This window comes from Hippichthys cyanospilos, chromosome 21, assembly GCF_059441005.1.
Source record: "Hippichthys cyanospilos isolate Australia breed blue-spotted pipefish chromosome 21, RoL_Hcya_1.0, whole genome shotgun sequence".
NCBI classification, from domain to species: Eukaryota; Metazoa; Chordata; class Actinopteri; order Syngnathiformes; family Syngnathidae; genus Hippichthys; species Hippichthys cyanospilos.
In genome coordinates this window covers 5,480,931-5,688,552 of record NC_142389.1, presented here as the reverse complement: position 1 = coordinate 5,688,552, position 207,622 = coordinate 5,480,931, and the positions used below count along the sequence as shown (strand labels likewise).

General features: G+C 41.2%; 22 protein-coding genes and 2 long non-coding RNA genes across 39 annotated transcripts; 14 read left to right on the top strand and 10 right to left on the bottom strand.

Moving 5' to 3' along the window:
• Positions 1 to 3,677: 3,677 nt before the first annotated feature.
• Positions 3,678 to 16,786, top strand: LOC148406309 (uncharacterized). Its single transcript, XR_015864034.1, has 3 exons — positions 3,678 to 3,768; positions 4,189 to 4,307; positions 16,132 to 16,786. It is a non-coding gene; the product is annotated as an uncharacterized LOC148406309 (long non-coding RNA).
• LOC148406310 (uncharacterized) lies at positions 4,118 to 10,214 on the bottom strand. Its single transcript, XR_015864033.1, has 4 exons — positions 9,971 to 10,214; positions 8,186 to 8,262; positions 4,913 to 5,025; positions 4,118 to 4,274 (listed from the first exon to the last, which is right to left on the bottom strand). It is a non-coding gene; the product is annotated as an uncharacterized LOC148406310 (long non-coding RNA).
• A 1,338-nt stretch (positions 16,787 to 18,124) lies between the features above and the next one.
• On the top strand, positions 18,125 to 61,943 carry LOC148406308 (AT-rich interactive domain-containing protein 1A-like). Of its 2 annotated transcripts, none has more exons than XM_088404610.1 (20): positions 18,125 to 19,463; positions 35,012 to 35,242; positions 37,073 to 37,687; positions 38,713 to 38,829; positions 49,705 to 49,945; positions 50,351 to 50,440; positions 50,532 to 50,702; positions 51,449 to 51,752; positions 52,235 to 52,377; positions 52,553 to 52,650; positions 52,735 to 52,944; positions 53,025 to 53,229; positions 55,119 to 55,251; positions 55,334 to 55,509; positions 55,580 to 55,709; positions 55,792 to 55,911; positions 56,783 to 56,879; positions 56,963 to 57,782; positions 58,628 to 58,758; positions 59,018 to 61,943. In XM_088404610.1, exons 1-20 carry the CDS (start codon positions 18,555 to 18,557, stop codon positions 60,773 to 60,775), a joined length of 6,699 nt encoding a protein of 2,232 aa, XP_088260736.1. In that variant the 5' UTR covers positions 18,125 to 18,554; the 3' UTR covers positions 60,776 to 61,943. The 2 variants fall into 2 exon arrangements, with proteins under 2 accessions (XP_088260736.1, XP_088260735.1); XM_088404609.1 differs by having other exon boundaries at positions 38,710 to 38,829.
• An 872-nt stretch (positions 61,944 to 62,815) lies between these two features.
• Positions 62,816 to 64,359, bottom strand: LOC148406307 (uncharacterized). Its single transcript, XM_088405223.1, has 3 exons — positions 64,116 to 64,359; positions 63,970 to 64,031; positions 62,816 to 63,596 (listed from the first exon to the last, which is right to left on the bottom strand). Exons 1-3 carry the CDS (start codon positions 64,136 to 64,138, stop codon positions 62,881 to 62,883), a joined length of 801 nt encoding a protein of 266 aa, XP_088261349.1. The 5' UTR covers positions 64,139 to 64,359; the 3' UTR covers positions 62,816 to 62,880.
• A 2,791-nt stretch (positions 64,360 to 67,150) lies between these two features.
• On the bottom strand, positions 67,151 to 70,187 carry tpbg1b (trophoblast glycoprotein 1b). The gene is made up of 2 exons (XM_088405016.1): positions 69,611 to 70,187; positions 67,151 to 68,854 (listed from the first exon to the last, which is right to left on the bottom strand). Exons 1-2 carry the CDS (start codon positions 69,937 to 69,939, stop codon positions 67,999 to 68,001), a joined length of 1,185 nt encoding a protein of 394 aa, XP_088261142.1. The 5' UTR covers positions 69,940 to 70,187; the 3' UTR covers positions 67,151 to 67,998.
• A 1,500-nt stretch (positions 70,188 to 71,687) lies between these two features.
• Positions 71,688 to 76,270, bottom strand: LOC148406305 (transmembrane protein 222-like). The gene is made up of 6 exons (XM_088405728.1): positions 76,104 to 76,270; positions 75,620 to 75,704; positions 75,371 to 75,402; positions 75,209 to 75,305; positions 74,913 to 75,043; positions 71,688 to 74,233 (listed from the first exon to the last, which is right to left on the bottom strand). The coding sequence occupies exons 1-6, from the start codon at positions 76,223 to 76,225 to the stop codon at positions 74,146 to 74,148; spliced, it is 555 nt and encodes a 184-aa protein (XP_088261854.1). The 5' UTR covers positions 76,226 to 76,270; the 3' UTR covers positions 71,688 to 74,145.
• Positions 76,271 to 78,926: 2,656 nt separating this feature from the next.
• paqr7a (progestin and adipoQ receptor family member VII, a) lies at positions 78,927 to 84,056 on the top strand. Its single transcript, XM_088405340.1, has 2 exons — positions 78,927 to 78,991; positions 79,398 to 84,056. Exon 2 carries the CDS (start codon positions 79,410 to 79,412, stop codon positions 80,472 to 80,474), a length of 1,065 nt encoding a protein of 354 aa, XP_088261466.1. The 5' UTR covers positions 78,927 to 78,991; positions 79,398 to 79,409; the 3' UTR covers positions 80,475 to 84,056.
• Positions 84,057 to 84,545: 489 nt separating this feature from the next.
• sh3bgrl3 (SH3 domain binding glutamate-rich protein like 3) lies at positions 84,546 to 87,392 on the top strand. The gene is made up of 3 exons (XM_088404230.1): positions 84,546 to 84,702; positions 85,260 to 85,427; positions 86,051 to 87,392. The coding sequence occupies exons 1-3, from the start codon at positions 84,658 to 84,660 to the stop codon at positions 86,114 to 86,116; spliced, it is 279 nt and encodes a 92-aa protein (XP_088260356.1). The 5' UTR covers positions 84,546 to 84,657; the 3' UTR covers positions 86,117 to 87,392.
• A 326-nt stretch (positions 87,393 to 87,718) lies between these two features.
• On the top strand, positions 87,719 to 92,190 carry LOC148406302 (putative histone deacetylase 1-B). Its single transcript, XM_088404226.1, has 12 exons — positions 87,719 to 87,943; positions 88,361 to 88,473; positions 89,223 to 89,340; positions 89,412 to 89,486; positions 89,564 to 89,702; positions 89,837 to 89,978; positions 90,058 to 90,150; positions 90,219 to 90,327; positions 90,903 to 91,283; positions 91,404 to 91,559; positions 91,621 to 91,666; positions 91,746 to 92,190. Exons 1-12 carry the CDS (start codon positions 87,895 to 87,897, stop codon positions 91,771 to 91,773), a joined length of 1,449 nt encoding a protein of 482 aa, XP_088260352.1. The 5' UTR covers positions 87,719 to 87,894; the 3' UTR covers positions 91,774 to 92,190.
• Positions 92,191 to 92,230: 40 nt separating this feature from the next.
• Positions 92,231 to 95,042, bottom strand: eif3i (eukaryotic translation initiation factor 3, subunit I). The gene is made up of 11 exons (XM_088404228.1): positions 94,909 to 95,042; positions 94,566 to 94,658; positions 94,282 to 94,369; positions 94,138 to 94,203; positions 93,903 to 94,052; positions 93,570 to 93,697; positions 93,361 to 93,471; positions 92,956 to 93,045; positions 92,808 to 92,881; positions 92,602 to 92,694; positions 92,231 to 92,522 (listed from the first exon to the last, which is right to left on the bottom strand). Exons 1-11 carry the CDS (start codon positions 94,909 to 94,911, stop codon positions 92,441 to 92,443), a joined length of 978 nt encoding a protein of 325 aa, XP_088260354.1. The 5' UTR covers positions 94,912 to 95,042; the 3' UTR covers positions 92,231 to 92,440.
• Positions 95,043 to 95,876: 834 nt separating this feature from the next.
• ptpn2b (protein tyrosine phosphatase non-receptor type 2b) lies at positions 95,877 to 101,392 on the top strand. The gene is made up of 10 exons (XM_088404227.1): positions 95,877 to 96,116; positions 96,707 to 96,797; positions 96,867 to 96,967; positions 97,800 to 97,898; positions 98,098 to 98,235; positions 98,322 to 98,531; positions 98,663 to 98,824; positions 98,890 to 99,029; positions 100,089 to 100,163; positions 100,894 to 101,392. The coding sequence occupies exons 1-10, from the start codon at positions 96,060 to 96,062 to the stop codon at positions 100,913 to 100,915; spliced, it is 1,095 nt and encodes a 364-aa protein (XP_088260353.1). The 5' UTR covers positions 95,877 to 96,059; the 3' UTR covers positions 100,916 to 101,392.
• A 199-nt stretch (positions 101,393 to 101,591) lies between these two features.
• On the bottom strand, positions 101,592 to 103,974 carry psmg2 (proteasome (prosome, macropain) assembly chaperone 2). Its single transcript, XM_088404229.1, has 7 exons — positions 103,555 to 103,974; positions 103,205 to 103,376; positions 103,079 to 103,137; positions 102,878 to 102,996; positions 102,162 to 102,344; positions 101,969 to 102,089; positions 101,592 to 101,723 (listed from the first exon to the last, which is right to left on the bottom strand). Exons 1-7 carry the CDS (start codon positions 103,609 to 103,611, stop codon positions 101,646 to 101,648), a joined length of 789 nt encoding a protein of 262 aa, XP_088260355.1. The 5' UTR covers positions 103,612 to 103,974; the 3' UTR covers positions 101,592 to 101,645.
• A 487-nt stretch (positions 103,975 to 104,461) lies between these two features.
• LOC148406298 (uncharacterized) lies at positions 104,462 to 109,143 on the bottom strand. 8 transcript variants are annotated; one of them, XM_088404985.1, is made up of 9 exons: positions 109,066 to 109,142; positions 108,755 to 108,933; positions 108,601 to 108,655; positions 107,834 to 107,897; positions 106,159 to 106,543; positions 105,879 to 106,050; positions 105,025 to 105,203; positions 104,861 to 104,957; positions 104,462 to 104,778 (listed from the first exon to the last, which is right to left on the bottom strand). In XM_088404985.1, the coding sequence occupies exons 5-9, from the start codon at positions 106,538 to 106,540 to the stop codon at positions 104,625 to 104,627; spliced, it is 984 nt and encodes a 327-aa protein (XP_088261111.1). In that variant the 5' UTR covers positions 106,541 to 106,543; positions 107,834 to 107,897; positions 108,601 to 108,655; positions 108,755 to 108,933; positions 109,066 to 109,142; the 3' UTR covers positions 104,462 to 104,624. The 8 variants fall into 8 exon arrangements, with proteins under 8 accessions (XP_088261111.1, XP_088261114.1, XP_088261112.1 ...); XM_088404988.1 differs by lacking the exon at positions 107,834 to 107,897 and having other exon boundaries at positions 109,066 to 109,143; XM_088404986.1 differs by lacking the exons at positions 108,755 to 108,933; positions 109,066 to 109,142 and having other exon boundaries at positions 108,601 to 108,717.
• A 3,131-nt stretch (positions 109,144 to 112,274) lies between these two features.
• LOC148406297 (neurocalcin-delta B) lies at positions 112,275 to 120,255 on the top strand. The gene is made up of 4 exons (XM_088405009.1): positions 112,275 to 112,481; positions 117,552 to 117,984; positions 118,099 to 118,204; positions 118,635 to 120,255. Exons 2-4 carry the CDS (start codon positions 117,607 to 117,609, stop codon positions 118,727 to 118,729), a joined length of 579 nt encoding a protein of 192 aa, XP_088261135.1. The 5' UTR covers positions 112,275 to 112,481; positions 117,552 to 117,606; the 3' UTR covers positions 118,730 to 120,255.
• A 1,241-nt stretch (positions 120,256 to 121,496) lies between these two features.
• On the bottom strand, positions 121,497 to 133,293 carry grhl2b (grainyhead-like transcription factor 2b). 2 transcript variants are annotated; one of them, XM_088405216.1, is made up of 16 exons: positions 133,133 to 133,293; positions 131,279 to 131,468; positions 130,625 to 130,692; positions 130,214 to 130,550; positions 129,828 to 129,886; positions 129,596 to 129,746; positions 128,631 to 128,742; positions 126,121 to 126,215; positions 124,310 to 124,468; positions 124,045 to 124,102; positions 123,818 to 123,957; positions 123,287 to 123,324; positions 123,064 to 123,155; positions 122,272 to 122,357; positions 122,126 to 122,190; positions 121,497 to 122,038 (listed from the first exon to the last, which is right to left on the bottom strand). In XM_088405216.1, exons 1-16 carry the CDS (start codon positions 133,150 to 133,152, stop codon positions 121,924 to 121,926), a joined length of 1,785 nt encoding a protein of 594 aa, XP_088261342.1. In that variant the 5' UTR covers positions 133,153 to 133,293; the 3' UTR covers positions 121,497 to 121,923. The 2 variants fall into 2 exon arrangements, with proteins under 2 accessions (XP_088261342.1, XP_088261343.1); XM_088405217.1 differs by having other exon boundaries at positions 130,298 to 130,550.
• Positions 131,788 to 140,526, top strand: znf706 (zinc finger protein 706). Of its 3 annotated transcripts, XM_088405218.1 has the most exons (6): positions 131,800 to 131,862; positions 133,203 to 133,250; positions 133,527 to 133,669; positions 137,192 to 137,346; positions 138,724 to 138,869; positions 139,787 to 140,526. In XM_088405218.1, exons 5-6 carry the CDS (start codon positions 138,735 to 138,737, stop codon positions 139,880 to 139,882), a joined length of 231 nt encoding a protein of 76 aa, XP_088261344.1. In that variant the 5' UTR covers positions 131,800 to 131,862; positions 133,203 to 133,250; positions 133,527 to 133,669; positions 137,192 to 137,346; positions 138,724 to 138,734; the 3' UTR covers positions 139,883 to 140,526. The 3 variants fall into 3 exon arrangements, with proteins under 3 accessions (XP_088261346.1, XP_088261344.1, XP_088261345.1); XM_088405220.1 differs by lacking the exon at positions 137,192 to 137,346 and having other exon boundaries at positions 131,788 to 131,862; XM_088405219.1 differs by lacking the exons at positions 131,800 to 131,862; positions 133,203 to 133,250; positions 133,527 to 133,669 and having other exon boundaries at positions 137,088 to 137,346.
• A 2,366-nt stretch (positions 140,527 to 142,892) lies between these two features.
• On the top strand, positions 142,893 to 150,793 carry LOC148406294 (14-3-3 protein zeta-like). Of its 2 annotated transcripts, none has more exons than XM_088405211.1 (6): positions 142,893 to 143,055; positions 145,515 to 145,825; positions 146,831 to 146,954; positions 148,250 to 148,413; positions 148,503 to 148,598; positions 149,447 to 150,793. In XM_088405211.1, the coding sequence occupies exons 2-6, from the start codon at positions 145,529 to 145,531 to the stop codon at positions 149,525 to 149,527; spliced, it is 762 nt and encodes a 253-aa protein (XP_088261337.1). In that variant the 5' UTR covers positions 142,893 to 143,055; positions 145,515 to 145,528; the 3' UTR covers positions 149,528 to 150,793. The 2 variants fall into 2 exon arrangements, with proteins under 2 accessions (XP_088261337.1, XP_088261338.1); XM_088405212.1 differs by lacking the exon at positions 142,893 to 143,055 and adding an exon at positions 143,511 to 143,680.
• Positions 150,794 to 150,943: 150 nt separating this feature from the next.
• LOC148406293 (polyadenylate-binding protein 1A-like) lies at positions 150,944 to 160,938 on the top strand. Of its 3 annotated transcripts, XM_088405210.1 has the most exons (15): positions 150,944 to 151,967; positions 152,173 to 152,294; positions 154,151 to 154,344; positions 154,688 to 154,803; positions 155,048 to 155,187; positions 155,267 to 155,361; positions 155,454 to 155,591; positions 156,345 to 156,440; positions 156,501 to 156,858; positions 156,919 to 157,029; positions 157,097 to 157,212; positions 157,514 to 157,592; positions 157,707 to 157,837; positions 158,718 to 158,797; positions 158,928 to 160,938. In XM_088405210.1, exons 2-14 carry the CDS (start codon positions 152,228 to 152,230, stop codon positions 158,781 to 158,783), a joined length of 1,707 nt encoding a protein of 568 aa, XP_088261336.1. In that variant the 5' UTR covers positions 150,944 to 151,967; positions 152,173 to 152,227; the 3' UTR covers positions 158,784 to 158,797; positions 158,928 to 160,938. The 3 variants fall into 3 exon arrangements, with proteins under 3 accessions (XP_088261336.1, XP_088261334.1, XP_088261335.1); XM_088405209.1 differs by lacking the exons at positions 150,944 to 151,967; positions 152,173 to 152,294 and adding an exon at positions 152,672 to 153,045; XM_088405208.1 differs by lacking the exons at positions 150,944 to 151,967; positions 152,173 to 152,294 and adding an exon at positions 152,669 to 153,045 and having other exon boundaries at positions 156,501 to 157,029.
• On the bottom strand, positions 160,213 to 162,760 carry LOC148406292 (type-4 ice-structuring protein-like). Its single transcript, XM_088405213.1, has 4 exons — positions 162,661 to 162,760; positions 161,743 to 161,808; positions 161,534 to 161,657; positions 160,213 to 160,551 (listed from the first exon to the last, which is right to left on the bottom strand). The coding sequence occupies exons 2-4, from the start codon at positions 161,786 to 161,788 to the stop codon at positions 160,338 to 160,340; spliced, it is 384 nt and encodes a 127-aa protein (XP_088261339.1). The 5' UTR covers positions 161,789 to 161,808; positions 162,661 to 162,760; the 3' UTR covers positions 160,213 to 160,337.
• A 3,347-nt stretch (positions 162,761 to 166,107) lies between these two features.
• Positions 166,108 to 173,680, top strand: lix1l (limb and CNS expressed 1 like). The gene is made up of 6 exons (XM_088405667.1): positions 166,108 to 166,639; positions 169,480 to 169,643; positions 169,724 to 169,864; positions 170,933 to 171,028; positions 171,121 to 171,198; positions 171,526 to 173,680. The coding sequence occupies exons 1-6, from the start codon at positions 166,273 to 166,275 to the stop codon at positions 171,775 to 171,777; spliced, it is 1,098 nt and encodes a 365-aa protein (XP_088261793.1). The 5' UTR covers positions 166,108 to 166,272; the 3' UTR covers positions 171,778 to 173,680.
• Positions 173,681 to 174,199: 519 nt separating this feature from the next.
• Positions 174,200 to 176,496, top strand: sf3b4 (splicing factor 3b, subunit 4). The gene is made up of 5 exons (XM_088405039.1): positions 174,200 to 174,276; positions 174,836 to 174,964; positions 175,064 to 175,744; positions 175,933 to 176,091; positions 176,162 to 176,496. The coding sequence occupies exons 1-5, from the start codon at positions 174,243 to 174,245 to the stop codon at positions 176,332 to 176,334; spliced, it is 1,176 nt and encodes a 391-aa protein (XP_088261165.1). The 5' UTR covers positions 174,200 to 174,242; the 3' UTR covers positions 176,335 to 176,496.
• A 1,248-nt stretch (positions 176,497 to 177,744) lies between these two features.
• LOC148406289 (synaptic vesicle glycoprotein 2A-like) lies at positions 177,745 to 188,827 on the top strand. Its single transcript, XM_088405195.1, has 13 exons — positions 177,745 to 177,871; positions 180,342 to 180,986; positions 181,778 to 181,958; positions 182,029 to 182,180; positions 183,413 to 183,546; positions 183,618 to 183,707; positions 183,803 to 183,910; positions 184,617 to 184,705; positions 184,834 to 184,998; positions 185,070 to 185,203; positions 185,427 to 185,633; positions 185,753 to 185,912; positions 186,519 to 188,827. Exons 2-13 carry the CDS (start codon positions 180,383 to 180,385, stop codon positions 186,700 to 186,702), a joined length of 2,208 nt encoding a protein of 735 aa, XP_088261321.1. The 5' UTR covers positions 177,745 to 177,871; positions 180,342 to 180,382; the 3' UTR covers positions 186,703 to 188,827.
• A 1,579-nt stretch (positions 188,828 to 190,406) lies between these two features.
• Positions 190,407 to 192,759, top strand: nudc (nudC nuclear distribution protein). Of its 2 annotated transcripts, none has more exons than XM_088404880.1 (9): positions 190,407 to 190,595; positions 190,920 to 190,997; positions 191,062 to 191,274; positions 191,356 to 191,436; positions 191,559 to 191,669; positions 191,738 to 191,932; positions 192,001 to 192,084; positions 192,351 to 192,469; positions 192,533 to 192,759. In XM_088404880.1, the coding sequence occupies exons 1-9, from the start codon at positions 190,521 to 190,523 to the stop codon at positions 192,582 to 192,584; spliced, it is 1,008 nt and encodes a 335-aa protein (XP_088261006.1). In that variant the 5' UTR covers positions 190,407 to 190,520; the 3' UTR covers positions 192,585 to 192,759. The 2 variants fall into 2 exon arrangements, with proteins under 2 accessions (XP_088261006.1, XP_088261005.1); XM_088404879.1 differs by having other exon boundaries at positions 191,353 to 191,436.
• A 5,379-nt stretch (positions 192,760 to 198,138) lies between these two features.
• On the bottom strand, positions 198,139 to 201,445 carry tbxta (T-box transcription factor Ta). The gene is made up of 8 exons (XM_088405017.1): positions 201,222 to 201,445; positions 200,799 to 201,063; positions 200,582 to 200,716; positions 200,446 to 200,507; positions 198,918 to 198,979; positions 198,667 to 198,840; positions 198,477 to 198,603; positions 198,139 to 198,403 (listed from the first exon to the last, which is right to left on the bottom strand). The coding sequence occupies exons 1-8, from the start codon at positions 201,443 to 201,445 to the stop codon at positions 198,139 to 198,141; spliced, it is 1,314 nt and encodes a 437-aa protein (XP_088261143.1).
• Positions 201,446 to 207,622: the final 6,177 nt, after the last annotated feature.

The window sequence follows — 207,622 nt, the reverse complement described above, 5'->3', positions numbered from 1 at the left end:
TAAGGAATTGCATACAAAATGTATTATAATTTTTTTGTGCACATTTTATTTTCATTTATTTTGCCACATCTTCATTAGAAAAATATTTCATAAGTTAAAAAATTACAAACACAATATTACAAAATGTTTTAACATTTTTTATTGTATTTTTTAAACATGCACATTGATTATTTACATTATTTATTTTTATATAAAATTTTATATATAAATATAGATAATGAATAATAAAATAATGCATAAATATTTCATATTTAGATCATTTATTTATCTATATATGCATGTATTTTTTTGTAGGTTTAGCATTTTTACATTTATCCCCCCACACCCCCCCGTTTTTTTTTTTTTTGGTCATCCGAGCTGGCGGCCTTTTGTCTGCTTTTATTTATTTGTTAGTTTTTTTTTTTGTTTTTTTGAAAGCCTGACCTCAAATAAATGCAGCCTATTACTGGCGTACGAGATGGACAATTTTACGGTGCCAAATGAAAAGACCCCGGCAGAATGGCAGCTGTAATTGCACAGAGTCTGCCTTTAATGGGCCTGTCGGATGATTATGGGATGTCTCGGCCAATTCTAGCATGGCGGCAGCAAAAAAGGACCTGGGGGGGTGGGGGGATAAAACTGTCAATCATTCAAAGCAAAAGGGGAATCTAATTGTGTGGTGAGACAGACTTTTTTGACCATCGATAATGTATCCTAATTTCCTCCAATTGATTCATTTTAATTTGTCATTGTTTTCTCGTTAAACAAAATTAAAGCTACACTATGTTCTTTTTTTATTATGCTCAAGCAACAAGTACGCTGAAGTTATTTTCAATCCAAATAATCACTTCAAAGTGTTGCCATAGTAAAACTTTATGAACTGTATCCCACACACCAATGAGTTTTTTTTTTGTTTTTTTTTTTTAACTCCCTTTAGATCTTTTCTGACCCTAACAAAATTTCTCTCTCACACACACACACATTTTCTCCCCAAGGGTCTCGGGTGTAAATCAAGACAGAATTCCTCTATTTGTCCACAGGCTTGTTAGGCAGGAAAGGTCGACCATAAATCAGCAGTCACTTGCTGATATTTATGCCCGGCGGCAATGAGTTGAACAAGCGGTGAGCGCGGCCCTCCAGGCAATATCCGAAGTGGCCCGTCATGCCGGTCTGGAGGAAGATTGTGAAGAAGATGGACAAGGTGAAAAGAAAAACCTTCATTTCCGCGTTGGTAATCAAAGTTTAATCTGGCTCGGTTCACTGGACTCTTGAGCCTTTTGAGCGGTCTGCTTATTAACGGGCTCACCATCCATCCCTGCTTCTAATTCTTATTCCTGACGAATATATAGTGGATATAAAAAGTCTACACACCCCTGTTGGAGAAGCAGGTTTTTGTGGTATTAAAAAAAAAAATAGACCAGGATTATACAACCCCTGCAATTTCACAAATTAAAAAAAAAAAACACAGTTATAAGAAGGGGTGCACACATACGCACTTAAAAGCTTTATCATTTTTGAAAAGCGGTGGTAAAACCTCTGCATACAGTACGTCATATTTTCAGGGTTATTTCGCAACTCATGGTGCACCGCGGAAGACTCACCACAAGATGGTGGTGTTGAGCCATCTTATCCCTCTGCGTTGCATCTTTCAAGCCAATGAGCGGTTGTCTGAAAAGAACTTGCAAGAAGTTTTAAGAACCATTGTCTCCTCTGCCCTTTCATTACGGAGCTGATTTATCCCACAAGTGTGTCTTGCCGGGTGGAGAATGGGATTCAAAAAGGAGAAGACGACCACCAGCACCCCCATGTTAAGTCAAGACAAGCGCTGAGGCCGCACGGCAAACCTTTGACCCCTTGCAGTCAATCGCCATTGTAAACACAAATCATGTGGATTTTAAAAGGCCCAAGTGTCTACTTTCATCCAAAATAGCGGACTTCCCGTTTCTTTTCAGGCATGGATTCCTGGGATTTTTTTTTGTGTGTCTACTCATGAAACTTGGCTCTTAGTTTTCATACAGCTAAGCATAATTAGCATCAAGCATTCAAAGGCAACCAAGCGATTGCTAGCCCTGGAAAAGACCCAAAATTGTGTTAACACGGCCCCTTCAGAACAAAATGGCCGACTTCCTGTGTGTTTTCATGCATGAGTCGTTCAGACTTTTTTGTGGGTCTACTCGTGAGGAACACGGCTATTAATTATAATCGAACTAAGTCAAACTTAATAGCAATCTGTCGATTACGAGCCTTAGATCAGACCCCAATATACAGTAAGCCTAAAATGGCCCCTTTGAAACAAAATGGCTGACCCCCTGTGTCTTAGGTGGGTTCTTGACTTGTTTCGTGTGTTTAATCATGTCTGCCAATTTTGATTTTTGGTTTTTACTTGATGATTATCCAGGTGTACCTAATATTACGACCTGTCCGTTTAATATCCACCAGCGAATGTGTGACAGTAGCAAACAAGGGGATTAGCATGACCCGCTTTACAGCCCAATGCAAACAATAGCTTCTTCTCCTTTTTGTCACCCGACCACCTATCCCTTCACCACGCCTGCTTCTATTTTGTTTTTGTTTACAGTACTAACTGTACTACTATCCACGTGCAAGCGAGGTCCAAAATACAAGGATTAAAACCGTGTGTCAGTTAAAAGCTCTGCGCAGCAGATGGTTGCAAGGCTTTGTTTGCAAGCAAGTCAAAAGACCATAAACTGTCACTTGGGGTCAAGAAATCTGCGCTAAAATCACAATGTCTTGCTTTGAATGTGTTTTGAACAATTGAACGACAATATCATATCAGGCCATCTAAAACTCTCTGCTTGATGCAAAGGTATGAATTTAACACTTTTGTTATTATGTTATGTAAATTATAGTGAGGTAAAGCAAGAGCAATGCCTTTTCGTCATGTAAATCCTGATGGTTATCTATCAAAAATGTCAGATTTTTTTATTGGACTCTTAACTACTCTCAAAGAATCAAATTATAGTATATAATGTTTTCCTCCTTTCTATATGTGAAAGCTTTTATTTTATGATGTGATTACAGCCATTGCGACGAGTGCTCTATAATATGGAACAGAACTGAAGTGTGGGAGCTTGTAGGCCAGCTTGTTTCATAGCTGTCTCTCTCTCTCTCGTTTTTCGCACTTGATTCTCTAGCTCTCTCGACCATTCAGCCAAGGCGGGAGTTTACAGGAACAGCGAGCCTTGTCACATCGGCGGAGTGACACAGGAATGTATTGTATGCGTGTTGGAAAGACAGGACAGCTGGAGCCGAAGTAGTGCCCTAAATTGCTTTAAGGTAGCACAAAATGACCGTAGTATATTACGGCAGGTATTTAATAAAAACCAAGAGGTCAAATGTGTATTTGTTTCGCGATAAGAGCGCGGTGTTCTTTCAGGTTTAGAAAAAAACACAGGCGCATTCACTGGCCGCGCAAGGATATTGAAGGTTGCCAGCGAGTGCTTCGGCCTGCTGAAAGCACACACAGTAAATTGAAGGTTGGGGCCGGTTGGAAAACACGGACTGGAGTTGATTTTAATCTGCTTTTAAACGACGAAAACACACACACAAATGTCTCTATACGGCTCCACCTTGTATAAATAGTACCCAATTTGAGCAACATTTCTCACCTGGGAACGATAGTGATATCTTTCAAAGTTTTGGGAGCTTAAATAGCCACTTTGTGCATGTCTAAGGCTGGGAACGCTTAGTGTACTATGACCTCCAGACTGCAGTTGTATCATGGAGGAGTACAACTGGTTGTACTGGAGATCTGCAGGCAGCGTGAAGGTCAGTATGTAACCATTGGTCTCCTTACACCCAAATACATAGAATGTTGAAATGCATATCAATACATTTACACATTATTCAAACATTATCATGCCATTTTTGTCCTTGTGGCCTCAGTTTAACGCGATGCATATGAGTCACCTGACTGGAAGAAAATGATTGAACTCAACCCACTTCAAAACGAGCTGCAGTTTGACATAGAAAGCGCTTGTTAAAACAAGAGGGTTTAAGATGGTTAAAAACACTCCCAGTTGAAGTTTACTATAAAAAAAAACCTGACAATTCTATCATTTTATTTTGTGTTTCAGTCTTATGAACATTTGCTATCTGAATGTTAGCACCAGCACTTTCAGTATCGTTTTATCCTCTTTTTTTTTTAAGTCCTCAAGTGTTTTGATGAAATGTTCATCTTCTTCCCAGTGGGCCATGGATGATTTAATTCCTGAATTGGTCACAATTCTCCAGACTTGTGGTTCTCCATTTTCTCCAAAACTCACTACAGCATCCTGCAGGGAAGCAAAGAGGCGTTTATTTGGAAGGTGAGGCGTTTAATTACTTGGATTCTCTCTAAATACATTTGGCTTAAAAATCGTCCATTTATGGGACAAACACACAATAATGTCATCTTTACGGGTGGCGGTTCTGCTTGGTATAGTAAAAACCAAGCTAAGAGAATTTTGAAGGCCAAACGGACGTATTTACAGCGATCCTATCTCCCGACTGGAACGCTGAGCAACTATTTGGAAAAGAATACCAAAATCAACACGTCAGCCCGATAAAACAATTTCTCTACTCTGATAGTCTCATCATCTTGACACAAGTGTTGCCACACGGATTCGTGATTGGGGGTGGGTATGGGGGGTGTGGGGTCACCCCTCCCTTGAAAGCCCAGCTGTCAGTGATTACATAATAGCGGAGCCTTGTAGCGCACGCCAGACGGCTTTGTGCTCCTGTCACTGGATGTGATTGTGGGCCCAGATTAAGCGGCGGGTGAGAAGGCGCAGTTAAGGGCTTCCTACCTGCTCTCCAGCAGAGAGAGACAGAACAAACGGAATCAGAGGTCTGAGCGGAGCTTTCATTCGGCCCGGCAAGTCGGCGGATTGTTGCTTCTTTTGTCGACTGATCAACAACGTGGCCTACTTACGCTGGTGTTTGATGAAGTGGCCCCAAAAGACCTCCGAGAGAGACCGTAGTCAAGTGAGCATCCGGGATTAAAAGTACAACGTAAAGTGTCCTCTTTCGGATCATGTTAAAGATCTGTTGGAAAGAAATAACTTCATTATTCAGAAATATTTGTCCGCTGAAAAATATTAAATAAAAGCATCATCTTTTGGGATGACGGTGGAGAGCTGTTCACAAAATAAATGATTCATTTATTCAGAAATATTTGCCCCCAAAAAAATAATCAACGGGAAGTGTCGGACCTGTTCTCGAAAAGAATCATGCTAATTTTATTCAGGTTTGCCGGAAAACTGAAGCACAAAAAAGACACGTCTATTATGTGAGGCGATGGTCATTTAATCATCTTTTTTTTTTTTTTTTACACTATTTTAACTCTTGTGCTGTATTTACAAAACAAAAAAACATTATGATTGATAAGCCACATCGGAATATAAGCCGCAAATCATAACGTCAAATATTTACGGAGAAAAATGCTACATGGACTTTTTTTAAATGTATTTTTTTATTGACACTGAACATGGCTGCATGTTTATTATCAACATATTTGTAGAAAATGGATAGATGGATGTATATTTTCAACATAACAGAAAGAGAATATATAGAGTAGGGCTGCACTATTATGTCCAAAACAATAATCATGATTATTTTGGTCGATATTGTAATCACGATTATTCATCATGTTTGGTCAAACATGTCTATTTATTGCCCTTTTTTTTTTTAAACAAGCAGTATTTGAACAATGCTTGAAACTTACAAAATGTAATAATAAACTAAAATAAATAAATAAATAACTTACTTGCTGAGTGCAAATCAATGAAAGCAAACCAAGGAAACCAAGCACATTGTTTACATTTAAGTAAATTTTAATCAATAAGCTGTCAATGCCATTTTTGGTCATTTCAAACCGAATTTATGTGAATTTTTTGCCAATTTTTCAAAATGGGTCTCAATTGACAGCTAGCACAGTAAATATTAGGTATCAGGTGAGAAACTCAACGCCATTTTGCACTGGTTAATAATATATTAGGGTGAGAAAAGCAGAAGCTTTTGTCATGCAAACATGTGGGAAACATTGCCCCCTGATGGTAGGATGACCATTTGATTTAACGTGTAAATTAGACGGCTTTTTAAATGATATCGCTGAGGATCAGTTGAATTATTTGCGGCAGCCAATATTGCGATCGCGATTAAAATTCGATTAATTGTGCAGCCCTACTACAGAGTCAAACAGTTCAAACTCAAAATCCATACTCAGATATTTTCTTCTATCTCCCTTTGTTTCATTGGTTGATTATTTTAGTGAACATGTAAATACATTGCACATAATTCATATATACAATCTTCTGAATCCAGCTTTCATGCGTGTTGGGCCTGCAGTAGAAAACTGGATGAATGCCCATGAATGGTCGTCTGTCGCTTTAGCCCGTGATGAACAAGCTCCGGTTTTCATCCCAACCCGTGCGTGCTTTCACCTTGATTATGCCAAATCCACTTTCCATGCGTTCTCATCAAGAGTTTGGTCGCCCCTGATCCAGAGACCATAAAAGTCACTGTGTGGATGCTATAAGGGGGTGCGGGTATGCGTGGGAGTCGGCGTGAGGGGGGGGGGGGGCGTTTATTGAAGAGAGATCTGATTTCCCCAGGGCTTGTTCTGTTAATTCAGTGTATTATAGCACTGTTTACCCAAAAGGAGGGGTGAGAAGGGGGTTAGCTCAACAGTGGTCCTGGTGGTGGTCCCCCTCAAGAGACCGTTCCTTTGGGTTCCTCTTCCATCTTGTGATCCGTACCAGCTTTTCCTGCTCTCTTGCTCTCACTGCTTATAACAGAGAGCCAAGCCTTACATTAAATCTGTGTTTCTGCATAACCGGCCTTGTATGCCCCCCCCACCCCCCAGCCCATCCCTGTTCCTCGTCCTCTTCCCCAATCTGCCGGGCCCTCTCCTTCCTCGCTATCAGCCCGATTCTTCCAGCGCGACAACAAATAAATGCTGATAGCGGGGATATTTTGTGCTTTTCAAAAGGCCAGCTATGGAAGCCCCAATGTATCCATCTCCTAACCCCTAACGTAAACAGCTTCCTTTTTTACAATGTTTTCTTTTAAAGTAGTTGAGTAAAATGCTTTCTACGCCGCCCCTCCTCCTTTTTCGCCGTTTCCTCGAGTAGCCTTAATTTGTCACCGTCTCAGCGAGTATTGTGTTTTGTCTCACGAGGGATATGGAAATCTCTCGCGGAAGCGTGGAGGCAAATCCTCCTGAAAGCAATGTTGTAGTAAACAAAACAAAAAAACTTTCTGGGGCTTTGACGTTGAGCGGGAATATTTGGAATATTTTTTCCACATCAGTTCTGATGCTTTCAGTTTTAAGGAGACTTTTTTTTTTTGCTTTAACATGGGCACACACAACAATGTGGCGCAAACACGAGGTTAGAATCGACTAAAGACGCTGTCTTCAAAAAAACGCAGAGGCAACTCAGTCAGCGAGTCCTCCCTGAAGATATCTCCATTTGACTCAAAAAACTGGAGTACATCAGAGGGAAAATATAACACCCTCAACTCAAGACTGAGCAAAGCTCGAAAAAAAAATGATGAAGACACCTTGGAAGGGTCGCTAATGCCTGCCCATGTGTGTAAAACCTGACAAAATATAGGCATACAAAGTTGCGCAATAGAGTGTGAGTCGCTGGATGTTCTAGTTAATTTGCTCTTGATTTAAAAAGGAAACTGTATTTTTCCAGTCACCAAGGTCCAACATATTTCATGTTGGTTAGAACTCCAAATGTAAAGCCTAAATCTGATGGTGCATGACCATACTTGTTGAGGTCTTGCTACCACAATGAAAATTGTCCCTCCAGGGTGGTGGAGGGGAGCAGGTGGAGGGTCGGGGGCGGGTCTCTGCCCACCATCCAAATTGCCAGAACCAAACTTATTATCAGGACTCGGAGGAGAGGCCCGGAGATGGAGGACTGCCCTTAATTACCGGCCTGCAGGCTTTGCGGGGACAACGTGATGATAGGGGTGCAAAGGTGGAGCCGGGGGTCGGATTTCAAACCTTGAATGTTGTCACTTGAACAGCGAGCGCGGATGTAGACTACTTGCTTGCAATTTTTTTTTAGCCGTACCTCATTATGATGAATTTTTCATTTTGATATCCTCTTGAGACCCAGCCTATATTTTTGTGTCAACTGTAGTGGACATACGTTTTTTGTTTACATCTATTGACTCATTGGAGATACCTTACCAAGTCCTAGTGTGCATGGTAGAGGACATCTTGGCTTTTCCAATGATGGGTCACGTGCAATTAACTCAGTGGTATTCCTAAAACAAAATGGACACAACAATGGACACTAATGTCTCAGGAAGATAGCGCACAGTCATTTTCAGTGAAAACTCCAAACTCCACGTCCTAATTTAGTTGAAATGTCCCTGCAAGATTAACAGCCATCATGGAGCGTCAATTCGAAACCAGGCCGCGCCGATCCGACTTTCCAGTTTTCTCCATCTGTTGCCGGCGGAGCCAATCAAAACACAAACGCTCCCTCTGAATATGAAACTCAACTTTGGACCACGTCACATGCACCATTTTAGGATTTGGATCAAGCGCCGAGGAGGGTATATTTGAACCTGCCGGCCACGACTCCAGCCAAATAGGGCATTTTTTTTCAAAGGCTGGCGCGGGCCTTGACGGAGCGACGGTTGGCAGGGACGGCGTGCCCGTGCAGCAGCGCCAAAATCAGGCCTTTGGTTGGCGCTCCTCTGTGTAGTAGTCAAGGCGAAACTTCGCATTCCGGCTCAAATGCTTGATTAGGGAACAGGAATTTTGTCAGTATACTTGGAATTAGTTCGTATTTGAGGATGAGGTCTGTAAGATGCGTTAAAAAAAATTCTTCTTTTTAGGAAAATACAAGTTCCGTGTCTTGTTTTCCTTTCCGAAATGACATGAATCTTAATAGGGTAACTGCCTGATTTTTCCACCACAAAATTTATAGTTTAGGACTGATGTGTCCAAACTATGGCCCCCGGGCCATTTGCGGCCCGCCCTCCACATTTTTGCGGCCTGCGCCATCTGCTAAAAATTTTGACGTGGTCACCTTTTTTAAAAAAAGTAATAAAAGGTTGGATGATTGACTTGTATGGGAAAAAAACCTGAATTTACCGCATCAATTTGAACTAGTCCAGCCATTCAATCATAAGTCATTTAGATTTATTTTTTCTTTTTTTTAAGTCTTCGAATCAAACAGGATTTTAAATGTTAGGTAATTAAATGCTAAAATTTATGTATGTAAGCACTGAAGTAATCCATTACCGTAGGTCTTATTTTAGGTAAGACTTTAGCACTGAATTACCGAGTTTAACACCAGCATAATTGCCTAAGTCATTTTTCAATATTTTTGTAAAACAAAAAGCAGAATTTTTAGAGCGCACACTGGTATTTTTTATTGGATTTTTTTTCCTTTTGCTTCTTTGTTTACACATCTGGTTAAAGGAATAGTCTACTTTTAGCCATTTTTGGCATTAAAATGTACATTTTAGGTCAATAACTAATTTGATAGTTTATTTTTCAAGTACAAGACATTTTTGCACTTGCTGCCGATGGAAAATGACCGCCTTTGATTATTCATAAGCTTAGCTTTGATTGGTCATTTTAAATTGTCATTTTCAGTCAGAAGCAAATGGAAAGTTGTGCTTTTAAAGCTAATAAATATATGTTGGAAAATTGTTTAGTTATCAAATGAACTATAGACAAAGTTTTGTTTTGTTTTTTTTTCCATAGAAATCGTAAGTGGACCTTACCTTCAAATTTTTGGTATGATTAAAAAATATTGTATTGTGTGTTCTATAACTTTTGTTTCCCTAAAGTATTGAAAAATGACTTAGGCAATTATGCTATGCGGCTAACCATGTGCTACATTGTTTGTTTTTCTCCTTATATTCTTTTTTTTAAGTAAATTAGCCAGATTTTGAATAAATACATAAATAAAAGTGCTAAATGCAGCCTACAAACCTTACTTTGCCCTTTCCTTACCTCCAAGGACTCGCTAGTTCCCATGCTGTGGCGACGGCTTTCTGTGGCTGAAAGAGGCCATTCCTCGCAATATGACTTCTTTCATTCACGCTTTGCAAAAAAAATAATTCAAAAAAAAGTTGCAAGCGCCAGGCGTCCTCGCAGGGTGGACGGCGGCTCGTGTGGAGAGCTCTTAACCTCGCCTGGCATGCCTCTATTCACATGCACGCCGCTTTTTTTCTTTGCCTTTCTCCGCATCGCTCGGGAGAAAAGAAGAATGCGCGGGTGGTGACTTTACTCAAGTCTTTTTTTTTTTTTTTTTAAATAAAAAGACATGAGCCAATTCACACACAAAAAATAAAGGAAAAGCAGATGTAACCTGAGTAAGCGCTGTCGCTTTTGATTTGAAAGCTTGTCTTATTCAGTCGCAGCCGTCCTGAGGTGACAATTTTGCAAGGAGTTCAACTGACGAAACCGATTTCGGTAAGATCTCAGCGCTGATCTAAACTTACTGAAATCATTCTAATGGACACTTAAAGGTACAGTGTGTAAGATTTAGACCGTTTTTCATTCAAAAGGAATAAATTAATGTAAATTTCAAAGACTTGCAAATGAATTTGTTCTTAATGACCAACAGAATGTTTTAAATATAATTATAGGTCTAGTTAGCATTAAATGATATTGCAAGGGGGGGTGGCACGCCTCCGGAGGCGGCCATGTTTGTTATACCTACGGACAGTGCTAAATGCAGCACCTGCAGCACTTCCTGCTGTCCGTAATGAAAAAAATACACACTGTCCCTTTAAGCAACTTTTGGCATTTTGCTAGTTACGCCTGTAATAGTCTAAAGAGGCAAAGGCAAATTTGAAACGGAGCATAGTAACATGCAAACATGATTAAACTTGTCAATGGAAGTAAATGAGTTCACTTACTCTTTGGCAGCCCGGTAAAAACTGATCTCTGACGTCTATATCCGTCAATGGCAGTCAATGACATCATGTCTACCATTATTCCCAAAATATGAGATGCACTTTTTTTCCCCAAAATGAGGACAAAAGTATGAGTGCGTCCTACAAACGGTAACTTAAAAAATTAGATTTTTTTTTTTTTTTAAAGTTGATACCATTTGAGGAAAATTGATCCGGCAGCCACATGAGCCGAGTTTTTATGCACAGATATGCATTTTTATATATAAATACCGTAACGGGACGAGCTAGAGGTCTGACGTCATTTGGCTGTTAGCAGCCAGTGCCTGTTGCCGCTAACAGCTGCTGATGTTAGCTGAGGTCCTTACAGCATTATTTTCAACAAAAGAAGCTAGCAGACCGAACCAACGTCCAATTATTACTAAAACAAAGAGGATCGTGTAAAGGTTTTGATGTCTCCGGAAGTATTCAATGAAATGTACACCAGTAAGAGCACAGAAAGGTATTCCATTTGACTCATTTATTAATTATGTTTTTTTGGCATATACACACAATCATAAAATTGGTCTAACACGGACGATGCGCAATTTTGTGCATTTATGGCAAAACGAACTCAAGCTGCATTGCGAGGAAAAGGAAAAACAACCGCTTGGAACTCAGTCAATGTTACGCTGGCCCTGTTCACTGACTGCTCACAATGTGGGAAATCTGAAATATAGCAAACCTAACTCGCGACGAACATATAATATGAACACAAGAATTTTTTTTTACATTGCCGCCAAACTGTTGGTGCGTCCTATACACTGTAACATAGAAAATACTAGAATTGGACCCCAAAATTATATTAGGGGAATTACGGGATATTTGTTGCAGTTTTTGATGCCTTTTCATAATTTATTAATATTCCGGCTTTGCGCCGGTTTTTACTGTAGTCTTTTCATCTTTACACGCATCATCCACACAATGTAGAACTAACAAACATAAAATAAAACATTAGCAATGGCTATGACCCCCAAATTAAAAGTGCGTCCCATACACCGATGCGTGCTAACCCACTCAGACTGATTTTTTCTTCTGGTTTACTTTTATAACATTTTGTACGTTAGCTGCAACTTGAAACGTCATGAGACCACACCTACACACACAAACACACACACACACACACCGCGTCTGGGAAAGAGTGGAATGGCCATTGCACTTTGCTAAGTGGCACTTCCTTCCTCGACACACTCCAGACGACGTGTTGAACGGCTGCATGGCAACCATCTGGACAGGATCCAACTGTTGTCTTTGTGTGTGTGTGTGTGTGTGTGTGTGTGTGTGTGTGTGCGTGTGGCCAGGTCGAGCTCATGTTTGGGGCAAGTGTGACGGCAGCGCCTTAGTGCTCATCAATTGTGAAGTTGTGTACGTTACTGTCACGACGTGTGTGTGTTTGGTGTGATTGAATTCAACCGCACACTTGTTAGGAAATTCCATACCCCATTATTGGGTTGTCCTGGTGATCAAAAGGATTTTTTTTTACCCCTTCCTCAAAGTTTAAATTTGAAAGAAAACCAAACAATACGTTAAAGGTCTGCAGTGATGACTTGTCGACATATTTGAACTCTTTAAAAGTGTACAGAAAGACGATAAATAATTAAAGGGGATGTCACCCCCCTTGAAAAAAATTCTTCTAATATTACGTTTATAGAAAATATAATTAACCAGGCTGGCAAAATCCACACATTTTTTTTCTTGTCCATTTCAGAAGACGGCCATTTTGCCTCTTGCTGTGGACTGAAAATGACATCGGTTATTCAGGGCCCAGTAACGGCCAATCACGCCACACCTGGCAGTGTCACGTGACCAACCTTTAAAAACATGTGACATTTCATTTCAGTCATTTCAAACATGTCAGTTTCATTTAAGATGGAAAAAAGGGGTACATTTTGCTACTTAAATTCATATTCCACACATACAATATTAAAGTTTTCCGCTAAGCAAAATTTCCGGGTTGATTTGCCCTTTAAGGATGATTACTGAAGTTTTCATTTATTCTCAACATTCTATTCCATAAAACTAAATTTATTTCGCCATTTTCAGCAGTGAGACGTTATTTTGATTTAAAAGATAATTAGATAGCTAAATTCTTTTTCATGTGTTTGCTGTTGACTGAAAATGATATCATGTGCCCAAGGCTCATGTGACATTTGCAAGCTGAGCCGTGATTGGTTGTTACCTGAGCACATGTGATGTCATTCATACGCGACAAAAGTGTTGCTCAAGGTAATAATTTTACTTGAGAAAAGAAACTACAAGCAAAATCTTACTTCTGCCTAAAGAAATAAGATTATTATTTTAATTTCGTTGGGTTTCTCTTGGCTGATCTGCTTTGAGTACTGTTAGTGAATGTTAGATTTTTTTGGCCAATCAGATTTCAGCCTGTGTTGCCATGTCAATCTAATCTGCCCACGACCTTCAGAACTACTCGTAGTGCTTAACGATCTTGTGAAGGGGATTTTTTTGAACATTTTTTAACCGATTTCCTTTCACAGGCCGTCATCCAACGACATCAGCGATTTTCTGTTCTCTGATTGGGCCATCAGACCAAATCTTTACACTTTGGAGAAGAATTATTTTGTTAGATCCACGTTCATCATGAAGTGCTTTAGATAACGATTGCGGTTTTGTTACGTGGTCAAATCAAGGCCTGTGGATTGCCCACGGGCCGCAGGTTTCCCACCGCTGCGTTAAAAGATTACAAGAAAAACGGGGCGCTTGGATGAGGCCCAAGCCGGTGCCTTGGTGACGGCCGGGGGTGATGCATCACGCTCACCGAGGGTGGCTTGCTGGGGACTGAGTAAACACTCTTAAATCATCTGCTACCCCCACCATTGTCACCTCTGCCACTCCCACAACACACACACACACACAAACACACACACGGCCAACACTGGCATTGGGCTGAGTTACTACCAAAATGTAACATTTAAAATGTAGCGTTTGTTATTTATTTGAATGGAATTTGTTACGTTACCAGAATGAGTTGTCTAATTTGTAGGTCAGAACATCAAGCCTATTTTATACACTGATTTATTTTCATATTTTTCACTAAATCAGACATTTTGCTCAAGCTTTATCAAATAAAATTAAAAAAAATCACATTTAGCTTTTTATTACATTCTAATTTTTCAATGTCCTCCAGCTTTTGATGTTCTACTATTTTGATTTTAAGTAAAGCAGAACCATGACTTCAACCAATAACACTGATCTATTTTGTTCAATGACTGACGGCTATTTTCATCTGATGACTGACGGCCAAGATTTTTTGGTCCAATGATTGATGTCTATTTCAAGCAATGATTGATATCTGTTTCTTCTACTGATTGATGTGCGCGTCCGATGATTGATTTCTCTTCCATCCAATGGCACGTCAGGGTTTTATACAGGGAGGGCTTTATACAAATAAGGCATTATTGGAAGGTTAAAATACATTGAAGTTACAGGAATTGTTTTCAGTCATAGATTACAACATCACACCAAAGCAATACATGAGAGGAGGAATACATGTGAGAGGAGAAATACACGCAGACTCTCAGCGCTAGGCATTTTTTATCAAATTAAAGTTGTCATCCGCAAGTTGTGTTGCTGTATTTATATATCACAGGTGTCAAACTTGAGGTCGGGGAGACAGATCTGTCCCCCCACATCGTTTTTTAAAATGCTAATTTGACTTCAAGTTTCTGGCTAAAATACCAAACGTGCAAGTTGTCTTCAACTTCTAAAAATTAAAATTGATTTGAATTTAGTCATATCTCTGAGAGAAACTATAACTACAATGTGAGTTTAACACATTAGTTTTTGTGTGTGTGTGATAATTCCGTTTTTTCTTTATTGTAATGTATTGTCATTATGATTGTTGTTTTTCACTTGTGTTTTTTGCATTTTATGGTTTTTCATTTCCTGCACTCCATGTTTTTTAATTATTAATTTTTAAATGTCTTGTTATCAAAGAATTATTATTAATTTGTTTTGGAAAATGACATCACAGTTACTCAGGTAACGACCAATCACGACTCACCTTGTTTTATGTTTTGGTCATGTGACATTCGCAAGATGAGCCATGATTGGATAAAACGTGAGTCCTGAGCAACTGCCGTGTCATTTGCATGGACATGGAGACAAAAAGTTGCCATCTGAGATGGATGAAAACGGTGGATTTTGCTGCTTAATAGTTATACAATGCAATATTAATCAGAACGTCATGTTTTAGACCAGTACGGCTGCATAGAACATGTGATAGGAAAACTTGGAGGTTGACTTCCCCTTTAAGAGCCTCCATTCCAGGTCATATCAGTTTGAAGAATCATCATGTCTATTAATTGTGGATGGAGGGCAGGGGGGGGTCTCTTGCTTGCTATCAAGCTTGTCTGCACTTGGCAGAACGAGAACAGCGTGGAAATTGCAAAAAAAAAAAGTAAATGCAGGACAAGGACACAACATTGACGTCGAAAGAAAATTGCAGAGATGCACCAACATGAACAAGAGGCAAATGCGCCCCCATAATAATAAACAGCAAGTTTATGCTAAAACGCTCCCTCCCCCCTCCCTCCCTCCCTCCCGCATAGCCTTGTCTCTTCTGATAAAACACACACACACACGCACACACGCACACACTCCTCCCATAGCCTATATACAGCAGCTGAATTGACTCCCCCCTCCACCCAGCACACTCTCCTTTATTAAACCCCTTGCAAAATTTGCCTTTTGGTCCCTGAAAGACACACAAACATGGCCTGTGTGCAAACTCCAAATGTTTATTTCACTGGACGAGGGAGCCATGAGAGCAGAGAGCGCTGCATTGTAGAGAGAAAGGGCTGAAACAGGGCTTGCTGCCTTCCCATCCCCCACGTTCACATAGCAAAGTTCTGCTTGCTTTTGCAAGCGCCGCTGCTGCCTTCACGGGCGCCACCCGCGCCTCGAAAACGCCGCTTCTCCAGCGATAAAGGCGTCATCTCTTAATAACTGCGGCATATGTTCATTGAATCAGAATACTGTGTTTTGGGACACTCAATATAAAGTAATTGTTCAATAGAATAAGATATAATATGTCAACTCTGGATTTAAATACAACCGTGTGTAAGTGCTCACAAATGCCCTAATTTGTCAAGACCAGGTGTAATGACATTCAAATATTCTTGCTCTGTCTGTCTTCACGATTATTCTTCGTGGAATCTCCTCAAACTATAGTTTTTAACCAGTTTTTTTTTTAATCAGGCTTGTTTTTGATTAATTATCAAAGCCTCCGATGTCAGTGAAGGCAACGCTTCGGCTGCTGCTGCCATGAGAGCAGGAGGCAGGCAGGGAGCACGAAGAAGAAGGAGGAGGGGTGGAGAGAAAGAGTAGAAGAAGAAAACGAAGAAGAAGAAGCAGCATGGGGGCGTTTGTTCTCGTTAATTTTGTCCTGACTAAAAGCTTCAGAATTTCCGTGAAAATTCACTTTACTCCCGCCACACTGGCAGAGTGAACTTCAAAGGCCTTACACTTTTCTTACAAACTATCTTCACTTCCAGTTGTGTGTGTACTCATTCCACCCCCATCATGCTCACCCTTACACACACACATACAATTTCATGCTTCCCTTTGCTTCACTTCTCCGTTACTGCAAACATTAAATACATCTTCTTTTTTTGTAATGGTCATGTGGCTGGTTTGCACTAGAATAGAATAAGCAACGCAGAACCAATGGAAAGCGGTTGATCAGGAGGAAATAAAACTTAATGGGAGGGACTAATCTTAAAGTTCAATCTCAAAATGGTTGCATTGAATAAAAATTGCTGACTTCCTGTTCAATTTCGAGCTTGGGTTTCTGAGACATTTTGATGCATCCTGTCATGATAAACAAGTATGCTGAATTCCATATCAAAACGGGGCATCCAACTCCACAAAAACAAATTAAATTAACATATAAACCAATAAGTTAAAAAAAAACTGGCCACACAGACCACCATGATATCCAATCTTACAAACGTTTTCAGGAATTTTGAGGCACCTCAAAAGGCGGAAGAACAATAAACAATTTAACAAAACAACAACAAACACACACATTGTATGCATCACTTTGTGAATAGATCTGCAGACATTGAGTCTATAGCTCCGAGCGTTAACACGCAGAAAAGTGGCTATTAAATGAGCCTATTGTTTACATTTGAAGATGCATCACGCTATTTGGGCTCTCTTTGGGTCTAAAGTGGGGAAAATTGTGTCGTTTATTTTGCAGTCAATTGATTTGCATAGGTGACTAGAGCTTGAAGCGAACATACTGGGATTTTTACGGCCAGTGACATTTTTATGTGTGAGTTCGGTTCAAAGACATTAGAACAACAATAATGGCTCTTCTTGGGGTGTAAACAATGTGATCCCCGAATGCTGTTTTGCAGCACATTAGTGGGAAATGGTCCAATTTCAACAAATTGGTCCAAAAAGTATGATATATTGACTACAAATACTGCATCAGTTCATCTATCTATGCAAACTACAAGAAGAATAATTAAATGCTCTTTGCACTTGCTCCACCATCATCATTATTGGCATATAAAAGGTTGATAAAAATAAATCAAAAATATATTCTGCAGCATATTTGTATTTTTCAATCCATTTTTTAATAAATTGTTTAAACACAAAAATACAGACAGACATAAACACGGAATAAATAGAATAACATTTGTACAGTAATTTGCATAATTCAATTGTACTCTTGGATCTTAAGTATAGAATTGAAGGCTCATCGACAGTACTGAGTTTGATTACATGAAAATTACATGATTGTGTGGTTGTGGTAGCTAACATGCTAGCAGATTTTTACTAATGTTTGTTACCAAACAGAACCCGCGTGAGTTTATTGTTGCTAACTGCTGTGATTTTCCATTTTATATGACGTTTATGTAAAAAAAAAAAAAAGATAATTTTTCATCGTTTTTTTTTTCTTCAGTCAGTCTTGAATTTTGGATCTGGGTCAAAATTGAAATATGAAAAATCAGGCAAATTATAGTGTTTAGACAGCTCAGGTTTGAAAAAAATCACGCAAACAATTAGTCACTATTTCTTTTTTCGCCTGCCAGTTGAAAATGGGAGGACGGAATGATCCAGGGATTGGGAAAGAGCGGCGTAAATGTAAACAATGTTTGTTCTGATCCCGCAGTCCAGATCCAGTGTCATTTTCATGGCGTTGAAATCCGCTTCCGGGTTTTGCATCTTACCTCGCCCCTCACTAAGATGGCTGTGTCTCGCGGAGCCTCGTGCTGGTTCGCTCGATTTCTCGCTCGCGCTCTACTTGCGCGCTAGAATCCCCCTCTTTTTTTTTCTTTTTTTAATTCACTAACGCGCCGCAAACACATTCGCACTCCCCCAGTTTAGCCTTGTTCGTATTTTTCGCGTGTTTTCCTCCGCCAAAACTTTCTCCCCCCCGTCCTTGTTTTTTTTTCCCTCAAGTTGAAACGGAGTCGCGGTGGATTTACCGGATACCGGTCCGGACGGAGGGCAAAACCGGGGGAGGGGGGGGATGAACCGGGACGACGGGTACGTTGTGTTAAATGCGGTCGTATTCAATGACTATTCGGGATTTATTCGCGAGTGAATCGCCTTGCTGAGAGAAAAGGGGCGCCGTAGAAAGAGTGGGGAGGCGAGAGAGGGGGGATATCATGGCCGCTCAGGTCGCCAGCGTCGCCTCTCTCAACGCGAGCCCGCCGTCCGAACTGAAAAAGCCGGATCGGGACTCGCAGGAGGAGTCGGCGCCCGGGGAGAAGCAGCCGCAGCAGCATGAAAACAAGGAAGCGGGGCCCGACGGCGGCTCTCCCGGCCGCAAGGAACTGCAGGACGGCGGCGACATTGCCGGGGGAGGAGGGGATCCTGACATGAAGAACGGCAACGGGAATTTGCCCAGGGTAAATAATAATAGCGGTAATCAGAACGATTCCGGCGGGCCCGAAGGGAATAACCATCCCGGCGTGGGACACCACCACACGGGCCCTTTCCCACCACCTCCTTACGGCTACAACCAGCACTACAGCCGGGCCCCTTTTCATCAACATGGCGGACAACAAAGCCCTGGCATGGCAGCTGCGTCGGGGCCGGGCATGATGGACCCTTACCCCGCCAATTCCCACGAACATGGCTACCCCAACCACTACAACAACTACAGCCCCTTCCAGAGCAGGACTTCCTATCAGGGTCAGGGCTACGGGGCCATGAGTTCCCCGCGGAACAACCAGCCCCCGGCGGCTGGGGGGCAGCCAGGCAAGCCGCAGCAGCCGGCGGCGGCGGGAGGAGGAATGGCCGCTGCCTCCTATAACAACCAGCGGTATTCCATGGGAAGCCAGCAGCCCACGTCGACGCCGACTTTAAACCAGCTGCTCACGTCCCCCAGCTTGGCTAGGAGCTACCCCAACTACCCGCAAGGAGACTACAACAACCAGGAAGGAGGCACCAAAGCGGCGGCGGGGGAGATGGCGAGCGGCTACGGCGGGGTCCATCCGGCTTGGCAACAAAGGGCACACCACCCGCCTCCCATGAGCCCCGGGAACAGCGCGCAAGCCCCCAGTAGGAGCCAGGTAAGCCCCCCCACTCGCAAACCTACCATGCTAAGCTACCAACCATTGTCTATGGAGCAAGAGCTCTAAAATGGCTGCCTCTGTCTTTTCACACAACACCACCCCCTGCAATAGTGCTTCCGAGCGTGCACACGGTCGTGTTTTCCGCCTAAAAACAACTTTTTGGGGCGAGGGGATGAGGGGTGCAGCGGGGGACGACTTTGGCCAAGTGAGCCGAGGAGTTTGGCACGGGAAAGTGAGCGTTAAAAGAGCAAGGAAGATGATGATGCTTTTTCCTCCCTTATCTTCTTCGAACCTTCCATATATACATTCAACTCCCATTATTCGAGGCTTGTTTTTCGCTTTTAAAAACATCCCAAAGTGTCTTGTTTGCATTTTGAAACGCGGGTCGTCGTTCGGACGAGACGTAAATGACAGCCCCGGATTTGAAAAAAAAAAAAAACGAATTTGCATATTCATTAAGCAAGAAGCTACTTGCTATAAACTGCTAGTTGCTGCACGGTGAAGCGTGTGTGTTGTGAAAATGACCACTAATTAAGCGTTTACTCGGACGAAAACGCGTAATGATGCTCCTATTTTACGAGTTCTATTCGTTTTTTTCCCCCTCCGCCCTGCGTTTCCGCGCTTCCGTGTTGTCGCCCCGGCCGCCTCGCACTCGAGCTAAGAGCAGATTGCCTTTTGCTTTGGGATTTGAATTATGGAGGTAAAAATCGTGCTGTCAGAGCCACAAGACAGTTGGTCTTAGGTTGACATGCGAGCCGAGATCTGATTGGCTGGCCGTCCCTCCGCTCTCGGCCATTTATAATTGAATCTAATGGAAAAAAGGGCTGCAGCCGCACCACCGCCACCCCCCACGTTACCATGTCACATACTCCTCCACCAAACAAAATAGGGCTGCTTTTCCTCTTCTTTTTAATCATGGATTCCGAACAAGTTTGTTGCTTTAAAATAAACGTGTAATATTGTTACTTTGGAACGGGCCAAACACACCCACAAAATGTGCTTTTCGCCATTTTTTTTAGGGAGAAGCAGGTATAAACAGGAAAGCTGGTTGGTTATAAAGCTGTATACATTTGATGTTGATTATAATTACATGGTTCGATTAGATTTTTTAATTAGTGATTAAATTATCTGTAAACGATCAAGTCTATAATGTTGGTATTTTTGGTTTGGCACAAAATGTCAAACAAAATCTCAAAATGCTACTTGTAATTTGTTTCCATTTTGGTGACTTAATGTGACAGACATAAAATTTTGGCAATTTCGTTTCATTTTTTGTTTTGCATAAATGCATCTCCATTATTTTTTCACACTTTCCGATAGCAAACATTTGGGTTCTTCTGATGTAAATTTCCTCAACACAACCGAATGAAAGAGAACGATATTAGTTACTTGATGACAAATTTACCGAGCATTTTGTTAAATGTCTGCTATGTAACATTTGCCTGTGCTTTTCTGCGTGACAAAAGTTTATCAAAATAAAATAGTTATGATTTTTTTTATTGGTTGATTAGAACTCAACAATGTCTTAGTAAAAAATACAAAACAAACAAGCAAACCATCACGCATCGTAACATGGTATAAGGCAAAAACTATTGGTGTTAGGACAGGGTAATTTTAATTGGCAATTTACCTACTGCAATCCCGCAATTTTTTTTTATTTTTTAAGAGCTTTTTTTACACATGTTCAGAATTTCTTCAAAGACATTTAATTAAACAAGTTTCCAAGCAAGTACAGGGGTGGGAGGAGTGTTTGAAAACGTGATCTTAAAAAAAAAATGTCTCTATCGTGCCACTTTTTAACCGCTTTGAATGGGCCATCACCATAATATAATTTTAATTTAATTTGTAGTCGTGGTTTTGTGATTACACCTTTCTAAACTATTATTTATATATATTTTTTTTAATTAGAGGATAGAATGCGTAATAATTAAAAGACATTAGCTCAATTTATAGGGGGTATATCACTTTTATAATTGCCTGCCACCATCATTCTTCTACCAGTTCAAGTTAATGTTATTATTGCTGTCTTGAAACAAACCAGTTGCGAGTTAGCATGTCTTCAATCATGTAATTAATACTTTTGTCTTCGTAGGAAGGCAGCTAACCAGCTAAAATAACTTATGTCACGATAGTGAAACTGCCAGCCATCTTGATTGTTCTGCAAGTTCAAGGCTGCGGTATTACTAGAGTAATATTTTTGTGAAACGAAAGTTTGCAAGCCGCTATCAGTTAGCATGTCTATAAATGATGAAATCAATACTTTCATCTCTACTGAGGCAGCTTAACTAGCACGGGTAACATAACTAATATCACGATACAGTGAAACTGATATTTTACCTTACAGCAATTGATTTTATATCGTTTGCGATGGAGATATGCTCGGTGTGTTCCGTCCGCATCACAAGTTCTTGCCCTGGCGCGTCACGGTGACTGCACTTGTTTACAAACGGCAAAGGTGTCAGCCAAGTGTCACAATATATATTTCCCTCTCTCCCCTCCCACCCAAAGGTTTACAGTATCCTCATTTACTTTCCCGCCGCATTACCTTGCGAAGAGCGCTCACACTTGTGCTTCCCTTGAGTAATACCGGTCACGTTTGGCGTTTGTTTACTTTTGTGTGCAATGTCACTTGCACAGACAGGAGATGTAAGACAAGATAACACAGCTGCTGTACATGTTGCCTAAAGGGCAGTTTTTGCATCAAAAATGATTTGAGTTATGTTGACACCGCATTCATCCATCAACAAAATGGATAATCTTTTCAACTATTTTCTTCATCGAGTCTCAATTGCAATGAAATTAGAATAAATTCCATTTGTTTAATCATTTGGGAAGAAAGAGCTGTACTTTTTTGCTTTTAACTTCTTAAAAATGTTTTACAGCCCGCCTGCAAACAAACTGACGTCGCATATCGACAGCGCTTTCCATGCCAAGAAAAGATCTCGCTGACTGGTTGCAATATTTTGGAATTAAATGCTAAAGCAAATCGGGCCATATCATATTTAATGGCATTGCGTTTTTTTTCTTCTTCTTTTTTTTAATTTGCCAGCAGTCGTTTTTCTGTTGCTTGGTACACAAATCTGAGAGGAGAGGCAAACAAATCAATGACAGCAAGCGCGTCTCCAACAGTTTCCACTACACCAATATTAAATATGTATACTGTGCTGTTACACTTTTGAATAGAATTGTATATTTCCATAAAATTTGCAATAAAAATGACTAGCAAATGTGCACTCTTACATTCCTGTTAATATACTGTATGTCAAGCCAAACCATGGATTCACATTGATTTTGATTGTTTTTAATCATGCCACAATAGTCCTACAACGTAAATATATAATAACGTAACCAACCTGTTGACATTATCGCAAAAAATGTAGTTTAATAGAACGTTTTTTAGCAATTCTCAGCCTCTTTTGTCATGTTAGGCCGTTGCACACCGAGCATCTTTCCTGAACTCAGCAATGATTGATTGTCCCTTTTATTGACTGCACTCATATATTTTGGCAACAGTCAGTCATTCCACTTTGCTTTCTAACCACAGGTACAAGAAAAAATAAGATTACAGTTAAGAATTTTTGTAAGTTTCTAATTTACGTTTGTATTAGTTTGGCTGCAAGATATTAAATCGTCATCAAGCTTGTTTATTATTGGGTAAAATCACAATTTTAGTGGTCAAATGTTTGAGTTGGGCGCCTCAGTTAAAATTTAAAAAAAAAAAAAAAAACATAAACGATCCAGCAGAGGTTGAAGGTGCTAGTGTTGTTCTTTTGAAACCCTTAGTTGCTTGGCCGTGTTGTTTTCTCTCGCAGCACCAAAGTGCATTTGTGTCTGTTCTGCTGGCCCCAAGCTTTAACTCGAGCACAGCCGGTCATACAGATGAAGTCCAGCATTGAAATGGGCGTGGGTGGCAGAAAATGGTATGCTACCATCACCAATTTTGAACTCAGTAGGCAAACGGCTTCTGGAAAAGACTTTTAAAGGTTTCGCAAGGGCTAACCGGCTTTTTTTTTTCTTGGAAAGTTACCGTTGAGGCACTGTCAACAGATGCATAGGAGACAAAAACAAAAATCGTAATGTTAAACTTGCACATGTCGTCAATTGTGATTGCAGAAGTCTGCGACATTAATGAAGGTTGCAGCAATAAAATATTATGGAAAGTAGCACACTTTTTGAAGTATTCTTTTGCATCTGTTCTGACTCTTGCACATACAGTTCTCAAAATGAGGCAAAGCACAACTCCTTTTTGAAGTTGAAGTATGCAACTGGATCACTGATGCATAAAATAGTAATCAACCATTGTTTTGTTTTTTTATATAAACTTGAGATAGACCCCCTCCCCCCGTATTAATAGTAAAGGAGGTCGATAACCAATATTTGAAGCTGATGCTGTTGATTAATGTTTATTTAATTGCTTTTCGGGCTTGCATAATATTAGTTGTCTTTTTATTGAATTAATGAATTTTAGACCATATACATTTACTTGTAAAATTCTAACAAAAAGTTCAGGGAGATCCCAGATCATCATCATGTCGTGAAAAGTGAAATGAAAACACAAACATGTAAACGGCTTCCTTATATTTTTCTGCAATAAATCAATGATTCATTTAGTTTTTTTAAAATAATACAAATGTTCAAATTTGACTTTTTTTTTTTTACTACAAAAAAGTAGCAGTGGTTTCCCAGGGTCAGCAGAATATCCTACAAAGCTAAATGAAATTTCAATTAAATAGTTGCCCAAATTTATCATAGTTTCAAATTGACATAAAATCCATTAGATTTTTAAAATATTTCTTAATTTGACAAATATCGGTGCCAATAATCCATCTATCTCCTAAAATAACCACGAATATTCAACCAAACAACATCATTTTATCTAACAAAATCAGATAGCTTAATACTGACACATATTACAAATTGTCATAGAAAATGTAATGGCTATTAGCTTAGATGTTTTTGTATTTATATAGCTGTTCTGTGGGAAAAACAATTAATACTCCTGGAGCTTAGTTGTGGACCTTCTCTGCCTTTATTACTCTGCATCTCATCCCGTCGACCTGAGTGCTGCCCTGGTGTCAAACATCTTCTGAAAAATAAAACTACAAAAAGGGTCACTTACAAATCATAAATATAATGGAGGCCAACAAATAACCCCTATGTTTGTGATGCAGATGCTTGTTTATTTGGACATTTGATATCAATCAAACAGTAGCAGTAATCACATTCGCGTTATGGTCCACTCGCGACCTTCAATCTTCGATTATAATTGCCTTTGTTTGTACTTTTACCCACTTCATCAAATACATTCTCTCATCTATTCATTAAGAGCAATCTTCCCTTTAATAGTCCGATCAACTCTTGGTTCCTAAACGTTTTTTTTTTTAACATCGGCGTTCAAGTGCTGAGAAGCGACTGCTGACAAATGTGATAATTGAGGTCTAAAAATACACACTCTCTTAATTACTTGCGCTAAAGGTTGACAGCAGGGTAGTTTGAGAGGAGCTGTCGTGTCAGGTGCTTCTCCCATGGCCGTGAAAGACGTCTTCGCGCTATTTGACGCCCGACTTTGTATTAAACCCAAGCGCACAAACTGGAGTTGAAATCCTAATGCAAAGGCACCAAAGCAAGGCTTTTATTTATTGACTTGACTGCCGTTAATGGATGCGCACACCGCTCCGCCGCCGTCTAAAAGGGAGCACCCCCCCCCCCCCCACACACACACACACACACACACACACTCCCGCCTGCTGCAAATTGGAAAGTAGCTTACAAATCAAACGCTCATGTAATGAAGGTGGACGATATTTATCACCACCGTTGCATTCAAAGCGGCAACACGTAAAACTAGCGGCGTAGGGATTTGGTCCACAAATGCCCTTTGGACGTAATGATGAACATTTGTTTGATGGTGGTATTACTTTTGAATGCAAATTAGCCTGTTTTGAAGGGGTGGTTCAATCTCATACAAATGAGTCGAAGCTCACTCCATGACTTCATCACTGCTGAGCCAATGGGAAATAAGATTTCATTACCGCGTGAAAACTATGCGCACAGCTATGTGCTGGTTACTTGTTGAGCCCAGAGAAAACTAAACCAGCGGCACTCAACCTTTTTTCACTTATTTACCCCTCGTGAAATTAATTTTGTCCTCTAACTACCCACTAACCAACGCAAAGCATTTTCAATTGGGGAAAAAAAAAGACTTAAAACAGAATGCCGTCTGTGTCTGGTTGATCAAATTTTCGGGCATTTGTAGTGGTATCTCAAGGCGTATTTTATTCAGCAACTTGAGAAGACAGATCATGTAGCAATATATTTTATTTCTAACTCATCTGCCTTGAACATTTGTCACCGGCAGTGCACATACTTGTCAAACAATGGAAGTACTCCAACATTTTGCAAATGACACTATAACAGTTTTGCTAAAAGTCATGATTGAATATTTTTAAAATCGATTCTTCTATTGATTACGTCATTGATTTAAATCTTTGAATAATTTTATTTTGCAATAAAGTGCATTACAAATCCGTTTTTCACATTTAATCTACAAAGTAGCTTGAGGGTTTTTTTGCACTTTTGTTCCATATTTTTTTAGTTTGTTTAAAAAAAACAACACAAAATCGATTGAGTGGTCCAACTTTAAAGAGGAAAACTATCGAGAAAATTGTAAAGTAAACCTGCATTAGATAAGGTCATAAGTAAAAATCTAGGAAGTAGAGCTTGATTTAATTTTTTAAAATCGATAAAATTGCCTCTTTTTGACCGATCTGACTTAAGCGGAAAAAGAATTGCAGGAAAAATAGCTATGTACGAATCAATGCAGAAGTTATGGTTATGAAAATCTGGGATACTGAAACCGCAATAACCGAAGCACGATATAGCTAGGAAACTGATTGATGTTGTACTCCATTTTTTTTTTAAACTGATTCAGTCACTGGTTTGGTCATTGGTTGTCCAACAAACAACTTTCACGAAGAACAAACGAAATCAGATTACTTACTGTGACGTTTCAATTTGTGCATTTGGATCATTTGAAGATAAACAATGATTCTTAAACAATTACTCGATTATGAAAAGGGTTATTGATTATTTTGATTATTAGTTGACGATTATTCGGTTATTTCGGCTCTCTTAATTTTGCATTAATTTGCTCCAAGTACCAGTTAATTTGCTTGTAATTCGAAAAGAATGATATGCTTTTCCCGCCACACTGTTTCGTTAGAATTAGTGATATTTGCACAAACAGCGTTAACATCTCCCGTCCCCCCCTTAGTGCCATCAGGTACCCCCTACTTGAAAAACACTGAGGTAGACACTCGCTGTTTTTAATTTGGACCAAAACTGATTTTTATGTTTCGTCAAAACTGCTTCAATTACTCATAGTGTCCAAAAGAGGAAGACGCTCCGCTTAAGGAGGAAGTTCTCTCTTCGCTCTTTAGCCTTGTACTGCTGAGTAATGATTCTCCACAGGCCACATGGACAGCATGCTGCCTTCCGGCGCCTTGTTGCGTATATGTGTGTGTATGTGTGAGAGAGACGCGATGGTGTGTACGTACGCTGGGAGAAACGGTGTCAGCGATACCCAGGGGGAGGGGGTTGTTTTGTGAATGATCTTCGTCTGCCCCCTGACAGCTGTGTGTGTGTTTGTGTTACGCTGCACTTATTTGGCGGTGCTGTGTAAGCGAGCGTGTATGCCTGCAGCCGTTGCCGCCTCGGGAAGCTCTGACCCGCGCTTGCTCCTCGCGTCACCGGCCGTTCATCTTGCTTAGGTGACGCCGCCCGGTCGTCATGCCACTGTCACCCTCAAGACAGTGGAGCCTTCAAGGCACGATGGCAACTAGGTAGGAAACGAGACGACGTCATCGCCGTTGCTGTCGTCACACGTCATAACAGTAGTTGAAAATCGGCTGAATCGTTTAAGGCTGCAACTAGCCATTATTATAATAATTGTCTGTTATGTTTACTTTTCCATTTGCTTGGAATTTTAAATTTCCATTTGCTTGGACATTATTTCAAATTGGCCTTGCAAAGAATGCAAAACCTGAATTCAAATTCAGTTTCTGGTTTGGTGTGTGACATGTCAGAATAAAGAAAATGTGTAAAGGAAATGTCTGTTTTCTTTCGTTTTAAAACAAAGATAGTAAGTCTGCTTCTGATTACAGAAATTAGCGATTGGTCAACTTCAAGCGTTAAATGTCTATGCGGAGTAGTAAATTTGACCCATTGATTAGTGGGTTCAACTAACTACTAAAACGGATATAAACAGTCTCTTGTGAAGACAAATGCCAAAGCCAATCTCATTGCATTGGCGAGTACGTGGGGAGGGAGAAAGGATCCTTCACCCCCTTTGACATTTGCCTTCTTAAAGGCTCCAGATTAGCATAATAATATCCTTCTCAGAGCCTTGCACTAGAGGAGAAACTTCATAGAATTTTTGACGTATGGTGCAAAGGGTTCCGGATTTGAAGTGGTTACCCTTTAAAAATGGAACCTGCTGTTGATACCGGGGGGGGTAGGGAATCACAATATTGATCCATATATAAGGCACACCTGATTATAAGATGCACCATCAGCTTTTTAAAAAAATTGAGGCTTTTAAGTGCGCCTTATAGAGCGGAAAATACGGTACTCTTATTGGCGCTAGCGCGATACTTCAGGTCATTTAGGCACTTACAGAATTTGTCTCTCGAGTTCTTGGCCCTACTTGTGCTGGTAGCGCACTGCACGCCGTACATCTGGCTGGTGTGAAGCCGCTGCTCGGCGTGGAAGCTCGAACCAGCAGGCGCAGGGACGCCACCCCCCTGCACTCGCCCCGGGGCTTCCTTTGCTTCTCATCCCGAGACATTGTGCGGTCAATGGGAGCTCCCAAGGTTGATGTATTGGGATGTCAGAGTAATTACTTAATTGAAAACATGGCCCCTCTGCTTGTTTTTCGCGGTCTCTCGTTTACGCTAACTGTCATTTATGGCCCTGTCCTGAGCTCTTTGCGCGTCACTAACGGTTAACCTTCATCTTAAAAGTTATTTTTAACCTGAAGTACTCTGTGTCAATCTATTATTGACTTAGCGAAGGCTTTTTTTAGGTTTTTACTCCTTTTTCTGGTTGGTGTAGTCTAGTTCCCGAAATGAATACCCCTGGACCACCAGAGCATGTGAAATAATAATCATATTAATATAGTTATATATAATTTTATTCTTGGCACTGTTTGGTCAACGATATCTGATGATTTGAAGCCTTGTTTCACCTATCGAAGGTTCTTATCACGTAGAGCTGAGTGATATGGCCATAACTTAAATGTCAATTTTCTTTACACTAAAATGTCAATTTTCTTTACCCTATAAATCTTAATAGCTTAAAAAAAAAAAAAATTCTGTATGCTGTTGGCCTGAAAATGACATCACCTGTGCTCAAGGCTCGGGTAATGACAAAACATGACTCACCAGTTGGTCGTTTGAGCTTCGTAAGTTCCATGAACTATTGATCGATTGGTTGTTATCTGAGGCTTCAGCACACGTGTGATGTCATCTTCAGTCAACAGAAAGTGTGGAAAAAATGGCTTTAAACATTTCAATTGTATGTAAAAAATAATTTAACCATCAAATTAACTAATTGCTCAGCTCTAGTCCTGACATTAGAAGTATGGTTAGTAATTTTAGCTGGAATAAATTCCAGTCTTTTGCGAAAACGGCTCCAATCGTTATCTAATTTTTGATGGTAAAAGGGTAGTAAGTTCTGGTTGATGGAAACCATCAGTGATCATCTAGCTTTAGTCTCTAAAATGTTGTCATTTCTCTGTCGTGGGTATGGTAAAATCAAAAGATCTGATTTTAGGCCATGATATTGCTGCCAAATATTACCTTTAGTACCAATGTTTGTTTTGGGATTACACGGAATTACCGGTACACTGATTTCCAGGGAAGTGTATGTGCATATTTTACATTTTGGAGCACTTTTTTGTCTTTGGAATGATCTAAAAGGAGTTTGGGGATAATTTACAGATCTATCGCATTGATGTATCTAGAAGCGTCTCTGAATAGAAGTGTGGATCCATGTTTTGAAAAGGGATAGTTTTCCTGAGTTTTATTTGGAAGGTTCAGAACATAGAGAAAGTGTCTTGGGGAGAAGTTTCACTTCCTAAACGGAAGCGTGTGCTTCTCCCACCGTGACTGTGGATAACATCTTCAGTGTGATGTAATCCGCCAAGACTGCCGTGCGCACACATCCACGTGCTTTGCCCTTTGGAAACAACAATTGCAGCCATAAAATTGACTCCTGTGGTCTCGGGATAGGATATCCTGTCCCGTCTTTTGTGCGACATGTGATGCGCACCGCCCTGCGAGGGCCGGCCTTCCACAGCGTGTGTTTGGGCTGCCGCCTTGCGTGCTGAGGGGCTTTAACACGGAACAATGGTGTGTGCGGCGTGGCGGATTAAATTAGCAGCAGTTGTTTATCGTCTGCCCCGTAGCCGCTTTGGCCCATCTGCTCCAGAGCCCCCCCCCCCCTTCCCTCTATAGCCTTTTACAAATCCCTCCCCACATCACACAGACACTTTTGAATAGTTGCAATATCCACCAGCAGGCCTATCGTGACACAGTACATCAGCCCAACCTCTTCTGCCAAGAGGAATCGGGCTTTCCCTCTATGCAGATTAGCCATGTGCTAATTGTGGTTATTTATTTATTTGATTATGGGAGACAAAAAAAGGGAGGGGAGGAGTTACCTCTAGAATATGACTGTGCAACAAATAGACTATGCTTTCAACAGGTTTATTTGCCATCCAGTGTTCATGCAGGGTGCAATTACATCAGTTTTTTATTCAAATACGTGCTATCGCGGTGTTTGAGCTACAAATTTGTCTCATTGAGATGGCTCCGGATTGTTTAACATTTTTCTGGACATTTATCAAATGAAAACGAAATATCACGAGTGTTTATAATGAGAATAGCAATCACAGATCACAAGTTTTTTTATTTTGAATATAAGAAAGTAGCAATCAAAAAGATTTACAAATGATTCATGTTAGTAATCCTCTACAAATAACCATAAAATAGAAAAAAATGGTTTGTCTTCATTAACTGTGTAGTCCATCCTGCTGCAGCGCACCCGTAAATTGGCAAGAGTACATAAAAGCATGGCTGAAATGCTTAATCCTCAAAGATATATCGATGTAACAAGGGTCTTCACCTGTAAGTCATCATAATATTCAGGCTAGGTGGGAGCATATCGATAACACCTTTTACATTATCAGGTGCTGATGCGAATAACACCCCACCTCTGAGAATACAAGAGCAAAGCTGTTTTCTGTCATGGGAAAATGAAGCTTTGTGAAGTACTTGTAATTTTTTTTTTAAGCTGTAGTTGTTGATCCTAGTTTAAATATAAATGCTAATGCTGTGAAAATGTAGAGGTTTCCACGACCTCTTGGGAAGACAAAAAAATAGCACAAGTGCTTCATGAGGCTTCATTTGCAACTCACTCCTGTTTACACTCAAGAAAGGAAATACGATAGCAACGATAATCACTGTATACAACTGTGAGAGTGTTTAAGATGTCAGCTATCAGTACACTCTTTATCCATATTGAATCGTAACATTTTATTGTAAAAGTGAGCACTTTGATTCCTGTGCATTAAGTGTGCAAATGCACAGCGGCCCCTGTGATGTTGCGCGTATGTAATGTTATGTCAACAATGACTTAAGTAACATGAAATGGGGGGGGGGGGGTAAACAGATCAATAAAGGCTTGAACAGTAACATGGTCGCTGGTATCTGCCGTTCAGCGGCGCAGATGTCTTCAATTGATTGAACGTGGAGACCAGTGAGAAAAACATCGGTCCTCTTTCTTTACTATTAATGACGGGTTTGGAATTTAGATGCCCTAATGAACGCAATCAATCGAGCAATTTTGACAAGCTTGTGTAGATGACACTAAGAGGCGAGCGTAATTCCACCCAGACCAAATCCTAATTTGAACAAGCAGCGTATAGTTCACCTCTGTTTTCAATTGACACCTCTTTGCGTCGACAGGTGCACATAAATACTTTTAACCCTTTACTGGGCACAGCAGCCACTTTCGGGCGATAGTCTAAACAGGCAAAAACGGCCTTTATTAGGTACACAATCTTCTATTTTTAAGTCCTAAACAGACAGGAATTTTCAGGATTTTAAAGAAATTTAAGGGTACATTACAATTTAAGCCAAGTCTACTACGGACACTTTCGGCCATTTTGCTTGTTGAGACTATTGGCGGAAAGCGGCCGCTGTGCCCAGTAAAGGGTTAATAGAGGAACAGGACAAATTTGCATACCAACTGATGTGAATTAACTGAAGAAACACTTTATGTACTGAGGAACTGACTAAATTAAAGTTATTATGAGGATCCGCATTATAAAACGATTCAAGGTTATGAACAGAGCTCAATGAAGTAGTTACCGTGACAGCTTAAAACTTTTTCACAGCAATGGTTTCTGTATTTAATTTACAGCTGTGTATTGTAGAAGTGCAATGATTAATCTCTCAACAGCTAAACAATTACAGTTAACTATTTTTGAGAATTGATTAATCGTTTAGAATTTCTCACGCAAATATTTTCAATGGTAAATGTTCTTTACACTATTTCTATAGACCTCCATGAAAGCAGACTTGAGTTCAATCAATATTTTAAGAATCGAGTAACAGTCTAGTCCCATTTTCAATATTAAATTTGTCCAGCCTCTCAACAGTAACTATTCCTTCATTTTTGTAGTCGTTCATGAAACCAATTTTTTTTTGGTGTTTAATCATCATTTGCAATCGACCATCTGCATCATCTGCTTTTAGTTCAGAAAACAATAACTGCACTGATAGCTGTAAAAATTTCAAAAAGGTTAGCAGTGACTCTATTAATCGCTTTTTGTGTGATTACCGGTAATTAATTTTTGTTCAAATAAATCACTAAATAATATCAAATGCTCAACAATAAGGGATTGACTAGCAGTTAATAGAGATTTGTCGTACGCTTTCATGCAAAATATTATCCGATTATTTGATGGAATAATTGAGAGAATAATCGATTCTAAAAATATTCCTTAATGACATCCCCAGTAACTTTTCTTCTTCAGGAATGGAAGGCTGCTGCAAATCTAGTGAGATATGCAATTTAAGACCATTTTTTTGCAAGCGGATACTTTAAAGTAATGCAATTGGATGACTGTTTCCTACCTCTGAGCCGGCGGTCATAATTAGCGTAGAATGCAATTTGTAAGTGCTGAGGCATATTTTCCTAACACCTGCTGGAATGTGCGGTGGAATATTTTGGAATTGTATTCACACATGCATACTCAGGCAGGTTTGGAGTAGCTGTTCATAGAGTCACGAGAGAGAGTTGAGTGGTGGTTCAGTGTCGGCAATGACTCTCCATTTGGCTTGGGGAGCTGGAAACGCTGATTATAGTTGAGCTGTACTTTCCAGCTCTCTTTGTGCTGAGCTGTCAAAGCTTCTTAAATGGAAGTGGCCATCCCATTCCACTCCATCCCATCCACCAGCCATCTTCAGCCCGAGCCGTTGTCCGTCAGGCCCGCATTTCACATTCTGGTCGGGTGGGGGGGTGGGATATCTGTGCTTCCTTACAGACTGGGGTTAAAAGTGCATTAGAGGTCACCGGAGTGTGTCTACCGAGGCTTGTTACCTCTTCCCCCCACGGTGCAGTTGGTAATGACCCAAAGGAGAGTAGTAACCCACCCTCACCCCCACCCATCCCTCGCAACACATATCTATGCTCCTGAACCTGGAGGAACTGTTGGAGTGTGGCCTGAGGGAAGCTAGCCAGAAAACCTGAAGTGGAATTAGTTATTTTGGATAATGTTGCTTGACCACTCTGACAGCCTGTTGATATTTTTTTTAAATAATTATGATTATTTGCGGTCTATTTTTTCTTCCTCCCTTACACTACACGTATGCACCCTCTAAGTGCACGCATTCATGCCACCTCCTGCCATGGCGATTCCTCTCCAGACCTCACCCCCCAACTGTAGCACTGTCATTCATAGAATGCCAAAGCCTGCTGCTTTATTAAAGACCAGGAAGCGCAAGGCCTGGCCCAGGTTCAAACAGCAGTGCAGCTGGGACCTGTTACATTTTCGGCAGACTGCCCTTTCTGTCTGGCGGGCTATAAATAGCCCCGGCGGTTGTCTCCCTTAACCAAGGAAAAGAGGTTTTGGGAGGGGGAGAGGAAAAACACACACACACAGATTAATAACCGTGGGAAGCAATGAAAGCTTTGTGTCTGCTGCCCGGGGTCAGCGGGGCAGGAGGTGTTGCTTCTTCAAAGCCGCCATTGTGACCGGTACGTTTCTGCAACTGTCACGGCGCCGGGACCCTTGTAGTAAATTTCTGACCACAAATCAAGGAAATAGCCATTTCAGGAATGCCCGGCGGAATCCCGGATTTTAATTATTTACGTTGACGTCACGTGCCGGGATTCCCTCTACATCATCTGTTTTTATGACCTTGGACCCAGCTGTCGACAGCCGGCACAACTTCTACATTACACAACAGCCCCTCCCTCTGTCCTTCCCCGGAGAGGCTTTGGACCACGAGGATCTTCCAGGGTCCAGGCACCAGACTGACGCGTCTCCAGCTGAGCGGCGGGCCCACGTCCAGCCACCGCAGACACGCGCGCTTCCTCACGCATAACTCTGCGCGACTCCTCCCCGACGTTTTCGTCTGTAATAGAATCCAACCACTGGCACAATGAGCCTGGGCAGGAAAAAACTCCTGGCTGTTCCAGTAGGCCCCGTTCATTCATTCCGGGCCAATTTTTTTTCTTTTGCAAGTTGGAGAGTAAATCCACTTTTTGTCCTTCCTCCGCGCCTCGTTAAGATATCTCTAAATGCCTTTTCAGTTTCGTCTAAATGTCTTGACAAGTCCATCCATCCATTTTTCACAGGAGTCTTACGCGTAACGCGTCTTTCCTGTGCATTGCGTGTTTTATTTCTGGCTCATCTGCTGGAAAATAGTATTCAACAGTTTACATGTGAGTCAACACAATTTAGGATTAAGTTGCTTCATGGCCAAATGTATTTATTCATAATTTGAAAAGAACAACGTGTGACCATTTTTGAGTCATTTTGTTCCACATCATTGTCACAGGATTTTAGCCAAGGAATGGCACACTCCTGGTTGTGTGATAACTAAGTGGTCGTGTCGTGTGACATGACATCAACATGTGTGGGAAATTTCAGCTCCCCGTTGACTCCTTTTGACGCTTTCATTTGATGTGAAATGCATTTGATGTAAAGATTACAGGATTGGACAAAATACCGCACAAGGGTTATGTTAGACTTGCTAATATCTACAGAAACCCTGTTTAAATGTCACGGACCTCCATTTTAGCGCTGTAGCTATCGACAATCATTCACACTCACGCTCCAATCTGTTGATAATTTATTCCAAGACGCTAGCCTACCGAGATTTTGTTTTGACAAGTCACAGTGTTGAAACCTTTCAAATACAATCTCAATTTTCAAGCTCCTGTATTCACTGATAGTCCTAATGTGTGTCCTTTAGCCTGCAAACCCCATGGACCAGGTTGGGAAGATGCGCGGCCAACCATACGGAGGACCCAACCCCTATTCCCAGCAGCAGCCACAGCAGCAAGGACCTCCCTCAGGGCCCGGACCCCAGCAAACAAGCTCCTATCCAGGGCAGGGCTACGGACCTCCGGGTCCCCAAAGATATCAAATGGGAATGCAAGGTCGAACACCAGGCACAATGGGCGGCATGCAGTATGGACAGCAGGTCAGTACTTGATTAGGATGATCTTCCTTAGTTGGCTCTAAAAGACCATAATGACCATGACACAATGCGCTGTGGTGTATCTAGTCAAAAGTATAATCTTTTGATAGGAAATACTCATTTCTTGCAACACAAAGATGCCATGGAATTTTTCCCAGGCTCCCCAGGAGCCAGAAATTGGTTATTTGGCAATCAGAAAGGATTTCTACATGATGGGGCATTGTCGGGTTAGGCATCACTGGAAATAATAGTTGCTAGCTGCATCAGCTGAAAAATACACTGTGAGAAAGCATTTGGAAAAATGAGAAAACCCGGTTTGTACCAGGAGCCTTAATGGCTCCAACAGCTGCCCCTCAATATTTCATTTGGGTTATTTTTATGTTCAAAAGGAAAGCTGGGGAAATCCATGTATTTTTGTTGTTGTTGTTGTTTGTTTTTTTTTCCTCGGCACAGCGCCTGTGGCTTGCTTTTTTTTTTGTCATACAATCGAAAGCGAGTTTGTGCCGAACAAGACCCCTAATGAACTCTCCCAGCCAGGCAGTGAAAAGCATGAATCCTGCAGAGTCAAAATCTTTTTTTCCCCCTCTCTTCCACTTTGTGGTTTTTAAGCCTTTTGTGTGTAACAATTCTCATGCTCGCCTGCCTGGTGTCTAACTGTAAACTCCACGTGTGCCCTCCAGACATAAAAATAAATAAATAAAGCTTCCTATGCCCTTTTGTGTTCACGTATGTACAGTACATGATACCAAGTTTGTTTCGCATTCATTTGAAAACCTCTCGAAAGCAGCATATGCTTTTCTTTTTTTTTTATTATTTTTTGCTGTTTCTCACAAGGTCAGTTCTCTCTTTTGACAGTCCACTTCACATTGAAATGAAGCTGTACACAAGGAAAGCTTTGGATCAAAGTTCAAGGAGATGATGTTAAAATAATCCTTTTTTTCCTTCTCTGTGATTTAAAGTACCTTGCTGGAGGTTTGTTGGTGCTGTTGACTCAGCAGTGAGGAGTACTTTTTTTCACAATCAGGTTATGAACATTTCCTTTTACTCTGAGAACGACAAAGATCAGAATATAAAAAAAATAGATTCCTTTTCCAATTGAGACATTGGAACATATCTTTAAAAACAAATATGTCATAACATTTCAACTGCTGAACGGGTTGCAAAGACATTTTGCTGTGCAGTTTAATCTTTAGCCCCTTTTACACGACCTGCAAAAGCTGGCGTTTTACCACCTATTTTTTTCTGTCCGTATAAACACCATGGACGTGGAATGGGGCCGGACCAAGCCCACCTCACAAACATTTATCATTGAATGTTGTACCCGGAGTGGGGCACATTCTGTGTGTAAGGTGGGAGCTGAAACGCTCAATTTTAAACCAAATATTGTGTCAGGTCGATTACTAGCCTTATTTCAAGATAGCCACAAAATCAGCTAATATTTTAATTGCTGCAGTTATATGTTCACTAGAAACGACAAAATTAGGAAAGCTACTGCTATTAATTTCATGAAATTTTAAGAAAGGTGTTATTTATATTTATTCTGGTTGAGTAGGCCTACTGGTTTTGGTCAGAGAAAGAGTGAGTTCTGGGTCTAGCTGACATCAGTGACAAAACAAAACAAAAAAAAAATCAAATAATTTATTGCCCTCACAGAAATCAAAGTCTCATGTAAATTAACTGATTTTGTAGTTGAGATACCAAAACCAAGTGATAAGCGATTTTTCAACACAAAGCTTGAATAGTCAGCTTTGAAGGGGCTTGAAAGAGCCTTTTAACCTTGACTGTTTTGCCATAAAGACTGTACTACAATGACTCTCCTCGCTCCCTCTCTAGATGTCCGCCTATGGACAGCAAGGGCCTGGAAGCTATGGACAGCAGGGTCAGGGCTACTATGGTCAACACGGTGGTCCTCCTCACCCGGGGCAGCAGCAGACACCATACGCCGGCCAACCCCAGAGCAGCTCTGGAGCTCCCTTCCCCCAGCAGGGGCACCCTTCACAGCCACCCGGTCAACACGGGCAAGCCGGGCCCCCTTACTCCCAATCCCAAGGTCCCCACGCCCCTCCTGCCGGACAGGCGCCCTACGTATCTCCTCAACAACAGCCGAGCCAACAGCAACAGCAAGGTCCCGGTCCTCAGAACCAGCAAGGTTCCCAAGGCCAGCCTGGCTACCCTCAAGCGTCTGCGTCAGGCCAGCCGACACAGCAGCAAACTCCGCCGCAGCAGCAACAAGGCGCACCGCCACACCCACCACCACCGCCACCGCAACAACAACAACAACCACCACCACCACCACCACAGCAACAAGCGGGAAGTCAAGCTCCTCAATCCCAACAAGCTCCAAGTCATGGCCAGCAGAGTCAAGCGTCACCGTACTCTCAGACCCCACCGCTGCCGCAACAACAGCCGCAGCAGTCGCCATATCAGAGGTTCCCACCACCTCCCCAGGTAACATCACAGCTGTTTCAAAAACGCCGCTCCCATTCACATACCCATCTGCGAATATTAATCATTTTATTATTAAATTAGAACGAATAAATCTGGTGTTTATTAAACACCAGGACATTAATTCAAATTGACAGCACAGCAAATGCAAAATCACTGAACTAAGATTCAGTAGCTGTTTTTTTCTGATGTAAAATAGGCAAATATGTGAATTAAAATAAAAATCCCAAGTAAAAGCAAATGTTTGGAAATGTTTTTCGATTCCACACGAGGATAATTATGCTTGGACTACACAAACCCAACTATTGAGAGGCAAATTTTCCAAGGGTTTATTGACTACTTTGATCATCACTTACTTACATTTCTAATTTATTTAGTGTTTATTTAAGAAAATGTATTCCAGAACTATCGTAGATGTCTTAAAATCCACAATGTAGACTGTCTTTATATATACCACTTATGTGCATGCCTGTGTGTGTGTATATAATTTATTTTATACATATGGCAGCACGGTGGAAGACTGGCTAACACATCTGCTCGTTCATTTCCGGGATCCCGGGTTCGATTCCGGCTCCAGCTTTCCTGTGTAGAGTTTGCAGTGTGGGTTTTCTCTTGGCACTCCAGTTTTTCACAGTTTTGGTCCTTTTTAACTGCAAAAAAACGAGGAAACGCAACCGTCCCGCACACTTTCAACAAATTCAACCTTACAGTGACAATAATCTTTAAAAGATCATCTTTAAAGATAATAATCTTTCAAAGAAACGACGTGTGACACACGAACACAGGTATAAAACATCATTTACAGGCATATTCATACTCTAGTGATTTCCAACTAAATTCAGACTTGCCTGTAAAAACCCATGAAAAAATAGACGGCATAAAAAACTTCTGCACAGCAGGTTTGTGAATGAATTACAGATTAGATACGTATTAGTGAATTTATCATAATTTTAAGAAATGTTAAGAAATATTTTTGTGATTTGAGGTTGTTTTTTTTTTTTTTTTTGTTTTTTTTGTGCTTGAAGCAGGAACTGTCCCAAGATTCCTTTAGCTCCCAGTCCAGCGCACCTCCTTCCAACCAGCCCATGCCTTCCAACAAGAGCAGTCAAGAAGACAGCATGCAAGGCCGGCCGTCCAGTTTGCCGGTGAGTCCTTTGTGTGAAATATTGCTGCTCTGAAAATGATTTAGGGCATTTGCTTACCTTGAAAGTATTGCGTGGGTTTGACGAGGATGTCCGAGCCGCAAAATGAACGAGATAATGGCTACCGGCTAACAACAGAGCAAATCTTAAAATGAACCTGTTGAGTCTTACGTTACTTTTAGGCCTCATTTGATTGATAAGACTCCCGATTGGCGGCAGACATGTTACGTGTTGGCCCTGCGTCGCGCATGACGAAGGGCACCTTACTTGTTTTGTTTTTTTGGTCACGTCGGCTGTGTTTATAGGCCACTCTCTTCAGCTAACCTCGTTCTAGGGCCCGGGGAAAGGCGAGTGAGTAATGAGATCATTAATGAGAGACAATGAAAGTGAGAGAGCAAACGTCAGCGAGGCGACGGACGGACGGACGGACGGACGGAGGGGTAGTGGGTGCAGGAGGGGCGAGCGAGTAAATGACTTCAAATGGTGCGAGCGATCCGTCGGTGTGGGAGCTGCCGGGAGCGAGGGAGGAATGATAAGGAAGGCTGTCGACGCCAATAAGGGATGCCCTCAGGATGTGTTCCCCTCCTGTTTATTTTCGCTCTCCTTTATTTATTTATACGTCTCTGCGGGCTCTAACCATTGGCTGAACTGGCCACGCTCGGGCTATTTTTATTCCCCCCCCCCCCCCCCTACACTCCCCCTCCCTCCGGCAGTCTTATTGGGGATTCCCTATCTGTGCTCGTTGATTGGCCGCGAGACATTAATCTGCTTGCCTCGGCGTGTCGGAGCACATGACTCTGTGTACAGATTAGACCACGTTAAAAAGCCCGACACCCTGTGTCAAATTTGAAAAGTGTTAAGATCAGGTGTGCCTTCACTGTTTCGAACCAAACAAATGGGACCAAACAACAGAAAGTTGCTCGGATGCATATTGTATTTATCTTATTGTTCATGGTTTACTCTTTTTGTGATTGTGAATATCGTATAGTATTATAACGTTATCATCTTTGTACAATTTTGTCTCTTTGCTCATATGCTAACCAGTACACTTATTACGCTGTCAATTATAGAAGTTAAAAAAAAAAAAGGATCGATCGATTTTTGGCGCTGATATTTGGCAGTTTGAGGAATGCCCGCATTATGCATATTCGTGTAGCAGCACGTTTTCAAATAAACAAAGCCATATGGACAGAATTTATTTTACGCGTGAAGAGGAGAGAATTATCCGGTAGACAAGGCCTTAGATCTGGAGATTGTCTATTTTATTTTTGGATGATTTGATTATATGTTATTCCATTGTCCCTCAATGTACTAAACTCCTGGTTGAGCGTCAGTTTTATCGATCGGAGTCCTGGCGTAGCTCGACTTCCCACAGCTGACGTCACGTTTGTGCTCTCTGGACAGCCGACCATCAGGGAATGATTCAACAGGGCCAAGTCGTGCACTCAGTTTCCTCAAGTTGTTCCAAGGTGTAATTAATCAGCAACTGCCTCCACTCCATCGGCTACGTTCTTAAATGACGAATCAATTATGTACATCACTAATTTGTACTTTAATTACATCTGGATTAAAAAAAAAAAAAATCGAATCCCCTCGGTGTATCAGAGACTGTCATTTAGCTTTCTAGTGTTTCTTTAACAGCCATCCCCTTCACCTTAAATCGATGTGAGCCACGTACCTGACTCTTATGGGTTTAAATATATGCACACCTGTGCAAGGAGTGAGGCACATGCGCTCGTGTGTGTAGTGGAGTAATAAGGAGAACGGGCTGTAGCTGACAACCAACTCGCTGAGCAAGTTGAACTGGTTTCTGGATTGTTCTCTAGCTCCGGGACACACGCGCTTGACTGTTGAGCATTAACCGCCTGACTCCAGTCATAACCAACAGATTTTTGTCATGAAGTTAACTTGACTTGGGCCTGCACTCTGTTCTAAAGCAAAACGTCTTTGGAGTTCTCTTGTTGTGACACATGAGATCCAGTCAGATGGAATGACATATAGGATCAGTTTTTGTTGCTTCTCTTTGTAGGGACTTGGAAAGTCTCTGCAGCTACATCTTTGATTCCCCTAAGGAAGTGACACTTCCTGTCTGTTGACCTACAAGATCAGGACCCCCACCCACCCATCCACCTTTCCCCCTCTTTTACGGCTATTTTAATCTCCCTGTTGTCCTCTCGTAGGTCTTTTGTACCCCTTTTCTCCACTCTTGGGTTAATCCCGCCAAAGGCCGCCCCCTGACGGCACGACTCGTCTTTTTGGTGTGTCTGAATGCGCTCCAGACTTTGATAGGGAAGGTCACATGTTGGTCACACACTTTGAGTTTGTTTTACTTAGCCTCCCATCATCTACCCTCACTGCCCTCGTCGCTCGGTTTCTCTCCACTTCCCATCCAAATAAGAGGCTGTAGTCTAAAAGACAAATAGCACATTGTATTAGAGTGATAAAGTGCAAAAGTAAAACTTTTTTTCAGCGTTGTTGAAGAAAAACATTGCAACTTGTATCGCTTAGGATACGAACAGAAGAATTTTTGTCGTATACATTTTACACTTGATTTATGTTTTTACTATAGCTGTTTCTTATTTGTTAGAAATGGATACGAATAGAACATTTTTTGTTGTATATATATTACGCTTGATTTATGTATTTACTATAGCTGTTTCTTATTTGTTAGAAATCGTTAACATGATTGGTGGCTTCACATATAAGGCTACAACATTAATGAATCTATAACCCGTGTCAAACTCAAGGCCCGGGGGCCAGATCCGGTCCGCCACATTATTTTATGTGGCCTGTAAAGTGGCCCTTGGTAAAAATGTATCTGACACCGCTGATCTTTAACAATAATATTGACAGTTAATTTGTCATTTCAGTATTTAATCATTGCCATTGATTTCACAAAATTCATGAAAATGGAAAATCGTTTATTGGAATATGGGGGCCTTTTTTTGGGAGGGGATATTTTGTATATTTAAAGTATGAGTGTATTTTTATTTGGTATTCGTTTCTACTCGTGATGAGTACTTGTATTAGTGTCAGACAGAAAGATAAAAGTGTTATCGAACAAGCCTATATTCAATGTTATTGTGTACATTTGATTCACTCTATTTGAGAATAATTTATTGGACAATTTACTCAGTGCATTTGGCAGGTTTTATTTTCTTTGTTTTTAATGCCATCAACTTTCGCATTTTAAATTCTCCGTTTGTGCAGAATGGGAACCAAACAGTAACCGGAAAACAACCTTGTGTACTAAAACTTGACTTTTAACTTACAGTTGTAACCACGTTCTATATACTTAATAATGGTAACTTTTTCCTGAAACCAATATTCATCCAATTTATCATTTATCGACATACCGACGAAACTGATTTAATCCTGGCGGATAATAAAAAAAAATGTAACTATCGCTAACTGCTGGACTGAAATGCTTATTGCAATTTTTTTAAACCGGTAATTGTTTTGACATACATGTGGACTCTTACCGTATGAACCACTTTACCTTGGACAGTTTTTTTGCCTTTAAAAATGACTTCTCTGGACTTCTCTTTTTTTTAATCTTTCACTGTGCCTACCAAGCTTCCCCCACCCTTGAGCACAGATTTCACTCTCTTCCAGTGTATTACCAAAGCTCTGGGACCACCCACATTTAAAAAAAAAAAAAAAAACACAGTCCCTCTGACCAAATCATCTTTAATAAGGCAAGACTGCTGATCGTGGATACTCCAGCCTGGCCCTGATCTCAGGCCGCTCTCCCCTCCTACAAAGCCTCTCATTCCCTGCTCAGCCCAGCCCAGCTCGGCGCTCCTGCGGCAGCTAAGCTTGTTTTTGCGACATAGCTCTGGAGCAATCAGCCTGACAAGGCCGGCCCACTTTCCTCCCCTCCCTCTTTTGCTCCCGTTCTCCTAGCCAGCCCAACCCCCTCCCTGTCGTTTTTTTTTTTCCCTTCCAATATTGCACTTTGGTATTTTTGCTTCCTTTCTCTCCCTTCTTTTCAGCTTTGTGTTTATGCCTCTCTGGTCCAGCACTCTAAATTCTTGTTTTCTCCTTGGCTTGCCTGCGCTCTGCCTCCCCCCTTCTCCTCCACCTCCTCCTCCTTTCTCGTTGGCTCCCTCCTTCAGTAAATCAGCTTTCATAACGCTGTGCAGCATAGCCTTGTTTTGCGAGGCTGTGACGCTGGCTTATTCAGAGTGCGGGGACGGTTTCCTGTTGCTATTCTGGGGCCCTCGCTTCCTGTGTCGACTTGTATTATTCAGATTCTCGGGCTTCTCTTGCTCGTTCCCTCCCCTACCCGTCCTCTCTTTCACCACCCCCCTACACCACCACCTGTAATGTGTGATTTTTAATTAATGTACTCGAGAACATTCAATGTGCTGACAAAGTGTGTTGTTTTGTTTTTTTTTTTTTCCCCCTCGCTCGGGTGAACTGGTTTGTCGGCGACGAGTGAGTGAGCGAGTGTGCTCTGCCTGCTCTCTAGTGTGAGCCTGCTCACAGAACACCCCCCCCCCCCTCCTCCCCTACTGCCTCCCTTTTTTGCTGCTCACTCTCACACTCTCTCCCGCGCCCCTCCCCTCTGCCTCCATTTGTGCTAGGCTGAGCTAGTTTTGCAGCACAAAGACTGTGGCTGACTGCAGCACTGTCTGGCTGTCCCCTCGGTGTTCAGCCGGCTCTGCCCCCACCCCTTCCCGGAACTTGCATGGATGGATGAGAGGGTCCCCACAATGAAATTACCTCTCACTCCGCCAAATCAACCCTCGCTATGTAATCCCCCCATCCCCCTGCTAGATATTAGGTGATTTTTTGCAGCGCCCTCTAGACACCCGGAATGTGTGACAGCATCAAGGGGAGGGGCAACGCCTCTCTGTAAAGCGGGCAGACTGGCTGTAGCCCCCCCCCCCCCCCCCCCCCCCCCCAGTTCACATCTCCCTGAGGCCCCTCCATCCCTCAGCTCTCCGAAGGCCAGAAGCCCTCAACCAAGGCTGGGCAGCTGCTTTCCTCACTGGGGCATCTGTGCTCTGCTCTGGGACTCCCCGTTACCATTGTGATCACCACAAAAGGCCCCCCAACACACAAACACACACACACACACACACACACCATCTCCACATTATTCACAGCAATCAGAACCCCCTCCCAAACACACACACACACACACACACACACACACACACACACTCCCTCCCACCTCTTTCAATCGGGCGACATAGACTGCTGCAGTGTTTGTCCCACCTTTATTGTTTCCCCCCACAGAGATCTCCAATTAGGCTAATGTGAAACATTTAAAGTTAACTCCCTTACCTTTTGATCCCAGTTCTCACCAGGGAAAAAAAAAGAAAAAGAGCCCTTTTAAAAGCTCTCATCCAAACTTTTTGCTTATTCATGCTTTCGCGACAATAATATTCCGCCCACGTGGCTGCTGGTGATTAAGTAGTAGTGTAATTATGACCTCTGGGGAGAAGCTCTTTTGTGCACGTAACCTACATCTGTCTGTCTTTTTCATTCTTTTAGCCCACCTGGTCATTTTTTTCATCAGGCAAATCAAGGCAGCGATTCAACACCCCATATTGGCCCGACGTGTGGCGAGTGTCCCGTCTGCCCATGTTGGATGCAAAAGCCTGTAATGGCTGCTTCTTGCTGCATGAGACAGGGGCCTTGCCTTGCTTTGCTTCTCCTCCTTTCACCACCACTTCTTTCCCTCACAGTGGAATGGGAGTGCCCCCTTATGGTTGAGCTCAGCCCTGCAAAAGCCCGCGCCCGGGCTGAATCGGGCCTCCCTCGAAGGTTCGGGGAAGGCCCGGGTTACCATCCCGCCCTTGGATGTCCCGTTGTTTACACCCCGCAGATGGTTTGTCATCTATCTTGAGCGACAGACACGCCAGCGGGCTTTCATTGTGATCGTTTTGATATCGAGTCATTAGCTGCCCCAGAGACTGAAATCTAAAAGAAAAGTGCTGTCTGAAGTGCCAATTGCAGCATCAGTGTGCGACCAACAAACAGATGCGTGAAGAGTTTGAGGTTCATTGGTTTTGTTCACCCTGGTTGCAAAGACTCGGCCGAGTGTGTGATTAAATAAGTGGCGGCTTTTGAGGTGTCTCCCGTTCCAATCGCGGGCCTCCTCCAGGCTGCTTGGTCTTCTTCGTTGTCTCCTTTTGTAGTAGCTTGACTGTGCAGTGACCCTGGCAAGCACACAGGGAGGCCCGGGAGTGAGCGACTTGACAGAGATGGCAGCAGCCAGCCAGTCGGCAGGGGGAGGGGGAGGCGAGGGGCCGTGTCGGCACTAATGTGTCAAGCACGTGGATCGCCGTAACCATGGCAGCCGCGGAGATGCAAGCCATACTCTTCTTTCCCTCTTAAGCTCATGTTTTTTTTTTTTTTTTGTCCCAGGCCAAGGTAGTAAACCATTTGACTGACAGCTGAACTCTGACCAGGTCACACCAGGCTCCTCAGCGCCAGATCTAGTTCCACGACTGGTCTCTGTCACACATACCAGATATGTGTCATTATCTCAAGGCCGCTTACTCTCTTGCTTCCACTCGCAGACGCGCGCAAAAAAAAAGAAAAGAAAAAAGGAGAGCGGCAGGCTTGGCAGACTAATGGCTGTGGTCGGGCTTGACTGACTCAGTGAAGTAATCTGCAAATGGAATACATTAAGACAGGCGCAGGAGAGCGTGCATGACTCAGGAGATGTGTAGAACACGGGAATTGGCCTGCGTCCATACAACCATAATTGCATTTCTTCCTCCAAAAAAAAAAAGTCCTAAAAATATGTATTTTTCTCAGTTATAATATAAATCTAACTGAAAAATTACACCACCTCCTTGGTTTCAACTATCAGGAGCAAGCTGCAGTTTGTCGTGTTCTCACTGTGAAGTTCCATATTAGGCAGAGCTGGGGAAGCACAAAATGGCTGCCACAGAGGGAAGCTTGAAGCTCTGCAGGAAAGAGCTGCAGATTTTTCCTTTCTGCTGTACCCTTTCCATGCCATAAGAATCATATTTACTTGGCTTTTTGTGTTGTATGTATGTATGTATATATTAGTATTACATATTTTTTACATTTGTCTGGATATCATTATCACAGCATCGTAACTTACACAGCAAACCCCCCGTCAGTCTACTGTTCCACCACGCTCTGTTCTTCGCTACTCGTCGTCCTTTCCCTTCTAATTAACTGTTGAATATCACAGCCACAGCAGCATTACTATCACCGCCAATAAGCGCCCCCTCCAAACACTTTCCCATCCCCACCACCAATAGCGCACCGCTCCCTCCTCTGTTCCTCGCTGCCCGGGCCTGTGCAGTCAGCAGAACTGGCCACTGTGTGTGCATGCGTGCAATATTGAGCCGGGAAAAATCGATGCCTGTAGAGTGGGAGTGTGGAAAGGAGCATTTGTGTGTTCCACTGTGGGGTCGGTGTGTACTACGCCTGCACCGATTGGGACTCGGGGGCCAGAGCTGTCACTTATCAGGTGTTTGCTTGTATTTTTCAGAGGAAAAAAGACACGGTTTAATTTCAGCGGTGGTACAGTATCTACACTTGGCACTGGTCTGTAAAGAGACATGACCGGTTGTGTGATTTCAGTCTTGTTTTTAGAGATATGAGCAGATATAGACTTATAATGAAATAAATGTGGCTTTTCTGTTTAGTTTTTGATTAGTAGGACTTGTTTATCGTCAAAAAGGGGGATATCTCGTCCGGTCCGATATTAATCCCCGAAAACATCAAGAAAGCGCAGATGTTGCTTTTTTTCATGGAAATGTCAATTAATGGAACAGAAATGAGCAGTGGAGCTTGAAAAAGTGGGAAGTAGTTTTTTGTTCTTTTGTGTAACGGGCATGTTATGGAAAAGACATGACTGGTTAAGCGCATTTGCTAATCACTAGTCCTTTTGTGAAATTCTCAGACATGACTAGTACAACTTGTCTGAAACTAGTTGATCTTGTTTGTTGTTGTGCTGCCAAAAAGCACGTCAATAATTGTTTGTCCTTTGTCAAGCTCGTTCTTTGCTATTAAGAGAGAGACAACTTATATTAGTTTCTTTTTCTCAGTGGAACTCATCAATTAATGAACAAAGGATAATAGTAATAAAAAAGACACAACTACGCGATTATTTTTGTAGTTGCTTGAAAATGATTGTGATTATCCAACAGTTGAGATGAGTTTTGTTGTGTTTTTTTGTTTGTCTTTTCTTCTCCTTTTATTAAGTTTAGTCTGCCAACAGAGATAATTTCTTGTTGTCCTCCCAAAACATCAGCTGGCTTTCTTTTGTGGAAACGGCAGCAATTGAACCAGACATGGCAGTCTGAATTTAAAATAGACTGCTTTTATGACATAAAATGGGCATGCGATTTAAGTCATCTGTTGACCGCCAAAAACGTCAGCTGTTTTTGCCTTTGTGGCAGCTATCATGAAACGGACCTGTTGAATATCTTTGTGTCCGGATGTAGTCAAAGATCTGCTACTATCCCTTAGTGAAATTAGCATGTTAACAGAGCCAATAGGTTGTTGCTGTTTTTCACGGTGGTAATGGGAGCTTCTTTGTTTGCTTAAAACATTGAATCAGTGGGTTTCATGTGTGATGATGACAACTGGAACAAAGTAGACATGACAAATCAAGTCTTTTTGTTGACTTTTACCACAATTCCAATTCTCTCCCTTCTCGCTTGTTTGGCGTCTGACTGAAGTGTGTCAACCATTTGCAACGATCCCTCCCCACCAACAGGCCTGACTCCCCTTTGCCCCTTCACGGCAGCGACGCGAATTGACCCTCGACCCTTTTTGCCTCGGGGTCTTGGGCGGGCCGGGCGATGGAGATAGATGTCTGGGTGTTATTCGTAACAATGGAAGGGACTCTTTTGTGGATGGCGGGCTAGCAAGGTGGTCATTGTGCCGGCCGGCAGACACATGACCGGTCTTGTGATGTCTCAGTGGAACTTGGGTGGGTGTCGGGGAGGGAGAGGTGAGGTTAAATGTCAGCCGGCAATAATAGTAGCTACAACCTTGGTCGTTAAAGGCAGTTGCTCTGAAACTGGGGGTCGGAGAGCCATAGCCTCTGGGGTCTGTAAAAATATTTGCAATAAATCATGTTGTGGAGCATGATTTATTGCAAATATTGCAATGATTTTCTTCTTTTTGCTTTGGAACATTTAGAAGCATTTCACTGATTATGCCACTGAGTAAGCATTTAAAACGCCTGATTATTATTATTTAGTAAAACGTTGTCTGTGAAGAGCAGGCCCAACTTCCTCATTCTCTGCTTAAGCGTCGTTAAGTTTGAGTGTGCACAGATTCAAAGGTTTGAGGCCTGGCCTGGTGTAAATACGCTAACTTATTTACACATACTATAATAGAGCGTTATGCTGCACTGATTAGGCGTTGTGGTTAACGATTGTTTTGAGGCACTGATTTTGTTTCAGGTTATTTAATTGTCGTTGATTGATAGTTTCAATCTTTATGTTTTTATTGGTATGAGGGTCTTTTGAAGAATTTTCTTCCTTGTCCAGGCTTCCTGAATTCAAACTTTGAGAAGGCAGGTTTTAAGGAACATGTTGCGAAAGTCTGTGTGCTATTCCAATTTAGCGTGCAATAATCCACCTTAATAGCTCTGCCTGCTGTGCGTCATATGCTTCACCCGTGCAGGTCAACAAGGCCTTGGCTTGTGCAGGCAGTCTGGGAGGGGTGGGGGTGGGGGTGGGGGTGGGGTTGGACGGCTGTATTGTGAATCAGCACTCTCCTCCTGTCGCTCCCTCTGTGGTTCCTCCATCAGGTCACATCCCAAAAATAGCAGCGGGCACAGTTTCAAGTGCAAAAACCGCCGGCTTCAGGGGCCGCAGCCAGCCCTGCGAAGTGTGTGAGATTTCTATGGGAATTGTTGGACACCTTCCAGCCAATGTTTTTCCCTCCGCCCCTTCCCTCCCCCGCTTCCTCCGACGTGACTGGCAGATGAGTTTGCATTTCTGAGGAAGCACATGGGCTCCACGTGAGCAGCCAGTGTGTAAACATTCACCTTCACACAAGTGTGACTGTTGCTGGCCTTTGTGCTTTGGGCCGGGAAGACTCCATAACAATGCCACATCAGCACAAATGCTGTTTTAAACATTTTGTTGTCATCCCAATCAAGTAGCTTAGCCTTGAATAGCGTAAATATTGCACAAAGAATTGACTTTACACATGTCACAGATTGTCATCCTTAAAAATAAACGGCGTAAAGTTGATTTGAGGAGGAAATGCTTTGGAAGCGCATATTACCGTACACAAAAATGCCATGAAGACTTTCCAGCACTTCCACTAACACCCCAATCTAAACATAGCTCATTTTGATAGGGATGTGTGAAAACCTGTTGAAAATCGACCAATATGCATTTTTTTAGGGCTGATGTCAATTAATCGTATTCAAGAAATTTATAACTGGTATTCTAAGTCGATATTTGTCTTCGGTTAAAAAAAAATAACTACAACTTTTTAAAAATGTGTCTTTTAGCTTCATTGTTTGTTGAACAACTGCAGATTTTCCTAAAGTAGTTTTTTTTTTAACTAACATACATCTTTGTGAAATTGCAAAAGTAGCTGGGAGCTCCTAGAATTATTAGCATGTGACACATATATGTGTGTGTGAGTGGTTTCTACCAGTTCAAAATTTCAATATAACAAAAATCTTTACAATTTCACTTTGTTTTTATTTCAGACAAACATATGTTCCCAGGGTCAACAGAATCTCTTATCAAGTTAACTCGACATTTTAATGGGTAGCTATTCAAAATGCCAAGATTGAAAATGCCAAATATTAGCACCAGTAATCGTAACGGCCGATAAGCGGCCTATCCCTAAAACCGATACTAGGTATCACTATCAAGCCAATACTGAGCTCTGCGTTTCTTCCAGGATCTGTCCGGCTCTATTGACGACCTTCCCACCGGCACGGAGGGCGCCCTGAGCCCAGGCGTCAGCACCTCGGGGGTGTCCAGTAGCCAGGGGGAGCAGAGCAACCCCGCCCAGTCGCCTTTCTCACCTCACACCTCGCCCCACTTGCCAGGCATCCGCGGGCCCTCGCCGTCGCCCGTAGGCTCCCCCGCCAGTGTCACGCCCTCCCGCACCGGCCCTCTATCCCCCGCCGCTGTGCCAGGTAACAAAAACATCCCAACATATGAGGAGTACTTCAAGAAAACAACAAATGGAAGCAATTTTCATCTGCCTGACTAAGCAGCGTAAACAAAAACAAGCACTCTTGACTAATTCCAAATGCATTTTCACTTAGTTGACACAACGTCAGAGGCTGCATGAAAGCAGGATATATTTTGGAGTCCAAAGCGAATGCTGGCACACTCCACAACACGAGCGCTCTCATTTGTAATTCATGAAGCCACTTGCCAGATGGGAACATTAAGTCTCCCATCTACTATCACAATGATTGTAAAGCATCCAAACAGCAGCCACGGTATCAATGGCTGGGTTGCATTTGATGCCCTTTTATTTGGAAACTGCTGTTTATCATTATTTGAATGTTTATCTAATTTCCCCCCGCTGACAGGTAATCAGATGCCTCCCCGGCCGCCAAGTGTCCAGTCAGACAGCATCATGCACTCTTCCATGAACCAGTCGGCTCTGGGCCAAGACAGGGGTGAGCGCTGTTTTTGTTTTTTTTGTTTTTTAGGCACATACTAATCTATATTAACTTGTAATAACGCCCCTTTCCAATTCTTGCCTTGCAGTGTACATGCGTAACCCACAGATGCCTCCTTACGGGTCCCCAGGACAACCTGGCTCTGCCTTATCTCCTCGCCAGTCTTCAGGGGGTCAGATGCATAGCGGGATGGGTCCTTACCCCCAGAACAACTCCATGGGAAACTATGGCCCTCAGGGCGGCCAGTACGGCCCTCAAGGTGAGGCCGCGCTAAAGGAGTAACACTGAGATGTTCCTTGTTATCAGCTGGAATCCCCCTTAAGGACATGACTGACCGATTATGCAGATAAGCCAGATTTTTCCATTTAAGCCATTTTCCCCTCACTTTTCCATATGTAACAAATTATAACTTTGAAGTCGGGAAGGCGGCGTGTGTGGACTTTGAAGAAGTTACTGTATCCCCGTGAGCCATAGCTTGTCATAACAAGCGGCACAGAGGTAAATTTAGAACTGGAACACAGAGACCGATCCGACCTAGTCGGAAGACGCTCAACTGAGAGAGGTCCGTCAATTTAAAATTCCAACTTTAAAAACGGTAGGTGGTCATAAAGCAAAGTTGGGCCTTTTGTGTGGAGTAGCTTGAGAGGCTTCATTTAGATTCCTTAGATTTAAACAATTCCTTCCTTGCGGGTACGATTCATGGAAATGTAAAAGTGCTGGAAAAAATCGGATATCCCCGTGTCTGACAATCTTAAAATGAGCATAAACCCACCACCTTGATTTTTTTGTTTTTTTATTAAATGCTCAACAACTTGCCACGCCATCCACTAGCCAGATGCTGAGCTGCACTTTGTTTTTTTTACAAAGATGTCTGCTCCAGGGCATTACAGATTACAACATTTTCTGTACCAAAGTATAGTCACTTAAACATACATATCCATAGTCAAACACATCACGTCTGGTCACTTAGGACCTTCCTAAAGTGTTCTTTCTCTTTCACTCCAGGTTATCCCAGGCCGCCCGGCTACTCAGGTATGCCCAATGCTAACTACCCCGGCGGCCCCGGCATGGGCGGCTCTATGAACCCCATGGCCGGACAGGGCAGCGGGACGCCCTACGGAAACATGCCCCCCGGCGGCAGAGTAGGTCCCGGCCAGATGGGCGCCAGGCCTTACGGTCCCGGCATGGGCTCCAACTTGGGCAGCATGCCTCCTCAGGTGGTATCGGGCATGTGCCCGCCTCCGGGAATGAACAGAAAAGACGGCGGTCCTTCCATGCATCATGGGCCCAGCAACTCCATACACAACAGGTGGGTGCAAAGCAACAAGGCAAAATGTGACTCATTGCGTTTGCAGTGTAAATCATTTCAGCAGAATGAGCCTTTGCATTTGTGCGCTTTCTTTGCTGTGTGACCATGAAAAATGATCAGCTTTTCCCACGTGCTGTGTTTAGTTCGAGTACATGGCAGCAGACCAAGTACTTATCTGAGAGCGAGGGAGAGAGGTGGAGGGAGGTAGAGAGAGACAGAGAGAGGGAGAGAGCGAGCGAGCGGATCAGTGAAACACGTCCTTCCCAAGCGAGGATGCCAGATCAGCCTCCAGACATTCAGTCATCATGATTTTGGCAAATGCTAGTCACTCGATATGAAAAAAAAAATGGTGCTTTATGATTTTTTTTTTTTCCCTCACCCACAATGACAGAACAAAAGCAGAGTTGTCACAAAATAGAAACCCGACTCTCTTACAAAGGGTCATTCCAGGAGTTTTTAAGCTATAAGATTCTTTTCAACAGGCCGCCTGGGTACCCCATGTCACAAGGCATGATGGGTTCGGCTTCGCCATACGGCCCGGGCATGAACAGCATGCACGGGATGATGAACCAGGGAGGTCCGGGTTCCTATCCAATGGGTGCAAACATGGGCAACAACACCCCTGGTGAGTGCATAGCTCAACTATTCAGCCAAGACGCATTTTAGCGGTAGAAAATGGATAGCTGGATGGATCAGTATGAGTACTCCACTCTTAAATGGGAAAAGAAATGAACTAGCCGACTGTTTGCTTAGGTTTGATGGAAAGCGTTTTATTTATTTATTTTTTTTTGGCGTTTTAGGAATGGCTCCTGGATCTGAGTTTGGCATGGACAAAATGAACCAGGCCCAGAAGATGAACAACAAAGTGGACGGGACTCCAAAGACGGAATCCAAGAAGGTGGGCTTGCGTATCCTTGCAGCAAAACATTTCCGATTTTTTATGTATTTATTTTTTAAATCCATCATCTTTGATTTATCGCAGAAGTCGAGTTCTTCTACCATCACCAACGAGAAAATCACTCGCCTGTACGAGCTTGGCCCGGAGCCAGAGAGGAAGATGTGGGTTGACCGCTACCTGGCCTTCGCCGAGGAGAAAGCCATGGGCATGAACAACCTCCCTGCAGTGGGGCGCAAGCCTCTAGACCTGTTCCGACTCTACGTATCCGTCAAGGAGATCGGAGGCCTCACGCAGGTATGTCGGGTTTCCCTCGGCGGGTCCCGGTTTCCGCTGGGCATCCTCAAATGGGATCTTTCTCTCGGTCGCCCGCCCAGGTGAACAAGAACAAAAAGTGGCGGGAGCTCGCCACCAACCTCAACGTGGGCACATCCAGCAGCGCTGCCAGTTCCCTCAAGAAGCAGTACATCCAGTGTTTGTACGCCTTTGAGTGCAAGATCGAGCGCGGCGAGGAACCGCCTCCGGACTTTTTCAATACGGACACCAAAAAGAACCAGCCTAAGATCCAGCCACCCAGCCCTGGTATGTACTAAATCACAAAAATCTTAAAAACAGTCCACTGCGGCTAAAAGATATGGAAAGCAATGAAAGCCCAGCGATTAATGAGTATTATTCAGGTTTTTTGCCTGCAGCCCAGTATCACCATTGCAATAAAGCCGCCCTTGTACTGAAGCAGCAGAATCACATCTCTACATTGCGAATCAAAACAAGACCAATGTGTTCTAACATAACCTTGACACAGAGCAGAAAGTAGAGCAAGTGCGTCAGGATTCGGATTTATTTCTTTTTCTTCTCCTGCCTTGCCACCAAGTGTAGATTGGAAGTAGTACAATGCTGGCAAACTACAAGAGCCGCGTCAATTGACGATCATAGGCTATGTCCTGGACAAACACGACATATATATATATATGTGTATATATATATATATATATATATATATATATATATATATATATATATAATATATATATATATATATATATATATATATATATATATTGTATATGAAAGTGAAAATATTGTATATTCCTGGAATTTTTTTTGAAGGTAGGGACCCCTTCTGTCTCAGCTTCCTGCTCTTTATTGTGCTGAAGCTCTACTTTTATAGCTCAGTGCTGCCTTGCTTATGGCACAATGTATTGTTACTTTGATTTAAATTCAAACCTGCCTGTAGACTTTTTCTACATACTGTATGTATGCAAGTTTTTTCTACTTTCAAGCCAGAAACGGGCAAGAATTTTCAGGATTTTAGAGGAATTTAAGTGTACGTTAGAATTTAAGCAATGGCCGTTGCGGACGCTTTCGGCCATTTTGCCTGTTTAGAATATCGGCAGAAAGCGGCAGTTTGCCCAATAAAGGGTTAAAAGGCTGTGAGAGGAACAGCACGATTTTTATTTTCAAATTAAGAGTAAATTAATCACAACAAGAAGAAACTTATTGCTGAATTGTGTTGTGGGGATTCCTTAGCAAAATAAAGGCATATTATGTCTTGCAAATTTTTATATGGATGTGATGCAATTAGCGATGCAGATGAGCCAGAAAAAAAAGATTACTTTATCTTCTGGAGTTGCTGTATAAAACACACAGAGAAGATACCACTACCAGGTCGGTTTAATAAATCAGAAACATACGGCACAGTGTGGTATTGTGTTGTTGTTGTTTTTTTTCTTCATCCCAAAAATGATTTTTGCTGTTAAAAAAATGTTACACCGGGGGTAAATAATTGAAAAAAGGTGTCAAAACACTGATCTAAATTATAACGGGGGCTTTACTGTACATCAGGATGCTTGTCAGCTGGCACTGTTACGATTGGGGGGGGGGGGGGGGGGGGGGTATTCGCTGCCTGATTGGTGCCTGGCCTAGGGCTACAAAGGAAACACTCCCTGGAGATTAGTACTGAGCCAGAAATGATGAATGGAAAGACGTGGGGGTGGGGAGAGGGGGTGCCTGAGTGTGTAAAAGTCACACAATTTCTCTGACTCTGCCCCCCCAACTCCCCCCCCTCCCCCCTTCCGCCCTTGTAGAAGGGAAATCCCTGCCGGAGGGAGGAGGGGTAGTTGGTGCGAGAGGCGCGATGGTGACGCGAGACATTGTGAATAAGCGTAACCTGGCATTGACCCCGGCGTGCGTGTGCGTGCGTGCGTGTTTTGTGTGTGCGTGCGCGCCACAATTTAATGAATGGGAAGCCGTGAGTCATCAGACTTGAGTCCTGAGCAGGAGCGCGATACTGTGCCTCGCACACAAACACCATCCATCAGCGGGCATCATGCGCTCACACCGGCGTCGCCGTCTCGATAGCCCGGTCGGCCATTTGTCATTGTCAGAGGTTAAGCTGTTAAGAGATCTGCGGCGGATGCGACGGTGGCTTTATTTTTGGAATACGGTTTAAGTGGGCGTTTGTGTTTTTGCAGCTGGTTCTGGATCGCTCCAAGGCCCCCAGACTCCTCAGTCCACCAGTAGTTCCATGGCAGAGGGGGGAGAACTGAAGCCTCCCACTCCGGCCTCCACCCCCCACACACAAATGCCTCCCATGCCTGGTGCCAGGTTAGATTCGCACATGACTTTATTGCATGAAACAAGCTGAATATTTGAATTTCTAAAAGTATTTCATGTATGTATTTTTTAGGAGTAGCGTCAACTTGCAGGACCCCTTTGCCGAAGGCAGCGACCCGGCTTTTTCCAGACGGAACGCCATGACCCCCAACTCTCAGAGTTACCAGCCCGGAATGGGCGGCCCCGAGATGATGGGTCGAATGGGTCCCTACGAGTCCGCCAAGGACCCCTTTGGCGGCATGAGGAAAGGTGAGTGGATCCGCCGATAGAATTTGATCACACGCTGAAAGGATGCTAACGAGGCTTTTTTCCACATCAGCTGGGGAACAATTCATGCCACCCGGTCCAAACAGCGGGATGGGGGACCAGTACAACAGAGGCCCACCGGGACCCATGGGAAATCTGCCCATGGGTCAGAGGCAACAATATCCTTACGGATACGACCGCAGGTACAAAGTTGATCGCACAATGACTTGCGGGGTAATTCTGTGTCCTCTCGCGGGATTAAATACCTAAAATGTGAACACGCAGGCAAGAGTCGAGCATGGGCCCCGACGGCAGCATGGGACCCGGGGCCGCTCAGCCCAACATGATGCCTTCCGGAGCCGACGCCGGGATGTACTCGCCTAGCCGACCGCCGCCCCAGCAACGGTAATGAGTTTTATGTTGATTTACGCAATGCGTGGGCGACGGCGGTAAAACTACATCATATTGTTGCTGTTTTTTTTTTTTATTACAAATAACATATTTGAATATCATATTTTCCAACCCATTGGGAACACCACATTATTTGGCGCAATGTCAATGAACGGGCATTTTAAAATCCTTTCAAACATTTTTGAAACGCATAATAAGGTAAATAGTTGTTTCTAATTGCGCCAAATGTTCACTTGATAAAGGAAATCTGGGAATTGTGCAAATAAATGGGCATTTTTCTTGCGAGGAAAAGAAAAGTTGATCGTTCCACCTCCAATAAAAACGTTCTCAACAAGGCTAACGCTAAATGCTATTTCGTTTGACAATTTAACTGCTGTATACAAGTCAACACACTCAATATGATCTATTTTTGTTTGTTTGTTTCTGGCACCTCTTGGAAGCTTGCTGTGTCGTTTACCTCGCGCCCATCCCATATTATCAACATTGCAAATATGCCGCCAGCAAAGCTCAGCTCGCGTTGGGTCTTCTGACCGGGGAGTCTATTGCAGCATTAGGTTAGCCTAATGCTAGGTTTACCATAATTTCTTGACACAAAGCCAGGAAGCACTTCTAATTACGGAATCTAAAAACATATGCACTCACTGTATACACAGTGCACAGATGCACTGTGAATTTTTGAATTTTTTTTTTTTATGTTGTGTACTTGCACACATAGCTTTACGATATACTTTAAACATGGTATAGTCTAATTTAGATTTGAAACAGTATTTAAAACAACAAACTATTAGTAAACTACACAATTTCCCCCTGCCATGAGCAGTAACGGTGTCTTAATTTTGTGCCTTAATTTTGTGCGGGTCCCCAGACATGACTCCTATGCCAATCAGTTCTCTGGCCAAGGAGCTCCCCCTGGTGGTCCATATCCAAACCAACAACCAGGAATGTATGCACAGCAGCAACCGGTAAGGACGTTCAGATTGGTGAGAAATGTCAACATAAATCATGAGGTTTATGGATTATAAAAAAGATGTGCGATCCTCGACAGAACTACAAACGTCCCGTCGACGGCGGTTACGGCCCTCCCGCCAAGCGCCACGAGGGGGAGATGTACAACGTCCCTTACAGCGGTCAGCAGCCCCCAGGACCTCAATCGTCAGGGCCCCAGGGCCAGCAGGACATGTATAATCAGTACAACGCCTACCCGGGAGGGGAGCGGAGACCCGCCGGTCCGCAGAACCAGTTCCCCTTCCCTTTCGGCCGGGACCGCGGACCGTCGTCCGGCGGGCCCAACTCCCAGTCGCCGATGCCTCCCCAGATGATGGCGAGCCCCATGCCCTCGGGCCCCGACGGCCCCCAGGGCCCCATGTGGCAGGGCCGCAACGAAATGGGCTACCCCAACTACCACAACCGCCAGGGGCCCCCCGTGCCCGGCCAGGCCCCCGGATACCACGGCATGAACCGCTCCGAGGAGATGATGTCGTCGGATCAGCGCATGAACCACGAGGGTCCGTGGCCCGGGCACGTCAACCAGCGGCAACCGCCCTTCGGACCCGGCGGCTCCGGCCCGCCCATGACCAGACCCCTGCCCTCGACCTACCAGACGTCGCAGAACCATATTCCTCAGGTGTCCAGTCCGGCGCCCGTGCCGCGGCCCATGGAGAGCAGGACGTCACCCAGCAAGTCGCCCTACATGCACCCGGGCATCAAAGTGCAGAAAGCCGGACCCCCGGTGCCCGCCTCCCACATCGGACAGGCGCCCGTGCAGCAGCCCATGATGCGGCGAGACGTGGGCTTTCCCCCCGGCTCCGTGGAATGCTCCCAACCGCACCTCAAGCCGCGAAGACGGCTAACCATGAAGGACATCGGTACGCGACGTCCGCTCCCCTCCGCTTTTTGGATGAGCCGCCGCAAGGCTTCGTTTGCGAACCTAATTCGCCCCTTAAGGGGAGTATGTGTCATTTTTCGCACGCGCCCGTGGGAGCTTTAGGGGCGTTACGGTAAATGCAGCGAAGCGCTCTCCTCCTGCTGGCCGTAGCTAGAACAGACATGGCCACCTCCGGAGGCGTGCCACCCCTCCATTTATTATAATGTCATGACATCTAGACCTTCGATTATATTCAAAACATACTGTTGCACGTTACGAAAGCATTCTTTTGGAAGTTTTTAAAATTTACAATTATTTAATTTATTCATTTTGAATAAAAAACGGTCAATCTTACACGGTGTCACGTTAATTCAATACTAAATACTCAAACTCTAGAAGTAATTGCTCATGTCAGTCTTTCTTTTCTTAATGAGCTTTTAGAAGAAAAAAGTAGTTTGGGTAATTTATTAGTCTTTTTTTTCTTAAAGAATGTAAGATCTTTATTGTAGGAGAAAAATACATCAATGTAAAATATTTTTAATTTAAGATGAATAAAAGTATGTTGCAAAATATGTAAATGTAAAATAAAAGTACAATATTTCCTTTGTCATAAACAAGCATTAAGAATGTATTTTGAACTGGTTTGAAAGGCTATTAAATATTTAAAAATGTAAAAACAAAATGCATACTTTAGGGGAGAAAGTTAAAAATAAAACAAAATCAGAGGAAAACTTTGAAGTGATTTCGGTGGTTAAAAGAAGATGTATTTTTTGCACAATTAACATCAACTGCGTAAACACACCTTGAGTTATTTTGAGTCTCATTTTGATTGTGTTGTCTTGACAGGCACGCCTGAAGCGTGGCGCGTGATGATGTCACTAAAGTCAGGGTTACTAGCAGAGAGCACCTGGGCCTTGGACACCATCAACATCCTGCTTTATGACGACAATAGCATCACCACTTTTAACTTGTGCCAGGTACATGCCTTAAACCTCCGCTTCTCTTTTTCAGGAATTTTGCCTTTGTGAAATATTTTTTCCGGCGGGTACTCCTGAACCGGCGCAAAGGCATACAACAGTTTGCAAAGGAGTTCCTCATTGACATAATTCAGGAATAGGTTGCATCAACTTTCAATTAATTTGCTCTTAATTTGAAAAGAAAATGAACTTTCCTTGCGATTGATTTTGCTGATACCTGCTGGAACTCCCTTTTAATCTCACACACGTTCTCTCGCAGCTCCCTGGTTTCCTGGAGCTGGTGGTGGAGTACTTCCGAAGGTGCCTGATCGAGATCTTCGGCATCCTGAAGGAGTACGAGGTGGGCGACCCGGGCCAGCGCACTCTCCTTGACCCCAACGCCGCCGAAGACTCGGAAGAGGACATGCCGATGCCCGAAGGGGACGCCGCGGACACGGACGAGGAGGACGACGAAGACGACGAGGCGAATGACGCCGGGGTCCGGGTGAAGGTGGAGGCGGAGGAGGAGAGGTACCAGAAGGATGAGGACGAAGGCGAGGAGAAGCCCAGGGTCAAGGAACCCGCTACCTCAGGGTCTCCCCAGGACCCCAACGCGGAGAAGCCCAAGCAGGCCAGCAAGTTCGACAAGCTCCCCATCAAGGTGGTGCGCAAGAAGAACCCCTTCCGAGACAGCCGCGCGTCCAAGCTGGGTCAGCGACAGAGCTTCGATAGCGGCCTGCTCCACTGGAGCGTGGGCGGCGGCGACATCACCGAGCACATCCAGACGCACTTCGAGAGCCGCCCCGAGCGCCTCAAGGCCCGCAAGCGCCTGCCCAGAGCGGGACAGGAGAACCCGGGGTCCCAGCTCCTGGGGCCGGCGGCGGCGGGCGCCCCGGTGACGGCCACCATCGACGACGTGCTGTCGGCGCGGCCGGGCTCGGTAACGGAGGAGGCGGTGCGGGGCGGCGCCGAGGAGCAGAAGGAGAACGGCAAGTACCTGTTCAGCATCAACCCCGAGCTCGGGAGCCGGCGCAAGGTGAAGATCCTGGAGGACGAGCCGCACAGCAAGGACGAGACGCCGCTCAGCACGCTAGCCGACTGGCAGGACTCCCTGGCGCGGCGCTGCGTCTGCGTGTCCAACATCGTGCGCAGCCTCTCCTTCGTGCCGGGCAACGACCAGGAGATGTCCAAGCACCCGGGCCTGCTCCTGCTGCTGGGTCGCCTGGTCCTGCTGCACCACCGGCACCCCGAGCGCAAGCAGGCGCCCGTCACCTACGAGAAGGAGGACGAGGAGGACGAGGGCGTGAGCTGCGAGCGCGACGAGTGGTGGTGGGACTGCCTGGAGGCGCTGCGCGAGAACTGCCTGGTGACGCTGGCCAACATCTCGGGCCAGCTGGACCTCTCGCTCTACTCCGAGAGCATTTGCCTGCCGCTGCTGGACGGCCTCCTCCACTGGGCCGTGTGCCCGTCGGCCGAGGCCCTGGACCCCTTCCCGGCGCTGGGCCCGCACGGCTCGCTCTCGCCCCAGAGACTGGTTCTGGAGACCCTGAGCAAGCTGAGCATCCAGGACAACAACGTGGACCTGATCCTGGCCACGCCGCCCTTCAGCCGGCTGGAGAAGCTCTACGGCGCCCTCGTGCGGCTGGTGGGCGAGCGCAAGGCGGCCGTGTGCCGCGAGATGGCGGTCGTGCTGCTGGCCAACCTGGCGCACGGCGACAGCCTGGCGGCGCGCGCCATCGCCGTGCAGAAGGGCAGCGTGGGCAACCTGCTGGGCTTCCTGGAGGACAGCCTGGCCGCCACGCAGTACCAGCAGAGCCAGAGCACGCTGCTGCAGATGCAGGCCCACTTTGAGCCCACCAGCGTGGACATGATGCGCCGGGCCGCCCGCGCCCTCCACGCCCTGGCCCGGCTGGAGGAGAACCACTCGGAGTTCACGCTGTACGAGTCGCGGCTGCTGGACGTGTCCGTCTCGCCGCTCATGAACTCGGCCGTCTCGCAGGTCATCTGCGATGTACTCTTCCTGGTCGGCCAGTCATGACGGCCGTGGGCGGCGTCCTCCCGTTCCCCCCGCGCGCCCCGACTCTTCTTTTTTCTTTTCTTTTAATTTATGCAAAATCACCTCGGATTCCATTGTCTTTCTCCCTCCGCCGCGAAAAGGAAGGAATACCATGAAGTAAAAAGAGATCGCAAATGGATGGGGACACCCACCGCCGACGCCCCCCATCCCCCTCCCCTTGCGCTTAGCCCTCAAAGGACTTGTTTTTTAATGAAACTAGAAAAAAAAATCCTCCAAAAAAAAACAAACAAAAAAAAACTGTAACCAAAGTTGCTGTCTCGTTTACAGTCAGTTTTGGAGATGCTTGCTTTCTCCCCCGAGGACTCGGGATTGCTGTAGTGCTCGGCCCCCCCTCCCACCTCCACCCGCGCCCCCTACACACACAGGAACCACATTCAGGGGGCGGACACGTGTGTTCTCCTGTGCAGTAGATTGTAGGACTTTTTTTTTTTTTTTTTTTCCTGTACTGTACACCTTCAAAGAAAGTGTCGACATACTGTAATAATACTGTTTCACACTGAGATACGCCGACTCGGCAGCAAACTGTAGTTTTTAAGTCAAAAGCGACGATGACGGCCACGACCCGCCCCCGCCTCCTAAAGTACGGTGAACCTACAACACCTCGACCTCTTCTTCTCTTTTGTCCCTTGATTGTATGACTTGTACTAGGACTGGTCCTCGGCGCTAGATCCAAGCAGACCCGCCCGGCTGCGCTGTGTAAATACCATGTTGTACATGAATTATGACCCCGACCCCCCCCCCCCCCCCCCCCCCCCTTATCTTTTTGTTCTCGATTCTGTCGCTTCACAGTTTTTAAAAAGTACCACTTAACACACAAAGACACACAAGACTGTCTGGTGCGGCTGTAGAGAATATAACAAGAAAAAAAACATGTCTGAAAAACAACTAGACCTTGATGAAGAGAAGCTTTTTATTTTTTTCCAGTGATGCGGATTCTGCATATTTGTATTTCAGATGATGTAGCTAAAAACTTGATGTAAATTCCTCTACCCATGACACCCCCCCTTTTTTTTTCCTCCCCACAGCCCACCTGCCCTTTTTTTTTTTGCTCAATGAATATCATTTATTCAGTATCAAATCTTTATACTATATGTTCCACGTGTTAAGAATAAATGTACATTAAATCTTGCTAAGAGCTTTGCTGTGAATTTATTAAGATTCAAAGTGAGATTCTAAATGGACGCAATTATGAGGAAGTCCAGTTTTTTTTTTTTCTCAAGCAAAAATATTGAGCAATTGACGGCAGTTTATGAGATGGTAGCAAAGCACTACAAAAGTTCAGATGTCAGGGAGAATTAGAGAATTTACATTTTAAAATGAGTACAAATACAATATCCCATGTGAGTCCAGAAAGACGTTCAAGCTATTTAAAAGAAATATTCCAAATGACCATGTCGTATCTTTCTTTAATAACACTAATTTTTAGACCTAAAATTCTGTAAGTTCTTGGGGCGGAAATGATCCTGCCTGTCGTTACAACTTTTACCCACTAGATGATAGCAAAGCGAAACAATAGCAACGGCTGTGTACTTTTAAAAACGGGAAAATTCGCCACTCCTGTTAACAAAAAAGAAAAAGGTATTATAGCGGTAAGTACATCTGCTTTTTAATGCTGAATGACATCACATGACCAAACCCAAGAAACGGGTCAGTCACTAACACGTTACGTCATTTTTAATCGACTGCTAGTGGGAAATTCACGATACGTACATGAAAGGCCAACTAATACCATTCTAACGTGGAAAACACGCACCCTTAAGTTTAGGTAAAATCTTTTAAAAAGTGACAATTTTGTACGTTAGCAATGTGTATATCTAGGTAATTTTACAAATTCAAAATTTGTGCAACAGGAAGTGAAACCTGGATTTCATCGGAAATGTCAGTTTGAACAACCTTGATCTAAAAAGTGATTCTTTTAATTCCTACACTTTGCCCCAAATGACAAAACTGAGCCAAATACTGAAATGCTCTTAGTTTCCAGTGAAAAAAGCAGAACACAGATCAGGTGGACATCTTTATTTTCCAAAACACTAAAATGGTGCTGACTTCTGTTGGAAAGGATTGGGTCAATGATGTGGTTGTTCTTGTGGCCAGGCTCTGAGCTTCACCCTGGTCCACTTGGTCTCTTTTTGAGCGCGGCGGGGGCCAGGCTTGACCACGGAGCTCTTTGGGTCCGCCGGGTTCTTCAGGCGCCTGATGGGGAATCCGCCGAAGCGGCTGGGGATCATTAGGACATTTGTGGGAGCGTAGTGTTGCCCTTCGGACTCGCTGCTCAGCCGTTGTTGATTTTGGATCGCCGTGTGGCCCCGGTTGTGGTTTGTGAAGGTTTTTTCCGGCATTACTGGTTTCTGACCCATCAGGACTTTTGAGGCAGCGCCGGTGGCAGACGTCTGCATGTTGGCGGAGAACTTGCGCTTGCCGTAACCCGGCACAAACAAACTGGACGACATCCGAGGGGAGTGGTTGCCAGAGATAGTTTCCAATCCCGCAGCCGGGTTGGACTTGTGCGGCTTAAACCTGCTTATAGAACCAGAACTAGCAATATTTGTAGACAGGTAGTGCGTTTTGGGAAGCGCTTCCTTGACCGCGGGGCGGTGTGGGACCACCTTCAGCGACGAGTAGCCGCCTTGATGGTAGCCGTTGGCGAGGAAACCCGAACTACTGGCGCTTTGGGCCCAGGCTTGTCTGAATTGATTCTGGGGAGGCTCGCCGGTTCCGCTGTCTCGCATCGGACCGGCATTGTCGTGGTCTTGCATAAAGCCAACATATGTCTTGCCTTGAGCTGTGGAGATTAAGAAAAAACAGAAAAGTCATGTTTTTAAATTACTGGATGCACTTTTGCACTGCTTTAGCCTTTTTCACATTTCATTGCACATGGTACAAGGACAAACATTCTAGAACTAAAAGTACCTTCTACAGGAATCCAAATTTTTCATGAAGCTTCAAATGTCCCATTACTGATTTTATGGACTATTCATTTAATAGAAATTATGGCAACCTTTGACACGTTTTAGGATTTCAAGGAGAGCTCACTCTGTGTGTGTAACTGGTTAAAGTTGACGGGTGAAAAGCACCAAAGTCCTAAATAAAAGTTACAAACTGCTGACTTGCACGCAAACGAAGCTTTTAAAATGTAAACGCCAACGTGTGCTTACCTTCCTGCGAAGCCCACAAACAGCGAACATGCTCTGCTCGAAATAAGCAAATCAGAAAGACCCTGCACAGAATACAACTTCCACATTCAAACACACATATATATTTAAAAAAAAAGGGAAATGTTTGGAATTCAAAGGCCACTTACCCCCAAAAAATTCCACAGGCCATTTGTGCAGCCGGGGTCGACGCAACAGCAGCCGCAAAAATGAAGTCGCAATTACTCGCTCTGCACTAGCAGCGCTGCAAACGTCGCTTTTAAACCCGTCCAATCGAATCTCAATTAACTTGATGGCCATCAGGTGTGAGTGTGTGTGTTTGTGTGAGATGTGTGCGCTCCTAACCGTTTGGGGGCAGAAGTTTGCCCATACATTGCTCGTCAACCGTCAAAATGTCACACGAAGAAGCAAGACGACAATTCTTAAAAAGACGAGTTGAACGCAGTATTTTGAAGTCTCTTAGGATATTTAGAATGTTATGTTTGTAAACAAGTATAAAAACATGAAAAAAAACTTACCGTGGCTCTTGTATTTGTTTGCGAATCCCGGAAGTTGCCATCTACAGCATTTCTCATATTAACCACAAGATGGCGACAGCTTTGCACCTTGGAGACGATTCTGTCATGATTTTTTTCCCTCACTGGTTAAAACACCCGTTAAAACTAGAAAGTGCATAACTAAATTACGTTTAGTCTGGCTTGTATAAGTTAAGATCAAGTTAAAAAAGACGTATTTAACCGTTCGTATCCGTAAGAGTTTGTTGGTACGAGTCTAAATGTGACTGTGTTGTGTCTAATGGCTTCATTTTCTGACGCTATGACAAATGGTTGGTTGACCTTTTCCTTTGAAAACGTAGCCACAAAAAATGACCACGTATAATCAAGCATTTATTCGCGAAATAACGACCATCTACGGTTAGAAAAAAAACGCAAAAAACGCCCTTTTTTACAATTTTTTTTCGCAAAACTTAAATATGTATTTAAAAAATACTTTGTTTGGATGTTCGTTTTACAAAAAAAGTCCAATGGAGTGTTTTTTTTTCTTCCCCACAAAAACAATAAGCCTAATGCGAACTGAAGCCTGACAATTGACTGTCGTTTTATGTGGAAAAAAATCCTTACCATAGACTTTCGTTTTTTGCAAAGCAAAAAAAAGCCTTACTATAGACTGTCGTTTTTTTTGCAAAAAAATAGCCTTGGTTTTTTTTAAATTAAAAAAAAAAAGCCTCGTAATTTTTTGGAAAAATAAAGCCCATGGTGGGTTTTTTTCTGGAAAAATAAAACTACAAAATCCTGCCATACTATACATGGTCTTTTTACAGAAAAAAAATATAGTGTCGTGTTTTTGAGTGAAAAAAGCCCACCATATTTTTGTTAAGCTAAAACGGTGTCTAGTTAAGGTGCAAGTGTAAGGAGTATTGAATTGACTTGAATTGTGTTTCTTTTTGTAGCCATGGAAAAACAATTCCAACACACACAACTTTATGGATACGAACGGTTAAAGATCTTTTTGACGGCCATCTTGGTCCATACTTTCCAAGCTGTGCCGCTCAATTCTCCAGGCCGGCCTATCGACGTACCAAGCAGATGATGAAGTATCTTTCTTGTCTCTTCTTTCTTCAAAATGGGTCAAGGCCATTTACAATCAAGCAAAGCTTAGCGCCAGCTTAGCCTTTCGTTTTGTGCTTTGGATTCTAGACTAGGTTAGCGGTTCAAACAAGGGTTGGGGTTTCAAATTCGGGCCGCCAACTAGAGTTGGGGTTTCAAAGTTGGTTTTGCAAAGTAAGTTTCAAAATACGGTTTCAAACTGGGGCGATAGGGTTTTAAAGAGGTTTCAAACGGCGGTTAGTTTTTCAAAATAGGGTTTTAGACTCGTTAGGGTTTTAACATCGGGATTCAAAATGTGGGTTCAAACTGGGGTGTTTGGGTTTAAAAGTAAGGTTTCAAACTGGGGTGTTAGGGTTTAAAAGTAGGGTTCCAAACTGGGGTTAGGGTTTTATAGTATAATTTCAAACCTGAGTTGGGGTTTCAAAGTATGGTTTCAAACTGAGGTTAGGGTTTTAAAGTAGGGCTTCAAACTGGGGTTAGGGTTTTAAAGTAGTACAATTTCAAACCTGAGTTGGGGTTTCAAAGTATGGTTTCAAACTGAGGTTAGGGTTTTAAAGTAAGGCTTCAAACTGGGGTTAGGGTTTCAAAGTAGAATTTGAAACTGAGGCTTGGATTTCAAAGTAGCACGGTTTCAAATCAGAGTTGTGGTTTCAAAGTATGGTTTTAAACTGGGCTTTCAAAATATGGTTGCGGACTATGGTTAGAGTTTGAAAACAGGGTTTTCAACAACTAAAAATGGGGTTTGAATTTACGGTTAAAATTTTAAACTTGGGTTTAAATTTAGAGGTTTCAAATGAGTGCTTCCACTTAAAATTGGGCATCAAAGAAGACTTTCAAACTGGAGGTGGTCTTTCGAAGTCGGGTTAGGGTTTTTACGTTTCGCTGGGTAGCCCATGTGACCTGCATTGCTGTAAGATGCACGCTGCTCTAATTGGATCCATTCTTCTCCTGTTAACGATCTGCAGCTAACAAAGAAGGAGAAAATGGCGGAAGTGCCGCTTCCTTTCCCGTCGTGCCCCCCCCCCAAAAAATAAATAAATAAAAGCCCACGGCACCCTTCAATGACTTCCAGAGAAGTCTTGAGGGGGCATTTTGTTACATGACACCCACAGGGCCTGCCCCACCCTCTCGGGGCCGTGGCATGTTGCGTAACAACAAATTACCCCCCCTTCCATCCCCGGGGACCCCCCCCCCCTCCCCCGCCCCGGCGGCCACGATTAAGAATGATGACACTTAAACAAAAGCGGCTGCCGAGTGCTCAACTTTGTCATGGGGAGGGAATCCGATTACGCCAGCGGACCTCTTTCAGGGTGAAGGGGTGGGGGTGGGGGGGGGCGTTCGGAAAAAAAAAAACAACAACATAAAGCTTTTGTTCCCTTTGCCATACGAGCCGACCTTTGTTGGTTTTCTCCCCGTTGACTTCTAATTGTTACCTCCCCCAAGAAAGCTTTCGTTGCCAGTTGTTAGCTAACGCGAGTTACCCCTTGTGACAAGAAGACAATGAAAAAGCAGAAACTATTGTCAATTTGTGATTAAAAAACAAAACAGAGAAACGCTTTAAAAAAGCATTTTTTTGTTTTATTGATTTATTAGCAGTAAGTTAAAATCACTTGATCAAATGATGCTATTAGGCTAACACGCTTCCATCTGTAAGTGTAATATGCATGCCAGGCCAGTAGTTGGCGATGTTGCACTACATTTCTTAAGATGCATAACTTTCCTTTTCTTAAATACAATTGTATACTCCTAAAGTTACAATAAAAAATAAACAAAAATATGGTGTACTAGCATGTGGTATTGCACGTTAAGATAAAAAAAAAAAAAGCTAAGAAGCGAGGAGGAAGATGCTTCTTCTTTGGCTTGAAACTTTGACCCGAAATACTTCAAAAGGCGGCAATAAACTCATTTGTAGCCTCGACTCAAACACCCACGACAAGCCATTCCAGCCACATCGCATCAAACGACGCCCATAAAACACCGATTCCAGTTGTTCCCGCCGAACCGATGCGAGCGCCCCCTTGTCATCTGTATCTTATCACGGAAACAAAGAAGAGGGGAAAAAGTTCCTTAAACAGAAAAACATGGAGCTGGCCTTTGAAGGGCCGAGGCCTCCGCGACTGCTTCTCATCATTGTGACAATAAAAGTCAAGGCGCTGAAACAGAGCGACGCTTCGCCAAACAAAAAAAAAGAGGAAGGAAGAGAATAGGCCAGAGGGGTTGGCCGCAATCATATATATATATATATATATATATATATATGTGTGTGTGTGTGTGTGTACGTGTTTCTTAAGGGGTCCCCGTTTTCCTTTTGTCCGTAGGCATGAAGATGATTTGGTGACACAGTATGAATTTCCAAAAACGCGGTCCGCATATTTCTGCGGCGCGCGGTTCTGGACAGTTGCGCTCCGCCCCGCCGGTCGGGGTCCTACACATCAGCGCCCGAGGACATTTGCGACAAGCGGGGGTCCGAGTCGATCTCGAAGCGGTAGTGGTAGCCCTCCCACACCTCCCTGCAGGCGTCGCGCATGTCGTACACGCGCTTCTTGATGCCCTTGCGGTTCAGGTAGAGCACAAAGAGGAAGACCAGGCCTACCAGACCCAGCACCAGACCCAGGAACACGTAAGAAGTCTGCAGGGCCAGGTCGGCGCCGGCGCCCGTCCGGGGGCACCCCGGCCCGCCGGGGGCGCCCCCCACGGACAGCACGGAGGCGTTTCTCAGGGCGGCGGGGAAGGCGCACGTAAGGCGGTCCGGGTCGCGGACGCGCGCCCGGGACCGGTTGAGCCAGCGGGCGAAAGGCTCGATCCCGCACGTGCACGTGAAGGGGTTCTCCCCGAGGAGGATCCGGGCCTCGGGGAGCGAGTCCAGCTCGCGCAGGCCTTCCTCGGGGACGTTCTTCAGCGAGTTGAGCGTCAGATCCAGCTCGCCCAGCGCCTCCAAGCCGGCCAGGGTGGCGTTGCGCACGGCCACCAGCGAGTTATTGGCCAGCAGGAGGCGGCGGAGTCCGCCCAGGCGGGAGAAGATCCGCGGCGGCAGGTAGATGAGGCCGTTGCGGGACAGGTCCAGGACCCGCAGCGAGGACAGCGCGCTCCAGCGCAGCGCCGTGGCCAGGTCCAGGACGGCCGAGTGGTTGTAGAGGGCGCGGCTCAGGTTGAGCTGCAGCAGCGATCGGTTGGCCACGCTGAAGGCCTCCGGGTGGACCAGCGCCAGCCGGTTGGAGCTCAGGTCCAGCGAGCGCAGGCTGGCCAGGCCCCAGAAGGCGTGCGAGTCCACCTCGGAGATCCTGCCGGACGGACCCGCGCAATGGGAGACTTTGAAAGGTCAAGGCGGCGACATGTTTCCATATGTTCATTATATAAACACCGATTGCTTCATGTTCCAAATAATTTGCCTGTAATTTGAAAAGACAACTGTTCCTCCTCTCCCTGATGTCAATATACAGAGAATAGAAAAATCTTGCGTGCTTCATTTGACCACATATATAGATTTCTTTGTTCCAAATAATTTGTTCTTAATTTGAAAAGAAAACGTACTGTTCCTGTTACAGATGGAAAAATAAAAAATGTTTTATTTTGACATTAATAGTTTTTTGCTCCAAGTTCTAAATAATTTGAAAAAGAGTACTATTCCTGTCACCAATGTTTACCTCTAGAGATGGAAAATGGAACAAGTATTCCATGCATCATTTTCATTATACAAACACTGATTTCTTCATGATTTTTTTTTTACTGTACATTTTTACTGTTTGTCTGACAGAGGTCAAGAGATGGACGATTAAGAAATGCATCGTATACGTCATTTTGATTATGTAGACATTGATTGCCCCATGTTCCAAATAATGTGCTCTCAAGTTGAAAAAGTACTGTTCCTCTTACCAATGTCAAGAAATGGACAGTTGAAAAACGTAAACCATGATTCATTTTGATAATACAAACAATGATTGCCTCATGTTCCAAATAATTTGCTCTTAATTTGAAAAAAAACAATACTGCTCTCGGTCCCAGTGTCCATATTTAAAATAAAAGATCGCTAATGTTACCTGTTATTGCTGAGGGACAGGTTGGTGACATTCTGGAGGCCCTTGAAGGCGTCCGGCCCGATGCGCCCGATCCGGTTGCCGGTGATGAAAAGGTTCCGGGTGTATCCCGGGATCCCGAGCGGGACGCTCCGCAGGTCCTTGGCCACGCACTTCACCGTGTGCGCCGCCTCGGAGCACTCGCAGCCCGGCGGGCAGGACCAGGCGGACGAGGAGGAGGGAGAGGAGGACCCGGGGGCCGGCGGCGCGTAAACCGAGCCCGGCAGCAGCTGCAGCAGCGCCGGCAGCAGCGCGAAGCGGACCAGGAGGCGACTGGGGCCGGAGTCCGGCATGCTTGGCGGCAAACGGACGAGATGGAAAAAGAAAGCGGGGGAAGGATCACATCTCCGCCGGCCGCTGCCCCGATTGGCCGCGCGCCTCCGACGCCGAGCCCGCCGCCGCTTCCATGCCGACGCCAGCGGTCGCGGGTGGGGGTCGCCGGCCGAGTGAGCGTGAGCGAGCGCGGAGGGGGTCCTTTGCAAGAGAAAGGAAAAAGGGCGTTGCTTCTTTGCAAACAAATCAAGTTAAGAAAAGAAGGGGAAAAAAAAGAGCATCACTCACGCATCCGAGGGGGAGGAGCCTGAAGTTCGAGGGGCGGAGCCGGTGCCGGCCTCAGACACAACGCGGCTGTACGTTTAAAAGGGAAGCTCTCATCTTTCAAATAATTATTTTAAATACAATTTGTTCCCATTTGTATTGTGTTGTCCAATAAATCAAAACAAATAATAGTTAATATGTCCAATTAGGAAAAACATAATCTCTCCCCCCCCCCCCAAAACAGAATTTTTGTCTCAACCAATCAAACGTCAGAAAAGAGGATCAAATCTGGATTCTATTTAAAGCAACCAAATTGCAAAACCTCAATACACTTTTAAATTGCTTGCTAAAAAGTGTGATCAAGAATCTAGGGCTTCAGAAGCTAATTCGGCAGAGTGACCATTAAGATGGAGTCATTTTTTAAAAACCGATACATGAGAAATATGGATCAGATCTGGATTAAGAAGCCAAATACATAACCTTGATTAAATGCATTTTTAAAAATTCCTAAACATGAATCCTTGATCTTAGCCAGGCAAAATGTGTTAGATTGCTACCAAATATGCGGTCTTGATGACAACCAGATGTTTTTTCTTACAAATTGGAATCAGATCCGGATCGGATTGTATTGCTTCCCAATATGCGAGGATCATAGATCCAGATTAAAAGTTTTTTTTTTTTTTTTTTCCTGTATGTAATATGATTTTGCATATTGATCAAATCTGAATTGCACATTTGGAAGAGGGATTAAACAGAGATTAACATTTAGAATTGATGAAAAATATTTTTCTTTTATAGATTAAATCCCATCAATGTATTTAACTCATTCAATGCCGTGGATGTATTTTCACGTTTTTTTTTTTAAGTCTGGACATTAAATTCAAGTTTCTTAAGTATAAAATCCATACTTAAGTATCTGGTATAGAATGTCTGGACTCTTAAAAAAAAACGTGAAAATACGTCCCTGGCATTGAATGAGTTAATGGCTTCCAAAATGTAAACAGGATTATTTCAAGATTAAAAAAGGAGCATTCTTGGGTTAGGTATATGAAGTTTAGGGTAATGTTTTTTTTGTTTTTTTTCTGGAATAGGTGACCACTTTTCAAATTTTGCAGTTCCTCCGACTGCATCCTGTCCCGTCAGCCGCGTCTTATCCGGCTAATTCCCTTTGACGCCGGTTCGCTTTTGATGTGGCTTTAAGAAGCATTGCGAGGACTTTTGGCTGGGACGCTCTCTGGATATTTGCCACCTTCCCACCCAGGTGGTCAGCAGCACTGCGGAGTGAGAGGGGGAGGGAGTGGGGGTTGGGGACCAGACTTGCGAGGGGCCCTCCTTTCATGTGCACAATAATGGCCCCTGAGTGAGACTTTGGAGTGTGGGGCGGGTGGGGGGGGTTAAGTATCAAAGCAGTGAGTGAAAAAGAAGGGGGCAGGGGGCTTTGCTTAATGTGTATTCTGACTATAATATTTTTATTAAAGAAAAACGCAATAAGAAATATGAGGCGTAAAGAAAAAAGTCCTTTATAGGAACAATAATAAACATCTTTATTAATACATAGTATACATTCTTGATCGCATGTTTTTTTTTTTTTAACATGGAGTTAGTCTATGGTTCTTTTTTTCGGATTACAGACTTTGGGAAGCTCCGGACAGGCCTAAGTGCATATAGATAGTCGACCCCCCTCCAACCCCCCACCGCAGGTCTCCGCATTCCACGACCTGCTGGCTCCTGGTAACCGCAAAGCACTGCAGCAGTGGGATAGTTTTGAAGAAAAAAAAAAAAATCTTAAAGACATTTGAACAGCCGCCGCAGTATACCGCCCACGATAAAGGGGCTTAAGACATTAAAAAAAGTTCTACAAACAAAAATTAGCATTTAAATGACTTTCAACAGAATCAAGTTGAATGTGTTATCGCGCCAGCTAGCTAGCTAGTAACATTTGTTTTTTGTTTTTTTAAACAAAGGATTGACTTTTGAGGTTGAATCATTTATGACTGATGTCATACATTTCAGTCAATCAGTTTGAAAAGTTTGCATTGTGTGCAAACGTACTTCTCTGTTAGCTTATCACACTAGCTAGCTAGCTAGTTAGCATGATTAACCAACTATTTTGTGATAGAGTTCGCATTTATCTATTTGAAATGTTTGCATCAAGGATAAATGAAGACCACTTTTAGCTAGCTGGCTAGCAAAGGAGTGAAGACGTCATTAGCTTATCATGCTAGCGAGTTAGCAAGATTGACAAATGTTTTGTGAAATACTTTGACTTTGGAATTATTTGTGACAATATCTTTGAGCATCTGTTTGAAATTGTATCGAGTGAAAATGGAGACTTCATTGCTAGCTGGACAGCAAAGGAGCATGGAGTGACAATCTAATTAGCTTGTCATGCTAGCAGGAGTTAGCAAGCTTGACAAACTTTTTGTGAATGCATTTTGACATTGGAATTATTTGTGACGAGTGTCATTTATTTGAGTGCGTTGGTTTGAAATGTTTGTATCGAGTGAAAATGTAGACTTTTATGCTAGCTGGCTAGCAAAGGAGCACAGAGTGAAGATGTACACTGCTTATCATTATCTGGCTAGCTAGTTAGCAGGATAGACCTGTTTGAAATGTTTGCACCAATTATAAAATTAGCTCTCTTTTAGCTAGCTGGCTAGCAAAGTGAATGAAGCAACATTAGCTTGTCACATTGGCTGGCTAGCAAGTTAGCAGGGTTGAGAAACTTTTGTGCAAAGGTATGTGTTTGACTCATTTGGGACTGGTGTCAAGTATTTGAGCCTAAGGAGTGAAAATGTAGGCTTCTAGATTAGCTGCTAGCTTTAAAGAGTTGTGTTGTTTTCACAACGCCGTCAAGCTGCCTTGATAATACGGCGCGACTTTGAAGTATATAGGTGGAAAGCAGCAGGAGTGACACTTGTCAGGCATGTTGTGTGTGTTGGGGGGGGGGGTTATTTGGCGTGAAAACCTGAGCCATCCTAGCTACCTGCTGCTTGTGAAGAGAGGGGGGCTTAAGGAGCTATTTGATTGGGAACAATGGGGGGATTTGGATGTGCTCACCACCGCCATGGCAACTGACGGAGTGACAGCCATCATGTGGAATTAAAGAGGCAAAAATAACCAGCAAAATGAAGACTGCCCAAAAAAAACAGCACTCAAGCAAAATGGGTTGCTATCCAAAAAAATTCCTTGGACTAAATTAGCCACGGGGTCCTCTTGACCTCAAACATTCGACTAAAATTGATGTTTTTCAGGTGGGTGGTATTACTAGATTGCTGTAATTACTTTTTTTTCCCAAAGATAGTTGATGTGTTTCTAGGTAATTATTAAAGCATAGAAAATGGCATCTGTAAAGCTTATGTTCAGTCAGGATTTGTAAATTAAAAACAGCATCTTAGTGACACGTTGCGGCGCAGCCAGTTTGACGCAAACAGAAAATAAGAGCAATTACCTAAAAACGCCTGAAGAGGGAGGCAAAACAAAAACCAACCTCACAGGTTATGACCGTTCTTAATGCTGTAAAGCAGGAAAAATGCTGTAAAGAGGGGACGAAAACACAATTACACACTCTAGCTCATCTTGCTACGGTAATTATTTTAAGTAAGAACATGGCCCATCCCATTTACTCCATGAGTCCCACTGCCCAAGATGGCACTGACCCGCACTTTAATGGAACGGCAACATTCACCCTGAGGCAGCAATGGTGGTTAAAAAAAACAAGCAAGAAAAAAAAAAGTGTATACGCGCAAAAAGAAAGTACTGGATTGTGATACTAAAGGCAGGTTTTCTTAAAAAAAGTTGTATTATTCCATTTGTCTACTGTATTTGTGTGATGCAAGGCAGTGGTGGAGATGTGTGTCGGACATTCATTCCGACGTGGCGTCTCTTACAGATTTTCTTCAAAGTCTTTTCTGACAAAAAAAAAAGGCCTCGTGTTGCTTCCCGACATTCCTTGGGGGAGGTCACCGGAGGTTGATGGCGAGCGCCAGGGTCACGATGACGCCCAGTAGCATCAGGAAGGGTAGCCACGTCTTCAGGAAGCCCGCGCAGCTGGTAAACGAGAAATGCGAAGCGTCATTTTAGTCAAGTCAATTCAAGTCAAATTAAAGCAGAAATTAAGGCAGATTTTTTCTGGATATCCCACATTTTCTCCGCTTATGAGGTGGAATATTAGAATTCTCCATCCATCTGCTCCTAGTCCGGCTCTTTTCTCAAATTCTAGAACCCTTTGCGGCCCTCAAATCAGAAAGTTTGCCCTTCCCTGAGCTAGACTCATGAAAGATAAAAATTTTCTCCACTATAAGGCGCACTTTCAATGTATGGCCTATTTTAAAATTGTTCTCATCTATAAGGTGCACCGCATTATAAGGCGCATAGAATAGAAGCTACAGTAGTGGCTGGGTTGCATTATGTGTCCACTAGATGGAGCTGCACTAAAGGGAATATCGACAAAACAATCGGATAAATCAGTCAAACCTTTCAATCGGAAATTAAGAATGCAGATGATTTGTGGAAAGATCTATCTGAAGAATGGGAAAAAAAAAACTTTTTGAATACATTTAAAGACTGTTTAGATCAGTGGCAGCATTAAAATGAGGCACCAAAATTGGTGTAAAAATTTCAGTAATATTTGTGTTTTAGTGAACTGTATAAATCATTTTCAAAGAAAAAAAAAATGGACCATACCTTTCTGTTGTAAAGGTAAAATATTGTGTACACGCCACATTACCTTACGTGTTTTCCGTGCAGGAGTACCAGGAGGCAGAGCTTGACCATATTCCATGACGTGCTGTTGTCGTAGCGCATCAGGTTAAGAGCCATGGCTACGTGCGAGTGGCAGTTGTCGCAACACAGGTTGTGCTAGGAAAAACACACACAAAAACACACGTTATGCTACTTTTGTATGAGTAAAATAGGTCAAAGTGCATTCATTAATATTACGCTTCAATTGTGGGTTGATTTCCCATATAAGTTGGTGAAATGTTTTAAATCATTGCTGATTCATCATGAAATAAAATAAGCTACCATCCTGTGCTTGTACTCCTCCGAAGCATCGTGCACGGCCATGTCCCAAGCGCTGGAACCGCTGGTGTAGACTTTACTCACATCCAGCATCCAATACCTCCAGAGACAAATGACCAATGTTCAAGTCTCGTTTATCAGAGCCAAAACATCACATTTACTCACTTTGTTGGTTTCCCGAAAGCCATGTTATCCTCCTGCGCGAAAGAAAACACACATACCTCATTTTTTGCCTGATTAACTTTCTTTCATCAGACGTCGGATGAGGAGTTAACTCATTCACTCCCAAAGACGCTTTAATACGTTCGTTTTTTTTTTTTTTTTTAAGGAGTGCAATACCAGATATCTAGTATTTGTAAATTTGGGGGGCTTGGGGAGGGGCTACAACAAGCTGGGACTGAATGAATGACTTACGGAAACAAAATAGGGTCCAGCAAAGTCTCGGATGATCCCGGTAGAAGTGCAGATGCCCATGTGCCCAATAAAGGGAAATAACCATCTGGAAAGAAATGTACAATAACTTCTGTAAACTTTTGAATGCACGTGTTCAACTATTTGATATTTAGCTAGCTCACATTTGCGCTTCTCCAACAAGGAGTCAAACAGCAAAACTAAATTGGGATTTTGAATTTGTTATTCACATTTCTAAGGATGTCCACTTGTCTGTTTGGGACTCAATTTCAGTGTGATAAAACAATTCACACTCGTTTCATATGATGAAACATGTACAGTGATGATTCCGTATCAATGTTTTAAATGCGCTATTTAATACATTTCGTTATTACGAAGTTAGCACCGTGGTACATTTGACAGCTAACTTGCTAAGCTAACGAAGCTGTCACTTCGCCAACGTCACATCCGGGTGTTTTGTTTTTTGAGATGGTTGAGCTTAACTCACGATAGCACCGGGATAGGCGTCCACACGATACAATGAGGGAAGCGACCGGCCAGCGGGTTAATCTTTTCCGACGCTATTTGATAGTTCTTCATGGTTTCCGTCTTCTCAGTTGGATCGCCCATCGTAAACAGAGAGGGAACTCAACTTCCCTAAACACCCCCCCTCGTCTCGCCTACGATTTTGCCAAGCGTAACAAACGCAAGGAGCGACAAACTTCCCTTTGAATGTCAAAATAAAACAAATAAAGGTGTTTATCGTAAGCATAAACGTGATATTCGTACAGAACAGTCGAATACATTTGATTGACTATATTTGTTTTTAATAAATAAACGGCTGGCAAATAGCGCATAAGTTTCGCTGCAGTGTGTTTTTTAAATATAAAATCTTATTTTGAAGCAAATTACCAAAGTTTGTTGGAGTATATTTTTAATGTAGCTCCAAACACCGTTAAAACAATACAAATCCTTTGAAGTATTTACATTATCATCAACGAGTGTTTTTCAAACAAATATTTACTGTAATTTAGAATTGAATATTTTTTGTACATGCACACTTTACAGTACTTGAGAATGCAGGCACAATTCTCGCCGTGTGAGTTAGACATTCTGGACTTAAAGTGACGTTTTATGGTGAACATACTATATTAAAAAAAATAAATAAAGAACTGCCGGTTATCAGCATTTTTTCTGCCAAATATCGGAATGGAGACAGTCCAAATCAAACAGGAAACGTCAATATATATTTTACAAAACTTTATTTAAAAATAACAAACATTGCTGAGATGACACCAATTGTCAAAGGCAGATATTATTGATCGTCCGCAAAAGAAATTAAATTAAAAAAATAAAATTAAAAAATACTGCGGCTTACATGCGGCTAAATTTGTCTGTTTCGTTGTCCAATTTAAGTGCAGTATGTCAGCATGAGCTATTTTTCTCCTGGTGGACAAAGTACAAAATAAAAGAAGCAGGAAATCATAATGCAGTGTTAAATTTTCCCCAATCTATTTAATGTTATTATTTGCTTTAGAAAGTACAATGTCGTATAATGATATTTTACTTCTAAAAAATCATTTTGGGGTATTTTTTTTTCTTTTTAGGAAGTTAGAACGAATTTCCAAAGGGAAGAAGAAAGATGATTTGTGTTGCAAGCATTTTGCGTTATATCACAATAAAAGCTAGCATTTCTCCACATTTTTTGTCCACTAAATAAAACATAGAAATAAAAGCTAATTATTTTTACAGTGCAATGTATCATTTTTGGCGAGTCAAAGCGCCACACAAGCGGATATTACCCACGTTTTGTCGGCCAAATACAGCACAAACACTATCTCACTATTGGCGTAGTTACAAAGTTGCAAGTGAAGCGTTATCCGCGAACAAAAGGCCAGCCCAAGGACCCCCCCATGGGCCTTCTCCGCTCCATCCCGGCTCCCATTAGAGGTGACAGGCCATATATTGTACACGAAAAGCCAAAACAAAGTGCTCAGCAAAAAGAGAGGAAGGTATTAATAAGAAAAAATCACAACAGTGGCCGGAGAGCTCTGGGAATACTCACGGCAAAATGCCGCCTCCACATGATGTGTGTCCAGCCAATTAGAGACTGAAGATGCACTGCCATATGTTGTCCTTTTCCCTTGCAGTCAAAGAGAAATGTCAGCTGTCTGCTTGTTTGCGGGAAGGCGCCGCATCTGGGGAAAGAAAGTGGAAGGCTCCCATGAAGAAGTCATCAAGTGCCTTTAGTTTGTTTGGATTCTACTTTTTTTTTTAAATGAACTGATTGTATTAAGAATGATAGTTTAGTTAGTTTAAAGGTATTCTGTATAGATTAAAAAAAACTTCGCTTTTAGAGATTATGGTGTAATATAAGAATGATGTATGTTTATATACGTATATATTAGTGGTCTAACAAGAAGGGTTGGAGAGAAAAATCTATACCCAAGTGGGCCAGAGCAATAAATTCATGGTTTATTTTTATTTAACTTCATCTTTATTATTCTTTTTTAATACTGTCCTAAAAAGTACAATAACAACATCACTGTTAATCATAAAAAATTTCAAGTTTTTCATTTAGTGAAAAATTCAGCTTCCTTTTATACTTTACATGGCAAAATCATCTTGCGGGCTGGATTACGCCCGTTTGTGGGCCAGAGCTGGACCGCGACCTGCATGTTTGAACGCGATGATCAAAAATATTAAAATGTATGTATGTATTTTTTCAAACTTTGCACAACACTGGAAAAGTGTGATATCGAGCAAGTTTAGTTAACCCTTTTTAAAGTTATTTACTTGAAAAAAAAGTTGCTGTTGTGAGAATTAATATTTGCTGACAATCGTTTGAATTCAATTTAACAGTTAGTTCTCATTTGTTTAACTTTTAGCACACATTCAAAACTATGTACAGTAACGATTTATCACAGTACATCGGGATCTTATCTTTTTACATAATATGAAAATACCAAACAACAGTATAATGGAAACGTGCGTGAGAGTCAAGTTAAACGCTTCCTGTATGTCGCTCTTCTTAACTGGGTCACTTCTTTCAAAGTAAAAGTTTTTATGATAAATAATAAATAAATAAAACAGTTTTGTCCTAAATTTCTCCATCGGCAAACGTAGTGCTATATTGCTGAACAATACTCGGTTCGAATTAAAACAATGCTGTCCATTTGAGTAATTCTGTTATTATTATATACGTCTTTGTTAAAAAATTAGTACAGTACTTGTATTTTGTAGGCAGCGTCCACCTATTTTTTTGCTTCACTTCCGTCTGAGAATTGACACCGCCCATCTCATCTGTTGCATATTTCTCATCTAGGCGAGGAAGACAGCAGAGGACGGGCGGACACTGTCAGGCTGGTGTTTTCGGTGGAAAAGGCAGCCGAAACGGTAAGAAAAAGTTCCTTAACGTCAACCCTAACATAACTGGAAACTTACATTGTCCGTAATAGCGGAAAGTGCAGAAAAAACAACTTTTCCAAACTTTTTCGCCACTCATGAAGTGTTCACGATTGCTTCTGTTTCGTTTTTTTCTTCATTTTCCATTCTTTCACTTAACGAATAACTAAGTGAATGTATTTCGTCTCGAATCTCATCTAATATAAAAATAATTGAAACGGTTTACACTGAATGAAGTCCCGCAATTCATTTTCTTTGAGGAGGGGGCGGCGTCGACGTGACGTCATTGACAGGTCGTAGTTAGCCGATGATCGAAATTCTCACTTTTTACAAAAATGATCAGATTTAACCACCGATGGAAATCGATCCTCAAAGAGTTTTCGGTACTTATCCGCAGCTTCTCGCCGCCATGACGACCATCGTGATGGAGCGAATCGGGCGCCTCTTCATCAGCCTGCAGCACCTCAAGCAGGTCCCTCGCCTGCTGACCTCCGAGGCGTCGCCCTCCATACCCGGTACCGTGCGTGATACGGAGGTGCCCCACTTCTTCCGCGAGCGCTACGTCCACGCCGGCTACCGGCCCCTCCACCAGTGTTGGCGCTACTACTTCCTGTCAGCCTTCCGCCGCCACAACGAGACCGTCAACATCTGGACACACCTGCTGGCCCTCTTGGTCCTCCTGGCCAAAATGAGCCACGTGACGGAGACTGTGGATTTGGCGGGGGACCGGCACGCGTGGCCCCTGCTGATCCTCATCTTGTCGGCGCTTAACTACACGGCGTGGAGCGTGGCGGCGCATCTCCTGGGCGGCAAGTCGGAGCTGTGCCACTACGCTTTCTTCTTCTTGGACTACGTGGGCGTGGCCCAGTACCAGTACGGCAGCGCGGTGGTGCACTGCTACTACGCGGCGGAAGAAGGCTTCCACCGGCGCGTGGGTGGCATCTTCATGCCCGTGGCGGCGTTCTTCAGCTGGCTCTCGTGTCTGGGCTGCTGCTACGGGAAGTACCGGAACCACACGCTCCCGCCTTGGGTTCGCAAGGTGGGCCAGGTGGCGCCGTCCACTATCGCCTACATGTGGGACATCAGCCCCGTGGTGCACAGACTACTCCTGAGCAACCCTGACACCGACCCGGCCGTTTGGTACCACCTGAGCCATATCGCCTTCTTCCTGGGTTGCGCCATCTTCTTCGCCTTCCCCGTGCTGGAGCGCTACTGGCCGGGAGGTTGCGACTTCCTGGGTCAGGGCCATCAGGTATTCCACATCCTGCTTTCCTGCTGCACCGTGTGTCAGATCCACGCCTCGCACCTGGACTACGGCGAGCGGCGGCAGGTATACGTGGCGCTGCACGGCGGAGACGACGCGGCGCTCTTTGCCGCCCTCTACGGGCTGACGCTGCTCGTGTGCATGCTCATCGCCGCGTTCATGTTGAGGAAGGCCAAACGGCTGCTGGACCGCCAGGCCAAGTCCAAGTGAAATGGGAACAAATGAATCCAGTGCGTGCACTATACCTAGAGTACTACTGCAAAATATTAGGTACACCTGATGAGATCCAATACAAGAGCGCAACACAATTGAATAGAGATAGAACTTATGTTTTTTTGGTTCATGGCTGATATTCTTTTCAATGACAGGTAGCAAAATGTAAAAAAAATAATTTAAAACTCCAAATTTTGTTGTCATCCCAGTAAAAATAATTCTTCGACGTCTATTGCCGTCAATGGCAGTGAATGAGTAAAAATGATCCACCATTAACAGCAAGTTTTTATTGTGTATTAATATAAATAGTGATAGAACTAATTTACTGCCAACTCATGAAAATAGATCAATAAATAATAATAAAATGTTAAATATAAATAATGAACTCATTCAATGCCAGGGATGTATTTTCAATTTTTTTTAAGAGTCCAGACATTCGATTCCACATACTTAAGTATCGATTTAAGTATCAGTTCTTAAGTAAGTCCGGACTCTTTAAAAAAACAACAACATGAAAATACGTCCCTGGCATTGAATGAGTCAAACATATTAAAATAGATGCCAGATGCCAAGGTAAACAAACTTGAAATTGCTGAAACAATCAACAAACTATAATTCAACCCCCAAAAATCTGCTGGCTAAATGTTAACACATAATGAGAAACACCATAGACGGGCTAACAGAAATGACCTTACAGTACTTATAAACTATGCTACATTTTACTCAGTAGGCCTCAGTGTTGTTATAATAAAAATGTACAACTACTCACTAGCTATTCGCTCTACAGCTTGTAATGGATCTCAAAATTTACGGGTGTATCTGGTGTTATATTTTGTATTATCGCATAAGTATAAAGATGACTTGATTTCTCATAGGCAAAAATATTGCTAAGTAGTCATTAACACAATCCACTTTACTAGTGCATTAACTAACCGGGACAAATTAGTTTAACACGACAATATCAGGCAATTGAGATGTGGCTTACACATTCATTAGCGCACGATTATTCATATTTATGTTTTTCGCGCATAAAGATAAGGGAAGGTGTCCTTTTGATAGCACTATTCCGTGACTTGAATACACATTGGCGTGTTGGTGAAGAGAAAGGGATTTCACACCATGTTTATTACATCACCGCTGTCATATTGACAATCTTGTGGGTGTCGTTATTTTGTTATAAAATGTTTCATTTTTTTCCCCCAATGGGCCAATTTCAAAGTTTGTTTTAATATGAACGTGCCTTCGAAATGAACACCGCACCGCCAGAAGCAATCATTGTCGTCGGAGGTAATCTAGTATAGGTGTAGCCTCGCTCCCTGCGTTGTTCAGCCCTGATCATTTTTCAGTGACAACGCAAGTGTTGAGTAACAGCGTAAAGCAGTCTCGAGTGTTGGTTTGCTTCCAGGAACCCCCTTCAGGTGTTTTTTTTTTTTTTTTTTTTTTTACCTTCACGGTGTATACAAAAAAGTACAGTGGAAGACGACTTTGTTGGAATTTGTAAACCCTTAAATTGAGACAAGCCCCAATTGAACCAAACATTTAGCTAAATTAGCATAATGGCTAAATGAGTTTGTTTGAGTAATTTATTTAGTTTCATTTTCCTGACATGCACTTTTTACTCCGCCATAGTGAATTTACTGCAAAAGCGAGCTTCTATTTTGGAAGAAAGGATAAACATGATTTCTATTTAAGAGGGTAGATGGGCCCCAATTTAACCAAGCATTTAGCTAAATTAGCATGATGGCTAGTGGGTGTGTTTGTTGTATTTTGATTTCATTTTCCCCGACATGCACTTTTTACCGCGCGAGAGTGAATTCACTGAAAAAACAAGTAAAAGCTTTTATTTCAGAAGAAAGAATAAAAATGATTTTTAAGAGGGTAAACGTGTTCCAATTTAACCAAACATTTAGCTAAATTAGCATGATGGCTAAATGGGTGTGTTTGAGTATTTTATTTTAGTTTTATTTTCCCTATATGCACTTTTTACTCTGTAATTGTGAATTTACTGCCAAAAAAGAAAAGTAAAATCTTTTACTTTGGAAGAAAGAATAAACATGATTTTTTTTTTAAGAAAGGGGTCCAATATAACCTGTGTGCGCACACTTTACAAACCATATACATTGCATTTTTCCCCTAATTTTGTAAATTTTGTTCCGGAGCATCAGTTCTATCCATATATATGTTTGTTAAGCGTATTAACACCCCCGAAAAATGGAAAAATTGAATGGTGTGTCTCTGTAGCTTGTGACAAGACACTTTAAGACATAGCCAACTGGTCTCTACCGCCACCTACTGTCTTGAGGTCAAACACATGTCAACAAAGAATTTTCTGTTTGCTAACATTGTTTGACCGCCGCCCGACTGAATGTTGCAAAAATCACAGTAAAATCAATGTAATAAATCCTATTAAAATGCATCTCAAAATATTGTAATTATAATGATTTTCTATGGTCCAAAATTTGGACAATGATTATTTTTGTACACAAAACCTCGCACATCCAACTGCAATCACATAGAATTGTCAGAATAGTTGCAATTTATAAATTTTACATTTTTAATCATCTGCTGGAAATTTCAGCTCCCTAGTGTTTTTTCACCCATTTATTCTTTTATAATGCGGAAAAAAAAATCCATAATTTGTAAAATAAAGCACAAGGGTTAACCAAACATTTAGCTAAATTAGCACGATGGCTAACCGGGTGTGTTTGAGTCATTTATTTGAGTTTCATTGCCCCTACTTGTGCTTTTTATTCTGCGAATTTACTGCAAAGTCACGTTAAAGCCTTTTATTTTTTTTCCATTCTTTTATCGCCGTTGTGGGAAAAGGCGTCCGCGATATTCACATGCAGCGCACGGGTAGCATGGCTTGTTCGGTCTCCATGGCAGCCTTTTAAAGTCCGCGTTGCACCCGGCGTGGCATTTGCATATGTACGCACAAATAGGTTGGCGCTCCTGCGATTGAGTGAATAAGTTGGACAAAAAGGCACAACGTGTCCTCGGGTCTGAAAGAGACGCTCCTTTTGGACTTGAGGGAAACAGTATGTGTGTGTGTGCTGAAGGGATGTGGAGTATTGATTTGGTATAAATAAATTTGATACAGTTTTAATGCTAAAAATGTGTAAATGATGCATAGGTTGAACACTTTAAAAGTGAAATCTTAAGGAAAATTGAGTTTTGAATTTCTCCGTTCGCTGAAGGACATTCTCACCTATCAAGTGTGAAATAAACAATTAAGAAAAGCTTTTTTGATTTTTTTTTCTCAAACTGTGACTTTTTTTTGTTTTTTAATATAATAGCTTGGCTCATTTGCATGATGAATGACCATGAATGAGAAACTATGCTGGTCCAAGATTCAGAGCCACTTTCAAGCAAAAGCAGGACACAAAAAATGAACACCTCTTTTACTTTTTATTTTAAAATTATCTTTAACAAAATTATCTAAGATGTTATTTTTCTTCATGCACCACATGCACTGATCCATGCCTATGCCACTTGGCCAAATATACAATTTTCCCACAGAAATATGATCGTATAATTGGGAATGTCTCCTTTTAAATAAAAAAAAGTGAATGAGCCGAATGATGTGGTTGTTTTGGACTCTTGGCAATGTTCCTAATGTGTGACTCAGAGCAAATGAATGTGAAGAGACCCTCCTTATCCTCAGCAATAAAACCCCTCAATAAAACTCGGGACTTAATGATGCTGAAAAGCATTCAACACGTCACGCCACATTGCACAGTTGACCCCAGACGACTGCACTGAAATAACTAGACATTATCCTCAGCATAATTTGTCCATAAAGCGGATGATTACGGTTCCGCTGACGAAATATTAGAAAAGCTATTTTAGGGCATTTTCAAGTTGTTTAAATGTATTTTTAACCCTTTCATAAATTGAATAGGAAACAATAGCTCATTTGATTTTATATTTGTTGTAATCTTTTTAAACGTTGAATGGCGCATTTTATTTACGATAGAATTAAAAATATAAACATTTCAAAATAAAAATACCACGGAATGGTAAACAGGAAGGGTATTTTATTTTGAAGGTCCCAAACGATTGCTGCACCGGATCTTTCCTTATCTAGCTTGACGTGATCACTTGAGGCCACTGCTAGGCGAGCAGAGCCGTGGAAAAGGAAAGGGGGGGAGAAGAACAAGGACCAAAAAAAAAAAAAAAAATGGGGATCAAGCTGTACTACACCACCGTAACTGCTTCTAGGGCGGTGAGTGGCTCGGCAGAGCGTCGCTTAACTTGTGTTTTGCATGTTTTTATTTCCGATCAAATAATAGCGGCGAGCATAGCACCAGACACACCCAGCTTCGACCGCTAGCTTCCTCCCGGCGGCCCGCGGACCAAAGTGTTTGCACAACCTTTTAGCCAACAAACTTAATTGATGTTCCTCAGTTGAAAAAAAATATATGCGAAGTATTCTTAGGGGTGATTGTATGCAAATTTTAACCGTTTGCAGTTGTACTTGAAACACCTACGATAGACCGTTCAGAGGCGGTTGTTTTCCCATATGGCAGGGGCAGAGTTAAATGCCCCCCCACCACCTAATCACATTGTTTATTTATGTACTCGTTTTTAATAACACCATAAAATGCTGACATATTATTGAAAATTTGTAGATGTCATTTCTTTTGAATAGTTTAATATTTATTCTGGAACATTGTCATTTTTAATTATTAACATTACACAGGAAGACCAAAAGTAGACATGCCGATGAATGTTTAAAAAAGAAAAGTAAATTATTTTTTGAACTTACTTTTTTTTAAACAGATCAAGTCCCAGCAGGCGCAAGTGATGCGAATCCTGGACAGCAAAAGCATCCAGTACGAGCTGGTGGACATCTCGGTGGGCGGCGAGGTGCGCGACGAGATGCGCAGCAAAGCGGGGAACCCGGCAGCTGTGCCGCCGCAACTCTTCAACGAGGACAAGTACTGTGGGGTGAGAAGCCATCTGGTACACTTTTATGCCATGGGAGTGTATGCTCCCTATAGGTAATCGTGTCGTTAAATCCGAATGTCAACATTGTGAAACTTACTCCTACGAGCCTAAGCTAATTTTTAAAAATATATTATTTTAGATTTTTTTTCTAAAGTCTAGTGCGCCCCTCCGTAAACATGGAAGCGCTGTGCAGATCATTGATACGGTATCACTCATGCTTGCAGAGTTGACTCAATATTTAGCTAGCAAGTTGGCAATGGCTGGAAGTATCTGGAAATTAATGTCCTGTATGTACTTAAGTATCAATTGAATATTTAAGTATCTGGGATTTAATGTCAAAAAATGTGAAAATACTTCCCTGGCATTGAATGAGTTAATTTTAATATTCAATAATTTTTGTTTCAAAATAAAATAGATTGTGTTCAATTAAAAAATAATAAAGCTGTAATTTTGATACCGTGATATTTTACCTCATTTTTGTCATATCGTCAAAATCTAATATCGACACATGCATAATCCAAAAGCAATCAAACTCCAAACACACAAAATTACCAGAAGGAAAACTGTCGCAAATTTGCAGCGATTTGCACAGTTTTGTGCTAATTGTTTATCGTCCTTTGCAGGATTACGAAATGTTTTCCGAGGCGGTGGAGGCGGACACGGTGGACCAGTTCCTGAAACTGGCGTGAATCTTAACCTTCCTCCCCCTCATCACCCGTCAACCACACTGAAGCCCCCCCCCCCCGACACTGACTTTCATCATATGCCATAATGAAGAATGCCAAATATCTCCGCTTTTGTTTCAGCATCGGTGTCAACCAAGCTTGTCTTAAAAGGAATCCCCAAAACTTCGTCATCTAAGTCTTAATAATGTGATTTCGGTCTTACGGCCTTCACTTCTCTACATGGAAATAACACAAACATGCTAGGTTAAATAATTAAGAGCAAAATATACTGTGATAATTGGCAGTCATTTGACCTCAGCACCAGATTGATGTTGACAAAAAATGGAAGTTTTAATATTTATGACTGAAGCTGTTAGTGCAAGTCTGCTGGTTTGCTTAGTTTTATTTTGCATTTTGATCACGTGATGATAGTTTACAACTTTTAATGCTAAACAAAATGGCTTCCAGATGTACTGAATTGATCACTCGGTTAAGTACGACTAAATTACAGTAAAAGATGTGTGCAGACGCTTTACTGTTTCGGTAACGCTTTTCCCAAATTGTAGCACTTTTTTGGGGCGTACCACTTCCTCTTTTAAGACTGAATTTGAGGATGCACCCAACAAGTATTTTTGCGTATGCTAGCTGTTAGGTTGTCTGTTGACAAGCCAAAAATGTGAATGCATTTCTTGGGTCAGAACATTTCAGAATGTCTCCAACTGTTCACAATTCCCTTCCTCAATTTCCAGTTCCACTTTGAATGTTGTTTTGTTGACTGAAAAGGACCAAAAAAAAAACAAAGAAAAAAAAAACTTCTAGTGTTCAACCATGTAGCTGGTCCTGGGACCTTTTGCACTGAAACAGTGACACAGTACAAGGCTGGTGTGTTTCAATGGACCTGTCACCACACATGGGGAAATATGAAGGTTTCATTATTTTTTGCGTGCACGTGTGTATTGACATTCTGATTAAAGATGGAGAGACTTACCTCACAGCGGATACATTTCAACATCACTTTAGGTCAGCCGATTTGGGATATGGCGCAATGACAAGCTTGTATTGTTCACAATGTTTGTGCACTTGTTTTTGTATCGCCGTATGGTTGTTGGATGGCCGTAATAAGTACGCATTATGTTCCAGTTACATTCCACGTCTGAGATCTTTGCTTTGTGTTTGGACCAATTCCCCTTGGCCAAAATGACAACAAGTAGAAGAAAATAGGGAATACGATGCTGTTATCTTCCAAGAAGATTGTGATATGTGATGTATGGGTTGCAAAATTAAAAATGAAGGAAAGAAATATTTTTGTTTTTTTTTTCATGTGAAGTGCATTTTAGAATATTTATTTTTGGCTTATTTTCAATATAAATGTTTTTGGTTACTTATAAAATATAAATCTATTTTGTTTTAGTGCTAATCTAGTTTTATTCTATGTTTAGTATCTAACTATTGAAACTTAGAACTATGAAAAATACTTTCGATTATACGTTGATTGCAATGTGTGCATATTTTAATATACATTTTCATCGTGATATGCAAAACAATCCGGGCGATTAAAATAACTACATGGATATATCCTTCTTTTTTTGGCACAAACAGGCCTCCGTAAAACTCTCGTAACGTTAACTCGTAAATCCGGTTGAGACTTTTAACGTGCTCGGAAGTCGGTGGTGTCTCGTTTTGTTATACCGGCGTCTCCCAACCGGGCGGTGCAAGAAAACTCCGCGTTTGTCTCAGAACCGAACACACACACGCACAGGAACCGGTGCGACCCCAAATCAAGTTGCTTAATTGCGTGCAAAATGGCGTTGACGCAAGGGACAAAGAAGAAAGTTTGCTATTACTACGACGGTAAATATCCCCCTCGGTGCCTTCTCGCATTTTCAAAATCGTTCCACGACGCATTTGGCGGGCTGCGGATGCTTTGAAATGCACGCGTGAAAACCCCGTAAAAGTGCGCCGCCGGTCGGGCTAGCCGGCTTAGCAACAGTCGGCTAACTAGCTCGCGTGCTAAGCTAACACGTTTGCTAACGTAAACGCACGGAAGCTAATACTGTCCTGTCACATTCAGACTAACCCATATTATAAGTTAAACGTGTTATAAGCGCTTATTTGATACATTTAAGATGAATGTCGTGGGTTTGGCATCGGCCCCACTTAGTGTAGCTAATGAATGCTAAAGAGCATTTGGTAATTTTAATCAAATAGGTCCAACTGTAATTCCAAAATTCAGATTCAGCGTATATTTTTTTTGTTTCCCTTTTACAGGTGATGTGGGGAACTATTATTACGGTCAGGGCCACCCGATGAAGCCCCACAGGATCCGCATGACACACAACCTGCTCCTCAACTATGGCCTGTATAGGAAGATGGAGATCTATGTAAAAAGAAAAATACTCTGAAAATAGTATAGAAAATTGAGGTTTTTGCATATTTTTTAAATCGATTTCTGGGGTTATAACTCTATGCAAATTCAGCACAATTAAGGCGGTCAAGTGCTAAATAATTGATTACTTAATAAAATACTAAAGTAATTTACTACTTTTGGCAATCACGTATTAAAGTAATTGATTACAATAGGTCATCAAGTTTTAAAGTGATTAATTTAGGTACTAAATCACTGGTATAATCAAGTACTTTAGGGTCAGTAATTGATCACTTAAGGCACTAAAGTACTAAAGCGATCATTTACTTAAGCATTTAAGTACAAAATAATTTCAGTACTTGATTGCCAAATTGATTAGTACTTGATTGCTTAAAGTTATCAATTACTTTAGCATTCAATTGCGTAAAAATAATCAGTTACTTTAGTACTTGATTGCCCAAGCTTATCAATTGCTTTCATAGTTCACCACTATAATGACTATTTCAGTATTTAATTACCTAAAGCAATTACTTTTGTTTACAAATGTAATCAATTATTTTACTAATTACCATTTACCATTTTTCAACCTTCCTTTTGCTAAACACATGGAAAAAATGGGGGGGGCACAGAAATAACTGAACTGAACACGTTAAAAAACATCTTTGGCATTCAATGAGTTAATCTAATTGACCGCAACTTTTTTCAGCAAAAACTCAAAATACCTTAGTCCTCGGACTTACATGATGTTGTCCTATGTGTCCGTAGAGGCCACACAAAGCCAGCGGCGAGGAGATGACCAAGTACCACAGCGACGACTACATCAAGTTCCTCAGGTCCATCAGGCCGGACAACATGTCGGAATACAGCAAGCAGATGCAAAGATGTACGTTATTTTGTTTTTGTTTTTTAAATGTGCGCTTTACAAAATCACTCCCTTGCATTTTCATCTCACAGTCAACGTCGGAGAAGACTGTCCGGTGTTTGACGGCCTCTTTGAGTTCTGCCAGCTGTCCACAGGCGGCTCCGTGGGTGCGTTGCTTGGACCGGGCCGACGTCCCGGAATAATCCCCGCCATGGCACTTCTACATCTTTTTATGGTCTCCCAGCGGGCGCGGTGAAGCTGAACAAGCAGCAGACAGACATCGCCGTCAACTGGGCGGGAGGACTCCACCACGCCAAGAAGTCGGAGGCGTCGGGATTCTGCTACGTCAACGACATCGTGCTGGCCATACTCGAGCTGCTCAAGTAAGCCTGAAAGCATTGAAACTTAAGTGGACAAATATTTATCAATAATGAAGCTAAATGATTCATTTTTGTGAACAGATCTCTTCTGTAATTTCAAAAGAGGATGCTTTTTAAGAACCTCTGGTCTTTTGCAGGTACCACCAGCGAGTGCTGTACATCGACATCGACATCCACCACGGCGACGGCGTGGAGGAGGCCTTCTACACCACCGACCGCGTCATGACCGTCTCCTTCCACAAGTACGGCGAGTATTTTCCGGGGACCGGAGACCTGAGGGTGAGTTGGATTTCCGTACTTTGGGTCGCTCCGGCGACGCTTCACGAGACCATAACGTTCCTGCCACGTTCGCTTGCAGGACATCGGCGCCGGGAAAGGAAAGTATTACGCTGTTAACTATCCGCTGAGAGACGGCATCGACGACGAGTCTTATGAGGCCATCTTCAAACCTGCAAGTGCTCGTATCGCGCCGTCTCGATTTAGTAATATGCAGTGTTAATAAGTGTTTTTGTGGCTTAGATTATGGCCAAAGTGATGGAGATGTACCAACCGAGTGCAGTGGTTCTGCAGTGTGGCGCCGATTCCCTGTCAGGAGACAGACTCGGCTGCTTTAACCTCACCATTAAAGGTATGGAATTGTCCATCATTTAATTTTCTTTTTTCTTTTGTGGGTTGTACTTGAGTTTTGCCTTTTGACACATGCAGCGACGTAGACAGGAATTCCTATTCACTTGTTATGCATTTATACTCAACAGTAACTATGAATGGCCGCTAGATGGCAGTGTTGCTTTGTAGACGCCTTCCGTGTCCAAAATTTAATATGAACTCAAGCCACAATGCAACTAACAATAAGTTAAATAATCAATCTAATTGTTAATAATTAGCGATAAAGGGACACTGCAAAATTTGCTTGGGGCAGTTTTGATATTTGGTGCTGAAAGGGTTTAAATTGTTTTGAAAATTAAATACAAAATTTTTAAGAGGAAAATACCATTAAAAATATCCTGCAGTAAAACACACGTTTGTGCTGGAAATTTCCTCTTTGGTGTAACTTTGCCACAAATCTAACATATGGGCTTAAAAAATATATATTTTGTAATTTCTCTTGATATTGGTCAGGTGTCTAACGATATGAATTGAAACCAAAAGTTGTTACGCACTCGTTGACGCCCCCCACATTACCTGCGTTTTGGTCGATTCTAGGTCACGCCAAGTGCGTGGAGTACATGAAGAGCTTCAACCTGCCGCTGCTGATGCTGGGCGGGGGCGGCTACACCATCCGCAACGTGGCCCGCTGCTGGACCTACGAAACGGCGGTGGCGCTGGACTGCTCCATCCCCAACGAGCTACCCTACAACGACTACTTTGAGTATTTCGGGCCCGACTTCAAGCTGCACATCAGCCCGTCCAACATGACCAACCAGAACACAGACGAGTACCTGGAGAAGATCAAGCAGCGCCTCTTCGAGAACCTGCGCATGCTGCCGCACGCGCCCGGCGTCCAGATGCAGGCCATACCCGAGGACGCGCCGCACCCTGACAGCGCCGATGAAGATGATCAGGATCCTGACAAACGCATTTCCAGTAAGTTACAAGACCATCTCTTCTCACTCTTTATACATTGAAAAAAAAGGTGAAGTGAACTGCAATAAAATGATTACGATTCAAAAATGTTTCTGCCGCGGCGTCTGCGCTGCGCTTCAGTCCGCGCGCACGACAAGAGGATAGCGTGCGACGAGGAGTTCTCAGACTCAGAGGATGAGGCTGAAGGGCAAGGCGGCGGCCGGAGGAACGCCACCAATCACAAGAAAGCAAAGCGGGTCAAAAAGGAGGAGGAGCGAGATGGCGATGAGAAGAAAGGTAAAGAAAATGTCCCTTGAAGTAAGGAGAAACATGCATTCATTTTTTTTCTCGTTTGCAGAAGTGAAGGAGGATGACAAGGAAGAGGAAAAGATGGATACTTCAGTGTAAGAATATTTGGCTCAAAAATTATTTTCACAATAGCATAGCAAGATTTTGATTTTTTTGTTTTGTTTTACTTTTTAGAGCAAAGGAAGATGTAAAGACTACTTGAAGTCACAAGTGCGTTTACTATTTCTAAGCTTCATGGGACAACATGCTGTTTAGCTCCACCCGCCTAGATGGACCACTAGAACAAAACAAACACCCGTATGTCATTTTGTCTTTTCTGCTCCATCCAAGATGAAACCCATCCTTGCTCGAATGACCCTGATCAGTATTAACTTTTTTTTATACATATGAAGCATCTATTGGCATAGAGACTGAATGTGTGTAATTATCTTCCTTGCCATTATTTCTACACTTAAGTTATATTGAAAGCATCCTATATTTTGTTTCATTGTGCTTAGGTCTCAGGCACTTTTTATTTTAATACAAGCAAATCATCTTATTTTGTGGTTGTGTACAAAGGTGTTATGATATTGCTTCCAGAATGTGTTTTTGACTTTGTAATAAAAAAAATTAAAAAACCCACTTTTGGTTCATTTAGGACAAATCACACGGGAGCGAGATGAAGTCAGAACTGTTTAGTTGGTAGTAAAAACAGATATGAGTGTGTTTGATGGGGGGGGCAAGTCTGAACTGCCCCCCCTTCCCCCCCAAAAAAGGGAGGGGGGAAGGAGGGGGGCTGCTTTGTTGGAGCTTAGGATGCCTACTAGGCACGACTCAAAATGGATGCCTTCTTGTTGTGAGTCCCAAAAGGCCACTAATGTGCGATCTTTTCACACCTCCAGTTCAAAGTCAAAATACTGTGGGTCGAAGTAGTGAATCCTCACATAGCCGTCCTCTCCTCCGCTGCTGTAACTGGAAAGTGCAAAAAAAAAAACACAAATAAACACAACAATAAATTGACATACCAGCGGATCTGGACAGCTTCTCTTACCTTTTGCCGTCCGGGTGGAATGACACACAGTTGATGGGTCCGAAATGTCCTTTGACTCTGCCAAACTCCTCCTCATAGGCGGCATGGAAGAACCTGGGAACCACAGGGATGGAACAGTACAGAACTGCTTAATATCTATACTCTGAAAAAGAGTGTCTTTCTACAACCGGCAGAGGGAACAGTGGTTTTGGTTTCAAGTGTCTCACCTGGCTTCAAACTTGCCGATCCTGGTAGAAGTGGTGGTCACTTCCATGGCCTCCTGACCGCCACCCATCACCACCTGTACCACACACACATTTCACAGTTAAGTGTTGAAGGCACACACATGCTAACTTGACTAATGGGGACACTTGCATGGTCCATGATCGGCGAGATGGAGGCGGAGTTGACGGGTCGCTCGGTTCTGAAGGTCTTTATGTGGTCCAGGGAAGACGAATCAAAGAGCTGAGGAGCATCAATCGGGAAAGATAGTAAAAACATGAACAAAAGTGATTAGGAGTTATTGCAGTCCTTTTCAAATAATGGGGCATGAATGGATGGATGAATATTAGTTTTTTTTCTTTTGTAAATGTTAAAATAAGATATTTAGGTATACTTATATCTTATTTATTGTCACTGCGGCAATTGGGGGGGGGCGCAAAAAAATATTTGGTTGACTAAGTAGAGTAGAAGCAAATGTAAAAAAATAAATAAAAACAACTTGAATAAACTTGATGAATGTGACACTAATAAGGCAAGACAACTGAATACGGCAACAACCTTGGCAGTGTTGTCCTTAGAAGCAGTGATGATCATGGTAAGGTCCACCGACGTCTGGATGTCGTTGATATGCTTGCTGTGTTCCTTGATCGTCTTCAAGATGTCCCCCGACTGGGCGCCGTCACCGATGACGACAACGAAAGAGCGTTCGATTTTGCATGCGTCCGCCACTGACGACACTGGCGCCAATAAGATGGCCAGCCTCCCACCTTGGCGCTGAACTGGTTGATCTCGCCGTTCTCGTGGCCGGCGATGACAAATTCACCAAGCGGCCCCCAAACGGCACTGGTGATCTTGTGGTCATTGCATGGGACGGTCAGGTACGGCTGGTTGTCAGCTGCACAAAAAAACAGATTACACACTCACACATATGTATAATTATATATATATATATATATTTGTATGCCACAGTACAGTACAAAATATAAACTAGAACTGCATGATTAGGACCAAACAAAGAGCTAATACTAGTACCAGCATCGGCATCAGGTACCTCATAAACTCTCATAATTAGAGTTCACTATTGTCAGATCTACTCATACCGATTTGCTGTGGATCCCGCAGGTCAAAGAAGTTGAGGAAGCACTGGTAGCCCATCTGCTTGTCCGTGGAGAACATAATAATGTTCCCGCTGAAGTCAAAGCCGCAGGTTCTGACCGCCGAGTTGGTGTTGAGCAAGGCCAACTGTTTACCTGTGAACAGATTACCACATCTTCAATAAAATAGGCAGTCCGGGCCTCATATCCATAATTAGGTGCGAAACAAGAGTTGACTGACCAGTCTCGCAATCCCACAGCCGGCAGCTGTTGTCTGCTGACCCCGTCAACACGTTCTTGGTGTCCCCTTAGGTAGGATGCGTTAAGGAGGCTGCAGCCTCGTAGTGTGATTCAATTGACAAAAAAAGGGGAATTTTTAGGATACAGTCGCAGTCGACACACCACACTGCTCCTGTGTGTCCATTGTAGGTGCCCAGTCGCTCGCCATTGACAGAGTACCATACATTTGCAATCTAAAAGAAGGGGGAAACGTTGGTCAAATAAAACTGTGAACGATTCACTCTGTATGTGTAGAGGAACAATGTGTCAGAAAAAGTTTGTGTATCCATTTATCACTTGCGTCAAAGACCTAAGAAAGCAGCAGTATTTGGTATTTTAATGTGTAGCGAAGTCTATTAGCACGTTTTTTTTTAATCAATCTAAACTCACCGTGTCTTTGGCCACGGAGAAGATGAGGTCTCCTTCTCTGTTGTACTTGATTTGAGTGATGGACCTCTCGTGGCCCTGAAGTAGAATGGGTTTCTAAAGAGAAAAGAGGGACACGCAGCAGTTTTGTTTATAAACGACCAAAACAGTTTTTGCCTACATATTAGATTAGAATGACACCCTATGCTGCAATAATTATACAGCTGTTGAGCATTGTTGTCACCCCTCCGTGTGGCCGGTTACCGGAAAAGCTAAGCAATTTTTTGCCGCCCTCGATACTAAATTAAACCCTAACTTTTAACTACATACACACCAAACCAATTGCTAAAACACAGCATATACTAACCATGTTCGCAAACAGAATAATAAAACTTAGCGTAGGAAACTCAATGGGTCCAAATAAAGAGAGAGAAAATGGACACTCGTGCTTCTGTAAGCGAAGCCGTAAGGGAAAGGAAGTGACGTCTGTTCGGTGACCCACGGCAGAAATATGGAAGTTCGCCCTCTAGAGCATTGGAGTAAAATCAAACCGGTTATAGCAATACATAGTAAGTCGATAGTTCTGGTTTTGTTGAAAGTAAATTTAGACATATAATTGTTTGCTATTTATTATATTTAATGACATTTTCTAATACAGATTTTTATTTTACTTCAAGGTAGATAGTAATACAATATTTTAAAATGAAAATCAACAGATTATGTGCAATTGTATCTAGCGGTACACATGTCAATAAACACTGACTTTGTTTACATTTGGTGTTTCAAACGAACACAAATAAACAAATCGACAATTGCTTTTTAACCATATTTATTAGATTAAATATGTCATTTTGTCATATTTTTAGTATTTTCGGTTTTGACAAGCTACATTTTACATAGTAAAATTACTTAAAATGTTATATGAAATTGAATAGATACTATTATGTAAATATTCAAACCTATTAAAATACGCAGAACAATATATTGCGCAATCATTTTTAAACGAAAAGCAAAATATGTCAAATAAAGTGAAACACAACAATTTTGAAAGTTTTAATGTCAATCACAATTTTTAACATTTTAAAGTACATATATGCTATCTTGTTTACAACCATAATGCTAAATGTCGATATTACATGCCTATAAATAATTTTCAAGTACAATACTTTATTTGGATGCAATTTTGAAAAAAAAATGATTTATCAACTAAAAATGTAAAAATATTTTAAAGTCTTTCAAGTCTTTGCTGTCTCGTTCCCATCTATGACGTCAAAGAAAGTCTCCGGCCTTTGACACTCGCCCGAGGACCCCTTTATCTGCGCACGCGCATATCCTGAAACGTCATCCGGCAAAAAGTGACGACCAGCTAAAGAAAGCTTACCACAGGGAAGTCATAATTCCCTTAACACACAAAAGAAGCTCCTTTGTTTCTTTTTTTTTTACACATCACCCGGATCGACTGACGATATGAGTTAGATATTCTTAACAGGTAAACACGCCGGCATTGCCTCGGTGAAAATGGAGCAGGAGTTTGAGGACATTGAGTCAGAGGGCCGGTGGCACAAATTGTACATGGTAAGTCATGTTAGCATGTTGCTAACGTTTAACAGTCAACACTCTTTTTCTTCAAAAGATAAAACCCCACAACGGGTGCCTTTTAAGCTTCAAAATGTAAACGTTTTATTTGAATAATTTCGCTTGGATTGGAAAATGTGTCAAGATGTATTAAAGAAATAGGGGAAAAAAAAAGCAAATCGAAGGTTGAAATCGTTAAGAGTACGAAGAAAAGGAAGTTAAGATGCATGATAAAATTAGGTATGGGGTTCATCGTTGATAAAAACACTTTACTCTGGTTTGAAATCCACACTTCAAACGCTAACCTAAACTAAGACACTCAAGTCACGTGTTCGGCTTTCGAGTCAACTTCCAAGCGTTATTTTATTTATACTATAAAATACAGCTATGAATTAGCAGCAGAGATCAGTTTATAAAATAATAGTGAAGTGTAGAATGTACTAAAATTAGAGCGTTTTTTTCCCACCATATAACTGAATTTAACCACCAAGTTGTCATCCTCTAAACCCCGCCCACTATGACTCTGTACCATCACAAATGTAATTTTTTGACGCCTGTCACTAAATTCATATTTATTGCCGTCACTCCAGGAAATCCGAAGTCAGTCACACGATTGCTCCTACAAAGTGGCCAAGTACCCGGAAAACCGCAACCGCAACAGATATCGAGATGTCAACCCGTGTAGGTTTCCGTTTTCTTCGAAGCGAACAAAATCCCCCGCGTGAATTTATTCCCGCCGTCTCCCGACAGTTGACCACAGTCGGGTGAAGCTGAAAAACGCCGACAACGACTACATCAACGCCAGTCTGGTGGTGATGGAGGAAGCGCAGAGACGTTACATTTTGACTCAGGCAAGTTGTGAGCATTGAGACACGGGTAAAACTTTTTTTTTTTTCTTCAAAGCAGTGGCCATAGTTTGCCTATAAATAATTTGACGATAAAGTATTTTTCACGAACAATTAACACTTTGAAAAACATCTTTGTGAAGATCACATGACCAAAAGGTGAGCTATGAATGGTGATGTCATTTTCAGTTGACGGCAAAGAGGCAAAATGGCAGCCACGTGATATAGATATTAAATTCATATTCCACCAATGTAGTAATAACTCATTCACTGCCATCGATGTGATTATTTAAGCTATTTAATTCAGTTATCAAATCAGTTACAGACAAAATAGTAACTTTTTTTTTTTTTCCGAAAATATCCAAGTAAACTATCCCTTTAAGATTTCTCATAGACATTGACTGATAAATCAAAACCCAAACTGACAATTTGACTAATAAATGTCATCTTAATTGACGTTTTGGCAGACCGGCAGAATGCCTGATTTAGACAAAAAATCAAATAAATTCAGTTAATTCGTCTTTTTAAAAACTGACATTTAAAATTAGCTAGAGTGTAGTAAAATTTAGGTTTTACACAATACTTTACAGTTTCGTTTTGGCAATAAAGCGAGATATTTTCACGCTATGAATGTTGTTTAGAAACAAACATTGAACATTATGCACACAATTAAAAACTCTATAAAATGCATCAAAACTTTAGAAAAATGTGTTGAGTTTATTATTTGGATTAAAATCAATTAAAATCTTAATTGTCCAGACTGGAGAGAGAATTTTTTTTTTTTTGTCTATATCCTGAATGCTAATTAGCTGACATTTTTTGTGGTGCTTATCCACAGGGTCCCCTCAGGAACACGTGCGGCCACTTCTGGCTCATGATCTGGGAACAAAAGTCCAAAGCCATCATCATGCTCAATAGGGTGATTGAGAAAGGCTCTGTAAGTAGTCCGTTTTTTATCAAAAGTGTGGCAAAAAAAAAAAAAATGTCATGTCACAATGAAATATTTTCACAAAAACATTCACTGACAGCCCGGCTGTCATTGGCAGCCCGGTAAACCTGGATGTTGACGTCTATAGCCGTCAATGGCACTGAATGAGTTAGGGTGCTATCGTCAGCTTGTATTTTTTTTTTTTTAGGAAAAGTGTGCTCAATACTGGCCCGTGGCTGAAGAGCGCGAGATGGCGTTCAGGGACACGCGCTTCCTGGTCACGTTGCTGTCAGAAGACATCACGTCTTACTACACCACCAGAGTGCTGGAGCTGCAAAACATGAGTGTAAGTTTTTTTTTTTTTTTTTACACAAAGATGCCTTTTTTTTTTTTTTTTTGCACAGTTGAGCAATTTCCAATGTGTCCTCACAGACGGGGGAGAAGCGGGAGATCCACCACTTTCACTACACAACGTGGCCCGACTTCGGCGTGCCCGAGTCGCCGGCGTCTTTCCTCAACTTCCTGCTGAAGGTGCGCGAGTCGGGAGCGCTGGGGGCGGACCACGGCCCCGCCGTGGTGCACTGCAGCGCCGGCATCGGACGCTCAGGGACCTTCTCGCTGGTGGACACGTGTCTCGTGCTGGTGAGAGTGCTAGGAAACTGAAATGAAATCATTTCAGGACCGGGACAGTGTATGCGCTTTGGTGCTCCTGTTTTGGTGAGCAGCATAATATAAAATGGGCTCAGCATTTTTTTTTTTTTGTTGTCTGGCAGATGGACAGGAGGAAAGAAGCGTCGTCATTGGACATCCGGAGGATCCTGTTGGACATGCGCAAGTACCGCATGGGTCTCATCCAGACACCCGACCAATTGCGCTTCTCCTTCATGGCCGTCCTGGAGGGAGCCAAGTGCATCACGGGAGATCCGTCAGCGCAGGTAAAGGCGTTGTTATCGGAAGGGAAAATGAAGAACGGAAGTAACGTCTTCTTCCCGTTCGGTAGACTCAGAAGCGGGATTTGTCCCGGGGGGACCGGGAGCCCGCTCCTGACTCGCCAGAGAGGCGCAACGGCGGCCGGCAGGCGGAACCACCCGACGACGAGAGGCCCAGTCAGTCGCCTGAATCGGACAACGGCGCCGCACAGTCAGTATCAATCAGAAACTCAGTTGCGCAATATTTGTATGAAGGTTATTTATCCGTTATGATGAGTTTGCTTGTCAATGCCGGTTTTATGGTAAAACACCGGCAACTTGGTCGCCAGAAAAGTACCGTTAAAACACTTTTTCTAGATTTATGGGGAAAAAATATTAATACAGTTGATTTTTTACAGAAGTAATTGTACAATCAACAGTATCAATACCATTTTTTTTACCATAAATGTAAAAAAGGTGTCATTGTTATTTTACTGTACTTTGCGGCAACCAGGTTGCTGTTTTTTATGCTAACATACCAGCAACTATCAATTACTTGCACAATATTTTTGCACAGTAGTAATTGTAAAATCAACTGTATCAATAAAATATTTTTACCATAAATGTAGAAAATGTGTCACTGTAATTTAACTGTACTTTTTAAAAAACACCATTATAAAACAGCAACAACATTGTATTGATACTGTTGATTTTACAGAGTATATAACAGTATCGGTACAATTTTTTACCGTAAATGTAGAAAATATGTTAATGTAATACAATTATTTTAACATTAAAAAATGTTTTTTTTTTCTAATAGCATTGAAAGATTTAATTTCCAAGCATACTTCAAAACTAAAAAAAACTAAACTTTTCTCTCCACTCTTGTGACTATTTGTCAAAAAAATATTTTAATTTCTGTTACAAAACAGAACACATGAGCAGAAATATTTTTGTGCATTTTTTTTCCCTAAAAAATATTTCAGTCTACCACCTCAACCTAAATGGAAAATATCACAAATAGTAAAGTGATTCTTTCCTCTTGCCAACATGTTGGACATATGTATGGATTTAGGCTGTATTTTTTTTTAAATTTTAGAACTTTTTCAAGTTTAAAAGTCCTATCCCAGAAGGCAAGTTAGTGATGATTATTTGTAGATGAAGAAAAAGCAACCAAACTTTGCAAATACATTTTATTCTCAAATGGATGCAAGTTCACTCAGAAATATTGAGATGAAAAAAAAAAAGCTTCTTTCCGACCTCTAATTTGATGTGTTTTTATCGCGGCCAGCAAACGACGCAGGGGTGAGAGTTTCTCCATCGCCCAAAGCCAAAGGACCAACGAAGGCGACAGGAAGCGGAAAAGGTGATCACGCTCAAACCAAAACGCACAATTGTCCTCCATATCCATTTTAACGTCCACATAGCGGTGCGCCATTTGCCCTCACTTTTAAGACAATTCCGTCAAAACGCTCAAACGGCTTTCCGTACTTGAAACAAATTGATCCAATCACCGCGACACACACTTGCACACACACGCCCATTTTCTCTCAAATGTGCTGTTCTCTCCTCGAACAGTTTGGGCTGCATTTGCTGCTCGTGACCCAGCGCCGACAGTTTTACGGTTTACAAATAGCTCCTGATCTCGTATGTCCCCCCCGCATGTGCTGTGTGGCTTTTTTTTTTTTTGTATCCTTCCGCCCTGCTGTGCTTTTGTTTTGATGAGTTGCCAGGCAACCGTTTGGAATTGTCTTTGATTACGTGAATGCTGCACGTTTTGCATCGAAATTTCCGCTTTGCAGCTGTGTGTTGAAAGATTTGATCCGACGTAACGGCGAAAGCTGCTTCGCGATCTGTTTTCTAGGAGATGGGATTTTTTTTTTTTTTTTTTTAAGCCTGTATTTTCCGCTGTAAGGGACAGCAAATCACATCACTACTTTTCATTCAGCCACCAATTGGAATGCATGAGAAAAATCGACAGGATTCCAAATGGAAAAACACCGCGATCACGCTTTTAGAATTCGTCGCCTGTCATCATTGTCAAATCCAGACTGCTTGATTTTTATTTTTCCCCCTCATGTTTTATCTCATGACAGAGCAAAGACCAGCGACTCCTGATTACACGCCGCCGACCCGAGGCTGCGCTCGACAAGGACAAGACAGAAAAAAAAAATCGTCAGGGAAAACCCCAACCTCTCCGTTGCAACTCCCGTTCATCTTCCTCTCAAAACTGTTTACAAAAAAAAAAGACAAAAAAGACCAAAACACACCAGCATTTCTTAAAATGGTATTTGTTTATCGCAGCTTTTGTCATACCTGAATTTATACCGACTGAAGGAAGAGCTATGCATTGACAAGTTCTAATTATTCAGATCTGGATTTTGTGGGGGAAGAAGACCCGTTTTCTGATAAATTATCTATTTTTTTATAAAAATGTACTTGAAGCAAAGTCAATGGCATGTACATAGTTCTTTTTTTTTGTTCTTAAAAATCCAATATATATATAAAAAAAATTGTTACACATTTGAACACAAAAGTTTGATGGAAAAAAAAAAGTTTTCCTCTGTTATCTTTAATAAAAAAGTATCTAATTTACACATTGCATGGACCTCTTAATCACGTGCAACGAACGTTTTGCTGGCGGGGGGTGCAGGGGGGCGCTAGGCGTTTTGTTTCAGAGTGGAGTTACGGACATGGCGGGGGCGGGACTGCTGGGAAACGCAGCGTGGCACCGGGCCAAGCACTTTCGGTCAGGGACTGAACCAGGTCAAGCAAGAGAAACGTTGGCTCTGGCTCTTTTTCACACGTTTTTATTGAAATACAAAACAAGGTTCCAAACTAAAGTGAATCAGAAGATTGCAGGAGGGATGCCGCTCCCAAACAGCAGATTCCAAGAACTTGGGATCTTCCATTTGGACTCGGTGTTCTAAAAGAAAAGGTGAAGGATATCATGTTTTTGAATGGGGTTGCTAACCGAAACAGCAGCACTCCTCAAGGTTCAAAATTTGAACATTTTTTTTCTGATCTTCAAATTTGTCACTACAGTAAAATGTTGATTAGCAAACGCAAACTTGTAAACTACAAATAAAAAAAAAAAAAGTGGACTAACTATTGCCATTTCTAAAGCCTTCTCAGTGGCTCAGGCTTTGTCATCCCAATGTTTGGACTTACCGTGTTGTCCAGCAGATGGAGCCATTCGTCCAGATGACTGACAAGTGCCAAGGCGTCAGGAACGTTGTCGCCCTCCGAGCAGAAGACCAGCAGCACTGCCAGCGGCATTTCCTCGGCGCAACTTCAACAGCGGCGCATTCTTGACACACTGATACCCGCTGAACCCGCTTTTAGGAAAATGAAAAGCCCTTACCTCTCCGTGTAGAGGGCTTTCGTGATACCTCCGCCAGGGACGTAGAGTTTCTTCTCTTCTGCATCAATGTCTAAACCTCCCGGGCCAAGTGGTACCCTCTCCATCTCCCTCCAGCCAAGTTCCTTGAAGGTATCACTGCAAGTGCTCAGCAAGCTCGGCGTGACCAGGTACCTTAACGGTGTGCTGAAAAACACACACATGCACACTTCTTTGGAACATGACCAGGGAACTTTGAATACATTTATGAGGAAAGATTTTAAGTCGGGAAAAGAGGTGAACAATTTTATCGTAGTAATACAGCAGTGGTTCTTGACCTTTTTTGGGAACTACATTTGCAGTGGTGTCTCTCAAGGCGCCTCATGTTCCAATTAATTTGCTTTTAATTTGAAAAGAAATATCGCAGCAAAAAAAAAACTCTTAAAATGCCTCTATTTGACAATAGCTGAAGTATGCTATAGATATGTATAGCATATGATGAATATATATGATATGTATATGATGAATTTGCTGATACCAGAATAAACCCTGTTAAAATTTCGTGTACACTGTGATATATTTTCACAAACCCCCAGTCCCAGGGGTACTTGGACCCTCATTTAATACATGCTGATTGAAAATACTGCAAATTTGTTTCAAGTGTGTCATGAAGTAACCCTTACTGTCAATGACCAATTCTCATTCTGACTAAGAACATAATGTTTCATATTTTGCGTAACCCTTGCAGCTGCTGGTCGTCCCTCTGGTAGGCGTGGCTACTAGACAGAACCAGCGTCCGGGAGAAGCCGCTGGCCTTGATCCAGGAAATCAGCAGTTGACGGAACCGTCTGGATTTGCTCTGCGAGCCATGGATACAAACAAACTCATAATATTGTTTATTTAACTGCCTGTCTGTTATGTTCTTCAAAAAACAGACATACCTTGACAATCGGTGCCCTGATCTGGAGAACCGCAAGCTTGAGCTCAGATGATGCATAGACTATTGACAAGACAGTTATTATTTTTATGTACATTTAATATGGATTATGAAATCAACGGGGTTCCACCTTCTGCAGCAGTATGAAGCTCGCCTGCATCGTCCTTGCCAGTGGCATACGGGTTATTGCCCGCCATGGGGATAAGGCAATCCGTGTGCAGGTAGCCCACCCTGGGCAGGGTGAAAGTGGATATGAGGAGGTCCACTGCCAGTTGGCCCACGTTGCCCACAGCAACCGCCGGCTGACGTCATTTGTCAGACAAACATTCTCAAATGAATAAGGATAGTGGTACATGATAAGGTCAGCCGTTTTATTAATATCGGCTAGTTTAACACATGTAGAAAGCTAGCTACTGGATAGACAAACAAAGAAGATGCTCGTTTCAGCTTCGTAATTGGCGGTTCAAGAGCCGGACTCACCATAACAAGCGTCAAATCCTTAAACACAGGCACGGAGTTTTGTGACGGGATAAACATGGCTGTTTTCTGTGAGTTTTGCAAATATTGTAGAGAAATAAAAGCTTGAATTGTTCAAAAGTTTCTCTAGTTTTCATGTCAGGTGCTCTGGGGTCCTCCCACAGTCTGGCATCGACGATTCATTCTTAGTGCAGGCGCTTGAAATGCCTGATGTAAATGCGTGGCAGAAATGACCTCAGGGAATATTTTATCGGATGGTTGGTAAAAAACGAAACACCATTTACATGGTATAGGTTGGTTTAAGTTTTGGATGCAAAAATTCTCAAATAAGTACAAATTGAAAATGTGACTTTTAAACAGGCACATATTAGAAAGCCGCATGTTGCCAAAGATGTTACGTTTAAAACGTCATCCTCCTACCCTTGGCCAATCCGTTTTTTGTACACACGATTATAAACGACATATATTTTTACAACTACGTGTTGTATTTTTGAAAACAAAAACAGACGAATGGTCAAAGTGAATCTTAATTTTAGTCGTGTGTTTTGTGTACTCTCTTATAATAGTAAAGTCAAATATATTTTGTTTTTTAAAGGGAAATTTTGTTGCCAAATTCGTATTTTACAAGTGCAATATTGATCAGAATGTCATGTTTAGAAGAGTAGGGAAGCTTTGAAAGTGTTTAATATGAGAAAATATTCATGTCTAAGAAAAGTGTAACGTTAAGCGTGTGGTGAGGGGTCTTATTTCCTTAAAATACATATAATTCAATGAAAAAAAAACAATTACTGCTAATAAATGAAAAGTGTAACAGATTAAAAACTTTACTTCACAGGTTTCATGTGTTGCAGGTATTTTTTGGAAGGTAACCTTCGCGATAAGTGAGTGTTGAAGAACAACAATATAACTCTACATTTTCATTAGATTCTTTACCATGGGAAAATTCAATTTAAGAACATTTTATATTATCCTAAAACATCAAATATCTACGTAACCATCCAAAGTAAAGATTAATGTCAGCAGTGTGTTTTGTTGAACTCTCTCTAGAGTGAAATCAAACGTGTGTCTAAAAATCAGCATTTCACTTCATCGGGCATGGCTTCTCCTTTAATTGCAGCCAGGGCGTTTTCCACCATCTTCTGCACCATCTTTCTGATGGTGGTGATGGTACTGGTGCCATGGTGAGGGGTGATCAGGACATTAGGAAGGCGGAGAAGAGGATGACCCCTGAATAAAATAGAGAACGTGATTGATTGCATGTAAGGCACTCAGAGCTTCAATTTGAGGTGCAGCAGTTAAGTGTGAGAACCTAGGAAGAGGTTCGGGATAAGTCACATCCAAGGCAGCGGCTCGTATGGTCCCGCCTTGCAGAGCCTTGACCAACGCGTCCTGGTCCACCACCGCGCCTGAACAAACAGGGGCCTCATCAGAAGACATTTTGTTTTGATTCTAAACGCCATTCAGACACCCCACCTCTGCTGATGTTGACCAACGTGGCGCTGGGCTTCATGAGGGAAAGCTCCTTGGCGCCGATGAGACCGGCGGTCTCGGGAGTCAGGCACACGGCCAGCATCACAAAATCGGAGCGGCTCAGGAGGTCGGCCATGTTCCTGCAGTAAGTGGCCCCCAGCGCCTGCTCCTCCTCCGCGCTCCTGAGAGAGACAAAATTCACTCAAAGTGAGGATAAAATGTATTGGAAATGTATTTACTCAACCTCAAATCCAGAGAAGACTTTTATTAGAGGGGAGGTATTTGTTTTGTTCATCTAAGAACTAAAGTAAGTACAGTTACTTCCTATTTTGTCTGAGTGGAAGGATGGTGTTAATTTTACTATTCATACATACCCTGTTTACTAAAAAAGATGGCGTATCTCTGATAAACACTGTGGCACGATTAAGTCATTTCATTTTTTAATGTTAAAAAGGATACAGGTTTAGGTATGCTTAAGACAATTTTTAAAGATTATAATCTTTTTTAAAGTCAGTGTGTCAAGTGGGAGGGAGGCCCGAAAAGTTTTCTTTTTCAAGGGGGTGTTGGCAAAATATAATTAAGAACCACAAAAATTATGTGCTGAAACACAGTAGTGATATTTACTTGGGAGGTGTTTATTTTTCTTGATTTTCACATTGTACTCATTCACTCTCAATAACATTTTTATGTTTCTTAGAGGAGTCCATAAATTCAATACCAGATATCTATTTATAGGTACTTTTTTTTTGTTTTAACTTTCTGTTAGGCTTGAGGAGGGTCTAAAATAGGCTGGTACTGAATGAGTTAATTTTTGAAGTTAATATAATAAATGTGGGCATATGGTTCCTGTATTTTACCTTCTGTTTCTGTTATGATATAAAATCTTCATGTCAAATCCTTTGGCCCGTTGAGCGATTTGGTATCCGATCTTTCCCATTCCGATGATTCCCAGGGTGGACTCTGATACTTCGACGCTTCCCAGCCACTGCGGAAGGACGGCGGTCTTGGGGTCCATCACAATTTGGTGACCTTCAAAGACACCGGCGTCACATGGAATAAAAATAATACTACGCTTACCATACATGAGTGGATCATAAAACGATGATCCTGAAACTCAATTTTCTTGACATAACTGACCATCACCTTCAACGATGTTGCGTGCCGAGGCAATGAGGAGCCCCATGGCCATATCTGCCGTGCACGCGCTGACCACCCCGGGCGTGTTGGCTACCTTCAACCCCAAGCGGGTGATGTAGGGTACGTCCAGGTGGTCGTATCCCGCCCCTCCGCTGGCAATCACTTTGAGCGCCGGTAGCGAGGCGAGCAGCGCCGGCGTGGCCTCAGGGAGCTTGTTCCACATAAACAGCGCTTGGATTTTGGGGCCATACACACCCGGGTTGTTCAAGTACTCCTGGTGAGTGATGATCCTAAAGTGTTGTGTCAATATATCCATGGCCTGCTCCAGGATGCCCTCCTGGCCCACCTCGGAGATCATAGCCCACGGTGTGTCGCCGCCCATCACCTGGGAAAGAAGTAGAAAAATATTGTTTATGGATTAATTGTAGAAATGACACTCAAATAACTTCCCCACATGAATGTTAATCAGTTTAAAAGCTATAGATTGTGAAAAACCTAAACGTTAGTTCACTGTGGCTTTACTGATATTTACGTGCATGTAAATCAGGATCAACATCAAATACAACAAATAAGCATTTGGTGGATACTGAGCTGATTTATATAAATGAACCAACTTAATCAAATGGCATTGAACAACGTATTTAAGAAGCGAAAAAGATGTAATGTATTGGCATTCCAGTTTAATAAGCAGTAATTCAACATGCTCATTACTGTTTTTATTTAAAAAAATAACACCAGTATATCTAGTTAAAATATTCTTAGAATGTCTACTAATTTCATAAATGAGGCATAAGAATAATGTAGATTTTTAATTTACTGTTTTTACGTTTTGGGCACAACAATAAGACAAAACGTCGAGGCTGCACGAATTTTAAAACCAATTTTGCGTCAACAATAATAATATAAAAGATGACTACATTTTTCATAGCTACAATCACTTTTCTGCATCATCGAATTTCAACGATGAACGCGGGGGAAAATTTGAGATTGTTATTGTTTGGATACTTAACGGAACTGATTTGCGTGCCCTCCGACCCGGAAGTGGATGCGTGTTTATGGTATTTCAAAGTAAAAATTAACAACATTTCAAAGTAAGAGTTTGGAAAAAAAACTTCACCCCAAGTGTGCCGACCCAGCTGAATGTAAGAAAACAACGTTGAGCAATTGATTTACTTAAACACACTGAGTGGTAGAACCAGTCACACAAATATTAAATAACCTCATTGGAAAGCACAAACGATAAAAATGATAAAAAATGACTGATATATAATTCGTTTTTTTTTAAATTAATATTCTGAGTTGGTTTGAAAAATGTATCTTATGAGGAAGGTCTAGCTGCCAACACTTTTGCTTCACTTTTACTTTTTACTTCATGTTTGCAACCAGTTGCACATTTACCAAAAGCAAACGCATCATTGCTCCCTGTTGAAATCAATGAACTTTGAACCACTAGATTCAGTATCTAACATAATTTTGTTTATTTGTTTGTACTCTCATTAAAACTGCTGGATGTAACCTTCATATGTCATTTTAGAAGCAAAAAATTGTTTTAAAAGCATGTCAATGGATACTTCAATAGATTGGCACTAATATTGGTCTTTATTGGTCCATCTGGACATTGACCCACTGCATATTGATCAGATTAAAAATAAAATTTGGCAGAGTAGTGCATTACCTTATGATGTTGATGCCTGCCCTCCACCTGAAAAGTCCTCCGCACCCTTACTGTTCTGCACAGCCTTGTCACATTGAAAAAGGTGAAACTTATCATGGCAGTCGACAGGTTAATCTATCATCAGTTAAAAGAGCTTGGGAAATATTAAAATGATGCACGTTGAAATTTGTGGCTCGCCTACGTGAAGGGGGGGGGGGGGCGTCCTGTGTTCACAGGAGGGGGTGGGGCGTTGAAATTATACTAATTAATAACTTTTAAACTACCGAACTCATATACTTCCAACCCTAATGTTTAACAAGCTTTATCTTCAAAATGGACACTACGGAAAACGTAATTTTAAATGGTGTGTTGACAAAACCTTTAGAAATATGTTTGCATTATATGAAGCGATTTCTTCTTCACTGCAATTTATTGAAATAGCTTTAATCAAAATAGAGAACATTTATAAAGTGATCAAATGCTACACATACGAAAATGTTTCTCATACTCCATGAAAACAGTTTAAATGATGAAAAGAAAGTTTCATGTGTACCTCTGTCGATGTTTTCTAAATTAGGCGTTCCACCACTAGATGGCAGAAATCCATCGACTGTGATCATGTAACTATAGGCCTCGAAAAGGTTGCTGAACGCTCATGTAAATTGATTTATTGTGCTAAATATCCTCCTGAGAACCAGTCTATTCATTGTCTCATTTTGTTTCACCAAGACAGTAATATGAAATGCATTACACCCCAAAACATGAGACATCTTTGCACCAGGACTTACTTGGGATGCTCAAATGAGGCAAAAGATGATCCATTCTATGCATTTTCATGGACGCCTGAAATTGTGACACATATACATATAAAGCTGTTGTTTTGGCTTTCACTGCATGAGAAGCGTCGGTCAATCCCAGCCTGCGAAACACATGCCAACACACCTGCCATCTCCTTAACGGGTGCCTGCGAGGAAGCTCAACATGCCATCGCTCAGCATGTTCCCCCGCCTGAGAAGAAAGTCACCTGTAATCCGGTCAAACTCGGGCGTTAAGTCCGCCGACGGTGACGCATGGCGATCGCTGCGGTGAAGTAATAGGTCAGCCCAGTCTAACTTTCCCATCTGGAAAGAAAAGTTAACATTATTGCTGCTGCACAGAACACAAAAGTGTTGATCCTATTTGAAGATTGGTGCTAACCAAAACAACAGCACTTAACCCTTATCATGAGTGATTTAAAGCGTGCTGAGACTCACTGTAAATGGGCCCCCCCATTCAAAGTCCTTTGCTAACCAAAACAGCAGCTCCTACTAAGGCACGTAAGCAGATAGCAGAAAGTATCATTTTACAGTTACTCAGGATATGTTTATTCTAATTCTAATCACTGAGTGGTTTTTATTTGAGGGACAGCAAATTTTTGAGGAGATATTGTCTAAGCAGGAAAGAGCGTTCCTGCTTTGAGTCCAATTATCTGATGCGTGAAGATCTCAAGGCAGTGAATGGCCATCATTGGAGGCGGTCCAAGGTTGACACTAAGCGGTTAGGTAAGAGATAATCACAGGAGCTCGGTGGCTTGTCTCCACCCGTGCAGCCTCTCAATGTCTCCACCCCACCCGCGCCCACCCCCTGAAACCCTGTTACCTAATGATGCCGTCCATGCGCTGCCATGGGACCGCCTCACCAAGTTCGCTAATGTTTACACGAGGTGGCAAAAGTAGTCTTGCGCTTTACCGTGAGACCCAACCAAACACTCAACAGATCGCAAGTACCACAAGGTTGCTAATGCAAACGCTAATACTTAACGCTAACCTATAATGAGAATCGCCATACCCAGGCTCGCAAAAATTAGCATTGATGTTTGAAAAATCAAGGTACAAGCACAGTACTGATGTAGCTATGTCAGGTATCTCTTTATTACTTAGTACAGTGAACCATACGCAAATTTTCATCAGCCTGCCTGTACTGCTTTGTCTTATGTTAGCATAAACCTATTTAATTTTTCCACAATTTGATTGAACATTCTAGTCTTTAAGCCTTGTGTGACATTTTGTCCAATTCTTTCACCTTTACATCAAAGACATTTCACATCAAAGGCTAAACATTGAAAGGAGACCGTAGGGAGCTGAAATTTCACCCAGATGGTGACAACATGTCAAAGTTCAACATGCCACGACCACTTAGTTACCACACTGCTAGGAGTGTGATAAAATATTGCGTGAAAGTCGTGAAAGAAAATGAGACAAAAACGGTTAAAGTCGAATACGAGGAAGAAGTGAATGGCTCCTATATTTAAATACTAGAATGTTCAACCAAACTATGAGAAAGCGAAAGTCTACTAACTTAATGTTAACATAAAGAGACGCACCAAAGAGAGACTAACGAAAATTAGCATACAGTTATGATAAAGCTTCAAACGGCAGTTACTTTAACACACATGCAGCTGAAATGGGTCATTGCACTCAAAGTACAGATACCTAAAAGTAATCAAGTATTTCTATCTTCTTACTACCCACTAGTGGTGTTGTTGGTAGGGAGCGGCGGCGGGGTGGGGTTTCGCTTTGGTAGACAGCTGGTCAGATCAATGTTATGCAAAGCTATTAGTCAGAGGCTGCCGTTTCCCAGCACTCAGACGTCCTCTCCCTCGGGGGACCGAACCAGCCCGACGGATTACGTGGCTAAAGGTCACAACATCTTTACATTGTCAAACGACAGGAAAACATGGCGTGGAATTATGCTGCCGTGCGACATGACATCCATTAAAGGCATTGATGTTGTTATGTCATTTTAATGCAAGCATTTTGAGAACAGATTATATGCTTCATACTATAGAAGATTATTGTTGGGAATTACAGTAAATGGAATAACAAATCCTATGACTGAGTGTACATTTTTTGCTTTTACAGCCATTTTATAGAGGATATCTTATAGATAGATAGATAGATAGATAGATAGATAGATAGATAGATAGATAGATAGATAGATAGATAGATAGATAGATAGATAGATAGATAGATAGATAGATAGATAGATAGATAGATACTTTATTCATCCCCGTAGGGAAATTCACATTTCCAGCAGTATCCTGGCTTGTTTGTCAGTCTTGTCAACTTCACTTTTGTCCTCAGAAAGTACTTTTGTCTTCAATCAATGAAAACTTGCTTGATTGGAAAATCAGGTCATAACATGAGCACTGAAGAATAATCCAATTTTTGCCCTGTAAAAGTCCTCAAAAAATATTTCGGTAACAGTATTGTAAATCGGACCTTCAGTTGCAGCTTCTTTCCAAGTCTTGCTGGCGTTTTTTTTTTTCTCTTCAGTGAGTGAAATCCATACTCTATCGATTTGAGATCAAGCCAATTCTGTGATCATTGGAAAACTGTCAATTTTGAGCCTTCAAAAAGTCCTCTCAAAAGTATTCAGCTAACATGAAAAAAGTTACAAAAAAATTACACCTTCAGTTGTAACTTTGTTTCCAGTGTTGCAGGCATCACTTTTGGTTTCAGTAAGTGAAAATGGTTTGAGATCAAGCCACTGACATGATGATTTGAAAATAGTCAAATGTTTGCCATCAAAAAGTCCTCCCCAAAATATACAGAACACATAATTGTAAATTGAACCATTTCTGACATGTTTAATTCTCTTATTAACTTCACTATGTCTTCTGTTAGTGAGCACATTCTATTTGTTTCCAAGCAGGTGGCAAAACGGCCTTCAAAATGTCTTGATGACGATTATCCAATATGACAACGATACCGCACTTCTACCATCAAAGGACTGACTTCTTTTGATGTTGCGATCAGTTTTTATTGGGCTCCACGTGCCTTCTGGGAAAGCACTTTTTGAAGGCAACGATCAAGATTCATTTCAAAGCAGCATCCAATGTGTCAGCACCATCATCCTGGTCAGCCTGCTGACTCAGCAGATTGAGGGAGGGACGTTTCTAAGTGTGCTTCCTAAGGCCATTAAGAAAACACGCCCGAGAACAGCGGCTGACTAAGCCCCACTGGCTTTGTGTCCCGTTAATCATCTTAAGTTAAAGGCAAAGCGTGGCTTCAAATGTGCACGCACGAGGACACCTGTACCGTTGCAAAAGGCTGGTGACTTTCACTTGCGGCTCTCTTGATTTTATCCTGCAATGCACAAAAAAAAAAATCAAAAAGGGAAAAAAAAATCATTCAATGCTTGAATGTAGCCAATAAAGTAAAATAATGCAATTTTCTAGGCTTGCTCAGTTGTGGTAAATTAAAATAATGTAATTTTTAGCTAAAAAAAATCTATCCATTTAAATATTAAAACAATATTTACACTATTTTTGATACTGTACAGGTGTCCCTATTGTATTGTCAAATATGTCAATCAAATGAACAGCTAGGTTTTGGTGTTGCCAGGCCAACGGGGCTTCTCATTGGCGGCCTTCTGCCCACGTGACGCTCAGGCTTTGACGTCACCCCTCGAGGCTTGCCCAGCTTGCAGTGTGTACGTTCGGTCACAAGCCAACAACGAGTGCCGGAGTTTGGACCGAGACCCAGCCGGGGAACCGCAGCTTCCCGTGTGGCTTCTCGCGACCCGTCGCCGCCCTCTTGTCGCCTCGGAAACTTTTTTCCCACCTTGTTATGGGCCACTAAAGACACTTTTTTTCGGAGGCTCTTCCACACAGCGACTTGAAAGCGAGGTAAGTTGGACTGTCCTATCGCTCTCCTCCCCCCGTCTCCGAGGCACTTTGGTAGCTTCCTGGTAGTATTGTGATTGCACAGGTACGCTAACAGGTCGACTATAAGTTCGATAAAGTTCATTTCTGCGATAATGCGTGCTTCTCTCGTGCAGAAGTTTCTTGCAGCGGATAAAGCTTTAGCTACTTCTGCCTAATCGGATGAGGCTGCTCATCGAGTGTGTTTGGTATGCCCCAACGAGAGCAATGTTTTTTTTAATCTCTCAAAATTAGCATCATGTGCATTAAAAAGATATAAATTAGGATAAAGAAACACTCCAAACTCTCTAAGTTTTGGCATGTTAATTTATTGGAATCAAAAGACCAACAAATGCACGCACTGAATTTGGAACCTTTTGATGTTCCTCTGTCATTTTTAGCCTTGCTCTTGGAGAAAAACGAATCAAACCACAAGGAAACTATTTTGTGATTTGTGCGATCATGCATTGTTTATAAAATATCTCTCATCGGTTTCCCCTACTTCTTGCCACATTCCAAAAACATGCTCGTGAAGTTACTGCTGTGTAGCAAAGTTGAAATGGTCATTAGTAAACTGGCAACTACTACAGCAATAATAATAATAAACTTACTTTCAAAGGCACAATATTCTGTTCTGTACTTCGAACAGATGCAGGAAAAAGACAATCCATCCTCAACAAACTTAAAATGCTGACATCTACACCAAAGTTGCACTGAATTACAAGACGCACTAGATTTTTGCGTCAAGGATTTTCATTTATTCCAGTGTGCCCAATGGTCTGAAAAATATGGTACTGTTTTACGTGAAATCCCTTATGGACTAGCAGCGCAACTATGAAATCGCCGTTTAATTGATAAACAGTGGTTATTTTAATGAATAGTTTAGAGACCTGAAATCCCCAGAAATTTAGCCTCTCTGCAGTAAGTATTCTCTGATCTATTTAGCCCTATTTACAAGCATCTGCTTTTACTTTGGAAAATGATTATCAATACTTCAGTCTGTTTTCTGGCTTATTACATATATACAAAGCAGTAATGGAATAATGAAAAAAAAATATTTAAGGGCAGTGTTAATTTGGGAAAATCGAATATGGGGATATGAATTTTAATATATATTTTTTATGTAGTATACTAGTATTAGCTTCCACGGCGAGTACGATACCTTGGAAAAAGGCCCAATACGATATTTGCCTTCGGTATTCACCCGTCCCGAATCGAATGATTAATCAGTTATTAAAATAATTATAATTTGTACCCCTAAAAAAATTGATCCCAAATTTTGCCCATATCTGATCTACATGTCGATCCACCTAATAAAATGGCCACCGAGCTTCACAGGAAGTCGATTCCGCCGAAGCTGATGACACAGTGTGGTAAAAAGTGAAATAGTAACCCAGAACCGAAAATAGTCACCCTAAAAACATGAGCAAAGTTAAATATAAAGTCCAAACCACATGCATACGCAAAACAGAAAAACCAATGCGGGTGGAGCCGGAGATAATAGCCGCTTTTGGAAGCGTCTCACGAAACGCTTCGAGATGACGATTCGCGCAAAAAATCTGAGCGTCGAAAGCTGGCGTTTTTAGTGTTTTAGTGTTAGCGTGTTTTGATACTCCAGCTGCAGTCGCCTGGAATCTGGTTGGGCCTCTCCGCCTTCCACGCGGGCCCGCTCACGTTTAAAACAAACAGTGCCCTCTTTGTGCTACTCGCCAGCAGTTTGCTGCCACTGTTTGTCCAAACAGCGGTCCGCCGGCCGGTTTGCAGATGTCGCCCACGGCACACTGCTTGTTTGTTTAAAAGCGGCGTGAGTGACTTGCCGGTGTCAGACAAAGGTGTGCGTAGCGAGGCAAGCATCAGGAAGTGACACAGGAAGTGGTATTGATGCACTCAAAGTGGTTGGAGTGGCCTTATCTCCGAGTTTGATCTCTTCGCTTTGCGCCGCTTTAGAGGAAGCCGTACTCAAATCGGAGTTGGGTATTGTGGCTTGATCGGGAAGTTTTTGTTAAAATTAAACACACAATAAAACTTTAAAGTTGCTCCAATTACCAGAGTAATTTATCATATTTTTATATACTTTATAAAACCAAAGGAAATCGGTATGATTACACCTTTTAGATTTTAATTAGTTTTATGCACGTATCAGCAGCTCTAATTTAATGACAATTTAGTGACCTGAATAGTACAGCTTATTTTCAAATTAAGAGCAAAAGAATTGGAACATGAAGAAACTAATTGCATAATTCTGACTCCTTTGCAAAACTTTGTATGACTTTGTTATGTAATACACAGATGCCATTCATTTGTGATGCACACTACTTCCTGCTTTGTTTTAGTGTGTTCTTTTGATGGCAGAAATGTTGTTACCACTGACCTACTAGCGCTGGACAATTAGTAGAACTTTGACCAAACACTATCACTTTATTAATCATGAATTCAATATAATTCAAAATAATCACGATTGTTATTTTTTTCCCCATTATTGCTCAGCCCTATGTCATGTCTCAGACCAGAACAATCAAACAAGAAATAAACTTCATCAAAGAAATATAAATTGCATCATTTGTGAATCACTGTGTTTTTCAGACTATAAGCCGCAACGGTAAAAACAACATTTTTCAATTTATACCTAATTTTAACTCTCGATTTTTAAAATTCGTTTTGAATATAGCCATTGATTTCCACCTTTTCAGTTCTATTTCATATTATTTCCATAAATTGACACCTTGAACAGATACTCTCTTTTGCTGTACCGGGTGGCTAGCTACGCCGCACTAGACAAGCCATAGGGGTCAAACCATGAGAAAAAAGCTTTAAAACAGAAAAAAATACTGTAATTGTATTGTTTTACAGAAAAGACCAATGTTAGAATCACTGGAACTTTGACTTTCTCCTCTTTCATCTATCACCGCTTTAAACATCAAAGTGTGAGCAGGAATGCAAACAAAGATTCATCGTTGTGATTTTATGACTACGCAATATTGTCAGTAACGACGCAAACCTTGAAAGAATCACCAGAACACACCTAAGTAATAGGTTGCTTCATGTTCCAATCAATTTGCTCTCAATTTGAAAAGAAATAATAAAATGTTCCTGGCATTAAAAAACATTCAGTTAGATATGCAGCTACCTGCAGGTACCCGATTAAAATCTCACTACATTATGATTCTGAATGTCTTTCAGTGTCGGGTTGCACTTTCATGTTCATGCCACTGGATAATACGTTGTGATACGCTCATGAAACCGAACGCCGTCAAAGTATGCCTTTGAACAACCTACAAGTGAGTCAGACAGAGATCCAGGACTCTGACAGCATTAGAAATCATCTTTGTAGGCCGGGATACACTAAGATCATGTCAGTTAGAATAACCAATCACACACGGACGGATCAATTTAGAAGCCACCCAGCATGAATTCGGAGGCTAGAATTTGAATGATGCCAACAGATGGCGTCTTCAGCGAGTCAAAACCAAGCAGACTCGGTATGACTGTCACAAGGAGAACCCTCATCCCCCCGGTGGAGATCGTATCACTCCTTGTCATGCGCTCGCCAAACGCCTCTCACTTTCCAGGGGGATTAACTCGGGTGCTCTTTGCTTCGGCTTTACCTGTGGGTTATAAATGGAGACTCTTGCTTATTATGTAAGACGGAGACAAGATGTTCAGGCAGAGGGGCAAAGTCCACAACTGAACAACCAGAACGTACCAAGAACATTGGTACTTACTCTTAAGGCCGACTTGCCTTAGATTTTCAGACGAGACCAAGACCCTTAAAAAGAGGTCTTGAGACGGGTCTAGAGACCAAGGACGATCAAGAACGACAACACGACTTTAAGCTACTAGCAAGCATGGACTAAACTGGAAAGCTTCGCGTTTACGCAATTGAATTGACTCATTGGCTCTCTGCAAAGGATGAACAATGATAATTTTGACCAAATCTTTTGAAAATCTTCGCTAGAATTCTGTCGAGAGCAAAATTCTGGATTTCTTTCAGGATCCATTGCAATGTCTGTGATGTACTTGTAACATAACTGCTAACACAAGCAAGCGTTACAAGCTACAACAATGCTAACACAAAAGAATAGTTAATGGCGAAACGCACAAAAATATACTCGGAACGCACAAAATATCTTAGCTAAACGAGCAAATGATCAATTGTTTGCTTCATTACGCCCATCAATCATTTTCTGAGATTGAACTAACGTTTGAACTTGGCTGAATATAGGCTCAAGGATATCAAATGTTTCAGGTCTTTGGCGCTAGAGGGTCTCAAAAATTTCAGCTCTTCGGTAGCAGAAGGTGTCAAATATTTTAGGTCTTCGGTAGAAGGTCTCCAAACATCTCAGGTCTTTGATAATTGAGATTCTCAAATATTTCAGGTCTTTGGTTGTTAAGGGTCTCAAATATTTCAGGTCTTTAGTGGTACAGGTCACAAACAATTCAGCTCCTTGATAGTAGAAGGTTTCAAACATTTTAGGTCTTTGGTAGGAGAACGGTCTTAAACATTTCAAGTCTTTGGTAGTATAAGGTCCGAAACACTTTAGGTCTTAGGTGTCTGGAGGGTAAAAAGTCAGTCGATGTCTTGCGTTAAGCCGGCTAGCGTGGCATCGCGCCTTCAACCTCAGGAGGTGGTCGACCCGAGGGGGAACCGGCTGGACCGTGCGATTGCCCCTCGTGCCCGTCTCGACAAAGCCGCGATTATGTAACAGGGTCTGGCTTGTCCTGAAAGTGCGGGTAAGAGTCTTAGCGGCGTCAGAAATAGCTCGGTTACTTCTGGCGTCTGCTTTGAGGGATGTTCAGTCCACCCGTCCCATCTCGTCGCCGCTTCTTTTAGAATGTTCCCAACCGGAGTTGCGCAGACTAAAAACCGATGTTCTTAATCCAACTTGGTGTGACCTTCTTGGTGTTAGGTTTGGTGAGCTAGGGACCGTTTTGTCTCAATTGCTTCAAGATACGATTCACCGATGATCAATCACACAGTGAATGAGTTAATTGACATCTGCGGCGTCTCTGAGTTTTATTTGATGGGCCTAACAACGTTCCTGCCGGTTCTTTCAGCCGTCTGAAACCACCTCCGCAATCTCGCTCCGCACCGTCCCTTCTGCCGTCAACCATGGGCAAACAGAACAGCAAGCTCCGCCCCGACGTCATGCAAGACCTGATGGAGAACACGGACTTCACCGAGTACGAGATCACTGAATGGTACAAGGGCTTCCTGCGGGATTGCCCCAGCGGTGCCCTGTCCATGGAGGAGTTCAAAAAGATCTACGCCAACTTCTTCCCGTACGGGGACGCCTCCAAGTTCGCCGAGCACGTCTTCCGAACCTTCGACGCCAACGGCGACGGCACCATCGACTTCCGGGAGTTCATCATCGCGCTGAGCGTCACGTCCCGCGGCCGCCTGGACCAGAAGCTCAAGTGGGCCTTCAGCATGTACGACCTAGACGGTAACGGCTACATCAGCAAGGCGGAGATGCTGGAGATTGTCACGGTGAGTGAGCTCTTCCCCCCCCCCCCCGAAATAATCGTTTTCGCAACATGCACTTCTCGCTGGTTACTAACTAGTCCTGAAAACGACTTTGAAATCCGGCTCTCTTCTGCGCAGGCCATTTACAAGATGGTCTCCTCGGTGATGAAGATGCCGGAGGACGAGTCGACGCCCGAGAAACGCACAGATAAGATCTTCAGGCAGATGGACACGAATCGAGATGGTAAAACTTTTTCTAGATTTTTTATTGTGTGAGTTTACTTGCAAAACCAAAACGAACTAAAACTAGGGCGTCAGTAACTCACTAAATAAACAAAACGTATATATACAGTTCGTCCTAAGAAGCATAGTCCTTGTCTACCCAATACGTACGTACGCCTTGCAAGATCAGTCAAAATACTGAAAAACATCTCACTCTGAGAGTAAATTAGTTCATTTAAAAAAGTGTCTGTCTACATGTGTTGCTGCATCTTTTATGTTCATATATCCATTGTTTTAAGGCAATTTAAACCTTTTTTATGAAATGTCAGAAAACAGGCACTAGTGGTATCAGTTATTGGTATCGGTAAGAACTCAAAAGTTGAAAACTCATGCTGTCTCAGAAATTGTCAAACACGCCTTCATTTTTATGTATTTATTTTTAATTCATCCAGGTAAATTGTCCCTGGAGGAGTTTGTGGAGGGCGCCAGGAACGACCCGTCCATTGTAAGGCTGCTGCAGTGCGACCCGAGCAGCGCCGGCCAGTAGATGGCCGGATCACCTCTCTTCCTCTCACCTCTTTTTTGCGTTAGTTCATCATTGAAAAAAAAATTACCACCACCAATTGAAGGACACCTTTGAAGAACTGCATTGCTGTACATGCAGGACTTGTTAAAGAAAAAAAAAAGTGAATTTAGGAGGTACGGAACTGCACTGAATCCATGTTTGCTGCTGTGCTTTTTGAGTTGGAAAGAGTCAGTGGATGACAAGTACTGGAAGTGGAGCATCTTGGGAAATGTAGTTTGTTTATTTTTTGTTTGTTTATTTTTTTCCCTAATTCCAGAAGGATTTAAACGCACATTTTTTGGGAGGAACATTACATAGTCAAGCCCCAAATGAGAAGCCTGCTTGCCGGACATTTAGAGACGATAAGAAGACCTATTCATATGAAAAAAAAATTCATATGCTCTTATGTGGTTTTATTTGTTGTTAGAATTAAGAAACTACCTAACTTGAGCTCGATGGTGGTGGTGCAAAAAAAAAAAAAAAAGGTCTCTTTTGCTGTATTGACCTGTAAAATACGACCTGTGAAAATATTTAACATTTATTTTATTTTCAATACATTTATTAATCCAAAAAAATTACTGCATCTTAAAATACAATTTTCACCACTGTAATGAAATTGAAACATTTTTGCAATTTTCTAAATATTTGTAGTTTTATAGTCATTTTTTTCCACAAAATAAAAATAAAAATGCTTCAACTTAAATATAAAAAATAATAATATAACAATAATATACAGTATTTCTTTCTTCGTTTAAAAAAAGAAAAAAAATCCCATGAACTCAAAAGTTAACCAGCAGGCGAATCATTTAGGGCTTAACTATATTTTTTCCCCAAATCAACATACACAAAAACAAAAAGAGCAGTTTCCAGGTTATGTATAGTATTCCATTCTTTTATTATGGATTCACTTTTGTGAAAAAAATTGTGAATTATTACAATGTGATGTTTTTCTTTTACTTGAAAGGACAAAAAAGTGTGTATTTATACTAGACCAGGACCACACATGCATCACTATGCAGTCACGCCACAAAATGGCGTAATGGGATGTGACGGTTACCCCACGCTCATGTCACATTTTTTTGTCCTACATTTGCTTGTTTTGGTTGCTTCACATGCTTAAAAGCTGCACCAAATTTCAATGTCACTGACTTAAGTATTTTGTTTTTAAATCCCACCTGGTGTGACACTGTTTTTGTTTTTTTTTGTGGGAAGGAAACAAAGCCCCATTTTAAAATTGAACGACTGTGACGATGGCGGCGAAAACGGCCGTCAGGAACTTTTTGGGTCCCTTTTCCATTAGCATTTTGTGGTCAAAGTGCCAAAAATAGATGATGAATTAAAAAAAAGATTATATATACGCAGTATTGTATCATTTATACTGTACAGTTGTTACCTGTCGAACAAACGAGGATGTCGCTCTCATTTTTTTTTTTTTTTGTAGGTTTTGTATTGTTAACTTCTGTCTAGGATGTCCATTTTGTTATTCAAATAAAGACAAAGGGCCCAGAGTCTGTGTGGTGATTCTGAGAACTGATAAACCTCATAGGAGTTTAGGGAAAAACATTGAAACATGCACAGTACTGTAATATGATAATAAACTAAACATTCAATGTTTTTTTTATGTTAAAAACATTTCTTTCTAGCCAGATGTATAACAAAAGGGCACACTTACATGCAACACTTGATTAAAAACGGCAAAATATTCTATCGTAAATGCATTTTATTTTTTAGATTGTGTCCTGGGTATTTAAAGACACACTTTTGAAAGACTGGGCAAACTCAAATGCACTGTAAAAAAAAATAAATCATCATATTTGTACAATTAAAATGAGCCAACATCACAATACTATTCAAATAAGACCTTTAATTATTACCCATGTAATACAAGTTAGGTTTGAATAGAAAACAAAAGGAAATTTAAAAACGAAACAAAAGTTTGTTAAAATATAAACATTCTAAATATGTAAATAGTACTAGTAACAATTAATTGAATTATCAAAATATCAAAACTGAATTCCCTTTTTTCCCTATATTCAAAGCTGCCCAAATTAAATGGATCCAAAATGTATTATTAAGATTTACTCAATACTAAGCTGTGAAAATCAATAATATTGCTTTTAATTTTTTGGGCAAATTTTTGAGTAAATGGGAGGCGTTTTTTTTTTTTTTTTTCTTACGGAATAGAACAATGCCCAGTGTGTGTTACGTCACATAATGCGACTTTATTGAAACGTGAAGATGTTAACTACTGTATCCATATTTCGTTTGGCAGGACTTCTATTCAATCGTCTTTTGGGTTTGGTTTACTTTAAAGTGCAAGTTTCAAAAACTAATTTTGTGCTTGTTTTCTCAAAAATAAAGACGAACTCAAAAATGTTATTATTGCACTGCCATGTTTTCAGGCATATCGTCCAAATCCCCAAATAAATAGCCCGGTTTACTCACCTTTATGAACAAGGAAATGTAGGGCAGTAAAAGTTGGTCCTGGATGTAGAGATCACGAGAACGGTCGCTCGTCCAAGCCAGAGAAGCGTTTGAAACACTAAGCATCGAATTTAGCCATTAGTATTCAACTTAAACTATTTTACCACTTGAACTGTGGCGCCCTGGTCGAGCTCTTCTTCACACCTCAAGCTTCGACCATGGGAGGGGCTAGTGAGCGAGGTCTGCCATCTTGTGTTCAATACTGGTATTACATCTTTCATTGACTTCGCCAAACAGAGGGCCAAAGATATAAATTCCAAACAGATTTCCGTGGCACGAGTTTTTATTCTTTTCTTAACATAAATCTCATAGTCATAAAAGTCAAACGAGGGCTCTTGTTGAAGGGTGATTTGCTGCGAAATCGCCGAAATGTGAAGTACTTGAAATCGATGGATACATACAGTAGTATATACTGCAGGAAAAATAAATAATACAACTAAAAAAAAACAACAACAATAAAAACAAATCAAGGCGGGCATGCAAAGAAGCTGCTAACAAAGAACTATTCAATCTACATTTTTTCACGACGGGTAGGGAATTTGGCAATACAAATTAAGTATGTACACAATGAGAAGGCACTTTGTACAGTGGATCCATGTATCTGGGCTCCATTATTTTTGCCTTTAAGGACCAGTCACGACTACTGCAGAAGTAGCCCACAGTTGTAAGGTTTTGTGTGTGTGTGTGGTGGCTCATATTTCGGTCAGAGTGACCTTGTAGGTGTCAGCGTAGCTCTCCATTTGCAGGATGAAGGTGTCCTCATTGGAGTAGTGCTCGATGATGTTGTCGTCCATGTTTACTAGGATTCTAAAGAAACAAAGACGGAAAAAAGTGATGCGTTAGCGTGCGCTAAAAAGAGTCGTACTAAAACATAATTGTTGACATCGCTTTCACCCTTTTTTGCTTTTCTTGTAGACTTTGGCGATCTTCTCGGTGGTCACGCCATATTTCTCTGATATCTGGAAAAAAAATGGTTTTGCTGACAAAAAAAAAGAAAAGAAAAAAAAGTCAAGATGGCAGACAAAATGGCCGCCACTTACTGCATCCACCAGGCCCCGCAGCGTTGGAGACTTGAGCATGAGTGCGTCGAACACCTCATCCGTGTCCTTTCGGACATACAGCAGCACTATGGAACAAACGTGTTTTACCGGTAACATGTATTACTAGTAGCAATTTGTTTTCCACTTTTAAAGCCACTTTTGGTTTACTAGTACATAATTTAACCTTACTAGTAAACTATTGTGATGCGCCAGTCAAACTGCTGGCATAAATCATGCACTAGTAACCTGTCATAAAATAGTAGATTTTTTTTTTGTGAGTCAGTCACACAATTTTAATACTTTAATATTATAGTACTAAAGGAATGTGTTACTTTAATGTAAGTACTTATTTATATATCTATTGTTTTCAAACATTTTGAACTATTTAGATAAAAAGTGAAAAGCTAAAAAGTAGGATCTCAAACTAGTACTAAATTAGGTACTGTAATTAAGTACAAAGGTAAACGATTACTTGAGCTAATTAGGTACTTGATTAATAGGTTACTTTAGTGACCAAAAGTACCTGGTGAGGTATCTTACCTAAAGTAATTGAATACTTCAGTACTTGAGGCCCTAAAGTAGTCAATTACTTTAGTGCTTAATCATGGACTTCAGTGTTATTATTAAGAGTGAAGTCTATGATTTAATTACCTAAGGTAATCAATAACTTTAGGACCAAATTACATAAAGTAATCAATGGCTATTTAATTACCTCATGTGACTATTGGTTGGACCTTTTAGAAAAACAAAAAGTCAAAGACCCTTCAATTAGGTACAGCTGCTATGTCGTACCTCTCTTGTGCGTTTCCTCTTTGATCTGCTTCTGAGGCGACGGACACAAGTCTTCGTCCGACGGCCGGAACATCCTCTTCACCAGCACACTCCTGTCCACGCAGACATTGGCGTGAATAATATTGAGTTATTTCATTTGCATATGCATTTCCTGTCGAGTGTATCTCATTTGCATATCTCTTTCAGCCGATGTAAATGACACTTCCTGTTTGGCTCCGCTCACCCTTCTCGTTCCATCTCCTCCGCGTTGAAGGTGAACACCTAAAAACGTACATTTTGTTTTATATTTTTTAAATAATTATATATAATTGTGATTACCATAATAATATGTGATTTGCAAAATAACTACCTAACATACAGTGAACTTGTTTAATTAAAGTTAACAAAAATGTCGGCTTGCCAAAAAAAAAAAAATCACTGCAAGGTGTTGAAACTTAATTTCCTATTTTACATTTCTTACCTCTTAATATTTGTTTTGATATTATCAATATTTTAGAAAATTGGTTCTTAAACGATGTGATGAGTATTTGGCCAACTAACAATAAATGTAATGCTTTGTAATGTCTTAACATGAACAGTATAGTTTCTCTTCAAATTAAGAGCAAATGAACTGGAAGATGAAACAACTTATTACTACATTGCATTAATTATTTTTTTCATGCATGTGTGCATTGTTTTAGTTTATTTACTATTTATTATTTTATTGATGCATTTGCAATCATAAATTAATTTTTGTTTTGGCAGCATACCATACCTGTCCAGCCCTCTGCAGGTTTCCAAAGTGGACATCGGGGATAAACAGGACAGGCTGTGCTTCCAGGTCGGTCATGGTCTTGAAATACGTGGTGTCCGACTTTTTGGGTACCGTTATCACGCCCACGCCGCCATCTTTACCTGCATACCAAATAGAAAAGTGTCTCCTAGTTTTTTTATTTCATCCAAATATTCTCATGGAATAAATTTTACAATAATGCTAGGTACCTTTGGATTTCTTTCGGAACAGCTTTCTCTCTTCGTCTCTTATTTTGCGTTCTGCTCCCTGAAAGAAGGTCAAGAATGATACAAATGATACAAAATGTACATTCACGTGTTGTGGGCAGGTATGACCACAAGGGGGAGTCCTTAAACAATGACCCAGCCTAATCAAGGAGCCAAGCAAAAAAATGTCATCATATAATGTTCGTAGGCTCTTTCTCTGCTATGCTGAACACAAGAACACAAATTGCACATGTTCCCCATTCCTTACCTTGTCACAGAAGACCTTGATCTGCGAGTAGGCCCGGTGCAGAGGCTTGTTGCTACGGTTGTTGTAGCTGTACGTGTCAATCTGGATCATCAGAGGAAGGCCCTTGACGCCCTTTTGCGACGAGAAGTCCGTACTCAGGCAATTGACCGTGATGAAGATCTGACGGACGGCACATTCATAGCATATATAATGGATGTATAAATTACATTCCGCTTTTATACTGCACTTAAACAATATGCACATTATTAATGTGCTGTATAATGGGCTGTGCATAAAAAAAAAAAAAAATCATATACATACCAGTGTATGTTCACATTGAAAAAGTGAATATTGGCCCCCATTGCAATAAAACAGTAGCACACAATCACATTTGAACAATGGTGGTCATGCAATATTTTGTCCAAATTTATTTTGTATTAATGTAGTGAACAGGAAGTAGTGATTGGTTCTTCCTCTTACTATTGCGCGCCGCTCATGTAGGAGTTTCAAATGTCATGATTAAACTGTAAAAGAACATCCAGTACTTTATGAATGTTCTCTTTTCTTCTCTATTGTTTATGATAAATAAATAATACTTTATGGATATGATCTTTTCTTCAATATTGTTCGATATAAATAAATAAACAAATAAATTAAATATGTTACATTTCCATTAGATTATTTTGTTCTCTTCAATTACAAGCTAAATGCTAAATGTCACGAATTTAAATTTAAATTGCATTTAATATATACTATATATACTGCGCAATTTAACAAATAACTCCATAAAGTACCTTGAAACTGTCCATGAGCAAATTTAGCATTTACAAGTTACCCCAAAATATATTTCTGCACTTGAATTTTTCTAGTAAGCTAACATGCTAATGGTAGCCTTTGGAACAACAATAACTCTCCCAGGTGATAACATTTTTGATGACATAAAAATTCCAGCTCAAATTGCTACAGTATTGTGTTATCATGCTGACAAGCGAAAATGTTTGAAGGCTTAGTGTTCTTTTTAAACACATAAACCATAAAATAAAATTTAATATCTGTGCTTTGTAGATTCATTAGTCGCGAGGTAACATTGCTAATGGTCGACTTATAAGTACAACAGTTGCATAAATGTAACTAAAATATACACTTGAAATTTATAACGTAAAGTTTAAAGTGGAAGGCCCATTCATGTTTTGCTAGCAAGCTAAATGCAAGTCACACACCAGCTAACTAGCATAGCTAACAGCATGCTAACTTCTTCTTCTGATCCAAATACAGTCGAAATTGCCAATTAGCATCTGCAGCATTAGTATAACGCCACAATTAGCTCTCAAGTCCTCGTAATTTACCGTGTTTAGCTAGCGTTGTGGTGTTTGTAGTACCGATGAGTCAATTTGTCAACTTCACGCTTGTTTGCAAAAAACAAATAATCCAAAAAAAAAAAAAAACAACAACAAAAAACCAGTCCCACTGCTTTTTATTTCCCGATACGCCTCAGGCATGGGTAAACATACTCGACCGGTTTGCAGGGGGTTGAAATGTCAATAATGGTAATTTTGTAGCGTTTGTTTTGACTGGAATATTTTTAATAGATGGATTGATTATATATATTTTTTGACCAATCGGGTTCCCGCCTCTTTTTGTTGCCACGTCAAGATAATCTGCCTATGTCCTTCAGAATGAACGGTGCTGGCTCACTTTCAATGATATTAGCAATTAATCAGATTTCAAATTCTTCCCCACAGAGCCAGCTAGTTGATCCTCAATGATGTCATCATTTTGCCGTCCATTGATTGGTCGGTAAGCGCAAGTAATGTTATTTAAATGTCTTTTACCTTGGCTTCTTCGTTGACGTCCCACGTGAATGAAATGGCGTTGTAAGCAATTTCTTCGATGTTGCCGATGGTGTTGAAGCTCTCCTTGTAGTCGGCTGGGCGGAGAATGCCGGAAAAAAAAAAAAGAGACAGAGTGGTCATTAAAAGTCATGAGCAGGTAGCTATTGTTTGTTCCTGATAAGCAATCCAATGGCGCACGCTTCAATTTGGGAAGATAAAGTCTTATCAGGCCTGGTCAAACAAACTCCGTGGCTTCAAAAAGGCCGCCATAGGGAACTTTTTGTCACTCGGGAGACCTTTTGATGGTCACACAGCAAACAGGAGTGTCTCTGGAATTCCATTAGTTGCAAGAGCAAATAGCCTATTTCACACTGCTTGTAAAAAGTTTGTAACATTCACAGAAGGCACAATGTATTGAACTGCGGGTCTTTTTCTTATATGGCTACAATGCACTGGCAAAATTCAGCCTTTGCTGTGTTGTGTGTGAAAAGAAGATAGATGAAATGTACGCTAATATCCTGCTCGCTGGGTTATGTGTGAAAATAGGGTTTGATGAGTCACTTTTACAATTGCAGTAATAGTGTATTCCACCTTTGCTGTATTCTGTGTGAAAGGTAAATGCACTGAGTTTTTGTTGTTGTTGTTTTGTCAATATGCTGCCTTTTAGAGCACTTTTGCAGTCATGGAACATCCCTACCTTTGCTGGAGTTTGTGTGAAAGATAAAAGTTGTTTTGCAGTTTCACTAATACTGTATCGCACCTTTGCTCTAATCTGTGTATATTTTAGTCTTGTTGATATACTTCCTTTTCTTGGTTATGTGAGAAAGGTAAAAACGGTTTTGAAAACTGACGATATCCTGCTTTTGCTGATTTTTATGTCAAAGGCAGACAAAATCCCTATCTCTGTCACAGTTCACATTTCTAATCCTAGTAAAATCCTGCTTTGCCGTGTTTTGAGCGAAAGGTGCAGTAGTGGCCCTTTCCTACTTTTGCTCAGTTCTGTGTGAAATGCAAAGGCCCATAGACCCCAAATCTAATTGGGCATTTTTGCAAGGTCTGTGTGAAAAAGACAACTGAGCATTTGCGCACAAATCTTTGTACCAAATTAATTGTTTTGCTACACTGAGCCACTAGGGGGGCTTTTTTTTTTTTAAGAGGTCTGGTATTACTGTATATGCTTTATTCCGCAACAGGTGCACGATGGAGATGGGAAACGACTTATCACCCTCCCCCTCCTCACACACACACACACACACACCTTTTTAAATGAGAACACGTATTCTGTGACGTGGCCTGGAGGCACCTGCACATCACACACACACACACCCTCCTCCGCTGCTATTCAAATCAGCTCTCCCGGCGGTTTCGGGTTGCGTCCAGCAAGAGCAAAAGGGTGTGATTGAGCCAACACACTGCCTGGATGCTTCTCGTCAATCCATGCTGATCTTACGCCGGAATTTCACTCGGGAGATAAACAAAGGAATCTCAGTGGGGATACATGTTTGACTACATTTCCTTGATCTGAAATGAGGGAAATGAGCAATTAACTACCCAGCAATTAGTATTTAAAACTCATTTTTGTTTGTTTTTTTTAGGTTGTTGAAAGTAGACGGGAAAGAGTGCATTGCCACATTTCAACTTGTCAGGGAAGTTAAATTAGCAATGATTTTTTTGATTAATTTGTCTTTATTTAAATATTTGGATATTTTTTTATTTTAAATATATTCTGAATATTCTCAGTAATTTCATTTTGAAGTGAGAATTCTGTCTTTATCTTAGAATTTTCACTTTGAAGTCAGAATTCTGACTTCTGCGACTTCTATAAACAGTCATAATTCTCATTTTCAATTGAGAATTTTGACTTTGAAACCATAATTGCGGCATTTCTCAGAATTCTTACTTTAATGTGTGAATTTTGAGTATAAAGTCAGAATTCTAAAAAGTGAGGATCTTTCTATTATTTGGGATTATTATTGTTTTTTATTTTTCCTATTATGATTTTTTTTTGTCTTTTGACAGACATTAGCCAGGACAATGTATATTTTAACAAATACATCATTGACTAGACTATTGAAAAATATGTGCAAACACCCCGCAGGAAAAAATATATTATTTTAAATAAACCATGCGTTTTCACATTCCACTCCCTGTCCTGACAAGCCATGTGTGTGTGAATGAGTGTGTGTATATGTATGAACGCATGCGAGTGCGTGTCACATACCTCCAACTTTTCGCGGGCTTCACAGGCCCGAGCTTGTCAAACACACAAAATAAGCCTTTCACACACATCAACAAGTCATAGTGGACTTGTTCCAGCAACAATTCACAATTCTTCAGGCGTGTGTGAGTGTGTGCGTGCGTGAATGCGATAGTGGCTGTTTAGCCTGAAGGCCAGCAGGAATTGAGCAGGGTGGGGGCATGTTTGCTCTCAGTGTGGCCTTTTTTTTTTTTTTTTTACGGGCTGTGTGCATTCCAGCAATGGAATTAAAGACAAATCAAACCCGTCTCACCGATGTCCAGGACTCTTTGCTTGGCAGTGTGCTGCCGGGAGTGCCAGTACTTCCAGTATTTCAGCTGCTCGTCTCTGTTTTTGTCCTCGCTGAACACCACCATGATCACACTCTGCGAGATGGGGGGTGGGGGGGGGTTTATGAAATCCTTTTGGCTTAACCCCAGTATTTGATTGTCTTTATTTTAGCATAAGCATTTCCTTTGGTTGTATTTAGGGTTGCAATGAAAGATTATGTTAATAATTTGCTCATTATTGGACTAAAAAAAACTGGTTTTAATTCCCATCAGTTTATTAAAATGTATAAAAACTTTTTTATGATTCAGAAATGACAGAAAACAGGCAAAAATGCAGATATGATAAATGTTACATTAATTCAGTGCTTCTCAATTATATTTTGCAAAGCCCCACTAGGAAAGAGAAAACTTTTTGCCCCCCTTAACGCGCTGAATATAAATAGGATTATTACCTATAAAAATGGTATATCTAAACCTGTACTCTTTTTAACTTTAACAAAAAAACAATATGAATCAACTCTCGACAACTGGTATTTATTTTTTTACAGCGTTTATACGGGTTACGGCTTAGTCTAAAACTGAAAAAAATAACGTGCATCAAAGTGCCTGAAATGTATAAAATAAAAAAATGAAATGCTTATTTTATTGCAATTAAAGTATTGCCCGCCCCATTAATAACAATCAGTCTGCATGATGGAGGACTAAAAAGAAATTTGAAAACAAACAGCTAAGGCTGAAATGTTAATAATTGAACGTCTCTGGACAATTAATTGATTACCAAAAGTAATTATCAAACAATGTGATGAATTGGAACACAAAACTCGAGCGTTGGCCTAACATTTTTCCGTCTTCTGATTTTGTGGTTGAAGCAAAACATTGTGCATGCAGACCTTGACAACTTTGACTGACATTTTTATCCAGAAATAGTAGAAAAAATGGGAGCACTCACTCGCACTTTGCTGATGGGGTGTCGTAGGCGCTTATTGGCGCTGAGCTCGTTGAGGGTGACGGCGTAGAACTGGCCCTTGTTCAGGTAGGTCATGGGACCCTCGCCCTGCTTCTGACGTAGCGAGCGGGTGGCGTCCAGTGTGTACTGGAAGCTGTCGTTGTGGCATTATGTGATTCGTCAGATACAAAAACAAAACAAAAAAAAAAGATTTGTAGACTTGGCGGGCTCTTACGTTCCATCTTGGTGGAACAAGAAGTCGTCTGATGCCAGAGAGGAAGGTGTGTGGTACTTCTGGAAAGGAAAACATCAAAACACAAAAGACCTTTATATAAATTGAGAAAATTAGCACCTGACCAAATCAATCGACCGACAAAATTTAGTGGACAAGTCTATCGTGACGAGATTCTCCGTATTGGTTGAAAGTGGCAATTCAAAGCAAATTTCTTGATTTATAAAAGGGGAAAACCTCTACCTCAAAAACTAGTTTTACCAATCAATACCAAATTTGCTGGACATGTCTCACATGACAGGACGCTAGGAAAAATCTCAACAGGAAGTCTGCCATTTTGATTTGAAGCAGCTACTTTGGGTCAGTTCCAGGGCCCAATCCTTCCTCACCGCATCCCCGTCCTCGTCATACGGGCTGTCCGGAGGGCTCTGCTGGTCCTCTTTTACGTAGGAACTGTGGCTGACGGTGGTCACCTCATAGGGGCTCTGCTCATAAACCACCCGAGACGCCTCCTCGCCATCCACGCGGTAGTGGAGCCCGGCTCCTGGCGTCATGTAGACGGGCGCAAAGGACTCGGCCTTCACCAAGGCCACAGAGGGCGCGTCGCTTCCGTCGGGTCCGCCGGGGTGCTCCGTGTTAAGCGACAGATTGACGGGGACCGATTTGAGAACCTGGACGCGGTTGTCCAACGTCTCGGTCTCCACGCCATTGGGGTTGCTAGGCAACCTGGACAAACACATAGCTGCGATGCCAGAAACAAAACGCGACTATTTGTTTAGCCATTTAGCGTGTTTACTAACCTTTTCTCTTGCTCTTCCGTTATTTCCACAACTTTGGGAGTGGTCAGGAGTCTTTTTTCTTTAGGAACCTGGAAGAGAACCAGGACGGACATTTGTATGCACTTGCGGATCACACCTTACAACGGATACAGTAAGTCTACACACCCCTGTTTTGAAACAAAATAATGAGATCAGGAAAAATCATTAAAAATATTTTCCACCATCATTGTGAACGTTTATTGAAGTCAATTAAATCTAAAAATTATGAATAGGCAGATCCATGCTGATTTTTAGCATTTAGACAAAGACATCAGCCTTTTTTTTTAATATGATGGAATAACTGACAAATAACTGACTCTGATTAGAGCGCTGGGGTTAGCCTAACTCTCACGCCAACACTATTTAAGTTAATTACATACAATTAAATGAAAAAATGCACAGGAAATTACTCTGATATAAAACTTTTTTTTTTTTTTCCATGGCCCATATTTCCATTTTAAAATTCTAAATATGGCCCTTGAGTTTAAAAGTTGCCTTGATTCAATGTGTGGTTTGTTGTTGGACCAGTCCCAAATAAGTAGGAAAGCGCTTCAGAAAACATATTGCGAAATCCGTACCCCCGAGTTACAACTCAAAAACCCCAGGTTGACAAGAACAGCTATCCAGCCAAATGACCTTGTAGTAGTCGTAGAGAAGGCCCAGAGCGTTGGCGCTGTCCTCGTCGCCGTTGATGCTCATCATGGCCTTGGTGGCAGCCGTGAGGGGGTTCTCCAGGTACGAGCGCCACGCCTCATCCTCGCTGGTGTAGGCCCGCCTCACCGCCGGGAAAGAGCTCTCATTGGGGACCACCACCACCAGACGTTTACTGGGCGATAAGGATAAAAGTTACATTTTTTTTTTTTTGATAAGATCTGATCATCATGTGAGAGTTTGTTGATATGATTCAGGAGATGCTGCTGTTTTGGTTCGCAACATAGTTGTCACAGCCGAGTGGCTCAGCATCTCTCGTGTGCAGTGTCACGTGTAGCGCGGGTAGGGCCTCCGCCACTCTGTTGGCCCACTTTAGGAGTAGAGATGACACAGAGTAGTTCAACAGAGCGTGTTGTCACAACATCTTAAGTTTGACCGTGTGTTAACTGCGGCGCCCGCCAAATGTTACACAACGTGAGATTTATATTAGCGGGCGCACACACCTTTCGATAACACTGACAGAAAAGGGCTGAAAGCTAATAAGGAGGATTGATATTGCAGGATTCAGGGTACGTTTCTTGCAAATAATTCTTTTGCTGACTCTTTGTTTTTACAACATTACCATGGCAACGATACCATTTTTTTTGCCCTCAATGACTGTTCTAAAGCTCATTTTTCTGTTATCTATTTTGTAGTTGTTCTCTATTATTAATAAACTCATGGCAGTGAATGAGTTAAATGTTCTTCTAGGAAAGGCCACATTCATTTATTTACTGTAAGTAATTGTTTTATTGTTTAATACATGACAGCAAAAAAAACGTGTTCATTTACTGACAGTCCAGGAAAAACAAATCTTGGATGGCTATAGTCGTTCTTGGCAGTGAACAAAATACTTTATTGGGAATATTATGTTTAATGTTTTATGATGGATGTTTTACATGTTCCTAAATTTCTCTGTCAATAAACAATTGCAGGAGACACCTATTCTAGGATGTATACAACCTCAAATTAAAATTGACCTTTGTTTGGTTTGTTAAATTCAGTTAATAGTTATATTTAAGGTATGCTGTATACATTTCCCAAGACATTTTTGTAAACAAGAAAACGTTATTAAATACAAAAAACTTGAGTTATTTTTTTTTTTATTGAGTGGTCAGGTAAGAAGAATTAGAATACTTAAGAAAAATACATTTGTATATCATACATTGCAAATTTTGTAATACAATATAGGCCTAATGTAGACACATTACATCAAATCCAGCTAATTTCATCGCCACTTACTAAATAAAGACATTAAAAAGTGAATCTCAATCCACACTAGGGGGGAAATGCATGTACAACATTAGACTGAATTCGAATCAAATACCAATATTCGAAGTTTCAAAAACATAAATAAACGAAAACATTCAAACTTCAAAATTTGAGAGGGTTTAAAGACTACACCATGTTATTCCTAGCAGCGTTTTAATGAATAATCACTATTAATGTGCATATTTGCACAAGGCAGTAGGGTTCATGCAGAGCAATGCAAAATACAGAGATTAAAATTAAAAACAAAACAAAAAAAGTCCATGCAAAAGGTATTTCCGTTGGTCAAAAAATACGGCGAATCAAAAAAAAAAAAAAGCTCCCGTCGTTTATATTTCCTTGCATAACTTCACATCATCAGGCCCACAGGTGATGCAAAATAACTAGAAAGCGACTATTCGTAGAATACATGTATTTAGTTTATGATTTTCCCAAATAATGATTCTAAAGCCAAGCAGAAGAAAAAGGGGGTTCCCCCTCCCCAGTTTGGTCCGAGTTTCAAAGATCGTCTCCGTAGGCGTGATCACTTACTTGTCTGTCTCCTGTGACATATTTCACCTCCTCTCCCCGGCTTGGTGCCTGGTGGAACTGGACTTTCAAGTCGGAGCAGGTGATAAGAGCGAGCGGGTTGGCAGAAGTTGGCGTACAGGTAAGTCCACTTTTCTTTTTCCCGACTGTTTTTTTTTTTTTTTTTTTTAGTTCCCCTCCTCCTGTCACCCCCACATCGCCGCCCTCTGTCTCTTTTCCCGGCAGGTAAAGCCCGCGTTTTAGTTTGTTTTCTAATCCTCCCTGCGCTCCCTTTCCGTACACAAAAGTCGACTTTAGTACTTTGTCACTATGTCAACGTGATTCATACGCACCTCAAAGAGGCGATGTTTGTATTTAGCGTCGCTTAATCGCTCAGTTTGGGGAAATTCTTTCACAGGCGATCGAGAGAAGGTGAGGTTGCCGGTGATTGGCCGCCCGAGGGTGGAGGAAAACCGGATGCTGATTGGCTGACAGTCCAGGAAGTGCAGGTGAAGGACCCGCCTCCTCCTCGCAACAAAAGGACCACGGGCAGTCATTGGGGTATTTTATTTATTAATTTAATTGATTAAACAAATTCAATGAGTTATACCTTTTTTTGTAACAAAAAAAATTGAAACGTAGTCCTGGACTGTTTTGCTCAAACCAACCCAAATTGGGTTAAGAACCTAAAAAAGGAGGATTGTTTTGCATAAAATATTGTAGAAGTTTGGGTCAAACTGACCCAAATATTGGGTTGGACCTTTATTTTTTTTTAACCGTAGTTGGATTTTTTTTAATTTGTTTTTGTTTTTAGAGTGTAATTATTAACAAAGAAAATGTAAAATTTGAATATATTTATAAAATTATAGGAAACTAAATGCAAAACTATTGCTAAAATTAAAATTTTTAAATGTTTTGTTTGCTGAAAACCAATTATATAAGAATTCTCCACACCCTAGATACAATGTTTTTTGTTTTTTTTTATGTACTGTAAAAAAAGACCATGAAACCTTTCCAAAAACCTGATCGAGACTTATAACCTGGAAAAATTAAATATTTTTCGCAGGACAATGACAATTATATGTGGTTGCATAAGTATGCACACCCTCTTAAAACTTTTGTGGCCGAGTGCCAAGTGAACCTATTAAATTAAAAATGTTAAATTGGGGTCGGAACATAACTTCCGCCATTTAAAGTGCCCCTGATGAACCCTAAACAAACTTTTTTTTTCCCTAACCTTTCCTAAAGGTTTTGATATTTTCGCTTGAAATTGATCAGTCGATGGCCAGATTAACGGTGGGGAAAGCTTTCAAATGAATCGTCTTTGTCTATTTTTTTAATATCACGAAACAATTGCAGTTGCAGCTAGCCAGCCCACCTATGTATTTTAAAACTCAAACGGAGCCTTGGGCTCAAACGTTTGCCGACCCCGACAGAGTCAAGAGGAAAAAGGGACAAGGGAGGAGGCCTGTCATTAGTGACACAATGCCATTGTCCCTTTAATGAAGGCATTGTGTGAGCACATCGCAGTGTTTGGAATCAGTCAGGCCAACAGCAAACAATGCAGGTGCATGTTTGTCTCCTACAATCACCACCTCAATGCTAATTCAGCTTTGTTTATTTAGCTGAAGCGTTCATGGAATAAGCACGCACCAGTATCAGTTCATGACAAAAACAGGGTCAGACTTTTATAGTCAATGTATTTGTTTATTTATTTAGAGACAATTTAACATATTTGGGCATATTGTATAATATAGCATTGTCATAAGCAGATATACTATACAGCCCACTAAATAACATGAAAATAGATGGTGAAAAAGACAAGCACTCATTTGCGTGTGAACGCCTCCGGGTGATATTGTGATCTCTTATGGAAATCTTTTTTTTTTTTTCAAAGAAAAGAACGTACCACGGTTCGGTTTAACCGTCATTAGTGTCATCCCCTTGTGTGTGAGTGCGTTTGTGTGTGCAGGAGAGACACAGACATGTTCTTCTTGTCTCATTTGTTTGACAGAGCAGCTGGGGCCTTTGCGGCGCTCTCTGTGTTGTGTGTGCTAGATAAATACAGGTGGAGTCCTTTTTCCTCCCAGCAGCACACAAACACAACACAGGAGGAGGTGGTAGAGTTGAACGTGTTAATAATAAATGCTATAACAAACCAGTGGTGGGGAATACATACATATTGTATATAAATATATATATATATATATAATTGCCATGTGACATTGTGACAGTTGAGATGTTGCGACACCAAGCAGGCATGGGCAAGACCAAAACATCAGCTGCCAAGACGCTCAAGAATTCCCATTCCCATGCCTCCCTTCGCCGTCTGTGCAAGTGACGGCTTGCTTGTCCGGACTTGGCCCCTGGATTGGGAGTCAGCTCCTTTGGCAGCTCCAGTACCACAAGCAAGTGCAGGCAGGCGAGATGGGCCGATTTTTCCTACGTAAGATAGAAGGAGAAAGAATGTTTCATGCAGATATCTTGTAAAAATTGCCTCATTTAAGATTTAAGGAACGGTTCAGTATGGGCGGGTTAGTAGGCCGAAATGGCAGCTACAGTATATGCTCCCTCTTGTGTTCCAATTGAGTTAGTTAGTCACTCACATTAACAATGTGATGAATCCATAGTTAACATATGTATGCTGATGATCCAAGGCATACCACATCATGCAGATTGCTGTGCCTGCATTGCGTGTGTGCGGTTCGACTGGTCTGGCAACATTGTGCCAAAACCGGTTGGTTGGATTCGGGAGGCAGCAAGGAGAGGAAGTGTTTGATGAGGAAGATTAAGAGGCAACTTCCTCTTATGGTTGGAAATGGATAAAGTGATCATGTGATCACAAGATCACGTGACATGCGGATTCAGGGAACCAATGTGTTGGTGTTCGTTTCGCCAGCACGTCAGGGCGGTCACTTGTGGATGTTGTCCACATCGACTTGAGCAAGTTGACCCGTTATTATAATAGCATTGTTCCCGCCATATTGGATGTGGCAAATCTGCCCATAAGATAATACAAAAACTTCATAAAGCAAAAAAAAAAAATAGCTTGTTGTTTCCTCTATTTCTTGTCTTTTGAGAAACCTTGAGAGTGATTCTTCTCTTCCTCAAAGTGATGTTACGTAGAATCTTACGTTTCTGAGCGCACCGAGTGAGGAATGCAATCTTATGGCAAACCGCGTTTTCCACATCAAATATGGCAGCTGTCTTAGTGTAATAATGGTTGATGAAAACGCCCCAATCTTGGAAGCGAGATAATATTCTCCAAAGTTATTGACTGGCTGACACCAAGAAGATTTGCTTTCACGCTGTCCGACCCCAAGGGGCTTGACAACCCCACCCTGGGTTTTATAATCTAGCAAGTCCCGGCACAACAGCAACAAGGCGCCTGCGGGTCACTCGGGCGTTCCCCCCACACACTTTTTCCCATTCACAAAAGGCTCGTCTCGCTTTTCCTGTGATTTAAAAAAAAAAAAGCAGGAAGGGGATAAGGACACGAGGATGACGGTATACTTTTCATTTTCTCACCGGGATAGGATTTCAGTCATGACATGATTTTGTTGATTTGCATTAACATGGTGTGATCTGTTTTGGATCTATTTATTCATTTTGTTCTTATTGGGACAGAGTCAATCCCAATGGACAAAATACCAGTTTCAGGCCTACCAATTTAGAAAAAAAAAAAAAAAAAAAAAAAGTTACATTTACTATAATATGCAATGTACTATACAGGTACAACGAATACTCTTGACTATTTTCTTTTTTAGTTGCATATTTAGACAAGTTAGACATGAAACACATTTTAAATTTTTGGGTTTAAAAAGTATTGAGTAGTGTAATTTAATCAAAAACACGAAAATGCGTACCAGCCCCATTCCGCCGCGTGGGGGCAACGTCACCAACGTCATAGGGCTCGATGGGAAGTTCAAGGCTTATTCGAACATTTCCGCATATGTGCAAAAGTTGCGGTCCAACGCCCAAGTAAATGTTGAAATAAAACATTTTAATTCACACAGAGTATGGTTTTGAAAATACTCGTACTTCAGGCCATGATTATTTTCTTTTATTCATTAAACTGGACAGCTTTGGATCCCTAGCGGTCGCGTGTACGACGGTCTGTGAATCTACCAGCGACGTCATCATGTCAGTGGGAATTTAGCAGCTGTCACGTTTTTTGTTTGGGCTCTGCGAGAACTAAATCTACACTGGTCACTTCACTTCTATACTACTTTTACGAGGTAAGTTCTCAACATCAAAATAAGATGCAAAAATAGCATACCATTAGCGTGCTAGCGCCGATGAAAAGCCCACCGCGTTGCCTAATGAGTGGAGCTGGCTAACTGGAATGCTAACCCACGTTACAACTGCTGCCCAGTTTTGACCAATTGTTAATTTTCAAACAAAACCGGGTTCGACTTTGTTTTTTTGTTAGATTTCGCGTCTTATGTGTGACCCCGTTAGCGTATTTTGTCAAAATGAGCAGCGTTTGACCGTCAGATTGTGTTAGCCTAATGCTAATTCGACATCAACTAATTTCACCTTATGTTCCCAAACGCATCACCCAAAGCAAAAGCTTACAAGCTAAAATAGGAATTTTAACTCATTTAAATGCCACACAGTATGCACAATATATTAATTATTTATCTCGCTCATTCGACAAGCATGATTGGTTTTTTTGTTTATCTGTACCAATAGTGTGTGAGATTGAATTCATTCCTGGCTAATGTGGACTATTTATAGATTGAGCAAACAGGCCGCATAGTATTGAGCAATTTTGAGTTGGAAACTTCCTTTTAAAGTTAATATATTAACAGATGCTTAGACAGTCCGTTTAACATCAGTAAACACTCGGCATAATGCAGCCACAGAGAGGGCTCCCATTTAGCATTTATTCAATATGCCTATTACCCAGTTCAAGGTTCATTTACTAGTATGATTTATGTCTGTACTAGTAGGGTAACTAGTAGCTCAACATGTTACTAATATGGAAAAACAGCACAGTTGGATAACTGAGTGCTGCTGGTGAAAAAGAGACATAAAATGCACACTCACGTTCATACCTTTGGACAATTTGTCTTGGCCTAAAATTACTTTTGGCAAGAGAAATTGGGCACACCCAAAACTGATCACCAGCACGATCATAGAGAACATATTGTTACCATAAAACCATAATTACCTGAGTCATTTCTAATGAACTGGCACAATAACAATTTGCGATGTACTCGCTAACTATTTTGTATTTTTGTCTGTAGGTTGTAGTAAAACATAAAGGTGTCTAATGAGGTCATTTTTAATTTGTCATTGTTTTTAGAAAAAGGTACGACTTTGGCTGTTATGTCATCTGACTAGCAACGTAACTAAACAAGTTGTTACATTAACACTTACTGACAATTTCCAGAAGTAAAAAAATCATCAGAGATAAACACTCAAGTAAATTATAAATCCCATAAAATCCAAGTAAACTAAGAATGCATTTTTTGTTAAATCCCCGCTTCGGCCGTCTAATAAATTGTAAGTAATGCCGTTGAATTAGTTGAGCAAAAATAAGTTATTTCTAGTGAATAAACTTTTCTCTGGTATAATAACCAATAGCTGCATTTACTGTTTTTCGCTAGACTTGATCACCATGGCCCGCGGACATCAGAGGCTCCAGTCGCAGCAGAAAAACGCCAAAAAACAGGCAGAGATGAAGAAAGCTAAAGGTCACGACCAGAAGACGGCGGCCAAAGCCGCGCTCGTCTTCACTTGTGCCGTGTGCCGGGTGAGTCTTTTTTTTTTTTTTTTTTTTTTTTCCATTCGCTGTCAGACAACAGGCCTGTAAACAACTAGCATGAGACGCTAACGTTAGCAGTTTTTGTCTGTACTAACATTTATAGTGCCTCGTCGTCTGCCATGAGTGCTCACGTCACAGAAGACGAATAAAAAAGAGGCAAAATAACTCAAATTATAACTAGCTAACTCTAAATTATTTTTCATGTTCAATATCGTTAATAACACATTTTACGACTTTCTGTCGACTGAAAATGACATCGCCTGTGCTCAAGGCATAGGTAACGACTAAGCGCAGCTCAACTCGTGTGATGTTTACAAGCTGAGCTGTGATTGGTTGTTTCCTGAGCCTTCACCACATGATGGCACATGACTGAATGTTGGTAAAGATGTATAAACACGTTTTTGGGATTGAATCAGTTCATCGACACAAGGCTTTTTTTTTCCCCTTTGAGTTTGATAACTTATTTTTCATGTGGAATTATTAGCTTTCAAAACACATTTTCCCACTTGCTGTCAATTTGAACACAAGACTCAGATAAGACTCGAGACACAAGACAGGTAATGACCAATCACAGATCAGTTTCCTGGGTTTGATAATGAGATATTTGCAAGCTGAGCCATGATTGGTCGTGACCTGAGCTCTTAGTACATATGATGTCATTTTCAGTTTGCAGCAAGTGGTACAATGTAGTTTAGTGTTTAGTCATTTTCGTTATGTGAAGGCATCAGAAAGATTGTAGTTTTTTTTTCCTTAACTCTCATATTTGGTTTGCCAACAATACAAATCTTTGTCAAATTTGGAAAACTTTTAAACTTAACAGGGTCTTGCATGTTTTTTTCTCAAAGTTTTGACATTTCAATTTGGCGGTTTCTGCTCTAATATCTTGTCTGCGTTACTCCTCACAGTCCCAGATGCCCGACCCCAAAACCTTCAAGCAGCACTTTGAGAGCAAGCATCCCAAATCCCCTCTGCCTCCGGAGCTGGAAGGTGTGGAGGCATGAAAAAAAAAAGGTCTCTGCCACCCTTTCCTCTCCTCTCCCACGGATGACGACGACTTCCTTGAGGCCCCTCTCGTACCAGCTCTGCACTCTTCTCTGTCCCTTTTGTTTAACATTAAGAGTGGCATCGCCTAAGGGGAAATCAAAGTTAATGAACCCAACGGCTAGTCCCCCCCCTCTTACCCCCCCCCCGTGACAAATGAAGACTTCTGATGTTGTGCACATGGAATGATTGTCATGCTGAGCCATCATTGTAAATTATGTGATGATAAACCTTTTTTTTTTTTCGCCAGTGCTATTCTAGCTCCGCGGTTCCACCTGTTTTTTGTTTGTTTGTTTGTTTGTTTGTTTGTTCGTTTTGGGGGGGGCTTGCACGTGGTTTAGTTGTACTCAAGATGACAACTGTTGCTATTATCAAATCACGCCGTGGGAGGTTTGACATTCCTCACACGCGTCGTCGTTTAACACTGTATTCCTTTCACCTCGCTAATCCTAATCCTCACTGTTGGCTCGTCACTAACCGGCCAAGCTGCTACTTAAAAAAAAAACAAAAAACAAAGATTTAAGAATTTACAGAAAAGTGTCAGGAACTGGAATGTATGCTCACTGATGTATTATAGTGTTTTATTAAATTTTACTTTGTGGTATGGCTGCCTCTTGAGTTTTTGTTCTACCTGCATACAACATCAGGAAATGAGTCAAAACAACACCACTGTCACGTAAACAAAAAAACTCTTTCCTGTCGGAAACGAGCTTGCCACCTTCACATTCAAATAAACTAATTTTTATTGCAAAAGCATAAGACTGACTTGCTATGTGTTTACAAACACTTAGTCACATTTAGCCATCTTCAGCAGTAAAAATCTTTTTTAGCCAGAATCTTATGACAATTACTTTTCATGTATATTTTTTCCGCCTATCAACTGAAAATGAGATGTGCAGAAGGCTCAGGTATTAACCAATCACAGCTTGGCAGTCACGGGAAACGTGAGTTGTGATTGGGCGTTATCCATTGAGCACAGGTTATGTCATTATGCAAGAAAAATAATTCAGTTATCAAATTATAGGCTCTTTTTACGACCGAAATGGTTAAATAATTGAACTATGCTATTAATCCTTAAGATGTGTTCTAAATTAACTCATTTACTGCCATTGACGGCTATACGGGTTATATTTTTACTGCTCCGGCAGCAAATGAGTTAAAGGCAAAGGTTTGGGATTCCAACGTAAGCGTTGACACCCGTCAACCTGTCCTTATGCCACCATCAGAAAGGAACCAGTTTTTTTTTTTTTTGCTGAGGTGTTAGAATATTTTGAATGTTTTATGTTGAATACTTTGAATGTCTCATCGAAAACGTCAAGAAAATTTGCCCTGCGTCACATGTACATTGAGGTAAAAAAAAATTGTGGCTAAATAATATTTTCAATTTTGACTTCTACATGCATATTAATGATCCTCAAACATGTCTATGTAAAGGTCTGTGATTCAGAAGGTCGAATAAAAAAATAAAAAAAGAAATTAGCTGTCTTAATGAGGAGAAAGAATTAATTCCCAGCAGCTATAGGTCATCTATTTTCAGACACACCCAGTTGGGAACTGCACAATTCCGAGCTCAGCGTTGAATTCAAGGTATGAGATTGTCGTAACAGCTTATTCATGTGCGTTTTTTTTCCTGAGTCAGTTGAAGGAACTTGGTCGGCAGCCACTCACTTGGAGAAACTTGAAACCCCACCCAAAACGTCACCGGCAAAACCTGATGAATGGGGTACAATTTCCCACGTTAGTCTCTTGCGAGCCTTTCTGCTTATGTCATCAAAAGATGAAGTGTTTTCTGCTTCACATCCTCTCGTATGCGTATCTAAGGGAAGAAAAATAGGAAGGCAGAGGTCAGGAAGGGGAAAAATGGTCTTAAGCTAAAGGTATAAGGTCGTGAAGCAAGGAAAGAAGGCAGAAAAGCAAGTTTAAGAAGTGAAAGAAAAAGTATGGTTGGATGAATAAAAACAAGTGTGACAAGAAGAAAGGAGGGATTGAAGGAAAATAAGGAAAAGTAGATTAAGTTAAAGGCTATACGAATTAGAAGAAGATCTAGGGAAAGGAAGCAGGAAGGAAGGCCAGGTGAAGAAAAGGAAGATGGTGAAAAAGGAGGAATGAAAAGAAGGCAGCAGCGAAGTCTGGGTCAATTAAAAGTGCTTGTGAGGGAAGCTGAAGCAGAAAAAGATGAAAAGAAGGTTGGTCGGAAGTTATGGGGTGAATTAAAGCAGGAATAAAAAAATATACGTTGAAAAGAAGGAAAGGGAGGGAAGGAGGCAAGGAGGAGGGACTGAAGACAGTAAAAGTAGTTTTAAGTGAAGGCAATATTTAAGAATAGAAAGGAAGGAAGGAAGGAAGGAAGGAAGGAAGGAAGGAAGGAAGGAAGGAAGGAAGGAAGGAAGGAAGGAAGGAAGGAAGGAAAAGTAAGTTTATGTGAAGGCAGAATTTTTTAATAGGATCCTTTTGGCCTGTAGCTATATAGACTATAATACAATATAATATTCTTGTGTGACTTATTTTTTAAATACTTTTTAATACATTAAACACAAAAAAAAAATGAATGCAAACGTTAGGTCTTTCGATTTATCTGTCTGCAGCCCTGAGAAGGAAAAGACTTGACACACCCTAGTCAAAGGAAAGAAGGAAAATAATAAAAGTGGATCTGAAGGAAGCAGTGAAGGAAAAAAAAAATCCTGAAATTTAGGTTAGCTCTGCCTATGATTTAAAATAAACTGGTCAGATGGTAGCGAAAAGGAAGGCCCTAACTCTAACCCAGTAAGAAGAAAGGAAGTAAGTGTGTCAGAAGGAAAGACTGAAGTCAAGAAAGAAACTAAGCTACTAATGTAATTAAAGATGAAAACAAATCTTCTAACTTTCAGTTTATATCACAAAAATGCTTCAACGTGTTTCCTTCCTTGACCGCCTTCTCGCCATTTTTCCCTCCTCGCGACAGTTGCCCCGGCAACCATGCCGTGACGTCACCCGTCCCAGCGCGACCCTGCTAGTGCAGCTTTGATTGGAGGGAAACCCCGTGGACGAGCGGGAGCTCTAGCGGCCGAGCGAGCGAGCGATCATCAGCTGTGCGGCCCGGGAATCAGGAATCAGGAAACGAGACCCAAACGCGCCGTTTTTACGACGACCACAGGTTAGTCGTACTGGGGGAGCCCCAGCCGCGGCCATTTGTCCGTCGACGACGGGCGGGGTCGTAGGAGAAAAAAAAAAAGGACAATGGGGGCGGGGGGACATGGGCTCGGGCTGGCTTGAATGGAGAACCGCGATGGTGATGCTCGCTCATTGTTCGGCGGGCTTGAAACTGGAAGCCCGCATTTGCCTCCTGTACCCCGCACATGACGACGATTCCTCGCGTGTATTGCGTCAACCATTACATTACCGAGTCGAAATGGACGACCTAGCCCGGCTATGGCTCATATTTTTTTCGGGCTTGTTTTCCGGAAAGCGAAAAAGGGCGTTCACTAGCGAACATGTAAGCTAGTCTTTCTTTCCCAGCTCCCGCGGAGGTCACCAGCACAATAATTCCTCACTAGAAGCCCCTCGTTATGTTTTAAATACGCAAATATGACATTCCATACTCGTCCCGGTGGGTTGGGTTTGCATTTTTTTTGTCGGTTCCGATTGTGCAGGTGTGTATGACGCCAAACCTGGTTAGCCGACATTCCACAGAAGGGCGCAGGTGGATGTGACTCACTGGCTAGTAGTGCCATTTTGACTGTAAATGTTCGTTTTCTGACACGATCTTCTCGAGTCACACGGTAAGACGACGTTTAACTTTCGGGGTTTCCAGGCTAATTCGGAGCTTTTCAAAAACGCTCCGGGGTTTGCATTTCCGTCGGGTACATGTTTTTACCTGTGCTCGAATGACGGCTGCCATTTTGAGGACAGAACCTCCTGTTCTACTTAAACCTTTTTTTCCTATGTCAAACCATCTCCGGTTATCTTCTAAATTCAGGGGAAAAAACAAACAAACACATTTCACTCAAATGACTGTTAAACTAAGAGTTCAATGTCAGTGGGGTTTTGGTAATATTTGATTTGAGCTATGATTGTACTACAGTAAAATCTTGACTGTTTTTCAATTCCATCATGGGATCTCCATGACTTTTTCTGTATAATAAACCCTCAGCTATTACCTAAAAAAGATTTTAAATCCTTAAAATGGTATTATCTTTGCCAAACCACATACACAAAGGGAAGATCTCATGCACGGATGTCGAACACCAGTCCTCGAAGGCCGGCGTCCTGCATGTTTTCTAACATACCTGATTCAAATGATTAGGTTCATTTTCAAGATCTTGCATAGCTTGCTAATGATCCAAACGTTAGAATCAGGTGTGTTGGAGAGAGGCATCCGGAAAACATGCTGGGTACCGGCCCTAAAGGACTGGAGTTCTACACTTATGATGTAATATCGAATAAATTTGGGCATATTGTGTGTTTGTGGCCGCAAATCGTAAGATTCGCCCATTTTCGTAGAGGCTGAAATCTCGTGTGATAACACACTCATACTACACGAGCGTTTCCGAAGAGAACCGCAGGCAGACGGTTGAGAAATGACATGTCGCCAAGAAAAACTACCTTTGGAAATTACTTCTTGAAGTCTGGGGACATTATTTAAACTTGTCTGTCCCAAGTCATTTGGGACCCTACTAAATAAATTAGATTGTCTAAAGCAGGGGTGTCAAACTCAACATCATCATGAGTTATATTTTCTGTCAGAGGGCCACTTACATTTTTCTCCCTGAATTTTTAAAAGTCAAATCAGCATTTCACGAGCCACATAAAATGATGTGGCTGGACGGATCTGGCCCCCGGGCCTTGGATTTGACACCATTTGATTAAAGGGTGGTCTTAAGATGTCATCAAAAATGAAGAAGAAATAGCCGTGGGTGTCAACATGTTCAGGGAGGAAACATGTTTAGCCAGCGCTGTGTGTGAACGTTAAGACGACTCTGTCACATTAGTTTGTCCCATTTAATTCAGTGCTAGCCATTGTCAGACCTTCCTTTACCCTCCCAAGTGAAAAGACAAAAGGGTTAAGAGTGGTCTGCGTAATATTTCTTGAGTTTCGACCTTCCTGTTTTCCCGAGCCAGGCATTTCTCTTGCCCGACCTCTTCTGGAACCTTCCATCACGTTCCTATTCGCTGCTATCTGGCATCTTTGCGATCGTCGCAGAAGGAGTGCAAAAATATGTAATGCTAGGCGTGAATATCAGCGACACCAGGAGGAAGCCGTCCGGCTTTTCATAGCCTGTCACTGAGAAGTGAATGTGCTTTCAAGTCGAGTTTAGGATTGCCTCCGCAGCAGTTACTTTCAAAACGACTGGAATGCCGCACGGAGCCAGCCATTTTTACCATTGATCATTGCTTAATGGCCTGTTTTAGAAATCAAGTAGGCGATTGTGTTGACACCCATTGTAGTATGACCGTGATCGTATCCGGCCTGCCCCTCCCCCTCTTCCCCCACGCGCCCTCCCCGACACTCTCCCGTCCCCCCTAATCTCTGCCTCCTTTGATTTTTTTTTTTTTTTTTTTTTTCCCCCCCGCCGTCTCACCCTGTCCTTCCTTCCTCACCCCCTTTGCCGGCAGCCCACGCAGGAGCCATGACAGACAAGGAGAACCAGGTACAAAAAGCCAAACTGGCCGAGCAGGCCGAGCGCTACGACGACATGGCGGCGGCCATGAAGTCCGTGACGGAGACGTACGACGAAGAGCTGAGCAACGAGGAGCGCAACCTGCTCTCCGTCGCCTACAAGAATGTGGTGGGCGCCCGGAGGTCCTCGTGGAGGGTGGTGTCCAGCATGGAGCAGAAGCTAGAGGACAGCGCCAGGGCTGGCGAGGCTAAAGAGTACAGGATGAAGATCGAAACCGAGCTCAAAGACATCTGCAAGGAAGTTCTGGTGAGGTTTTTTGCGCAAGCTTAGATGTTATTTAAAGGTGAAAGTAAGCAAGTAGACTTTTTAAAGTATAGAAACACCTTCAAATTCACGTTCCTTTTTTTTTTTAATTTTAATCAAATAATTACATTGATATTTCTCCATCATGTTTGTGACTAAGTTTGAAGGTTTAAGTCAGCTACTTTTAGGCTGTGATAAGCCTTTTTATGTGATAAGCAACCTATGCTGCATTTACAAGTAATACCTTTCAAAAAAAATGTCCACTGAAAATGTCGTCACATTCTAAGTTTGATCATGTGACATCACAAGCTGAGTTGACAGCAAGTGCAAGCTGCCCTATGCTTAAAATTCTTCAAGCCAAAGTTTAAATACTAATTTCATCGCTTTTCCTCATTTTTAGGGTAATAATAAGCTCTAAAACCAAAACTTTTATGCACTTTTTTTCATTGAAAAACAGAATACGTACATTTATTGCTCATGTTTTTTACAAATACATAAAAAAATAATCACTAAATTGCAATATTGATGAAGGGAGATAAAAATCACAGCTATCAGTTGCCTTGCTCTGGTTTGGACAGACTGTATAGTGTGTAGGTCAGTCTCCTCGCTGCACTTTTGAAGCCATGTCTTGTACTCACACTAGGATTCCAAGAGTTTTTAAAGCCATGCTGGAATTCCAAATTGCTTTACTTGCTTATTAAAGTGTCATTTGTTTCCATGAGGACATCCTCAGCGAAAACTGTGGGCCAGCTATATTTAGCGGCAACGTACGCACCCTCGTCATGCGCAGGCAGTGCTTTGGGTCGATTGCAGATGTGGACGTTTAGAGAAGAGCCACAAGTGTTGGGGCTAACTTGATGAGCACCAGTGTTGACCACTTAAAACAAATGAATAAATAGTAAAGCAATTACTTTTATCTTTTACATTTTCCCTTTCAAGTGAATGGGCACCATGCTATCAGAATGAATGATTCTTACTCCCTCCCACACCACCTTTTTTGCCACGCAGGCCCTTCTGGACAATTTCCTGATTCCCAAGGCTTCTACTGCAGAAAGCAAGGTCTTCTACCTGAAGATGAAGGGTGACTACTATCGCTATTTGGCTGAGGTGGCCAGTGGAGATGACAAAAATGGTGAGTACACTCATCCATTCTCCATGCAAGTTTTGTACCTAAGTTCCGCACACAAAAAGAAAAATAATTGTCCGACACCAGGAGAAATCCCGTTCAAATTTCATGCACCCCTTGAAGTGTTTTCACAAGCCCCCATTTGGGAACAGTGCTATTATACTCTTTCTCAGCACAAGTAGGACGACCAGAGTATGTTCATGAGGAATAGCTGTGCAACTCTACAACTGTGTGCTACTAGCATTAGCATCCGATAGATTTTGAGTTAGAAGTTTCAGATATTAAAAAAAATAATAATTTGAGGGTTGGAAATGGATGAATGCATGTTTTTACTTCCCATCTACCCACTGAACCGCATTCACCTTTTTATGAAAAAATAAGATCATATTGGTGTTCAACTCATTCAATCCCAATGATATATTTTCGGATTTATGTCCAGACATTCAATTCTTGTATTCATTCTTTTTTTTTTTTTCCTTTGTTTGACTAAAGAAGCATCTGGCTGTTGCTAAATGAATGAATTACTTAAACCAGTGGTTCTCAAATGGGGCTACTAGTACTCCATGGGGTACTTGAAGGAACTTCAGGGGGATACTCGAGATTTTAAATAAAACAAACAAATGTGCAAAAATCGTTTTCAAATCATATTTAAATAAATAATTGTTTCATGAAAATACAAATTCATTAAACAAATTTTATGTTCAGTAGGTTATTATATTCCATTATTGTAAAAAGCCAGATTCTCCCCAAAACTAGAATGGTTCGACCCAACTTGTCATGCGCCACCTCTGGTTACCTGTCAAGTTAATGATTTATTTTTTTGAAACCATCTCTATATGATCCCAAAAGAGGACACTTGAAGTTGAATTTTTTCTGTGCCAAATATGTATTTATAATTATTTCTATTTGAGTGCAGGTCTGACACTTTACGTTGATTATTTTTGGAGGGAAAAATATGCATTCATAATTAAATTAATGATTTATTTTTGTGAAGAGATCTCTACTGTAATCCCAAAACAGGACACTTTATGTTGAATATTTTTCTGTGGCTAAATATTTATTTACTTAATATTTTTAGAACAGTCTGACACTTTGTTATACTTTGTGAAAAAACATATATATCAATAATTATTTCTTTTTGATAACAGATTTTTTTCTACAATCCAAAAGAGGACACTTAAGATTGATTGTTTTTGTGGACCAATACAAATGACATGTGAAAGGGTCTACAGTTGAATAAATCAGACACCGGTCGCATGTTGTGAGGCTCTCAGTTCAGCGCTTGTCCTACACCCTGACAGAAACCATCGAAAACTCCCAAAAATCATACCAGGAGGCCTTGGACATCAGCTACAAAGAAATGCCGCCCACTCATCCCATTCGCCTGGGCTTGGCGCTCAACTTCTCCGTCTTCTACTACGAGATCGTCACCTCCCCCACCAAGGCCTGCGAGCTCGCTAAAACTGTACCAATCGCCTTCTTTTGCGTTGAGTGAAGCGCGCGCTCAATTCCGTTCTAAGGATTACTCTGCTTTCGTTCCGCCTTGTCTTCCAGGCCTTTGACGAGGCCATCGCCATGCTGGACTCGCTGAACAGCGAATCGTACAAAGACAGCACCTTGATCATGCAGCTGCTCCGCGACAATCTGACTGTGAGTTCCTTGCCTTGAATCACATTCACTGCCATTGGCGAGTATACTCGTCGTTTATGTGGACGGAAAAGCGTTTGCCACTTCACTGTAAATTTCCATTTTGGAAACAAATGTACTGATGGACAAATCACTCGTGGGTGGCTTCTGTACCCCCTTTTGGATAGAAGAATTGAACACTTATCTTTTGGGTCTTAAAATGTCAAAATGCTCTAAAATGTTTGGCAGTGAATGAGGTCATTTTCTCATCGCCCCTTGACAGTTTCTAATCATAGGGAAATTAAAATATCCTTCAGGCGGTATCATTATCTCCAAATGAGGAGTGGCGCTGTCTAGAAAGCTCATTTTGGGGCAGGACCCAAACTTGAGAGATTTGGTGGCTTCAAATCTAAGACATTATTTAATAAACATGAATTACATGGGGGAAAAACATGAATATTTTAGGATGCACGGAAAGAAATGACATGTCAAATCGTGATACCGTCATACACTCTTGAGTGAAACATTAACACATTTCCCCAAAAACATTTTTAAAACGGAAGTCATGTCAGAAATGTTCTTTCTGCACTAGTCAAAATACAACATTTTGATGAACTTTGTTTTGGTGGTGTGACCAGCCACACGAGGTATGAATCTTGTGAGGTAAATGATGCAAACGACTTGTCATTAATGCCTGTATGTCTTTGCTCGCAAGCAAAACGGGTGAGTCATTGGACTTAGGGGTGTGGCCAGAGTGGCTCACAGCAGTTTCCCAATTCCCCACTTGCCTGTCATGAGCTGCTCCATTTGATCCTGACTCAGCACTCAAATCTGTGACCTTTTTTTTTTTTCTTCTTTCAAATAAATGGCAGCTGTGGATGTCCGACGCCCAGGGAGACGGCGATGAGACCGATCCCCCCGCGGAGGCGCCGGCGGAGGCCGACAAGAACTGAACTCCTCCTTAAGATAATTTTTTTTTTTTAAATTACCTCTCACCAGCCTAAGTTGTGTGTGTGGTTGTGCGTGTGCTCATACATGCACATCTATGTATGTTTACGCTCCACTCAGTGTGTAAAGTACATTGTTTGTTCATCAACACCACTGATTTAAAAAAAAAAAACAAAACAAAAAAAATTTAAATTGAGCATTACTCGATGTGTCAAACAATGGATGTTATATATATTTTTTTCTGATAGTTTAGTCCCGTTTCTCCTTGAGTTCCAAATTAGACAGTTGTTTGTGGTAGCGAGCTGCCACCGTTACAGGACAAAAACAAACCTCAAGCTATATTTTGATACTTTGTATGTTTTTACTTGAACTGTTTTGACACTTGGGTCCACAAAAACACCTCGAAATGCATCAACTGACACAAAAATGGTCGCCATCGTCTGGTTCTCGTCCGTTTGATAAAAAACAAAACAAACAAAAAAAACATCCAGGTATCTGACAGACTTAGTGGTTAGACAGTGATGAACGTTTTCCGTTTTCACGTCGCCCGGCTGTTACTTTTTACGGATGGTACATGCGTCACAATGGCTCGGTGGTTTCTAGCTGCAGCTCCAGCAGCATACATGCTGTGGTTCTTTGCGTGAATGGATTTTTTTTTTTTTTTTTTCCGGCCATCTTTTCGTCTTTTTGGTTTTTTTTGCTGTGAGGTTTATGTTCCATCACACGGACATGCTCTTCAGTTTATATTCTGCATACTTTGCGTATTTAACAAAGTGAACAACTTGATTAAAACAGACAAAAAAAAAAAACGGCCTGATACTGTAACTTTGTTTTTGCTACTTTTTTCTATTCAGGTGTTTATTTTGTATGATCTTTTTTGTGTGTATTTGATTCCCCTCTTTGACCCCAGGAATGTATGAGTTTCTCGTAGTACGGTGTGAGAGGTGTGCTTTGAAACTGGCACTTATTTTGTTTTTTTTAATGTTCATTTTTGTTTAGATTTATTTTGAACCAGGTGAAGCATTTACGCCGTCCTTTTTTGGAAGTCAGAGTTGATGCTAAGTAACTCGGTAGAAAGCAGTGTTTTGGACCATTATTAGTCAACACAAATTAGTGCTGGTTTCTTATATTCGTGGTGGGTCAAAAAAAAAAAAAAAAGACGGGATGCAGGATTTGAAACATGTTTCAGGTGGCACTCTTTAAGTACGTTATTTGATTGTGCTTTCATGTGAGACCAATTAAAACATTAAATCCAAGTATGTCGTGCTTCACGCCTGTCTGCTTCTTTTGTGTTCACGTGGCCTTAAATGATTTTGTGTAAGTATTAAAATGCTTCTCGGATTTTTGGAATTGGTAGGAGTTGTAGATGTTCGTATTCATTCTACGTTCTTTGCAATGTTTTACCTGCGATATGGTACGATTTTGTTTAAACCTGCAAAAGTACATGCTAATTATGGAATTTTTCTAATAAGTTTTTCTGCAACCTATAACTAATCCACAGGGGCTAAAAGTTGCGTGCTGTCAACATGACATTCCTTGATTTACGGTTGCACTGACGTAGAACGTCACGACGTATGAATTTAGTTCATTTAGTTTTACAACACTGACCTCTAGTGGTCAGTTAAAGCCTCCAACATTTTTTTTTTACGCTAAATTGATAAATATCCTGTAAACTCTACATTTAGTCTGAATGTGTGCGTTTGATCAAATCTCAATATTAATCAGGTATTAGCGATGTGGTTATGAAATGCCAACATAATTGGAGGGAATCGAACAGTTTTACCGTTTGGCCACTAGATGTCGCTATCGTTCAAGTATTTGGTAAGTTGCTGTTTTGGAGCAAAGTAAAATTGTTACAAAGTAAAATTGTTACTTGGTTATTTTTTTTTTGATACTGTTAAAATAGCTGATCAGTGGGATTGAATTGTGTTGTGTACCATAAAAAAAGTGAATTCAAGTTTGGTGCAGGTGTGTTTGAGTTTTGCGTGGAACATGGGAGGAAGGAAACTATTGCCTGTAAAAGTTGACATGAAGCCAAAATGGTTCTTTTCCACTATCTGGAGCTACACATTATTGTTGAAGACGACCTTCCATTTGCGCATCGAAAACTGAAAAGAGATTAGTCCTATGTGCATGAATGTATCCTTCTCTACATTTGGCATTAAAGCCTGGAATTCCACTGAAGGTCCAAGGTTCCACTTTTGATTTAATGTCTGGCCCTGGGAAGCTCTATTTATTCATTTCAAAGACAGCCTCCCCTATTTTTGAGATATAAAGCTATTTTTTTTCTTCTACAAGGAAATGCTACCACAGTTTATATCTATGAAAAAATTCACATCTCGACTTGAAATGTTTCCTAGGGTTCTGCTTCAGTTTTCTTCTCCGGGAGAACCCACAAAAAAAGATCGTCTCTGAGACCCTGAATAGTCAAAATCCATGCGAAAGGTAAAGAACACTTTAAACTTGCACATTTTTACAAAAGAGATGAATAAACAGTACAATCCTTGATCATTAAATAACCACTTCAAGGCCCACACTTTATACTATAAATCAACTTGTTAGTAAATTGAGACGAGATGGTGAACAATTTTCTATAGGCTATCTGGCTATTTGCTTTTGTGTGATATTTATAAAAATCTTGGCCTCACAGTTCAGGGACCCGAGTTCAAATCACCCTCACTCCGGCTTTCCTGTGTGGAGTTTCCATGCTCTCCCCGAGCCTGCGTGGGTTCTCTGCACTCTGGATTCCTCCTCCAAAAACATGCAAGACAGGTGAATTGGACACACTAATTTTGTCCTTAGATGTGATTGAGTGCATGAATTGTTGTATATATAACACTTGGATCGTCACTGATTAGGTTGTATATACATAGTGTAAAAATGCACCTTCCAAAATTACGCAACGGCCATTTTTCAAATTACAAATTGTTGGATATTTGGCCTTTATTAGTGTGTTTAAGTGTGCCTAATATTATGACCACATTTCCGAAAAAAAAAATCGTCCCGAAAACGCGTCATTTAGTCGCCTTTCAAAAAGTCGGGCGAGCACACAAAACCGCGTCGCCTGACGTGTAGGCCACAAACACTAACGTCTCTCTGTGACTTTTTTACGTTGTAATAAAGCGCCAATTGCCATCAATCGACGGCGGTGACAATTGTGACGAGTGTTCATTACACGGAACCGGCGAAGCTTGGCAACTTGGGCTAATCAAAAAAAAAAAAAAAATCTAAACGCCGGTCGGGAGTAAATCTACGCCCGGGGTTCGGTAATCAACCTGTAGAAAACAAAAGTTTTCGGTCCCAGCCCCGGGCATTAAATAGAAAAAAAAAAGGTCATATTTTGGGGGGTGTCCACCAATGGCAGCGCTGTACGTGGGTGACTTGCACGCAGATGTTACAGAAGCTTTGCTGTATGAAAGACTGAGCCGGGTAGGAATCATTTTATCCATCCGGGTGTGTCGTGACATGATGACCGGGCGCTCGCTGGGATACGCCTGCGTCAACTTCCAGCAGCTTGCAGACGGTAAATAACAATAATGACTAATGACTGGGTATTTCTGCGGGTTTCATGTTCGAATCCTGCCATGGGAAGTTATACATTGTTCATACATTACAAAAACATGCTTGTTGAATACATCCAAGGCATTACATTTGACTTTGTTGTGAATGTTCTCATGGCGGAATGTGATTGGCTAACACCCAGTAGTTGTACCCCACTTCTCTCACCAAATACTATAAGCCTTATAATTAAGACAAAACGTGCTGTAAGTGTCAATATCAGCTATAAATTACTACAGTGGTGAGCCTTTATAATTAGATGATCACTTTTCCCTCAGGCGCCTCCTGGTCACAATGACATCACGTGACTTCTCTGCTTTACGACGGTGCTCTTTAAGTTTTACTTGCATTACAATATTAATATATTATAATTTGTTGCATTGGTGAAATTATACAAATACAAAAAGGTAATCAGATTTTTTTGTTGTCCTTTTTATTTTGTTGATTCGAAAAAAATGGAACGTCGTCTTCGGACCTCAGCAACAAAAAAAAAATCTAAAATGAGTTTACAAAAACAAGCCAATTTGTTACCTAATCATGCGCCTATGACAGAACTGAACTTTTACCCGTTTAATATGACGTACCCGGCGTTTTTTGTTGCTGTTTTGCCAGGCATGACACATAATAAAAATAATCCGATGACATTGTTGAAACTTCATATTTACTCTGCATTTTTTGTACAGCATTGGAAAACAATTCTAAATGTCCGTGTCGTGTTGTCAAACTATATTAAAACAAAAAGTACAGTCTCCACAATATTTTTCCATTTTTATATATTTTTGAAAACGCTCCAAGAAACCACTCAGGGGCGCTAAAGAGCCACATTCTGCTCTCGAGCCATTAATCCAAGATTAAATTCTCACAAGGAAATTATCCAACATTAGACCCTGCACACACACATTAAAACGAAGTTTCTAAAATGCCTTTAATTGCGAATGTAATGTGTTTATTTGTCTATGTGCCTTGGGATTGGATGATGACCAGTCTGGGGTGACTATAAAATGAATAAATGCTAGTTCCTACTTAAAATAAAGCTTTTTAATATGAATCTGATGATTTTTCTCTCACAGCCGAACATGCGCTAGACACAATGAACTTTGACCTGATCAAGGGCCAACCCATGCGCATCATGTGGTGGCAGCGGGACCCATCGCTAAGGAAGAGCGGCGTGGGCAACGTCTTCATCAAAAACTTAGATCGCTCCATCGACAACAACGTTCTGTACGACATTTTCTCTTTCTTCGGCAACATCTTGTCTGGCAAGGTACGAACAAATTAGCGTTAATCATGTTTGGATGTAAAAATAATGAATATAAAGCCAGATCACATTTTGTACATTATTTAATGCAAATTAGCAATAAGTTGCTTCATGTTCCAATTAATTTGCTCTCAATTTGAAACAAAACTTCCTGTCAGGGCATTAAAAAGTGTTACATTTGATGATGCCTGCAGAAAGTGTTAAAATCTCACATATCAGACATTTGCGAATCGTTGCACAAGATCATGCTCTTGAAGGCCCGCATTCATAAACTGTAAACAATACTTGATAAAACGAAACTCTCAAGTCACACTTTTACTGTATTGGAAGACTTTCCTTCTGCTTGTAGGTGGTGTGTGATGAGAACGGCTCCAAAGGCTACGGCTTTGTGCATTTTGAGACTCAGGAGGCGGCCGAAAGAGCCATCGTGGAGATGAACGGCAAGATTATTAAGGACCGAAAAATGTACGTCACTAGATGGTTAAGTATCGATTTGAAACTTAAGTATCTTGGATTTAATGTCTGGACCCTTAAAAAAACGTGAAAATACATTCCTGGCATTGACTGAGTTAAAATACAGGCAATAACGTTTCCACACTTAAAATTTCACCCACACATGCTCCAAGTGTAAAATAGGTTTGTAAGTTAGGTGGGAGCAGCTAAATTTTAGGGAATAATTTTTTCCCCGTTGAATTTTCCGTCTCATCAGATTCGTGGGCCACTTCAAATCCCGCAAAGAGCGCGAGGCCGAGCTGGCGGTCCAAGCCAAGGAGTTTACCAACGTCTACGTAAAAAACTTTGGCGACGACGTGGACGACAACATGCTGAGGGACATCTTCAGGACGTACGGTGAGCGAGGCCCTTCCGCAACTCCGTGACGTGTCTTTGAACATCCTGACTCGATACCGTACCGATGTGTGTCGCCTAGGAAACACCACCAGCGTCCGCGTTATGACGGACGAACACGGCTCGTGTCGAGGCTTCGGCTTCGTCAGCTTCGCCAGGCACGAGGACGCCCAGAAGGTAAAACAAAATGGCGGGAACACATTGTCAACGTTATTTTTTTTTTTCTTTCATGACACTTGTTTGGCTCATCCTAACATTTTGCTTTTTAGGCAGTGGATGAGATGAACGGCAAGGAATTCCACGGCAGGCTGATCTACGTCAGTCGCGCTCAAAAAAAGGTGGAACGCCAGGCCGAGCTCAAGCGCAAATTTGAGCAGATGAAGCAAGATCGCATCTCGCGCTACCAGGTCGGTTTCCATCATAACAATATAACCTCCTAAAAACATAACCAAACATGGCGCACGATTTTGTGTTAAAGTAGACTACAGGTGTCAAACTTAAGGCACAGGGGCCAAATCCGGCCTGCCACATTATTTTATGTGGCCCGAGAAAGATAATTACCGTATTTTCTGCACTATACGGCACACCTGAAAGCCTCATTTTTTTTTTTAAAAAGATGATGGTGTGCCTTATAATCAGGTGTGCCTTATATATGGATGGATATTGAAATTGGGATTCGTAGATGGGGAAAAAAATGATAGCTTTACCTGTTTCTTTTGTGTGTTTACAGTTGAACAAAGTTGTTCATATTGACATTGAGTTATTATGCTATTGAGAGTTTAGAGTTATTATTTGAGTTGTTATTGTTATTACTTTGAGTATTACTATATTGTGATTGAAAAAGTTGTAAAATATGTCATTAATTGAAGGTGCGCCTTATAATCCGGTGCGCCTTATACATGGAAAAAGTTTTAACATATGTCATTAATTGAGGGTGTGCCTTATAGTCCGGTGCGCCTCATAGTGCGGAAAATACAGTATGTCAATTTCCATGACCCTTGCTAAACCCAGTTTCATATATATATATATATATATATATATATATATATATATATATATATATATATATATATATATATATATATATATATATATATATAATTTTTTTTTTTTTTTTTTTTAACTGACCTGGCAGTGAATGAGTTGAATTTTGTCCCCAGGGCGTCAATTTGTACGTGAAGAACCTTGACGACAGCATCGACGACGAGTGCCTGCGAAAAGAGTTTGCGCCCTTCGGCGCCATCACCAGCGCCAAGGTACCGCCGCCGTCATTTCCGCCTGTCTCCTAATCGCCGACCCCGTCCGAATGCGTCCAGGTGATGACACAGGGCGGGCGCAGCAAAGGCTTCGGCTTCGTCTGCTTCTCGTCTCCGGAGGAGGCCGGCAAGGCGGTGGCGGAGATGAACGGTCGCATCGTGGCCACCAAGCCGCTGTACGTGGCGCTGGCCCAAAGTAAGGAGGAGCGCCAGGCCTACCTGACCCGCCAGTACATCCAGCGCATGACCAACACGCGGCCCGTGCCCAACCCGGTCATCAACCCTTACCAGGCGGCGCCGCCCCCACCGGCCTATTTCATCGGGCCCATTCCTCAGGCGCAGAACCGCACCGCCGCTTACTTTCCGCCGGCTGCCCAGGTGGCGCAGCTGTGTCCGAGCCCCCGCTGGGCCACCGCAGGTACCCGCTTACGACACGGCGCCGGAATCCGATACAAAGTAATCTGCCGTTCTTGTGTAGACTACCAAAACGTGTCCGCCGCCGTGCGGACCTCGGCGCCGAGCCCGCCTGATTTTACATCGCCGCGGCCCGCCTCCCAGAGCGCCCGCGGGATGTCCGGCCAGCGTGCGGGTCAGTCCTCTTTCATCCCAACGTCCTCCTAAAAGTACGACCCGGTTCTAAAAAGACATCCTCACAGGGTCCCAGACTCTGAGTCCCCGACCCGATTCCCCACTCAGCCCCGTGTGTGTGGTTCCTCAGTACAAGTTCGCCACGGGAATCCGCGGCCCCTCGAACAACATGCCGCCTACAAAGGTAAAACTTTTAAATAGCACATGTGTCATGAAAGATCCAAATATTTGCGTTTTGTCCATTTTAAGGGGTGGCTAAGATAACAACCAATCATAGCTCATCCTGAGAATGTCACCTGACATGAGTCTGCCGATTGGTCGTTATCTGAGCCCTGGCAACTATGATATGTTGATTCAACAGCGTCTCATGAATGTGCCTGGGATTGAATGTCTGGATTCTTAAGACGTATAAATACGTCCTTGGCATCGAATGAGTTGAGCACGTAATCATGAATTTCCTGCTTTTTTTTCCCCCCTGGCCTCAGCCTACGGGCCATACTCCGAAGCCTCTGACGGCCTCGGTGCTGGCCGCCGCTCCCCCGCTGGAGCAAAAGCAGATGCTGGGTAAGCCTGCCCCTCCCAACATGAAACTTATTAGCTGTTATATAGCATGTTTTGTTTTTTTCTTCTTCCTTTGCAATGCGGCATCCGAATGAGCATTGTGTGTTTGTGGTCCAGGTGAGTGCTTGTTCCCACTCATCCAGAGCATGCATCAGGACCTGGCGGGGAAGATCACCGGCATGTTGCTGGAAATCGACAACTCCGAGCTGCTCCACATGCTCGAGTCCCCGGAGTCGCTCACTTCAAAGGTGAACTCTCGCTCTTTCTTTCTTTCTTTCTTTCTTTCTTTCTTTCTTTCTTTCTTTCTTTCTTTCTTTCTTTCTTTCTTTCTTTCTTTCTTTCTTTCTTTCTGTCTTTCTTTCTGTCTTTCTTTCTTTCTTTCTTTCTGTCTGTCTGTCTGTCTGTCTGTCTGTCTGTCTGTCTGTCTGTCTGTCTGTCTGTCTGTCTGTCTGCTTTCTTTCTTTCTTTCTGTCTGTCTGTCTGTCTGTCTTTGTCTGTCTTTCTATTTTTCTTTCTCACTTTCTCACTCTTATTCTCTATATCTTTCTTTCTCTCAATCTTTCCTCTTACGTGGCCTTCTTTGTCTTTGTTTTTCTTTCTTTCTTTCTTTCTTTCTTTCTTTCTTTTCTTTCTCTCTTTCTTTCTTTCTTTCTTTCTTTCTTTCTCTTTTTCTCTCTTTCTTTCTCTCAATCTTTCTCTCAATATTTCCCCTCAATCTTTCCTCTTTTTCTGTCTTCTTTCTTTGTGTCTCAATCTTTCTGTCTGTCCCTCATGCTTTCCTCTCTTTCCCTGTCTCTCTTCTCTTTCTTTGTCTCTGTCTCTCTCGCTTACTGTGTCCTTCTGTCTGTCTTTCTTGCTTTCTCGCTTTCTTTCACTCTCATTCCCTCAGTCTTTCCTCCGTGTCTCTTCTTTTTTTGCCTTTGTCATTCTTTTCTTTCTATCTTTCTTTCTTTCCTGTCTTTCTCTGTCGAGCTTCCGTCTCTGTCGTTTACTTTGTGTGTATGTATTTCTATGTCTCATTCTTTCTCTTTCTTTCTATGTTGTCTTTCTTTGTCTCCCTCTTTTTTCTTTCTCTTTCTCACTTGCTCTCTCTCTCTCTCACCCACAAAATAAATATGGTCCTTGCAGGTGGATGAAGCTGTGGCCGTCCTTCAGGCTCATCAGGCCAAAGAGTCTTCCCAGAAGGCTTACTGATGCTCCACTGTGAGGTAGGGCCATCACAGTACAATTTTAACAGACAGCTTATTTAAAAGCAACTATAAAATATATAAAACACTGCGTGTAAAAGAAACGTGTAAAAGGTGCTTTATTGTTCAGGTTTTGTGATTTTTCTCACAGACCGATGGGAGTCCTCGAGGTATGACGCCCAGATGGCCGTAAAGGATCTAAAAGAAACACGCCGAAGTAAACAGAAAACATAGTGAGTAGATGAGAAGTCTGGATATAAGTAAAGAAAATATTACAACAGGTTAACAACATAAAATAAAAAAAAAAATCAGAAAGCATGTAAACAGAATGAAAAATGGAATACAAGTAAACAAAAGTATTAGAATACATGTAAACAACATAAAAAAAATATACATGCAAACAAACCATAAAATCAAATATAACCAAAATGCCCATGAGCTTGATTAGGTAAATTAAATGGCAAACTTGAAATATTTTTCTATGAAGGGGGTTCAAAGTGAGTCTATTCTACTGATTTATATATACATATATATATTTATACATCTTTGAAATGTTGACGCTGTACACTTAAGATGAGAAAGCCTGTATTATTTTTTTCCGTATGCTCATGTAGTAAATAATCCCACTCTGTGGCTCTTTTTTCTGTCAAATGTTAAACCGATTGATAGATGACTTGTCAGTTGAATCATTGTTTTTTTTTTGTTTTGTTTTTTAATGGAAATAAAAATCACTGTTTTTGTTTGAGGAAAGGAGTCTATTCGAGCGAGACGTTCATTTTTTTCAAGTGGATCAGTATAATCAGTTTTTCCTAATAGTAATAAGAGGCATTTATTTGGTCGAATGGACAGCATATATTTTTCCTAATAAGAATAAGTGGTTTTACATTTACTTTTTCAGAAATATCTGTTTTTATTTTAAACAAAAGTGTGCTTCTATTTTGTTTTTTGTGCCACGAGAAGCCTGTTTTTACTCGTTTATTTCTTCAAACCTGGCATCTATTTTTGAGAAAAAAATAGCTACAATTAAGTAAAGTTTTCATAATACGAATGAGATGGATTAATTTGCGCAAGCTATTTTGATCAGTGAACAAATGCAAATATCAACTGTTTCTCTTATTATGAATAAGTGTCATTTATTTGAGAGAGGCATTAATTTCTTCAAGTGGATGACTGACTTTTTTTGTGTTATAAATAGAAAAAAATGTCTTCATCTTTTGGTTTTCTCTTGATGGATTAAATGAGGCATGTTTTTTTTTTTTTGCAATGGCATTTAAACTGGGTGAAGATCTAACACGATCCTCGTGAAGGTTTTCTGGATGAAAAATTCATGAGTTTATGCTTTTTGAGTATCGAAACTCCTCACCCCCGATTGATGCCACACTCCATCTGCAGTTGAGTCCGGGCTACTACTTTGATAGGAAAACAGGGCAAGCTGATGTGTTTCAAGATTTTATTGCACTTTGGTTTTGGAGATGAAATCATCCATGTCACAAAGATACGGAAACACGTGTAGGAGACAGTCAGTCCATGATGGTAGAAGATAGCTGCACGTTCCTTTAATTTAGTTGGTCAGGGCCTTGGCCTGCTCAGTCAGCTGCTTGAGGATGGCCTCCATCTGCTCCTGGAACTTCTGTACCATGGGCTGCATCTGGGTCTGGAGGTTGGTGGTCATGGGCTCGATCTGCTCTTGCATACTGGCGGCGGCTGCCCTCATCTGCTCCTGGACCTTGGTCACCATGGGCTCAAACTGGCTTCTCTGCTGCTCCAGGAAGGCCCTGAAACATGCGTGGATGACATCAGTGCCTCCACCACCAAAAAAAACAACCAACCAGGATATTTTTGCCCATATATGGCAATTCCCATTGGTGATAGCATTAACCCCTGGGGAAATTTGGACCCAACTGGTGCTTCTTGATGTTTTTGATGTGTGATATCAAAGCGAAAGCATACAAAAAAACACTAGGAGACTAAAATATTGCATAGATTGTCAAAACATGACTTTCGATATGGCACGTGGCGGGCCCTTCTAAATGATTGCAAATGGGAGGTCAAGAGGTACACCCTATAGGTGTCAAATTAAGCCCATGTCAGGCTCATTTACTGCCATTCAAAACTGGAAATACTGTCAAATTGATTAAAAACCGGATTTTTTTTTTATCATGCATTTTCTCCTGATTTTTGCATTAATATTTTCTACAGCAACTTAGGACATTTGCAAGCCTTTCAATGACTTCGATGATTGGCTTAGCCTGGACTCCCATAATTCAAAAGTCTTCAAAAGTCATAATACTCTCTGACATAATAAATATTCAAATTTCAATGAATATACAATAGTTACAATAGAATATATAATAGTCACTTTTGCTATTATCGCAATTTTACAATTTTTGTACAAAATATAAAAATATATATGTATGGATAGGTGAGATACCACTGAACATTTCGAGGGGTTCAAAGTAAAATCTATATATTTGACAATGTTATGACCCTTTCAAAGCCAGCCCAAATTGGGTGATAATGATGCCAGGCTAGTGAAAAAATCCCAGACACCCAACGGTTAAGGTAGCAGCATCAAAGGGACGGCCTTGACAGAAGCCACTAGGGAGCTGAAATTTCACCTAGATAGTGAAGACCACTTGATTTATCCACCAGGAGGGTACCATCCCTTGGCTAAAATTTAGCAAATGATGTGGAAGAAAGTGACCGAAAAATGGTCACAATACCGCGACGGTTCACTGGCTGCAAATGTCTACTCACTGAGCTTGGCTGCCCAGTTCCTGAGTGTTGATCAGCTTGCTCAGCTCCTCCGTCATTTTGTTCTTGATCTCCTCAAATTTCTGGCTGATCATTTCCAGGTCGCTAGCGTCCTGGGCAAGGCTCCCTGTGGAAACCACATCTCTGTCAGTTTTTTTTTTTTGGCAGGGTAAAAAAATGGTGCATTTATATTTAAGCGAGTGCCGCCCTACCTTGAGCCAGTGCGATCACAACAAAGGCGGCGATGATGAGTTTCATGGTTGCTGATAGGATGAGGCCTACAAAACAACACAAAAAAAGTTGACTTTTTTTTTGTTTGCATTTTTTGTTTAACTTGCGCAAATTTGGAAGACTTACGGCAATCTTATTTCATCCTGTGCAATTTTTTAGGGATTTACAATAACTAGCACAATTTATGTGAGATTTATGACTATTTTATTCTGATATTTGTGTTTTAATTTACTTTTCAACTATGCAAACTTACTTTAATCTGCAATGTCTGTAAAATTGGTCTGTTCCACCTTTTGGGATTTATGGTAGTCTTGTTCTGAGCTATGTAACTTTTGGGGAGATTTACACTATTTTCGAAACTAATTTATTAGTTTATAGTGGCAAATCTATGCGAGTTTTGTGACCATTGCAATTTTTGGAAGATTTATAATCTCATTTAGATTTATGTAGTAAAGGATTTAACTGCCCAGTTAATGAGCATTTTATTTTACTGTTGGTTTTGTGAGATTGTAGTCAATTTGTTTTACCCACACAGCTTGTTGATTTTTTTTTTTTGTGAGATTCACGGTAGCTAAATTTTCTAGACCTTTTTTTCACTGCGCAACTCGTGTTTTTTAATTCTGCAATTACTGTGAGAGTTATGATTAAGAGTTATGATTAAGATTTTTACCTGTGCAACGCTTCATTTTTGTTTTTAGTTGGCGCAACCATTGTGGCGATTTAACCGTTCTATTTAACCAAGCGAAGCCCCTTTTGGATTCACATCAATCTTATTTTAACAATCACGACACATTAAATTGACCTCGGATTAACTTTAGGTGCTAGAATAAATATTGTGAGAATATTTGACTATTTCAAACTATGAAAGAGATCTTGATGACGAGTTGAATAAAACATACCTGTAGCACAGGAGGATTCGGACCGGATGATGGTAGCTCCTTGCCGGGTGGAAAGCCTTCTTATAGCCCCTCATTGGGGGCAGCGTGTGTGCTCTTGATTGTGATTGGATGAGATTTTGATCCTCAAAAGCGATTGGAAGATTTGCGCCACTGACAACACATTGCCGTGACCCTTGTTGCTGCGAGTGCCACTTGGCCAAAGTGAAGCAAAGTCCAACTGTTGTGTTTATGCTTGTTTGCGTGTGTGTTTGCGTGTGTGTGGGAGTGTGCGGAGGTGTCTTATCATGTTGATTAAATGAAACACTTGATGACTTGTCAGTGAATGATGACGCAGGGGCCGGTACATTTAGTCCTGCCACATCAGCTTCCTGATAAAACACGTTGCATCATTTCCTCGTTGAAGTCGTCAGTTGTTTTTTTGGCTTTATTTAGACCAGGAACCATTTTAGCTCTCATAAAGGCTTTAGTGAATTATTATTCATAGTTAAGTGCAACTTATCTCTGTCAGAAAATTTTCTATAATAACAATAATATATATATATATATATATATATATATATATATATATATATATATATATATATATATATATATATATATATATATATATATATATATATATATATATATATATATATATATATATATATATATATATATATATATATATATATATATGTGTATATATGTGTATATAATATTTATATTTATAAATATATATTTTAGTATAGAAAATTTTCTTACAGAAAATTCAATAAAGTCAATAAATAAAGTCATTAATTGTGGATCACATTCTTGCCCTTTTTTTCTTCAGAATAATTTACTAAAGCCTTTATATATATATATATATATATATATATATATATATATATATATATATATATATATATATATATATATATATATATAGTATATATATATATATATATATAGTATATAAAATAATTAACAATTTTTACTAGTGATTTATATATAAGATTGGCAAGAAAATATTTATATAATTTTGTATATATATATATATATATATATATATATATATATATATATATATATATATATATATATATATTAGTATATATATATATATATATATATATATATATATATATATTAGTATATAAAATAATTAGTAACAATTTTTACTCGTGATTTATATATAAAATTGGCTTGAAAATATGCATATACATTCGTATTTTACATTTTTAAATATTTTGATTTTTTTTTTGAGACTCCAGATATTAATTCTAAGGATTTTAATGTATTTTCTTGTTTATTTTTTTCAAGTAGGAAGGTCAGACATTTGATAGCACTGAATCAGTTAATAGTGTCATAAAACAATCACAAACCACACCATTATTCGTGTCTTATAAATATCTGCATCAGAAAAAAAGACCTGTAACTGACCGTTTATAGCATCAAAAAATAATCGCAAATTGTGTATTTTGTGATTATTAGCTTCTCCTAAGTACTATATAATGCTCATTTCATAGTAGTAAATATTAACCTCCAACGTTTTTGCTGGGATTTTGTTATTTTAGGCTCAATTATGTAATGCGATTTAATCCGAAATACGCATCATTGCTCTAACCTGAGGAGCATGTGGACCTAAACCTTCTACCTTTGGTTGCCAGGTGTCCGTTTCCCTATCATATCTTTATGGCTCCTTGTAAAGTCATTAATTGTGGATCACACTCTTGCCCTTTTTTTCTTCAGTGCCAGAAGCCCACGTGTGCTCGTAAATAAAACCTCTGCCGATAAATCCTTCTTTGTGCTCTGAAGTTTCTTAATGTAAGCCAGATGAGGGGAATTGTGGGAATGCGCAGCATTTTTTTTTTAGTCCTAGCTAGTCTGGAGCACCAGTGTGGTGCTTTGTTGATGTTTTCATCTTACGGGTTGTGAACAGAATCATTTGTGAAATTGTGTGACGTAATATAAGTTGTTATATTCATGACAAGGTTTTAGTTAATAATAGTTTATATGCCAAGCCTGTGTCCATGCTTTACTTCTCTATGAAATCAGGTCTCTGTTTTGTACCTCAATTCGAATAATTAGCCTAGAACTCGTTTGACCTAGAATTGATCCAAATGGCCGCTTCTGACTTGGGTTAAATTTGGGTTTCAATTGGGCAGAATCTTTCAGACAAGTTTGTGTTTGCAGTACAATTGGAAATGGCCTCCATGCATCTAAAATGGCCGCTTCAAAAACAACATGATGGACTTCCTGTGTCTTTCTGGTCATGGATTTTTGAGAAGCTATTCTGCTTATCATGCACAGTTCAGTCTTCGCTGACTGAATTTTTTATTTTTGTCCATGATGTACTGAACCCAAAATTTCCTAAAATGAATGCTTCAAAACAAATTATAACACTGTTTTAATTGATTTTTGAGACTTTTTTTCCACTTATGATACATACTCATGATATACAATGCTATGAGATTTTATCCTACTCTCTAGATGTTACCCAAAATTAACATAAAATGGCTGCTTCAAACCAAAACATACACAATGCTATTAAATTTGATCCTGGTGCTAAATTTTTAAATTAAAAAAAACAATGGGCAATTCTGACCAAAATACCGCATTTTATCTTTTTGAGAATGGATTCTTCAGACTTTTTTATGTGTCTACTTTGTTTTAAGTTTGATCCTGCTCAGTCAAACTCTCTTTGGGATGTGAATTTTTCATTTTTGTCTACGAACAAAAAAATTAACATAAAATGGCTGCTTCGAACCAAAATATCACATTTCTGAAACGTTTTTGTGCATCTGTTTATGATACACAATGCCAAATCACAGATTGTAAAATAAAACTGTCTTCGGAGGCAGAATTTCCGAAACCAAGCCAAAATGGAGGCCATAATGGAACCAGATATGTGCGTTGACATCATCTATCGCAATGTGGATCTCTTCAAAACAATGTTCCATCTTTTCTTCTCTGGCCTTCTACCAGACCGCAGAAAGAATGAACATTTATACAAGACATGTGGGGGGAGGTAAGTATGGGGCCAGGTCCCATTTCCTCCTGTTTTTTCCATCACAAAGTTGGTGGTCTCAAACATTGAACGCTATTATGCTAATCTTCTGTTGCCACGTCGGGATGAAGTGTAAAATGAAAACATGGTGCATTGTGTAGAGTTGTGGTGAATGAGGCACATTTGTTGGGCAGACTGCACGAAACAAGAGGGGGCTCAAATTTCTTGGCCTAATATTTCTGACTTTCCAGTGCTGCCTTCACGTCATGTATAAAAATCGGTGAACTGAGAACTTCACGTAACAGAATGATTTTTATTAGATACAAGTTAAATGTTGCGTGTAACACTGTGTGTAATATACTTAAATGTTGCTATCTCGTTTTGTTGAGTGCAACTTGAGAGAAAACAGCTCGTATTTAATGTTTTATTGGTTGGTCGTGTGTTTTACGTGGGGTCCCTGAAGGCAACTCGACCAGCAGTCCAGGCAAGCAGGATGCAGACCAGAACAACAGTCAAGTACAGTTCAGGGTTCCAGACGGACAATTTATTTTAAATCTTTCCTTTTTTCAACCCACAAGCGACCGCTTACTCGCTCGGCACCGACTCCTCTCGGATCCGGTTCGAACGTCGCGTTTCGGACGATGGAATCTCACGTTCTCCCGGTCCATATTCGCCCTCAGCGGCTCCAACCGGGCATCGGCTTCGGTTCGGGGCCGAGCGTCGGCGGGACGCTCCGTTCCTCGTCGTCGCTCCGTCCCGGGGTGACGGCGCCGATTCCCCCGCTGTTGCCGTCGCCGCCGTCGCTGGCCGCCTGCTCGGGGCCTCCGCCCCCGCCGCCGCCGCTGCAGCTCCACAGCTTGTACGGAGGAGGCGGAGGCGGAGCTGGGGGAGCCGGACTGGGTCTCCCCGCCGCCGGCCACTCCAACCCGGGGAACCCGGCGGTACTGAAGGAGGCGGTGGAGGCGGTGGTTCGCAGTTTTGCCAAGCACACGCAAGGCTACGGTCGAGGTAAGCACTTTTTTTTCCGGCACATTTTCACACACTTTTTAGACCGATAAAACTTTTGGGGTCTACGGAGAAATTATTTCATGGACACCCCCAAATCCCTTAAAATCCACTTAAAATGACTACGTGTGCCAATAAAGAAGAAAGTCGCACTTTAATAATCATTAGATTAAAACGTAATGCACATATCTATTTTATTTAATAACGTCGTAAAAATCTCCATTTCAGTGATTCATTTGTTTACCACTAGAGGGAGTCTGTTATACCATTTACAGATTTACACAGTTAAAAAAAATATTTTGGCGTCTTACTTTTACGTCATTAAATTTCTGAAATAAGAGGTCTACTTTAGTTGGCATGCATTTCCCCTAACTTTGTTATTTCAAAACAACTCTTGTTGTTTTGAAATTATTCAGTTATTCTTTTGTTCACCACGAGGGGGAGTCTGTTATGACGTTTATAGTCTTTTACAGTAAAAAAATATACATATATTTTAGTGTCTTTCACCTCAATTACATTTCCGGATCTGGAATACGATGTCACTCAGATCATTCAATTCTATATGAATGATAACCAAGATATTAACGACTCCTAAAAAAAAGCTTTTAATTCCGATCATTACATTTAAAATCTGACCTTTTTTTTTAAACATTGTTTTGCTAATTTACACAATTTTTAAAGATCTTTACTCAAGTGATATTAGTTTAGGATTCAGGTGCTTTTTTTGCACATTTTTCAAGGGGGTGAAATATATTAACATGAATAAACAAAAAAAAAACACTTTTCACGCGACTTTCATCCTGAAAATGACACCTTTAAAAATCTTTTTTAAAGTTACATTCCAAGTGTGTTGATTTCAAGTCCTTTTTCAACTCAGTGTGACATGTGTTCCAATTCATTAAAGGATTAGCTACTAAAGCTTAAACAGAGATTACATTAGCGATCAATAAGCTTCTAAAGCCATTTAGATCAACACAACATTTTGCCTATCAAAAAATGATCACGTTTATTATCAAATATTAACTATGTATTTTTTATTGTCTTTCGAGTTTACTATTTCTAAATCTCGTCTTGGTGATCCACGTTTTTGAATGTTAGGACATTTTGTGTGTATCGTTACTGCAGGTGTACCTAATGAAATGTCCACTGACTGTAAACAAACATGGTGCTTCGGCTACTGAATAATAATAGTTAAAATAGCAGGCATGTGGATGATCATTACAGGCTAGGGAAAAGTCGCCTGGGCGACATCGTGATTTACGCCGCAAATCTTCCGATGTCATCCGGCCAAGCGTTGGATGCACGATCCAAAAGGAAGCGGGCCGCCCCCATTGGCGGCGAGCCGCCGCGGCAACATTCGTCACTTTTGACAGCGCTATCATATCATCCTGCTGGACCTTTGCAAAATATTTTTATGGCTGTCTTTTTTTTTTTTGCTGACTTTTGCAGACTTTTATGATAATCTGGAGATGCGCCTTTGCAAGCTCCACACCCTCATGATTCATGATGGTGGGAAGGAACCAAGTCAAATATTTTGTCAGTGTGCTTGAGCAGATTTCGAAGGTATCTGTATTTTAATTCAGTGATTGAAAAATTTCTATTTATTCAATCTGGCGAAAAGTATTAGAAATACTGTAATTGCCTGTACATATTAATTTAAGATTACAGTATTTCAGAGCCTGTAATTTTACTCAATTTTATCACTACATCAAAGACGTTTCACGTAATAGGGAGAGCATTGAAAGAAGACAGTAGGGAGCTGAAATTTCACCCATATGGAGACATGTCAAAGTTCAACATGGCACAACCACTTAGTTATCAAATTTCCAAGAGTTTGCTGCCCCTTGGCTAAAATACTACCAGAAATACTGCATAATACGATAGTTAAGTATTTGTACTCTTTATTTAACCCTTCTGTTACGTTATGACTCATTTGAAAGTTAGAGTAGTGCTGCTCTTAAGAAATTAACACAAATTGTTGGTTAAAACAAAATTATGGCACTGGATTTGGATTTGACATTTTTTCCTTTTAACATTTTTGATAAATAATCCAAACACGGGTCAAAATGACCCTCGGATATTATTGCTGTTTGTTAGTTAACATTATTAAACACACAAAAAAAGTCTCTGAAACGTTTGATGAATTACACATTTCTATTTCAGAGAAACAAAGAAAATACACGGGTATAAGTCAAGTATTAACTTTGTTACTTTCTGAGCGAGTTTTTGGTGTTTTTTTTGATAAATACACACAACTCCGAGTCATATTCACCCAGAGATATGATTGCTGTTCTTGAGAAATTAACATAAATTGTTGATTAAAACAAACTGCTTTTTAACCAACAATACTTAGTTTTTGATAAATAAGCAAATCCTGGGTCAAATTGACCCAAGAATATTAATGCTCTTTTTGAGGGGAAAAAAACAGAATCACAAGATTTTTTTATAAAATTTTTTACAATTACTTTTTTTATTAAATATGTTTCTGAAACATTTGGATAATTACACCTAACCCTGGGTCAAATTGATCCAGTACGTTTGTCACTTTCTGAGTGTTTTTTTTTGATACTTTTGGATAAATACACACAACTCCGGGTCAGATTGACCCAGAGATATTATTGTTGTCCTTCAGAAATGATCATAAATCTCTGGTTCAGGCAAAATATTGGATTTGGATTTTACGCATTTCTGACAAATTTAGGTGACCAAATATGCCCCGGGTCAAAGTGACCCAGAGACATTATTGCTGTTCCTTGCAAGCAAACATAACAGGAGGGTTAAGTACATGGAGTGAGTTTTTATATCCTCCTAAAAAGGCTTTTTTGTGTTGTTGTTGAGCATAGTGAACGTGGTGGAGGCCTTGCAGGAGTTCTGGCAGATGAAGCTGAGCCGCGGCGCCGACTTACGCAACGGGGCGCTGGTGGTGTACGAGATGGTGGCGTCCAGCAGCCCGCCGTACGTCTGCTACGTCAGTCTCCCGGGAGGCAGCTGCTTCGGGAGTTTCCAAGTACGCAGCCTTCCTTCCGGATTTGACTTTCTTAAACAAACGTGTAAATTCCCACTCTCTCTTTTTTTTGTTTTATTTAGTTTTGTCCCACCAAGGCCGAGGCCCGACGCAGCGCCGCCAAGATTGCTCTCATGAACTCGGTTTTTAACGAGCATCCGTCCCGCCGCATCACCAACGACTTCATCGAGAAGAGCGTTAGCGAAGCTTTGGCTTCCTTCAATGTAAGTTAGCCACTTCAGATTTGCCAAGTTATTATTAAATCCCTATAAATGCCAAGAACGACTTTAGTCGTCCTTGAGAGTGAAAACATTCAGTGCCAACAACGAGTTCTGTCGTTTTTAAAAAAAAAAAATATTCTTCATTGGGAGATGTTGTGTTTACTCCACATTCAAAATCATCATCAATCAGAAAATAAATATAATACACATTTAACATTTCTTAGAAATTGTAAAAATTCAAGATTTTAAAGTTAACTATTTAAATTTGAATTTAAAAATTTTAACATTCACATTGTCTGACTAAAAGAAACAAGAGTTGGACCCCTAATAAAGTTATATAATTCTTTATTTTTTGGTAATTAATTACATTTTTTATGTTACTGTCTTTTAGTTACAATTACATGGTTTCAGTTCACATTCAAACTCTTGATTAGATTTAAATGAATTTTTGATGTTCTAGTAGGCTTTTATTGACAGTTTTTTGCTTGCTTTTCATTAGCATCCATGCTAGTTAGTTGCTTAGTTCGAGTTGCTATGTTACGGTCTTTTAGTTGCAGTTACATAGGTTCAGTTGACATTTAAACTCGTGGTAGGGGCCTCTGATTAAATCCAAATGACGTTTTGCTGTTCTAGTAGGCTTTTATTGACAGTTTTCTGCTTGCTTTGCTTTAGCATTAATGCTACTTAGCAACTGTCATTTAGTTACATGCGTTTACCTCACTTTCAAACTCATGTTAAGCACCTCCGATGAACCCCAAATAAAGTTTAGCTGATCAGGTAGACTATTATTGACAGTTTGTTTTTATTTTGCTTGATTTGCTTTAGCATGTATGCTCCTTAGTTACAGTTGCTATAATGCAGTATTTTACTTACAGTTACATGGATGCAGTTCATATTTACACTGATCAGATTCAAATAAAGTTTTGTTGTTCTAGTATGCTCTTGTTGACTGATTTTTCTCGCTTTGCATTAACATCTGTGTTAGTAACAGTTACATGTGTTCAGCTCGCTTTTAAATTGATTTAATGTGCAGATTTTCTGTACATTCCAGTAATTCTGCATTTGCCACAGGGAAATAGGGAGGAGGCCGATAACCCCAACACGGGAATCGGGGCGTTCCGCTTCATGCTGGAATCCAACAAAGGAAAATCAATGCTGGAATTTCAGGTGCGTGACCGACTGATGATAATTCCCATGAAGCGTTCACTTGCAGATTGGCGCTTGGTAAACCACAGTTTTGTGTGTTTTGGATTGTTCAGGAGCTGATGACCGTCTTCCAGCTTCTCCACTGGAACGGAAGCCTGAAAGCCATGAGGGAACGCCAGTGTTCCCGTCAGGTAGCTTAGCGCAGATGCTTCCAATCGTCACCCTGTAACGGCGCAATTGCGGCTTCCTGGGTTTTTCCCACGCCATTACGTCGCTTCTCGCATGACACTTTTTTTCAGGCCCGAGTTAGCTTGGAAAATTCGAGCTGGGAAATATCACTGTGAAAAGTGTTTTTGCACAAGATCAAGTAAAAGATCTTCAACATATATATCATATAACATATAAATGCTTACGTTTTTACAAGTGAAGTACACGGTCCAAATTTTGGACAGTCCCTAATCTCATTAAACTTTTGAACAGAATTGAACTTTATTAAGTTTTTTTGGTTCATCCGACAGGAAGTTCTGGCCCACTACTCGCACCGGGCGCTGGACGACGACATGCGCACGCAGATGGCGGCCGACTGGGTGAACCGCGAGCAGAGCGTGGCGGGCACCGTCTCGCGGGAGCTGGCGGCCACCGAGCGCGAGCTGGAAGAAGCGCGGCTGGCCGGCCGCGAGCTGCGCTACTACAAGGAGAAGAAGGACATCCTGATGTTAGCCGTGGGCCAGCTGAACGCCGCCAACGCCGCCACGCTGCCCTCGCACTAAAGCGGGTAACACCGCGTGAAGATTGTTACTAAAGCACATCCGGCCATGATACAAGCCATAACTAGGGGCTTGGTACCTGTTGTTGCCTAACAGTGTTGTTGGTTTTTTTGGAGGTGAATGTACAAGGCCGTTGGCGTGGTATTTGCTGCGCTTTATTGAAATTATTTTGCAGTTCAGCATTCAGGTCAAGTGAACGTGAAGTTTAAAGCAAAATTTTAAATGCTGAATAACACTGCAGGTAATTGGCTTTCCTCAAAAAAAAAAAAAAAATGCTGGTATTTACCCATAGATGCCAAAAAATGGCTCCAAAGGGCTACTTTTGTCAAAAATTAACGCCTCAGCTCACATCAACATAGTTCATTGGTACCAAGACTACAGGAAAGCACTACTTTTATCTGAATGAATCTGTTCAACTTACTTCAATCTAGTTCTTTGGCGCCAAGATGCCACAAGATGGTTGGCCTGTTTTTGACTAAATTTGTCTCCTCAATTCACTCCTACATAATTCTTTTTTTTTTTTTACCTAGAAGTTTCAGCAAACCAAGGCTTTTTTTTTTCCTTAAATGACGCTCCTCAGCTCATTTAAATATTGTCTTTTGACACCAGAATGGCGGTCCTATGCCACAATATAGTAGCAAATAGCTACTGCATTCTAAAGGAAGTTCCTCAACTCCAACTTAGTTCCAGGACATCCTCTATTGAGGGCACTAGGACTTAGTAGGGCAGCCGGAATACTTCAAAATATATGTATCAAAAAACAAATGTCCACTACAGTGGACACAAATAAAAATGCTACATGAAAAGTACACAGAGCCTTTTGTTAGCAGTATTATGCATGGAAATAACATTATTGTGATCAGGTGTAGCAGAACTTGTGATTTCCATATCGTCGCAATGTACATTTTCACTGCATCGCATCAAAATGCCGAGCAGTTGAAAAGTCTTCGGTACAAAAAGGACCTTATTTCTCGAATGCCTCCAATGTGACTTCCCGCTAATTTGAACCATTTATCATCTGTTTCAAAAGAATTTGAGTAGGCAGCCTCGGGAAGTAAATTGCTAGCATGCGCGCTCAAGTCATTCCTCTCTTTTGGTACACAACATTAGATTAGGAAGGATTTAATCATCACTCTGAGACATGTTTAATCCCTACAGTAATTTTAGTTTGTGCACAAAGGGTGGAAATGGTGAACAATAGAGCATTCATGTGACGTCGCGCTCACTCTGTTTGGCAGCTGGATCACTGCTCCTATTTTTATGCCTTACACTTTACGGATTGGATGATTGTATTGTCTAACATGCAGAGTAGAGTATGTCAATGTAAGCAGGAGATACGTTACTTAAGCCATGTCTATCTCATTACAGCTTTTGTTCTTTGTATTAAATACAACAGTGAATAGGAAAAGTCTACTCGCCCTCGTGAATCATGGTTTGCGACTAGGAAAATGACAGGAAAAGCCTACTAGAGCTTCTGAAATTTATTTGCGGTGATGCTGAGATATTAAGTTGTGACGTATGTGCTGACACTCGTTTTATTTGTGATCGGGCTGTTCAAAAACATCCCCAAGTTATAACAGGGAGTGCACACTTATGCAATCACAGTGTCTTGCGATTGTTTGTTTTTATCCCCCTCGCAAAAGGTGCAAGTTATAGGTCACATCTGGGAAAAAAAAAAAAAAAAAGATTTTCCAGGGGTGTGTAGACTTTTCATAGTCGCTGTATGTTTTGCCTTTGGTGCATGATTTTTCTAGTGTCTTTGAACTGAACAGTATTGGTTATTTTGTAAAGGATTTTTCAAAGTCATTATTGTGTGAATTTTCTATGCGTGTTTTTGTATTCAATGTTTATACATTTAGTAGATTTATATGTAATAAAACACACAATAATAAATGTTTACACATGGGATGTTTCCATTTTTTTCAAATGTGCATACACTTCCCAGGAAATGATAGAGCTCAGTCGTCATGGTAACAAATGCCGGCAATCCCATTGGTCCAGCAGTATATTTCGGTCAAGTGTATTGTATTAGTTTGGACCAACGCTTGAAAACAGATTTCATTTCAGTGAATCTCAGAAATTAGGGTGCAAAGTGTACTGTAATTCTTGATGTCAATAATATATTATAAAGGCACTTGGCACCTTTTTAAAATGTAAGAAAATTGTAATGTTAAAGTTGTTTTTCTCTGCATTTATAAACCAGCAGAAGTTCTCCATTTACAAATTCAAAAGATATAAAGTAAAAAAAAAAACAGGAAAGTGGATACAAATGGCCAGCGGAGTGATCAAACCGTTGATAAATGCTATTAATTGTACAAATTAGAAAAATATATTATGAAAATATCTAAAGTTAACATCAGAAGAGAAAAGTCATTTTGCGCCTTCTTGAATGACGTAACAAACTTCCGCGTACGTATACGGAAGAGGTGGAGCTTTCTTCAAGCGGTCTCCACCGTTGTTCATTCAACATGGCAGCGGGACCGATTTCCGAAAGAAACCAGGGTAATTCAATCACGTCTTTACTTTTTACATACAATTTAAGGCTTATTTTTTTAAACTCTTCTTTTTACTGTCTTTCTTTAGCCTCGCGGTGCCCTTATCCATTAGTTTATGCGGGTTTTTTTTGCAACGTGATGCCTTTATCCATTAGCTTGTTTTGCGAGTGTGATGTGACTCGCAGGCATGTGCTATAGTCATTAGCGACACTTCGTTCATTTTTCTTGTGGTCCATTATTACTTCATTTGCTGCTTTTTGTATAATTGTCGGGGTTTATAATGGGGTTTTATGATCGTTTTGGGGAGAAATTGTTAAATTGAGTGCTAATATATGTCGTTAGCTAAGCAAGCTAGTTAGCTAACAGGGAGGACTGGGAATAAACTACGGCGACTGAAGAGCAACAATTTAGCTCTTGCGTTTTCACTTCATAGTTTTCCTATGAATCTTTTTTTAAATATATTTAAAATAATGGGTTGACTTTTCTTTATTTTACAAATGATCAAATTTTTATGCCACTGGTACCACAGTGTAATTAAATGATGATATGTTTTTTGAAAATTTCAGATGCCACGGTGTACGTGGGTGGCTTGGATGAAAAAGTGTCGGAGCCATTGCTATGGGAACTTTTTCTGCAGGCCGGACCTGTCGTCAACACGCACATGCCCAAAGATAGGGTGACGGGCCAACACCAAGGTCGGTACAAACGTTGAAACATGTAATGTAGCAAACAAACGTAACAAAATGGGGTGAGCTGCTGCTTCTGCAAGTGTTTGATTTCCTCCTCCATTTTAGGATATGGTTTCGTAGAGTTCCTGAGCGAAGAAGACGCCGACTATGCAATCAAGATCATGAACATGATCAAATTATACGGCAAGCCCATCCGGGTCAACAAGGCTTCGGCACACAACAAAAACCTGGATGTGGGCGCCAACATCTTCATCGGCAACCTGGACTCAGAGATCGACGAGAAGCTGCTCTACGACACCTTCAGCGCCTTCGGGGTCATCCTGCAGACGCCCAAGATCATGCGTGACCCCGACACGGGCAACTCCAAGGGCTACGCCTTCATTAACTTTGCCAGCTTCGACGCCTCCGACGCCGCCATCGAGGCCATGAATGGCCAGTACCTGTGCAACCGGCCCATCACCGTCTCCTACGCCTTCAAGAAGGACTCCAAGGGCGAGCGGCACGGTTCGGCCGCCGAGCGACTGCTGGCCGCCCAGAACCCGCTCTCGCAAGCCGACCGACCCCACCAGCTGTTTGCCGACGCGCCGCCCCCGCAGGCCGTGCCGCCGCCCGTGCTGACCACCTTGGGGCCCGCCTTGGGTTTGGGCGGGATGCCGCCGCCCGGCGTCTTCCCCCCTATGCCACCGCCGGGGGCCATACCGGCAATGCCGCCCGGCATGGCCATGCATCACAACCATCAGGCCGCTCCTGTTCCACCGCACTTCGCGCCCGGCTCCATGCATGGAGGTGCGTGTTGCCGTGACGACGCACCAAAACCACTCACTCTTGTTCGGTTTCTTTTTTTGCCCTTCCTTGACTGTCCAAGTGTTTTGCATTTCAAACTCTGCATACAATTACCCCCCCGATATAATTTACATTTGATTTACAGTCTGAATTATTGATGATGTCAACTTTTGCCCATTTGCGTCCCTCAGGTTTGCCTCAGATGCCCATGCCCCCTCCGGCACCACCCGGCATGGTGCCCCCGCCTCCTGCGCCCCCGGGCTCCAATCCATCTCGTACGCCGCTCCCTCCTGGCATGCCCCCGCCGCCGCCCATGGGCATGCCACGAGCCCCCTACGGACCTCCAATGGGTACGTACAAAAAATTGCCGCCTCCTCACTTCCATGTTGTTTTTCCTCACGCATCATCGCAATCCTTCAGGTCACCCGGTGCCACCTGGTCTGAGAGGACCTCCGCCCCCTCCCCTGCCCCCACCGGGCTATGGCGCCGCCCCGCCTCGCCCTCCTCCCTTTGGGTTCCAGAGAGCGCCCCCCATGCCGCCTAGGCCGCCGGCGCCACCTCGGGTTCCCATAAGGGCACCCATGGCACCTTAAAACTTCCATGTTTTTTTCCCTCTTTTCTTTATTTTCTGTCTTTTTTTTTTAAGAAAAAAAATGACGTTTGTAAGGTTGATTATTTTAATAGCTTTGTATTTTTTTGGGGGGGGGTCATTACACATGAGAGACCATTTGAATAAAACTTTTAGTACATGTTGACGAATAGTATTTTATTTTTGCTTGTCAAATATACATTATATATATATATATATATATATATATATATATATATATATATATACAGTATATATATATATATATATATATTATATATAATTACTCTTGATAGCAAGTATTGTTAAATGCTATGCAATTTGCAAATATTTTTCTGTTATAATAGGTAGCATTTCATTGTGAATGCTTGCAAGCCATTTTCAACACTTGAGGCTAGGTCAATTGGTAAAAAAAACAAAACAGTTGTGGCCTGACCCATAGTATTTTGTTAATATATCAAATCTCTCAAAATGTGACCGATGATATTTTGGCCTTGTGTTATCTTAATGCAAGTTACCGAACATGGTCTTTTTCGATATCTAACTCAAATTGAAACTCGCCCTGTTTAAATGACAAAATGGCCGACATACAAGTGTTTAGAAAGTAGTATTGAATAGGAATTGTTGGTTTCTGATAGTATTATTATCCTGCCAATACCTGGCCTTATTTCATTGTATCTGTACTTGCAATGGAAGCCAGTGCTACTTTTGTTACATTTAGAACAATTAAAAAAATGATCAATTTAATAGGTCTTTCTTTAAATTGATCTATCATGTTTGGAGGGTGAAATGTTTTTTAACGGAACTAGTGGAATTGGTTTGAAAAAAAGGTGGTATTGAGCATCCCTAGTATTAAACAATATCACACTTTGCTTGTTCACACGTTTTAGTTATGAAATGCCACATTTCCTAAAATGGCTGACAACGGGTAAACATACATGACAATTGGTGAATAATGTGGGAATTTGTTTCTTTTTCATGCAACAAACCTTTTTTTCTTTCTTAACACGTTCACCGTATCCACGATACCCGTATGCGCCAACGGTGGCAAAAAAATAAATAACGCAGCACTGCCCCCTGCCGTCTGAAATTGACGTCAACGTGTTCACTGCTGTCTGGGTTCTGTCATGTGACATAAGACAGCAGTGGACTTTGCTTCGTAAAATGTCAGCCTCGAACGGTGGGTGATCCTTTCACCCGAATTTACATTTGATGACGTTTACAGCAAGTACCTTCATTTTATGACTACTAGTTTAAGTACAACGATATTGAGTAGATTAAAGTGGATAAAAAAGACGCAAATAAGAAAAATAAATACAGGTAACGAAAAACTAGTGTTTCCACCTTGGAACAATGTGTGCGTCAGTAAGGGGGTCCTCTAAAGGGGGAGGGGGGGGTGTCATGATGACTGCGTGTAGGCGTGGGCTCCTCTCTGCATCATCATCATCATCATCATCATCACCACCACAGCAACAGCCTCCTTCTTCCTCATCATCAGCTTCACCACCACCATCCTCATCCTCTGAAGACCGAGAGGCGCGGTGAGTACTTCACATACGCATAAAAAGTCACGTTTAAGAGCAGATAAGCGATATTTACTAGTTTATTTTTTTTGGATCAGCAATGCAGTAATCGTGATGGGCGTGTTGGACTACACGCAACAATTAGCGCTCGTTTTTTTTACGTGTGTGTGGAGAGGTGGTGGTGGTGGGGGGGGGGGGGGGGGGGGGGGGGGGGGTTCCGTCGTGACTATCTTCCATTGGAACGGATTTGGACTAATTCCACGCTGTAAATCACCTAATTGGCTATTTGATGTGCTTTTTTTCCTGTCCACCCGATTGGAGTGGCGTTTCGATTGCTGTTTCTCCGTGGAACGGAGGCCTTTCCCTTCTTCTCTTCCCTTCCCTTCCCTTCCCTCCCCCGCCTTCCCTCTGTTCCTCTCTCCATTCTGAATGCACCGGAGGCTTCATTTGCACAATTGCACCTGCGAGACGCCAATGCAAATATGAAGCGCACAATAATAGCAAGCGCGTGTGCAAAAGAAAAAAAAAACGATGACGTTTTTTCTTGAATCGGGCGTTAGGAAAACTGTCAAATGTGTCTTAAATTCCGTTCATATGTTGCCTTTGGATGTACTTGTGTATAGGCATAGCATGTTATGATTAATAAAAATGAAATATGTACGTGATAATATACATTTTTGTAAGTCTTAATGTATATCGAAAAGGGCCGTAACTAGGAAAAAAAATACTCACGTTGCCTTCAGGGACGCTCTGAAATCATACCACGGATGAATGATTTCTGTAAATGTCTTTTTAATATTTATGTCGTGTCTGTCTTGTTGCTTTCGAGGACGGTCAGAAATCACAGCTGTTTCCTTCTATCTATCTATCTATCTATCTATCTATCTATCTATCTATCTATCTATCTATCTATCTATCTATCTATCTATCTATCTATCTATCTATCTATCTATCTATCTATCTATCTATCTATCTATCTATCTATCTATCTATCTATCTATCTATCTATCTATCTATCTATCTATCTATCTATCTATCTATCTATCTATCTCTATAAAACTGCAGTTTATAGCCTCCTTGGGTCTTAATTTTAAATGTATCATGTTTTATATTATGTCGAGACCCTTATCACTTACCAGAACTCAAAAGGGAAAACTGGAGGCTCTTTTTTTCCCATCTCTTACAACACATGCCATGTTGTTTTATGGCAGGCAGGCAGGCAGGCACACGCACACACACGCACGCACACGCACACACAGAACAGTGATCTTCCCTTGCCGCAAAAGTACGGTGTCCCCCGAGGACCAGAAGAAAAGAAAACACCTCTCTGTGGCTGTTTTGCCAACAGGACTGCCTTTGTGCTATTAACAAAAAGAAGAATAAAGAAGAAAAACCGATAATATTGTTCCACATGACTGGGCAGACATTGATGAAAAATCAATTTGAAGCCTGGCTTGTTTTTAACGTCTGCCTCCACAGATGATGTGTACTCGTTCGCTGCGGTGCTAAAGCTCATTAAAACGTAGTGGGTGAGTGAGAAAAGAAATTAACACAATAGATGACTTTTCTCTTTCTATATATAATTGAAAGTAGGGCTGCACGATTATGGCCAAAATAATAATCATGATTATTTTGGTTGATATTGAAATCACAACTATTCATCATGTTTGGTCAAACATGTTTATTTATTGCAGTATCTAAGCAAGGCTTCAAAGCTTGATACTTAAAAATAATAATAATAAACTAAAGTCAATAAAGTATAAAAATAACTTACTTGCTGAATGCAAAGCAATGAAAAAAAAATGAAGAACCAAGCACATTGTTTACTTATAAGGAAATTTTAATCAATTAGCTGTTAAAATGTAATTTTCGGTCATTTCATACCAAATGTATTCAATTTTTTTGCCAATTTTTCGAAATGGTTCTCAATTGAGAGCTAGCACCTTATATAATAGGAATCAGGTGAGAAACCCAATGCCATTTCACACTGATAAATAATATTAGAGTGAGAAAAACATCTTTTCTCATGCAAACATGGGGAAAACATTGCCCCCTGGTGGTAGAATGACAAAGTGCTTGATTTGACATGTAATGTAGATGGCTTCTTCAATGATAATGAGCTGAATTAATCGTTTTAACCAATATCGTGATTGCGGTTAAAATTCAGTTAATTGTGCGGCTCTGATTGAAAGTGAATCTGTTTTTCCTAATATTAGCGTTAGAGTAGTTGATACTTACACAAAGGCATTTCACATCAAAGAGAAAGCATCGAAGCAAAACACTAGGGAGCTGAAATTTCACCCCATGTCAAATTTCAACATGGTACCGCAACTAACAGGAGTAGGCCATCACTTGCGCGAATAACGTGGAAGAAAATGAGCCAAAAACGGTCAAAATAATCTGCTAGCACGTGTTAGCTAGCAAACGTTTGTATGAGATAGAAGCTCGTTATATCATGCAAAACGGCTCTTTTTTCCACCACTTCCAGTCGGTGAGATTTTCCCGCCAAAGCCAAGCATCCCCCACAAAATGGAGGACGGCTACCAGAACCGGACAGCCTTCATCAAAGGCGCCAAAGACATCGCCAAGGAAGTCAAGCGTCAGGCCTCCAAGAAGGTGGCCCGCAGCGTGGACCGCGTCAACGACGAGTACAGCCGTCGTTCCTACAGCCGCTTCGAGGAGGACGACGACGACGATTACCCGGCGCGGGACGGCGGCGGCGGCGGCTACTACCGCGGCGACAGCCAGGCGGCAAACGAGGAAGACGAGGGCGGACACAGCGATTCCACCGAGGGCCACGACGAGGATGACGAGATCTACGAGGGCGAGTACCAGGGCATCCCCCGAGCTGAGTCCGGCAAGGCCAGCCTGGCCGGCGGGCCCGGTTCGGTCCCGCAGCAGTTCCGGGACGTCGCGGCGTCCGAGGCGGAGAGGCGCAAAGACCAGGAGGAGCTGGCGCAGCAGTACGAGAGCATCCTGCAGGAGTGCGGCCACGGGAAGTTCCAGTGGTCGCTCTACTTCGTCCTGGGCTTGGCGCTCATGGCCGACGGCGTGGAGATCTTCGTGGTGGGCTTCGTCCTGCCCAGCGCCGAGAGGGACATGTGTCTGTCCGAGCCCAACAAGAGCATGCTAGGTACGTTAGGGCAAATCTGTACACGTGTTTGCGTCCGCTGTGGTGGACGTTTGGGGACTAAGACTAAATATCCATGGTCGAGGGCATCCTGGGCTTTCCGGTGACGTTTCATGTCTTCGGGTGGCATGCAATTCTTTTTGTCTGTCTTTTTGAGACAAAATGGACACAATGTTGGACGCAATTAAAAAGACTGGGGACTCAGGATGGTCTTCTGCCCAATTAGTACAATTATAACACCGATACTGTTTTTCCTCTTCACATAGATCTGTCCTCCTAAGACCTAGTCTATTCATTTGCGTCCACTGTTGTGGACATTTATTGTTTTTGATCTACTATGTCCTAATGTCCACAATAGAAGACATCCTGGCCTTTCCAATGACATCCCATGTTTTTGGATGGCCTTCGATTCTTTTTCCTGTCGCTCTGAAACAAAATGGACACAACAGTGGACACAAATGAAAAGTGTTTTTATTGGAGGGAGGTGTTTGTCTGCACATGCAGCTGAATCTAATGTCCTCCTGAGACTCAGCCTATTTGTTTGTGTCCTCTATGGTGGACATTTTTTGGTCCTTATCTACTAAGTCGTAATGTCCACGGTAGAGGACACCCTGGCCTTTCCAATGATATCTTATGTCTTTGTGAAGCATACAATTCACCTTTCTGTCCCGCTGAGACAAAATGAACACCACAGTGGACAAAAATGAAACGGCTAGGTCTCAGAAGTGTCTTGTGTCCGACGAGTAAAGTTATAACGAACGCTCTTGTGTACTTTGCTGTTCGTGTGTCCTCAGGTCTGATCGTGTATTTCGGGATGATGGTGGGAGCGTTCCTGTGGGGCGCCCTGGCCGACCGGATCGGTCGCCGTCAGTCGCTTCTCATCTCGCTGTCCATCAACAGCATCTTCTCCTTCTTCTCGTCCTTCGTGCAGGGTTACAGCACCTTTCTCTTCTGCAGGCTCCTCTCAGGCGTCGGGTAATAAAAAAAAAAAAATGGACATCTTCAGCGGCAAAATACCAATAATGCAAAATGGCGATTGTGTCAGGATCGGAGGTTCCATTCCAATCGTCTTCTCGTACTACTCGGAGTTCCTGTCCCAGGAGAAACGAGGCGAGCACCTCAGCTGGCTCTGCATGTTCTGGATGATTGGCGGCATCTACGCCTCGGCAATGGCTTGGGCCATCATCCCCCATTACGGTCAGTATTTTACTTCTTTGAGGTACTTGAGAGAGGCATTCATTTATCCAAATAAAGTTAGATAATTATAATATAGATAATAAAAAATAGATCTTCTTTTTTTTCAATAACAACAGCTCTGAACTGGAGTTACTCCAGTTACCACCTCTTTTTTTCCCTTGATCTAAAAAAAAAAAAATCATTTAAGAAATGTGTTTAGAAATTTAATTTGGACGAATCACATTCAAGAATTGACATGAGTCTCAGTCACTTCCTGAGTTTTCCTGAGGGGAAGTGAAAGGGTGTTCATTTGAGTGCAGTATTCATTTGTATTTAATTGATAACATTTACTCTTCCCCCTAGTGGTGGGAAAAATATTATTCTTAGGAATGTGTTTATTAAAGGGAGGTTTTATTTATTTGTGAATCAGAGCATCTGTAAGCTTACAGTTACTTCCTGTCTGTTTCTGATGATGAAAAAGGAGGCATCTATTCGAGGAAGGCATTTATTTGTGGAACAACATCATCTATGAAATGATGTGTTCACATTTACCGTTTTTTTCCCCTGTTGGGAAAAGTGAGTTGACTTTTAGAATTTATTTTTTGGAGGGAATTGTTTACTTTTATTTGTTTGAGAATAACAGTATAAAATCCTGCATGTTTTTAATCTAAAAAAGGAGGCGTGCATTTGTGAGAGGCATTTATTTGTGAACAATGTTATTTGTGAAATGATTTGATTGCGCTTACTGTTTTTCCTCTGAGGGGAATAGCGGGCTGATTATTCTATGAATGCTTTTATTTGAAAGTAGGTGTTTATTCGTTTATTTGTGCGTGATATCTGAATTGATGTGATTGCAATTACTACTAGTAGTTTTCCTGATGGGAGGTGGCATTTATTTGAGGGCGGTGTTTATTTGTGTCACCCAGTATGGCTTAAAACTAGTACATATTTTGTTTAAAGGCAATAGGGAGGCATCAATTTGAGTGAGGCATTTATTTGAGGGTGGTGTTTATTTGTATCATCGAGTATTGCTAAAAACTAGTACCTGTTTTGTGGGAAGGTAATATGGAGGCACCAATTTGAGTGAGGCGTTTATTTGAGGGAGGTTTTTCATCAGTATTTGTTAACTAAAGGGTCTATGACCTGACGTGATTCCATTTTTTTTTCCAGATGGGAAAAGAAAAGCAGCTATTTGAGGGAGGTGGTTATTTTAATGTAATCACAGGGGCACAGATTTTCTTTATTTTTCTCAGGATGGAGTTTCCAGATGGGTTCGGCCTACCAATTCCACAGCTGGCGCGTATTTGTGCTGGTGTGCGCCTTCCCCTCGGTCGCCGCCATCGCCGCGCTCAACGCCATGCCCGAGAGCCCGCGATTCTACTTGGAGGTCAGTTGTCGGTCGGACAGTTGAGCCGATCCACCGACCGGCGTTTTGACACTGAACAAGCTTCTGAACAGAACGGCAAACACGATGAAGGCTGGATGATCCTCAAGCAAGTCCACGACACCAACATGCGAGCCAAGGGACACCCGGAAAAAGTCTTTACCGTGAGTCACTATTGCCTTTAATTTTGTTTATTATTATTATTTTTTTTTAGCAACTATAGTAATAGACAAAACATTGGGACATTTTTCGATGCAAGGTGACCACCATCAAGACAGTGAAGCAGACGGACGAGCTGGCGGAAGGCGGCACCGACACGCCCGTCTGGCAGCGCTACCGCCTCAAAATTATGAGCCTCACCAAACAGGTGAGGTGAAAAACATGAAGGAGGCAACCTCAATTTAGCAGATCCACAAAGTGTAAGATTGACAAATTAAAGAAAAATTATGTTTCTAAAATCTAAAATATTCAACCAAACCATATACTTTCATTTAATGAACGCATGCTAGCCTAATGCTAACAAATAATGTAAAATGTAACATTTTTATGGTAATTCTTAACACCCTGTTTCTTTAACACAAATGGAGCAGCGATGCATACAAATAGAACATAAAACAAAAAAGATTGAAAATCGTATATTTGAAGACCAAATTATTCAATCAATCACCCAGTTAGCTAGCTTCATGCAAATATGTAAACAAAAAACACAATAGATGGGCTGAAATAGCCTTCAATTTACAGGCTATGGCGCCATCTGTTGCCCTGGCATGCACTTTACACCTTTTAAATAGTGTGGCGTTCACTAACAAACGGATCTTCACTGTAGAGTTGTTCAACACATACTCACACACACAAACTCACATACAATATTTAATACCCTACGACTTAAAAACTTAAACTATGACATGATTCAAAAAAAGGAAAAAAAACAACAACAAAAGAGTCATTTGAACGACTCTTTATAAGTGAACAGCTCCTGATTGAATGCTTCCCTTTAAAGAGCCCAAAGTCCCATCACTACTTGAAAATATGTTTTTATGTGGATTCTATGACGTTTATTTTGATTATTGCAGATCCGGAATAACATACTTGCCTGCTTCAGCCCGGAATACAAGCGGACTACTTTCATGCTCATGGCTGTTTGGTTCAGCATGTCATTCAGGTAAACGCTTTAACCCTAATATATATATATATATATATATATATATATATATATATATATATATATATATATATATATATATATATATATATATATGTGTGTGTGTGTAAAAAAAATGTTTTTTGCAGCTACTACGGCCTGACCGTGTGGTTCCCGGACATGATCAAGTACATCCAGAAGCAGGAGTACGAGTCGCGCACCAAGACCTTCAGTAAGGAGCGCGTGGAGCACGTTACCTTCAATTTTACGCTGGAGAACCAGGTTCACCGCCAGGGCTACTACTTCAATGACAAGTGAGCGGCTTTTTACCCAGGCCATCCGAAAAGTCTGCACCCCCTGTTGAAATACGACCGTCCCGCATTAGGTTCCTCAACCTGAAGATGAAGTCGATGGTGTTCGAGGACTCGGTGTTCGAGGAGTGCTACTTTGAAGACATCACGTCCACGCACACCGTCTTCCGGAACTGCACCTTCATCGCCAGCTTGTTTTACAACACGGGTAGGACGCACAAACACGCAGTCGGCGCCTTAAGTAGCCTCCGTCGTCACGGTTGTGTTGTCCGTTACCCCGAACGACGGCGTCGGCGAGCTGTTGCCGTGGCAATGGCAACATGGACCAAAGACAGGACCTTGTGAATCAATTAGTGAATTGATTGAAGCAGCGTGTGCATTGTGTATACTTTCTCCGAGCACCAGAATAAAACGGGCGCATCTGTTGTCAGATTTGTTCAAGTACAGGTTTGTGGACTCCAAGTTGGTGAACAGCACCTTCCTGCACAACAAAGAGGGCTGCATGCTGGACTTCAGCGACGACTTCAACAACGCCTACATGATCTACTTTGTCAACTTCCTGGGAACGCTGGCCGTGTTGCCCGGCAACATCGTGTCGGCGCTGCTCATGGACAAAATCGGACGCCTGAGGATGCTGGGTAAGCGGAATGTTCTCAACTAGCTTCTTGTTGGCAGAGAATGCAAATCGCTATTGGCAGGCTAACAAAGTTAGCATCGATGTAATTATAATTGCATTTGTTTGTTTGAATCCACGCAGCGGGGTCCAGCGTCATTTCCTGCGTCAGCTGCTTCCTCCTGATATTCGGCAACAGCGAGTCGGGCATGATCGCCCTCCTGTGTCTCTTTGGCGGCATCAGCATCGCCTCCTGGAACGCCCTGGATGTCATCACTGTTGAGCTCTACCCATCTGATAAAAGGTAACGTCACATACATACAATACACATGATATCATATGTATAGATATATAGACACTCAAATCAGGAATGACTTAAATGATATTAACTCATTCATTGCCGTTGACGGCAAATGACGTCAAGATCTACTTTGACTGGACTGGAAATGGATAATGCTATTTATAAAAGTAGTAAAATATTTTTGATGGTAGACAACATTAGAAGTGTGGAAAAAAAATCCTAATTTGCATTATCTTTAACAAAAAATCATTACATGTTTTTTTTTATTTATATCTTCAATGTGTAATTGCTTGCTTACTTTCATTTTTATTGTTTAGTCATTTAAGGTAAAAAAAGGAAAAACCTCAGGGGAAATAGTTTGAACGCCCCTAAACTGTATATGAGAACTGTATAAACAGCCTCATTGCTTATAAAAACCTCACCTCTGATAAATGTCTAAAACTGACTCTCTTTTTGGAAATATGGTAATTAGCTTCTCAGCTAAGAGTTTGCTATACTGTAAAAAAAAAAGATACCCAGAGAATAACATTGATTCTGAAAAACAAAATCTAACAAATAGCAAGTATTTGAAAATTTTGCTGAGTGTGGCGTTCAACATATTGTGTTCAGGACCACGGCCTTTGGTTTTCTGAACGCCCTTTGCAAGCTGGCAGCCGTACTGGGCATCAGCATCTTCCAGTCCTTTGTGGGCATCACCAAGGCCGTGCCCATCCTCTTTGCCGCTGGCGCGCTGGCCGCAGGAAGCTTCCTCGCCACAAAGTTGCCCGAAACCCGGGGCCAGGTGCTGCAATAGTAACCGATAGCATCAGCAAGGTGGGGGAGGGATGGCGAGGCAGCGGCTGGGAGGGGGCGGAGTCCGAGTCCGAGCTCTTCCAAACTCTACATCGCCATTTTTCGGAAGCCTCAGAAGGCTCCTCAATGTGGATGACATCATCTTCTTAGGGGGGATTAAGATTGATCCTAGGGGACTCCCATTTCTTTGTGGTGCAGGTGAGTGTGTGTGTGTTGCATGTTAGTGCGGGAAAACCTACGCCATTCCACGATATTTTTTTTTTCTTAACTCGGAATACAGCCGATTGGAGGGTCTACAACCGTTTAGGTGGTTCCTTTCATTTGGCATTTTAAAGAAGAGGTGGATTTGCCTGAAATCATTGCCTCCTTAAAAAAAATGCTGTTCTCATGGTAGGAGAGACTTTTTTGTGCATCCTGTCCATGATACAGTTTGTCTGCCAAGTACCCCCTCTAAAGTAGCTCAGTAGCGCCCCCTGTAAAGCTACGATAAATAATCTCCCATCACCTGTGTCACTCATGCACAGAATTTGGTGCATGTGTTTGTCGTAACTAGACGCACAAAAAAGTCTCCAGGACCCAAGTCAAACACCAAAACGGCCATTTTGGTATGACCAGCCATTTTGAGGCTAATTCCAGGCCACCTCTGTGGTTATTATGGAGAATTACTAACTGAATGTCCTTACTTTTGTTCTGTTTAATTTTCAAAGAAGTTCATACTAGCCATAAGCACAAACTGGACCAAAACAAACATTGCTGCATGAGAGTGACTGATTACATAAACACAGCACAAAATGTGACAACAAAAAAAATCCTTTAAATTACGAAAAAGAAGGCTACGATTTCCCCGAAAGTTAACATCCAGTTTGTGTGCTGACAATCAACGACTGGTGATTTAATTTTGCGCGTCTTCAGGGGTTAGCCCTGTTCTTTGTTTTGTCCAGCCTTAACAGCAGTTAGCCTAGCTTAGCTTATCATAAACACTAAAGGAAAAAAGCTAATTTGCTTGTTAGCTTTAAGTTACAATACATAAAACCAATATCTTATTGTCTTCGAAGGAAGTCTGCACAACTTAGGCTGTTAACAACCCAAGCAACCTACTTACTGTACGATTTTTTTATGGTAAGCTAGGCTAACAACTCAACTGACAATATTCTCAAAAAAAGTAGAATAAGAAATTTGTTCACGTTTGTTCAACTCTTTGCACTAAAGTGTTTATTGTGCAATTTAGCAGTTAGTTTAGCTTTGCATAAATATTAAATAAAATATTTCTTGAAATCAGGTGACTTTAACTTAAAATTATAAAGACAGTTTTACCGGTTTTTCTTTAGAAGATTTTTTTAACGCTAATCTAAGAACTCAAAACAAAGTATTTTCACCCTTCAAACTTTAAGAACCGGTTTGTCCATACAAAGATTTTAAAGGGTATTTACGGTTAAAAAAAGTGCCGCTTAGCAGTTAGCTTAGCATTAGCCAAATGTTGAGAAAATGTTTATGGACATCAGCGAGATTTGAGTTTAAAACACTGAACCAAAACCACCCAGTCTTGTCTGTTTTTTCAAGATGTACAAAAATGAACATCATTTAACCTACAATGTGGACATTTTAAAACAATTTGACTTGTTGCTTGTATGCTAAGCTAAACTAACAAATCGAATGAGAAAATGTCCACCCTTCAAATGACAGATGTGTCCATGTTTGAGAGAAATAAGTTTATGTGCATGAAATCAAATCAGAATCATTTTAACTTCCCGAAAAAGAAGAGGGGAAACTACACCTCATGTTATATGCAGTGTGGAATTTAATGTAATAGAACTGGGTGCTCTGTAGTTTGTTTTTTGTTTTTTTTCTCGATGATTTCAGAGAAAAAAAGTGACTGAAAAAAATGGGCGACTCAAATCGCCGAGCGATCGTGACGCATGTTCGTGTCGTGTTGTCTGACTTTTTGGGACGTCTTTCGTGTGCCAGCCGTTTGTGTCTTGAAAAAAAACGCGACAAGTAGCGTTTTTTTTTTTTTTCTTTGCCCGATGATGACACCGACGATGGAGATGACGTCGGTTTTTTGCTTGCAGTGATTGTTCTTGATCAAAGTGGGGTTTTAACATTGGTGAAACGTATGTCTTCAGAAAGTGGTGACTGTACTCCTCCCTGATCTGGTTTATATATTTTTATTTATGTATTTATTTTTGTTATCATCTGAGGTTTTATATATGTTTGGAAAAATATTGAAAATGTTTTAAATGTATGAAAATATTTTAGAAATATTTTACATACATTTTAATGTATTTAAAACAACAATGTTTTAAAATATTTATAAATATACTTAACATTGTTTTATGATGTATAATATATTTTGAATTAAATCTATTTGATGTTAATTTGCTGTATGTTTCAAATGTATAAAACATTTAAAAAGCAGCATTGCGTTTTAAATACAGTATTTTGGAATAATTTTAAGCGTCAAATTTTTAATGTGTGTTGATTACATATTTATTCCAAATATTATTTGAATGTGTAAAGGAAATATTTTTTTTAGTAAATTGAGAATATTTAAAATATTTGTTTATATTCAAAACACTACATATTCTCTATGAAATGTATGTACAAACCAGTCAAAATATATTTGTGCATTAAAAACATTTTCAGTATTTCAAATATACATTTATAAATTGAACATTAACATGATTTTTATATGTATATATTTACATATTTCATATATATATATATATATATATATATATATATATATATATATATATATATATATATATATATATATATATATATATATATATATATATATATATATATATATATATATATATATATATATATATATATATTAGTCTAAAAGGATGCTAATTGTAGGGAGGGCAATAATTGTACATGTGGATAAACTCTCAAACCTTCCCCAGGTTGGGGCAAAGTTCCAGCTCAAATCCATCCAAAGAATGCCCTCAAAAGGTTCAACGATTTAATGTTATGTGTATAGGTCTAAATATATATATATATATATATATATACATACCGTACATATTGTATATGTAAAGCTATACTTTATGGATCCCAAGAGATGAAATGGAGGATTGGAGGACTTTCCCACCCCTCAAAACAAAAACAAAAACTGACCCAAGGACATTACCCCATGCCAGGAAATGACAAAGAACTGCAGGAAATCATTACTGGTGTATGGTTCTTTAGTTTGCCTTGTTTATATGAACCAAAACTACTCTAAATGTGAGTTCAATTCAAAGCATCAATGTACCGTATAAAAAAAAAAAAGAAAAAAATATTGATGTTTGTATGTGCCAGTATGGAATTTGTGAAACATTCAGGAAAATTTGGGAAAAGTCTGTACAAACATTTTATTGTGTGTTGTCTTTGTTTTGTAAATGACAAATTGATTCTTCTTGGTGATTTCAGTATTTGAATCTGAATATATTGGTGATGCTGACAAAAAAGGTGATGTCATTCTTTTGTGAAATCCGTTCCGTCAAAGGCATAAGTATATGGGAAACAAAAGTGAAAACTACACGCTTAAAAATAAAATAAAATAAAATAAAATAGAAAATAAAAGTCAATTTCGATTTCTCGAGAAAATTCTAGCCGGTCTAACGTCACATCCGTACTAACTAAAATCCGCCTATTCCATTGGTTGCTTCAACTAAAATCCCTCCTATTTGGGTTCCTATCTAAAAGGCGGGGCTTGTTTCCAGGAAGTGAGTGAGCGCTTCACAAACCCAGGCCTGCCTCGTTTTCCGCTTGTTTGTAATTAATTCATTCAGATTTAATTTTTCCATTTAAGTCCCATATCGAATAATAATGGGCGACGACGAGGAGAAGTATGACGGGATGCTGATGGCTATGGCGCAGCAGCACGAAGGCGGCGTACACGAGGTACTGATGTGAACGCGAGTTTGATTCAAGCTAACGGTTAAGCTAAAGTGGTTAGCTGGTAGCTAGGCGGCGCATACTGTATAAAAATACACCTTTTATTTCCTTATTAAAACCCGTGTCATCTACAATGTTTTTTTTTAAATTTAGTTTTCAAAGGTTGCTGATGAGTGAAATTGAGAATGAATATAACTTCCGCATATTTCATAAAAAGACACTAAATTTTGTTAAACGCCAGTTTCGTCAGCCATTTTGTTCTAGGGATCCTAAATTGAATTTTTGTAAAACAATGTGTTGTTATAACAAAGTGCTTTTTCTTGCTTTCAGTTAGTAAACACGTTTTTCAGTTTCCTGCGGCGCAAGACGGATTTTTTCACCGGGGGTGATGCAGGTGCTGCAGAAAAGGTGAGGACAATTTCCAGTAACTTGTTAGTGATCACATTTTCATCCTCTGTTGTTTTCTTCCCAGCTTGTCAAAGACGCTTTTGACCACCACAGCAAGTTGGCAAAGGAATCCCACAGGGAAAAGCAGAAGAAGCAGGAGAAGGAAAAGAAAGAGAAAGCCAAGCGAGCCGCCCAGCTAGCCGAGGAAGAAGAGCGCAAGCGGAAGAGCCAGGACGCGCCCAGGATTCAGGAGCTTACAGACGAGGAGGCAGAGAAACTTCAGACGGAACTTGACAAGGTATCGGATTGGATCCCGCCCTCTTTTATCACGTGAGTTTCTCTTTATAATCCTCATCACAATTTGGGTGTCCTTTAGAAGAAGAATGAAGAGACGAAGGAAAAGGAAAGTGAGAAGGTGGACAAGCCAGTGGACAAAGGTGACAAAGAGAAGAAGGATGGGGTGAGCTTTGACAGTATATGACAGTATAGAAGACAACTTACAAATTTGATATTTTAGCTAGAAACTTAAAACTTCAAAATTCTATTATGTATGCGCTAACTTGTAACTTATTTTCCATGCAGTCGGATACAGATGAAGAAGATGAGAAGGACAAAGGCAAACTGAAACCAAATGCAGGAAACGGCGCCGACCTGCCGGCTTACAAGTGGACTCAGACGCTGTCCGAATTGGACGTGAGTGTCTGGAGCTCAAAGCGCTTTGGCGGCGCTCAAACTCTTACGTGTTTTTCTCCCGCCCGCAGCTGTCGGTGCCGTTCGACGTGAAGTTTCGCATCAAGGGCCGCGACGTGGTGGTGGACATCCAGAGGCGCTACCTCAAAGTGGGCTTGAAAGGACACCCGCCCGTGGTGGAGGGGAAGCTCTTCAATGAGGTGAAGGTGGAGGAAAGCTCCTGGTTGTTAGATGACGGCAAAGTGGTGGTGGTCCACTTGGAGAAGGTGCGTTGCGCCTTTTTACTTTTGAGGGCGCTCAAACAACGGCTGAGTAAATTTGTTCCGCGTTGCAGATCAACAAAATGGAGTGGTGGACCAAGGTCGTCGACACGGACCCGGAAATAAACACCAAAAAGATCTGCCCGGAGAACTCAAAGGTGACCTCATTTTGAAAACTAGACTACCAGTTAAAGCCTTGGAGATCCCTTTATTTTTGTATAGCTTTAAACATATTGAGAGCTAACAACCAATCACTGATCAGCTTGTCAATGTCACATGACCAACAGGTGAGCCGTGATTGTTTGATATCTGAGCCTTGCATGTGTTTTGAAAAGTATGAATTCTACTTTTGAATTTTTTTTCCAAATGAATTAGCGGTAAAAGTAAAAAAAATAAAAGCGGATTTTTATTTTTATTTTCTCAGCTGTCCGACCTGGATGGCGAAACGCGCGGCATGGTGGAGAAGATGATGTACGACCAGCGGCAGAAGTCCATGGGGTTGCCCACGTCCGAAGAGCAGAAGAAACAAGACATCTTGAAAAAGTAGGCATGCAATTCGCCAAACGTCCTCAAGGGGGCGCTTCAACTGTGTTGCTCTGCTTGCAGGTTCATGGAGCAGCATCCTGAGATGGATTTCTCCAAAGCCAAATTCAGCTGAGATCTGCATTTTTTGTGTGTGTGTGTGTAAGTGAGTGTGTGTGTGTCCTCCATCATGCCTGGCTGAAGCGCAACTGGTTGTTTCATTCACGTCCAGGTATCAAGTCGTAATTCTCATCTCTGTTTGCATGGCGTTCATTTTTTTTTAAATAAATCAAAGAGGTTGAGGTCAACTATTTATTTCCTCAGGAGTCTTGTCGTCAATTTACAGTCACCACATGAGGGCACTGTTTCCACCTAAACTTGAATACACTTGTTTTTTTTTGACAGTCCTGAGGGTCACGCAGTACAATGAAAAAAAAAAAAGAAATGAAATAGTATTTTGACTAAACTGTTTTTTTGTATTCTTTTTTTTTTTTTTAACACCAAAGGTGAGCATTCTGCGGCACATTGGTCAGAATATTTATTATAAAAATACTTTCCTATGCAAATGCTGTTCATATAAATATGACAAAAAGACATTCTGTCTAAACTACAACATCAGAGGCCCATTGGTCAAATAAATGATATATATATATATATATATATATATATATATATGTGTATGTGTGTGTGTGTACTGAATATGTGTAAATATGTGTTTATATGTACACATGTATACATACTGGATGTGGGTGTACATATGTACTACACACACACATTAATACTGTACAATATATGTATTTATATATATGTATATAATATGTATATACACGTGTACTTTATAGATATGTGCATATACTATACTAATATATAATCTGTGTGTGTGTGTGTGTACATATGCACTCATGTACAGTATGTATACTACTACATTATATATATGACATCAAATTTTTTTACAAACCGTCTTGACAAGGTTTTTTTGGGGGGGCCCTGTTCTGCTTAAATGGTCATAGAGCTGGATGTCCTTCCCTAATATATCGCACACAAACAAGAGCACGCTTTCCTCCTTTCTCACGTGAACGCCATCGTTGACACGCGGTTCCCAACCTCGCCGTCTTTCTCCCAACCAGTTCAAAGTCTTGTTTCTCACTCTTGCGCACGCTATCGTGCGCCACCGCTAAAATGTTCCTCTCGCCTCCGCACCAGGGGCCGACGCGCGTTAGCTCCTGCCGGCTAGCAAGTCTTTCTCGTGTGTGGAATTGCGCACGTGGCTCCAAAACACGCCACGGACATGTGTTACTTTCGCAATATAATGCCTCATTATGTTTGGCAGCTGAATATATGCAAATAGAAATGTTTTGTTTTTTCAACTTTATATTCTTTATACAAGAATGGTTTAAGTTTGGTGTCCGTATTGTGGCGTAGGGGCCATTCGCGGTCCGCCGTCCACACTTTAGCGGCCCGCGGCATTTACTGAAAATACATTTTGATGCTGCTATTTCAAAAGGTAAAAACCCCAAAAATCTGATGGTGGTTAAAAAAAAAAAAAAAAATCCTCATTTGTCTCTTCAACTTTCACTGAACGCCTTGACATGGCAGTTTAAAAAAAAATACTTGCTTTATATACTTTTTACTATGTTAAATAAGTTAAAGATAACAGTGGAAAATGTTTTGGACACACCTAGATTATGATATGTTTCAACATATTGGCTGAGGAATGTAAAATACCTTAAAATTATGTAAGTAAAATGAAATTATTCTTCACTAATGATTAATTCCGAGTAAAAGTAGACTGTGATGTCATAAGTCGTCGATGGCATTGAATGAGTTAAGATCACTGTCAGAAATTCATTAATATGCAAGTTTAATAGGATTTTGATAATTTTATCTTTGTCATTGCTTTAAGAAAATCTATTACATAATGAATTGTTGACCAATCAAAAGTCTTCAAACGGTTATTTCAATTATTCCACTTTGACGTTGTTGTGTTTGTTCTCTGAAAAAAAACAGTGACAAACAAAAATAAAGCAAAAAAAATGTTTTAAATGATGGTCCCTAGGGGTTTTAGTGTGCGTTTTTGCATTAAAATTAGTGATGTTTTGAATGATGATAATTTATAGTATAATCATCTAAACATTCAGGGGAAAACAATCCAATTTTTTGTTCATGCCTTGAAAAAAAAGACAAAAGGTCCCTCAAGGGTTAACATTGTGGTACGAATATGATCCAGACTGGACGTTCGGCGGCAGCGGCGGCGGCGCAGGGGCCCAACGGTGAGAAGGATGGGGAGGTGCTGTTTGAGGAGCTTTTCTCCCAGTCTACTCAGCTGAGAGCAATGTCTCACCAAGGTAGCAGAATTTGTTCATTAACGAACGCACACAGACATCAGAGGGACAGGCCCGCGGAGGTTCTGCAAACACACCTCCCCGCCCACCGCTATTCCAGACTCCACGGCTTGGCCCTCGTAAATCTCCCGCCGTGGCACCAGAGCGGCCATGTTGAAAATAGTGCGGAAGGGATTCTTCGCGTTTGCCGTCCATTGGCTGAAAGCCTGCTCGGGGCTCGCAGGTTCGATTTAATCTTTGGGTTTTCTGTTTGGGGTTTGCATGTTCTCCCCGTGCCTGTGTGGGTTTTCCCTTGGTACTCGGGTTTCCTACATTCCCCGAAACGTTCATGATAGGTATATCGGACACTCCAAGTTGCCCTTAGGTTTGTTTATGAGCGTGATTGGTTGTTCGTTTATGTGTGCCCTGTGATTGGTTGGCATCCAGTTCAGGGTGTCCGCTGCCTACTGCTCAGAGACAGCTGAGATAATCCCCAGCTGGCCAGCACAAAATGCAACCATTTCTTCTAGTGGATTCATATGGTGCTGTTTTCATATCTAACATTTAGCATCAACGCCATCTACTGGTGATTGTGCATCAGTAAAAGTTGTTTCCAACTTTCCAAATGCTCCTCTCCCCGTTGAAAAGAAACTGCAACTAACTGACGAGTATACTCGTCAATGCCAATCAGTGAGGTAATCCACTCCAGTGGACCCCAAAATAACTGACTGGGTTTTTAATACGAAAAATAGTAAATAGTGATAATAATAATAATTTGAAAACACTTTGCTTGTTGTGTTTTAAAGCATTTCATTGGGCTTTTGTGTGTCTTGGCCACTAGGGGTCAGTATAATGCTGGCAAAAAAATGATACTTAGCAGAGGATAAAGAATATATGCCTGAAGCGGCTGCCTTTCTTAGCCAGTAAGTGAAATTTTGCATTGTGTTAGCATTCAGCTAACCAAAAAGGGTAATGTGACAAACATGGCTATGCATGGCTAATGAATCAAATAAACTAATTTTTTTAGGTGTTTTTTTTAGGTGATTCCTGACTGCCCATGTCCTCAACATGTGCTTATGTTGGGCCTACACACTTGGGTGTCAGGCACACTCTGTCAAAGCGTATATTTGGAACACACACATACACACTTCCAAGTCAAACGCGCAATTGCCAATTAGGGAAGACCAACACAAGTTTGAGGAGATAGGCCTTTTTTTTTTTAAAATCTTTTTTAAAGGGACAAAGGCCTCAATTTAAACAGACACACAGCCAGGACTTAAATGCAGCTTGATGTTTACAACGCCAGCCTGAGCAAAGAGCATCAGCAAACATCCTCACTGCAAAGTCAGGACAAATACTCTTCAACACACAAAATGAAGTTAAATGAAAGTAAAGCTCTCAGTAAGTGTTGAGTTAGTTCTTAAAGAGACAGTACGTAAAATAAATATTATTGCCTGTGTGTATTTTTGATTGACTTAACCGTTTGTTTATTTTTGGTGTTTTAATAACAAAATGTTGTTGTTGTTTGCCCCAATCTGTCAATATCTGGTATTTGTTAGCATGCTAGCATCATCGCTGGAGGTGGTTATCATACTAGCATAATTGCCTATAGGTATTTTTTAAGCTACGCTATGCTACGTGCTATGCTACGTGCCTTTGCCCCCCCCCCCTCCCCCCACCAGCTGCAGGTCACATTGCTGCTTCACTACTGTTTGCCTGTGGCCCTGTGACCCTCCAGCCTTCATTTGCACCTGGGTGAGGACCACTCCATCACTTGCTGCCCCCCCCCCCCCCCCCTTTCCACCCTCCCTCGTCTGATGGCCTGACACTCACATCGCACCCGTGACATCACGCAGCCCCTTCAGGTATGCACCTAACCGCTCGCAGATGAGTCATCACGGCCATATTTATTATATATGTATATATTTATAATATACTTTACATAACCCATGATTATTTGAAGTAAAATGGCTGCTATGTTGTGCTATCATGTATTTGGTGTAGGTTTTCACCTCAAATCTTTTTTAGTAAGTAACTTTTTTGTAATGTTTTTTTTTAATTTATTAGATGTGGGGATGGCTTGCCCAGCAAATTAATTATACCACCACTTTGAAGTGCTTTAATGCGCACGCTTTCAATTGTGAAAATGTGAAAATATTAATCAGATTTAAAACTTACTCAACAAAGTAGACCATTTATTAAAACAACTATGCTCCAGAAATGTATGAACACCATAAGGTGATATGAATACTTTAATGCAAATGCTTTCAACATTAATCCTGTATTTTAAAGGGACACTTTTTAACCCTGGTGCAGCGACCAAATTAATGTGTACTCTGTTTCGCCAACTGTCGTACAGACTGGACTTTCAAGCAGACTCTTTCTGTTAAAGTGTTCTGCTATCTGTTTTAAACTAACAGCCCAACATTTGAGTTTAAAGCTACAATGCTGAAAAAATATCGTAGAAGTGCTTCGTCAACCCTTTCAACGGCCGTTAAAAAACATTTTTCAACATCTATCACAAAAATATTGACTTTTTTCTAAGCTATATTACTCAACAATTGTGTCAGACCACCTTAGCGCAACCCATCATTGAAAAGTACTTTAATGCGAATGTTTTCCAGATTTAGTCAACCCATTTAAAGGCCGTTACAAAAACTTTTTTCAGCGTGTAACGCGAGAATATTGACACTTTTGTAAGCTATATTGCTTAACAATTGTATCAGACCACCTTAGCTCATCCCATTATTGAAAAGTACTTTAATGCGAATTTTTTCCAGATTTAGTCAACCCATTTAAAGGCCGTCGAAAAAACATTTTCAGCAAGTTTCGCGAGAATATTGACACTTTTCTAAGCTATATTGCTTAAAAATTGTATCAGACCAGCTTAGCTCATCCCATCATTGAAAAGTGCTTTAATGCGGATGTTTCCCAGATTTAGTCAACCCATTTAACGGCTGTTGAAAAAACATTTTTCAACGTGTATCGTGAGAATATTGACACTTTTCAAGGCTATATCGCTCAACAGTTTTATCAGACCACCTTAGCTCATCCCATCATTGCAAAGTGCTTTAATGCGGATGTTTTCCAGGTTTCGTCAACCGATTTACAGGCCGTTGAAATGACAATCAAAGCCATTTTTGGAGTATACAGCGTTTTTAATTTATTATTAAATGACATAAATAGCAACTCACATCGAGCTCAAATACAAATAGTTATGTACATGTGCTGGGGTGGGGGGTGGGGGGTCGCCCCCACCTCGCGAAAAAGGCACTTAAATTCAGTTTACACAGAACATCACAGAGAGTTAATTTAGTCTTATGTACAAAGATATACACTTGTTAGCAGGAAAAACAATGGCAATCCTCCTCAGTAGCTTTGCGCCACGGGCGCCCACGAGGCCGTCAGCCGGGCGATGGAGCTCTCGAACTGCGCGTCGCCCACCCCCACGCCCACCTCGCCCAGCCCCGGGTCGTACATGGAGGACGGCGAAGAGACGGGCAGCGAGGACGTCAGGCCCGTGTAGGACGACCCCCTCAGGAACTGCGAGGTCAGCCCGCCCGGGATGGAACCCGACGCCGATCCCGACGGGGTGAGGGTGGTGCCCGCCACCGACCACAAACTGGGGTACTGACTAGAAAACAAGCAGAATTTTAGGGGGGGGCGGGGTTTATGATGAAGATGAAAGGTTTTTCACGTGCGCTCACCTGGAGTTAGATGTGGAGTTGGTGGTGTGGGACAGGGTGCCCATGCCCGTGGAGTTGGGGATCTGGAGGGCGGACCAGCTGTCGTGAGTCGGCGCCAGGGTCCCCGAGGTGTTGTCCATGTAGTTGTCTACGGGGAAAGGAGTAAAACCTGAACCCATCCGGTTGGGGTTTTTGAACAGAAGCTTCTTACTGGAAGTTGAGGCGCGATGGGGGTAGTGGCTGGGATACGGGCTGGCCCGGTGGCTCCTCAGGCTGGAGTAGCGCTCGCAATACGAGCCCGACGAGTGGCCCGCCGTGCCGCTGAACTGCGGCGGGCTGCTGCTGGGGCAGATGGGACTCTGCCCGGGCAGGAACCAGCCGCCCACTGTCGGATTCAACGCCAAACGGTTAACCACCTTTTCTTTTTTTTTTTTCAGAATTTGGGGGATTCAGGAGACTCACGTTGGGAGTAGCCCGACTGCTGGCTGTCCACGTTGTGGTCCGGCATGTCTTTGTGATCGCTCCTGGAACGCAGAAGAGCATCGGATTGAAAGGTGTCGTGATTCCCCACCCTGAATCGAGCCACGCTTTTGACAAGATAAAACTAAACTGGCTCAGGTAAAATGAAAACTATTTCCTTGTATGAGTTCTGCCATCTAGCGGAATCATGTTTATCCATGGATAACAAACGCGTGTGCATAATACACATTTTTTCGGCCTCATCATTTGGGTCTTAATTGCTGGTATTCTTTATCATCGCAGCGAATATGAATGATTATCCAAAATGTACCAATAAAGTATAAAAGCATTTGAATCCAGATTAATTTTTTTTTTTTTTTTCTTGGTATGTACGATTAAGGTCATTCAAAGTATTTTTAATCTTTTAATTTTTTTTTTTTTTTTTTTTTACAGCAACTGCTTTTAAATTTAACAACTCATACCTTCCTAGTTTCTGGTTAAGGTCTAAATCAGTGGTTCCCAACCCTATTTCAGCCAAGTAGCCCCTAACCACTGCAGTACATAAATTGCTTCATGTTCCAATTAATTTGCTCTTAATTTGAAAAGAAAAATCTATGCAGTCAAATGTGGGAATTAAGTTTGTATGACGTTGCATTAAAAAGCATTAAATTACATTTGCTCATACCTGCAAAAACCCTGTCATAATCTTATGTACCCCCTGGGGGAACTCGCACCACAATTTGTGAATCGCTAATCTAAAAAGGTGACCTTTTTTTTTTTTATTATTAAGACTACTCTTTGGTTTGGGATCTTTCTTTATGTATTTTTTTTACTTGTTTTAAATAAACGATCAGCAAGCAGACACAATTTGTAAACACAAAAAAGTTGTATGGAAAATTTTAGAACCACCAACTGTGCACACACACACAAATGTTAGAACCAATAAAATGTTGAGTGGGTGGTTCAGTTCAATATTTCTGAGTTTTGCCGTTGTCAAGAGAAACAAAGATCAAAAGAAAAACAGCTCAGCAAATTGTTTTGGAGGCTTTGATTTGTTAGCTAATATTGTTGCATAATGAGGTAAATACAAATACTGTTTTAACTCCAAAATTACAACTCGTGTTTTTTTTTTTTTTTTTTAATTGCGGAGTATCATTTATGACCATAAGTTTTTTTTATTTCAGGTTGACATCAGTATTTTCTTGCAAATTTTCTTCCTTTCAAGACAGACCAGTAGATTTTTTTTTTACTTCTAATACATGGATTTTCATTTACGACCATATGTAGTGTAGGCTTAGCTCTCTATTTTTCTTGACAATTTTACTCCTTAATCAGACCAGACAAAAAAGAAATAATTTTATGCATCTATTTTTGAAACAAAACAAAACAAACTAACTAACTAAAAACAGTTCAATTTCTAATTTGTTATTTCAGTTACTGCAAGTAATTTTGGGAACGTAATCTCCGCGATATACGAGGGAACACTGCATAGTTAAAAAGCCTAATTGAATCGTTTAAGACATTTTTCTACCTTTCTTTGGCATCCAAGAAGGCCTTGGCGAAGGGGTTGTGCTTTATCTTCAGGGCTGTAATCTGTCAAATGCAGATTTATTTATTTTTTTGTAAACTTTATCAAAATGTCATCATTTTCACGAGTCTTAGCCGACCTCTTCATTCTGGTAAGCGGTGACGGCGATGAACTGCGTCTCTGGGAACGATTGACTGCTGATCATCTTCTGGATGCCTCCCACCTTCACGATGTGGATCCTGGGTTCGTATTTGTGTAAGGAGTTGAGCATAATCTGCCAAAAAATAAATCCAAAAATATTCAGATGACAATGTCGCTCATTTTTTGCGCTTTATTCTTTCCTGTCCGTTTCTTACCTGTCCTCCTCCGTTGAGCTTGTTGGACAGTTTGACTTTGCTGAAGGACACGGGCGCCTTCATCCAATGCGCCCCGAAATTGGGCGAGTCCGGGTGGATGTACACGCAGCTGGGACTCTGCGGTTCCGGTTTTCCCCCGGGCACCCACTCGCCGTTCACGTACTTCCAGCGATTGTTGTCCGCCGCCACGAAGTCCAACAGAACCGAGTACATGGCATTTGGATCCAGGCCGCTCACGCTAGCCCTCAGAACCGGAAACATGCGCCTGAGAGGAAACGAAACAAGGTGAGACTCATATTTCTTTCTTTCACGGCACAATTACCTTAAATTATGATTCCTTTTTTTTTGCAAACAGCCGCGCGTGAAAACGTAAAAATGCGCGGAAATAACTGCGTAAAAAATGTGCATGAACGGGCCTTTTACCGTCCGGTTTTTGTGACGATCATCTCATTGGTCAACTCCTTGAACTTGTTCCACAATTCAGCGTCTTCCAGAGTCAGTTTAATATCCCTCTCGGATGCATCGCCCTTTTCGCTGCCTTTTTGGAACTCGCTCTCCACTGCGCTAAGCAGATGCTCCAATCGCTGGTCCGGGTTCGAAGACGACGACGACGAGCTCATATTTCCGCTTGAACGACACAAACACATACAAACAAGCAGATCCAAACGAGGCTGCTGCGTACTGACTGCGCACACGCGCGAGGCCCCATGATTTTAAGGGCCCACGGGGACCGCGTGGGGGTGTTGCGGGGGGCGTGGCTTGAGACGCGCCCCCTTCGGTTTCCAAACCCGACTTGACATCACCACTTTTCTCCAATTTAATACCGCTGTTTCATCACTAACAACCTCATAGCGAAATCCATGGACAAAACCGCGTATTTTACGCACGTTGTTAACGTAACAACTTGCAGGTTGATAGCGAGAAATCCGTGCGAATCTTGCATTATTTAGTACCCGAGCGCGGCCGACACATGAAACAAAGCGAGGGGAAGCGAGCCGGGAGAGTGTTGCCTTTGAACTCGGTTGTATATTTGCAAATAGCGCTAATCTTTTGTTGTCGCAAATCCACATGGGAGAGAAGGAAAGGAGGGGGAGGTGGGGTGGGGGTTGTGTTTACTGAACTCGGGCCATTAGTGCTTCGGCGTGCTTACCTGCAAGTGATGCCTGCGTTCATTTGCATAATGGGCCGACATGTGTGCATCCTGCCTCACTCGAGCTGCATATGCAATATTAGATAAATCCCAAGGTGTCTTAAATCTTAAAAAAAAAAAAAAAATCTGGATGAACTATCCTAAAGACAGGACGTTACCTTTAATAGTTTGACTTGGTTTCAAATAAACTAAATAAAATGGTGGCTAAAATTGTGTAACAGCAAATAAAGTGCTTATATTTTACAATATGTTAATTTCTGCGCATAAATTGCATGATATAAGCTAATTTGCATGATTATTTCTACAATTTGGGATAACATATATCTTGATATAAATCAGGGGTGTCCAAAGGTATTTATTTATTTAGTATTGAAACCTACTAAACACAATAAAAATCAATAATAACTGGCTCCACATTGTTTAAAATATAACATTTAAATGTATAAAGTTTATACTTTTATAGTACTTTCTGTACTTTAGTACTATTAGTAGTTCAATTACTTGTACATTTACTACATAAAGTAATTGATTACTTCAATCAATTCATTTAGCATTTAATTCAACAAACTAATCAATTATTTTACACATTAGTTTTTAAATTTTAAATTAGTTTTTAAAGGTAGGCTTTACTACCTGAATTGATTGATTTCTTACTGAAATAATCCATTACTTTAGTAATTGTTGTAGTAAAAATACTAGTATTTCTTAGGACCTAAAATAAAAGATTACTTTGATACATAAGTCATCAATTACTTTAGTAATTAATTCATTACATTAAGCAATTGCTTTTGGTAAATACCAAAGTCATACCCAAGTTATTTGAAGAAAAAAAACTGCAAAGTCAAGGCTTTTTGTTAAAAGTGGTCAGATGAATTAGGATTTTTTTTCACTCTTGTAACAGTGTCTACCATCAAACCTTTTCATTACTTTTTTTTTAATAGCTTTGCGGGCCATGTAAAAATGTGTTTTTAGCATATTCCGCAGGCCGCATAAATGTGGATGGCGGGCCGCAAATGGGCCCCGGACCATAGTTTGGAAACCTCTGCAAAGAACATTATGAATATAATTTTTAATTGACTTAATTTTAAAAATAGAAAACTATAACTCATGGGCTTTTAAAAGTTATAATTACCATATTTAACTTATTACTTTTTTACTTAAATGTTACCTCCACTTCCTAAACAAGATTTAAACCTAGGTTTTCTTCACCGAAAACTTGTTTAATTCATGATCCTTTTTTACTTTAACAATAATAATTTAGCATTTACAATTTTGACAAAAACACATGTTTTATTTCCACCCCTTTTGTAATTGATTAAAACCTTCTTTTTTTTTATAACCAGGAAAAGCTTTAGATAGTATAGAAGACAAACAAAACAAAATTTGTTTCAGAAGGCCAATTCCTTCCCGTTTGTTTAAAATGAAATAGCAGGATGAGTTTATACTTCCAACAAATAACAAGTGTTTATTTATTGCATAAAAATCAGTCAAAAATATTTTTTTCAGAATGGAAAAGAGTTTTATTCCAAGACCTTGCCAAGCCCCCCAAAAACTAAATCGACCCACAGTTCAGCACACATAGCTATAAAAATAAATACAATCAATAAATATTGCTCCTTAGGCCACGCCCCCCAAATGTGACCTTTCTGGGCATTTCAGTTCACTGAAACAGCAAATACGGCTTCTTATATTAAAGTGCCTCACTATTATTTTCCGATTCCATTATTACGAGCTTGTAATGTAGAGTTTCAACTGTCTTCCTGCCACTGGCGTGTACTTGGAATTGAGTGGAGGGGGCCGCGGAGCGCGACTGCCGCTTTACTGCGCCACTTCCTCCACTTCTACGGAGGCCGTAAATGTAAAGGGGACCTCTCACACCTTGGCATCCCGTATCCTCTTTTGACCCCCCACATAAGTCCCCTTAACTCCTCCACTCTGTCCGCGTGTGTTTTGATTTTCCTGTCAAAGCATCATAGGAACACACACAAGCGCATACTTTCCGGAAGCCGGCGATATATGTCAAGGAATGAATCACATGTTGCCATGGCGACAAAACAAGGTCCTGCCACAAGGGCTGGAACACTCCAAAGATGCTTGGGCAAGCTCCAAAAAACTTAGTCCTGAGTCTCGTACGTCGTTGGCTAACTTTTTACAAGAACCACCTTGAAAAATATTGGAAGGTTGTGTGAAACACTACACGGATTTTATTGTGAGAAAAAAAGACTGTGTAGTCCGTTTCGATCGCTACACGTGAAACATTGAGATCCGATTGTTATCCCTCAAAAAGATGGAGTGCCACACTTGTTTACTTTCAGGTTATATGAGACACAATTAGGCAGTTCATGAAAATGGATATCTGGATGTTTCCCTTTCACGCATAATCTGAAATTGTTATCTCAAAAAGATACACAGGTTAGGTGTAACACTACATCAGATTTTACCTTCACCCCCCCCCCCCCCACCCCCCAGTCAGGCACTTCATGTAAAATGCTGAAGAGAGCTTTACACCATCAGAATGGAATAAAATAGAATAGAATGCCTTTATTGTCATTGCACAGCAGACATACAATAAAATTGGGTGTGCTGCTCTGATTAGTGTGTTTTCAAAAATATAACTAAATACAATTGATATTTTCACTGTTCTCATTTTCTTGTTCTTGAGTTTAGTTTAAAACACAAATCTAAAACTCTTGGGGCGTTTGTGCAAAATGCTTCCTATATGTTTTCCCTTTAGAGAGATAGTTCACAAAAGATATCATTACAGCACCCCCCAAACCCCCCCAAAAAAAGTTAAGGCATTTAAGACAAGTTTTTTTACATCCTGAAAAGATACACAGATAACTTGTAACGCTGCTGAAAAGATACACAGATAACACTGCACGATATATGTAGTTATTGGTAGGCGCTGCGAGGGTTAAAGCGATGTGGCGTGGCGGCTCGTCGGCTAGCGCAGCGTCACCTGGGTGCGAAATATTGCAGAGGTCTGGTGCTTGACAAAGAGACACTCATAAGCATGCATATTTTCCAGAGGACTCGCCGGCCGGCCCAAATAAATCAGCAGGATGACTCAGGACCCTCGGGATGAACAACAGGTACAAAAACACTCGGCGGCCACAAAAGACGCTGGCCGCGCAAAACAATCTCATTTTAGAACCCTTCGCTGATGTATAAATGGAAGAAAAATCATAGTAGCTATGATTACTTCATTCATTTGTCAGCTTGTTGACGTTGCGGCTTTGCGTTGGGTGTTTTTGCCAGGGCCGTGGCTAATATTGAAACCACCCTTGTCCACCCCCCACCCACACACATAAAATCAAAACCCCCCTTCTAATATTTAGTAGTGAATTATTGGGAAAAAAAAAAAAAAAAAAAAAAAATATATATATATATATATATATATATATATATATATATATATATATATATAAAATAATTAAAAAATATATATATGATATATGATATATATATATATATATATATATATATATATATATATATATATATATATATATATAGGGAGCATTTTACATTTTTGAAACATTTTGTATAACATTTATAAAACACATTTTTGCAATGATGCAAATGAATACTTACTGTCACAAAAAGACTAGTATTGCATACACTCTAAATGTATGTCATTTTTTAAAACGCAGCAAAACAAAAATATTGTTAGCAAATTAAAAAAAATCTTAATTCAGTTTCATCGTTTTATTTAATTAGTGTTATTATTAGTGATGCAATCATTATTTTAACATACAAGAGGTGGATCCAAAATTTTGAACTGCTATAACATTTATGGAATGAAATATAATAATAATAAAAATCATATTTTGAATTGGAAACAACCTGATATATCTATTAAATCTACTAAACATGGTTTCCAAACAAAGACGATCACGATTTATTTGTCACAATACCTGCTTTTAGTCATTTGATTTTGTTTTCATGTTATTGTTTACCGTGAACGCAAAAAGGCAGCAAAGGAAACACACACACACACACACACACACACACACACACACACACACACACACACACACGCACACACACACACACACACGGCGCAAGCGATGTGGATTGAGCCCCCTCCTCCGAGCTTCCGTCTGTCGCTTTTGCGTTTCCACTTCAAGTTCAGGAAATCTAAACTTAACTCTTCTTATCAGCCGTCCCTTTTCAAAGGGATAAAAAGAATTAGCGGGGCCGGTAATTAGCCCCCCGCCACCCGACGCCGGCCCCTCATCTCGGGGTCCCCGCGGTGGGCCCCTCGGGACCTTTGGCATGCTAATTTTTCAACGCCGCCGTAGAAAATCTACTAACGTCCAGGTATTGCTGAGCGATTTGATCGTCAAATCAAATCAAGTGCTTTGTGACGTCGCTGTAAAAGTAATAGGAAATATTATAAGTGTGTTTTGGCCTCTCCGTCGCTCTTGCCCGATGTAAATATGAGCAGCTGAAGTCAGCAGACACCAGTGTGTGAGAAAACACAGTTACACCCCCCTTCAGTGCAGCCCCCCAACTGTGCACACACACACACACACACACACACACACACATCACGCACAGTAAGATCACACTTCGGGGCCCGCATGACGTGAAGGTCCGAGGAAGACATGGACAAATATTAGCAGATATTAATCACGAGTAGACTTTTATATCGTCTCACCGGTGGGAGCGGTGTGGTTGGATTTGGAAAGAGTCTTGGGGGGGTTGGGGGGGGGGGGGGGGGGGGATCAAAAGGCCACTTTGCAGCGACAAACAGTAAGTGTTAAAGGATGGCATGACGAAGGCGCCGGCGGCCGAGCCGCGTTATTCGCTCGCAGGACGTGCGACTTGAGAGCCGCCGCCTTCACGCGGCTTTTTCTCACTTTTTGGGAATGCACAATTAAAATGAGATGTTCACGCAACACGCCGTCGCCTCCACGCGTAGGGACAATGAGCCGTAATCCCGAGAGCGCTTTCCTGCTGGGCTAACATCTTCACATTTCATCTTCACACAATCAACGGCTGTAAAATCAAGAGAATCAAATGGCTACTAGTTTTTTTTTGTTTTTTTTTTGCAAAGTAGGGGGCAAAATGACCCGAATTGGCTGATTTAAACCAAAATGGCTGACTTCCTGATCAATTTTACACATGGGTCCTTGAGACTTTTTTGTGCGTCGTGTTATTATTGAGAAATTCACTCAATTTCGTGGTAATCGATGCGGAAGCTTGAAATCAAAATGGATGCCTTTTTGTTCAATTTCACACATGGGTCCTTGAAGGTTTTTTTGTGCGTCATGTCATGAAAAATAAAATCACACAATTTTATGTTAATCAGTAAAACTGATGTCGGGGGCTGATTTTTTTTCTACTTTTCTAAGAGGCCCATAATTTGCCTGCAATAGCAGATTCATTCAAAATGGCTAACTTCCTGTTCAATTTCAAAAATCGGTCCTTGAGACTTTTCTGTGTGTTGTGTCATGATAAACAAATTCACTGCATTTCGTGGTTATCGGTTAAACTAGTGTCAGTGGCTGATTTTTTTTTTAACTTACCATATAGGTAAAAGGTCCATAATTTGGCAGCTTAAAATCAAAATGGCTGACTTCCTGTTCCATTTAAAGTATGGGTCATTGAGACTTTTTTTCTGCATCGTAATCAGACGACTTCACCCAATTTCGTCACCAAATTTCAA

Bases quoted from the DNA above. Each gene is read 5' to 3' on its own strand.
- LOC148406308 (XM_088404609.1), top strand. From the start codon at position 18,555: ATGGCCGCTCAGGTCGCCAGCGTCGCCTCTCTCAACGCGAGCCCGCCG. The intron at 51,753-52,234 runs GTGGGTGCAAAG...TCTTTTCAACAG, and splicing joins AGCAACTCCATACACAACAG to GCCGCCTGGGTACCCCATGT. The intron at 55,912-56,782 runs GTAATGAGTTTT...GCGGGTCCCCAG, and splicing joins CGACCGCCGCCCCAGCAACG to ACATGACTCCTATGCCAATC.
- LOC148406307 (XM_088405223.1), bottom strand. From the start codon at position 64,138: ATGGCCTGTGGAATTTTTTGGGG. The intron at 64,032-64,115 runs GTAAGTGGCCTT...TATTCTGTGCAG, and splicing joins GCCTGTGGAATTTTTTGGGG to GGTCTTTCTGATTTGCTTAT. The intron at 63,597-63,969 runs GTAAGCACACGT...TAATCTCCACAG, and splicing joins TTTGTGGGCTTCGCAGGAAG to CTCAAGGCAAGACATATGTT.
- tpbg1b (XM_088405016.1), bottom strand. From the start codon at position 69,939: ATGCCGGACTCCGGCCCCAGTCGCCTCCTGGTCCGCTTCGCGCTGCTG. The intron at 68,855-69,610 runs GTAACATTAGCG...TCCGTCCGGCAG, and splicing joins CTGTCCCTCAGCAATAACAG to GATCTCCGAGGTGGACTCGC.
- LOC148406305 (XM_088405728.1), bottom strand. From the start codon at position 76,225: ATGGGCGATCCAACTGAGAAGACGGAAACCATGAAGAACTATCAAATA. The intron at 75,705-76,103 runs GTGAGTTAAGCT...ATTTCTTTCCAG, and splicing joins ACGCCTATCCCGGTGCTATC to ATGGTTATTTCCCTTTATTG. The intron at 75,306-75,370 runs GTGAGTAAATGT...TTGTCTCTGGAG, and splicing joins GCTTTCGGGAAACCAACAAA to GTATTGGATGCTGGATGTGA.
- paqr7a (XM_088405340.1), top strand. From the start codon at position 79,410: ATGACGACCATCGTGATGGAGCGAATCGGGCGCCTCTTCATCAGCCTG.
- sh3bgrl3 (XM_088404230.1), top strand. From the start codon at position 84,658: ATGGGGATCAAGCTGTACTACACCACCGTAACTGCTTCTAGGGCG. The intron at 84,703-85,259 runs GTGAGTGGCTCG...TTTTTTAAACAG, and splicing joins CCGTAACTGCTTCTAGGGCG to ATCAAGTCCCAGCAGGCGCA. The intron at 85,428-86,050 runs GTGAGAAGCCAT...CGTCCTTTGCAG, and splicing joins ACGAGGACAAGTACTGTGGG to GATTACGAAATGTTTTCCGA.
- LOC148406302 (XM_088404226.1), top strand. From the start codon at position 87,895: ATGGCGTTGACGCAAGGGACAAAGAAGAAAGTTTGCTATTACTACGAC. The intron at 89,341-89,411 runs GTACGTTATTTT...TTCATCTCACAG, and splicing joins CAGCAAGCAGATGCAAAGAT to TCAACGTCGGAGAAGACTGT. The intron at 91,667-91,745 runs GTAAGAATATTT...TTTACTTTTTAG, and splicing joins GAAAAGATGGATACTTCAGT to AGCAAAGGAAGATGTAAAGA.
- eif3i (XM_088404228.1), bottom strand. The intron at 93,698-93,902 runs GTATGAGTAGAT...TTTTTTGTGCAG, and splicing joins GCGGGATCCACAGCAAATCG to CTGACAACCAGCCGTACCTG. The intron at 92,882-92,955 runs GCAAGTGTCCCC...TGTGTGGTACAG, and splicing joins TCTCGCCGATCATGGACCAT to GTGGTGATGGGTGGCGGTCA.
- ptpn2b (XM_088404227.1), top strand. From the start codon at position 96,060: ATGGAGCAGGAGTTTGAGGACATTGAGTCAGAGGGCCGGTGGCACAAA. The intron at 96,117-96,706 runs GTAAGTCATGTT...CCGTCACTCCAG, and splicing joins GGTGGCACAAATTGTACATG to GAAATCCGAAGTCAGTCACA. The intron at 99,030-100,088 runs GTCAGTATCAAT...TATCGCGGCCAG, and splicing joins TCGGACAACGGCGCCGCACA to CAAACGACGCAGGGGTGAGA.
- psmg2 (XM_088404229.1), bottom strand. From the start codon at position 103,611: ATGTTTATCCCGTCACAAAACTCCGTGCCTGTGTTTAAGGATTTGACG. The intron at 102,090-102,161 runs GTAAGGGCTTTT...CCGCTGTTGAAG, and splicing joins AAAGCCCTCTACACGGAGAG to TTGCGCCGAGGAAATGCCGC. The intron at 101,724-101,968 runs GTAAGTCCAAAC...CTTTTCTTTTAG, and splicing joins TCCATCTGCTGGACAACACG to AACACCGAGTCCAAATGGAA.
- LOC148406298 (XM_088404982.1), bottom strand. From the start codon at position 107,929: ATGATAAGTTTCACCTTTTTCAATGTGACAAGGCTGTGCAGAACAGTA. The intron at 106,051-106,158 runs GTCAGTTATGTC...GTGTCTTTGAAG, and splicing joins CAACATCGTTGAAGGTGATG to GTCACCAAATTGTGATGGAC. The intron at 104,779-104,860 runs GTTCTCACACTT...TATTTTATTCAG, and splicing joins TATCCCGAACCTCTTCCTAG to GGGTCATCCTCTTCTCCGCC.
- LOC148406297 (XM_088405009.1), top strand. From the start codon at position 117,607: ATGGGCAAACAGAACAGCAAGCTCCGCCCCGACGTCATGCAAGACCTG. The intron at 117,985-118,098 runs GTGAGTGAGCTC...TCTTCTGCGCAG, and splicing joins AGATGCTGGAGATTGTCACG to GCCATTTACAAGATGGTCTC. The intron at 118,205-118,634 runs GTAAAACTTTTT...TAATTCATCCAG, and splicing joins GATGGACACGAATCGAGATG to GTAAATTGTCCCTGGAGGAG.
- grhl2b (XM_088405216.1), bottom strand. From the start codon at position 133,152: ATGTCACAGGAGACAGACAA. The intron at 128,743-129,595 runs GTGAGTGCTCCC...CCCATCTCGCAG, and splicing joins ACCCCATCAGCAAAGTGCGA to AGTGTGATCATGGTGGTGTT. The intron at 122,039-122,125 runs GTGAAAGCGATG...TTGTTTCTTTAG, and splicing joins TACAAGAAAAGCAAAAAAGG to AATCCTAGTAAACATGGACG.
- znf706 (XM_088405220.1), top strand. From the start codon at position 138,735: ATGGCCCGCGGACATCAGAGGCTCCAGTCGCAGCAGAAAAACGCCAAA. The intron at 138,870-139,786 runs GTGAGTCTTTTT...TACTCCTCACAG, and splicing joins TCACTTGTGCCGTGTGCCGG to TCCCAGATGCCCGACCCCAA.
- LOC148406294 (XM_088405211.1), top strand. From the start codon at position 145,529: ATGACAGACAAGGAGAACCAGGTACAAAAAGCCAAACTGGCCGAGCAG. The intron at 146,955-148,249 runs GTGAGTACACTC...ACACCCTGACAG, and splicing joins CAGTGGAGATGACAAAAATG to AAACCATCGAAAACTCCCAA. The intron at 148,414-148,502 runs GTACCAATCGCC...CTTGTCTTCCAG, and splicing joins CCTGCGAGCTCGCTAAAACT to GCCTTTGACGAGGCCATCGC.
- LOC148406293 (XM_088405208.1), top strand. From the start codon at position 152,880: ATGGCAGCGCTGTACGTGGGTGACTTGCACGCAGATGTTACAGAAGCT. The intron at 154,804-155,047 runs GTACGTCACTAG...CCGTCTCATCAG, and splicing joins ATTATTAAGGACCGAAAAAT to ATTCGTGGGCCACTTCAAAT. The intron at 157,213-157,513 runs GTAAAACTTTTA...CCCTGGCCTCAG, and splicing joins ACAACATGCCGCCTACAAAG to CCTACGGGCCATACTCCGAA.
- LOC148406292 (XM_088405213.1), bottom strand. From the start codon at position 161,788: ATGAAACTCATCATCGCCGCCTTTGTTGTGATCGCACTGGCTCAAG. The intron at 161,658-161,742 runs GTAGGGCGGCAC...TGGTTTCCACAG, and splicing joins TGTGATCGCACTGGCTCAAG to GGAGCCTTGCCCAGGACGCT. The intron at 160,552-161,533 runs GTGAGTAGACAT...CGCATGTTTCAG, and splicing joins GAACTGGGCAGCCAAGCTCA to GGCCTTCCTGGAGCAGCAGA.
- lix1l (XM_088405667.1), top strand. From the start codon at position 166,273: ATGGAATCTCACGTTCTCCCGGTCCATATTCGCCCTCAGCGGCTCCAA. The intron at 171,029-171,120 runs GTGCGTGACCGA...TGGATTGTTCAG, and splicing joins AATCAATGCTGGAATTTCAG to GAGCTGATGACCGTCTTCCA. The intron at 171,199-171,525 runs GTAGCTTAGCGC...TTCATCCGACAG, and splicing joins AACGCCAGTGTTCCCGTCAG to GAAGTTCTGGCCCACTACTC.
- sf3b4 (XM_088405039.1), top strand. From the start codon at position 174,243: ATGGCAGCGGGACCGATTTCCGAAAGAAACCAGG. The intron at 174,965-175,063 runs GTCGGTACAAAC...CCTCCATTTTAG, and splicing joins GGTGACGGGCCAACACCAAG to GATATGGTTTCGTAGAGTTC. The intron at 176,092-176,161 runs GTACGTACAAAA...GCAATCCTTCAG, and splicing joins CCCCTACGGACCTCCAATGG to GTCACCCGGTGCCACCTGGT.
- LOC148406289 (XM_088405195.1), top strand. From the start codon at position 180,383: ATGGAGGACGGCTACCAGAACCGGACAGCCTTCATCAAAGGCGCCAAA. The intron at 183,911-184,616 runs GTGAGGTGAAAA...TGATTATTGCAG, and splicing joins TTATGAGCCTCACCAAACAG to ATCCGGAATAACATACTTGC. The intron at 185,913-186,518 runs GTAACGTCACAT...TATTGTGTTCAG, and splicing joins CTCTACCCATCTGATAAAAG to GACCACGGCCTTTGGTTTTC.
- nudc (XM_088404879.1), top strand. From the start codon at position 190,521: ATGGGCGACGACGAGGAGAAGTATGACGGGATGCTGATGGCTATGGCG. The intron at 191,437-191,558 runs GTGAGCTTTGAC...TTTTCCATGCAG, and splicing joins ACAAAGAGAAGAAGGATGGG to TCGGATACAGATGAAGAAGA. The intron at 192,470-192,532 runs GTAGGCATGCAA...CTCTGCTTGCAG, and splicing joins AAACAAGACATCTTGAAAAA to GTTCATGGAGCAGCATCCTG.
- tbxta (XM_088405017.1), bottom strand. From the start codon at position 201,445: ATGTGTTTGTGTCGTTCAAGCGGAAATATGAGCTCGTCGTCGTCGTCT. The intron at 200,508-200,581 runs GTCGGCTAAGAC...TGCATTTGACAG, and splicing joins CCGCTTACCAGAATGAAGAG to ATTACAGCCCTGAAGATAAA. The intron at 198,841-198,917 runs GTGAGTCTCCTG...TGAATCCGACAG, and splicing joins GCAGTCGGGCTACTCCCAAC to TGGGCGGCTGGTTCCTGCCC.